The following is a 225,600-nucleotide window of genomic DNA, read 5'->3' as shown; positions in this document are numbered from 1 at the left end:
GGTTTTCTCTACACTGCAATGTAAGTCCAGGCTTAGTGGTACTCGAGTAAGCTGACCCGTGTTAGAGAACTCTGGGCTTGAGCATCTACGTTGATTCTTAACTCTACATTAAGAGACTTTTCTAACCCAGGCTCAAATCTGGGGCCGTCATGCACACTGCAGCATGCTGAGCTGAGTCAAACCAACCATATTCCAGAGCCCCTAGCACCCTCCCAAAATGTGGTTGCTCTAGCTCTTTGACTGTGAGGCACTGCACGAAAAAAAACTTTACTGCCCACCCTCGATGTTACGGGAAGTTTGAATGGCCTGCTAAGCAATCATTTTGGTCTGTGTGCTCCCAGAGAAGCACCTTTTGAATAACTTCTCTTGCTTGTGCTTTCACTGATGTGTCATGAAATGGGCAGAGCTTCCGTGAGGTGCTAGTGGACATTTTGGTGGCATTTTCTGTCCTATCAAAGGTGGATTTCATGATGGAGGAAGAGGACGAGTAGGCAGAGGAGGAAGAGTATTGTGGCATGGCAGACTTGCACTGACAGATGCTGCTCGGTACAATCATCATAGCTGCTGATGCCCCCTACATAGATCAGCACTTCTGGCACAGGACCACAAGCACAGACTGGTGAGATCAAACTGTCATGCAAATGGCTAGCAACGGGATGACTAACAGTGGGTCTAGAACTTTTGCATGAGGAAAGACACATTTCTGGATCTTTGTGAGTAGCTTACCCTAACTCTCCAGTGTAAAGACACACACTTGAAGGCACCCTTGCCTGTCCACAAGCAGGCTGCTGTAACCATCTGGAAACTGGCCACCTCAGACTTCTGTTGTCAACCAGTTTGGTGTAGGAAAGTCAACTGTGGGTAAAGTGACAGACAAGGTTTTTGAAGCTATCAGGTGTGTGGTTTACCCTAAGGTGGCAGGCATTAAAGATATTCCTGAGGTAATTGCTGGCTTTGAGAGAATGAGGTTTCCTAACTGCACCAGTGCCATTGATGGGACTCGTGTGTCCACAGTTTGCCCTCCTCTAAGAGAACATGAGTAAGGTAAGTTGCTCTAAACCGATGGGAGAGAGCTATCCTATAGGCTTAATAACTTCATCTCCACAAGAGGTGGTAGCTATATTGCCGGGAGAGCTAGTACTGTCTACACTGGCGCTTAGGTCGGTATAATGGCATCGCTCAGGGATGTGGAACTCCATGTGGTGGGAAGGGGGCAAGGGAGGGGGACACCAAGACTCAGGGATACAATCCGCCATTAGCAGATACACACCGGTAGCTGGGCCTTCTCATAATTGTTGCATTGGTCCTTACAGTAGAAAACCCTCCCAATATTGTAGTAATAAACTTTGAAACTTACCGGGCTCAGGAATGGCTTCTGTCTTCTCTGGATTTGCTGCAGGCTTGGCAGTGGGGTGTTCCTTGGGGGTGGGGAGCATCAAACAGTTCCTCTGAGTATGTACCCAGAATTTGGTGTTGATCCTGTCCCACAGCCTGCTCTGGACTAGTTTAATAAACAGTCACTTCATGCTCCTCACTTGGAGCCTGCTGAGGGGTCGCATCAGTTCCCTTGATGGATTCAGGGGACAGAAGGCACCATCCTGGCTGACCACAGTTAGCTCTATGCTGGGCGCAGTGCCCAGCACCTGGTTAAACCCCTCATAAATCAGGCATGAAGTTGCTGAATTGCCTGAGGTGTGGTTCTGGTTTCTGTTCTTCTTGTACTTACTCTTGAGCCATTTAATCTGCTCCCTGCACCAGTAGCGTAGCTGGGGGGAGCGGGGAGCAGCCGCTCCCCCACCGAGCACAAGTGGCGCCTTTTTAATTTTTACTCACCCGGGAGTGGGACAAAAAGGCGCCACCCGCTGCGGCACTTTTACTGACTGGGTTGCGCTCCGGGTCTTCAGCAGCACTTCAGTGGTGGGACCTTCACTCGCTTCGGGTGTCTTCGGCGGCACTGAAGCTTCATCACCAAAATGCCGCCGAAGACCTGCGGAGTGAAGGTCCCGCCGCCGAGGTGCCGCTGAAGACCCAGAGCACCGCCCCGTCAGTAAAAGCGCCGCAGCGGGTGGCACCTTTTTTTTTCCGCTCCCCCTCTTCCCTCCACCTGGCTACGCCACTGCCCTGCACTGGTCACCACTCTGGAAAATTTTAAAGGCTACCAGCTTTTTAGCTATCTGCTGGTACATGTGGTCATTCTGGTATTTTTGCTATAGTCCACAGTTTTACTGGCGTTGCAACAGAAATTCACCAAAATCTGGCTGTGCTCCCGTGACCAAGAGGCAGTATGCTTGTTCTGTTTGGTCTCCACTGAAAATGCAGGCGGCTCTTCAATGGTGTTTTTGCAGCTCAGTGATTAGGAGACAATGGAAGGGTTAATGGCAACTCACTGAGCTGCTGCTGTATGCCAAGGGGAAAGTGGCTTCCATTTTCAATTGACTAGACTAGAGATTTTGGGGATAGAGAGGACTAAGGAAGTAGGCGCATAGGATTGTGGGACATGGGCGCTGACTTCTTCTGGCGCCGGTGGGTGCTCGACCCCTCTCTGCCCCCGGCCCTGCCCCGACTCCACCCCCTCCCTGCCCCTATTCCAACCCCTTCCCCAAATCCCCGCCCCGGCCCCGTCTCCTCCCCTGAGTGCGCCACGTTCCTGTTCCTCTCCCTCCCTCCCAGAGCTTATTACGCCGCGAAACAGCTGTTTTGCGGCGGCAAGCGCTGGGAAGTAGGCGGAGAAGCAGGGACGCGGTGCGCTCAGGGGAGGAGGCAGAGGCGGAGGTGAGGTGAGGCGGGGAGGGGAGCTTGGCTGCCGGTGGGTGCAGAGTACCCACTAATTTTTCCCCGTGGGTGCTCCAGTCCCAGAGCACCCACAGAGTCGGCGCCTATGTTCTGGGATACTTCTGGCAGACTCCTAGGACGCAAGTCAAGCGGGGCTGTATCTACACTGCAAAGCAATAGGGTTCATACCTGAGTCATGGCTTGACTTGGGCTCTGACCCTCCATTCCCACAGGCTCCTGGGACCAAGGGCCCTGGGTTAGCGTGATTTATTATGTGTAGATGGAAGGGGAAGTAAGCTTGAGGCTGAGTGTGAACCTAGGTTTATATTGCAATGCAAACATATCCATACAGCTGCTCTCATCTTTAATACAGACAGGGTGCTGGAACTAGGGGAGCGGCAGCACCCCCTGGCTTGAAGTAGTAATAACAACCAAATACATGGTTTCTGCTTTCAGCATCCCCACTAGAAAAAATGTTCCAAGGCCCCTGAATATAGAAGTGGAATAGGAACATAATCTGCAAAGATGACAATTTAGCATGAAACCTACAATATAGCCAATAGGTCACTGCATCGCTGGCAACTGTAACTGGACAGAGGACTCACTATGTCAGCACTACCAGACCATCCATAGCAGCTCTGTGAACAAAGACCACAGTGCCTCCTAACCTTTTTCTTTAAGACCTTGGGTATTTGTTAAGCAGCTAAACCCATTTTCACTTTCTCCCATAAGGAAAGAACTTTTCTCATCCCCCAGGCCCTCTCCTTGCTTCCCGCTACCTGCATTGTTTGGTTATCAGTCAACATTTTAATACATAAAATTAAAATCTCTACTGCTTAGCGATGCAATACCATTCACTACATCCACTGACACCTGGGTGGGCTCTCCACCCTTCCCTTCCCTACGGATCAGGCCCCACAAGGTAAGGTGTGGCTGTGCATCACATCAACATTCCTCCCATCCAGCCTCCCTCCCACATGTGATCTGCCGCATGCACCGGCAACCAGCCAACCCCCTAGCACCCTTCTGGGGAGAGACTCTGGGCAGGGGCCCCTCAGCTCGGCCCAGCTGGGGGGCTCTGCCTGGTAGTCTGTGCTGCTCCCCTCAGCTGGGCAGAGGGCCCCTCCCCCCCAGCAGGGGCCCTGTCTGTCCGTCCTGTCAGGTGGGCTGAATCTGGTGAGTCACTCTCCCCCCGTGAACCCTGGTTTGGGGCGAGCGCGGGGCAGAGCCGCGAGGGGGCGGCCTCCGACCCCCCCGGATCGTTGTCACTGGCGCGCTCACGTCAGGCTCCAGCCCGTCCAGCAGCCCCCCACGCTGGCAGCTCAGCACCACCAGGGGGCGCGCGGGGGCGTCCCGCGGCTGCGATGCGCACGGAGCTCGCGGCCACCCGGGGCGATAATCGTTACCTGGCAACGGGAAGCGGCCGGAGTCACTGGGAGGCGCGAGGGGAGCCGGGCGGGCGGCGGCTGGGATGGGCCCCCGCGGCGGACATAGTGAGTCACACACGGGCGGCCGCGCGCGACACCCCGCAGGCTCCGAGAGGGGCCCCACCTGGGGGCGCCGGGCTCCGAGGGGCCCTAGCGCGCAGCGCGGTCCTCGGCCGCGGGACAGCCTGGCACCTTCCCTGCGGTGCCGGGACTTGCAGGGGGCGGCTCTGCAGGCGGCGCAGCGAGCCGGGGGAGCGGGAGGGGGCAGTTTGTCGCCCCGCCGGGGGCAGCGTTACCGGTGGTGGCCGTTTTATGTTTCAGGGGAGGCGGCGCAGCTGCTGGGGGCGAGATGAAGCTGAGCAGCGAAGCGCTGCCCCGGAGGCGCAGCTCCGAGCCTGTCCTGCAGACCATCTCCAGGACCTTCAGCGACTCCGAGCTGAACAAGCAGCAAGGGGCGGAGATAGGTAAAGACCCGCACCCCCCATTCGTGCTGGGAGCTGCTGCTCCAGTCAGTGCCCCGCGGCCGCTGCTTTCTTTGCACTAGCGCCCTAGCCCAGCAGATGCCCAGGCGCCACTCAGTGGCAGCGTGTTTACCAGGGTCCAGCCAGCCCACAGCTGGGCACAAAGGTCTGGGAGACAGGACTCCTGGAGTCCGATCCTCAGTCTCCCAGTGACTTGCTGGTGGATCTTACCCAAGGTCTACACTAGAGCTCTATATCGGGATAACTATGCCACTTCAGAGTGTGAAAAATCCACCCCGTAGCAACATAGTTATACCGACCTTCCGCCTCCCTCCCTTATAGACAGCACCTAATGTCCCATGCTAGCTACACCGACTTCGGGTGGTGGCAACGATGGGAGAGGGGAGGCAGAAAGGATCGGGGGGCCTGCCTCCAACCACCCTCTCCAGTCCAGCCGGCCTTGCGGGGGGCGATGGATACTCTGGCCAGGGTCCCCCAGAGCCCCGTGCATGCACCTAGCTCTGGGAGGAAACGCCGCTCTCCAGTGTGCACGGCTTCCAGCACCAGTCCCCGTTGCACCCCCCCACGCCAGGCCCATCTCCCCGAGGCAGCAGGCCTACATTTTTTGATGATCGCCACTGCTGGGCAGGCCAGCCGGCCAGCCTCCTCCAGCTGCAACGTGTGCACGGTGCTCGTCAGGCACCCCTCTGCTGTGCCACTGCTGTCCCCCCTTCCCCACTCCAGTCAGGCTGGATATGTGAGAGGCGTCCTCCAGGTCTAGGTGGGGCTAGTGCTGGGGCCGGAGCAGAGCCAGGGCTGGGGGGGCGGTGGGCCTGGATGCTAAGCGGGTGGGCCAAAGCTACCCATAGCTACACCCCTGTCCAGCGGTCAGCGCCAAGGCGGCAGGGCTGACAGTTAAGGCTGTCAAAGGCAGGAACGAGTGATGTAAGCAACAGTGTCTATCTACACAGACATTGCATTGACTTAACTACATCCTCCTAAGCGCTACGCCTCTTGTGGAGGTGGAGTTATTAGGTTGGTGTAGTGGGCGACTTACATTGGCGGGAGCAACATTGTAGTATAGATGCTTACAGAGTTAGGTCAACATAAGCTGCCTTACGTCGACCTAACTCTGTAGGGTAGACCAGGTTCTGGGGATTTGGATTAACTAAATTGATGGGAGAAGCTCTCCCGTTGGTGTAGTAGCATCTTCACTAAAGCATCAAGTGGCTCAGATCCTTGATTAACCTTGATTTCATCACCTACAGTGTTGAGGAACATGAGACTTTATTGTCGATAGAGATTAATGTTGACCAGATTAATGTTGACTGACGTGAAACAGAAATCAGTGGTAATATTCACTAAAGCACAGTCAACCTCTGTATAGTACAGTGGTCTCCAACTTTTTACGCCCAAGATCCCTTTTTGAATTTAAGGGCAACCCAGGATCTACCCCACCCCTTCCCCGAGGTCCTGCCCCTTCCCCAAAGTCCCGCCCCACTCACTCCATCCTCCCCTCTCTCCGTCGCTCGCTCTCCCCCACCCTCACTTATCACCCACCCCGTCCCGATTTTTCACACTTGCTATCTGATCACCCTAATGCTGCCCCTCTCTCAAAGCTCCCATTGGCCACAGTTCCCCATTCCCGGCTAATGGGAGCTGCGGGGGCAGTGCTTGCAGGCAGGAGCAGCACGCAGAGACCCCTGTCCCTCCTCACAGGGCTGCAGGGGCATGCTGGCTGCTTCCGGGAGTGGTGTGTGGCCCCAGCAGGCAGGGAGCCTACCTTAGCAGCAGCCCTGCTGCACCGCCGTAGATTGCGCTCAACTGGGAGAATCCCCAAGATCGACCAGTCGATAGTGATCGACGGGTTAGTGACCACTGATATAATACATACAAATACATGACATTAAAGGAACATTATGTAGGTTGCAAAGTCAAGCACTCAAAAGTTAGGAAATGCCAGTTTATGGTTTCCTGCATAACCTTTCTTGTACTCCTTGTGTGTCTATTCCAGTGGTGGGCAACCTGCAGCCCCCCGGGCCACACGCAGCCTGCCAGCAGATTACCCTCAACCCCTCAATCTGGAGTGGAGAGTTTCAGCCTTCATTTGAAAAAAAAAAATGTATAGACCTCATGATTGCAGGGAAAAGCGTGGTAACTTGAATTTAGTGTTGCCTTAAGGATCAGAACCAATATATCAAATAAAAAGAACACAAAGTGTATTGCTTTTTAAAGTCTCATGATTTTTAAGCCAATCTCATAAATTTAAGCAGGCCCGACAGTTCTTGAAGACTTTTAGCTTGGCAATGTTGGGGTGAGTTTGTTCCCCCTTTTTACTTTAAATGCTTGCAGAAAATATGAAGGTTCTGGAAATAGATAAATGGGGCAGAATATTCAAGGGGAATAGAGCCATTTTTTCATTGTCCGATCTTCCTATTTCTTTTTTTCCCCCTCGCTTTTCCTGCTCCAGTTTGATGTGGTCCCTCTTCTTCCCATTTTTAAGCACGTTAACTTAGCTCCTCTTTTTCCCTTTGCTAGTTGTATTGTTCTTGCTGCCTCTCATTCTTTGTTGTTCCCTTCCTGTTCTCTGATTCTACTGATTCTTCCATTTTCTGTTAAGTCAGAAATAGAGATTTCACCATTATAATTAGTAAAGTGAAATGTAATTGATTAAAAGTTCAGCTTGTTCACAAAATGTTACTATGATCGAAAAAAATCTCACTCAGTTGGAAAAAAAATCCTAAAAGGCACTAATAAGAGTATTGTGGCTGAGATTTTATTAATAAAAATATTTTTTGCACTTATATAGCCCTTTTCACCTGACAAAATCAAAATGCTTTTTAAGTGCAGTCTCAAAATAACCCTGGTGTTATCATCACTCCCATATTAGACAGACTTCACAGAAATGAAATGACTTACCCAAGGTCATATAGCAAGTCAGTGGCAAACCTGGGGAAGAATTTTCAAAAGCAGCTAAGTAACTTAATTGCCAAAGGCAGGGCCGGCTCTAGGCACCAGCGTTCCAAGCATGTGCTTGGGGCGGCACTTTTCAAGGGGTGGCATTTTGGCCCTTTGGGGGCAGCCCTTTTCAAGGGGCGGCACTCTGGTTTTTTTTTTTTTTTTGCTTGGGGTGGCAAAAAACCTGGAGCCGGCCCTGGCCAAAGGATCAGATTTTCAAAGGTATTTAGGCTCATGAAGATACAGATGGGCCCCTAATGTGATTTCCTAAAGTGCCCAAGCAGGTGGACACTTAATTCCTGTTGATTTAAATAGGACTTAAGTGCGTAACTTGTTAGACCCTTAAAAGCCCACAAGGTGCATATCCGTATGTTTAAGCATATAAATACCTTTGAAAATCTGGCCCTTGAGTCTCATTTTCAAAGTGACTTTGGCTCAGATCCTCAGTGATACTTAGGCATTGCAACACTTAGCCCCCTACGCTGTGTCCCAGGAGAATTTTCAGCCTTGAGCTAGGCACCCCATAAAATATATTGAGAGAGTCCCCTAAGGAAGCGATTTTCAAAAGCCAGCCAGCTGAGTGGGGAGTCAGGTAAGTTAGCCAGGAGAGAAATGCTGAGAAGGGGGCATAGGCAAGTATGCAGCTGACCTGGTACACCTGGCTGGTGGGCCACTTCCCTCTGCTTGGGTTACCCAGCTGCAGACTTTCTCCTGGAGTTAGGCATCTAAATCAGGTCAGCCACTTAGGTAGCCCATGCACTAGCACAGTGTTTCCCAAACTTGGGACGCCGCTTGTGTAGGGAAAGCCCCTGGCGGGCCGGGCCGGTTTGTTTACCTGCCGCGTCCGCAGGTCCGGCCGATAGCGGCTCCCACTGGCCGCGGTTCGCTGCTCCAGGCCAATGGGGGCTGTGGGAAGCGGCGCGGGCTGAGGGACATACTGGCCGTCGCTTCTAGCAGCTCCCATTGGCCTGGAGCGGCGAACCGCGGCCAGTGGGAGCCGCGATCGGCCGGACCTGCGGACGCGGCAGGTAAACAAACCGGCCCGGCCCGCCAGGGGCTTTCCCTAAACAAGCGGCGTCCCAAGTTTGGGAAACACTGCCCTAGCATATGAAACAATGTCTCTCCTTCCTGTAAGGCCCAGCTCCTGCAAGTCATTGTAAATAGGTGGACCGTTGTGCCTGTGTGAAGCCCATGCACCAGATTGCAAGATCGGGGCTTAAAGTAATATTCCCTGATTTGGCTGCCAGTTTTGAAAGGAGTTTTCATCATCTTTAAATCCGTTGATATTTTCAGTTGTTTAGCTTAGATCTTAAACTGTTCTAAACATTAGCAATTCATGTTTCCAGTGTGGATAAACTTTGTATAAGGGAACTGTTATTTGTATTCTGGTTTTCCACCAACTGAGATCAGGTTTTCATCATACAAATACATATAACATTTTTATGGCAAAGTAAACTGTTTCATAAAGGTTTAATTATCTTTATTGTAGATTTTTTCCTCCAGTATAAAACACTGATCTGTTTTAGCTGAGTCTATGGAGCATGCAACAAAAAGGGAACATCTTAATGATGTCTGTCAGGGTAAAAAAAGAGAACTATTACAACTTCAGTGTAATAGTGTACTTACAATATTATTCTGTTTGTTGTGATTAGACAAATATATATCTGTTTTTAGCAGGGAACTATAGCCATACCGCTTTGTTTGCAAGGGCAGAGGAGCTGTTGGCGAAGAGGATCATAGATGGAGATCCTCTGGCATATTTTCTACAAGGGCAGCTGTACTTTGAAGAGGTTGTACTTTACTATTTACTTTTTAGAACATTTTATAAAACTGACACTTTTCAGTACAATTTCCATATGGAAAAAGAGGTAATACTAGAAAATGTTACAAAAGAAGATAAATACAAAGTGAAATAAGTAAAAAATAAAAAAATCCGAATCAAACAAGAATTATGGAGCAACTGTGGGAAGCATGATTCCCTGAGAAAGAATGAGACCCAGAGAGGCAGGGTAGGAGAAGGATAAAATTACAGATACATTATTATTTCAAATATTCTCAAATTTGAGAAATTGGGTTTAGTGCTTCTGACTGTAGTCATTGCCAGAAGTCCTGCTGACTGCATAGAGAGCAGAATTATTGGGGCCATTCCTGTACTCACTGAAGTGAGTGGCAAAACACTTATTGACTTCAGTGGGAGTAAGATTGGACCCATCTAGTGGAATATCAGACTGTTCCTTGGCTAACTGGAGCTTAGATATCCATGTTGTATATTGAAGTGTAGTCTTAACCAGATCTTCATATCTAGACACATGCTAATACTCACATCTTTGAGGTGGTCTCTGCATAATGTCATTGACTGCTCTGGCACCTCTTGCTGCTGCAAAATTCAGAAATCTCTTTTAAAGCTATGCCTGTTGAGAGACATGCAAGTGCTGTTTTGTAACACTCTGTTCAGTGTAAGGTTATATAAAGGGATATGGCTCTGCATTCTCAGTTCCTCTCTTTCTATGGTCAATCGAAGAGTGGAGGATGGTTTCTGTCTCTGTACCTGCAGCCTGCTTCCTGCTTCCAATTGGGGTGGGATTATAAAGGGACTTAGGTGTTGCAATGCTGAGCATCCTGGCACCTAGAAAAATCATAGGAGCAACACTGTGATTTTAAAAGTCAAGTTAGGTGCCTAAGCTCCCTATACAATGAAGGGGGAAGAGATGGGCACCTTAGAATGCAATCCACAAAAAACAGCATGCTAGGTGGGAAGCCACCTAAACGAAGCAGTGGGAGATGCCAATGAGAGGAGTGTGTGCTTAGTCCCCCTCTTGGAGAGTGGCACCCAAGTCCAGGCTATAAGGAAGCACCTATCTCTGCTTAGCAGTCCATGAATGGAAACCAGCTCCTGGAGTCAGGCAGTTTAGGTGTCTAAGGTGTTTCTTGTGGGAATGAGTTAGGCCAATACTTCCCAAACTTGTTCCGCCGATTGTGCAGGGAAAGCCCCTGGTGGGCCGGGCTGGTTTGTTTACCTGCCGCGTCTGCAGGTTCGGCCGATCGCGGCTCCCAGTGGCCGCGGTTCGCTGCTCCAGGCCAATGGGAGCTGCTGGAAGCGGCGCGGGCCGAGGGACGTACTGGCTGCTGCTTCCAGCAGCTCCCAGGTAAACAAACCGGCCCGGCCCGCCAGGGGCTTTCCCTGTACAAGCGGCGGAATAAGTTTGGGAACCACTGAGTTAGGCACCTGCCTCACTTCACACAAAATGGCTGGAGGAAGAGGAGCTGGTTCACACCTTATTACTTTTAGCCCAATGCTTAGAGCAGTCACCTGGGATGTGGGAGGCTCAGGTTCAATTCCCCCCTCTCTGCTGGGGAGAGGGATTTTTTTAGGATTTGATCAGGGGTATCTTCTCAAGAGAATGTTTTAACCACTGAGCTATGGGATATTCTGATTGGGATGGGGCAGTTCCCTCCATCCCAATTGTTGAAATTGTTAGACTGTGGATAAATAATGAGTGATTTGACCCTGGGTCTCCCAGGTGGGTGCCTTGACCACTGGCCCTCACTGCCCTCACTCTCTCTCTCCTCTCCTCCCCTCCCCTCCCCTCCCCCAGTTCTACTATGGATAAATACTTAAGTTGTCACTGGGCCAGAGAGAGAGAGAATGACTGTAGACTGTGTAGGGCACACACCTGGGAGATGGGAGACCCTGCTCCAATAACTCTTTCATTATTTATCCACAGTGCAACAGCATCAACAGAAGAGACTGAGGGAGCCCCACATCATCTCAGTGGTCAGAGCACTTGCCTGAGAGGTGGAAACCCCTGTTCAAATCCTTTCTTCCCCTCTGGCAGAAAGGGGGGGGGAAATTGAACCTGGGTCTCCCACATTCCAGGTGACTGCTCTAATCATTGGGCTAAAAGTTATAATGTAGGCACTACTATCATCTCCTCCTTTGGCCAGTTTTGAATGGGACCTGGTCTGGTAGGTAACCTTAGCATGCCTACCGAATTGCACCCCTCACACAACTTAAGTGGCCAAATGCCTCTCTTCCCCCAATTTGTGAATCACTCTGTGGCTTTAGTGACAGATAGGTGTCCAGCTGCATGGAGTGAGGCAGTAGCGTGCATGCACAGAGGCAGAAACATAGGTGCCTAGGGAACTTGTACCCTGAAAACGTAGGCAGCAATTGAGCTTAGGCACCTACAGGGTTCAACAGGAGTTTTGTGGATCGCAGTGGAGCTGAAACTAGGACCTAGGCACCTAAGTCTGGGGTTTAAGTACCTTAGTATCTTTGTGACACTGGGCCTAGCCCCCCAAGTGCCAGCCCGAGCTGCCAGCCTCCACAGCACCAGGCCGGCCCCCGTACCAGGCCAAGCCGCCAGCACTGGGCTGGCCCCAGCGCTTGGCTGGCCCCAGTGTCACCCCGGGCCACCGGTGGGCCCGAGCTCCAGGCCGCCGACTGGAGCTGAGTGAGCCCCCGCCAGCTTCAGGGTCAAGAGGGACGGGGGCACGGGGCCTCGGGGCAGAATATGGGCAGGTCCACGGCCTGGGTCAGAGGAGGCTTAGCCTTCCCTGGTCTTTGATACCCGCCACCCGCAGGTAGGTTGTTGGGGTTTATAGTGTAGTTTCGTATAGTAAAGGTTTTAAAGAGTTTTTTAAATCTATATAGTTTTGTATGTTGTTGCACAATTTTGCCATTGATCCAGCTCATTGAACTATAAAAGTGTGATTTAAGAGGCTTGCATCTTGCAGCTCTAGTTTTTCTGATGCATATACCAGGTAGGTGTAAAAGGCTGTTACGATTTCCCAATTGTTTTTTGTTTATTTTTAAAAGGGGTATAATCACTTAGGATGGCTGCTTTGAGACATATCCCAAGGGACCTGATTTAGGCTAATGGTAATAACTAATAGTTAATTAGGACAGAATTAGCCAAAGGCATTGAGCCAGCTGAAGGCTGTTTAACCACATGTTAAGTAGCTGTTAAATTCTAAACTGTTGTTGCCAAATAAATAATTTAAAAAAAATGAGGAAATACAGTAACTATAGTTTTTATTCAGTGTAGTATTTTATTTCATTCTTTTCCAATTTCTTTTAAATAAAAAAAAATTGGCACCTTTAAATCAGGATATCAGAGTCCTCAATTAACAGGATTCTACTGTCATTGTTTTACTAAGTATTTAAAAACAGTTTTCTTCCTGAGTTACTGAAGTAGCAAATATTGTAAAGTTTGCCTCCTGAACTCTTAAGAAAGCCACAAACAGATTTCTGTCTCTTCACTGACAAAGGTGTGATAAGTAACATGCATTAGCTATCCTGCTGTGAAAATATAGTGGAGTTTAGGAACTTCAGTTTTACTGGAGGCAAAAAGGGAGGTCAGCTACAGGCATGAGGAGCGTGTATGGTGAGGAACTCACCTAGCTACCTCTCAGTAAATGGTAAACATTACAAGTACCTTATCTCCACTATAGGGCTTGTCTACATCACGCAGCTTTTAGCGACAAGGCTGTGTCAACACAGCTTTGTCACTAAAAGTCAGCATGTGTAAACGCTCTTTGTTGGTACTTTGTCAACTTTTTTGCCAACAAAATACTTCCAGCCCCGCGAGCGGCGTTAGTTTAGTCTGCGTTCACACTGCCACTTGCGTCGGCAAAACTTTTGTCTTTTGCGGGCGGGGCGGGAGGAGGAAGGGAGGAAGGCTTTTTTAAGTACCCGTGAAAGACAAAAGTTTTGTCGACAACTTCGCAGTGTAGACATACCCAATGTTATCTCACTGCAGAATCCTACCACTCATTTATCATCTTTCTGTAAAACAAAACAAAAAAAACCCGTCACACATTTGTAGTAGTGAAGTCTTGGTGTGAGATCAGAGTTGTAGGCCCCAATTTAGCAAAGCATTTTTATCTCTATTCAGCAAAGCACATAAGCAACTGCTTAACTTTAAACATATGCTTAGGTCCCACTGAAATCAATTATTTAAAAATTAATGTGATTTAAGCGCATGCTTAAAATTAGGTGTGTTTATGTGCTTTGTGGAATAAGGATAGACAGTTAAATTGGAAGATTAATTAGGAAGAAATAAGGGTATCTGAAAATATCTACATATTTTTCCTGTTTCTGCTGTGGCACTAGCTCCTTTGATTACAAATAGTGGCATCTTTAGGGCGACGTGCAGTGTGGTAAACTGATACATATGCTATGCTAATTTTGTGTGTGTGTGTATACATACCCATATACAGTAACAAAACTTGGTTGGAAGTCCTAGGTGTTTCCTTCTGATTCATTATTTTCTGAAGTTGACCTTACCTGTCCCAATTGCTAACAGTGTATTCAGAGTGACTTTTTTTAACCATATAAAAATAATTTTTTGTTCCTTTCTACTGCTATATGATTTTTCTCATGTTCACTGAGCAAATACTCTAGTTTAAAAATAAATTATACTGAAGAGTTCATTTGTTATATACACTATAATGTACTACTTGATTGCTCACTGTCTCATTCAGGGCTGGTATGACGAAGCACTTACACAATTTGAAAAAATTAAGGAGACGGATTTTCAAGCTCTGTATCAGCTGGGTGTAATGTATTATGATGGATTGGGGACCAAAGAAGACCCAGTAAGTCATTATCCAGCTGTCTATATTTAGTTTTTCTTCTAACCTTACTAGATAGACCCTTACATAACTTTCCATATTTAATAGACCTTAAAAAATTAAAACAATCAGTACAACATATTATCAAAGTGAGGTCCCAATCCTGCAATTTGTTCCATGCAGGCAGAGCTTTGTGTGCTCAGGCAGAGGCCCATTAATGAGTTGGGGTAATGGTCCAGGTTAAACATTTCCTCATAAAATATTTTCCTTTGAACAGTATTGTTTTAATACATTTGCAACTCAATGGATTAGTCTCTGTCCTCAATGGCAAAGAACAATGTTGTCGTTTGGAAAGCACAAGGCGTTCACTCTATGTTGAAAGCAAATAATATATAGTAATTTTCAAGTTACATTTAAACAGAAATTAAACTCAGTAAAAATAAAAGCCAAGAAACAATTTCTAAGGTTTCAAGCCACAAGACAAATTTTCTTTAAAAAAAAATCTGTTACAGAAAAGACATAATTTGAAGAATTCACAAACAATATGTATTTGTAGCGCCTAACACAGCAGGGTCCTGGTTCATGACTGGGGCTCTGAGGCACTGTGGGAATACAAATAAATAATAATAATAATTCTACAGAAAAACACCCTTCTAGCACTAGAGGCCAGGAATATTATTAAATTGTACAACCAAAGGATTACATTTGATTTTTCTCTCAGTCAAAAACAGTATATTAGGTAAAGCAATAAAGTCAATGTAACATAACTCCATTGCTAATTCTCTGCCAGTGATGTGTCCCGAGACCTTTTTATACTCTTGATCAGAGAACAGTGCCATTAACACATCTCTAACACTTATGTGGTTCTGGGAATGTGTTACAAGACAGTGTATGGCTGTGGAAAGGTGAGAGTCCTCTTCATGACTCCCCTCTTTCTAATAACTTCAGTCAAGGGTTCCCCCCACAAAAAAAACAAAACCTGTAAAAATTACTATTTAATTTATTCATTGGTTAAACGTCATATTCAAGACCAAGTCAACAAGAGAAGTAACGTCTGTTCTTTAAGGCCCCAAGTCCTGCAACTGGATTCATGCAGATAGACCACAGTATGCACATGAAGCCCTACTGACATCAGTGGAGCTCTGCATAGGCACAGGGATTTGTTCAAATGAAGCCAGCTGCCGGATCAGGACTTAAGTGCATCATTCGAATTTGTACCTAGTTAGAAGTTTTTTTCTGTCTAGTCCAAGGTGGAAGAGGGCGAGAAAAATAATTAGATACTAGAATTATGTACAGTAGTTGTGAACTCTTCAACTGTAGAGTATTCTCCTATAACAAACTATGGTTTGAAGTTAGGAATTACTACACAAATTGGATACAGAGATTCAGCATTTTAAAATAAGGAATACAAAAATAAAAGGAGAACCCAATTTCTATAAATTGATATTTAGGCATAGACCAGAAAATGATTCATTAAACTATAAAAGTTCCATTGGATTCTTACCATTCAGTGTCAGATATGGTCCTGTCCAGCCTCTGAATCGTCACCTTTCTCCTGTGTCTTCTCCTGTATTTTATTAATATGTGCTTTAAGAGACCATATAAAGGAATCGTATTTGCTTTATTTACACAGTGGGATTTGGCCTAGTACACTGCAATGTTGAAGTCTCTGGACCAGATGCTACAAATCCTTAGCCACACTTGTAACTTTATGCTTATGAATAGTCCCATTGACTTCAGCTAGACTACTAAAAGGCATAAAGTTACTCACATGAAGGATTGGGGTCTTAGGGCTTGTCTTCACTACCGGCTAAATCAACACTGCTGGGATTGATGCAGAAGGCATCGATTTAGCGGATCTAGTGAAGACTCTGCCATCGACTTCAGTAGTCCGCCTCCCCAAGAGATGGAAGCTAGGTCGACTGGAGAACATCTCCTGTCGACATATAGACATTGTTTTAAGTCGATCTAAGCTACATCGACAAGTTACGTAATTAAGATAGACTTACCTCATTAGCGTAGACCAGGCCATAATGTATTAGGGAGAGAATTACATCTCTAATCCTATATTTTCTGATGATTTGGTTTATTAATTAGGCTATTGATATAATTTGACAAAGAACAATGCACATCTTAGAGATGTATCAGATACAATAAATATTACTTTTGCTAAGTGAAACCGGAAATACTTTTTTCTCTACATCTGCATTTTATATTTGCGTCATACTAAAATTGAAGCATCTTACTTTTTTAATCCCCTTTCATAATAATCCCGAGAAGTGTTCTTCCATGAGAATAAAAATGTCAATTCTAGTGGCATTTAAGTAAACAAATATGCCCTACTGCTATTGCAACCACTTTACTTACTTTGGCACTTAAAAAATGCATGTTTCTTGTTTTGTTTTGTTCTTTTCCTTCAGTGAGCTAGAAAAGATGGCTTAAATTTATGGCTTTCATATTGTCAACAGATATATTTATAACACCTAAAGATAAAGTTGACAATTTTTCTGCTGCTATTATCACTGCGGAACTTAATTCCAGAGTTATCTTTGCAGTTTCCTAGTTTAGCACATTTATAGTATCGTCCTTGAAGATATGAAGGCCCAGATCCATTAGCACCCAGAGGCTCTTAACGGAATCAGTACTGTGTTGTACTAGTTACAATAAAAGTACAGCCCCACGGGGTTTACAATCTAAATAGAAAAAACATTAAGGAATGCAATATCCAACCAGAGTGATGGTTTGAAAATGTTTGTTCGTTCCACGTTAGCTTGATTTTGCTTTATGTGTAGTATAGAAGCAAAAGGAGACAATGGGAGGAATGAGTTGCTAGGATCATGGGAGTAGGAGAAGAAAGGGATTGGTTATTGAGGGGCATAGACATGAAGGGACAGGGATATGGGGAAAGAAAAGAATGGGAAGAGGAGGAAGAGAAGGGTGGAGATGAGAATGGAGGGCAGGGAAAATATGGCTGGCAGTGGAGGTGCTGAGGGAGAAGGGTAGACAAAACAGCCAATTAACAGAGAGGAAAGGATGCTACTACCTTTATTGCTTAGTGAGATTAGAACAATGTTGCTTTTTCTCAGGTTTCTATTATTTTTTTTTTTTTAGTGTTTTGCCTGAGTTAGATCCATTATGGTATACTTTGGAGTAAAGCTTAGGGCTGGCTTTCTTTGGCTGTTTATACTTGGTAATATGAGTAGTGAATCGCTGGCCTTCCTTTTAACAGAGGATTATTTATATACACCTTTTTAATACTTACATGTGGTATCTACTATTAAATCCTTACAATACTAGCATTTCCCGACTGCTCACTAACTGAATGCTTAGGATGATGTACTGTGCAGCTGCTGACAGCTGGCACTGACTCAGCTGTTCTTTTCCAGTGTACCCTGACATATTTTTTTCAACATTGCTCTCAGAGATTGTTATTGAGGACACTATAGTTACATTTTGATATTACATACTTATACCAAATCATGTACTTCCATTAACCGTACTTTGTGATTTAAGGAACAGCATGTTGAAGAAAAGTTATTAAAAAAAATGGAAATTTTAATACATTAAAAACTGTCCTAAATCTAATGCAAGTACAAGTCCTTTAATCATTTTAAATTTTGTAATAATTATTTGTTTTTCTTATGCAGAAGTGTGTTTGTAAGAGAATTTAGCACATGAGAAATGTGCCAGTTTAAGAACTCTGGGAGTCCTCCATTAAACCACAGCACAGGTTCAGGTTGAGGGGCAGTGAAGCATAAGTTTCCATACACTATCCTGCCAGTATGCCTCAACCATTTCCTGGAGGCACCAACTTCGGGGGGGTAAAAGGTCTTCTTCTCTAGTCAGTGCATAGCTTCTTTTATGAAACTTAGTAAGTGTGCCAGTTGTGGAGATACAATTTTATAATATGGATTGTGACCACCAAATTCATTTCAGAGGCATGAAACACCATAAGAGAGCAGTAATTTTTGCATTTGAATAGGTAACTTAGATATGAAAAGCTCCATTATCCTGTTACAAGTCTCCTAAGCCATCCAGCCCCACAAGTATCTATTAAGATGGTATTGTTGATTCAAATTCCTATATTGGGGGCTGATCTTTATATAAATACTTAGCTTGATTAGATATACTATAGGTACAGAAGTATATAGGTATTGATTGTTTAATATTACAGTATACAAATGTAGCAGCCATTACAGATTTTAAGAGTGTAACATTCTTTGCTGGCAAAAGATGGGCCAAAACCTCTGATGCCTAGAAAGTGAAACAGAGGTGGGGCCTACCACATCTAGCCAAGGAATTCAGGAGAGTGACCATAAGAACATAAAAACGGCCATACTGGGTCAGACCAAAGGTCCTGTCTTCCGAAAGTGGTCAACACCAGGTGCCGCAGAGGGAATGAACAGAATAGGTAATCATCAAGTGATCCATCTCCTGTCGCCCATTCCTAGCTTCTGGCAAAGAGAGGCTAGAGACATCATCCCCACCAATCATGGCTTATAGCCATTGACGGACCTATCCCTCCATGAATTTATCTAGTTCTTTTTTGTACCCTGTTATAGGCTTGGCCTTCACAACATCCTCTGGCAAAGAGTTCCACAGGTTGACTGTGCGTTGTGTGAAGAAATACTTCCTTTTGTTTGTTTTAAACCTGCTGCCTATTAATTTCATTTGGTGACCCCTAGCTCGTGTGTTATTAAGGGAGTAAATAACACTTCCTTATTTACTTTCTCCACACCAGTCATGATTTTATAGACCTCTATCATATCCTCCCTTAGTCATCTCTTTTCCAAGCTGAAAAGTCCCATCTTATTAATCTCTCATATGGAAGTCGTTCCATACCCCTAATCATTTTTGTTGCCCTTTTCTGAACCTTTTCCAATTTCAATATATCTTTTTGAGACGCAGTGACCACATCTGCATGCAGTATTCAAGATGTGGGCATACCATGTCTTATTATCTATCCCTTTCATAATGATTCCCAACATTCTGTTAGCTTTTCTGACTGTCACTGCACATTGAGTGGATGTTTTCAGAGAACTATCCACAATGATGCCAATATCTGTTTCTTGAGAGGTAACAGCTAATTTAGACCCCAGCATTTTATACATATAATTGGGATTATGTTTTCCAATGTGCATTACTTTCTATTTATCAACATTGAATTTCATCTGCCATTTTGTTGCCCAGTCACCCAGTTTTGTGAGATCCCTTTGTAGCTCTTCGTAGTCTGCTTTGGACTTAACTGTCTTGAGTAGTTTGTATCATCTGCAAATTTTGCTACTTCACTCTTTTACCCCTTTTTCCAGATTATTTATGAGTATGTTGAATAGCACTGGTCCCAGTACAGACCCCTGGGGGACACCACTATTTGCCTCTCTCCATTCTGAAAACTGAACATTTACTCCTACCCTTTGTATCCTTTTAACCAGTTACCAATCCATGAGAGGACCTTCCCTCTTATCCCATGAGAGTATAGGGTTGTTTGCTACAAAACTTGGCACAACAGAGTAAATCCAGTTTTGTTCAGTGCTCCCATTTTATAAGGAATGGCTTTAATTTCATAAAATAATTGTAGTATTGTTAACCCTGGTGTAGGTGGCAAACTGATCTTGAATGATGGTCCACAGTTGGTACAATGAAAGCTAGACGAAGGATTTATGATGTGTCATCCTTATCAAACTGACATCCCACACAATATCAATTTTTAGAGTAGTAGTTCAACTTTTTCACAAAAATAGAGCATAATGAAAATTAGTTTTTGCTTTTTTAGAAATGAAAATATTTAAAATGTAAGAAGGCTCTTTCACATCCATACCTTTTAACATTTAGAGAGTTTTAGAACTGAAAAGTTCTTTGTGTGTAATATGTAACTTACTTTATCTGGAATTTTAATGTTTATCCTTTTTACCTTCTGCAATTATGATTAAAATCTGTTTCTCTCAAAGGAAAAAGGAGTGGAGTACATGAAAATAATCATCAACTCTAACGCTCCTAAAGCAAGACATTTAAAATATGCTGCTGCATACAATCTTGGCAGATCTTATTTTGAAGGATGCGGTGTTAAGCATTCAGATAAAGAGGCTGAAAGGTAATTTAATCTAATAATTTCTCCATGATTTAAGCTACCATTTTGTAATGTTACTTAGATTTCCTCCCTATTTTTTAGGCTGTGGATTATTGCTGCAGACCATGGGAATCCAAAGGCAAGTGTAAAGGCTCAAAGTACCCTGGGAATGTTTTATTCTACATCAAATCCAAAAGATCTGAAAAAGGTAATGCCAATTTCTGCCTTTTCCATATCATGATTCAATGCCCAGATTCATTTTGGATCTGTGAAGCATTCCAGAAAGAGACTTTTGTAGCTTATTTATAACAATATATGCTCTATTATTTCTAGACTTTTTCACCCATTTAGCCCCAAACTGGCATATTTACAGAAAGAAAATTTCTTATTTTAATCCCTTGACATTGGTCAGGGCCAGCTTCAGCTTTTTTGCCGCCCCAAGCAGCGGGGGGGAAAGAAAAAAAAAAAAAGCTGATCGGCGGCACTTCGGCGGCAGCTGAATCGGTCCGCTTCAGTCTTCTGCGGCAATTCGGTGGCGGGTCCTTCACTCCCTCTCTTCCTCCTCAGTGGCACTTCGGCAGCAGCTCAAAGAGGAGGAGAGGGACTGAGGGACCTGCCGCCAAATTGCCGCTGAAGACCCGGACGTGCCACCCCGATCAGGAACGGAGTGACACCCCTTTCTATTGGCCGCCCCAACCACCTGCTTCCTTATCTGGCTCTGCATTTATTACTATGCAGACACCTCTCTCCAGCTGCTAGATAAAAGAGCTTTAAAGAAAACAGACAGTATGCAAGACAGTTAGGCTATAGTCTAGATTGGGGAATGTCTATTTTTACTAGAAGCAAAGGGTTATGTAAATATTTCAAAAATGACAATAACTTTGTGCCTGTTCTGTAGGCATTTTTCTGGCATTCAGAAGCTTGTGGCAATGGAAGTCTGGAGTCTCAGGGTATACTTGGTGTTATGTATCTCTATGGACAAGGCATACGTCAAAATACAAAGGCTGCTTTGGAGTGCCTGAAGGAAGCAGCAGAACGTGGAAATGTCTATGCTCAAGGCCATCTTGTGGAGTATTACTACAAAAGAAAATGTTACACCAAAGCTGCTGCATTTGCCAGAAGGTGAATTAATATTAGTTAAATTTATTAGAATTCTTGATATAAAATCATAGAAGTTAAAGATAAAAATAATTCTTTTAGATCAAGTTCAAATTCATGCCAATCAAGCATGTATTTCCCTACCAGAGATGTATCAGATTTAACTGCCATACTTAATCTTTAAAAAGTGAATGACAGAGCTTAGACAAAATTAAGACCCTAATGGTTATGAAGCCTTCCATTATTCACTTCAACTCTGTCCTCCTTGATCACAGGGAAGCAGAAATAATCACTGGAGAAGAAATTGAGATTGAAATATCAAAACAAGCGTACATTGAAAAGTATTACCATTTCTCCAAGTTCATTTGAGTACATTTTAACTCAGGTACATAAAGGATGGGACAGGAGCTTATATATCCTGTGTCTGACCCCTAGAAAATAATGTAAATGATATAGGATGTAATGTAAAAAACATCCAGTCTCTATCAACTCTATATCTTGTCTCAGTGCTGCCGAAGCTTCATGCAGTGGATGAGCAGAACAACAAAGAAGAGAGGCCTGTCTCTGTGATTTAATCAGTCATTTCTCATAGCCTGCAACCATCCTCCATGTTTACCAAAATACATAGAAACTGGAAGTGGCTTCATACATAGAGAGACAAATAAATGACTTGAATAAAAAGTCCCTCCAAATCCAAAGTGAACTTTCTTTTGAGTTTCTGAAGTGTTTGGATAAGGGTTTGACTCTTGTTTCCATCCAGAAAAAGAGAAGTGCTGCTCTCCACTTCCAGTTTCCAGCTGGCCAAAAAACTGTCAGAATATTAAAATGGCCCTCCGCTCCCTAACAGAGTTCCAACCACTGCCCAGATAGCCGTCCATTTACTTGTCAACAGCGCGTGGATCCCAATATTTCCAATACTTTAGGGATTTCTTCTGGGAACAGGGAAAGACGACCCCCCCATGGCCTGCTGGTCTTCCTCAATCAGGTTTTTTTTAAGGATGGCTAGGTTATCTATAGCCACCATTCTGCAGTTTTACTAGCCAGCAGATCTATTCCACTTCCTCTCAATCTCCTCACTCACTCACTTTTTTTTTCTTTTCTTTTTTTTTTGTAGGCAGCATTTTACGGTCTCCTTTTCCCCAGGAAAATCTAAGAGTTTCTGTGGATCCCACTGCTGATCCATCTGGCACTTCTAAGATTTCAAGTGGTAGTACTTTACAGTACACCATCATAATGTGTTCTCAATTCAGAAATATCGCTTTGCTTCTCTATGTAAACAGGATAAGGTGCAATTGAAGAATTTGCCCTGCCATGATGGTTTAGGTTCAATAATACATTCTGGTTGAACTGAGGGCCAAGTTGACTGATTTCTGTTTTGTTTACACAGTGGATGAAATCCAGAACACACTGGAGAGGAGAATTATGTTGGCCTCAGTTTTACAATTTCTACGTAACCAAATGTCCCATTATAAAACCCCCAAATATAATGTTTGCTAGCAAAGCCTTACATTACAGATTTAACCCATCAGTCAGATCATTAAGTTTCTAAAGGAAAAAGAGACAGGCAAAGTGATTCTACAAGCTATATACAAAACTCATCCTTTCAGGTGGTAAAAATGCATCTATTTAGGATACTACTGTAAAGCATCTAAGGAATGAAGAACAAAGGGATGCTGCCAAGGAAAATTACATAGAACTAGGAGTGGCAGAATTTCACGATTTGGATTTCAGGGTTCAAGTTCTGACAGTCCAGAAATTGAGATGTTTAGCCAAACAACCTTCTATTTTTATTCACCACTGAATCCCCAAAAATCATGCTGGTCTTGAGCCTAGCTCCCATTCTTTCACATGCAGTGTAGATAGAATGGTAGCCATGCACTGGCCATATCAATCAGTTGGAGTTTGTCCTTTAGCCACTGCGGTCCAGCAGGCTATTCTGACAAGAAAAGGGTGTACCTTGTTAGCTGTAGTCATCTTTTCACAAAGAAGCCGTAATAGGTTATAGCCATAAATAACTTCTGAAGGAAAATGTATTGTCGTGCTCAAAGCAATCCCATCTCACTGGAACAGTAGATGTTCTCGGGCCAGAAGTCTGCCAGCAGAGCAAGTAGTTGTCACGTCAGGCATCAGCATCTTCTTTGCTCCTGTCCCTGTGCCTTCCCATGTACCTTCTGTACACCAATTTGCTGCACTTTATATAAAACAGATACACTACTTCTGTAACCTCCAAGTCAATATGCCCTAATTGCCATACAAATCTGGGACATTTATTTAATAAGATCATGACAAATTTCCCCTTTGCAGTCTTACATCACTCCCACCAACATAAAAGAGAGCTCTGTGTTATCCACTTATTTTCAGTCACATCTCAGGGCAAGTCTACTCTACAGCACTACTTCAGCACAGCTGCACTGATGCAACTGCACCACTGTAGCGCATCTGGTGAAGACGTGCTATGCCAACAGGAGAGCGCTCTCCCATTGGCATAATTACTCCACCTTGGTGAGAGCATCTCCTGCCGACATAGCGCCAGTGTGGACAGCGCAAAACTTGCATCACTTGGGGGGGGAGGGGCTTTTTAACACCCCTGAGCGCCGTAAGTTATATTGACTTGGGCTGTCTTGTAGACCTGCCTTCAGGCTCACATCTTATGTTTGGAGTTGGGTTTGGCCACGTCTATATTGTAGCCTTGAAGAATTGTCTTCCTATTCTATATAGCTTTCTTTAAACTGTGCTCATCACCATGGTATCTCCTTTAACAAAACACTCAGTAGACTGTGCCAATCACCAAGTCCTTTGTCTATGCATGGTGATTAAGGTTACTGGCTATTATTTGCATTGGTAGGCTATTATATTTTGAAGGGGAGGGCAAAAATACATTCCCTTGTTTTTCTTATCAGAGGACATTAAATATAAGCTGCAAGAACCAGATCGTTGCTTGATACTATTTTAATTTTTAAATGAGTGGCCATATCTCCTTGTTTTAGCTGTCATTTGCTAAAGGTGATCACATTAGGTGGAAGAACATTACTGCAGATGCATGCATGTGATTTAGTTAGCAGGCAAGGATTTGTTGAGGATTAAACAGAATCAGATTCACTGATAGTGATTCATATGGTATGTCTATAGGCTTAACTTAATTGCACTTATATAGTTTAAAATAAAACTGAATAAAGCATCTCCATTTTCCTACCAAGGCTGGAATTCAGGATTTTGTATTTTCCCTGCAACAGTTTGACACTGCTAATATCTCACAGTGCAGGAAAAAGCAGAATCCTTGCTGCGTAGACAGAAGTAGTACTAATTTTTTTTGTATATTTTAAGTGGTAAATGTATTTAGCCACAAACTTGAAAAAAATCACATCTCCATCTGAAAATTTTAGACCTAATATTTTATGTGTAACTCCTAGTTTACTGTAACGCTTTCTTCATTTGTCTGTTTTACTTTATGTATTTAACAGCTCTTTGCAAGTGGTCACTTGCACTTCCTGACTTGTGTATTAGCATGACATCACTCTCATACATGGTTTGGGGACCTTATGTGCACGCTCTTCCCCAGACCCTTCAAGAGGGTGTTTATCAGTAAAAGCAAAGCTGATATTGAGAAGGCAGCAGGCAGATACATGCACTGACAGGATTTAAATATATATATTTTAGGCACTACTATTTAAGAAGTGCTGTATCAAATTTGAGGTTTTAAAAAAGTTAATTTAAAGAAAACTCAAAATCCCTTTGAGTGTACTAGCAAACCATGACTAACTGAATTCCAGTTCATTAAAGGTTAGTAATGTCTGTTGGGGAACTCCAGAAGGTGATGGTCTTAAGTATCCAAAGTCCTCCTTACCTGAAGTTTTCAGAGGTTGCCCTAGATCTTCAGATAACAAGGCATTGGTAAATCCACATTAAGGATTTGGAATGATACTTTTTTTTAAACTGTAAAGCTTGGCCACTCAAGTTTTACTTTAAATTTCCACTAAACTGTTAACAGTTTGGTAGAAACAAACAATTTGTGTGAAACTCTTTTGTTATAATTAGTGCAATTGTGGTGAAAATGACCAAAGTGATAGTGTATTTGCTCCCTAATTCTTATATGAATCAAGTTACTCAAAATAGGAGAATCATGTTCACTGCTCAAGTCTGTATGTACATTTAAAACCTGTTTTGCTAGAGATGCTTTAAGTTCATACCATTATCAACAGAATTCCCAACTTAACTGAAGTTGGGCACAAAGCGCGTGCTCTGACGCTGTCTCTTTATGGTTCATAGAGCTGATTTCTATCAAAGCTTGAAATGTTCACCTCTAACCTTATATTGTAAATTTTACAACAGGATTGCAGAAAACGATAACATTGATATGTTAGCAAAGATAACCGATTGCCTTCCTGTATACATAGCCAAAGGGGTTGCTATGGCTACTTTCTACTTTGCTAGATGTCTCCAGCTTGGCCTAGGCATACAACAAGATCAAGTTGCAGCTAAAAATTATTATTCTAGGGTAAGCGTGGGGAGGCCCTACAAATTAACTTATGTAGTATAAGATGAGTGATAATTTGAATTTAAGTTCTTAAACTTGCTGTATGGTTTCATTAAATGCTCCAACAACATTTACTATCTACATTTATTACATACAAATATTCTATATTTAAAAAAAATACTGAAGTAAATCCTCTCATAGTATTCAAAACAGCCTCGCAAGGTTCTACTCACCTAAGGCAAGTAACATATTTTGACAGGCAAGTAAAATTTCATATTGTAATCACCACAACAAAGGCAGGTGAGTAGAACCTGTGCCTGGGCTAGTAATCTTTTATGACAATTTTCCCAAGATGGTTAAAGTGATAAATAGCACTGATTTCGTTACTACATTGTTTATACTTGCCTCTTAAACTCAAAAGCAGAACATATTTCTTTGCTTATTTGCAAACCTTGATGCCTTTAAATTAGGGCTGTCAAGCAATTAAAAAAATTAATCATGCTTAAATCACACTGTTAAACAATAACAGAAATCCAAAATATTTGAATAAATGGTAGTTTTCTACATTTTCAAATATATTGATTTTAATTACAACACAGAATACAAAGTGTACAGTGCGCTTTATTTTTTTTATTACAAGTATTTGCACCATAAAAACACAAAATAGTATTTTTCAATTCACCTAATACAAGTACTGTTGTGCAATCTCTTTATCATGAAAGTTGAACTTACAAATGTAGAGAAGTCCAGTGGCACCTTAAAGACTAACAGATTTATTTGGGCATAAGCTTTTGTGTGTAAAAAAACACTTCTTTGCATCTGAAGAAGTGTTGTTGTTTTTTTACTCACAAAAGCTTATGCCCAAATAAATCTGTTAGTCTTTAAGGTGCCACCGGACTCCTCGTTGTTTTTGTGGATACAGACTAACACGGCTATCCCTCTGATACTTTACAAATGTAGAATTATGTACCAAATAAACTGCATTCAAAAATAAAACAAGGTAAAATTTTAGAGCCTGCAAGTCCACTCAGTCTTACTTCTTGTTCTGCCAATCGCTCAGATAAACAAGTTTGTTTACATTTGCAGGAGATAATGCTGCCCGCTTGTTTACAATGTCACCTGAAAGTGAGAACAAGTGTTCTCATGGCACTGTGGTAGCCGGCGTCGCAAGATATTTACGTGCCAGATGCACTAAAGATTCATATGTCCCTTCATGCTTCAACCACCATTCCAGGGGACATGCGTCCATGCTGATGACGGGTTCTGCTCGATAATCTAAAGCAGTGCAGACCAATGCATGTTCATTTTCATTATCTGAGTCAGATGCCACCAGCAGAAGGCTGATTTTCTTTTTTGGTGGTTTGGGTTCTGTAGTTTCCAAATCGGAGTGTTGCCCTTTTAAGACTTCTGAAAGCATGCTCCACACCTCATCCCTCTCAGATTTTGGAAGGCACTTCAGATTCTTAAACATTGGGTCGAATGCTGTAGCTATTTTTAGAAATTTCACATAGGTACCTTCTTTGCGTTTTGTCAAATCTGCAGTGAAAGTGTTCTTAAAATGAACAACACGTGCTGGGTCATCATCCGAGACTGCTATAACATGAAATATATGACAGAATGAGGGTAAAACAGCAGGGGACATACAGTTCTCCCCCCAAGGAGTATAGTCACAAATTTAATTGACACTTTTTTTAACGAGCATCATCAGCATGGAAGCATATCCTCTGGAATGGTGGCCAAAGCATGAAGGGGCATACAGATGTTTAGCATATCTGGCATGTAAATACCTTGCAACGCTGGCTACAAAAGTGCCATGCGAATGCCTGTTCTCACTTTCTGGTGACATTGTAAACAAGAAGCGGGCAACAGTATCTCTCGTCAATGTAAACAAACTTGTTTGTCTTAGCGATTGGCAGAATAAGAAGCAGGACTGAGTGGACTTGTAGGCTCTAAAGTTTTACACTGTTTTGTTTTTGAGTGCAGTTATGTAACAGCAAAATCTACATTTGTAAGTTGCACTTTCATGACAAAGCGATTGCACTACAGTACTTGTAGGAGGTGAATTGAAAAATACTATTTCTTCTGTTTATCATTTTTACAGTGCAAATATTTATAATAAAAAATAATATACACTTTGATTTCAATTACAACACAGAATACAATATATATGAAAATGTAGAAAAACATCCAAAATATTTAATACATTTCAATTAGTATTCTATGGTTTAACAGTGCGATTAAAACTGTGATTAATCGCGATTAATTTTTTTGAGTTAATTGCGCGAGTTAACTGCGATTAAATCGACAGCCCTAGTTTAAATCCCAGCATTCTCTATTTATACTTGAGAAGATCCCAGCTACTTTTTTCTTTACTTATCTCTGCTGTCACTGATATAATCTCAGCTCTGGGGCTCGTGTTGATTAGCTAAGTGTTGCTGCACAGAGAGCACATTGTAGGTCCTAAATAAAACAAATGCCCCTTTAAAAAAAATTTGTGTGAAGAACATTTTTTTAATGGATTTATTATGTGGATGTTATTCATTAGATGACTATATTAGTATTGCAATAGTGTCACAGGATGGGAACCTGATTGTGCTATAGATAGGCACTGTACAAACATACAGGAAGACACAATCCACTGGTTTAGAATCTGATTGCATTAGAGAGCAAAATCAAATTGTGGGCCAAGAATAGGACTGCAGTGTCCGCTTTTGTAAAACCCAAGTAAGTGGGAACTATGCAGGAGTTAAATACTAACAAAATGAACATCAGGTGTGGCTCCTTACTCTGATGATCCCATTGAAGTCAATGGGATTGCAGAACAGGCAGTAATATTCTTTCAATTATTTCCTTCTGTGAAAAGCAGCTACACTTAAAAAAAAAAAAAAAAGAAAGAAAAAAAAAAAGAAAAACCCCAAGCCCCCTGAAGTTTTAAAAAAATGTAGTAAAAAGTGCTGGACAAGCAGTTTTAAAGCGTGGTCACTATCTTTCCATAGAATAGGTACATCAGGGCAGGATCAGTGCAAGCTTTCTCACATTGACCCTCATTGTTTCACACCTGTTCAAGTGAAAAAGTATTTCAGTCTCCCTGTATACTCAGTCCATTCCATCTCTGTTCAGATTGCCAACAAGGGTGCCAAATGAAAAGGTGGACATCCATTCCCTCACCTCATTTCACATTAAAGAGCCATCAGGTAGTAACAACTTTCAGTCATTAGTGGCTTACAGCAGATATGAGTCAGTGACCTAGAAGTGAAAGGTCCTGTATCCCAATGGCAGTTTTTTGGCACCATGTATTCCCCTGCGGACAGTGATCAGCATCATTTGTTTCTTTTAGCTTTGTGGTTGGAAGCCATTTTGTAATTTAATTGTATAGTTACTCCCATTTAAAGTGAAACATATCAAAACCCAATTTGCCTGTTTTACCATATGTGCTTTAACATAGATAAACCAAGTTCACATTTGGCCCACTAAGTTTTGCAGAGGAGAGAAGAGGGGGATCACAGAGGTTATATGAACAGATCATAGTGCTGAGAGGAAAATGAACTGGATTCAGGAAACCTCCACCTGGCAAACTGATTTACTTCTATGGCTTAGGTGTCAGCATAAGCCATACTAAAAGTTATTTGGGAAGTAGCTTTTGTCCAGGTTCTTGAAACAATTCTCAACTTGAGTGTGCTGGTTACATATAGCATAACAGTTTTGTTCTTTTAAGTAGAGTTAGAAAAAAGGGATGTAAAGGTTAACGTTTGCTTTAGTGTATGTAGTAAACTGATTCTCAAACAATTTTGATATTTGGCGTTTATATAGTCTGTTACATTTTCAATGCACTGTACAAACTAGGTTAGATTCCAGTTTTGGCTGTAAAATATAACTTACTATTCTGTTTGTTTTCAAAGGCATGCCTCCTGGATCCTGATGTAGCTTCCGACCTTGAATTGGCAGCTAATCATGGGAGAATTTAGAAGATTTCACATTTAGGCAAATCCCAGCTGCTTCCAATGCTGTATAATATGTTTCACACAGTAGGCCATGTTTATCCTTAGCAGCTAGGTAGATAACCACCTATTTTTTTTGTTTTTTCAGCTTTCTATAAATCATGAGAATTATGCAGTTTTTGTTGATTAGAACAAAGAACATTTTGCTGATGGTGATTTTTTGTTCACAACCCTTACTTTACTTACACATTGTAGAGGCAGATTATCTTCCTTTATTCATTATACAGAAGGCTTCATCATCATGAACTGGACACTTTACTAACATATCCACCTGCGTTTCTTACTTCAACTCTGCTCTAGATGGTATACAAATCAAGCTAAAATCAACTTGTTAAAAGAAATCATTGTTAATGTCAATTTCCTTTACTTACAAATATTAAAGATCTGCAGAGTCAAAATTATAAGATTTCTGAAATACCTGTGCTTAAAAATAGTGTCCTCTTTTCATATACATTCTATTTATAAGTCATATCATACATTTAAATAAAATATTCTGTACTGGGGTAATAATTGAAGGTGTGTGCTTTCTTTACATTTAAATCTTTTTCCTGTATACTTTGCCCTTTCCCATATCTCTGAAATGCAACAACTTTCTCAAAGATTGCACTGTTAGATGGTAGCAGTAGAGGGTTGGAAACTTGCATGGATGGTAGATACTTAGTTTACACTGTAGACCATACCAACTTCCAGTACTGGGATATCCTATTCATAGAAACTAATTATAGAAAAAAAAATCTACACCTACACTAGTGAAATGTTAGTGTATATATCTCTCTAGACCAGGGGTCGGCAACGTTCGGCATGCAGCTCGCCAGGGTAAGCACCCTAGCGGGCCGGGCCAGTTTATTTACCTGCTGACACGGCAGGTTCGGCCGATCGCGGCCCCCACTGGCCGCGGTTCGCCGTCCCGGGCCAATGGGGGCGGCGGGAAGCCGCGGCCAGCACATCCCTCGCCCGCGTGGCTTCCCGCCGCCCCCATTGGCCCGGGACGGCGAACCGCGGCCAGTGGGGGCCGCGATCGGCCGAACCTGCCGTGTCAGCAGGTAAATAAACTGGCCCGGCCCGCTAGGGTGCTTACCCTGGTGAGCCGCGTGCCGAACGTTGCCGACCCCTGCTCTAGACCACGACTATCCTTCTTAATCTTTATCCATATAGGACTTTTAGCTATTCCTACTAATACAAACTGACATCTCAACAGGCCCAAAAAGTAGCCATAGGCTACACCATTGAGCTGTATCTAATATAAGATACTTTCTCCCCAGTGAGACTCACTGATTGCTATATTATAATTACATGTTTTCAAGTCTTTATTTATGTAGCTTTCCATCTCCAATAGAATTTAGGTTGCTTCTTAAGCTGTGCTATGGAATAGAAAATCTAAGGCTGTATTGTCAGAGAAATCTTGATGTTGCAATAACTTCACAGTGGTATATGGGTTCTGGTTTCAGAACTTAACTGTAGTCAGTCTAAATTGTAAGCTAATTGCTGTTTGTCCAGCTATACCGAAAGAAGGACAGGAGACACCTGATATGGATTTAATCAGACCGCGACTTTATTATTAGATGTATGGGACTACCCGGCAGATAAAAGTGTACAGTGCAGGTAAACCCTGTTTGTTTTTTATTTACCCGGGCCGGGGGCTTCCACCAGCTCCCCACCTTTTTCCATCCAGTTCCCTCATCATACCCAGGGGGCTTTTACCAGCTCCTCCTCTTTTTCCATCCAGGTACCTCCAGCAAATCCATTGCCAGGACCTTACCATTATCTCTCCCCCCCCCCCTCGTAGGAGGGGTAAGGTGAGCTATAAGAAGGGGGTTGGCTCCCTGCCTTTCCAACCATAGGAGCCCCAAACCCCACACCGTTCCATTCCTTTAACCAGCACCTCCTTTTTAAGTCCTTTACCAGGCCATTTATCTGGTCACTGGATGCCTTCCCTATGGAGTACCTGCACTGGACATCCGCCACAAGGAGGCGCCAGCAATTAGCGTTGCTGCCTCCCTGCCACATCTATTCGGGGTCCCAAACATCTTCCAATGGCCTTTTATATGGCATCCCAAAAAACATGTTACCCCCAAGTTTAATAGGTGAACTTCCCTTCCTCCCAGAGAACTCGGTTGCCCTTTGCACGACCCATCTGAGGGAAGGGAGCAGAAGGAGACTCCACCGATTGGAAGGCAAAAGATGCACTGTCCTAGGGATGGGGGTTCCACGACCACCACTCCCAAGAGGAGGAGGAGGGTGGTGGTGGTCGGGGACTCCCTCCTCAGGGGGACTGAGTCATCTATCTGCCGCCCCGACCGGGAAAACCGAGAGGTCTGCTGCTTGCCAGGAGCTAGGATACACGATGTGACGGAGAGACTGCCGAGACTCATCAAGCCCTCGGATCGCTACCCCTTCCTGCTTCTCCACGTGGGCACCAATGATACTGCCAAGAATGACCTTGAGCGGATCACTGCAGACTACGTGGCTCTGGGAAGAAGGATAAAGGAGTTTGAGGCGCAAGTGGTGTTCTCGTCCATCCTCCCTGTGCAAGGAAAAGGCCTGGGTAGAGACCGTCGAATCGTGGAAGTCAACGAATGGCTACGCAGGTGGTGTCGGAGAGAAGGCTTTGGATTCTTCGACCATGGGATGGTGTTCCAAGAAGGAGGAGTGCTAGGCAGAGACGGGCTCCACCTAACGAAGAGAGGGAAGAGCATCTTTGCCAGCAGGCTGGCTAACCTAGTGAGGAGGGCTTTAAACTAGGTTCACCGGGGGAAGGAGACCAAAGCCCTGAGGTAAGTGGGGAAATGGGATCCTGGGAGGAAGCACAAGCAGGAGAGCGCAAGAGGGGAGGACTCCTGTCTCATACTGAGAAAGAGGGATGATCGATGAGTTATCTTAAGTGCCTATACACAAATGCAAGAAGCCTGGGAAACAAGCAGGGAGAATTGGAAGTCCTGGCACAGTCAGGGAACTATGATGCGATTGGAATAACAGAGACTTGGTGGGATAACTCACATGACTGGAGTACTGTCATGGACGGATATAAACTGTTCAGGAAGGACAGGCAGGGCAGAAAAGGTGGGGGAGTTGCGTTGTATTTAAGAGAGGAGTATGACTGCTCAGAGCTCCAGTATGAAACTACAGAAAAACCTGAGAGTCTCTGGATAAAGTTGAGAGGTGTGAGCAACAAGGGTGATGTCGTGGTCGGAGTCTGCTATAGACCACCAGACCAGGGGGATGAGGTGGACGAGGCTTTCTTCTGGCAACTAGCAGAAGTTGCTAGATCGCAGGCCCTGGTTCTCATGGGAGACTTTAATCACCCTGATATCTGCTGGGAGAGCAATACAGCGGTGCACAGACAATCCAGGAAGTTTTTGGAAAGCGTAGGGGACAATTTCCTGGTGCAAGTGCTGGAGGAACCAACTAGGGGCAGAGCTTTTCTTGACCTGCTGCTCACAAACAGGGAAGAATTAGTAGGGGAAGCAAAAGTGGATGGGAACCTGGGAGGCAGTGACCATGAGATGGTCGAGTTCAGGATCCTGACACAAGGAAGAAAGGAGAGCAGCAGAATACGGACCCTGGACTTCAGAAAAGCAGACTTTGACTCCCTCAGGGAACAGATGGGCAGGATCCCCTGGGAGAATAACATGAAGGGCAAAGGGGTCCAGGAGAGCTGGCTGTATTTTAAAGAATCCTTATTGCGGTTGCAGGAACAAACCATCCCGATGTGTAGAAAGAATAGTAAATATGGCAGGCGACCAGCTTGGCTAAACAGTGAAATCCTTGCTGACCTTAAACGCAAAAAAGAAGCTTACAAGAAGTGGAAGATTGGACAAATGACCAGGGAGGAGTATAAAAATATTGCTCAGGCATGCAGGAGTGAAATCAGGAAGGCCAAATCGCACTTGGAGTTGCAGCTAGCAAGAGATGTTAAGAGTAACAAGAAGGGTTTCTTCAGGTATGTTAGCAACAAGAAGAAAGTCAAGGAAAGTGTGGGCCCCTTACTGAATGAGGGAGGCAACCTAGTGACTGAGGATGTGGAAAAAGCTAATGTACTCAATGCTTTTTTTGCCTCTGTCTTCACGAACAAGGTCAGCTCCCAGACTGCTGCACTGGGCAGCACAGTATGGGGAGAACGTGACCAGCCCTCTGTGGAGAAAGAAGTGGTTTGGGACTATTTAGAAAAACTGGACGTGCACAAGTCCATGGGGCCGGATGCGCTGCATCCGAGGGTGCTAAAGGAGTTGGCGGAGGAGATTGCAGAGCCATTAGCCATTATTTTTGAAAACTCATGGCGATCGGGGGAGGTCCCGGATGACTGGAAAAAGGCTAATGTAGTGCCCATCTTTAAAAAAGGGAAGGAGGAGGATCCGGGGAACTACAGGCCAGTCAGCCTCACCTCAGTCCCTGGAAAAATCATGGAGCAGGTCCTCAAGGAATCAATTATGAAACACTTAGAGGAGAGGAAAGTGATCAGGAACAGTCAGCATGGATTCACCAAGGGGAAGTCGTGCCTGACTAACCTAATTGCCTTCTATGATGAGATAACTGGCTCTGTGGATGAGGGGAAAGCAGTGGATGTGTTATTCCTTGACTTTAGCAAAGCTTTTGATACGGTCTCCCACAGTATTCTTGCCGGCAAGTTAAAGAAGTATGGGCTGGATGAATGGACTGTAAGGTGGATAGAAAGCTGGCTAGATCGTCGGGTTCAACGGGTAGTGATCAATGGCTCCATGTCTAGTTGGCAGCCGGTTTCAAGCGGAGTGCCCCAAGGGTCGGTCCTGGGGCCGGTTTTGTTTAATATCTTTATTAATGATCTGGAGGATGGTGTGGACTGCACTCTCAGCAAGTTTGCAGATGACACTAAACTGGGAGGCGTGGTAGATACACTAGAGGGTAGGGATCGGATACAGAGGGACCTAGACAAATTAGAGGATTGGGCCAAAAAAAACCTGATGAGGTTCAACAAGGACAAGTGCAGAGTCCTGCACTTAGGACGGAAGAATCCCATGCACTGCTACAGACTAGGGACCAAATGGCTAGGTAGCAGTTCTGCAGAAAAGGACCTAGGGGTCACAGTGGATGAGAAGCTGGATATGAGTCAACAGTGTGCTCTTGTTGCCAAGAAGGCTAACGGCATTTTGGGCTGTATAAGTAGGGGCATAGCCAGCAGATCGAGGAACGTGATCGTTCCCCTTTATTCGACATTGGTGAGGCCTCATCTGGAATACTGTGTCCAGTTTTGGGCCCCACACTACAAGAACGATGTGGAAAAATTGGAAAGAGTCCAGCGGAGGGCAACAAAAATGATTAGGGGACTGGAGCACATGACTTATGAGGAGAGGCTGAGGGAACTGGGATTGTTTAGTCTCCAGAAGAGAAGAATGAGGGGGGATTTGATAGCTGCTTTCAACTACCTGAGGGGGGGGTCCAGAGAGGATGGAGCTCGGCTGCTCTCAGTGGTGGCAGATGACAGAACAAGGAGCAATGGTCTCAAGTTGCAGTGGGGGAGGTCTAGGTTGGATATTAGGAAACACTATTTCACTAGGAGGGTGGTGAAGCACTGGAATGCGTTACCTAGGGAGGTGGTGGAGTCTCCTTCCTTGGAGGTTTTTAAGGCCCGGCTTGACAAAGCCCTGGCTGGGATGATTTAGTTGGGAATTGGTCCTGCTTTGAGCAGGGGGTTGGACTAGATGACCTCCTGAGGTCCCTTCCAACCCTGATATTCTATGATTCTATGATTCTCTGATACACAAGGATCATCAAGGACTCCCGCAGCTGGGTTGCCAATGCCATGTACTGCAACACCCCTCCCTTCCTGATGGGCCATATAGGTGACCAGTCTCCCACATCCTCATATGCCATAGCTCCATAGCACCAGTGTCATCTACTTGAGCTAGTCGCTAACTCCTGGTGCAGGCCCCCGCACACTGTTGAACTGCAAACAAGACAGGGCATCCGCTATGCCATCATCCAACTGCAGGCACATGCTTGGAAGGAAAAGAGATGTTAAGGTTCAAACACGGACACAAATTTGCTCACTAACTTCATAACCTTGTGTGAGGTGGAAGTTTGACCTGCCATGCTGTCATACCAGAAACACATACTTTTATTGGGAGGGAGCTGAAATATGCCTGCCTTTGTGTTCCACTCGATACCCAGGTATGCTAATGTAGTGGAAGGGGCCCTCTATCTCGTCTTCTGCCTGGGGTACCCCCAAATGTTTTGGCAGGCCACCTGGTTCATTGTAGTGTGAACGGAGCCACCTTGTGGGTATGAAAAGTGATGTATTACTCGATATTCCCTTGCAGTGCTGTTGGGGACCGAACCCGGGGGCGGGGAGGGGTGGACCCTTAGGTTCCCTATCAGCAATTGATTATTATTTTTTTAACCTTACATGGGTGCTATTCCCTGAAAAGGGGATCCAAAATCCCAAAGTTAACCCCGCCCCCCAAATATAACCCTGAACACCTTAAGCCTAACTGGCAATGGTGCCTGTGCCCATTGGACCGCCCCCAATTTGCCCCCCTACCCTGCCTGTGTTCTGCACCTCATGACCTGCTTCAGCCGAGCCAAACCTGCAGCTGGCATGCCACCCACCCCAATCCTGTTTTCCCCTTGCGATCGTTCCCTACCGCTCTGGCAAGAACGGGCCAAACGGGTCCCAAAGCATATCTCGCACACATGCGTGAATCTACGGGGGCTGCGAAAACAACCATTGTTATTAAATGCCCAACAAATATTATGTAACTCGTGCCCCTCCTGAACTTGCAGGGGAAGGAACAGGCCACTTTCTGTGTGAATTCCTGGTCCCCGCAGTCATCCACTCTAACCACAGTGTGTGATGTAGTATGTCCCACCAGATCCCAGTTTGTGTTGCTGCCCTTAATTGAAACTGCTCATCATAATGAAACCAAGACATGCCCTCAAACGTAGTATGTGCCCACCTGATTATATCCATATAATTAAACAAGGCTGAGCTTCTCTCCAGATAAGCCTGTACTATCACACCTGCATAGATAAGGAAGGCCACCTTCCCATTTTCCCATGTTTTAGGCACCCCTGGCCACTTGGGAAACTCCTTATTCTGTTTGCTCTGTCCCAGCTTACACTCTGTCAACACCTCGCTATGCAAAAGGGATAATATGTCCACATATTCCCCTCTCAGGATTTTATCCTTAGTTGTCCTGAGCAGGTGAACTCCCATCGGGTCAGAAACCCCAGCATAACCGTATTCAGGATAGACTGACGGAGCAACCTCGGTGCCCTGTTCCCCAGTCCCCCCAGGAAGCTCAACTCTATCCCAGGAGCTTATACGTCTTAACAAATATGAGTTGACATGTGCCATGGGGTTTCAACCACACTGCTGCCTCCCACCCGTACGGGGGGTCTGCCCCACCTGCCTGTCTCCCGACTCCCAAACTCGTGCCCATGCTGGGCCTCCCCTGGAAACCAGGCCAGACCCATCACCCACAGATGCCTGAAGTTGTTGCAACAACAACTTAGTAGATTAGTTTGCAGCAGCTGTGCAACACCATTAGTGTCCCCAGCAGGGGCGCACCCTTCAGATGGGTCTGATATGGATTCCGGTACTCCCATTCCTGGCCCTGGCCTATTTGTTACTCTGCAAGGCTCACTCCTGTCCCCCATGATGAAGTGGGACTGTTCTTAATGTTTCCTCTGAATACTGTAGGGGTGCCTCAGTTTCCCCTATGCATTTCTTAAGTCTCTAGGCGGTGGAATAAGGTGGTGTAATTGTTGCAGAGCAAAGAGGCAGTGTACATAAATGGCTGACACTCTGTCTCCTGGCAACTAATGGCCTGGGCCCTTCCCCCCTGCAAGGTGATAGCTAAAGGTGTTGGAGAACAAAGGAATCAGGTGACCTCCTGGCCTAGGAAAGGGACAAAGCCCAGAGGAGGAGGGGCTGGAGAGGGAGTCAGTTTGGGGCTGGCTGGGGACATGGAGTGAAGTGCAGACGGGGGTGTCTGGCTCACTGCCCCCCAAAATGGACCCAGCTGAGTGGTCCTGTTCTCTGTACCTACAAGCTCTGTTTTAGACCGTGTTCCTGTCATCTAATAAACCTCTGTTTTACTGGCTGGCTAAGAGTCACGTCTAACTGCAAAGTTGGGGTGCAGGACCCTCTGGCTTCCCCAGGGCCCCGCCTGTGCAGACTCGCTGTGGGAAGCACACGGAGGGGCAGAGGATGCTGAATGCTCCAAAGGTCAGACCCAGGAAGATGGAAGCGGTGTGAGCTTCTTGCCCTGAAGACAGTCTGCTCACAGAAAGGAGACTTCACCAGAGTCCTGACTGGCTTCGTAGGGAGCAGTTCCAGAGCATCGCCTGGGGACTCCATGACACCCCCTCAAGTACCCTCTGAGATGGACAATTTGAGCCCGGATCCTGCACCTCCCTGAGGCCTGTGCAACCACCACACATTGTCACATTGCAAGGCAGGATATCACCTGTGCCACTTGTCCTCCCAAAATCTGTCTGTTGCAAAGCACACTCACCCCTGGAATCAGCCTCAACCCTGTCTCCTGGGTTCAGTGTAGAAGAACATCGTGGTTCTGCAGCCCAGTACACTCTGGAAGCCCCACAGTGCCTCCCTGCAAGCACCTACTACCTGGAATGAGCCTGTCCCTCTCTGGGGAAGTGGTGAGCTTCCCAACCTTCTCTGTGCTCTCACCCTCCTGTGACCATGTGGAGCCATGCTGCCCAGCGTGCCTGCATCCTCTGCTGCCTGCTGCTGTCTTGCCTGCTGGGTGGAGAAAGGGGTTTCCAACACCAAAGCTTGCACCTTTAAAGCTTTCCACCCTTACATTCCAAGGGGGTGAGTCAGTGCTGCAAAGCTGACCAACACCACCTTTTTGCAGCAGTTTCTGATCTTGTTCTCCCCCACTCCATAAAGCACTACTGTCTTCATCCGGCAAGCCCGGACAACGGCCCCCCTGCTTTCAGTGCAGGGCGGTCAAAGAGACCACAATTATATTGACTTAGTTTAAAAGAAAGTAATGAATGTTACCTACAAACATTTGATGGTGTTCAGCTATTAACATGTTCATTAAAATCATATTTACGTGTTTTTACACATGAACGAAAAAGCACTCTAGAAAAGTATCTGTTTTACTTCCATTGTATAAAATCAGGAATAGATTTAAAAGTTATGTGCATTTAAACACAGCAATCCTGAATAATGTCAGAGTGCAACAAGAGAGGTTTGAACGTCAGCTAATCAAGGAGATAAGCAATTTCTAATTAGTGATTGATCAGATGCTTTCCATTATGACACGCTAATTTGTGAGACGCATGTTGGACATAGACTATAACACAATGAAAATATTCCCTCCGAAACTACTGATGTCAAACTCATCCACTAACTACTAATTATCAAGTACCATAATCCACTTTTGTTATTTATTGCTTACAAATGCTTCAAATTTGGTAAAAATAAAATAGATAAAATTTTCACAATAACTTTACATGAAGTATTGCACAACAAGGCTCTTCAATACACAATAAAGGAGTGTTCAAATCCTCCATGAGGAAATTAACTGTACAACACTCATTAGTTTACCACTATTAAGCAAAACTTCATTTTTGATAAACGTTTAAAATATTTTCTAGATTCTTACAACTTATATTAACATTTATATTTCAGTCTGTATTTTAAACTGAAAAGTATTCAAATATAACAATTTAAATAAAGCTGGCAACTATGCAGCATTGTTTTCCTACCCTACTACAGCATCAGATCTTTTCAAGTCTGTTACTTCACATAAAACTGGAGAAAGAAAACTAAAAAATAATCAATAGTCCTCAGTCAGCCCTCTGTGGAAAAGAGGAAGATAAGTTTCATGTCTGTTATTACACAGACATTTCTCTAGTGGTTCACTTGTGCAGATTCAAACATGAGCAGCTTTAAGCTGCTCTAAATGAATTCTTAGCTCAGGACACAGTTCAGTTAGCAGCAGTTCCAACAAGACCTGAAAAAGAAAAGGAAAATTACTAAGATTAATGTAAACAGCAAATAATTTCTACCTCCTTTCTGAGATGTTCAGATAATCACAAATAATAGGATCACCTGGTTCATCTAGTCCATCCTACATGGGACTATCATTAATTTCCCATGTGCCAATATCATCATGCAGAATATTATCTGCATTACCCCAAAACTGATTTCTCAAAAAGATGAGATAGAAAATCAGTTTCTGATTATATGAAAAAGGAAGTTGGAGGAGGGAAGTGGTCAGTGTTGACATAATGTGCAAGATCCTCAGCTGGTGTAAATTGGTGCAACTCTACTGAAGCCACATCAACTGACATCAGCTAAGGATCTGTTCCACTATATCTAAGCCCTGGTCTACACTATGAGTTTAGGTCGAATTTAGCAGCGTCAATTTAACCCTGCACCCGTCCATACGATGAAGCCATTTTTGTCGACTTAAAGGGCTCTTAAAATCAATTTCTATACTCCTCCCCGATGAGGGGATTAGCGCTGAAATCTACATCGCTGGGTCGAATTTGGGGTAGTGTGGACGCAATTCGACGGTATTGGCCTCCGGGAGCTATCCCAGAGTGCTCCATTGTGACCGCTCTGGACAGCACTCTCAACTCAGATGCACTGGCCAGGTAGACAGGAAAAGCCCCGCGAACTTTTGAATTTCATTTCCTGTTTGACCAGCATGGCAAGCTGATCAGCACAGGTGACCATGCAGAGCTCATCAGCACAGGTGACCATGCAGTCCCCGAATCGCAAAAGAGCTCCAGCATGGACCGAATGGGAGGTACTGGATCTGATCGCTGTTTGGGGAGACGAATCCATGCTATCAGAAATGGCCAACCCAATGGGTGCTTGGTATGGGAAAGGAGGGCGCTGCTGTTTGAAACCATTCCCACATGTTATGAAGGTTGAAGAAGCTGAAAGACTGTGGTATACCATGGCTGCCTGCAAGCTGAATTCTGTTGCCCGGCCCCGCGTGTGTGATCTCTCACACCAAACCGGCAGGCCCTCAATATAAGAAGCAAAATACGACCTTGTACCAAAAGCAGATGTGCTATGTAATGTTAACAGCTTGGTTCACCATGAAAGAGTCTACCCATTGTTCTCTAAAATGCGTCTTTTTAAATACTCCTCTCCCTTTTTTTCCTCCCACAGCTGCAAATGTTTCAACGCTACCCCTATCATCTCCGTCCCAGAGGCTAGCGCAGATAAGAAGGCAAAAAAAAATGCACTTGCAATGAAATGTTCTCTGAGCTCATGCAGTCCTCCCGCACTGAAAGAGCTCAGCAGAATGCATGGAGGCAAACAAAGTCAGAGTCCAGGAAAGCAGAAAATGAACACGAGGACAGGAAAGACGAATGAGATAAGAGTTGGTGGGAGCAAGATGAGAGATGGCGGCAGCGCGATGAGCAGAGGCAGGATGCAATGCTGAGGCTACTGGGGGATCCAACTGATATGCTCCGGCGTCTGGTGGAGCTGCAGGAAAGGCAGCAGGAGCACAGACTGCCGCTGATGCCCCTGTGTAACTGCCCGCCCTCCTCCCCAAGTTCCATAGCCTCCTCACCCAGATGCCCAAGAACGTGGGGGGGGGGGGGGAGGCTCCGGGCACCCAACCACTCCACCCCAGAGGACTGCCCAAGCAACAGAAGGCTGGCATTCAATAAGTTTTGAAGTGCAGTGTAGCCTTGTCCTTCCCTGCTCCCCTCATCCACCTCCCCGCCTGGTACTTCTCGCCTCCCCCACCCCTTGGCTACCTTGGCAGTTATCCCACTATTTGTGTGATGAATTAATAAAGAATGCATGATTTTGAAACAATAATGACTTTATTGCCTCTGCAAGCAGTGATCGAAGGGGGGAGGGCGGTTGGCTTACAGGGAAGTAGAGTGAAACAAGGGGGCGGATTTTCATTAAGGAGATACAAACAGAACTGTCACACCATAGCCCGGCCAGTCATGAAACTGGTTTTCAAAGCTTCTCTGATGCGCAGCGCGCCCTGCTGTGGTCTTCTAATCGCCCTGGTGTCTGGCTGCGCGTAATCAGCGGCCAGGCGATTTGCCTCAACCTCCCACCCCACCATAAACTTCTCCCCCTTACTCTCACAGATATTGTGGAGCACACAGCAAACAGCAATAACAATTGGAATATTGGTTTCGCTGAGGTCTAACCGAGTCAGTAAACTGCGCCAGCGCACTTTTAAACGTCCAAATGCACATTCTACCACCATTCTGCACTTGCTCAGCCTATAGTTGAACAGCTCCTTACTACTGTCCAGGGTGTCTGTGTATGTTCATGAGCCATGGCATTAAGGGGTAGGCTGGGTCCCCAAGGATAACTATAGGCATTTCAACATCCCCAACAGTTATTTTCTGGTTGGGAAGTAAGTCCCTTCCTGCAGCTGTTCAAACAGACCAGAGTTCCTGAAGATGCGAGCGTCATATACCTTTCCCAGCCATCCCACGTTGATGTCGGTGAAACGTCCCTTGTGATCCACCAGTGCTTGCAGCACCATTGAAAAGTACCACTTGCGGTTTATGTACTGGCTGCCAAAGTGGCCCGCTCCCAAGATAGGGATATGCGTTCCGTCTATCGCCCCACCACAGTTAGGGAATCCCATTGCAGCAAAGCCATCCACTATGACCTGCACATTTCCCAGAGTCACTACCCTTGATAGCAGCAGCTCAGGGATTGCGTTGGCTACTTGGATCACAGCAGCCCCCACGGTAGATTTATCCACCCCAAATTGATTCCCGACTGACCGGTAGCTGTCTGGCGTTGCAAGCTTCCACAGGGCTATCGCCACTCGCTTCTCAACTGTGAGGGCTGCTCTCATCTTGGTATTCTGGCGCTTCAGGGAAGGGGAAAGCAAGTCACAAAGTTCCATGAAAGTGCCCTTACGCATGTGAAAGTTTCGCAGCCACTGGGAATCGTCCCACACCTGCAACACGATGCGGTCCCACCAGTCTGTGCTTGTTTCCCGGGCACGGAATCGGTGTTCCACAGCAGGAACCTGCCCCATTGCCACCATGATGTCCAAATTGCCAGGGCCCGTGCTTTGAGAGAAGTCTGTGTCCATGTCCTCATCACTATCGTAATCGCGCTGTCGTCACCTCCTCGCCTGCTTTTGCAGGTTCTGGTTCTGCACATACTGCAGGATAATGCGCGAGGTGTTTACAATGCTCACAACAGCAGCGGTAAGCTGAGCGGGCTCCATGCTTGCCGTGGTATGGCGTCTGCAGGAGAGCAGAAGAGCAGAGTTGCAGCAGAAGCGGTGGATGACAACAGATGCCACAAGAATAGATATTTATACCGAACGACGAGAGGACCTGCGAGGTGGATTCATGGCACCAGGAGAGCAGAGTTGCAGCGGAAGCAGTGGATGACGATGGTTTGCAGACCTACCTCACCGTCTGCTGCCAGCAGCACCCAGGACACAACAGCAGTGGTGATGCTGAGCTGAGCTGAGCTGAGCGGGCTCCATGCTTGCCGTAGTACGGCATCTGCACGGAAAAAAGGCGCAAAACGATTGTCTGCCGTTGCTTTCACGGAGGGAGGGGCGACTGACGACATGTACCCCAAACCACCCGCAACAATGTTTTTGCCCCATCCGGCATTGGGAGCTTAACCTAGAATTCCAATGGGCGGCAGAGACTGCAGGAACTGTGGGATAGCTACCCACAGTGCACCACTCCGTGAGTCGATGCTAGCCACGGTATTGACGACGCACTCCGCCGACCTACTGCGCTTAGTGGGGACATACACGATCAACTGTATAAAATCGCTTTCTAAAGATCAACTTCTATAAATTCGACCTAATTTCCTAGTGTAGACATACAGTAACAGAGGATCTGTATGAGGTGTAGAAAGCAGTAGTAAGTTGCATTTCTGTCTCAAGCGGAAACTACTTTTTTTTTTTTTAAACACCTGTTCAATAAGCAAAATTAGAAAGTCTAAATGACCATGTAAATGCAGATTCCCTTTAGTTGGAAAGAAATCCTTAAACCTTTAAACACTTTGAAAAACCTTCTAAATGTAAGAAATCTCATCAAGAAAACAATTTATTGTTTCTAGGCATATTGACATTTCTGAGACTACCAATTATTTTTTTTGTCATAGCATCTTAGAGACCCAGTGACGGATCAGGACCCCATTGTGCCAGGCACTGTACAAACACAAGAAAAAAAATCAGTCTGAAAGGTTCTAATACTGAGCCATTAGAATGTTCAGAACTTAGTAAGATAATAAAATTCACAGATAACATTCTGGTTACTCACATATAGTAGATGCTTATTGGCTCTAGTTTCTTGCAGTGCATTGAACACTTTGATTATACCATGACGGGCATTTTGTTGTCCAACAAGGCTCTGTAGAGTATCTGCAACAAATATTTTAGATTGTATTTTCATACTGATGTTGATAAAACATATCTGCTTACAATTACTTAATGGCAAGTGTACCAGAAGACACCACATACCATGACAGTGGGTTAGAGTTATATAGTCAGGCTCCTATTAAGCAAGAAACTTAAGCACACCTTTAACTTAAAGCATATGAGCTGTCAATGAATGAGATTACTCACATGCTTAAAATTAGGCATATGCTTAAGCATCTGCATCAAAGACCTTTAAAAATCAGAATTTTGTTTATGCTGTTTTGACAACACCCTCTGAGTGCTATTATCAAAGATATACCGGGCATATTAGATGCTTAGCAGTGCAGAGCATCAGGCCTGTATTCTCATGTTATTCAAATATTCACATACACAACATGAGTAGATAAGGGATACAATTAGTTAAATTAGTTGAAAATATCAGTTTCTGATCATCTGAACAAGTGACTTGAGGGGAGAGAGATGAGCTCAGAGTTTTGCCACAGTGCTGCCTCTCTAAATTAAAAAGCCTACATATCCCCAAATAAAGAGAGCAGTGAAAAAATTTCTAGATGAATTATTTACAATTTGAGTTAAACAAGTCTTATTAGGAAGGAAAAACTAGGGCTTTTTTAGTTGACCATTAGCAACATGCAGCACATTCCATTTTGCTACATAAAAAATAAGCCCCTAGACATCCTGTGTTTTTCATGAAGGAGCCAAGTAAGCCAAGTTATGTTAAGCCAAGTATGTATAATGTACCAAACGCCTATTATGATGTGCTTTATACTATATGTCAAATATTTTCCATGCACACTTTGTGTTGTGTTTTGCCTGTTGAACAAAAATTACAAATTACTCAAAAGTGTGTGTATAACAGAAAGCTTAGTGAAGCAGTCAAATATATAATTTAATCCTGCTCTATGCAGGTGATGGGGAGATCAGGTAGTAGGGTATTCAAGTTATATTAGGTAAAATTTGAAATCTACCTTCACAATTGTCAGTTGATTTACTATTAATTTCCTAGTCACTAGTTATAAAATGTTTTTCTGGCAGAAAACGATATGCTTATTATTTGTATATTCTCAGATATTCAGCTTCTTTGGAAGAAGATGGTCACAAACTTGAACAAATAGCTACATCTCCTGAGCTTTGGTGCCAGGACACAAATCCCAAAAGTTGATAACATTTCTTGAATAAAGGAGGAAAAGATTACCTTAACTTTGCCTACAATGAAATATGGTATAGCAGAAAGGTGAAAATGCCTAGGTAATCCTCAAAAGAGGAAGAAGCTGCAAGTATTGGCTTGAAAACATTAATACTATCAACTGAGGGTGTGTGGGAACGTGTTAGGAAGTGGCAAATTAGTAAGTGTGGATAAACCTCTAACCATTTTTCCCTAAAGCTCAAATCAAGCCTTCAAGCAATTCCTTGCAAATTGCTGATACCATATGGATAGTGAATGCATATTGTGTTATTTATATTAAATTATTTCAAAGAAAAGAATAATTTCATTTGGGGAAAATGTGTGTGCTCTAATTTTGTGCAGGGCTTTCACATGATGGTGATAGTAGACTCACTCAAGTTTTAACCCTCTATACAAACTCAAGAGCATACAGGTTTTATGAGTTCCAGTCAACAGAATAATCAACCATTTACATCTAATATAAAAGTAAGAAAAAAGGGTTCAGTGGGAGGATATTGACTGGCTTGAGCTGAGTAGATAAATGAAGATTTCTATATTTTTGGTTTCTTGATAAAACAATAGGTCTAAAAATATGGAGAAGGTTGATTTTAGTACATACTAATTACACACAAAAACATTAACTGAATGTTAAGGTTGCAAAATCAAGCATTCAAAAGTTATGAAATGCCAGAATTAGGGTTGCCTATGACCACGTGGTTAAAGTTTGGCAAAGTAATAAGCAACTGAAATCACAGTGTTATACTGGGAAGTATACTGGGAAGTATACTGGGAAGTAGCTGGCAACCTTAGCAGGCAGTGCTGCTACCTTTTCCACCGATAAAGAGGGATACTGAAACAATAAGAAAGAAAATTACAGGGATGGGTGTTTTATGACCACTAGACACTGAAGAGCATCAGTTTGTAGGGGTTCTTCCTACAGCCAAATGATACTGGCATGCTGTATGTGTGGCACAACTAGGGTGACCAGATGAGAGGAAGAAAATATCGGGACACATGGGAGGGGGGGGGTAGCCGGCGGAGAAAAAAAACCTGCAGTGCAAAATATCGGGACAAATTGCGTCCCGACCAACCATCGGTTGGGACACGGGACAAACACCTAAATATCGGGACAGTCCCAATTTTATCAGGACATCTGGTCACCCTAGGCACAACAACAACAGTGTAGAGACAAACTCCAAATAACTGAAGAACATTCTCAGCATAGTATAAATGGGGGGAAAAATGAGGGTATTTGTCACTAACGGAGTTTTCTGAATAGATTGCCTCTGAAGAACACCACTCTGGGAGACCTGTGCCAAGCTAAGCTTACCTGGAACTATATTAACAGCAGTTAGAATCTAGCCAGGAACATATGGCTCAGCTTCAGTGTGCTGATACCATGTCTACAAAATAAAGCTAAAGAGATCTGATGGGCGATCAGCACTTCTGAAAATCAGGCCACTTAGGTTAGGCTCCTAAATCCATATAGAGGCTTGTAAATCAGAGTATGAAATTTTTGGCCTAAAACATTCTGTTTTGATTGAATGCAAAAGAGATGTAAATCTGTAGGAAAAGCTTAGTGTATTCAGCTAAGCTGCTCAGAAGTGGTTAGAACATGGGACTGGGAGATAGGAATTCTGGGTTATTTTCCTGGTTCTATGCCTAAATTGTTGTATTCTACATTGGAAAAAAGTTACTTAAACTCTCATCTTACAGACTAGAATAACAGGAAGAAGTTCACACAGGTACATATGCCAGCTATGTTCACAATTTGATGCCCCCAAATCACATAAGTATTGTTTTTTGTTTGCTTTTCTTTTACTTTCTTTAAATTGCATTAGCTTTATCATCTTAGTCTAAAAATTATTATTATCTAGTTAGTTTCAAAAGTCAAATGAGACACTAAGGAATGACTAGGAACAGTCACTAAAATTTATCTAACACCCTCATGAAAGGGTTCAAACTAAAAATAGTGTTTGAAGCTTAGAAGTAAAAATCAAATATGAGGATAGAATGTGAGGTGGGAGAAGCTGGTTCTGAATCTCAGCCAGAAGAGAAGAGTCAGATTCTACTGACTTTGCTACCAGTTTTTTAATTGTGTTAGACATGGGCATATAAGTCCCATTCTGCACTGAGCAGTGCTCAGGGCCGGCTCCAGGGTTTTTGCCGTCCCAAGCGGCAAAAAAAAAAGCCGTGATCGGCGGCAGCTCTACCGCGCCGCTTTCTTCTTCGGCGGCAATTCAGCGGCCGGTCCTTCCCTCCGAGAGGGACCCGCTGCCGACTTGCCGCCGAACAGCCCGACGTGCCGCTCCTTCCCCTTGGCGTCCCCAAGCACCTGCTCGCTGAGCTGGTGCCTGGAGCCGGCCCTGGCAGTGCTGCAATTTACTTTCCAGAGGCACTAGAGATAAGGGTTGGGATCAAGATTGTGCCTGTTTTCAGCATTAGAAGGTACGATCTAAACTGCAAAAAGAAAAATGTAGGGCTAACCTTTACTTCTTTCATATGTGGTTATGTAGAGAAACACTGATGTTCTCACCTGGAATGTTTTCAAGTAGTTTTTGCTGTGCTCTCTGTTTTGTCTCCTGACTTTGCTCTTCACCTTTGGATCTTGTTGGGGCTGCTAATTTTCCATTTGGCCAGAAAGCATCTCGGAATACACTGATGTAGTAAACAAGCATTGGCTCACTGAATATCCAGCTTACTGTGTCACGTATTTGTCTTTAAAAAGAAATTTAAAGGAGAATGTGTAAAATCTGAAGTATGAATTATGACACAAACAAATGGTGGAAGACACGACAAACTTCATAAAATGGTGCCAGTTTATCAGTCTATGATAACAGATGATTTGGCCATTGCCCCCCCCACTTCCTATTCAGCTATATGCACTCTTACTGGAAACGTGGCTTGGGTTGTTCCAAATGTATGATACTGGGGTGTGAAGATGGAACTCAATGCAATTTAAGGAACACACATTTAAAGGAGCGGACGGTAGCAGCACACTGTGGGGCCTTGTACAATGGCTCACTGCTCGGGAAAAGCTGAGGAGGGTGAAGAGCCACACTGAGAAGTAAAATGGTAGTTGGGAACCACACCCTGATAGTATGGGCATATGTTCCAGCTGGATAAAACAGGATGAAGCTTTTCCTGAAATGTACCCAGAAGCTCCTTCATAGCCTGTGCTGTAACCATGGTGACTGATAGAGCTGGTCACCTCCTCCTGTGGCTAATTGTATAATCTCAAGCACTCTTTGCTTAAAGAACTCAAGTTCTGGGATATAAAACCAGCTCCAGAGCAATAACCTACCATACTAACTGCTTTGCTACACCACCACAATTTAAAAATCATAACACAGTTTAAGTCCTTAAAAACAAACAAAGGTATGAGCAAAAAAACCCCAGCAATAACAAAACCCCACTCAAAGTGTGCGTGCACAAACACATTCCCTCTCTCAGGGATAAGGTTTTTCTTGCTACCTATTTGCACTATGTGAACATACAAGAGGGAAAAAATCAATTTTAAACTCAGTAAGTAGCTGTTGTCAAAGGCCATTAGTCTATCAGGGCTCAACCACAACATTTCCCATTATTTCTTGTCCGATTTTCCATTAGATAATGTCTGTGGGAAGCTGTTAAAGCAATTCTGGCATGTGCGACTTGAGCTGCTGAAAGGATGATGGGACCAGCCTGCACTGTTATTTGATTTCTGGGATGTGTTATCTACCTATATGACAGCATCACAGCTAAAATAAGGTAAAATATTGCTTTGTCAGATTCTCAGTGATCTTTCACCTGGGTGAAAGTACTGCAGAAATAATTGAAGTTTACAGACTTTTGGAAGTGCAATGCTATTATCATAGCTGTCCTCCATTTTCTAATGGAAAACATTATCCAATCGGGTAAAACCAATATGACAAATAGCCCAATTTATTTGTCAGTGAGTAGATTTTTCACTTACGAATAAGAGTTACCATACATTGACATGGAAACACATTACAGTAATTCTGATGTTTACAAATATTTGGTTTGATTTACTTTCGGAGGTTTTCCCCAAGAAGAATTACAGGTTATAATACAAACTCCCAGTGCTCAAACTTTTCCAAAATGGTAATTTGCCAGTATCCTGAGGAGCACATGTAATTAGCATTAGATGGAGCAGATTGCAACCACCTTCATCTTTAATATGGAGTTATGGCCTTCAGAGATTAGGGGGAGATTTTCAGAGGCACAAATGGGAGCTAGTCACTCAACTCCCATTGACTTTCAGATTGACTCCAGGTTTATATAGGAGTAACATCAGGCGTTCTTCAACTTGTTCATAGTGTGGGCCACATCTAAAAAGAGAGAACAGCCCATGGACTACCTCCCCTTCTATTCACTATTGCCTAACATCCCTTAGCAACTACAGCAATTGCTTACACAGAAAAGTAATTATTGAAGAAATATTTAGGGTAAAATCTCTACACATATCTGGCCCTTTACAGGTAAAGTGACAAAGTGACACAGTCTGGCCACGGGGGATTCCCCCAGCAAAACAACTGTGGAAGACTGTCATAAAGACTGCCTTCTGGAGGACCATCTGTCAAGCCCCGGTGCAGGTGGTGTACCAGTGATGGGGGCCCAGCATGCAGTGCCAAAGAGATTCCAAGCAAAGCTGTGACCCAACAAAGCAGCTCACGAGGCTGCCGTAACTCAGGCAGACTTCCAATACAATCTAAATTATGCCAGGATCCATGGAGCAGCTCAGAACTGGGTGGGTAAAAAAGATAGCTTAAAGCCACCATCGCCCCCCATCGTTCCTGGGAAGCACCTTTCAGAGGCGCAGGACAGACTCTCACCCTTATTGTAGCTTAGCTGTCTTTAATGCAATTTAGCACGGATACCAAGGAGGAGAGCTAGCACAATGTGGCCTACCAGCTACTGATGTACCACCAGCAAGCGCACTAGGGTTCACAATTTGAGAACTTTTGACTTACTCAAACTCGTCTGCTCGTGTCCCCTCTGCTGGCTTTATACCAACACCTTTCCCCAAACCAACAGGATAACAGACTGTGCCAAAATGGGCGATGTTGGTATGGTGGGTCCTGCGCTTTTCTTGGCAGGGAGCTAAGACGCCACTCCTTGCCCCTGCTCTTGGGGCGCCGAGGGTCCCGCTAGTGGCCTAGGAAGGTGGTGGGGCAGGGGTCTGTGTTTACTCCACACTCTGAGCCCTAGTCCCTCTCAACCCCTACAGGTTTTTTATCCTCTTCCCCCTTGGGTAGGGTTACCCTCGGTCCTTAGATGCTGGGGGAGGGAGTTTCCCTGCCAGGTCTCCCTTAGTTTGATTCTCTGGTCTTTCCAGTCTCAGCAACACACCTCCAAGCTCCAGTCCTCTCTCCTTCCTCACACACCAACTGCCTGAAGCAGGGGATTTTATTAGGTTCCTGACAGGCAGGGCCGGCTCTAGGATTTTTGCCGCCCCAAGCAGAAACAATTTTGGCCCCCCCCCCCGTTTTTTTCTTAGCCCACCCCCGGCCCCGCCCCTTCACCAAATCCCCAGCCCTGCCTCCTCCCCCCAGGCTCTCAAGCCTAGGAGGGAGGGGGAGAAGCGGCGCGTGCGCAGCGGCCACTCGAAGTCTCCCCCTCCCTCCCAGGCTCTCAAACCTGGGAGGGAGGGGGAGCAGCGGCGCGGAAATCAGCTGTTTCGCGCGCCGCGGCCGCTCGGGATCTCCCCCTCCCTCCCAGGTTTGAGAGCCTGGGAGGGAGGGGGAGCAGCAGTGCGCGAATCAGCTGTTTCGCGCACCGCGGCCGCTCGGGATCTCCCGCGGCCGCTCGGGATCTCCCCCTCCCTCCCAGGTTTGAGAGCCTGGGAGGGAGGGCGAGCAGCAGCGTGCGAATCAGCTGTTTCCAGCAGCAGAGGTGAGCTAGGGCGGCCGGGGCACATTTTTAGGGGCGGCATTCTGGCGCCGGCCATGCCGCCCCTAAAAATGTGCCGCCCCAAGCACCAGCTTGTTTTGCTGGTGCCTAGAGCCAGCCCTGCTCACAGGGCCTTAATTGACTACAAGTGCTCCAATTAACCTGTAGCAACCCTCCCTAGTCTACAGGGAACCACGCCTTAATTAGCCTAGGGTTTATATATTTCCAACTATCCCACTGCTCCCTGGTCCTCCTGTTAGGGTGACCTGACATCAAATGTGAAAAATTGGGATGGGGGGAGATAATAGGAGCCTATGTAAGAAAAAGACCCAAAAATCTGGACCGTCCCTATAAAATCGGGACATCTGGTCACTCTACCTCCTGTATCACACAGACATTTAAACGTAGTGTTCAAGCTTCAAAAGTTTATGACAGTGGAGAGTAACAAATTATGTTTCATTTTAAAAAGTAGTTTTAAAAAGCTTTTCTAGATCCTGCTCTGGTGATGAAACCAAGCAAAGATCGGTGGAAAGGAAAAACCAAGATACCTTGATACCAAATTTCTGCTCTGTCGAATAATTATTTTACCACAGGCCTTAGCACCTGGCAGAAGAGCTATATTAGTCAACATTTTTTCAACAAAGAAATGATAAGTTTTTGCACAGCAATTTTCATGAAGAGATTTCCAGCTTTTTACCCAGCTCTGTGATGGTGACATTTTGCAGGCCTAAACCTCATGACAACATGGAAAAGTCTTCTTGGAGTCGTAAACCATGCTAATGAAAAACTGACATTTTGGCTTGCACAGGAGTAGTTACATGTTGCTATTTTACCTTACAAATAAATCACACTCATACTGTCTACTTAAAATTGTTTGTCACTTAGGTAAATTTACAGTCTCTTGTACAATGAAACAGCTTAAAACAAAAATCTAGGTTTTAGCTCTAGGGAAAATCTTTGTGGGTTCGTAAGAAAAGCAGATAGACTAAGAAAATAAAAGCCATTCAAATCAGCATAATGTTTAACTCCTTCAGAAATTACAGGATAGCATCTGATAAGCTGTGAGGTGCTAATTCACTCTTAAGGAAAAAGGAGCAGACCATTTTTATAGCATGCCAATTTCTCACCAATGAAATATATTTGCTCTTTTCTAATTTAATTCCACAAATGGCAAATCCCTGTGAAACAATCCTGATTTCAGAACTGTGGTACAGATTATATGAGCAGAACCATAATGCACACACTTGCCTCAATGGATGGGAAACTTGACGGAACCAGCAGCGATTTGGACAGCCCCAGTAGAAAGGGGGAGGAAGAGAGCACATGCTGGGGGAATGAAGGGTGGCCCCTATTCTTCTAGAGACTCTACCCACTCATTGGCCAGACAGAGAAGGAGGAGGGATGACTGGTCCCTGGCTCTCCAATTTCATTAATTTAAACCTTGACCTGGGTCCTTGGGAGCCCCTTCTTGATTCATTTTGTATGTCTGTATTAGATTCCCCTCTGATCAACATGAGAATAAACTTAATTTTAAGTTGCAGTAAGACAACAATGGCCGAGCCATAAGTATATGAACAGAATGTCTATAGAGATTTTCAAATAGTCTGCTTTCAGTTAGTTATTCATACAGCAATGATTCCAGGATCAGAGTTAAAGTAACTGCTACTTACTTGTTGATAGTTCTTCCAAAAGTGACTTGTACTAGTGCAATTAGTGTCTTTCTGACCCACTTAAACACTAGAATAATGAAAAAGGAAAGAAAAGTAAGACCAGACATTCAGTAACTCTCTAGGTTCCACAATCATGACCCAGAAACCACGATACATTTATCTACTATTATCTGTATTAAATGTTTCACTTTTCAAGTTTTACATACATAGTTCTTTCACTTCTGATTTTTTTCCCTGTCTGTCCTGCTATGCTGTTATTTTTGGGCTACTTTATTAGCGCCTTCAACTTTCTAGAAAGAATAAAGGTGACTGCACTGGGATTGCAAGAAATAACACACTTCTTTTAGATTTGGGATATTTGTTCTTGCTGTGTCTGATAGCAGCATTTCCATTTCAACAAGAGATTAAGTCCCAGCCACATATTAAGAGTTACTGTTGTGGTTCACGTCCTCTCTAATGTAAACCTGTGTAGCTTGCTACCCAGAGTTCATGGAATACAGAAGACTTTTGTGGGCAGTGTTTGTAATTCAGCACTGTCATTTTAATAAAAGATTAAACAAATATCTAATACAGTGGGTTGGAATAGTGTAAGCACTGATATTGTAAGTACTGCGTGACACCTTATTTTCCAAAAAACATTAAGGCAGCAGAAGAAACTATTATATTTTTTCTATATGTAGACTGAAAATGCAGTGAGTTTTTATTCTGAATAAGCCTGAACTACCCTGCACTACTTAAAAGAGAAATAAAAGCCTTAAAAACCCATTCAGCAAACTGGACATCATGGAAACCATTCAAATTTCTCACAAAGTTTGGTCACTTCTTTTCTCTATTGATCTGCATCTCAAAAAAATAATTAGAAGTTCTCCTCTGCAGAAAGTGAATTACACAAGAAATGAGGTAAGTTAGCCACATGAGACTGTCTCTTCAAAATGTGCATCAGTCTCACAATTAAAGTTCTATAATTACTTTTTTCCCTTTCATTTAGAGTCTTCCAGTCATTAGGTTCAATCATTACGTTAGTTATTTTTTTTATGATTTGACCATGTTGGAGGTAAACTATGGGAGCTTTTCTTGCCCAGAGACCCCCAAAAGCTAGACTGGCCAGAAAAAGAATGCTGTAGCACTGTAGCTCATTATCTGATAAAGGGCCTTTTACTGCTATCCCAACTTGGCCAGCAAGAAAAGAAAAACACAGTGTGGGATGTTCAGTAGTAGTCAGTGTTGGCCTAATTTTTCTCCTACTGAAGTTAGTGGTAAAACTCCCATTTGCTTCAATGGGAACAGAAATAGGCCAATGTTGAGCCTAATGGTTAGGGTGACCAGATGTCCCGTTTTTAAAGGGACGGTCTCATTTTTTGGGACTTTTTCTTATATAGGCGCCTATTACCCCCCACCCCCATCCCGTTTTTTCACAGTTGCTATCTGGTAAGCCTACTAATGGTGGTTTACTCTTGTCCAACAAGGACTAACAATGGAAGTGCTCAAAGGCCTAAGACTGCACTTAGACCTTGCATGACTTGATTCAACTTTGCCACCTTCCTATCAGGAGCCACCAAGTGAAAGTTCACAAATAGAGATAAAAAATAAGGAACATCATATGTTACCAAGAACAAGATACGTGCAAAAATAGCCTGGGTGTAACTGGCAATTACACAGAAAGAACCATGTTAAATTGGAATCACTAGTTCAAGTTTCCAATTTACAGAAATAGAAAAACAGGAAGAAACAGAGTTAATATTCTGGAACATGATGTCTAGTGGATTTATACACTACAAACGTCAAAGCCAATGAAGAATTAGACTTTTCTTCCTTCTGATAGAAAGGATGAACTGTGATTGTTCCAATCATATGTTTCTCTTTATTATTTACGGATAGCCACGGACAAGTTTAGATCACTGGAAGGAGTAGAAATAATGATTATTAAACCATTTCCACTTTTTTAAAGTCTTTTTAGATATAGGTGAAGATCTACATTGTTAATTTTTGGTTCATATTGGAAGGGTTTCTTTTTTTAAGAATATATAACCTTAATGTTTACATTAACTGTGGCCCAGCCAGGGCCGGCTCCAGGGTTTTGGCCGCCCCAAGCAGCCAAAAAAAATAAAAACCCAACAAAAAAAAAAACCCGCGACCGCGATCTGCGGCGGCACTTCGGCGGGAGGGGTCCTTCGCTCCGAGCGGGAGTGAGGGACCGTCCGCTGAATTGCCGCCGAATTGGTGGACCTGCCGCCCCTCTCCGGAGTGGCCGCCCCAAGCACCTGCTTGCCAAGCTGGTGCCTGGAGCCGGCCCTGGGCCCAGCACTACTTCCTAAGCCTTTTTTTGCACTCATATTTTTAACAATAGGATATATGGTATTCATCAATGGCACTGACATTCTGGATACATTTGCAAAAAAGAAAAAAGGCAGCTTCTTGTCATCAAGAATAACTGAAGGAAACAATTTGAATATTCCCTCCTAACTGTCAAATCCTCAGTAAACTTTCACTCTCTTAACAATGGTGTCTTGGGAAAGATCTGTATTTGCAAAGATCTCTAGTTGGGGCATGTAATTACAGCACTTTGAAAGGTGTGATATTTTAGAATTCTCCTGACTCCTAGTTCTTTAGCTATTGATGAGAGCCCCGATCCTGCAAATGTTTACATGTATGCTCCACTTTACTACCATGAGTAGCTCCATTGAAATCAGTGGAGCTATTCATGATAGTAAAGGTTAATAATGTGTAAGTGTGTGTTTTTTGTTTTTGTAAAAAAACAAAAATGCTCCCTCGATCTAGAGGTTGGAAGTGAGCAGATGACCTCAGCTTTTTCAGAAACAAAGGAGTTTATTTTGAAGACAGGATCTAATAATAAAGATCAGAAGCAGAACTCATTCCATTAGAAGGAAGGATTTTCCATTTAAGGTGCAGGTTGCTCCCAAAAGCAAAGGCCCATACACCCACGCCTATCTGATCCCACTTTGCAGAAATCATAAGTGGAGCTGAGGGGGGAGGGATAGCTCAGTGGTTTGAGCATTGGCCTGCTAAAACCAGTGTTTTGAGTTCAATCCTTGAGGGGGCCATTTAGGGATCTGGGGGAAAAATCTGCCTGGGGATTGGTCCTGCTTTGAGCAGGGGGTTGGACTAGATGACCTCCTGAGGTCCCTTCCAACCCTGATATTCTATGATTTGCTCTGATAAAAATATTTTTTAAGCAACCACTATGTTTGGCTATATACGGCTGCATCTTCTAGTGGACACAAAATAGTTCTGTTTGATGCTTCTGTCCATGGACCTGATCATGCAGCCATTACTCAGACATGTAAGGGATGAAAGATCCAGCACCAAAGAAGTTAATAATTCTACCATTTTGTTGCTTCAAGTCTACTATATACTTTAGTTATATTTCGAGTAATACACTTTTTTATAATGGATGTGGAAGTCATGTTGCTTTGACACATGCATATTCAATATGATAAACCATCTACTTTTCTTTTCTTTGTGATTAGTTCACTGTAAAATGCAGTATCCTGACACAAAAGCATACTCTGATTTTTGCCTGTGTTTTGGAAATATAGAACATTTTTAAACAGAGGTAAAGCTTACAAATATTTAATGCACAACTCCCAAACTGTCGCATTATTACTGCACTGTTATAATTGGGAGCTTACCCCCAGAAGAGTCAGAAAATTAAAAAACATTATTGATTTCCAAAGAAATCAGTATTTTACATTGCAAAAATATCTCCACTCATTTAAATGGTAGGAAAACAGTGATTCATTTTGATGTCTGAAAATCAGTATTTCCTATTTTTTTTCTTGACAAACAGAATCCACTAATGAGCAAGCAAGTTCAAAGCTTACTTCCTCGCAGCTCAAAAATCTCTCCAATCAGCATGAAGCACGGCTCAGCAAGAGCATCTCGTTTACCATCCACGTCATCTCCATAGTCTGACAGGTCACTATCCTCTTCTGTCTCCTCCTAAAAAAGCAATACAGGTACAGTATGGAAGAGAGTTGTTAAGGGATATTAATTTTAGAGCTCATTTCCCTCCCAACTACTTAGTTCATGAACCTGAACCACTTCTCATTTGTAATGGTGCAAAAATATTAATAATTCTGTTTTTCCTATGATTTGGTTTTGGTCTTGACAGCTAAGAAATGTATTCTAAATGTAGAGAGTCTTTTCCAAGGAGCTGTATAAATAGTACAGATCTCAAACAGCTCCAATATATCATTTTGAAAACAGTAATAAAGAGAAATATTCCTAGCCTAATATATTTGAAGAACCCGAGGAGTGACCTAGAATGGAAAAAAAAGTTACATAATGAGAGCATTTCCTCTAGAAATTACAAATCAAGGAATAAAGTGAAAAAAATATTTTTTAACAAGTGAACATGTAACATGCAGCAAGCTTTAATGGGTGTTAGTTCAGGTAAAATAACAGCAAATATGCCTAGACTGTGCCCTTGGGCAATAGCTGAGCTGTAGCATACACTGAAAGCTTGGGCTGTTTCGGCAGAAGCACTGGTCTGGGATCCATTCACAATGGCCTTCCCTCAACTTTTTTGAAACAAAAAAAGGAGTACAGAAAAAATATTACGTTCTGCTTTCTCCATCCCCTTCCATCATTATTCTTTCCTTCCATCTATATGGCTGGTAAAACGAAGGTAGCTGGGAGACTAAGGGAATTAGCCAGCTGAGTTCACCAGCGGAGGAGGGCAGGAAGGTAGGGCTGTATGTTGGGTTTCCCTCCCCCCCCCCATTTCTTAACTTGGAGGTAGTCTACAAGGAAGGACTTGCAATGGGAGGAAAACAGCCTGTTGCCAACACCACTGCTAACTCTTCCTCTGCCTGCCCCTGTGGTCCCACCCCCAACAGACAGGCATAATGTCACCCTGAAATACTTCCACCCAGGCCCTGGTCTCAACTTGCTGGGAATGCAGCCTGCATGTCCCTGCTGAGGAAAGCCAGCAGGAGGAACCGGTGTCTGTTGCTGGAGTCCCTCAGGAAGCATATAAGAGCTGCACGAGGAGGTAGCTCATCTGCATAGCATCCTGGAGCACAAGGACTTCCTTGGCTGGACACACATGGGACAGAGGATGCTAGCTGATTACAGCAGCACCAGCAGAGAAAAGAGAACTGGCTGCTCTATGGGGAAGAGACTGGCTGCTGGTGACTTGGGGCAGTAGACAGAGCTCCACCCCCACCCAGACCCCCTGTCCATTGAGGTCTCGTATGCAGTACTGGCAACAGGTGGGGAAGAGCAGACCCCAATGGCTGAGGAGGAGCCACTTGTCCCCAAAGCTGGGACACCCAAGAGAAGGCAGCAGAGTACTGCTGGTTGGGGACTCTCTGCTGAGGGGGACGGAGGCAACCTTCTGACAACCTGACACAATGTCCTGGGAGCCCACGTCGGAGATGTTACAGAAAGGTTGCTGAGGCTCATCCATCCCTCTGATCACTACCCCATGCTGCTCATCCACACATGCAGTAATGATACTGCCAGGTCTGACCCTGGCAACTCAGCAGTGACTACAGGGCTCTGGGAGTGTGGGGAAAGGAGTCAGGGGTGCAGGTGGTGTTCTGATCCATCCTCCCCATTGAGGGTAAGAGCTCAGGCAGGGACAATTCAATCCTGGAGATGAATGCATGGTTGCGCAGATGGTGTCAACAGGAGAGCTTCGGTTTCCTTGACCATGTCACATTGTTCCAAGAAGGAAGACTGCTGGGAAGAGAGGGGTCCACCTGACCAAGGAGGAGAAGAGCATCTTTGTGCACCAATTTGCCAATCTACTGGGGAGGGCTTTACACTAGGTTCTAAGGGGGCAGGTGACAAAAGCCCATAGGTAAGCATAAAAAAGGCAACCTTAACAGAGGGCTAGATGTTGGCATGGGGGGACATGGAAAATTATAATAGGGTCATAGGAGCAACAACAGGGAAATTAGTGGGGGAATCTGCTCAGCATCACAGATGTCTATACACCAATGCACGGAGTATGGGGAATAAACAGGAAGAACTGGAAGTGCTAGTACATAAAATAAATTATTACTTAACTGGCATTACAGAGACTTGGTGGGATACGTTTCATGACTGGAATATTGGTCAAGAGGGGTACAGTTTGTTCAGGAAGGACAGGAAGAATAAAAAGGGAGGTGGTGTTGCATTATACATCAAGAATATATACACTTGTCCTGAGGTCCAGAGGGAGGTGAGAGGCAGACCAGTTGAAAGTCTCTGGCTAAAGATAAAAAGAAGAAAAAATAGGGCTGATGTCATGGTAGAGTCTACTATATACCTCCAAATTAGAAAGAGCAGGTGAATGAGGCATTTCTAAAATAAATAACAGAAATATCCAAGTTTCAGAGTGGTAGCCGTGTTAGTCTGTATCAGCAAAAACAACGAGGAGTCCTTGTGGCACCTTAGAGACTAACAAATGTATTTGGGCATAAGCTTTCGTGGGCTAGAACCCACTTCATCGGATGCATTTTGGAAATATCCAAAACGCCAAGTAGTAATGGTGGGCTTTAACTACATAGATATCTGTTGGAAAAGTAATATGGCAAAAAAACAAAAGTTCCAGTAAGTTCTTGGAGTGTATTGGGGACAACTTTTTGTTTCAGGAAGTGGAGGAAGTAACCAGGCAAACCGCCATTTCAGACTTGATTCTAATGAACAGGGAGGAATTGGTTGCAAATCTGAAGGTAGAAGTCAATTTGGGTGAAAGTGATCATGAAATGATAGATTTCCTGATTCTAAGGAAAGGATGGAAGGTGTGAGAGCAGAAGAATATGGAAAATAGGCTTCAAAAAAGCAGACCTTAACAAACTCAGAGAACTGGTAGGTAAGGTCCCATGGGAAGAAAGTCTAAGGGCTAAAAGGATTCAGGAGGGCTACCAGTTTCTCAAGGAGACAATATTAAAGGCGCAACAGCAAACTATCCTAGTGCAAAGGAAAGATAGAAAGAATAGTAAGAGGCCAATATGGCTCCATCAGGCGCTCTTTAATGACCTGAAAATCAAAAAGGAATCCTAAAAAAGTTGAAACATGGATGAATTGCTGAGGAGGAGTACAAAAGAGTAGTACAAGCATATAGGGGCAAAATCAGAAAGGTTAAGCCACAAAGCGAGTTACACCTAGCAAGAGCCATAAAAGGCATTAAGAAGAGGTTCTTTAAATCTTTAGGAGTAAGAGAAAGACAAATAAAAGCATAGGTCCTATATTTAGTGGGGAAGGAGAGATTGATGACATCAAAAAGGCTGAGGTGTTTAATGCCTATTTTGCTACAGTCTTCACTAAAAAGGTTAATGGTAATGAAATACTCAACACAATTAATATTAACAACAAGAGGGATGGACTGCAAGCCAAAATAGGGAAAGAACTGGTTAAATAATATTTAGATAAGTTAGATGTATTCAAGTCAGGAGGGCCAGATGAAATTCATCCTAGGATATTTAAGGAACTAGCTGAAGCAATCTGGGAACTGTTAGCAATTGTCTTTGAGAACTCATGGAGGATGGGTGAGGACCCAGAAGACTGGAGAAGAGGACCCAGGGAATTAGAGACTAGTCAGTCTAACTTGGATACCTGGAAAGGTACTGGAACAAATTATTAAACAATGAATTTGTAAGCGCCTAATGGATGATAGGGTTATAAGGAATAGCCAGCATGGGTTTGTCAAGAACAAAGCATCCCAAACCAACCTAATTTCCTTCTTTGATGGGGTTACTGGCCTAGTGCATAAAGGGGGACATTATATATCTTGATTTCAGTAAGGCTTTTTACACAGTCCTATATGACACTTTCATAAGTAAACTAAGGAAATGCTGTCTAAATTACTGAGAAAGTAGTTGCACAACTGGCTGAAAGACCATACTCAAAGGGTAGTAATCAGTGGTTTGCTGTCAAACTGGGAGGACACATCTAGTGGGATCCCGAAAGAGTCAGTTCAGGGTTCAGTACTATTCAATATTTTCATTAATGACTACTGATTTAGGTTAGCTATTAGGAAAAATATTGTAATGATAAGGGTAGTGAAGTTCTACAAGGATTCCTCCCTTGGAAGCCTATTCCAGAATCCCCATCACTGAAAGTTTTTAAGAAAATCTTGGACAAACACCTGTTAGGTTTACTTGGTCCTGTCTCAGTACAGGAGGCTGGACTTGATGAATTATCAAGGACCCTTCCAGCCCTCCATTTCTATGATTCTATCTTGGTGTATCTTTTGCTTGGTCTTTTCCTCCATTTTTTCAGTCTCTGTTCTGTTTCCACCCCCTCATTTCTCTTCCTCTTTCATTCCATTATGTTCCTGCCTTCCTTCTCCCATGTTCCTTAAATCACTTTATCCTTCCATCTCGTGTGTGTGTATATAAACTTACTGTATGAGAACCCACCTGACTTGAATAATACTTTGCACTTTTTGGGAAGGTGGTGATTTAGAAGGGTATCAGGAAGATCAAAGGCTTCAGAGGCACTATTTAGCTATGCAGTGACCACTGCCTCAGAGATTCATACCAAACTGCATTCACTGTTGGAGGTAATTAATTGATCTTTTCAGCCCCACAGAGTATTTATTCTGAGTTAGGGAGTGCTCTGGCTCTGTTCTGAAGCACAGAGAAGCTGTGGTACTGGCATCCATGGAGCTGCCCTGGTGAGTGCATGCAGAGGCACAATCCTAGCTCTTCTTCCACAGCCACGCAGTAGAACTAATGCAGTTTGGTTGCTTGGGGGCAGGATTGGAAGAGCCTGTGCAGGATAGCGGTAGTGATCAGTACCCTTCACATATTGCAAAGCCAGCTAAGGGCTACCTGCACATTCCCATGTATCAGGGAGCAGAGGTGGAGCCAACTGGGGGAAACAAGAGAAGCAGGTCTGTCAGCTCTGCCACCAAACCAATTTACCAGCCTTTGAAGCGAGTACATTGGAACAGTGAGGGTTACTGCCAATTCAGGAACCAACAAGCATTAGATGTCTTGTCTGGAGGAGTGGGGAGAGGACATTCTTAGAAGTGGAGCACTCAGCTCTGGAATTTCCTCCCCCCATGGTTTCGGTCTGTGGATCTGACAATTTCAGGGCACACTGTAAAGCCTGTTTCTCCAGGCTTTTTTCTGACAAGTTGACCTAGCAGTGTAAGGGAGGAGGAGGAGGAGATCATTTGTTGTTGTTTGATGATGATGCTTAGTAACAGTGGCATTTTGTGAGGGTCTAAGTGCTTAGATTATTTTGTATGATTTATATTACAGTACAGCCACATAGGAGAAAACAGTCCCCATTATGAAGAGCGTATAAGCACATTTTATAAATTGAAAGAAGCAAAAATAAATTTAAAGATGGTATAAGAAAAAAATATTTAACTTTTGCCCTAGCCAACTAAAGCTCTTTTCTGTCACATATAAAAGAACTACGTGAATGGTATGAAAGAGGGACATATGGTGAGGAGGATCAGGGCCAATGAATTTGGATCCCTTATTTCTGGTTGTCTAATTTCAATACTACACGGAAGAAAACCACACTGATGAAAGGTACAAACAGAAAATTACATGGACGATGTGGAGAAGCAGAACAAAAGAAAAGCCTTTGTATGAAAGAGATACCCCTCCAACCCCCAGTCTGGGTTTCATGATCACAAGACAGCAGAGATACCCCTGGACAGCTCTACAAAGGCTTTATGTTTAAGCGTTTGAAAGGTCAGACATTTTGCTAGCAAAGAGTGTCCCAGGCTGTTTACATTTCATTAACTTGGAATATGCAGTCTTTACAATTGTCTAGATTATATATTTTCCACAGAGGTAAAACATGTTTTATTAGCAAACTGCATTAAATTTAGTAGAGAGCTTTCATATCTCACCATTGGTTTGCTTACAGTAAACTGAACAGCATCTTTGCAAACACCTCCAGTATTAACTACCATTCAAATGTGTTGTATTAGCAGCTTATATTGGACAAATAATTAAATCTAAGAAAATTACTTTTCTACCACTCACCTCTTGATGAGGAAAGAAATCACCAGGAAGTCTTTCCAGAAATGATGAGAGTGAAAAAGCAGTTTTCTTTCCTTGCACATCAATAACTTTGAGGTGCTCAGGGGATGGGCTCAAAAAGGCATAAAGTGCTTCGCTCTGACACAGTCTTTCATCAGAAAGCAGCTTCTGTGGAGAAAACAGAATGAAGAATATTCACAACATATCAATTAAATATGAATTATTTAAGCAATAAAGTGCAACAGACTCTTCGGTACAGCTGATTAATACACTAATCAGGTGCACAGTGAGACTAACATTAGTGAATAAGGGCAGTGTGCGTCACATCTTAGAGAGACTTGAATTTTAGTAACATTTTCTAAATGAATAGTATTTTTAAGTGTTAAGCTTTTTTTAAAGGAGATGTCCTTATGCCATGCAAATTAGTTTGTAGAGCATTTGTTTTAAAATGTTATTTATTTAAAAGTGGAAAATTAAAACTACTATAAAAATGGCATTGTGGAGTTCCAAGCTCATGGTCTCACAATCACTCTGAGATCAAACTGACTTACCACTAGAGAGATGGTTTTTCTAAATGCCAATGCCACAAGCTCAACATGGGATCTGAAACTCAAGATGTATTCTTTTTGGCTTGTACGCCTCCTTCCCCCAATAAAGACTTAAACACAAGGACTGACTCAGTTCTCACGCTGGTAATATACTAATGGTTACAATGGATTTACTCCTGATTTAGGCCAGTATAAGTGAGAGGAGTATTAGGTTCATTGATAACAATGCTGGTAAAATAATGAATAACCCAGAACAGAATCCAGGTCATCTTGGTTCTGCAGTTATTTAGTAGTAAAAAGGAATACATTTTAGACAGTAAAATATGCAAATATGACACACACAGAGGAAATACACAGGGAGCATATTTGTTGAGACTGTTTTTATATAGTCACTTTTCGTACAATACCCATAGTTCCAGTAAAATTCTGATAATAGCTTTCCCTTCTGTCAAGGCTTTGCATGTGCTTTGATTTTCACAGATTGTTGCCAGTAATTCTTTCCCAACTAGGCACTGCTATAATTGCCCATCCACTAAGCTCTCCCCGGTAGTCATGCCCAAGTGTCATTTTTATTTTTCACTGGAAAATATAATTTGGAGATTCTTGATTGCCTCAAACTAGACTTTCTCTACCTAATTTACTTCATCTGCAAGGAAACCAGCTGCTTTGCCTGGTCTGTGGGTGTGGAAAGAGGGAATCTGGAGCAGAAAGAAGATGCAGATAAACAGGATTGGGTTCTGAGCACCAGAGAAGCAGCACCAAATAAAGGGGGTCCCTCAGACACTGACAAAAAGGATGATTTGCAGGAAAGGTTATTGGGATGGAGGATGGGGCACCTGACCATGAGCAGCTGGGAGTGAAGGGAATCTAGAACAGCAGGAAACAGAAAGGGACAAGAGGACACAGAAGGGGAAAAAAGGAAGTCTTAAAGTTTGATGCTTAAAATCCGAAGTGTTTATTTAAGGATAGTACAGTACCCAAGAAATAGATTATTGTATATCTAACTGGTAACTGGGTTTCATATTTCAATACATTTCTGCTACTTCTTTATGATGCCTTTGAAAAGCACAGCAATGAAATGGCAAACATTCAGGGTTTGAAATCCTATCCCTAGTTTTAAAAAAAAGTACATTAAATATTAATGGTGCTCAGCTCCACTTTAGCAACATTCTACTTTTGAAAGAGAACATACATATAATTATTTCACTTCCTGAGGGAAATATATCTTGCTGTTTTACAGCAACTTTTGGTTGTATTATAGTACCTGGAATACAAACAAAAGCTGTCTAGGAAAAAGATTATTCTAAAATCAAACAATTTACTTTTGATATAAATGAATATGCTAGTTTAATTTTTCCTGACTCAGCAGTGGCCTATTAGTCTCTGAACTTCAGAATCTACAAAAGTTTTTCTTAATTGTTAAACAAACAGTCTGCTTTAAACAAACAGCAATGTTAAACCCAGGTGGCCCTGAAAACCCTACTGCTGTATCTGTAAATTGTATAATGTCTCCTGTTTGGTGCTACTTGAGGCCAAATACAATTTCACCTTTTGGGGCAAAATACAGCCACTTCAAAGGTTGTCCTATCTAAACCATACCTTTTATTCATTTATTTAGATTTAAAATAATAATGATGCCTAGCTAAGGCTCTAGGCAATCTAATATAATTAATCATACAATACATACGATCACATTAAACCTCAGCAGCACTGAAATCAATTCCACAGGAATTTGGCAAGCCAACCACCTGTTCCCTTCATCATCTAGGAAGCACACCTTCAGCCTCCTTGTGAGACCCTATTCAACAGGTGTCTTTTACAGCATACCTGGAAGGTCACCAAATTCAGCCTACATAGGACCAAATGAGGGAGCAAGTTCCAGAGTCCTGGATCCCCAATAGAGAATGCCCTGCCAGCAACCCCCACCTTTTATAACAAAGAGGACCACCTCAAGTGCCCTGCTGACCACAGCTGTGGCAGAAGGACACAGGGAGAGGTGGACCTTAAGCTAGGCCAGTCCCAGGCCATTTAGGGCTTGATAGTCTACAGGTCATGACCAATGCCTTAAGCTGCACCTGGAGACCAATAGGCAGCCAGGCAAATCCCAAAGCACTGGGGTCATGTGCTCCCAGTGAGATGTCCTGCTCACTAAGCAAGCACGTACATTCTGCACCAGCTTCAGCCTCTGAATGGTTGTAGGTGTAGTCCATGTAGACCACATTACAATAGCCTAATCTTGAGGTGACACAAGCATAGATACAAGTGGCAAGGTCCACATCAGAAAAAAAGAGGTTGCAACCTCCCAGCCAGATAGAGATGGTAAAAAGCTGACTGGGTCACCGCTGTAATATGATCTTCAAACAGCATCTTGGCATCTAACATCACCCATAAGATGTGAGCACTATTAACCAATGTCAGACACACTCCCTCAACCAAAGGGATGGCAACCTCTGCCATCTCCTCCAGCTGCTTCCCCCAACCCACCATCGTCAGCTCCACCTTAGCTGGGTTCAGCATTAGCCAGCTTGCTCTCAGCCATGCCCTAGTCTCAACTAGACACTGGCTGAGGTGCTAAACTACATCAGAAGAGAAAGAGGCATACAGTTGGATGTCATCGGCACAATGAAAACACTGAACCCCATGCACCCTTACTAGCTCTCCTAACAGTCCTATACACACATTGAACAGGAGAGGTAACAGAATGACTCCTTGTGGCACTGCACACTTGAGAGCTCTTCGGGAAGGGGGGATTGCCTGCAACTACCCATTGAGATCTCTCCCTGGTCCTCCCAGAGTAGGAGGCATAGGTGCTGGAGCACCCACGGGGAAAAAATGGTAGGTGCTGAGCACCCATTGGCATTTTGGAAAGTTGGCGCCTGTGGTAGGAGGAGCAGTGACTGCAGCATGACCTTCTAAACCAGTGGTCTCCAACCTTTTTATGCCCAAGATAGCTTTTTGAATCTAAGGGCAACCCAGGATCTACCCCGCCCCTTGCCCAAGGCCCTGCCCCTTCCCCAACACCCCGCCCCACTCACTTCATTCCCCTCTCACTCCGTCATTTGCTCTCCCCCATCCTCACTCACTTTCACAGGGCTGGGGTAGGAGGTTGGGGTTTGGCAGGGGGTGCAGGCTCTGGGCTGGGGCCGAGGGGTTTGCAGTGTGGGAGGGGGCTTCAGGCTGAGCCTGGGGTAGGGGGTTGGGGTGCAGGAGGGGGTGAGAGGTGCAAGCTCTGGGAGGGAGTTTGGGTGTAGGAGGGGGCTCCAGGCTGGAGCAGGAGGTTGGGGTGCAGGAGGAGGTATGGGATGCTGGCTCTGGGAGGGGGGTCAGGGCTGGGGCAGGGGGTTGGGGTACAGAGGGGGTACAAGGTGCTGGCTCTGGGAGGGGGGTCAGGGCTGGGGCAGGGGGTTGGGGTGCAGAGGGGGTACAAGGTGCTGGCTCTGGGAGGGGGGTCAGGGCTGGGGCAGGGGGTTGGGGTGCAGAGGGGGTACAGGGTGTTGGCTCTGGGAGGGGGGTCAGGGCTGGGTCTTGGGGTGCAGAAGGGAGTTTGGGGTGCAGGCTCTGGGAGGGGGCTTAGGGCTGGGGTGTGGCCTCCCACCGGGCAGCACTTACCTCCGGCGGGTGCTATGAGGCTAAGGCAGGCTCCCTGCATACCCCAGCCCCACACCGCTCCCAGAAGGGGCCAACGTGCCCCTGCGGCCCCTGGGAGGGGCGGGGTACACGTTGCTCTACACACTGCTCCTCTCTGCAAGCACCGCCCCCGCAGCTCTCCCAGCCAATGGGACTGTGGGGGCGTGCTTGCAGGCAGGAGCAGTGCACAGAGGGAGACCCCCGCCCCCGGGGCTGCGCTGGCCCCTACCGGGAGCAGCGTGGGGCCAGGGTAGGGAGTGTGCCTTAGCAGTAGCTACGCTGCACCACCGGAGATCGTGATCGACTGGGAGATCCTCTAGGATCGACCGGTCGATCGCGATCGACCAGTTGGTGACCACTGTGCTTGTAGAACAGTACTAAAGACACAGAGATAGGATTTTTTTCTAAAGATTGGGAGAGAATGTGTCACACACTTATGCAGACAAGCTACTGTGGATTCCAGACCCCAGCAGCACAGAACAGGGGAAGCCAGTATGCCTCTAGACTCTACAATGAATAGTATGTTTAAGAGCATACAATCTTTGTTTTCTTACCTGTAAGAAGCTATTTAACTGGTTCTTAGACTTTTCCATGAATTTCTGATCTACAGATTTGAAGGGCAGCTTACTGAGAGAAGGCAACTGAACTTTCTTTAATGATGGAAAACACTGAGCAGAGAAAGGACAAAACAGATTATTCCATCACATTTTTAATACACACATGCAGCAAAAAGGCAGAAAGGGGTATGGGTATAAATAGAGATGCAAGGACATCCCCTAATTTTCCTCTCCCTTCCACACCCCTCTGAGTGTTCTGAGGAACTCCTTCCCTTGCCCACCCATAGGGAACATAGGTTAGGAACTCTTCCTTTGGAGCCCCATCACTACCAATCCTATGTCAGCTAAAAGAGTTGCTTCAGAATAACATGAGGCACTTTCTTTCCCAAAGGGCTGTCCCTCCTAGTGCTTCAAGCCCTCACTTGCCTTGGGAGCCAGAGACCAGGCTTGGAACTCAAAACGGGCTCATATGGCGATACAGAGCAGAAGCCACTAGGACACTGGATCCGCTCAGCAAACACAATTCATTATTAAACAAGAAAAGGCCAAGTACAAACTTTTTTGCAATCTGTCAACAAGTGCAAAAATTGGCTGCTAGAAAGAAATCTGGGTCCAAAAAGGCAAGACGCTGTAAACAGCAGCTGGTCTGAAAATACAGTAATGAGGAATAACCAGATTCTGGAAAATTTAGATGTTTTAGGCCAATGGTTTTCAACCTTTTTTCATTTGCGGACCCCTACAAAATTTCAAATGGAGGTGCAGGCCCCTTTGGAAATTCAATCTGTGGTCCACAGACCCCTACCATAGAAGTCTTAGACTGAAAACTGACTGAACAGAATTTAATTAATGTGCTGGCACAGCATTTACATAGCATGAGAAAGGGCGCTAAACTGTGGGCTTCTATGGTAACGACAACACTTCCGGGTTTTGACCTGTAGTTGTGCGTATTCACATACTTTGTATTGATCAGAAAAACAGAATGGTTTGTCTGGGATCTGAAACTTTATTTTCATAGTCAGCTTTTGCTGACCCCTTAGACATAGTCTGCAGACCCCCAAAAGGGTCCGTGGACCACAGGTTGAAAACCACTGTTTTAAGCAAATGGAAGTGCAATTTAATGTAACTAGACATATAAAGGAGGGCTGGACAGACAGTGTACAATACAGAGAGAGGGCATGCTATATTCTTGACCAGGAAACAATATGTGCTACGGATGGACTGTTATAGAGAAGGAGTAGCAGACAATGAGTTAGAAGAAGCAGGACAATAGATAAAAAAGAAAGAGGAAGAAAAGCAGAAGAGGCGGAGACAGAAAACCCATCTTGGCATGAACAGTGTCCATTAGTCATAAAGCATAAGACACAAAGGCCAGCTGAGACATTGGAAGCAGCAGGTGTGTCATGAAGTCCAATTAAATTGACAAGGAGATAAAAGGTTGAAAGGAAGACTGTAATTAAAGCAAAAAAGGGTGACAAAGGTGAAAGTGATGGGATTCAAATTTTCCATCAAATTAAGCCTCTTCCGGTTTTCTTTCCACCTTTCATTTCAGATTAAATAAACTGCAGCAGAGTGATTCCCTCCACAAGTTTACTACTGAAGCACACGGAGAGAACCCTAAAAAGACTCCAGGCCCCTTCCACTAAGATTTCTTCCCCCACCTCCTCAAATCCCCCCTGCCAAACTGGCAGCCTGTATGCACTCTTGCCTACCCCCTTCATTTCTGAAAATGATCAGTCTCCTATTGTCCCTTTTAAGCAGCTATCTCCACCAAGTCTTTGTCCTGTTGCTTCAGTAAATTAGCCATCAAGAGGTACTTGTGAATCAAGAAGCTAATAACCTCAACTTTGGAGCCCAACACCAGAGGTTTATAAACCCATTTCCATCAAACTTTGATACAGTTTTTCCTTACAACAGAATCTGTTTGTTTTACTTTCTAAACAAAGGTTTCATATTTAAGCTATTTTCTATATTTTTCACATAGATTAGAGGTAGCAATGGTAACTTTCTTTTATGTACTTTTTTTTTCTGAATGTGTGTCTAGTATTTTAAAAGATGAAAAACCCCACTCACACAAAAAAGTATTCCTACCTCACTGAGTTTTCGGTGTAGATTCTGAAACTCACTGAGCTTTCTGGGAACTCTCCAGTTCTTAGCTTCAGCTCCACCAACTTCTTGTAAACTCACCATGACAAAGTAGCAGGGCACTTGTTCCCCATTTTCTTCTACAACCTTGGGGGTGGGGAGGGAATGTATATTACTGAGATAGTAAATAGATAGCAAAATTAACTCGCATACAGATTCATGATCCTCACCACAGTTTCATTCTCTCTGCGGTAGCATAAAGGCCTCATACCAAGCTTTGGCTTATTGGAGTAAATCTGACCAGGACACTGTGGGTCCTGCAATTTCCCCCCAGTTAATACATTCATCTTCACTGATTGCCTTGCCACACCTCCTACATCAATAGAATCCATTTTAAATCTCTTCTTGGGACACGGTCATTCGGCTTTTACGAGTTTTTTTCATGTTAGATCGGTCTCCTTTCTCTCTCTTTCTCAGTGGTGACAGGCATGTGTCCTCCCATATTTTACTGTACAGGTTTTAACTTCTGCTCTACCTTCTTTCCTAAGCACCTTATTGCTGCTCCATGGGTCACTTCTGTCACTCTAACGTTGTTAAAAATCCTTTCTGTGCAGAGAGGGAAGGGAGGAACTGGGGGACTTGCTCTCACATTGTTTCAATAACCAGAGTCTCTGCATTCAGGCTCAATTCCATTTTAAAAAACAGTGACTTCTCCTATTGCTTACCAGTACTTTATTTTCTTAGAATTTTCTTGATTAGTTTCATATTCTTCATGGTCTCTCTTTTCAACTTTGTCTTCTCTCAAGATATAGATATCCATATACATAAGCCATAGCAATCCTTAAGGTGAGGACTGTGCTAGCTGGGTTATCGGGTTGCCATTTCAGTTCTCTATTCATTAATTGCATTTGAGAGTACTTTTCACATATGTATAGCTGCCTCCCATTGGAAGCTCTCACATCCTTTACAACTATCAACGAATGAAAACTTACAATAGCTATGTAAAGTATGTGTTATCAGATGGGGGAAACTGAGGCAAAGTGAGGTTAAAAGCCTCTCTCAAAAATACAGAGGTGGTCTGTGGCAGTGCCAAGGATCAAACTCAGATCTTTAAAATCCTAATCTCATGTCTCAACCAAAACGTCACCCTTTCTCCTCAGTGCAATACAGTTTTCTTCAGAAGATTGTCTTGTTTTGCTCTGTTAATCCATTTGCCAAACAGCTAAAGTATGAGGCCCTTTCCTTACTAAATAAGCCCCTAATGAAATCAATATTTCCAACGTACAGTACTGAAGATATGATGAAATACCAGATTAACACAGATTACCACCTGTGTTTAAAGATCTGGATGGCAACATACAAGGCACATATTTTGCCTTTTTTATGCCTTTTATGTCTGTAAAGAAAAATCAGTAATATAAAATGTTTGTCTTAACTAGATTACCTATGGATAACAGGCTGAAAAGGAATTGTAGCACACCACTCTGAAACCATCTTTCTGAGGGAAGCAGTCTTCATATATTTTGCTGGCATGGGTTTGTTTTGACTTTTTAGGCAATTTTGCTCGCTAAGGAGGTACTTTCTAATTAATTCAATTACAGTCAGGATAAACCATAAAATTCAAATGATGACAACATCCACGGGGAGGGTTGTAAAAGTCTGGTCATGTCTATTTATGCTAGTGGCAGGCAATTCTAACAGTCGATATACCATCACTGTAAGTGACATTTCATTAAAATATGTCTCCTTATAAACTTACTTCTTGTTGTAATATGGTGTTCCTGGGCTGCACACAGGACCATTAAGAAACGCAGCCTAGAGCCGAATGTGTACAACCCCAATAACTGAGCATTTCAGTGGCTCCCAATGAATTTCCAGATAAAATTCAAGGTGCTAGTTTTAATTTATAAAACCCTACATGGTTTCAAACATAGCTACCCAAGGGACTACCTTTCTTTCCCATGCCAGGCTTCCACGTTTGAGATCAGCAGAGGTGTTTGATCTGAAACTCCCGTGACGCAAAGAAGAAGGAACTGGTGGCAGGGTGTTTTCTGTGAGAGTCTAACTACGCAGTCTTTTCCTTCCTTGGTCTGGCAGAGCCAGGATTTGTGCCTTCAGACACATTGCAAAGCCTTTCTCTCACATGGATTTATGAGGGTTGGGAGATCAGAGATGGAAGGGCTCACAGTAAGTGATCATTATTAGTGACTTTCCTGTATTACACATTTTTCAAAAGACTAATCACTTGCAGAGATGCAGGCACATCTGAATAAAATTACCAGCAGGTGGTGATCCATGGGGAAATTATCTCTACCTGTTACTTTAATTATTCCTTCTTGGTGACCTTTTAGAATATACTCAAAGCAGGGGAAAATTTTTAAAGCTAGGTCTTCTAAAATTGGCCTTCATTCTATTTTCAAGTTATTATTCACATGGTTCTGCATAGGGAGAATAATTATTAAATGGAGACCTAAGTTTAAAGTTCACTCCAGTCACCCATATGAAATATTTGATAGCTTTCATAATCCCTTTTGAGCAAAGGGAAGTTATGATCATTTGAAGTACTTGTACATTTGCTATTTTGGACTAGCATGTTACCTAGCAAATAGGCAGCACAATATTTCACTGGACTCTCTCTATATGTAAGAGTTTACATCAACCCCCCATTGAAACGGAACCACAAATGGATAGAGGTGAGCTGTGACTAGAATACTGGACTTCTCATTTTAAATGCAAATTTACCGTCACCTGTAGTGTTCTCCCTTTTATGGTTTCCTTTGTTAATTTATTTTTTATATTTAAAAAACCCATCAGAAATAATTAATCCTAAAACAAGCTAGAAAAACATAAGGAAATGAAATTCCCCACCCTTTCATGGTTTTTGCGATAATATTAATATTATTTTGAATCTTTGTCCTAAAATTGGGACCTGGAAGCTTGAAGGCTGTGTTCAGATACCACAGTGATGGGCATAGTATTGAGAATTCATTGAGGATGGCAGGGTACTCTCAGAATTAGGTCTAAGGCTGAACTCCACAGCTCCTTTCATGACATACCCTACTCATACCTTCATCAACCCAGAGTCATTGGCTTAAATAAGAGTTTTTCATGTTACACATGGTTAGCTATGGAGAAGAGGACTGACTCAGCACTCTGTACCTAAGAGATTTAGATGGTTTCAGACTCTTAATTCTTCTCCTACAACAGTTATATGGCAACCTCAGGACAATGCAAAAATCATTATTTCAGAGTGTATGGTCTATCATTGAGCACCTAATCCAGAAAGGGCAAGAATTTCTCTCTTCTACACATGCCTCTGGGTACGAGTGCTCCCAGCCTCTTTCTCAGCTGCAGTGTGGGCTTCAATTTCAAGCACCACATTAGTAAACATTACAAAGGGTTCAGAGGAGAGTAATGAAAATGAGGAAATAGTTTAGAAAACTGGTATGTTCAAAACTACTGAAGAGAGGACCTAAAAGAGGCATAATATCTACAAACATATAAAGAGGTGTTATAAAGTCAACAGGAACCAATTACTGCACAAAGCAAGTTATGGCTGTAAGCTGCAGTAAGGAAAATTTAAATTAAATATCAGGGAAAACGTTAGAACTAATAAGAGTTACATAATGGAATAAGCAGACAATCCCCATGTTGAATCCCCATAATTAGAGATATTAAGAGCTAGTCTAGACATCCATCAGGGAGGATTTAGGAATAATACAATTAGCTTTGCCACTATGCTGAAGGATGAATTTGCATGACTCATTAGAAGTTCCTTCCAACCCAAGCAATTCTCTGTAAAAACCCATCTGAGCGGCAGGATACTGAACAGTGAGATAATGACTACAGCTGAGCAAAAGTTTGATAAAAATTCAAAAGAAAATCTGGTTTCAACTAAAACTGAATTATTTCCGTTGGTCTCGCCAAAAAAAGAAGTGTTATGGATACGAGACATTTTGTTTCACTTGAAATTAATTTTGGTTTTTTATTTCGTTTCAAGTCATTTTGTGATATTTTTCACTTTTTAAAAATTAGCTAAATTTCTAGTCGAAACATTCCGAAACAGAAAGTTTAAACACTTCATTTCAAAATAGTCAAAATGTAACTATTTTGACTTTTTAAATGTTTTTTATTCATCTTTTTCTTTCTTTGTTTCTTTCTTTTTTGGGGGGGGGGAGAGGGAATGAAACTATTCACTGAATTCAACCCAAAGTGGCGAATAGTTTCAGTGCCCTGAAAAATACGTTTTCAGAAGAATCTATTCACCAAAACCCCTCCCCTCAACCCTAATGATGACATGACTAAGGGGAAGACTTTTAGCATTCCCTTGGAACATATAAAGAATGCATTAAATGTGTGTCTGGCAAATGGTATTTATTTTTCATAACCTGATGGAAAGTAAACTGTGCTCACCATGCTCACCCTAGGAGTCTCACTGTCTATAATGGAACTATTTGAATGACTGACATGAGCAGGATTTGCCTAATATTCTAGATCTATAAATACCATTCCTTGTCAAAAATCAATTTTTAAAAATTATGTTCTAGAACTGGATTATTATGTTTTCAGATGGGGGAGAAAGAGTTTTCACCCAAAACATGAAACACTAACAGATCAAAAGAGGTTTTACAGTGGGAAGGCCAGATCCTTAGCTGGTGTAAATCAGTGCAGCTCCACTCCATTGTGGAGCTATGCAAATTAACAGCAGCTGAGGATGTGTCTTAAGAGTGTTATATGAAGTGTAATTGCAAGTCTCGTTCATGTAAGGTTACCGTTTTTCTACCACCAATTATATTAAATCCTCCTCTCGGTTTCTACAAAACACCCAAAATATTTGGGCTCCAAGGACAGTTTTATCAGGACAGCTTGTTTTAAAACAACATCTGCAGACTGCAACATTTGCAATGATTAGATTTTTATTTCATACAGTTACATACTTTTCTGATAAATAGAAACCTTAAAAATTGACATACGCAAGTCAAGATCTACTACAAATAGGGTTTAGATTTTGTTTTTTTTTTATTGTCACATAAATCCATTTAGAATTTTATATATTGCTTATTTAGGTTTCAGTTTAAAAATTGTACAGTCACAGACTTTTTCCTTTCCCAGTGAGTCACTCTATACAGTAATGCAGTAACATCTGCCTTCACTAAGACTCTCTGCAATAAGGATTGTACACTTTGACTTCAGGCTACATTAGAATGAGTTATAAACTAATTATCTTTCTAAAACATATCTTGCCATCACACCAAAAACTGAGAAAAGCAACAGTCAGCGTTACAGAGAAGGAAACGGTGCTGGCTATTTAGGTCCTCTGAACTGATCTATTCTCTACAGCTAGAAAACTTTAGAATTATGCACTAAATCTTTGCTTGAAAGAACTGCAACTTCAAGACTTTCCTCAGCCTTTCCATTCAATCACAGTGCTGTATAAATAAAATACAATTCAGGTTTCAACATGCACCTAATTGCCTGGTCTACTGGTCCTTACAAGTTATTCATTAGGTCTCAACCAGTTCTATACTGGGACTCCCTTTATCATACTGGGACCACACCCAGAACCCCCTCCTCTTATTTAACTGGGATCAGGCCAGAACACCCCACCCATTTAGTAAAAAGGGAAGGGAAGAGAAGGGTAGTTGTGACCCCTGACACCTGTTTGCAACCCCACCGTAGACAACTATCTCTTTGGGTGCTAGGCATTACTGACTTGCCAGGTCAGAATTTTAGTTGTATATGTTAATGCTATCATTTTATTCAGGATTTCTAAGTTAAACAAGGATTTAAGAGATCTGGCGAAGCTGGCAAGAAGACACTAATTACTCTAGTACAATATTCATTAGTATGAATGAGCTAGGTCATCTCACCTACAGCAACACAAAAGAAAACAGAATGCAGTACACTAACTGTTCAGTTTAACAAAATGGTACATCATGTTTGACATGTTAGATCTAATAGTCCACTTGAACAGCAGCCTGTGGTTTTGTTCCAGAGAGAGCTATCATTAATTTACAGGAACTTAAGACATAACCAGGTAAACACAATAGCAATTTGTTCCCAAGTCTATTGTGTTTTCACACCATGACAATTATTTGCACTTATTTAGAAATATATTTGAAGGGACACATTTTATTACTAGCATGGGAAGAGAATTCTATAGAGATCCAATTAGCCTTTACTTCCCTTAAGTCAACATAGAATTGGTCCTGTAAGTTGTGCTACTGAGTCACTGTATAAATGTGAACACTTCTTTGTAAGCAAGATATGAGAAGTAATTTTTCTGCTCTACTCCACGCTGATTAGGCCTCAACTGGAGTAATGTGTCCAGTTCTGGTCACCACATTCAGGAAGGATATGGACAAATTGGAGCGAGTCCAGAGACGAGCAATAAAAACGATTAAAGGTCTAAAAAACATGACCTATGAGGGAAGACTGAAAAAATTGGGTTTGTTTAGTCTGGAAAAGAGAAGACAGAGACATGATAACAGTTTTCAAGTATGTAAAAGGTTGTTATAAGGAGGAGGAAGAAAAATTGTTTTTCTTAACCTCTGCGGATAGGACAAGAAGCAATGGGCTTAAATTGCAGCAAGGGAGGTTTAGGTTGGATATTAGGAAAAGCTTCCTAACTGTCAGGGTGGTTAAGCACTGGAATAAATCGCCTAGGCTCTCCATCATTGGAGATTTTTAAGAGCAGATTAGACAAACACCTATCAGGAATGATCTAGATAATACTTAGTCCTGCCACGAGTGTAGGGGACTGGACTAGATGACTTCTCGAGGTCCCTTCCAGTTCTATATTCTAAGGATCCTTTCTGGGGAACTATCTGGCAACTGTTAGGAGTGAACTGTGAGAGCTAGGGAGACCCTAACACCACTTTGATGGTCATATCCATTAGCCCCTCGTCCTCCTCTAAAGTAGTATTTTCAGTAAGGCAATATTTCAGGTAGGTAAGTACATACATAGGCACAATGCCCAGATTTGGGGATCATGGTGGAAAAATCAGCTGAACATGAGCTCCCAGTGTGGTGCTGTGGCCAAAAGAGCTAATGCAAACCTTGGGTGCATAAATAGGGGAATCTCAAGTAGGAGTAGGGAGGTTATTTTATCTCTGTGTTTGGCACTGGTGTGACCACGGCTGGAATACTGTGTCAAGTTCTGGTGCCCACAATTCAAGAACAATGTTGACAAATTGGAGAGAGCCATAAGACTAAGAAATTATTAGAAAACATGCCTTTTAGTGACTGAGTCAAACAGCTCAATCTATTTAGCTAAACAAAGGGATGGTTAAGGGGTGACTTGATTACAGCTTATAAATGTTTACATGGGGAACAAATATTTAATAACTGGCTCGAGTCTAGCAGAGGAAGGTATAACATGATTCAATGGCTGGAAGATGAAGCTAGAAAATTCAGACTGGAAATAAGGTGTACATTTTTAACAGTGAGAGTAATAAACCACTAGAACAATTTATCAAGCATCATAGTGGATTCTCCATCACTTAAAATTAAAAATTGATGTTTTTTTCTAAAAGATCTCTTCTAGGAATTATTTTGAGGAAGTTCTATGGTCTGTATAATACAGAAGGTGAGACTAGATGATCACAATGGTCCCTTTTGGCTTAGAATCTATGTAGACACACACACATGCAAACACACTTACCCTACTTACTTTCAGGGGGTGTAGCAATAATCACAGCATCAATGCACACAGAGCTGACTTAGCTTTAAAAGCAACTAGAATTGCTGCATCTCTACTACACAAAATGTATGCTGTGACTAAGAAATATTCTTAGTGTGCATGTAGGCATCCCTGAGGTTCAGAAAACAATCTTCTTTATTTAATGAGAAACAGATTTTTAAAAGCGTAAAGAAAAATAGTAGGGTTTACAAACACTTTTAAAGTTCAGGCATTAAGTTTTGTTGCAGAGGAAACGCTCAAGAGGATCTATGTACTGGTCTGATGAGGTAAGTATGACTAATAACTGGATAACATCCCCTTTGTAACAAATATTTCTTGTCTACTACCTAATACATGTAATGGAATAAGAGAGATTCCACACTTCTTATCTTTCATTGTCCAATCAATAAGTTGATGGGTTGAATTGTACAAGTTGCAAGAATTCATGCCATAACTTTGCGCATCTGTAGTTCTCAAGCAAAAGTTGGGTAGCTTGAGTCATCTTCTTCAAAGCAAGGAACACTCAAATCTGCACCAGGACATAAGCCACATCTGCAAACATCTCATGAACAACCGGACACATGGAGTCACAAATGCCTACAGTGGAGCACCCATAGGGACACTACACTACTCAAAGAATCACACTTTCCTCTAAGGTTCACCCAGTGACATAAAGTACTTCAGAAATTCCCGTTGAGTGTTTCACCTTGTAAGCTTGCTTTCCTACTCCTCATCCAGTATCTCTAACAGTCCCTTAAAACTTAATTGGTATAGAAGATCATAATATGAAATATAGCAAGTGCAGATATTGGGTCTTCTATGTGTAGGAATGTAGGCCTGGCGTGACATAAGTAATTAAACATGGGAAAGGCCTCATTTCTTGGAAGACAGGAGTAGGGAAGTACACTGATTAGCATGCTGAAAACAGAGTATTTGTGCTAACTAGGATAAGTAAATGGATCAGTAGACTGGAAAAAGAACGTCTGTACTAGCCAAGATAAGGGGGAAACACCCAAGGAGCCATTTACAATGGACAAGATAATCCTGGAAAGTAAGATGAGGTAAAGAGTAAGTTGTACATGGATGGTGAATGGACAGAGCATGCTGTACAGGGATTGGTTCCTACAAAGTGACCAAGTCAATCCCAAAACATGTGATGCAATGTAATGTGAAAATATGTATGAAGGAAGAGGTTTGCTGTGTAACTTTGGAAATGTGGTACACCCCCTATACCCACGCCCTACTGTTGAGTCTGATCAACAATGTAGCTTTGCTGTATGCCAAATAAAGGAAACTGAGTGACGAGACTGGATTTCAAGTGAGTTCTTGGGGGAACTGAGTGGAAGAGGTCTCAGGGGAACCCCAACACCATGCATGCTAATAACAGTACTGTATCTCAGTCAATTAGCATCATAAGATTACAAGGCACAGATCTTAATGTGCTCATTGTTGATGCACAACAGTGTTCCTTAGACACCATACCACTTTATCCTATGCCTGAACCCACTGATATATTTGTTCCTATAGCTCCTGAATAACAGAGCTGAAGGATGAGACGTGTTTATGAATGGCGGGGGGGGGGGGGGAGGGGGTCGATGAGGTTGTTTTAAATAAACTAACAAAATGAATGTCAGCATTTATTTTTCTTTATACACTGAGAATTTGAACTGAACCAGAGGATAAAAACACAGCAAAAACATACCTCGCCTGTATTTATGAAGGCTTTCCACATGCCAAGATTTTCACACCACCAATCTGTTCTTGCAATGTGCAACCGAAGGTCACTGTGTTCTCTCTCTATCAGAGTAATTTCATCCTTCAGTTTGGAAACAATCTGGCAAGGAAAATATAGGAATTACAACTGGTAGGAAACTGCCTACGATAACATAGCCACTGGTTTCTTTGGTTATAATATTCAAGAGTTGGAAAGGGTGCAGGGGAGAGGAGAGAAAAAGGAATAATCCCGTGGGACAACTCATTACAAAAAATCCCAAATCTGTACAATCTACGCAGTCTAATCTAGATTGGTAGAATACACTGTATCAATTAAAAGTCGACTTGCAGTGCTAAAAGAAAAACCTGAAATAGGAACAGAAAAACATGCCGAATATCACCATTCACCAGGCTAGAGGGGGCAATCAGTACAGAAATATTTTTAAAGGAACACTTTCAAGGTAAAGATTATATAAACATTGTTGGTACTCTCTGTTGACAAGTTTCTCTCTTTAGGAAATACTTAACATGACTGAACAACCAGTGAATAGTTTTCATTCCTTGTGTCTTAATTATGTAACTAAGCATTCCAAGGCGTTACAATTTAATAGGCCGCCCAAAAATCCAAATAACATTAATTATATTGGAAAATATACATTTAAAATACTTTCTTGCTTGGACATAACTCTCAAAGGGATCATCTTCTAAAAGAAAGAAATCTGTATCTTACAAATGGCAAAATGATTTGCAAATTACTGTTACAGAACATGATTGTAAGAAAATTTGGGAATATATGTAAAAATGTGTGATTAGAAACAGTTAAAAAAACAAGTTGATATTTTCACTTCTATGAAATAGCATACAAACTCAGCTTCATTTAAAGTCCTCCTTGACCAACTTGTACCAAGGAAGAAGTAACTTGGTGGTCACATTTATACATCTACAACAATTCTGCCTCTATATATTAAATATTTGGTCTCTTGTAAGGTGAAGGATCATTTAAAATTACAGGTATACAACTCCCTCTTCAAACAGCTATCATCCTTCTTGGGACAGCATCTAGATTTTCCAGGACTACCTGCATACAGATCTCTTTGCAATGACTTTATTCTGGCAACTAAGAATGTAACAGTGAAATCATGGAAAAACTCAGACAACAACAAAGGATGAATAGATCCACAGAAATTGGTATGGTGCGACTACGGGTAAACAGTTGTTGACCTTACATAACAAAATACCAAGACTCTATACCACTACTGATTCAATTTTATTAAACACATTTCAAAATGTGTAACAATGCAGAAAGGCATAATGAATCTCTCTCCATATTTTTCATTGTCATTAGGGGAAAAAAAGTGTGTGCATGCATGCGTAAATAAATCAGTCTCAAGTTAAAGCTGAGATAACAAGTAATGATTCATATATAAATATAATATGTCATAATGGTTTGGTTATACAGATAGCACTGATATCAGAAGCAAAACCTTAAAAACTGTAATGCTACTTAAATCAACAAGTTAAAATAGGAATAAAATTGTATATAACCATTCTCTCAAACAGCATTACAATTTTGAGTATTTTGTAGCTAACCATGTGAGTGCATGTGGTTCCTATGTTTATATACACACAATTTTATTATGATTTACAATTGTGTTTTTCTTATACTTAGAGTTATATAGTAAAGAGTGTTACAGAAACAAATCTGTTGTTGCACTCAAATGCTATACCACTGTAAAGAGTGTAATATTTTGCATGAAAATTTATCATTCTATATCCTTGATGACACTTAAGCAAATAAAAAGAAAATGTTTCTGTATTTCTAAAGTAACTAGATTTCCTTACTTGCATCACTAATATCTTCTCATATTATTAAAATGGAAAGAATTGTTAAAAGCAAATTTACCTTTAAATCACTTATATTGTTTGTTCACATTTTGCATTCCTCACAGTCTAGTGAACGAAAATAGGACGGGTGAGTTTTACTTTCTGATTCTCAAACTAGCCCTAAACTGCAATGTTTGGGAGGCAAATAACCTGGAAGAATAATTCCAAACACAAATGAGAGTATCAAGTGGAATTTTTGAGTGGGTATTTAACGCAACAGAAACATTTTTGTGATATTTTGTTCTGTAAAACTATGTTTGCATAAATATGAAGCCTAATTCATGTTGAGAGCATCTTTAACTAGAAGTACTTTTTTCTTCTCTCTGAAATTCTCCTTGCTCACTGAAGAGATCATGGAGGATTTGAAGGACTATTTTATGTTTAGTTTAAATTTTGGCTGAATGCCTTGCTACATCCTGGTGATCAGGTTATTCAGCAAACAAACTTCACTTTCATTTTAAAGTTTGCAGTTCACCTTTAAACTTTCATCTTTTCACTGTGTGGAAACAGCCATCTGCGAAGGGAACAAAACAAACACCAGACTCTTGATTGAGTGGGCTGGAGGGCTCTGTTGCGTGGTAACTAAAACTTCATATTAATCCAAAGAGATAGTAACACTTTTCACAGAATCATAGAATCACAGACTTTAAGGTCAGAAGAGACCATTATGATCGCCTAGTCTGACTTCCTGCACAATGCAGGCCACAGAATCTCACCCATACACTCCTGTATCAAACCCCTAACCTATGTCTGAGCTACTGAAGTCCTCAAATCATGATTTAAAGACTTCAAGGTGCAGAGAATCCTCCAGCAAGTGACCCGTGCCCCACGCTGCAGAGGAAAGCGAAAAACCTTCAGGGCCTCTGCCAATCTGCCCTGGAGGAAAATTCCTTCCTGACCTCAAATATGGCAATCAGCTAAACCCTGATCATGTGGGCAGGGCATAAAGCTCACTGAAATCAATGGGAAAATTCCCATTGACTTAAATGGTCTTCGTGTCATGACATTATTTGATAAATAGTATCAATCCTGATACATTTGTGCTCACATAATTCCCTTTATGTTGCTAAATATATAGTCCTGGTTTCAAAAGTCAGACGCTGTCTCAGTTAGTCTAAATACGCCAGTAGTTTTTTCAAAACCAGGGCAAACCTAACAAGAACAACATTCAACCACTTCTGCCCATCACCTCCGCTGTAATCTCTGGGTTCTGCTCATCTGGTTTCCTACCTCCCTACCACTTTAATTTTTAAGTCAACCCTAGCAGTTGCCTTTACCTGCCAGATCCTCTCATTCTGCCATGCTACTACGTCTCAGATAATGTCCTAGATTCCCTTGCTTATAACTCAGCAACATCAAAGAGCAGTTGGCTGCTCTGCTTGACAAGCTAGTTACTGATACACTAGAGTCTGAGTTTGCACAGATATAACTTATGGGGTTTGACTTTAAAGATAAGATAGGAGGCAAGAGAAGAACCTTAGGGGGCACTCTAGAGCAGTGGTTTTCAAACATTTTTCTGGCGACCCAGTTGAAGAAAATTGTTGATGCCTGCAACCCAAAGGAGCGGAGGATGAGGGGTTTGGGGTGTGGGAGGGGCCCAGGGCTGGGGCAGAGGGTTGGGATGCAGGGGTGAGAGCTGTGGGGTGGGCTGGGAATGAGGGGTTCAGGGTGTGGGAGGAGGCTCTGGGTTGGGGCCAGGGGTTGGGGTGCGGGAGGGTGTCAGGGCTCTGGGCTGGGGGTGCAGGCTCTGGGGTGGGGCCGGGAATGAGGAGTTTGGGGTGCAGGAAGGGGCTCTGGGTTTGGGGTGGGCTAAGGGCTGGGGAAAGGGATTGGGGTACGGGGTTACCTCGGGTGGCTCCCGGTCAGTGGCACAGTAGGGGTGCTAAGGCAGGCTTCCTGCCTGTCCTGGCACCATGGACCATGCTGCGCCCTGGAAATGGCCAGCAGCAGGTCTGGCTCCTAGGCGAAGGCACTCAATGTCTCCACGCAGCTCTCACCCGCAGACACACCCCCAGCTCCCATTGGCCGGGAACCGCGCACGGAGCCCCGTGGTCCCCCCACCTAGGAGCTGGACCTGCTGCTAGCCACTTCCAGGGCGCAGTGCGGTGTCAGAATAGGTAGGGACTAGCCTGCCTTAGCTGGGCAGCACCACTGATGGGACTTTTAACGGCCCAGTCAGTGGTGCTGACCAGAGCCACTGCAACCCAGTGCCTTACATTCTGCGACCCAGTACTGGGTCATGACCTGCAAATTGAAAACCACGCTCTAGAGCAAGGGGAGGTGGGAATCTGCAAGAAGAGTCTGGAAGGTTGAGGGAAAGAATAGTGACATATTCCCATTTATCACATTTCCTCCCCCAAAAAGCATACACCAGTCACGCTGCCACTCAAATTGCCCTCTCCCACCAACTAGTCACATCATCCTTTTATTTCCACACCCTTATCACATTCACCCGGGGCCCCTCTGGACTCTCATGTAAGGGTATAAAGAGTAGAGTGGCTACGACCTTCCCACAGCTCCCTCACAATTCAAAGCCCATGGTAGCTGAGGACTCTGAAAAGCAGGGTGGGTCAGATCTCAAAAACCCAGTTACTATGGGGTAGGTAACAATACGTTGTTCTTCGAGCATGTGTCAATGTGGATCCCACATTCCTGCCACACCTGCTGCCTCTGGAACAGTGCTGGGTACGTGACAAAAGAGGAGGATAACAGCTGTCTCCTGGAGTACCCGGTTTTGTGAAGGGTACTCTGGTTAAGTAGTCTGGGAAGAGGAGAAAGCTCTCTCACACTCTTAGGGTTGATTATTAGTGTGGCTTATCGTAGGGAGCTGGGGTGTAAATCCCTAGTGATCACAGCATAGCCCTAGAATTATTAAGGGAGTGGAGTGCATCATCTGTTTGGCTACTGAAGGGGTCCATCCCTTAGAAGGGCAGGTCCTCTATGGTGCACTGCATCTCCTTAGTAATGCTGGATGCTTGAAACCAAAAGGCCCATCTCATGGTGACCGCCAAGGCCATCAATGTGGCAGCTGTGTCCAATGCATCCACAGCTGCTAGGAAGGCAGACGTTATGACCACTTGGCCCTCCTTCATGATCTCTCAGTTACTCCCTACTATCTTGTGAGATTTTTGGTAGGAAGGGGACTACTCTCTCCCAGGTGAGAAAACTGTATTTCAAGAACAAGGCCTGATAGCTCACAATGCAGAGCTGTAGTTAGATGGAGGACTAAGCCTTGTGCCTGAAAAGTTCCAGTTTCTGAGTGTCCTCTTTCAAGGTGCACTTTACAGACATTTTTTTTTTTTTAAACACCCTGTACCACTAATACCACGACCTGGATATAGAAATGCCTCAAATCCTTTTGTGAGACCTGGTACCTCTTTCAAATCCTCTTAGATGAAGAACAAACTGTAGCTGGAGTCTACCAAAGTCACTTCACCAGCTTGCACATACCCTTGTTGGTAGGGAGGGCAATCGTGGCTGGGAATGAGGAGCTCAGGAGGTCAGAGTTTACAGGACTTTTCCTAGATTACCAAGGTTTCAGTGTCCCGGGTCTCAGTGATCTGGGTCAGCAAATCCTGGAGAACCATGACGCCATCAGACACTGAAATTGAGGATGACCCACCCACTACCCCTTGCGTTTTGTCTGTATTTGTGCCCTAAACAAGGAGCCTCCACTGCCTCCTGCATGATCCCCTCCTGAATGCAGGGGAGACACATCCCAGATTCTTTTCAGTGAGAACGAGTGGGATGGCAAAGGTGATACGTAGTATATCTCATTGAATGGTGGCACCATTGGGTAGGGCAATCCAGTGCCAGCAGTGGTCTTGGTGTGGAGGATGTCTTGAGTGGAAATATGCATTCTGCCTCCAAAACATATCTTAGCACCACGATGGGATAAGTCCTTAGTGCCAGCCTCGATGCCGGTGGCAAGGTCAGTATTGGACTATTCCTCTTCTCCAGATCTTCCTCTACGCTGCAGACAAACTCAACTCTCCAGCCTTCGAACCACTGAGGGGCTTACAGGATTTGTCTCTGAGGGACTGGTGTTTATGTCCCTCCATTCAAGACAACCCAGAATGATGTTCAGAGCTATGCTTCTGCCTATGCTCCATGTCGGCCTGCCTTTTGGTGATGGTCTTTGGCATTGAGTCTGTGGGTGCTGGGGTTGATGCTGGAGCTACTGGTATGAAGGCTGACAATACTAGGGCTGCTGGCAACAGGACTGTCAGTGCCAGTGCCTTCTATACCTTTTTGGATTTTTCTCACTGCTAGATCCCAGCATGAGGTGTCTGCTGGAGGAGGCACTACCCAAGGATGGCTTCTTCTGCTCCTGTTCGGTGTTGCCATTTCCTCCAGTTCAAAAGTGATTCTCACAGACTCTATCTGGACTTACACATCTTGGGAAAAAAACGAATGGCAAGCTCTGCATCTGTCTGGAACCTGGCTCTCGCCCAAGCAGCAGTTGTGAGTGGGATTAGTCTATCACAACACAGGAAACATTTAAATAATCATGGTTTGGAGTGTGCCGTTAGGTGCAGAGGTTGATGCAAAGTGCCTTACCCCACTGTACAGGGCTGTTGTCCTTTCTGAGTCCAATCAGGCCAAAGCGGATGAGAAGAATGAAGCACTAAAGAGAGTGGTGAGTCAGACACCACTGTGTTGTGTCTTGCTGCCATGGGTGGCAAGAGAGAACTGAGGGAGGGTCACGGCCACTCCTCCCTTTATGCTCACAAGGAAGCATGAGATGGCACAGGGCACATGCACAGCCCTAATGGATACTGCTATTCAGAAGACTCTGATCTTGCACGCACGAGGCACATGCACAACTACAGTGGACTCCACACTGACATATAATCAAGACAATGGTTGAGATATCCTGCATGGCAGTGCTTTTTGTTTTTAAAAGGACACTGCCAAACACTGCTTAGCATTATATTTTTGTGTGAGCTCTGCTGTTTTTAATATGCACCCAAGATAACTGAAATTAAAGAGCTCTCTCTACAGATTGCTATTTTCCATTTGCAATCATTAATCCCTTCTTCACATTTCTGATGGATCTGAAATTAACAGCTCCTTTCTTCCTTGTTTACATAATTGAGGATATAAGCACCAATTGGGGAATTAGCGTATAAATTTATTGGTGCTACAAACCTATGATGAGTTCACATGTTGTTTCTATATAGATCCCGCAAAGAGAGTAGTGATTTGCAAAGAAAGAAAATGAACTAAGTGGCAGATTTAGATTTTTAAAAGGTAATTTAAAATCTAAAAGGTCATTTAAAATCTGCAGGTCATTCTCACGGACTACAAACATTTTTAAAGGTCAGTTAAATACATTGAAAAATTAAAGGGTTAAACTATCTATTTTTTTTTAATGTTCTCCCTTTCTGATCCTTAGAGAGATTCATTTCAACATTTTAAGAGTTGAAAGAAACGAGGGATCCATCTTTCAAATTAAGAATTGCTGATTTTCATCTGATTTAACAGAGTTGAGGAAAGAACTTACTGAAATGTTTTGTTAATAGTTCAACCAATATTTTCCTTTTGCTGTTTATTAAATATAGCAGTGGCCTGATATTCAGAGCAGCTGAGAAACTGCAGCTCCCATTGATTTCAGCGTGAACTGTGTATGCTCAGCATCTCTGAAGAAAAAATCAGACCACTTCACCTTCAACACCGCATCAGCTTCTGTTATATCCTTTCTACTCTGTGGCCACAGTTACTGGAACAAAAGGATAAAAAGAAAGAAAATCCTCACCAAAATAAATCAGTAAAGGATCAGAACTAATACCTTGAATTTGAAAATACTACCCTTGAAATTTCCAGGGAGAAGGACATTTGGATTTGAATATCTATATCTGAGCCTTCCCCAGTATGGAAAAGATCTCATCAGAAGGAGCACTGGCTCAAGATTGTGGGAGTTTTGCAAGAATAGCTTGACTTCAGAAGACATCTACTGTTTGGGGCCAAAATCTCACAAGAACTCAAGATTTTGACTCAGTCATAGCTGCACTACAGCACTAAATGATCTTTAAACCTTAACTTTAGCCAGATCCTAATCCAGATCCACGATCCCAGCCTAGTTCTAAAAATAAGAATTTTACAGCAAATGGTGTAACGTATCCTAAAGAGCAAAAAGCTAGGATATGATTTTGGTCCCAATACTGTAGGGTTAAAATTTTCACCTATCTTAGAATGACTCCAGTTTGGTGAAATAATGCCCTTAGGATTCTAAATAGCTCCTCGTAAAGAAATTTAGCCACTCTCTTGGATAATTTTTTTAAAATTAAGTAAACCTATCACCATTGCGGGAGCTACAAAGCATTGTGCTCTGTAACTGCAAGGCCAGCAGAGAGACCACAAGTTTACTGACAGATCTGATCCCCAGAGCTGCAATGCTGTTGAAGCAGCAATGAGTACACAGAGCAGTCTTGTTGGCTTGGGTTGCTATAACAACTCAATTGGAAGAAGTAGATACAGATGTAGGGAAGAAATCGTATTTGCAAAACAGAAGAGGGTAAAAACTATTGGGGAAACATTTCCAGGGTTCTAAGAGGGTACTATAAATTATGAGGAACAAGAGACATTTACATTCATTTTTGAAATATTTATGGCAGTGGCTCTGACACTCTTTTAAATTGTAAATTCTTTAGAGAAGGGACCTTGTCTTTATACCTGTCTGGAAAATAGCTAACACCCTGTTGGTATCACAGACGCAAATAAGTAAAATAAATTCAGACTGAGTCTACTGAAAGCATTACCTTTTTGTCAGGTTTTGGTGAATTACATATGGAATTAAGAGCCTGTCTCTTATATTCAAGTTTGTCATTTAGCTGGCGAAGTTTATTTACAGCATAATTGGCCTGTTCATTAATTCTTGCGCTGCATTCATCAATAACTTCTTCACAACCTTGGCTCTAGAAATAAAAACGTTAGTTATTAAGAAGTCTATGTCACTGATGCAAAATAAGTTAAATATGTTACCTGTTTGCTATGCATGCTTCATTATTTACACTTTACGTCTATGTACAACTGAAACAATTAATCTCAGTATAGACCAGGAGTTCTCAAACTTCATTGCACCGCGACCCTCTTCTAACAAAAGTTACCACATGACCCCAGAAGGGGGGACCGAAGTCTGAGCCCATCCCATCCCTGCCTCCCCGCGTGGAGGGGCCAAAGCCAAAGCCCCACTGCCTCAGGGGTGGGGGCAAAGCCAAAGCCCAAGGCTTCAGCTCCAAGCAGGGGGCCTGTAATCTCAGCCCCACTGCCCAAGGCTGAAGCCCTCAGGCTTCGTCCCCAGACAAACAACAAGGAGTCCGGTGGCACCTTAAAGACTAACAGATTTATTTGGGCATAAGCTTTCGTGGGTAGAAAAACCTCACTTGATCTGAAGAAGTGAGGTTTTTTTACCCATGAAAGCTTATGCCCAAATAAATCTGTTAGTCTTTAAGGTGCCACCGGACTCCTTGTTGTTTTTGTGGATACAGACTAACACGGCTACCCCCTGATACTTGTCCCCAGACAGTAGGTTTGGGCTTTGGCTTCAGCCCCTGACCCAGCAAGTCTAAGCCAGCCTTGGCGAGCCAATTAAAATGGGGTCACAACCCACTTTAGGGTCTCGACCCAGTTTGAGAACCGCTGGTATAGAAAAATCCTGAAATAAAAAGGCATGTAGTGCAAAAGTTATAATAGATTCTTACTTTTATTTCCACATCTGTCATGTAATGTAGCAGTAAGAAGCTGACAAAGAGCCTTATTCTCAGTTACACTAAGTCCCATTTAGGCTGCTCTGGTACTATAAACAGACTTTAAATTGGGACTTAGTGTAACTGAGAATAAGACTCAACATTTGGAATATTAAAGCAGAATACAAGTTGGTGGTTATAATTAGTATTGGAAGACACATACGGAGTAAATACTGCAGCTCTGAGTCTTGAAGACGGTAGAAATATATTCAGGGCTGGCACAACCCATTAGGCAACCTAGGCGGTTGCCTAGGGCGCTACAATTTGGGGGGCGGTGACCGCGGTGGTATTTCGGCGGCGGGTCCTTCCGCTGCCTCTGTGGGGGGCGGCATTTCGGGGCGGGACCTTCCGCCGCCTAGGGCAGCAGAAAAGCTGGCAGCGCTCCTGAATATATTGCTGCAATTTTTATAGACACATCAATTTTCAAACACTGAACCAAATCAAACCTTTTCACTTCATTTATTTTTCTGACTGGATTTTACTTCTGTTTTACGACTGGATTTTACTTCTGTTTTACAAGCTAATTATTTTATCTTAAAAGTTTAAGACCACCAAATGCTGAGTACACACAAATAACCTTGAATTTCTGGTTCATTTTCTCCTAGCTATTTTAATGAATCAGTACATGGGTAATAACCTCTGCGCCAATGAGCATGGGTGGCAAAACAACCCCGCACCTTTGGGAGACCTGTTCCACTCATACACTCTTCAATCTCACACCTACAATCTTCCCTTGCTTGCTGTGGTGTCCCCATCTTGAAAAATGGGCTTGAGATCCAACAGAGACAAGCAACTAGATTAGCTCCCCCTGCCAGCTGTTACATCCTCCCTCCAAGAGGCCCAATACCCTGCCCAGTTATTAGAGGGGATATAGAACTTTGTCTGGGCCCCATATATTTTAATTCACTCATGGCCAGATCTGATGAACGTAACTTCATGAGCAATGCAGATGGACTCTTTATGGATATTGGAAATAGAAAATAACCTATTGAATTCAATAAAGAATTATATCCCCAGAAAGTATGGTTAAAAACAAAAATTAAAAAAACGCACACACTACAGAAAACATCTCATTCTCTATTAAATTCAATAGGTTTTTGGAGGAATTTCTACAGAACACCATTGTTTTCATCCTTAAGTTCTACAGGACTTTTCCGTCTTAGAAGGATGAGAAAGGATAAAATAATAACAATAATTAATTGATCAGCAATCCTTAATTTGATCCTTAAAATGAGAGGCAACACTTTCTATAGGGTGTGCTGTTCTGTATGCTCTGGTGGTTAGAGGTTCTGAGCTGAGACCTGATTTCTATCCCCAGCTCTGCCACTCCCCTGCTGTGAAGTTGAGCAAATAAACTTCACCTCTCTGTGCCTGTTTTCTTCACATCCTCTTGTCCATGCAGATTGTAAGTTCTTTGAGCCAGAGACTCTCTCTTACTATGTATTTGTACAGCACCTAACACAGTGAGGCCTGGCTGGTGCCTCTAGGAATGGGTTGGGCAAACTTTTTGGCTCAAGGGCCACATCTGAGTGGGGAAATTGCATGCAGGGCCATGAATGTAGGGCTGGGGCAAGGGGCTGGGGTGTGGGAAGCAGTGCGGGGTGTGTGGGGGAGTGCGGTGTGCAGGAAGGGGCTCAGGGCAAGGGGTTAAGGTGCAGGAGGGGTGCAAGGTGTACGAGGGGGCTCAGGGCAGGGGGTTGGGGGCTCAGGGCAGGGGGTTGGGGGCAGGAGGGGTGCAGGGTGCAGGAAGGGTTCGGCGCCACTTACCTTGAGTGGCTCCAGGGTGGCAGCGGCGCACAGTGGGGCTAAGGCAGGCTCCATGCCTGCCCTGGCCCTGCACCGCTCCCGGAAGCGGCCAGCACCAAGTCCCTGCAGCCCCTGGGGGCGGGGGTGGGGGACAGAGGGCTCCACACACTGCCCTATCCTGCGGGTACCTCCCCCAAAGCTCCCATTGGCCGCGGTTCCCTGTTCCTGGCCAATGGGAGCTGCAAGGGGCAGCGTCTGCAGGCGAGGGCAGCGTGCGGAGCCCTCTGCCCCCCATCTCCCCCAGAGGCCACAGGGACGTGGTGCCGGCCGCTTCCGGGAGCGGTGCAGGGCCAGGGCAGGCAGGAAGCCTGCCTTAGTCCCACGGCGCCAAGGGGGTGGCAATCCCAAGGGCCAGATCCGGCCTGCGGGCCATAGTTTGCCCACCCCTGCTCTAGGAGCTACAACAATAATACCAATAAGAAATACTAGTAACACAGAATATTATTTATGGGCCCCTTGAACATTACCATAAAGTAAAGCAGTATTTGGGAAGTACAGAAAGGACAGGAAAAAGAATTGAAGAGGCCCGAGAATGTAAGCAACTGAAACAATTTCAGTACTGAAAAATGAACAAAAAACTGTGTCATCAATTTTGGTTTGGTAATCAGTGCACTTTTGAGGCATTGTGTTTAATTAAAAATGTTGTATGATTCCTTGCCTGTTGTCAGCATTTATGTTTACCTATCATTTGAGACATTTTTAGGCAGAAAACACTGCTAGAATAATTATGTGCATCATAATACATTAAATTATGACTATTAATAATGATAAAAAATTACAAGACAATCAAAACAGTGAGTACAATTAATTGCTGATCAGAATACAGTGATCACGTAAACTTGTTAACTTCAAATGCTAAAAACAGTTATGTTCTTATTAGCACATCAGTAATCCAGAACCTGGGCTTGTGATTTATTTTAGTAGTACAATGCCTGTAGCCGCCTGAAGCACAAAGCAATTTTTGTCAAAGAGTTAAAGCAAACATCTTCTCCTCTTACATTTTTGATTTACTCCATTTTTTAAGGAAGTCTTCTTTAAGGAGAGAAATGGTAATTCCTGAGTGATTTAGAGAAACACAATAATCTCCCCATAAATTCAAAATAATCTACTCATTGTTTATAGAGCCTTCATTTATTTGCAAACTACACAATAGCACTGTATGGCTCTTTAACAATGTACTCTCACCGATCTCTCCATTACTATAGTCATCTTTGCTGGAATGTTGCCAGTAATGTCTATGGAAGGGTCTTACAACAACTACTTTGCCTGTCTGACAGTAAATAGTAACATATTGGCATCAACTCCTTCACTAACTGGCCAAATCCTCCAATCCTTATTCAGGAAAAGCTCTCAATGTCTTGTATGGTCTGCAAGATTCAGTCCTTGATGAGTTTCAAAATAAAACAAAACACACATGCATCCTCATGAGGCCTATGACAGAAACCTGTCTGAGTGGGCCAAAAGTCAGTAATAGAATATTACGGGCCATACATTTATGGCCACTCCAACCCAGGTGCACTGGGGAGTCAGCAAGAAGCCCTCGGAAGGGGAACTATGAGATGACTGCAGGTGGGAAGTGCAAGGGAAGTCCAGGCAGTGATACCAGAAGCACTGGCAACCCCAGGGAGCATGTCTGGTTGTGACACAGGCAAGGCCACTGCCCCACTCCTCCCTAGGTGCTGGCACTAGTGCAGAAGAGTGGCAACTGTGGAAGAAGGGGAGTGCTTGCTCTATCTGTTGTACAGCTATAACAAGCCTCACTGTCCAGCAAGCTCCCTCTGCCAGCATCTCTGGAGATATTATGGGTCAGCTGGATGGTGTACCTCTTGCCCTCCCCTCACAGTACAGCTCTGCCTCTAAAGATAGGTAATGAAACCTTTCAGCCTGATTTTTCAGAAGTGCCAAGTACCCCTGGCTCCCACACCCTCATGGGAACTGTGGGTGCTGAGCACCACTGGGGGGGTTGTTGTGGTGGTAATCAAGCCATACGTTTCTACTAACCAAAACGAACCCTCCAGAAATATAACTATGCCAGAGGAAAATGATTTCTCAGTTGCATCTTTTGCTATATACGAAACTGAAGTACCATTAGCCAACAGTATTATTTCCCCCCATATCTGAAAGCCTGTGAAAGCTTCTGCAGACAAGATTCACTTCTTCTTATGCTCAGTTCAAAGCCCCTTGAGGCTCACCGTAGAGTAATTAGCATTGCTGTATTAGAGAGAAGTGCTCTAATTGTACACTCTTCATTAGCAATTTGTGATAAACAGTTTAAAAAAAAAAATCTTTATCCACACTGCAGAGTTGTTGATAGATGGAATGAGACCTGCAAAGACCAAAGTGCAGCCTTCAAAATCTGCACATATTCCCTCAAGGATTTAAAGGAAAGATAACTAATGGTAATGCTGAAGAATTAGGTGTTGATGACTGTAGGAGAGTCCAAGATAAATGTTATCCGACCAAAAAAAAAAACAAACCCCACAGCTATTCTTGAAATGTATCAGTTTCTTCAGGGAAAATGCTATCTGTGTCAGGCTCTAGATAACATACATGAAATCAAAATCACACAACCTTTTTTTTTTTTTTTAAATAGTTTGCCACTTCTGGGCAATAAGTCAGTGTTTCCTGAAAGACCTATTGATTGCAAGGCTCAGAAGGACAAATTTTTGAGGTGCCTTTTGTCTCCTTATGATTTGGAATATATGTAACTGAATAACAGAAAGAGAAGCAGGATCCTTGAATCCCTTATCAAGAAAAAACCCATTTAACAGAAGAGCAAATATTAAAAGAGGGAACATGCTACAAAACTATGTGTTTGAAGTATTTCCCTAGGATAGTTCGCCTCTCAAAACCATCTGTGGAGAACAAGGGATGGATAGAATCCAAAGTTTCATTTGAAGACCTTTCAATCGTATTTAACTATTAAATCTGAAAACCTCAGATTCTGAGTTACTGTTTCCTAGTGTTTAGGACTGCAAAGTGTGAGTCAGCATATCTGGGTGCTAGTTCCAGTTCTGCCTCTCACAGTGTGACCTTTGGCAATTCCCTGAACTTCTCGGTGTCTCAGTTTACCCACTTGTAGAACAAAGATATTAGTCCTTATCTGTCTTGCTGGAGAGTTGTTAGGCTTTATTCATTAATGCCTGTAGAGTGCTTTGAGATCCTTGGTTAAAAGGGTAGCAAAATAAGTGCCTCTGATCTAGCTCCTAAAAAGATTTATAGAACTTGCCTGCAAAGACATCTGGCCCTGGAGAGCTGCCCTTTGGAAAGTCTTCTTATAGTATTTTGAACTTCATCTTTAATATCTCCAAGTCAAGTTGTACTTTTTGTTTTTCAGCTTTATCCTCCAATATAGCAATTTGGTAAATTAATAAAAAGCACTAAGATTCTGAATACACAATAATATTTTCTTTTAATCTAAGACATGGTCTATATAAGCTCTTGAGCATCATTCCCCACTCCCTTTTATATGGCTTTCAGTACATATATTCAGCAGGGATTTGAGGCTTTATAGATTAGAGCTCACGGGGGAGGAAGTTAGTTTATAGAAAATGTAGACAATTGTTTTCTTCTCTCCTTTCAACTTACTTTAGATTTATCAATATATGTGATAAGTACAAACTCAAGACTGAAATAATAATTGTTTAAGTCAACTTAAATTGTAAATAGCTGAAAACAAAACAAAATAAATAACTGACAAAAATCATCTTCCACTTCCTTTACCAAAAGGCAAAGCTTGTGAGTTGATATCTAGAACAAAATGCTCAGGATCTAAAGAGTAGAATGATAGACATGCTCACCATGGAGTAAAGCTTGGTATTTGAAAGCTTTTACAAACCTCATAAGCTCTTAATTACTTTAACAAAGTTCAACCAATCAGTCATTTTGCTCCATTTGATGTTAAAGAAATCATGCATCAGTTAAGGGTAGTATCTTTTTAACCCCCCCGTCATACGTTCAACATCATATTATGATCACATAATAAAGCGAACACCCAAAATGTAAGCAACTGGAGATATGTAAAAATGAAAGCTAAAAATTAAATGGTGAGGTTTATCATTATAATAATCGTATTGCACTTGTATATTGGTTTAAAAATGCCATGCACCCTAGTGATGATCCAAGCATAGACATGCTTGCAGCTACTCTTCTTGGATCAAAGAATGCAAATTGTTCTTTGTAACTATGAAGTACAAAGGTAACTCTGAAATTTCAAGTCTACTCCGAAGAGACTAAGCAGCTCCTCAATAGTTTAGCAGAGCTGAGCAAAATCCTTCCTTCATCAACAGCAAGCACTTTGCATCCCTGGAACCGAAGACAAGACAAAGTGCCTCTTTGCTATATGCATACTATTAGAGACCTGTGTAAAAACTGAAAAAATGGAATATGATCAACTTTGTGGTGTTTGGTGGAATAGCTCAGGAGATGTAAATAACAAAGATCTGAGAAAGTAGTAAAATAAGCACAAAGCTTGAGAATAGGAAGTGCCCCTTAGCTTTTCACTCAGATCATCCTCCGGTGATAAAAGCAGCAAGAATTGTAGATTTGACTCACCACTTCATCCTTGTCCTCAGAAGTCAACTGAACTGCAATTCTCTCTTCTTCCTTCTTGATCAGCCTCTCATATAAATCACTGACAATGAAGGAGGGGTAGTATCTGTCCTTTAGTGTTTCATAAACATCAGTCTGAATTTTGTAGAAAACTTCAATGCCTTTATTGCCCACAAGACTTTGCTGTATTTCTTTGTAAAGTGACTTTTCCACAGGGATTTCTCTGCTTTCCACAAAGAAATTCTGATAAATTTCACTCACTAGTTGAGGTATTTCAGTCTGGAAAATAAGGGGGTAGAGATGGGTGAGAGAAGAGAAAAATAAATGTAAAAAAGGACCATTTCTCAGAATCCTCATAGATTTCATTTAAAGAAGGTTGACCTGGCTGTCTCTTGTGCCTGAATGTGCGAGTGCACATCTCTATATCTCATGTTAATATCAGCTACCATGCTTGTGCAGCCATGCAGAATAGTCAGTTTTACAAGATATAAAGTGATGGAAGTCTGCATACCCAAGGAAATGATTGAGCCCTAATATGTGATCTTTCTTTACCAGCTTTTGTATTGTATTGAGACGGAAAGAGAATATTATAGCGGCTTTCTGCTCTCCATTCTAAATTGAAATTTCAGAGGAATATTAGTTATGTCAGGTTTCTTAGCTTTAACTGGATGTACAAATTCTCTTTGCAGAAAATTTTTTGTTTTATAAAATGGGACTGTACCCAATCTAATAATTTAGTGAGCGACAACACCAAAACAAATATGCACACATATTCACCATGTATACAAAAAGGGCATAGGGATGAAATTTGCACCAAAAAATGAGGGAAGAGGTTAAATAAAAAAAGGAAAATGCTCAATGTATGTGACAATCTCCCTGAAAAGTATATCAAGTGACCCATGTCTATCAGATAGGGGCAGAATTCCATGGAGCAGTATAAGCATGAGATGACAGAACAGCTGCTAAAACAATGACAAACATGACTCAGGACACTCATCACTCTTGAAAATACAAAGGGCAACCCTAGTAATAGGTCATGGAGTGATTAGTAGCTAAATCTGAGCTTGTGGGTGTTTGTTAATCATTCACTTGGACCACATCTTCTACTGCTCACTATTCATAGTGTGTGATTTGTCATCTAAGTCATGATGAGGTATTGTTCCTGCTCCCTGATTTGATGAAAATGTTTTTTTTTAAAAAGAGAATAAATGACAATCAATGAATAACAACTGATGTTCAATATGAAAATTCGGATTTCATTCTAAGGGAAATCCAGAAAGTTTCACCAAATATATTCACAAATAAACCTCTGGCTACTCGAATATTCACAAACAACAAATATGTCCTCCCTGTGTCCACAGCATGCTTACCCCCTACTGTGTTCAGAGCTGTTTCTTGCAGCTTTAAATTATACTTTTCTACCCCCATTTCTGAACCCACTTACCCATCTGGTTTTGGCAGATCCTATCATGCAGTGTTTTCTCACACTAGATAAAGTACAGTGTTCTACAATGAGAAACTTTAATGATTTTTACTCGTATCACTCTGGAGCCAAAAGCTGTTCTGAACTAGCAGAAGAGGGGTCTTAAAGAAAAAATCTCTAAGTACACACAGAAAACATAAGTATCTTTAACTTGTGATCCAAAGCTCACTGAAATCAAAGGAAAGACGCCTTATGCTCTTCAATGGGCTTTGCATCAATCCCAACGGGAGGGGTAGCATAAAAGGAACAGTGCAGGTGTAGTAGCTACCCAGTTGAAAAGTGTCGAGCAGCGAGATGAGGTATGGCACAGTAATTTTACTTGGTAATAAGGTAAGTGTAGCTATAAAAAGTCAATAAATTACTGAAAATTATTTCTCAGTGGGTTAAGAAAAACCGCTATACTGGTTTTGCCTCTTTTAAATGGGCAGTTGTATGTGACGATGTTGGAAAAACATCAATGGTCCAATGTCCCATTTTATCATCATTCATGTTTATAACTTCTTTTCTTTCCTCCTCTCTGTTCAAAAAGTAAAGGATTTTTAAATTCTGCCCTGTTACCAGAAGACCAAGGCAACATAAATAGGTTGAAATAATGAAATGTCTAGCACCATTCTGTGCTAGAGAAAGAGTGCTCATTTTTAGACTATAAAAAGAAAATGCTAACACAGAATTTTTTCATATATTGATTTTGCAGCAAAATTCACCATATAAAGATTCAGTTTTATTAACAAGCCCCCATATACTTCACACTACTTCTACCTTGTTAGCATTCTTCAGATATTCCACGGACTCCCAAAGGCTAATCAAAGCCCTCTTGTCCATCCTTTCCATGTACAGTCGAAAGTGCTCTCGGTAGGATGGGTTGGCCAAAATATCCTCAAACTGAAGAATCTGTAAAGGAGAAATCAAGTATAAAACCCAGAAAAGTAACTAAATGAGATTTATCAACAACTATTCATATTGAAACCACTTGACGTAAACGGTTAAAGTGCAATCTGTTTAATGTATCCCCGTGCTGAAATGGTCATGCTGAATTACAGTATTGCAGAACTTTTTAGTGTGCCTGCCACACTCAAACCTGGTCTACACAAGCAAAATTCTCCCTTGCTGACATCAGTGCAGTTAAACTGGTGCTGAATGTAGTTTAACAGCAAGTGAAACATTTTGTCCTTGGCTACACTTGTAGTACGGAGACAGAAAAGCAGCAGAGCCTACATAAAGGGTTTGGACCCAGGCATGTTTTAGTTGGGTTAGTGAATGAGGAATTGCCTGAATAAAGATTTGCTATAACTTTTGCCACCTTTGTAAGAGGTGAACAGGCACTGGTATCTATACTGTGAACAAACTAGAAAAAGAAGAATATGCTGGGTATGTGCACCACTCATTTCTCTCCCAGGGAAGAATCAACTCATTGTCAAAGATTTAAATTCCACCTCCACCAATTAGGAGGCATGACAGATTTTATGTCTATCTATTTGAAGAAAAGCAAATGCACAGTACCTCTGAATAAAAAGTTTAAAAGATTATCTTTTTTCTAAAGGTGAGCATCCAAGGGCCATGCCACCCTATGCAGCTTTCACACTCAAAATTCAAATTATATTCTGAAGTCAATGAGAGTTTTGGATACATAAGAAATGATACACCGGTCCTAACTGTAGCAGCAACTTTAAATGATTTTTTCATATTATTCTCTTTTTCAATATACCCAGAGTAATTCCAAACAGACTGTTTCATTAACTATGCTATGAAACTAATAATAGAATCATAGAAGATTAGGGTTGGAAGAAACCTCAGGAGGTCATCTAGTCCAACACCCTGCTCAAAGCAGGACCATCCCCAACTAAATCATCCCAGCCAGGGCTTTGTCAAGCCAGGCCTTAAAAACCTCTAAGGATGGAGATTCCACCACCACTCTAGGGAACCCATTCCAGTGTTTCACTATGCTCCTAGTGAAATAGTTTTTCCTAATATCCAAACTAGACCTCTCCCACTGCAACTTGAGGCCAATACTCCTTGTTCAGTCATCTGCGACCACTGAGAACAACTTAGCTTCATCCAGCCCATACTTCTTAAACGTGCTGGCAAGAATACTGTGGGAGACCATATCAAAAGCTTTGCTAAAGTCAAGGAATAACACGTCCACTGCTTTCCCCTCATCCACAGAGCCAGATATCTCGTCATAGAAGGCAATTAGGTTAGTCAGGCATGACTTGCCCTTGGTGAATCCATGCTGACTGTTCCTGATCACTTTCCTTTTCTCTAAGTGTTTCAAAATTGATTCCTTGAGGACCTGCTCCATGATTTTTCCATGGACTGAGGTGAGGCTGACTGGCCTGTAGTTCCCTGGATCCTCCTCCTTCCCCTTTTAAAAGATGGGCACTATATTTGCCTTTTTCCAATCGTCCGGGACCTCCCCCAGTCACCACGAGTTTTCAAAGATAATGGCCAATGGCTCTGCAATCACATCAGCACCCTCAGATGCATTAGATCCGGCCCCATGGACTTGTGCATGTCAGCTTTTCTAATAGTCCTTAACCTGTTCTTTCACCACTGAGGGATGCTCACCTCCTCCTTATACTGTGCTGCCCAGTGCAGTAGTCAAGGAGCTGACCTTGTCTGTGAAGATCGAGGCAAAAAAAGTATGGAGTACTTCAGCTTTCTCCACATCATCTGTCACTAGGTTGACTCCCCCATTCAGTAAGGACCCCAGTAACGAGCAAGTGCTGAGAGAATGCGGAATCGGTCAACGCTACGCTCAGCTGATGCAGCAACTCATGAGGTCAGACACCATCAGGTGGTCGAGGGACATCTACATAGAACACATCACCGGACATCAGCAATACCAGGAGGGATGAGCTGGAGTGCCGATGAGAAGCACACTGGGGAAAGTAACTGAAATACTTTCCTCATGGACAATCGACTCTAAAATGCTCAATTACTGAGGGACAATCTACACTCATTCCTATATTTGCTTTCCACAACCAAATCTCTGTACAACTTTTCATGAGTAATGTACCTGAATACTTGGATACTACGCTTGATCTTAGCTCATAGAGAGCCGTTCTTAAATTTATTCACCTAAATTTAGGTTATTGCTGATTATGTACTATATGTATCATATGACTTTTAAAAACAAACTTTGTATTTAGGATAGTCTAAGCACTATACCCAGATGTACAGATACTCTTTTCTCAACCTGTGTATTATATAATTTTAACATTAGCCTTAATAAATATTCTGATAGTTGGCTAGTCTGTAGGAAGTTTATTTTATAATCCATAATCCAGTTACTCAGAAAAAGTGTTAATTTGGATGCTGAGTGCTTCATACCCAGCTCACTTTCTTGGCTTTCTTGAATTTGCCATTCAGCAAGAAAACATATTCAGACCTTTCATACGCAGAACAAAAGCAATCACTTCTAGGCTGGATTATAATTCTTAAACTATTCTTTAAATACAGCAGTTAATTGAATGTTATTCCTCATCTTCACACAGTATTTCTAAAATATTTATTTTCATTAGACAGCAATTCTTTGAGAAGCCATTTTTAAAGACGTAACAATAGGAATAGCTAGTGTACAGGAACAGTCATTTACTCTTTTAGCCACTGCATCACTCTAAGTGCTCATGCTCAGTTGGTTATCTACCATGCCCCCTGAATCCCTTTCAGCTGCACTGCAGTCCAGGATAGAGTCCCCCATTTGGTAAGTGTGACTACATTCTTTGTTCCTAGTTGTGACCTCGCATTCGGCTGTATTAAAATGCATATTGTTCATATGACACCACCTTACCAAGCAATGCATATCAGTCTGCAAAACTGAGCTGTCCTTATTATTCACTATTCCTCCAATTTGTGTGTCCTCTGCAAATTTTACCAATGATTTTATATTTTCTTTCAAATAATTGATAAAGATATTGAATTAATCACTGGAACAATTTACCAAGGGTCATGGTGGATTCTCTATCACTGACAATTTTTAAATCAAGATTGGATGTTTTTCTAAAAATATATGCCCCGAGTTATTTTGGGGAAGTTCTACAGCCGGTGCTATGCAGGAAGAAGTCAGACTGGATGATCACAATAGTCCCTTCTGGCCTTAGAATCTATGAATACCACTGGACCAATAGCTCTGGGACCCCACTAGAAATGCCCCCTGTGGATGACTTTTTCCCCCATTTACCATTACTTTTTAAGATCACTCAGCCAATTTTTAATCCATTTAATATGAGCTACACTGGCTCTGTACAGTACTAATTTATTTTTAATGAGAATGTAGATACAAGTATACTTACTTATTTTAAATACCTAAGTATGTAAATGATTATTTATTATTTTATTACAGTAGCCCACACTGAGCTCATAGCTTTGGGGTTTAACAATATTCCATAAAGGGCCAAGGCATCAATGATAGGGCAACAATTAAGTCACACGCTCTGCATCTAGATTATTTATTGAAATCAACTGAAGTGTTTTGCATGGAACAGCCTTAGAGGGGTCATGCACCATTCTGGGAAGTTTTAAGGCTTAATCCTGCTAACAGATTCATAAGGCAGATCTTTCTGACCACTTGGAACCAATGGATGGAACCCTTTCTAGAACCAGGTACTAAGACCTCAGTCTTGCAATGAGCTCTAGGTGGAATCCTTCACTCACTCAGTTCTACTTGCAAGATTAGGGTCTAAGACTTCAAGCTCCTCAGAGCAGTGACTGTTTTCTTGCAGCTGGGGGGAGAGGGTAATCCAGAAGTGGGTCTGATTCCCCCTCCCCCTGCAAGAGTGGCTGTGCAGGGAAAGAGGAAATCCTGTCCCTCCCCAGCCCAGCCAGGACTAGTGCTAAGTGCCCCCAGTGGGGGCACTCCCAGCAGCACGGGGGAGATCAGACTCACCTCCACCTCCAGGTATCTCCCCGGGCTGCAGGAAACTCCACAGCTGCTGCCTTCAGAGCCCACCTCTGAAAGCAGCAAAGCCACTGAGCTTCCTGCAGCCAGGAGAGATACTCAGAGGTGGGTGGGAAGAGGAAGTGCCATTTCTCCCCAGTCCGGCAGACTAGCAGCTGGAGCCTGGTGAACGATAGGAGTCCCTGTCTAGGGCACCCCCAGCCCAGGCCTGTCCCTTTCCCCACCCATCCAATAGTTACATTTCACAGGGGAGGTCTGATTTCACGATCTTCAAGGTCTTCACCGAGAAGTCTGAAGGAATGCCTAACATAGTGAATGCTAATGGGAAGGGGGTAGGTTTAGCAGATAAAATAAAAAAAGAACAAGTTAAAAATCACTTAGAAAAGTTAGATGTCTGCAAGTCACCAGGGCCTGATGAAATGCATCCTAGAATACTCAAGGAGCTAATAGAGGAGGTATCTGAGCCTCTAGCTATTATCTTTGGAAAATCATGGGAGACGGGAGAGATTCCAGAAGACTGGAAAAGGGCAAATATAGAGCCCATCTATAAAAAGGGAAATAAAAACAACCCAGGAAACTACAGACCAGTTAGTTTAACTTCTGTGCCAGGGAAGATAATGGAGCAAGTAATTAAGGAAATCATGTGCAAACACTTGGAAGGTGGTAAGGTGATAGGCAACAGCCAGCATGGATTTGTAAAGAACAAATCATGTCAAACCAATCTGATAGCTTTCTTCGATAGGATAACGAGTCTTGTGGATAATGGAGAAGCTGTGGATGTGGTATACCTAGACTTTAGTAAGGCATTTGATACGGTCTCGCATGATATTCTTATCGACAAACTAGGCAAATACAATTTAGATGGGGCTACTATAAGGTGGGTGCATAACTGGCTGGATAACCGTACTCAGAGAGTTGTTATTAATGGTTCCCAATCCTGCTGGAAAGGCATAACGAGTGGGGTTCCGCAGGGGTCTGTTTTGGGACCGGCTCTGTTCAATATCTTCATTAACGACTTAGATATTGGCATAGAAAGTACGCTTATTAAGTTTGCGGATGATACCAAACTGGGAGGGATTGCAACTGCTTTGGAGGACAGGGTCATAATTCAAAATGATCTGGACAAATTGGAGAAATGGTCTGAGTTAAACAGGATGAAGTTTAACAAAGACAAATGCAAAGTGCTCCACTTAGGAAGAAAAAATCAGTTTCACACATACAGAATGGGAAGAGACTGTCTAGGAAGGAGTACGGCAGAAAGGGATCTAGGGGTTATAGTGGACCACAAGCTAAATATGAGTCAACAGTGTGATGCTGTTGCAAAAAAAGCAAACATGATTCTGGGATGTATTAACAGGTGTGTTGTGAGCAAGACACGAGAAGTCATTCTTCCGCTCTACTCTGCTCTTTTTAGGCCTCAGCTGGAGTATTGTGTCCAGTTTTGGGCACCGCATTTCAAGAAAGATGTGGAGAAATTGGAAAGGGTCCAGAGAAGAGCAACAAGAATGATTAAAGGTCTTGAGAACATGACCTATGAAGGAAGGCTGAAAGAATTGGGTTTGTTTAGTTTGGAAAAGAGAAGACTGAGAGGGGACATGATAGCAGTTTTCAGGTATCTAAAAGGGTGTCATAAGGAGGAGGGAGAAAACTTGTTCACCTTAGCCTCTGAGGATAGAACAAGAAGCAATGGGCTTAAACTGCAGCAAGGGAGGTCTAGGTTGGACATTAGGAAAAAGTTCCTAACTGTCAGGGTGGTTAAACACTGGAATAAATTGCCTAGGGAGGTTGTGGAATCTCCATCTCTGGAGATATTTAAGAGTAGGTTAGATAAATGTCTATCAGGGATGGTCTAGACAGTATTTGGTCCTGCCATGCGGGCAGGGGACTGGACTCGATGACCTCTCGAGGTCCCTTCCAGTCCTAGAATCTATGAATCTGTAACTTGTTTTTCACAGCCGTCAATTGGTAGGGCACTATCCATAACATTACACTTAGGACTGAAGCATCATCAAAAGTTCAGTTATGAAAAGCAACTGAAAAAACATGTAATTGTAGGTTTCCATATTTGTCTCAGAATGACTCCATCTCAAATTTTCACAGTAGATCTGTTCAAAAGCTTTCCAGTGGAACATTTTTTGCTTGGAAAATGATATTTCATCAAAACTGAAACTTTCCGTGGGAATGGATCAATTCTGTCAAAATTTCACTAAGAAAAAAAAAATTAGAAAAAGCATTTTGATACAGTCGAAACATTCCATTTTGTCATTTTCAAAATGAAACATTTAGATTTTTGTATCAAAATGACTTTTTGTTTTGAAATTAATTTTAGTGTAAAAATTAAAAAAAAAAAACTGTAAAGATGTCAAAATTTCAACTAAACATTGCAATTGACCCAAAACGAATTTTGTTAAAAAAATTTAGTTCACGGAAAATTTTAGAATTCTTTGTTTTTATTCCAACTCTAAACAAAACAAATTTCAACAATGTGCTGGCAAGCGATGTGCTGGTCGCGGCTTCCCGCCGCCCCCATTAGCCCGGGACGGCGAACCGCGGCCAGTGGGGGCCACGATCGGCCGAACCTGCCGCGTCAGCAGGTAAATAAACTGGCCCGGCCGGCCAGGGTGCTTACCCTGGCGAGCCGCGTGCCAAACGTTGCCGACCCCTGGTCTAGCTGATAAGCCTGTGCCATGTCTTCTCTCTATTTTGCACAGCATAATCTTTTGGAATTGGCTAGTTCTGCTTACATTAAAAAAAACCTGCTTGTGTATTTAGTGAGCTGCTGTCTCTGAGCTCACGCTGTAAATCCGCAACAATCCATTTGCTTCTGTCGAAAAAGGCTTATTATTACACCGTTTATTACAGTAATGGTGATCAGAGTATCCAGGAGGAGGACATAAATGACAGTTCTAAGACTAGTCCGTGGGCTCAGCTGTAGTGCTCCGCATTGGCATATTGCATGCCCCTCCAATCTCTTTCATATAGAAGGACAGTGGCTGCAATGGGAGAGCAAGGAATGTGGGTATGAAAAGCAAGCAATCCTACAGGACGTAGACAAGAATTCAAAAGTGAATGGGGAGAAAATGCCATCCAAAAAAAATAAGTTCTCTTCTATTAGAGTCCCTAAAACAGACACTCATTCCCTCTTTTTTTTTTTTTTTTTAATTTCTATTGTGTGTGCATTCGGTGCTTTTGAAGCCGCTGAGCTGAAAAAAACAAACAGAGAACTTCACTCTCTCCAGGATTATTTCTAGAAGCTGGTACATAGGGTGACTAGGCAGCAAATGTGAAAAATCAGGATGGCGGTGGGGAGTAATAGGAGCCTATATAAGAAAAAGACTCAAAAAATTGGGACTGTCCCTATAAAATCGGGACATCTAGTCACCCTACTGGTACAGCACAGGCAGCAAGTTAGACTGAATGCTGCCTCAACCCTGACCTGGTGGAACCCCTCTGGAGGGAAAGATTAATTCAGTCTCTTATGTTCATCCAGTCATTGGCCTGTCTGCTAAAATTGACAGCAATGGGGCTAATTATTAAACATTAAAACTTGAAAGTAGTAATTGATAGCTCTGCTATAGGACAGGCTGTTGTAATAAATATCCTTTCACAGTGGCAGTTATGTCAGCTTGACACTAGTTTGCATACGACTCCATAGTTGTCGTCATCTTAAATGTGCTAATTATTCATGAAGATTGCACTTTTGTAATTAGCAATTGAAAGTGCAAAATGACATCTGTGTGTTTAAAACAATCTGTGTTTACTTAGAAAAAGTCAGTTATCAGGTTTTGTTTCTGTGGCAAGAAGAGATATTTAAATAACTTTTCCTTTCCAAGAATTCCCCCCCTTTTTTTTTTGGTTAACCATCTGGAATATCTTGCAATCAACACATTGTCATTTTATCTGCTATTTAAATAATTCAGTAAGCCATTACTGTCCCAACTGATTAGATCCTTCTAAGTATTCTGGGGCATAATCCAAACCAAGGGGATAATTTAATGTCAGAAGAAAGCTAGTCAGAAATGTTACATATTAGACTGTGATTTGCCTTTCTGCAACCTAACACCACAAAAAATTATGATCCTCCAAAGCAGTTCAGTCTTAAATTTTCAGTGTGTTGTTAGATTTCATTACAAATATTTCACTGATAAGAAATAAGGTCTAGGGGAATGAGCACTGGAGTGGGAATCAGTTCCCCAGTTCTAATCACTCCATCAATGACATTCTGCGTCACAATCACTTAATCTCGCTACCTCTATTTACCTACCTTTAAAATGAGAATAATCCTTACCAACCAACCCCAGAGCAATTGTTCAGCGGATTAGTTGCAAACTGCTTTGTAAATATAAGGTGCCATAAGAGCTAAATATTGTTAGGTAAGACTCATGGTCACTTCTTCCATCACAAAGGTAAGATCATTATTTGTTTTTAATCATCAAAAATACTAGAGAAAATTCTTGAAGTTTCAGAGATCTGATGAAACCTCACATATTCTACTTCAAAACAACTCAACGTGCCTATTGTGTTTTTCATCTCTTTTCTCATTCCTTATTAAAGAAGGTATACAAATGAAAGAACAATCTTTGTTCCTTAAGAGTGCACCAGTTTCTATACACACTTGGTCTCTAACTTACTAAATGATAACAGTTAGCTCTTCTGTGGCGTAGTGTTTCTATCTATAGATTACAAAGATTTACATTTTACAGATGGGGAAGCGGAGGCAAAGAGGATGAAGTCACTTGTTTAGGGTCACTGAGTAAGTCACTGGTACAGTTGGAACTAGAATCCAAAGGACTAGGCTCCCAGTTCAGGCCCATCTATCCACTGGACCATGTTACCTCCCTAAATTGTAATTCCTTCATGGTACAATAATTTCTACAGCAAATCAGTCATGATGCCATAAAAAATTAGGACTTCAAGCAAAAAAAAAAAGAACCACTGACAGTTTAAATCTTAAGAAACAGATTGCATGAAAACACACACTTTTTAAAGAATAAGGTAAGAAATACTGATGAATGATATTCAATTTTTTCATAAGGCATCAGTAAAGGAGCTTTTTTTAAAAGTCAAAGGTGAACAAAAATATCAATATTTTAATCAGCATTCATCACAATAAATGACAAGGAAGTAGATTTTATGACTGAGCTAAATGTTCATGATTATTTTGCAGGACTGGACTACAACATACATGCAATTCAAGACCTATACTGCTGAGAGTCCCTGTGTTCGCACTACACTATCCTTCTGTTTTGAAGAGGCAGGATATTGAACCCTGCTTTGAAATATTCCGTGAAGGATTCCTGTATGTTTCAGTATCACTGTTGCTCACTATCAACCCTGATTAGAGGACAGACGGAAGTTACTCTGGCACACATACACGTTTGGATCACGTGCACATCCTCAAACCAACATACACTGAGTAGATCTAATCTTAGAATTGTCGGCCTCAACAGTGACCCTTTAAGCCTTTTTAACTCTGAAGCGGCTTCAAGGTTGAAGAGAAAACTAAGCAGCAACCTTTATCTCTGCTTGAAGACAATGGTTAAAGCAAAGTGCACAGAACTTCTTGTCCCTCGCAATTCTGAGCAATCCAAGACCTGGTGATTATACAGTAGGTGAGACAAATGTGAAATCATTATTTTATTAAAAAGAACAGGAGTACTTGTGGCACCTTAGAGACTAACAAATTTATTAGAGCATAAGCTTTCGTGGGCTACAGCCCACTTCTTCGGATGCAGTGGGCTGTAGCCCACGAAAGCTTATGCTCTAATAAATTTGTTAGTCTCTAAGGCCAGGTCTACACTACCGCGGTAGTTCGACAGCTGGCAATCGAACTTCCGGGTTCGATTTATCGCGTCTGGTCTGGACGCGATAAATCGATCCCGGAAGCGCTCGCCGTCGACTGCGGTACTCCAGCTCGGCGAGAGGAGTACCGCGGAGTCGACGGGGAGCCTGCCTGCCGCGTGTGGACCGCGTCTGAACCGCGGTAAGTTCGAACTAAGGTATGTCGACTTCAGCTACGTTATTCACGTAGCTGAAGTTGCGTACCTTAGTTCGAATTTGGGGGTTAGTGTAGACCAGGCCTAAGGTGCCACAAGTACTCCTGTTCTTTTTGCGGATACAGACTAACACGGCTGCTACTCTGAAACCTGTCATTATTTTATTGTGAACTGTTAATCCAACACACCCATGGCCTGCCCAGTGCTATTTGTAGGGCTCTGTACTACGAATTAAATGCAACAGTATTTAAAAAAAAAACAAAAAAAACTAGAAACCTTTAAGATTCTCTGAAGTTTGTATATTGACCTACAAGTAAAATGCATCTGTTTTATAACCAGCTTTGCTTTTGCTGTCAGAGAAATGAGCATAATTTTGGATCTTCATTTTTTTCATTCCTTTAATCTATAATACAAGTACTACTACATAATAGACCAGGGTTTCCCCACATACACACTGACCTATTCATAAAACACTGACATATAGCTAGTAACTGTTTCCTGAGCTATAGCAGATTTTGTGCTTTAGAGAAGAGTGCTACCAGAGGAGAGTTTAGTGAACAGAAATCTAGTTCCTATGAGGGTTTTCTGATGATATTTATAGAGTCAGGTAAGAGGACTTCTGTTTTGATACCCTCTCTTTTTGGGAAACAGAAAAATAGCAGAAAGTGAATGATACTGGAAAAATACCCCCATGATGCAAGTTAATAATCATGATATGATCCCATGTAAAGGATACTGTTTGTACCTTGATTACAATAATACATTTTTTAAAAAGGCAAATCATCAGTACCTTAAAAACCTAGGAGGGCCTTTGGCTTTGTGGCAATAGATACACCCACCATACTGACTAGCAATCAAGGATTACTGAGCATTTATCATTTAAGGAGCTCTGGCTATTTTCCCTACCATTTACTCTGGGAAGAAATCCAAGCAAAATGCATACTTTCAGACTAACACATTACTTATTTGCCATGATCTTTTTTACTTTAGCATATACAAGAGGCAATGAGGGAGGGAAAGGGATAAGAGTTTTAAGCCCTTTCCCTTTACACCATCCTCATATCCGGTTATCCGGATATAAAGATAACTTGGGACACAAAGCATGAGGAAAAGAGGCTGGAGCATCAGAAATCACAATCAAAGTGTCGTCACTTACAACAAAGAATCAATGTATATACCTTGTCTGTGGTGGAGGCAAGCTAATTTTTTCTCTTCCACTACAATTTCCACTCAGCCATGATCAACAGAATGGTTGTGCAGTCAGTTGCCTTTGCCTGAGAGCAAACTCAAATGGTTTCTGGCTGCAAGGAGTTTTTCATCCATTTTGTAGATTGACTGAAATCAAGACTGCAAGTGCTCCACGGACCACTGGTGGTTCACAGAACACAGTTTGGGAACCAATCAGCTAAAGACTCTATACAACACTCCTTATAGATAAGATAATGTAACTGCAACAGCTTACAGATGATGTAAATAATTTCTTCAATGAATACTAGACAACAGGAACTTGATCAAGCTACTGCATTGCTGTGCAGGTGTGATTTTTTTAGAAAAAGGATAAAGATCTTAAATAGATTTTAAAGGGTGCATTATATTCTACCTTAATTCAAAGGGAATACTTTTCTGGAACCAAATATCATAACCAATATAGCATAAGGATCAGTGTGATGTTTCATTCCATACTCTTTATGCAAATATGCTTATGATATGAATATAACATAACAGATATACTTTATGCCATATGGATCATGTAAGGTATCATTGGAAAGGTTATGATCTACCGAATGTGATTATTCAATTTGTATGCCTATATCATTTCTGTATCTGAAGTTAGGAATACTGACTATGTATCTGTATTTCAACTATGCTACTTTGGGTGACGCCCACTGCTAACACTTCAGGTATAACAATGGAAAAGCCAGACAGGGCTCATGGCCCATCAGTGAAGACAATGGACTGTGAAAAGGCTTGGCCTTCCTGCGGATGCTCCATACTGCCACTGACTTCTGGACATTGTGATACTACAGAGTCAGGTGGTCTTGTCACCTGATACTAAACATTACCTGGGACTTTTTGTAACTTTCCACTGGAAGGGAATGGGGGTCAAGTTTGGGAAACAAAGGATTCCCGCCTTATATAAATCCTACTTAAGGGTGGGGAGCAATGCAAAGGGGACTCCTACTCTCCATGGCCGACTCCTACTCTCCATGGCCGATAGGGTGAGAAATACTATTTGCAACCAATTTCTTTGGTGAAACTAGCTGTGTGCATGTTTGATTTCATTTGCTTAGTAATCTGCTTTGTTCTGTTTGTTACCCCTTTTACCACTTAAAATCTGCCTTTCATAGTTAATACAATTTGTTTGGTTTAATAACAAACACAGTTTCTGTAATTTCTAACTGGGGGGGGGGGGCAAGAAGCATGCACACCTCTCTTTACATTGAGGGAGGGGACAAATTTCATAAAACCTTTGGGTTTGTACCCCTTAAAAGGAGCGAGCACCACTGTGTTGGAGCAAGTCCCTTAAGCGGAGTCTTCCCAAAGCTGTTCTGCAGCTGGGTGTGGCCCTGCCTGTGTGTGTGTTAGAGGAGGTTTTAATAGCCTGGCTCAGCAAGACAGGTAAAAGGGGGCCCAGACTGGCAGAACAGGTAGACTCAGTGGTATCTCAGCACATCAGGTGGCTTCCCAAGGGGTCCAACCCGTCACAGTCAGTATCCCAGCTAACTACAAAATATTGATTCAGCCAATTGCCAGTTTTATTAGACATCTAGTTAAAAACACACCCGTTTACTTTTAAATTCAGGGCCTAGACAGAGCAATCAGATTCAGGTCCATGAAGTAAGATGAAAATTAAATGCAACAGTATTTTAAAAAAATAAAACTAGTTTGTATATTAACCTACAAGTAAGATGCAGCTGTTTTATAACCAGCATTGCTTTTGCTGTGAAAGAACTGAGCATAATTTTTTTCCTCTTAGCTTTTCATGCCTTTAATCTATAATATGAGAACAGGAACCCCGACTTCACTTCCAAATTAATTCTATAACTGAAGTATTTATTAAAATGAGGACATTTACTGAAAATACAACACCTCTATCCCACCAAAGAGGAAGGTTGCTGTATGTGTGGCAGTGACAAAAGTATAATTCTAAGCTATTAGTCAACTCACTTTCCATTTAAATAGAACAACATACTCCTCAAGTCCATTAGACTAGTTCAAGCATCTACTACACACTTCAGTATTACCCAAAATACATCAATAAATGTCTGTTCTTCAAATACTTCATGCACTGTAATAGGAGAAAAGCAAACGTGGTGTTTCATATACATTTATTAGCTATTCTTTAAACAATGTAGTACCTTAAAGGGCTACTGGAATGACCAGCCTCTTTGTTTTGTTTTGTTTTTTCTTTTCTTTTTAAGAAAGGTGAGGGTCACAGCTAGTAATAAGCCAATATTAATTCATTTTGTTAAACAAAATAAAACAAAGAGAAGCCTTGCCACATGTTGGATATTTCTACCTATGTCCTCAGCAGGGGCTGGGCCAATATCTGGGGTAGTGCTGGCTACTTGTAAATACAAGTTTGGACTGCTGCTATTGCTAAGACGGGGAGAGCATACAGGGAAGCACTGCCAATAAAAGTGGGCTCCCTCCCAGAGCTGAGCTATGCAGTCTAACCCCACCAGCGGGCATCTGATCTACAATCAAGGATTCCATGCTGTGCCTCTCTTCTGCCCAGCTTTGTGTTCTTCTTCCCCGCTCACAGGGAATGGGGGGTAGGGCTGGGAAGCGCTTTCCAAACCCTGCTCTCGGAGAAACAGCCGGGGAGGGAGGGAAGGGAGATTGTTGGGTCTTGTCCTTTCAGAATATCAAAGGCTTAGAGATGGGCAGTTCTAGTTCAGCTCTGGTACAGCTGCTGCCACCACCAACAAGGCAAATACTTATGATTGACATTGGCTTTACTCCTGTGAGTAGAGTCATTAATTTAAAATGAGCCTGCTCACATGCATCATTGTTTGCAGGAGCTGACCCACAGTTAACAATACCCAGCTGTCGATAGGGTACCCCCCCCTTAGAAGAGATGGAAGTGATTTGTGGGCCTGTAAGACAGGTTACATTAACAAACAACAGGATCTCTCTGCTTCTGAAATAGATCAAGACTGGCCTAGCACTTCCTATGACAGATGCTTTTATATAAACATATTTTAAAAAGGAAGGAAAAAGAAAACAAACCCTTTTCCTCTCAGACTTTAGCTTTTTACTTTTCTACACTTACTGTAAAATGGTATATTGCCATCTTCAGTAAGAATTATTTTCCAGCAATGGATTTTTTTTTCCGATTCTCAACCAAGTTACAATTATTACAACGATTTAATGAACTTAAAAAAACCACCTGCATAAAGACTAACATTTCTCTCTCTCACCTATGTAAAAAATGTAGCATTTTATTTTTAACTGCAATATTCCAATTACTGAGCTTAGTCCAAAGGGCACAGAAAGTAGAGTACATTAGCCCTATTACACTTTATTATCTTAGATCATTAACTGGAATTTTCATTTTTGCAGCTGTTGGCTAGTGCAACAATATATTTCCAAGACCTACTGATTTAGTCAATAGTCTTATTGAATCTCTTCCATAGTGGTTGCCATTGAAAAATGCCAGTTGCCTTAGACAACTAAAATATTCAAGGTATTTCCTATAATAAATATAGGGAGACCAAGGAATATTGCAGATATGGAGGTAATCTTATGAAGACCACCACTGTAAGTGTGTCTCAGTCTACTATATATGGCAAGTCTGAAAATTTAGCAAACTCGTGAGCTGAAGAACCCTTTATGAAGTTCTATATACAGACAAAACCAGTACCATGTATTTAACACATTACAATGTACTTTGCAAGGTAACTATTGCCATAATTTCCCAACACTGAACCGAATATAACATGAAACAATTGCACCAACATGTTTCCCTTGGATAATACTCATTCATAATTAAAAGTGAAATATAAAGTGATCAAATACTAACACCTGGAAAATTTTCATTCTAGCCTTATACACACTATGTAATACTTACCTTCTGGCTCTGAGGGCCATCACCCTCATCAGAGATACCATCCTCCTGCTGGTCATAAGCCGGACCTCCTAGAAGCCTTATTCTCTTCTCACACTGCTTCTTTGCCACAGTCAGCTGATTAATGTACCTTTTCACATTGCGGGCCCTCAAGAGGTCAGCTTTCATTGCAGCGGTTTCTTTACCTTTAGTATCTATGATAAACAGCAGGGAAGAAAGAAGTTATCTTTCACAACGGAAAACTTCAGATTACAAGCTTCTGAAGTGTTTGTCATTCAACATACAACTGGAATTGAAGTAAAAAAGCCACCAGTCTGTTTTGGAAGCAAATAGAGTATGTTCTGGGATATCTCCACTAACACAGCAAGTGTACATATAAAATAGTTAAGAGAAAAATCATGCAAATATACCAAGTATTTAAACACAGCTCCACATATCTGTCATCTGACCTTGTCCAGCACTGTGCCCCTGTTATTCCAGTATCTACTTAAGAGACGGACTTGAGCCGGATGAAATCCACTCAAAACAACAGTCCTTTAAGACTATACCGAGACTGCACAATTTGTGATGACATGGGAAAAATATTTTAAAAATTTAAAAGAATGAGGCTTGTGCATAAAACATAGGCAATCAGAGTGCTTCAAGTTTCCACACTTCCCCACTGCACCTTCTCCATAGTTTTAAAAATGCCTAGTTAAAAACACAGATAAAAACCAAAAGATGCAGCACTGAAAATTATTCCTGTACTATGCCTGAACGTGAACAACTCCTGCCAATCCATTCTGTTTGTTAAAAGGTAGTACAATGCTGTTGCTCAATCACAAAACTTCTTATTCTTGTGCAGGCATGTAACGTGAGCTCTGCAAGCAAGCTACGTGGACAATTCAGGTTGTACCCAACTCCGGATTAAGCCAGCATTCAGCGATGAATGGTCAGATCTTTACCCACTTGGCCATGTTTTTAGAACGTGTGAATACACCTCTACCCCGATATAATGCGACCCGATATAACACGAATTCGGATAGAACGCGGTAAACCAGCGCTCGCGGGGGGGCGGGGGGGTGCTGCGCACTCCGGCGGATCAAAGCAAGTTCAATATAACGCAGTTTCACCTATAACATTATAAGATTTTTTGGCTCCCGAGGACAGCGTTATATGGGGGTAGAGGTGTACTAGAAAATCCAGTTATGCACATGAATATAGTGTTTTATTTTAAAAAACAGTTGCCTCAAAGAAATAACCACATGGAATACGTATACATGCAAGTGTGCTACAGGGAAAGCCGACATGAATGATTTTAAACTCACATTTTCAATTAGGTTTCAAATACGTTAAAGATTCATCTTACAATCTGGGTACTACTTTTGTGTACTTTAAAAAAACAGAAAGCCTTCCATCTACCTTCATTATATAATAATATTTACATATATACATAGTGATGGTGGATGGGAGGCTGTCCGGGTTAACCAGACTCCATGCATCTGAAGAAGTGAGGTTTTTTACCCACAAAAGCTTATGCCCAAATAAATCTGTTAGTCTTTAAGGTGCCACCGGACTCCTTGTTGTTTTTGTGGGTTAACCAAACATATACACACATAAATACACATATACATTCATGTGTGTGACAGAGACAGGCAGCCATAGATTTGGATGTGTAGAAAGAATAGTAAATATGGCAGGCGACCAGCTTGGCTAAACAGTGAAATCCTTGCTGATCTTAAACGCAAAAAAGAAGCTTACAAGAAGTGGAAGATTGGACAAATGACCAGGGAGGAGTATAAAAATATTGCTCAGGCATGCAGGAGTGAAATCAGGAAGGCCAAATCACACTTGGAGTTGCAGCTAGCAAGAGATGTTAAGAGTAACAAGAAGGGTTTCTTCAGGTATGTTAGCAACAAGAAGAAAGTCAAGGAAAGTGTGGGACGCTTACTGAATGAGGGAGGCAACCTAGTGACTGAGGATGTGGAAAAAGCTAATGTACTCAATGATTTTTTTGCCTCTGTCTTCACAAACAAGGTCAGCTCCCAGACTGCTGCACTGGGCAGCACAATATGGGGAGAAGGTGACCAACCCTCTGTGGAGAAAGAAGTGGTTCGGGACTATTTAGAAAAACTGGACGTGCACAAGTCCATGGGGCCGGATGCGCTGCATCCGAGGGTGCTAAAGGAGTTGGCGGATGAGATTGCAGAGCCATTAGCCATTATTTTTGAAAACTCATGGTGTTCGGGGGAGGTCCCGGATGACTGGAAAAAGGCTAATGTAGTGCCCATCTTTAAAAAAGGGAAGAAGGAGGATCCGGGGAACTACAGGCCAGTCAGCCTCACCTCAGTCCCTGGAAAAATCATGGAGCAGGTCCTCAAGGAATCAATTATGAAACACTTAGAGGAGAGGAAAGTGATCAGGAACAGTCAGCATGGATTCACCAAGGGGAAGTCGTGCCTGACTAATCTAATTGCCTTCTATGATGAGATAACTGGCTCTGTGGATGAGGGGGGAAAGCAGTGGATGTGTTATTCCTTGACTTTAGCAAAGCTTTTGATACGGTCTCCCACAGTATTCTTGCCGCCAAGTTAAAGAAGTATGGGCTGGATGAATGGACTGTAAGGTGGATAGAAAGCTGGCTAGATCGTCGGGCTCAACGGGTAGTGATCAATGGCTCCATGTCTAGTTGGCAGCCAGTTTCAAGTGGAGTGCCCCAAGGGTCGGTCCTGGGGCCGGTTTTGTTCAATATCTTTATTAATGATCTGGAGGATGGAGTGGACTGCACTCTCAGCAAGTTTGCCGATGACACTAAACTAGGAGGCGTGGTAGATACACTAGAGGGTAGGGATCGGATACAGAGGGACCTAGACAAATTAGAGGATTGGGCCAAAAGAAACCTGATGAGGTTCAACAAGGACAAGTGCAGAGTCCTGCACTTAGGACGGGAGAATCCCATGCACAGCTACAGACTAGGGACCGAATGGCTAGGTAGCAGTTCTGCAGAAAAGGACCTAGGGGTCACAGTGGACAAGAAGCTGGATATGAGTCAACAGTGTGCTCTTGTTGCCAAGAAGGCTAACGGCATTTTGGGCTGTATAAGTAGGGGCATTGCCAGCAGATCGAGGGACGTGATCGTTCCGCTTTATTCGACATTGGTGAGGCCTCATCTGGAGTACTGTGTCCAGTTTTGGGCCCCACACTACAAGAAGGATGTGGAAAAATTGGAAAGAGTCCAGCGGAGGGCAACAAAAATGATTAGGGGTCTGGAGCGCATGACTTATGAGGAGTGGCTGAGGGAACTGGGATTGTTTAGTCTCCAGAAGAGAAGAATGAGGGGGGATTTGATAGCAGCCTTCAACTACCTGAAGGGGGGTTCCAAAGAGGATGGATCTCGGCTGTTCTCAATGGTGGCAGATGACAGAACAAGGAGCAATGGTCTCAAGTTGCAGTGGGGGAGGTCTAGGTTGGATATTAGGAAACACTATTTCACTAGGAGGGTGGTGAAGCACTGGAATGCGTTACCTAGGGAGGTGGTGGAGTCTCCTTCCTTGGAGGTTTTTAAGGCCCGGCTTGACAAAGCCCTGGCTGGGATGATTTAGTTGGGAATTGGTCCTGCTTTGAGCAGGGGGTTGGACTAGATGACCTCCTGAGGTCCCTTCCAACCCTGATATTCTATGATTTTATGATTCTATGGAGCTGCACTATAATAATTTGTCTGAATACTATCTGTTGCCTGGTTATTGGGGAGTTTTCTGTATGACTATGTTGGTTTAATCTCAGCAGGAGTCTTTCTGGGGAAAAAACAGGCAGGCAGGCAGGCAAAGAATGGCTCAAGACAGCCATCTCTCAAACACTTAGTAGTTGTTAAGGAACAGCACGAGAACTATTAGCTTTGATGATTTTGCCTCCACCTCAAGCCAACCTACAAAGCTGATTTTGACCAGGACAGGAAGAGGCCCAGGAACATATAACTGTAATGGGATTTAAAGGGCCGCTGTCTCAAGAAATCAGTTATTTCGGGGAACCTGATAGAGACACAGGGACCCACTGTCTAGGTCACCATCACAGAATGGTAGTGCACTAGGTCAGATTGACCAGCATGTAGACGGTTTTGAAATCCTTTTTTCCTCTAATATTTTGTTCCTACTGCTAAGATAAATAATACTTTGGCTTTAAGAAGGCTGTCTGATCATAGTATACCACTGGCCACAGACTCCCGAAGGGAAGAAATGCACATGTCCAAACTCAATAGGACCTGTTGGGTAAAAATGCTGGATACTAAGTACTTAGACCAGCTCCGGGCTACAGAGTGGGAGAATTGTGCAATTCCACCATAGGATAGGTAAACACATTAGGCCAAATGCATGAGAGGGTGCACCAGAGAGACCACAAAGGGGCAGCTAGCCCTGTAACTGTGTATGTGAAAGAGTGAACACACGCGCGCGCGCACACACACACACAGAAGGAGAACATTAATAAAAAGGACGGGGAGGGGAGGGTGTGAGAATGAGCAGCCCGCGCACATGGAGGGAGGGCATTAATAAACGGGGTGGCAGGAAGCCTTTTGGGAGAGCATTTTTGTTCAATATTGGTGTTGTTTTGGTGTTTGACACAAAAAATGTGGCTGCAATCATTCAAACTGTCATTATCAGAATGTTTTAGTTTTATCTTATGACTTGCAGTGGAAATGGCAAGTGATAGGTTTTAATTTGGCACCTCCCAATGCCTGTCAAAATTCTTTGTTCACTGTACATTTTGCAATTTGGGTAGGGGAGCATATTGTACCTCAAGTCTTTTTCCCGCCCTCTCCTCCACTTCTCCCTTTCTCTCACATTTGCAGCAACTTTTAGCCAGGAGAGTGAAACAATAAATTAAATGCTCTGTTGACTCATAGATAAGATTGCACACCATGGAGACAGATGGCTCATTTTTGAGAGTTAACTCATTTTCTCTTCTGCTTGAATGAATATCATCACTATAATTGACTATTTACATAGCATCATAGATTTGCTTGACACTTGATAACACAAAGTCCTTATATTCTATGTATATAGGTTATATACAGAGTAAAGGCATAAATGGGCAAAGGAGGAGGAAATAGTGGAGTGAGAAAACAGGAAAGTTCTTGCAGGAATAGCTGTGCTTGTATTTTGTCTATGTGTTACAGACGAAGGAATTCAGAGGGTGCATTCACCTTGAGTTGTCTTAGGTTAACTTCCTGGGATGTTCAGTTTCATAATACAGTATTAGCATGGTTGGAAGACAGACTGTCAATGGAGAGTGACAGAATGAAGAGGAGTGGCAGAAACGTGGTGAAAAGTAGTGTTTTGAAGAAGGATTTGAAGAATAAGGTGGATCAGAGCACTGGGATGAGCCAGGGAGAGGCTGAGTGGTGTCCTGAATGGGAAGTGACAAAAGGAGCATTAATTAACAGAGGTGTAAGTTAGTAGTATGAGAGATTCAGAAGGAACAGAAGAACAGTTATGCCTGGGATAGGGAAGCTCACGTACCCTAAGGTACAAATTCCTATTATCTATATGGATCTCTACCATTTTTAAAGAAGGGGTAGGAAACGGGGGAAATGGAAAAAATGTGTCTGAAATAATTACTAATATAGACAGTTTGCATGGATGATATAACTAATATGAACAGTTGCAGTTTTGCCTGAGATATTCTATTCTGTCTGTATGTGAATGGTGGAAAACATTCCAAAGAAACAGACATTAAAATGGATACAGATGGCAAAACCCAGGTAGGCTACAGTAAGATATGAAGCCATTATCACGACATGCTCGTGGCTTGTGCTTTTTCTCTTCTGCCCTATCATTTAGGGGCAACTGGCAGAGATCTTGATCTTGTGGGGTTCTCTGGGGACAATTCAGAGAGAACCTAGCACTCAAAAATTTATGCTGCAGTCTAGAAAAAGGGAGACTTCCCCTTTCAAAAGTTTAAAATCCAGGAAGTGAGAGTCCCATATTACAAAATGTCAGTTACCTCCCCCAGAAAATAGATATAGTTGAACATAAAGGAAACAACTTAAAATTTGCCTATAATTAGGTGAAAGGTCAGTGACCACATGGGGACATCACCTGAGGAAAACAGGTCAAGGAGAGAAAGACTTGTTTGTTTCAAGTACTCCTCTTGAAATATTTTTGCCCCATCCTTGCCCCTCACAGCACACAATGCATGTGAAAGTGAAAGGAATTGAAGGCTTTTTATTTTAAAAAAATATGGGTGAATGTTGTCAATTTTAAGGATTACAAGTGTGCTGAGTTTCTATATACAAAGAGTGGGGGAGCAGGAACTAAAAGTAAAAGAAGTGGAGCTGGCTGGAAAAATTTCAAAGTACTTTTTCATCAGACTTTGCCAATTCATCAAAATCGAAATGTCTTGCAGAGTCCTTTTGATTTCAACAAAGCCATTTTGGAAATAAGCAAAATAAAAACAACGTATTTTATTTAATTTAGACTTTCCTGTTTCATTTTAACTTGATGCTGGATAATTCCATTTCAGTGCAGGTTAAGTGTTGGTCACACTTGGCACATGTTCTTTCTCTCGACGAGTGCATATCAGTTCAGTTTATCTACATGAACTCACAAGTTTGTTAAAAATGATTAACTGACTCCAGAAGGGTTTCTTTTGAAATGTAACAAAGGTCTGTTGGTCAGGAACACCCCACGCACACCCAAAGCAGGAAAAGGAGGAGATGCTAAACAAAGCACAGCTGTGGTGTTGTCGGTATCAGTAATATAACACATGGAGATGTGTACTATGTGCGACCGGGAGCCAGGACTGCGCAGTAGTAGTAAGGGAAGTGGCGTTCTAGGCCCTGGCTCCCATGTAACAAAGAAACAGTTACTATATTACTTTGTTTATTGTTAGAATAACAACACAAACAACTATTTTTGGGACTGAAGGAGTTGGGTGGAGGTATATATAAACCAAACAACCAACTTTAAGAAAAGAAGATTGGCTGGGATGCCTTGAAATTTCCTCCTCTTCCCTGGGTGGAACCAGGGGAAGATTGTTCAGCCAGACTTGCCGTGGGAACCAGCTGGGCTGTAGCATCAGCCCATCACTTCAGGAACCAGTTCTGCCGTTCCTGAAAGTGGCTGTGGAGGTGCTCCTGGGTCTCCACTTTCTTGGACTACGACCACCTACTCCCACAGTACCCAAGTGTGAGCCTGCAGCTCCTCCCTCTCCTGCCCCACTGAGAGAAGCTCACTCACCTGCTCCCTCCCGGCTTGCAGGCACAGCCACAGTCAGTACCACACCTCCAGGAAAAGACCTGGACGAGGTGCTGGCAGCTGTACCTGGGCACACAAGGAAGCCGGGTCTGTGGAGTCAGCCCAATGTTGGGGTAGCAGTATGGGGCTGGCAGCTTGGGGACAGGACCCTCGAGGCACTCCCTGCCACCTCTGGCTGCTGCCTCCTTCAGGTGGACCACAGGGCATTCATCGCAAACTCCCTCCCCTGCTGAGGTGCCAGGGTCCCCTGCCCTACCACAGAAAAGTGCTCCCATACACTACTCCAGGCATTGCTGCCATTCCAATGAGGCACTTCCTCCTCCTTCCCTCTCTCCCACCTCACCCTTCCCACTCTTCTCACCCATCCTAGGCAAAATTATTGTTTATTCTTAAAGTCAGTCAGTCCTACCATTAACATTTCCAACAGCAGAAACATTAAAATAAAACTAGGGAACTTTTAGTTCATGCCAGCAGGGTTTACGTGGACCAGTTAGTGTGCAATACATGAGTGCACTTCAGAAATCACACTCCTGTAGCGTGCAGTACTGCTCTGTGTTGATGTGCCCTAAGTCAAACGCCTTACAGAAGTCCAAGTCTGCTATGTCAGCAAATAGCAGACTTTACTCCCGCTATTCCTGTTATTTCCTTATGTGTTCTCCCTTACTTACAATATTATTGTTCTAAAATCTGGACAATTAATACCAACACTCAGATACCACAGCAATGGATGCAATATAAAGACCTAGATAAAGACAGATAAAATTAGATATGTAGTTCTTACAAAAACATTAACTAAACTGTATTCTACTGTTTAATGAATATCTGCTCCTCTTGATAGAAACAACATAAAGGAAAGGTGTATCTGTATTTAACTGCTAGATTATATTGCCAAAGGAAAAAAAAAAATCTTGCTTTTCACAACACTGCTTTGTGAAACTAGTGGATTTGTTACTGACACCATCAGCTGCAGCTTCTGCGGTATTAACCCAACTGGCTAATCTGGAAGTTTCATATACACACAGCACTATATGTATTTTTTGCAAGACCTGTAGAGTTGAGCACACTCAGTGCTTACGTAATGCCATGCTGAAATATATAAGCGGCAAAAAATCTGCTTAACATTTTAAGATGAAGGTCAACAGTGACTAACCCTCACTGCAGCATTTACTGATCATCATAAACCTCTGTAAACTCTCTGAACTGAACTTTACATTTTTAAAGCCTGCCTGGGCCTAGAAAAGTATTTGCTTAATTCTGAAAATGCCAATTGACCTCAAGTTGGAAAGTACAGTAAACAGGGTTCTTTCACAAGCCCATGACAAAACAGCTAAAATAAAGGTAAAACTAATTCTTTTGAGGTTAAGGAAGAGAATTACTTTTATTTATAAGCACTTGCCACCGGTTGGTTAATCATAGAAAATACTTATACAACCTAAGGGGAATTTTCAAATCAAGGATTCCAAGAATGGCACTATACATAGTAAACATTTCACAAGGGAATGGGGATGGAAATTTAAAACTGACAAGTGGGAACACTATTTTTCCCATTTTAAACCTAACGCAGGGGTGGCCAACCTGTGGTTCCAGAGCCACATGTGGCTCTTCAGAAGTTAATATGAGGCTCCTTGTATAGGCACCAACTCTGGGGCTGGAGCAACAGGCGCCAACTTTCCAATGTGCCGGCCGGTGCTCACTGCTCAACCCCTGGCTCTGCCACAGGCCCTGCCCCCACTCCACCCCTTCCCGCCTCCTCCCCCGAGCCTGCTATGCCCTTGCTCCTCCCCCTCCGAGCCACCTGCATGCCACAAAACAGCTGATCGGGAGGTGCGGGGAGCGAAGGGGAGGTGCTGATCGGCACGGCTGCCAGTGGGTGGGAGGTGCTGGGAGCGGGGCAAGAGGAGTTGCTGACGTATTACTGTGGCTCTTTGGGAATGTACATTGGTAAATTCTGGCTCCTTCTCAGGCTCAGGTTGGCCACCCCTGACCTAACACGTAACCAACCTGTAGAACTAACTGCCACAAGACATAATGAAGGCCAAGAGTTTAGTGGGATTCAAGAAAGGATTGGACGGATTTATATAGCCAAGAAGCATTTTTACAGCAGTACTAGACTGATTAAATTATATAAGTAATATAAGCATTCATGCTCCAGTAAATACCACCTGTAGTTGACCGGGATTAGGAAGGAAACCTGCTTAGATGCAATTCCAGGATTTCATATGAATTTTAGTACAGGCATTCTTACACCTTCCCCTGAAGCACCTGGTACTTGTCACAATCAAAGACAGGATACTGGATGAAGTGAATGTGAAACTTTTGATTTTTACAAATAGCTTTTAGGTTGTATAATTCCCTACAAGGTGGCAAATTCCAGGACTCTAACTGAATCATCTGTCACTTAGGTTAATGTGACAGAAGTAACTCCAGTGAAAACACACAGAGAGGTCCTGTAGGGGAGAAAACTTAGGCTAATATTAGTTTTGTTGTTTAAGTGAGCAATAAAGGCAAACTTCTGGAAGGGAGTGAGTTTGCACTATTCTCCAGTGAGCATCCAGCATGCATATCCTCTGTTTGGAGCAGGGTGGGAACTCCTCACCTCAGAAGTTATGTGAGCATGTGCCCAATGACAGGCATCTATCCAACTGAACAGTGGAACAGCAAGCTCCATTAGCACCACTAGCATGTTTGGAAGATCCCAATCAGGAAGAAAGAGAAGATTCAGTGAAACTGCTTTTGGAAATGTGAATTAGAACCAACAATGGTTATGCCTAGGTCAGTTGCACTATAACCCAAACCCTGACCTGCAGGAACTATTCTCTCTCTACATACAGAGTTGAGAGTAGTACCCATGCTAGCACAACCACAGTTCTCTGAGCACAGCCTATCACCGATACTGAAACAAAGAAGGGAGTTCATGCTAGAGTTTTGTTAGAATTAAAATCCAATAGTGCCTATGCTGTGCTGAAGATATAAAATGCTATCTGAGTACTGATATTATTACATCCTGACCTACTGGCTTAAGAGAAAAAAAAAAGTACATACTTCAAGTCAGACTGAAGACTGAGCTTCAGGGTAAATGATGTCTAAAAGATGTTTTTATAGCTGTCTGTTTAAGAATTCTCCCCACAAACAGTCCTGTTGCAATGGTTCTGCTTCTCCATTAGTCTTCAGCTCTGCCTATAAATACAAATATCTTTATACTTGATGGGAATACTCACCCTGAGAAATCTAGTTCTGCACCAAGGATTTCTTGGGCAGAGTTCCCTTTCAGGCCACACTTTCTCACTCCCTGCTTGGAAGGGAGTGATTTTGTCAACTGTGATGCCCTTTGGACAATTAAAATACAGTGTCTGAAAAGCTCTAATGAGAGAGTGTTTTTTCCAGTCCTCCTAGGATGGATTTCTCTGCTCATGCTAGAGTCATGTGGAAGGCAGGGAACTGAAAATTGGTGGGTGATGCTACAAGCCTTGCTGGGCTGTTGGCAAAAACTGTAAGTAGAGATCCAGTTAATTGTAAGCTATTTGGCACAAGGATTGTATCTTCATATTGGCTGGTACACCATCTAGCAAAAGGGTCCTGGTTTGGGCCTCTTTGCACTAATGTAATACAATAATAATAATTAATAACAGAAGAAACAAAAATGCTGAACTGGCAGAGTAAAAGAGTTGTACTTTTTAAAAAAACAAAAAAACAAAAAACAAAAAACACATTTTTAGATTATGAACCACCCATTAGATTATTAACAGAAATCAGTTGAAAAGTTTACTATTTGCAGTTTTACTCTATCTTTACTTTCTGAATCTCTCTTTTAATTTGGACAATGAAAATATATAAGTTAGTTTTATTTTTGTCTCTTGCCAGTTTCTAGTCAATTTCACTTTCTGGTTCTCTCCCACTCACATAATGCTACAATGCCTATGTTAAAATACTGCAGAGGAATATATATCATCTTACAAACTGTTTCTGCTAAGATTAGAATAAAAGAAGCAGAATTTCACAGAAATATTTCTACCAGTCTTAGGTTTTTTAAAAACTGAATTTTACTAAACCTAAATTTGTGACCAAATTAGACCTGATGCTTTCTCAGTAAACAATCACTTCTTATCGAAAGACAAAATGATGAGAGTTTTACAACTGACACTAACTGTAGAAAGATGGGAATTCTTTGACCTGAGCAAAAGCTGCAATAGAGAAGAACATAGTCCAAAAATCAGCATACAAAACACAAGATGAGCAAAAAAGCACTCCCCCTCCAACAGTCATAGTTACAATCCTTTGACTATTTTTTTGTGGGGGGAGGAGGGGAAATGAGGCAGCAGATAAGCATAAAATCAGATTCAGCAGGTTTGTCTGTGGGAAAATGAGGAAAGTAACCTGCAATGCAAGTGTTTAAAACTAGAGCATCTATTCAGTGTGCTGCATGATGCAAAAATAAAAAGTCAACACCTCAGAAAGCATTTGATGCTACATTAGGTTTCTTGTCACTTAAATGTTAGTGGATTACCACAAATAACTCTCCTGGCCATAGAAATAAAATCATCCACAACAGGCATCACTACTGTGAATCACTGAACCTCTCAAAGTATTCCTACACCTCAGACCGCTGAGATATTTGCCCCTATGCTCCAGAAGATTCAAGAAACGTGAAACTGAAAAGAAATAATATCACAGACCATGTTTCACTGTTTAGAGCAGTAGGAACAATTACAGGATAAAAATCTTTTTAAAATTACAGTACTGTATCTATTTAATAAAACCACCCTGTCACCAAGTGATCTAGGCAACAGATGGTACCAACAGCAGATAATTAACAACAAAAGAATTTTAAAAGTTTAATGTCCATTTTTCATTTGTTATGTTGTCTGTTAATTTTTGCTATTCAATCAGCTGCATAATTAAACCAGGCTGGTCATTTTTTCTTTCTGGTTGTCATGTACTAGCAAAGTGTCTGCCATTATGTATTAACAAAACACTTGCAACTGATTGGTCTGTGGAGCATATGCTGGTCATGTGGTGCTAGTTGTTCCAATCCTCTGCCTTTACAGCTGCCCAAGTAGCAAAGAAACTGCACTCCTGCAGAAGCAAACCTAGCCATCTCCAATAAGGGCTGCGGCAGTCTTCAGAAGAGGAGGGAAGGGGAGTTCACAGATTACAGTAGGACTAAAACCACCACCAGAATCTAAGTTAAGAGCTGTGAGTGAATACAGAGCCAGGAGCTTCCTGACTGAGGTTGGGGGGAGCAGGGGGCAAGAAGGAATCACAAAGGATGTCCTGGGACACACCCAGGACACTTGTTAGGGCACAGGTGCAGCTTAGAACTAAGCTGTTCTGATCAGGTTCACAAGGTAATGGTGTTTTTCTTTAAAATATTTTCACTGAGATTAACAAACACATTATATTTGCTTTTTCAAATAACTTCCTGCCCACGTTAAAAATAAACAAAATTTGAACCTTATACCTGTTCACTGTGTCCTTTGAAGGTCAGCTCCAGCTAGGTTGACCCTGAATATTTTGGAGGAAGAAATCCTTAGGAGAATAACTAAAACAGATGAAGAACTTGAAGTTTATTCTACCTTTCGGCGGATTATAATAGTTACTAACTAGTGCACTTTGTGTCAATATTTTGAACAATAATTGAAAAAAAAAAGGTTATGAACTGTGAAACCTTAAATCATATTGACTGTGGGAAAGCTGGTATATGGGGTGCGACACAAATAGCTGCAAGGTTAAACGATAAGCCTGCAGAACATTATGAGAATTGCAAAAGTATACATTATACTACTACATTTCCTCTAACAAAACTTCCACCTTAGAAATTTTTCAGAAACTAAGGATATTTAGGAGTAGTTCAACTCTAAGGTTGCTATAGGAAATCAAAACTGCTGTTGTCCTAAATTAGGAATTAAGGCTAGCCTCAACATTCCACCCCACTATGCTGCTGGCTAGTAAAGAGTATTGTTATAATGGTTGTTTTTAAGCAATAGGAAATAACAAAACTTCAAATAAAATACAGAACCAACTCCACAAAAGAAAAGTAAAGGAAGAGGGAAAAAAAACCTAGACTAGACTTAGCCCTGGTCTACATTACAAGTTTAGGTTGAATTTAGCAGCGTTAGATTGATGTAACCCTGCCCCTGTTCACACAACGAAGCCATTTTTGTCAACTTAAAGGGCTCTTAAAAATCGATTTCTGTACTCCTCCACGATGAGGGAATTAGCGCTGAAATCGACATCGCCGGGCCGAATTTGGGGTAGCGTGGATGCAATTCGACGGTATTGGCCTCCGGGAGCTATCCCAGAGTGCTCCATTGTGACCGCTCTGGACAGCACTTTCAACTCAGATGCACTAGCCAAGTACACAGCAAAAGCCCCGGGAACTTTTGAATTCCATTTCCTGTTTGGCCAGCATGGTGAGCTGATCAGCACAGGTGACCATGCAGTCCCAGAATCGCAAAAGAGCTCCAGCATGGACCAAACAGGAGGCACTGGATCTGATCGCTGTCTGGGGAGACGAATCTGTGCTATCACAACTCTGTTCCAAAAGACGAAATGCCAAAATATTTGAAAAAATCTCCAAGGGCATGATGAACAGAGGCTACAACAGGGACCCACAGCAACGCCGCATGAAAATTAAGGAGCTCAGGCAAGCATACCAAAAAACCAAAGAGGCAAACAGCCACTCCGGGTCAGAGCCCCAGACATGCCACTTCTATGATGAGCTGCATGCAATTCTAGGGGGGGCCCCTACCACTACCCCACCCCTGTTTGTGGACACCTGCAAGGGGGGAGTCTCATGCAACCGGGATGAGGATTTTGGGGACGAGGAAGATGAGGAGGATGAGGATAGCGCACAGCACACAAGCGGAGAAACCATTCTCCCCAACAGCCAAGAACTGTTTATCACCCTGGAGCCAATACCCTCCCAACCCAACCCTCCCAAGGCGGGCTCACGGACCGGGAAGCCGGAGAAGGCACCTTCGGTGAGTGTACCTTTGTAAATATAATGCATGGTTTAAAAGCAAGCGTGTTTAATGATTAATTTGCCATGAAGACTTGGGATGCATTCGCGGCCAGTACTGCCCCTCCTTTGAAATGGCCAACCCAACGGGTGCTTGGTATGGGAAAGGAGGGCGCTGCTGTTTGAAACCATTCCCACATGTTATGAAGGTTGAAGAAGCTGAAAGACTGTGGCTTACCATGGCTGCCTGCAAGCCGAATTCTGTTGCCCGGCCCAGTGTGTGTGATCTCTCACACCAAACCAGCAGGCCCTCAATATAAAAGGCAAAATGCGACCTTGTAACGAAAGCATATATGCTATGTAATGTTAACAGCTTGGTTCACCGTGAAAGAGTCTACCCATTGTTCTCTAAAATGTGTCTTTTTAAATACTACTCTCCCTTTTTTTCCTCCCACAGCTGCAAATATTTCAACACTCCCCCTATCATCTTCGTCCCAGAGGCTAGCGCAGATAAGAAGGTGAAAAAAACGCACTTGCGATGAAATGTTCTCTGAGCTCATGCAGTCCTCCCGCAATGAAAGAGCTCAGCAGAATGCGTGGAGGCAGACAATGTCAGAGTCCAAGAAAGCAGAAAATGAACACGAGGACAGAAGGAACGAACAAGATGAGAGTTGGTGGGAGCAAAAAGAGTGGTGGCGGGAGCAAGATGAGAGATGGCAGGATGCAATGCTGAGGCTACTGGGGGATCAAACTGATATGCTCTGGCATCTGGTGGAGCTGCAGGAAAGGCAGCAGGAGCACAGACCACCGCTGATGCCCCTGTGTAACCGCCCATCCTCCTCCCCAAGTTCCATAGCCTCCTCACCCAGACGCCGAAGAACGCAGGGTGGGGGAGCTCTGAGCACCCAACCACTCCACCCCAGAGGGCTGCCCAAGCAACAGAAGGCTGGCATTCAATAAGTTTTGAAGTGCAGTGTGGCCTTGTCCTTCCCCTCCTCCACCACTCCACCCGGTGCTTCCCTCCTCCCCCACCCCTCCCGGGCTACCTTGGCAGTTATCCCCCTATTTGTGTAATGAATTAATAAAGAATGCATGATTTTGAAACAATGACAACTTTATTGCCTCTGCAAGTGGTGATCGAAGGGGGGAGGGCGGCTGGCTTACAGGGAAGTAGAGTGAACCAAGAGGGCAGGTTTTCATCAAGGAGAAAAACAGAACTGTCAAACCGTAGCCTGACCAGTCACGAAACTGGTTTCAAAGCTTCTCTGATGTGCAGCGCGCCCTGCTGTGCTCTTCTAATCACCCTGGTGTCTGGCTGCCCGTAATCAACGGCCAGGCAATTTGCCTCAACCTCCCACCCTGCCATAAACATCTCCCCATTACTCTCACAGATACTGTGGAGCACACAGCAAGCGGCAATAACAATTGGAATATTGGTTTCACTGAGGTCTAACTGAGTCAGTAAACTGCGCCAGCGCACTTTTAAATGTCCAAATGCACATTCTACCACCATTCTGCAGTTGCTCAGGCTTTAGTTGAACAACTCCTTACTACTGTTCAGGGTGCCTGTGTAAGGCTTCATGAGCCATGGAATTAAGGGTTAGGCTGGGTCCCCAAGGATAACTATAGGCATTTCAACGTCCCCAACAGTTATTTTCTGGTCTGGGAAGTAAGTTCATTCCTGCAGCTGTTCAAACAGACCAGAGTTCCTGAAGATGCGAGCGTCATGTACCTTTCCTGGCCATCCCATGTTGATGTCGATGAAATGTCCCTTGTGATCCACCAGTGCTTGCAGTACCATTGAAAAGTACCCCTTGCAGTTTATGTACTGGCTGCCAAGGTGGTCCGGTCCCAAGATAGGGATATGCGTTCCGTCTATCGTCCCACCACAGTTAGGGAATCCCATTGCAGCAAAGCCATCCACTATGACCTGCACATTTCCCAGAGTCACTACCCTTGATAGCAGCAGCTCAGTGACTGCACTGGCTACTTGGATCACAGCAGCCCCCGCAGTAGGTTTACCCACTCCAAATTGATTCCCGACTGACTGGTAGCTGTCTGGCGTTGCAAGCTTCCAGAGGGCTATCGCCACTCGCTTTGTGAACTGAGAGGGCTGCTCTCATCTTGGTATTCTTGCGCTTCAGGGCAGGGGAAAGCAAGTCACAAAGTTCCATGAAAGTGCCCTTATGCATGCGAAAGTTTCGCAGCCACTGGGAATCATCCCAGACCTGCAACACTATCCGGTCCCACCAGTCTGTGCTTGTTTCCCAGGCCCAGAATCAGCATTCCATGGCAGGAACCTGCCCCATTACCACCATGATGTCCAAGTCCTCATCACTATTGTGATCACACTGTCGTCGCCTCCTTGCCTGCTTTTGCAGGTTCTGGTTCTGCACATACTTCAGGATAATGCACAAGGTGATTACAATGCTCACAGCAGCAGCGATGAGCGGAGCGGGCTCCATGCTTGCCGTGGTATGGCGTCTGCAGGAGAGCAGAGTTGCAGCGGAAGCGGTGGATAACGACGGATGCCACGAGAATAGATATTTATACCAAACAACGAGAGGACTGCGAGGTGGATTCATGGCACCAGGAGAGCAGAGTTGCAGTGGAAGCGGTGGAGGACAACGGTCAGCACCGCACACATTTCCCGAGGAAGAACACACGTTCCCGGGAGCCCATGACAGACAACATGGAGAAATTCGCTATTGAGACCCGAGCAGGAGAGCAGAGTTGCAGCGGTGGATGACGACGGGATGCCATGAGAATAGATATTTATAAAGAACGATGAGAGGACCTGCGAGGTCGATTCGTGGCACCAGGAGAGCAGAGTTGCAGCAGAAGTGGTGGTTGGATGACGACGGTTAGCAGTCCTACTGCACCGTCTGCTGAAAGCAGTATGGCGTCTGCACGGAAAAAAGGCGCAAAACGATTGTCTGCCTTTGCTTTCATGGAGGTAGGGGCGACTGACGACATATACCCAAAACCATCCGCGATAATGTTTTTGCCCCATCGGGCATCGGGAGCTCAACCCAGAATTCCAATGGGCAGCGGAGACTGCGGGAACTGTGGGATAGCTACCCACAGTGCAACGCTCCAAAAGTCGATGCTAGCCACGGTACTGTGGACGCACTCCGCTGATTTAATGCGCTTAGTGGGGACACACACAATCGACTGTATAAAATCGCTTCCTAAAAATCGACTTCTATAAATTTGACCTAATTTCATAGTGTAGACATAGCCTTAGAAGTTTTAACTATTATTTAGTTTATCATTGTTGTTCTAATCCACAATACTTGAATAGGTATTTTCAGTAAATTCCTCAATTAAGGGACCCTAGAATGGCAGATTAGATATATTTATATAAACTGAAAAGTAATAGGAGCATTGGCCAAGGCAAAATTACAACTTGGTGATTATATACATTCCTCCCATCAGGAACCACATTCCTGAATCTCATCATTTATATGGGGAGATAGGGTTTGTTTTAGGGCTGTCGATTAACAGCAATTAGCTCACGCGATTAAGTCAAAAAAATCAGTCTTAATCGCACTATTAAACAGAATACCAATTGAAATTTATTAAATATTTTGGATGTTTTTCTACATTTTCAAATATACTAATTTCTATTACAACACAGAATACAAAGTGTACAGTGCTCGCTTTATATTATCTTTTATTACAAATATGTACACTGTAAAAATGATAAACAAAAGAAAATGTTTTTCAATTCACCTCATACAAGTACTGTAGTGCAATCTCTTTATTGTGAAAGTGCAACTTACAAATGTAGAATTTTTTTGTTACATAACTGCACTCAAAAACAAAACAATGTAAAACTTTTGGCTGAATAAGAAGTAGGCCTGAGTGGACTTGCAGGCTCTAAAGATTTACATTGTTTTCTTTTTGAACACAGTTTTTTTGTACCTAATTCTACATTTGTAAGTTAAACTTTCATGATAAAGAGATTGCACTACAGTACTTATATTAGGTGAATTGAAAAATACTATTTATTTTGATTTTTAAAGTGCACATATTTGTAATAAAAAATAAATAAAAAGTGAGCACTGTACACTTTGTATTCTATGTTGTAACTGAAATCAATATATTTGAAAATGCAGAAAATATCAAAAATATTTAAATAAATGGTATTTTATTATTGTTTAACAGCATGATTATTCTCAATTAATTTTTTGAATTGCTCAATTAATCCTGATTAATTTTTTTAATCGCTTGACAGCCCTAGTTTGCTTGTTAGTTTTTTTTAATCTGACCTGAAAAACTTTAATAGTAACTATCTCTGTAAAGCATTTTGGGATACAATATTTTTGTACAAATTGTCCTATAAATCAAGTCTTGTCACAACAAAGCACAGAGCTCCTTAATACCAGCAACCGTAGGCAACCATACACTTGGAAAAATTAATTTTTTTAATGGACTCGTGAGTTTGTTTTATAAAGTAACAAAATAAGAAAGAGAAAAACTCTTTCCAGTAAATTAACCTTTCATCTGAAGTACATTAATATTCCCTTTCTCTAATGGACAGTTAACCTAACACTGATTTTCAGGTTTCCTTTTGCTTTGTTACAGTACAAGCAATTTGTTATGGATCAGCAGATAGTTAGCTCTACTTTATGTTATAAAAGAAAGGAATTTCAGTCGTGCCAACTTCAAGCATTCAAAAATATGAGTCAGGCTCCAAAACACACAAGACTGGCTTGAAAAAAAAAAGTTAAATGATAAATGTTGGGGGTTTCCTGAACCTTTAGGGTGCATTCAAGTCATATTTTAAGGCTTTCTTCTGCATGCATTAGAACTAGAAATTTATTTTCTTTAAATGAAAACAGTTTCTCATGCAATCTTTTGATTCCAGCACCTGGGATTCTGAGAAACCAAATATTGCAAGACTCACGATAAAAAAATGCAAGAATTAATGACACTGGAATTTTATTTTAAAAGCCTGGAGGAAAACTCAGACACATCTCCACTACACACTTTGGAAGTCTCCCTTCCATATTAGCTTACGGACAAATAAACTAATACTCTGTTTCTATTACTGTACCTTAAAAAATATTTGTCCATGCCCACATGAAAACTGTGTCCAGTATCGTTACTATCACCACAATTTCTTGCAGACATAGAAATCAACATTTATTGAGAAAAGTAAGCAAAGTCAAATAAAATACTCATAAGTGGGAGCATAAATTGTACAAGAACATAAATATTTTTAAGAAGTATACAGCATATATCTTGAAAGGATAATAAAATAGGTATTTTAAAAATTGGAGAAGGGGTGTATTGAAGCATATAAAAAGAAAAGAACATAATATTCATTTAACTGCTCATATAGTACAAGCCTCAACAATGATAAGATCACAATTTCAGTAAATTCAGAGGAGATGATGGGGAATGGGCCCAGCCATTCTAGCTTGAGGATTGGAATTTTCTTTGATCTATCAGCAAAAATAAAGGTGAAAAATGATTGGGGGTGCGGGGAGAGCTGCCTCTTTTGAAACGCTTAGCAGGGCAAGTTTACAGCCAGCTTTCATTGTATGTGTATTCTTGTGTGTGGAAAGTAGTTATTGTACTGAGGCCTGTCATTGCCCAGGTATATTAATGAGAACCTGCAGGAAAATCTGAATCAGATTGTGTAAACTTTGGCCCCTTCACCTGACCTTTCATTCTGTGTTACACTGTCCCTACTCCTTTCCCACACCCCACCCTTTCAATATACAGTAATCCATTTCCTCAGAACTGTAATCCCTTCACTTTTAACTGGTGAACCAGACAGCTTCACAGAGACTGAGACACTGCTTCATGAATCCATAACATATTTTGAATGTGTCCTCAAAATGTCCTCCTTTCTCGCAAGCTTATGAGGATCAACCCCACAGTGCTCTCTGTCATTTAGATCAGAGAAACCCAAACTCCTACATAATAATATTGGTGCAAGGGAGTATCACGTGGAGTTTATACTGGAGAATTTTTTTTTATAGGACTGGATTAGAGGGTTAATTCTGAACAGCTATGCAATGACAAGTATTAGCCAGCAAATATGTGAAATTCAGTAATATAAGAGGTTTTACTGTACCATGTAAAACACCATGTTATTGCAAAAACCTTAATAGAACAAGGGTAGGTGTACCAGTGACAGATATTATTTACTTTCTGAACCTTGTCTACAATGAAACAGTAAGATTTTGGCAAATAAATTTTAACCATAATTGAACAAGTAAAACAAAACTAAGTACTTCTTTAGTAAGTGTATGTGTGACGGTCGGTGCCCCCCATAAGGCTTTATGGAAATATGCTTATGTATGTGTATATAAATATAACATAACTAGAATGTGTTGTACGCTACATAGGCCATGTAACATATCCCTGTAAAGGTCATAATCTACTGAATCTATTAATCCTATTTGTAGGCACGTATCATTTTTGTATTTGAAGTTATGAATATTGGCTGCATACTTGTTTGATTCTAAGTAGGCTGTAGTGAAGCAGTTGATCAACTTCCTGAGAAAAGACTATTCTCAGTAAGTGCCCCATCAAGAAACACTTAAGCCAACAATGAACTTGGAGACACCAATCCACATCTAGGCTTTCCAAGGAATGTGGCTTGGCTGGTAAGGAACTCAGTCATGCATGGACAGGTGACTTGCCCAGGTGACTCCAATACTCCATTTTTTGCAGCTGGACTTTGCATAGGAGAGAGGAGGGGGTCTCCAACCATAAGAGAAAGTCTATTTAAGCCCATGGGAGACCCCCTCCATTTGGTCTTCAGCTGGCTAAAGAGAGAGCCTCTCCACCCCCAAAGATACCTGAAAGAAACTGGAACAAAGGACAGTGACTGCAAGGGGTGTGAGTGATTGCTGGACCCAGACTAAAAGGAGATTAGTCTGTAAAAGGAAGCAGTCTGGAACTGGTAAGGATTTTATCTGCATTCAGTTGGATTAGACATAGACTGACGTGTTTTATTTTATTTTACTTGGTAATTCACTTTGTTCTGTCTGTCACTACTTGGAACCACTTAAATCCTACTTTCTGTATTTAATAAAATCACTTTTTACTTCTTAATTAACTCAGAGTATGTATTAATACCTGGGGGGGCAAACAGCTGTGCATATATCTCTATCAGTATTTTAGAGGGCGAACAATTTATGAGTTTACCCTGTATAAGCTTTATACGGGGTAAAACGGATTTATTTGGGTTTTAGACACCATTGGGAGTTGGGCATCTGAGTGTTAAAGACAAGAACACTTCTGTAAGCTGCTTTCAGTTAAGTCTGCAGCTTTGGGGCAAGCAGTTCAGACCCTGGGTCTGTGTTGGAGCAGACGGGCGTGTCTGGCTCAGCAAGACAAGGTGCTGGGGTCCTGAGCTGGCAGGGAAAGCAAGGGCAGAAGTACTCTTGGCACATCAGGTGGCAGCTCCCAAGGGGGTTTCTGTGATCCAACCCATCACAGTGTGAAAACTGGAATATTAAAATCTAATGTTGGAAGGCACATTCTCAAAATCTGTCCAGGAGCTGTGCACACAAACTCAGCTATGTACATGTCTTACATTCGGATATCACGTTTATTATATTAAAACTCTGAACAGAATGCATGCTTACCTTTCTGTCTCTTCATTTGGGGAAAGTTGCTGATTGTGGTTGCTTGAACTATTTCCACTACGATCTGATACCTAGTTTTAAAGAGGGGAGAAAAAAAAAAAGATAAAAGATGGTCTTTTATAAATTTGCTCTTCACATTGCACACTTTTAGAAGTAAAAATGTAGAACAAACTCACATTCCCATTCAGAGGGCGAGTATGTCTGGAAACAGAGTGGGAGAGGAGAATTCTCAAAGATGGAACAAACAAAAAATGAAAATCATTCAAAAAACCCAGCAATAATTCGGATGTCCCCTTGTCTCCACTGAAACCCTTGGGATACTGTATGACAGGTTCTTAAAAACTCAATAAAATTAATGAAAGTGTAATACAAAACCATGGTCTTAAAATTCAAAGGTGAAACAAAGTAATGTTGGCAAACAGAGTGAGATTGAAATGTAATAAACTTGGCAGAGTGGTGAAATTAAAAACATGCCTGAGGGAATAATTAAGACTTCATTGTAAAACTGAGACAGATTTCAGGAGAGAGTTCCACGTGCAATGGTCTCCTACAGCAAAGGCAGACTTGTTTGCTGATGTAACATGCAATTGTAGTATGCAAAGGGGAAGGAATTCAGGTAGCTGTAAGGATGATGCAGTCAGGGTCTGTATCTTTTAAGGCTTTAAAACCAAAATCCATTACTTTGTACAAAGTCAATGTACAGAATGAGGTGTAGTAGACTCAAGGTTACTCAATCAGCGAGTAAACTGCAAGTCCCCGAGAAACCCTGCTGAAAAGGGAAATACACTGTGCTGTCCAGGCATAATGAACAAATTCTGCTAAGAAAGAAAAGAGAATCCTCCCCCCCCCCCCCCCCATCAGAGACAGACATGCTCAGAGTGGCAGAGGAAGGGAAGGGAAGGATGGGGTTTCCTCTACCATCCCTTTTCCTACCCCAGAAAAAGCAAGAGAGTAAGAACCACAGTTAACCAAAAAAAGCAGTCACTGAAAGTTATGTCCTTATAATTAATAACCTGGCTGCTTGGTCATTTGTCCCTGTTCCTGACCTGAGTTACACACAGACCTATACTTGAAGCTTGGGAGGTAGATACATTTGTACAGAAAGAAAAAACAAACTGCACACAGCAGCAGCAGTTGGAAGATAACATAGTTAAGAAGTGGTGATATTTTTATTCAAGATATTTCTACTGTTCATTCATCTTTATGGCTTTCATAAAGTCCTTGCTTCACTGAAACTTTAATTATTCTGTCACACTGAGATATTCAACACTTTTCCTCTGAGCATATTAGTGAGGATTAACTAATAGTTTCTGAACTTTTCTAACATTCTCAGAAAATGTGCCTAACCAGTTTTTATGGCTACTGTAAATTTACGCATACGTTTGTTTTTGAACACCTTCCATACTGCATTGGACTTTTTCTGCCATTACTTTATCCCGGTTGATTTCACTCAACAGCACATGCTTTTCAAAATACCTATGAGGAAGAACGGCCCACTGGTCACCGTGCTAGCCTGGGACTAGAGTCAATTCCTTGCTATAACACAGACTTCCTGTGTCCTGGGAAAGTCACTTAATCTCTCTCTGTGCCTCAGCTCCTCCTCTGTAAAAATGGAGGTAGTAGCACTTCTCTACCACACAGGGGTGTGGTGAGTATAACTACATTAAGCATTGTGAGTACTCAGATACTATGGTAAAAGGCAGCCAAATTAGTACCACAGATAACATACTTGGTTCCCAATTACCCAGATAAATTATTTTTTTCTTGCCACTCTAGTCCTAACTATTAGAATTGCTATGATGCCTAGAATATCTAAGCTGTGAAAGCATTTAAGCAATCCTAATAGGACTAAAATGGCGAGAAAAAAATTAAATTATCTGGGTTACTGGAAATAAAATAAACTAATGCATAAGTGAGTCAATTATTTTTCAGTTCTTTTTAGCTTACTCCATTTCATTTTTTTTAAAAAGAGCTGCACATGTTGTAAACTGTGTGATCACAGGCTCATGTTGCTGGTACCCCTGTCTTTCCCTGCGCCAATCCCCTTCCCCTACTGTTTGTTATCCTTACTCTTCTCATCACTTCTAAAGCAAGAAAATAAGCTTTGTGGCAGGGCTGTAGTCTATGTTTTACCATGAAGCATCTAGTAACCCGTGGTGCTACACAAATAAAATAATAATTGTGATACTGCGCTACCTTAATCACAGCTGCTAATCAGAGGGAAAATTAACCATCAGCTTCCTCCCTTTATCATCTTTCATTCTCAGCCACTTCTAGTTCATTCAACCTCTTTATCTCACACAAATTTATGGCACTATATAAAACTACTACCTATGGTTTCAGACCTCATAGGTAAGGATTCTCCTTTCCTTCCCTATTCTCTGCAATCTCATTCAACTTTCCAAAGGACCTTAAATTTGGGGAGAAGGGAAGTTCAAGGATTGTGGGTCACATTGTCATGATCCCACTGTATGTATATATTCTGTATTTTCTCTTAAGGTTTTCACATCCTTATGAAGAAAATTTATCTGTAAGACCCTTTTCCTTGATGAAAGGAAATAAGGACATAAATATTGTAACTACTTCACAAAAACAGGAGTCAAAACTTTCCCCAAAATAACAAAGCAGCAATGGAAGGTAGCTATCCTTCGAAGTCACATGATCTTCTGCTCTGGAAACCTTCAATATTTCATTCCCAGTGCTGAAGCCCAAGGAAGGTATTCCAGTTCTCCAGCAGATATAGGTAGGTGGATGAAAAGGTGATCAAGACAGTTAAGTCCAAAGCTGACCGTGAAGCATTACAAAGGGATCTCACAAAACTGGGTGACTGGGCAACAAAACGGCAGATGAAATTCAATGTTGATAAGTGCAAAGTAATCCACACTGGAAAATATGATTTAAAAAAATAAAAATAAAAAAAATCAGATTTTTTTTATTTAAATTGGATTTTTTTGATAAAATGCTTTTTGAGGAAAAAATCTAAAGATAGCTTTAATTAAGATACATTATAGCTCAAAGATATCTCATCATGGAATAGGGATTATAAATTCTAATTCTATAGTATGAGACAATATATTCATGTAATGTTTAAGAAAAGTTTTGTAAATGAGTTCCAATAGTTCATGGATTAGGGACCCAATCTTATGGGGTTCCAGGGGCTTCTGTATAGATCAGGGGTCGGCAACCTTTCAGAAGCGGTGTGCCGAGTCTTCATTTATTCACTCTAATTTAAGGTTTCGCGTGTCAGTAATACATTTTAACGTTTTTAGAAGGTCTCTTTCTATAAGTCTATAATATATAACTAAACTATTGTTGTATGTAAAGTAAATAAGATTTTTAAAATGTTTAAGAAGCTTCATTTAAAATTAAATTAAAATGCAGAGCCCCCCGGACCAGTGGCCAGGACCCGGGCAGTGTGAGTGCCACTGAAAATCAGCTCGTGTACCGCCTTCGGCACGTGTGCCATAGATTGCCTACCCCTGTTTGAGCAGCATATTCCATAAGTCTTGAGGTCTTTCTGAGTGTAGCCTTCATTGATTTGAGATCTACCATACCATTCTCTCACTAGAAGGGAAAGCCTACGGCCTGCTGCCATTATAAGGAGACCCAGTTTGGGAATATTTGAATGAAGTTCCTCTACCTGTGGGTAAGACAGGCATGTGTGCAAAATGCAAACAGTGCAACAAAGAAATGCAAGGCCTGGTTGCCTGAATGAAACAACACCACGAGAAGTGTTCCTTCTCAGGAGGAAGCTGCGTTGAAGATGATGAAAGGAACATGTCTGAACATGCAGGATCTTCAGGTTGGTAAACCTTTTTTTAATTCATACTTCTTTCTTAAGGACTGCCTGTCTTCCTTCTGGATTATTCTTGAATTCTCATGGTTGAGCAAAAAATATTGTTGTTACTCTATGGTACTATCATTTTAGATGCAGTTGTGATAAAAAATAAATAGCTGAAATAGGCAGATCTTCCTTTTACAATTTCCCCTTTAAAGTAGTACTGAGTGTCAGTGAATGCACTGAGTAATACTAAATGAGCAGTATGGTAATAATAATTAAATAACTGCATTGACTTATTTTGTTTAGGAGAATCCATCCTCAACATACAGGATTCTGAAGAAGACTATCCACTTTCAAGATCACCATCATTTTCTATAGTTTCAGCGTTATCTGGCAATGACAGTGTTTCAGTCACATCATGTATGTCACATAGCCATAGATAAGTTAGAGATAAGAACCAGCAGATTACAAAAAGAGGTAATTGATGGGAAAACTGCCCAGTTTGTTTATGCAACAAACTCTCCTTTCCATATTATTGAGAACCCATACTTCATGAACATGGTTCAGTCATTGATGGGTGGAGCAATGTCCACAATGATCCTGTTGTATGTGCTTGTGTGAGAATAGAAGAAGGGAATGTCTTCCTTACAGAAACAATTGATACATCAGGAAATGCACACACAGCAGAATACTTACAAGAAGTAGCAGCAAAAGCTATAACAAACTGTGAAAAAAAATTCAAATATCTAGTACGCAGCTTGGTCACAGACAATGCTGCAAATGTATCCAAGATGAGAAGCCATTTAGAAGAGAGTCCCAAGCTAATAACATACGGTTGCAGTGCTCATTTGATGCACCTCCTAGTCAAAGACTTCAGTGTTCCAGAAATAAAGGTTAATGTTGTTGAAATTGCAAAATACTTCCGTAACAACCACTTTGCAGCAGCTGCTCTGAAAAAAGTGGGAGGAACCAAGCTAACTCTCCCACAAGACGTGCGGAGTAGTGGACTGTTTTGAGCACTATATCAAGAAGTGGCCTAATCTGATGACAGTTTGCAAACAAAATCATGAAAAAATACATGGCACTGTCACAGCCAAAGTTCTCAACATCGGTCTTGAGAGAAATGTTGAACCAGGGTGGCCAACCTGTGGCTCCGGAGCCACATGCGGCTCTTCAGAAGTTACTATGCGGGACCTTGTATAGGCACCGACTCCAGGGCTGGGGCTACAGGCACCAACTTTCCAATGTGCCGGGGGGTGCTCACTGCTCAACCCCTGGCTCTGCACAGGCCCTGTCCCCACTCCACCCTTTCCCACCCTCTCCCCTGAGCCTGCCATGCCCTTACTCCTCCCCAGAGCCTCCTGCATGCCACGAAAGAGCTGATTGGGAGCGGGGAAGGCGCTGATCAGCGGGGCTGCCGGTGGGCGTAAGGTGCTGGGAGCCAGGAGGGGGGGGGGGGCGGAGTGCGGAGCTGATGGAGGGGCTGCTGGGAGGGATAGCTCAGTGGTTTGAGCATTGGCCTGCTAAACCCAGGGTTGTGAGTTCAATCCTTGAGGGGGCCACTTAGGGATCTGGGGCAAAATCAGTACTTGGTCCTGCTAGTGAAGGCAGGGGGCTGGACTCGATGACCTTTCAGGGTCCCTTCCAGTTCTATGAGATAGGTATATCTCCATATATTATTATTAAATCAAATCCACCCTGATCCCAACTATACATACAAAATGATGGGGTCTAAATTAGCTGTTATCACTTAAGAAAGAGTTCTTGGAGTCATTGTGGACAGTTCTCTGAAAACATCTTTCCAATGTGAGACAGCAATCTAAAAAGCTAACAGAGTGTTAGGAACTATTAGGAAAGGCATAGATAATAAAACAGAAAATATCATAATGCCACTATAAAATCCCTAGTACGCCCACACTTTGAATACTGCATGCAATTCTGGCCACACCATCTCAAAAAAGATACATTAGATTTGGAAAAAATACAGAGAAGGGAAACAAAACTGATTAGGGGTATGGAACAGGTTCCATAGGAAGAGAGATTAAAAAGACTGGGACTATTCAGCTTACAAAAGAGATGACTAAGGGGGGATATGATAGAGGTGTATAAAATCATGAATGATGTGGAGAAAGCAAATACATAAGCGTTCTTTACCCCTTCACATAATACAAAAACCAAGGGTCACCCAATGAAATTAATCGGCAACAGGTTTAAAACAAAACAAAAGGAAGTACTTCTTCACACAACACACAGTCAGGGGATGTTGTGAAGGCCAAAAGCATAACTGGGTTCAAAAAATAACCAGATAAATTCATGGAGGATAGGTCCATGAATGGCTATTATCCAAGACAGTCAGTGACACAACCCCATGCTCTAGGTGTCTGTAGGCCTCTGACTGCCAGATGCTGACTGGATGGAAGGGGATGGATCATTCAGTTATTGCCCTGTTCAGTTCATTCCATCTGAAGCATCTGGCACTGGCCACCTACATTGCCTCTAAGGTGCATGCCTGCACAACCACGCAGGAGGCCACCAAGGGGGCCACAGGTATGCACACTGCACTCCCCCGGCCCCGGCCCCAGCCCCAGGGCGGCTGCAGCCGGAGAGAGACACCTCTCTCCCCGCCACAGCCCTGGGTAGGGCTGCACCCTAAACCTCTCATCCCCAGCCCCACCCCAAAGCCCACACCCCCATCTGGAGCCCTCACTCCCCTGCACCCCAACCCTCTGCCCCCTCCCGCACCCTGAACCCTCATCCCCAGCCCCACCCTAAACCCCACACCCCCAGCTGGAGATGGAGCCGGAGCCCTCACTCCCCTGCACCCCAGCCCTCTGCCCCAGCCCTGAGCTCCCTCCCACACACCAAACCCCTTGGTCCAACCCCCGCCACACATCACCTCCATATTGGTGCACATAAATTCATTCCACCCATGCATGGGAAAAATTAGAGGGAATATTGCTGGCCACTGTTGGATGACAAGATAGTAGGCTAGATGGACCATTGTTCTGACCTAGCATGGCCATTCTTACGTTTTTCACTTATGGAAGCCAAAGGGATGTGTCTGCACAGCAAGAGAGCAAGTTTTCACTAGGGATCCAATTATGAACTAAAATTTATATTATTAATACTAATAAACTATGACTTGAAAAGTCTCTCTCAAACACTAACAACAAAAAGCAAAGTTCTTCTATTGTTTAAAAAGAACTCTAAAGAAAACATGTACAGACAACACACAGAATAATGTAAGACCTAAAATAGGACAGATGATAAGTTGAAGGGGGGGGGGGGGGGAGGAGAAAGAGTTGGCCTTCTCAACTTAGACTCCTTGTATCAAAGATAAGCGAATAAAGAATTCTTGTCAAGATGAGAAGTCTCAGCAATAAGATTTAAGAACGATAGATATTTCACGTAGAGGATGTGGAAGTGTTGTGAAGGGCATGGCTTTGTTGTGTTGGCTATTGTCAACTACACACTTATAGGATTTAACATAACCTTCCAAATCAAGGCCAATTTATGTAGGCAGCGCAGAATACTAAGGAAACAGTCCAAACAGTTCTAATTGGATAGTTTCCTAATCCACAATAGTTGCCTTTAACATAATAAAATAAAATAAATAATAAAAGATACCCCGCTCCCCTTTAAAAACAAAAGGCTATGGCCATGAAATCTACCACTCCCTACAAATTATATCTAACTTTCTCTATACACTTGGCTTTAAAACAACGTTACTCCAAAAAAACCCACTAACAGACATTTAAAGAACTACTTTCCACCTTCATATTAACACTACTGTGCTCATTGGGCAAATATAGTGCCCATCTATAAAAAGGGAAATAAAAACAACCCAGGAAACTACAGACCAGTTAGTTTAACTTCTGTGCCAGGGAAGATAATGGAGCAAGTAATTAAGGAAATCATCTGCAAACACTTGGAAGGTGGTAAGGTGATAGGGAACAGCCAGCATGGATTTGTAAAGAACAAATCATGTCAAACCAATCTGATAGCTTTCTTCGATAGGATAACGAGTCTTGTGGATAAGGGAGAAGCTGTGGATGTGGTATACCTAGACTTTAGTAAGGCATTTGATACGGTCTCGCATGATATTCTTATCGATAAACTAGGCAAATACAATTTAGATGGGGCTACTATAAGGTGGGTGCATAACTGGCTGGATAACCGTACTCAGAGAGTTGTTATTAATGGTTCCCAATCCTGCTGGAAAGGCATAACGAGTGGGGTTCCGCAGGGGTCTGTTTTGGGACCGGCTCTGTTCAATATCTTCATTAACGACTTAGATATTGGCACAGAAAGTACGCTTATTAAGTTTGCGGATGATACCAAACTGGGAGGGATTGCAACTGCTTTGGAGGACAGGGTCATAATTCAAAATGATCTGGACAAATTGGAGAAATGGTCTGAGTTAAACAGGATGAAGTTTAACAAAGACAAATGCAAAGTGCTCCACTTAGGAAGAAAAAATCAGTTTCACACATACAGAATGGGAAGAGACTGTCTAGGAAGGAGTACGGCAGAAAGGGATCTAGGGGTTATAGTGGACCACAAGCTAAATATGAGTCAACAGTGTAATGCTGTTGCAAAAAAAGCAAACATGATTCTGGGATATATTAACAGGTGTGTTGTGAGCAAGACACGAGAAGTCATTCTTCCGCTCTACTCTGCTCTGGTTAGGCCTCAGCTGGAGTATTGTGTCCAGTTTTGGGCACCGCATTTCAAGAAAGATGTGGAGAAATTGGAAAGGGTCCAGAGAAGAGCAACAAGAATGATTAAAGGTCTTGAGAACATGACCTATGAAGCAAGACTGAAAGAATTGGGTTTGTTTAGTTTGGAAAAGAGAAGACTGAGAGGGGACATGATAGCAGTTTTCAGGTATCTAAAAGGGTGTCAGAAGGAGGAGGGAGAAAACTTGTTCACCTTAGCCTCTAAGGATAGAACAAGAAGCAATGGGCTTAAACTGCAGCAAGGGAGGTCTAGGTTGGACATTAGGAAAAAGTTCCTAACTGTCAGGGTGGTTAAACACTGGAATAAATTGCATAGGGAGGTTGTGGAATCTCCATCTCTGGAGATATTTAAGAGTAGGTTAGATAAATGTCTATCAGGGATGGTCTAGACAGTATTTGGTCCTGCCATGCGGGCAGGGGACTGGACTCGATGACCTCTCGAGGTCCCTTCCAGTCCTAGAATCTATGAATCTATGAATCTATTGGCAAATATTAGGGAAGTGACTGTTCTTTAAGAGATTTTTAAAAGTTGCTGTTATATTTTTAATGCCACTTCTTAACCTTTTGAAGAGTTGAACAGTCTACCTACCCCCAAGCATTCTCGTGAGGTAGAAAAAATTTTAAGAGGCTTTTATAAGTTGTTATGAAATCTAGCTATATGAATTATAAAACAGTACACTCTGCTCTCTGGGCTTTTGTTTTTGTCCCAACAGGTTACTAATGGCCTGGTAGGTATGTCTGTTTGGCATCTGATGGTAAATCCCATCCTGAAGGTTTTGAATGTGGAATGACCCATCTTAGTTTTAAACTGTCCATAATATCTTTCACTGAGGGGCCATCAAGGATTTCTCTTTGTCCATCCATTCTTTAGGCAGAGGCTGACCAAGTGTATCACAAGAAAAGAACCTCGACAGGCCTCTATGAAGGGTGGGCCAGTAGGGGATGCATGTGCAAAGTTTCTCATGCGCTGATATATTTTGAAAATCTGGGAGATGCATTTTATTGTAAAGAAAAAAATACCCTACTCTTTAATGGCCACGTATAAGTATTTTTAAGCATTCTATAGCTACATAATCCCAAATGGCTATACGACCTTCAGAGAATTCCAGCAGGAACAAGGAGAAAAGCCACCTGGCCTCAGTGTCTGTCTCCTCTCAAGCTCCAGCCCTCTCCCCCCCTCCTCCAAACCACACTTGCTTTTTTCTAGTGTCCTTGGAAATTAACTCTCCGCAGTGGGACCAGCCCTATTATCCTGCACATCTCCACAGTGTGGGCAGGCAGTTATGATCCCATCTCTAAGGACGTTACACTCTCCCAGTCAGCTCTGGGTTAGGGCATGTAGGCCCAGTCACAATTTCTGTATGGACTCGTGTCTTTTTGGATAGAAAATAAGGTTCAAGGGGCCTCTCTGTGAATGAATTTGTGCATGTGCTATTGTCCATGTTGAATAATTAAGGAGTGAAAATACTAGTAGCATAAACTGATTTATTACAAGGGAAATCCCATCAGCTATGTGGAACCATGAAGATTAGCACACTTACCAATAAATGATTTCAAGCCCATCCAACCCCCCCACCCAGCTTTTAACCCTCTTGCTAAGAACATAAGAATGGTTGTACTGGGTCACTCCATATCCCAGGCGCTATGATCCCCTTCCCAACTGCTTGCCTCATTTTTTATCTTCCCAGCTTTTGATCCTCCCACCTACCCAAACAATAAGTACCCAGTTCCAATCACCTTAAGTCCTATTGTTAATAAATCAATCTAACAGAAAACCCAGTGACATTTCAGAAAAAGAAAGTTGTGTATCCACATATATTATGGAGGATTTCACTTCTCTTAGGAATTGGAACTACTTTGACTGCAGTGAGAATCAAGAATCTGAGGAATTATCTATCAATACCTGGAGACTTCCTTCAGTGCAGTGATATAATATCTTGATCTCAGGGAAATGGGAAGGAATTAAATTCTTCTCCAATGACAAACCACAATTTGGATGTTTCAAAGGAATACTGAGTTTCACATTAACTATAATTTCTTAGGATAATTCTCTTCAATAGCCAAGTCTAAACTATAAAACTGTTACTATCTAAATCAGATGGCTTAGAGGTTACCAAGAAGCGATCTCAGTTAGCTTATTTTCAAATATAAACAAAACTAAAATAAAAAGTTTGTCATTCTTTGACTTTTGTGGATTAACAGCCTACAAAAAAAAAGTGCACAGAAATGCTACATGTCATTCTAGGACAAGGAATGAAGAGTGTCCTCCAACTAAAATTATGGGATACAGGGAATTTTAAGTGAGCAGAATGCTATTACCCAGATTGGAATTTGACCAGGAAACCAGGGTTGATACCCATATGCCAGAGATTTATTTGTTAGAGGGAGTTAATCAGAAAAATTCTCACCACTGCAAAGTAACTTGTTCCCAGTTGTAAGCATTCAAGAGCTTATTTTCCCTTCTCCTCTATACTTTCCTGTGGTTTATTAGCTAAATATACCATGACATGTCATTTACTTTGTTCATCCACAGACACACCTTTGTGTGGTTTCCCCAACCTCAACCCTTAGAACATTCACAGACAAATCACTACCCTACTCTGAAAAATGTGCCACTGAATCTTTACATGGCCACAAGAGTCTCTTCCACAGGTGCTTATACACTACGAGGATGGGGACAGACAGATAAATTAAACATAGCAAGGAGACTGCACTTCCAGCAGCACAGTGCTACTCGGCCACCAAGCTGGGATACCGGTATTATACAGATCCTGAGGAAACAGTATCACCTGCTGAATCACAAACACCATGTCCCTGCAAGAATCCTGAGATTTTCCTGAAGGCTTCCCATTCAAGTTCTGATCAGACCCAACATTGCTTGGGGCTTACGATATCACAGCTCGAGGTAAGTCCACCGCTCTGTAGACTGGAAAGTGAACATAATGATACAAATGTAGCCAAAAAACACAGTACTTCATACAGGGAGTTTGCCTTCTGATATTACAATTTAAAGGGACCTAGAGGCCTAGTAAGAGAATACAGTGCACATTAATTGTACCAGAACAACAAAAAAAGGGTTACGTTTCAACTGAAGCAAGCAGCTCCATTAGTGTTATTACTCTAATAAACCTCATGTCTATTTAGGTTTCCAACAGTCTAATAAGGGGTAATTTATACTGTCAGTAGTACAGCATGCTGGCCTGGAGTAAAGAGCAAATTTTACAGCAGATGAACAATATGTAGCCAAGCAACAAAATCATTTCACTCTCTCACCTAATGCATTTTCCTCTTTGGAAAATATAAGTTGTTTCAGAGCAGGGTGTGGAAATGAAGCGAGAACAAAAAAGAAAAGCTACTTATTCAGCCCCAAGCACATGGACTGATGGGGATGGATCTAACAGGAGGTGTGTTCAGTAGTCACAAATCAGGACCTACGCCCTCATGGCAACCGCTTCTGCAGTGTTCCAACACTTTAATGCTCTCACGTTGGCTCTGCTATGAAGATAAGAGAGAGAGGAAGGATGATTCAGTGGTTAGGATGCTGGCCTGGGAAGTTGGAGACCCAGGTTCTATTTTCTACTCGTCCAAATGCTTCCTGTGTGACTGGGGCAAACAGCTTAGTCTCTCTGTGCGACAGTTATCTCTGCATCTGTACAATGGAGATAAAAGTGCTTTCTTACTGGGGGGCCACAGAAGTACCCAAGATAGCCAGACAGCCTGCCCTGGGACTGCTCCCTAACACCGCAGTCTCCATCCCACGCTCATCCTCAGTTGCTGCCAAATCTCCTTGCTCACCTCCACTTTTGATCACTGCCCAGAGACAGAAACACTAGTTGTTCTTCCCCTGAAGAGGGTTCTATGGGCACAGGAAGATACAGCTGCCTTTGGTGGATCCTTCAGCAACCATCCTCCACCTTCCTGAAGCCACTGCTACAAGGCATATGGTGTGTGTATGGAGGAACTCCCAGAAATCCCAGCAGAGAAAGGAATTGGGAGAGGAACCCCCTGAATATGACAGCCCTAGTGGAGGAGAGGGAGAATCCCTTCGAGAAACCCAGCATGAGGGGTGTGTGCATGTGTACAGCAAGCAAATGTGTGCATGTGTACAGCAAGCAAATGGGTGTGCAGAGAGCGGGTTAACTCTGCCTCTCTAGACATTCCATTTCCCCACAAACTTGGCCCTACTATTGGGTCAAGCAGTGTATTTGCCCAGTAGGACCATATCCTCTGGAGGTGTCGCCCCTTGTGCATTTATAACCCCGCTTTAGTCTTTTCAAAGTAATGCTTCCATTCATTGTGGTTGTCACATGACAACTATGTCCTTATCTTAAGCAGACAGTGTTTGCTCACTCAATGGAAATGGCAGAGAGAATCTAAAGCACAAACAAAAACGGCTAGCTTCAGCTATAGGAGCACCACTGCAAGTGCAGAAGAAAAGATGTGCTACCCAATATTAAACAAAAGTAATTCAGAAAAAATACATCCAATTAGGGCAGAAAAGGGTGCAAGAACCACAGGAAAGGGGAGATAATCAACAATATGCTTAGACAGAGGAGGTCTGTAGCACCGAGTGTCCATGACCACACATTTTATTCCAGGCATCTAAGAGCTCTACAGGGTATTGCTGAGCTGGTGAAGCCCAGTTAATTGCAGACTGCATGACTGCTGCCAGTCGGTGACTGGGCAGTGTCCTCTCCTGACCTTGAATCTGAGCTGTGAAGATAGACATGCTGGGACTTTGCTTCTGAGACATACAACATGACCAAAAAGACCAGCCAGCAGCAGCCAATGATGACTTCAGTACTCTGGTGGCCAGTTCTCACTGATACATCCCTATTACTGATAAAGTCAAACCATCTTATACCCAGTAGCTGTCATGGACAATGCATATGAAATGCATCCAGCCTCCTGATGTCTTGTTTTAAGCAACATCCATTATTTCAGATTCATATAAAAGAATCAAAAGTATGCAGGTTTGATAAATCCGTACTTTTGTACAGTTTCACCTTTTTTTTTGCCACCAGACCCTATGCATGTCCTTCATGGCTAAGACATCTAAACCAACTCTCCTTGGGATGTCTGGCTGGCTGCACCCATCAGATGATAGTTTACTGCTGTCAAGGCTGTATCCCCACTTTGAACTTTAGGGTATAAATGTAGGGGCCTGCATGAAAACTTCTAAGCTTATCTACCAGCTTAGCTCTGGTCCGCTGCCACCATCTCAAGAATTCCCTCCCTGGGAAGCCTTGAGAAACCTTTCACCAATTCCCTGGTGAATACAGATCCAAACTCCTTGGATCTTAAACAAGGAGAAATTGACCCTTCCCCCCTCCTTCCTTTCACCAACTCCTGGTGAATACAGATCCAAACCCCCTTTGGATCTTAAAACAAGGAGAAATCAATCAGGTTCTTAAAAAGAAGGCTTTTAATTAAAGAAAAAGGTAAAAATCATCTCTGTAAAATCAGTATGGAAAATAACTTTACAGGGTAATCAAACTTAAAGAGCTCAGAGGACCCCCCTCTTCTGTCTTAGGTTCAAAGTACAGCAAACAAAGATAAGCACTCTGGTAAAAGGTACATTTACAAGTTGAGAAAAACAAAGTAAATCTAAGACGCCTTGCCTGGCTTTTACTTACAATTTTGAAATAAGAGAGACTTGTTTAGAAAGATGGGGAGAACCTGGATTGATGTCTGGTCCCTCTCAGTCCCAAGAGCGAACAACCCCTTAAACAAAGGACACACACAAAAGCCTTTCCCCCCCCAAGATTTGAAAGTATCTTGTCCCCTTATTGGTCCTTGGGGTCAGGTGTCAGCCAGGTTACCCGAGCTTCTTAACCCTTTACAGGTAAAAGGATTTGGAGTCTCTGGCTAGGAGGGATTTTAGTACTGTACACAGGAGAGCTGTTACCCTTCCCTTTATAGTTATGACAACTGCCTACATAGATGAAATCATCCACTGCTTCCACAGTTTGTCTGGAAGCACATAACTTGTATAAAAAATTTTGCACGGACGTTCAGGATTTCTGTTTTTGTCCAAGAAACGCATAATCCAAGGGCAGCTGCCACATGCTGGAAGCTCCCTGGTGCATCTTTGAGATCATCTGAATCCTGACCAAAGAAGACAACATCATTCGCATAATCCAGGTCAATAAAAGAGGTTAAATCAATGGTTATACCAACATTTGCAGAGATATGCTCAATGAGCCAATCCATTGCACAGCAGAACAGGGCTGGGTCCAGGACTCATCCCTGTTTCACCCCAGATCTACTGTGACACCTGTCAGTTCTATGGGTCCCCCAATTTATCCATGCTCTGAGTCGTTATGCAGATCTTGAATTAGCATCAGAAGGATGTCGGGAACACTGTTGCCCGTAAGGCCTTCCACAAGGCAATTCTAGTGACAGAATCGAAGGCTGCCTTTAAGACTACATATGCTGCTGTCAAAGGCCAGTTACATTCATAACGGATCTCAGAAAAAAGACAAGAGTAAGTATAGCATCCATTGTAGGTCTCCAGGCAGTGAAGCACTATTGCTCTAAGCAATGGTGTTTCACAAGAAAAGGCTGGACCCAGGTGAGTAGGACATGTGCAAAGACTTTTCCAGGGAGAGAGAGTAAAGTTATTGGCCTATAGCTACAATATTCAGTGCATGGCCTTTCCCCTTACAGAGCGGGATAATGATCCCTTCCTCCCACTCCGCTGGTACCTTCCCAGTAGTCCAAAACTGGACAAAAAGTTGGCGTAATGGGCTCAATGGTAAACTTTAAAAGTTTGGGTGTTATGCTGTTAGGTCCAGCAGCATGCCCACTTCGCAGTTTCTATATGGCTGAGCAAATCTCTTCCAACACAGGTCATCTCCACAAGTTTCAGGGCCAGGGACTGCATCTATTGCTAATGCATACAGATCTGGACATTGAGTTGCTTCAGGATGGTTACACGTGGACTCATAATATTCTTTCCATCTTTGCAGGACTATTTGTTGCGTTAACCTAGTTTTACCATCAGCCTTGTTCATTGGCGTAGTCAGAGAATCACTTGTAGGCTACAAGTTGTGACAATTGGTTTAAAAATCTGAGCATTAAAAAAAAAAAAAAAAGATTCTTGGCAATGATGACAGTGATGACACCCTTAGGAAACTTGCTAATTCTTGGTAGGACGACACCTGGGAATTGGCTTATTTCCGACACCTGGAGGTACTGATACACAGCACCATGCTGGGAAAGACATCTGGCCACTGGAAGGTGTGACAGGTTGCAACACTAAAAGGACCAGAAACGCAGACTGACACCCTCCACAATGCCAGGAACACCACGCAATTCCAACATAATCCATTTACCCTTGCTGTTGGTTCCCAACTCTTTCCTCAAGACAGAAAGCAACAAGAGGGAGGCATATCAGATGGGGAAGAACTAACGTGAAACCTGGAATAGGAATTTGTTCTAGGCAAGTGGGAGACTGCTGGCCCTTTCTGGGGATCCCTCTTCTGGTGCTTAAAAGCAGGTTAGGAATATGGGAGTTATCTTGCATCATGGAGGAAGAGGGAAGGAATAGGTGAAAAGAGAAGCCATGCTCCAAGTTTTGGGAAGGAGAGGGAGAGAAAAAAATTGGGAGGTATTAAAGATGATTTAATGTGAAGTTCATGTGACTTCTGGGTACTCGTCTGACTCTGTCAATCTGTTTTTTCACTTCAGCAGGTGAACAAATCTGTACAGACACATGCCTAGAACCCCGACCAGCGGTATTCTATTTGCTACCCAAGATCCATAAACCTGGAAATCCTGGACGCCCCATCATCTCAGGCATTGGCACCCTAACATCAGGCTTGTCTGGTTATGTGGACTCTCTCCTCAGACCCTACGCTACCAGCACTCCCAGCTATCTTCGAGACACCACTGACTTCCTGAGGAAACTACAATCCATCGGTGATCTTCCAGAAAACACCATCCTGGCCACTATGGACGTAGAAGCCCTCTACACCAATATTCCACACAAAGATGGACTACAAGCTATCAGGAACAGTATCCCCGATAATGTCACAGCTAACCTGGTGGCTGAACTTTGTGACTTTGTCCTCACCCACAACTATTTCACATTTGGGGACAATATATACCTTCAAGTCAGCGGCACTGCTATGGGTACCCGCATGGCCCCACAGTATGCCAACATTTTTATGGCTGACTTAGAACAACGCTTCCTTAGCGCTCATCCCCTAACGCCCCTACTCTACTTGCGCTACATTGATGACATCTTCATCATCTGGACCCATGGAAAAGAAGCCCTTGAGGAATTCCACCATGATTTCAATAATTTCCATCCCACCATCAACCTCAGCCTAGATCAATCCACACAAGCGGTCCATTTCCTGGACACTACTGTGCTAATAAGCGATGGTCACATAAATACCACCCTATACCGGAAACCTACTGACCGCTACACTTACCTACATGCCTCCAGCTTCCATCCAGGACACACCACACGATCCATTGTCTACAGCCAAGCTCTAAGATATAACCGCATTTGCTCCAATCCCTCAGATAGAGACAAGCACCTACAAGATCTCTATCAAGCATTCTTAAAACTACAATACCCACCTGCTGAAGTGAAAAAACAGATTGACAGAGCCAGACGAGTACCCAGAAGTCACCTCCTACAAGACAGGCCCAACAAAGAAAATAACAGAACACCACTAGCTGTCACCTTCAGCCCCCAACTAAAACCTCTCCAGCGCATCATCAGAGATCTACAACCTATCCTGAAAGATGATCCTTTACTCTCACAGAACTTGGGAGACAGACCTGTCCTCGCTTACAGACAACCCCCCAACCTAAAGCAAATACTCACCAGCAACCACACATCACTGAACAAAAACACTGACCCAGGAACCTATCCTTGTAACAAAGCCCGATGCCAACTCTGTCCACATATCTATTCAAGTGACATCATCATAGGACCTAATCACATCAGCCATACCATCAGGGGCTCGTTCACCTGCACATCTACCAATGTGATATATGCCATCATGTGCCAGCAATGCCCCTCTGCCATGTACATTGGCCAAACCGGACAGTCTCTATGCAAAAGAATTAATGAACACAAATCTGACATCAGGAATCATAATACTCAAAAACCAGTGGGAGAACACTTTCACCTGTCTGGCCATTCAATGACAGACCTGCGGGTGGCTATCTTACAACAGAAAAACTTCAAAAACAGACTCCAACGAGAGACTGCTGAGCTGGAATTGATATGCAAACTAGATACAATCAACTCAGGATTGAATAAGGACTGGGAATGGCTGAGCCATTACAAACATTGAATCTATATCCCCTTGTAAGTATTCTCACACTTCTTATCAAACTGTCTGTACTGAGCTATCTTGATTATCACTTCAAAAGTTTTTTTCTCGTACTTAATTGGCCTCTCAGAGTTGGTAAGACAACTCCCACCTGTTCATGCTCTCTGTATGTGTGTATATATATCTCCTCAATATATGTTCCACTCTGTATGCATCCGAAGAAGTGGGCTGTAGCCCACGAAAGCTTATGCTCTAATAAATTTGTTAGTCTCTAAGATGCCACAAGTACTCCTGTTCTTTTTGCGGATACAGACTAACACGGCTGCTACTCTGAAACCTGTTAAGGCTTATATTTCCTCTCTGCGCTTCACTGAAATCACACTTCACTCAGGTCTCAGCAATGGACTGGCAGGAGAAGCATGCTTAGTTTTGAACATTCTATAATTGAACATTGGATACCTTAGTTGTTTCAGGAATTCAACGTCAGAGTTGCTGTTAATGAGCTTGATGAACTCCTCATAAGAAGGAGCATATGTGTAGGCTTTCTTGTGATGCTCATTCACCTGTTCTCTGTACTCCATCTGACTGAGCAGCATTTGGTTGACATAATCTGGATCACTCAGCAGCTCCACCATTGGCTTCAGTACTGGGAGAAGAAATTTAAGAACAAAATCATTGTGCAAAAGAGCAAATGTCATCTTCAAACAAACACAAACTCAGTGTAACATTTTGGACACAAATTGAAACAAAGCAGGTTGATAAAATTCCAAGGAATTACTATGTAATTCCCAGATTACATAGTGTATCACTCATTTTAGACTGAAGTTTACCCTTCTCCTAAACTTTTTATTTTCTGTATTCATTACTGTAAACTGTCACTGGGATTCAGGAAACTGGAAATCCAGGTTATTAAAAAGTTTACACATGTTAAAGCAGCTGAACCTAAATTGCAACATTTCCAGTGTCTGTTTCTGCTCTTCTTCCTGTGTATCTCAGAGAACGTTACACATTAGAGCCTAGGAAGGTGCAGAACTATGAATTAAAAAGAACTGTACTATATGGAGATTACTTGGGACTTTGCAGCATCAAAAATTGTCCCCAACTCCAAATTCAAAAAAGGGCAGAGTGATTAGTGGTTTCGTCATCCAATTAAAAGTGCATTTTATAAAAAGAACTAACATTCTCAATAAATAAATGGATAGTTATTGGGGTTTTTTTTTTTTAAAGATTTTATATCATGCTTCAGTCATGTTCACATCCTTAGTCTAGAATTCTACTTATCTGAATAAGGTATAACAGTCTAGGACCACTCAAATGCTCTCCAGAAGGTCACTCCAGTGTAGAAGGCTAAAGGTTTGGTTTCCTCTAGGACAGAATAAGAGGATGGAATGGCTCCATGCTGCAAGGTGCCGAGCACTCTGACCCTGATACATGAAAGCACTTAAGTATAGGCTTAATTTTGAGCAGGTAAGTAGCCCTATTGACTTCATGTGCTTAAACACATAATGAAATGCCTTGCTAAATCAGCACAATAGAGCTCAGTGCCTTATCCTTAATTAGCTAATGCTATGAATTTTTAAGTGTCTCATGTATGTCTATAAGATACTAACTGTACCAGTCTCTGCATGTGTAGGTTGTGACAGAAGTTTAATTTTAGAACTTAAAATGTGATATCAATACAAGTATAAACAGTTTGTAATCTCAGTACTGTAGTAGGTAAGTCATTAATTATCTCTGATCTATAATCTACCTTTTGTTGCAAGTATGTCTGCAAGGACTATGCGCAAGCTGAGAGACTGGGAATCCTTTGAGGGTAGGAGACAATACACCAGAATTTGAGAACATGATTGCAGGAATCTTACTTCTTCGTCAGAGTTCCTCAAGCATGGATGAAGTAAAAATGGCCTGGGCTGCTCCTCCTGCCTATTAAAAAAGGTACCAGAATTTCAGTTGAAATTACAATACATCTTTAGTCATTACTTACTATATCAGAAATGTATAAAATATCAGGGACATAATGTTCAGCAAAGAAACATTTTAAACAGAAACTATGCTTCATCTATTGTTTATTTGTAATTATATTAAGAAAAGCCTACATTTGCCCCATTTCAATCCCTTGCCCTATCTTTTCTCTATACGTGTACAAATAGAAACACAACATTTTTAAACCACAGCCATATAGAATAAGCTATTATAGTTCAGAGCACGCCCCTAGGGAGAAGGTTGAATAAAAAGCTTGTTTTCTAGTCACTTCCCTTGACATACATGGAACCTAATCCATTTTTTCCAAAATAATTGAGAAGGCAAAGTATTGAGATGCAAACATACCCTTCTACTGCAGACTAATTAATAGGCTTGTACTATAATTGTATGACTATTTAAGCAGGGGACTGAATATTACTGAGAAATGGATTTAGCCGTGACACTGAAGGTGGAACAGATGTGATCTTCTACATCTGTGATCAACTACTGAATTGTCACTCAAAAAACTGCCAGCCTCTTTATTCTGACTTTTTGTAGAAAATAACAAACAAGGAAAGGTCAAGTGAATTCTCCCAGACAAAGAATCACTGAATAGCTAGATGACTGAGAATTTTCAACATTAGCAGACAATATTAACTAGTGGAAAAAATAAACAAACAAACAAGTGTGGGATGTATGAAGAATGTGATAGAAAATACTAAAAAATGTTATGATGCCATTAAATAAATCACTGGAATTCCCTCATCTGGAACACTGTAGTTCTGAGCACCTTGTCTTAAACAGGTTAGCAGAAGCAAAATGGGCTCAAGAAACAGGGAATGCAAAATTAGCCATGGGGAAACTTCCATATGAGAAGAGATATGAAAGACTGGGTCTGTTTAGTTCCGAGAGGAGACAAATGAAAGGGGGACATGGTAGAGGTATAACAAAATATTGAATAGTATTGAGAAGGTAAACAGGCACTCCTATTTACCCTCTCTCAGAATACCAGGACAAGGGGAAACAAAATTGAAAGGCAAATTTTAAAACTGACAAAAAGATGAAAGTGCATGGTTCTTCTGTGGAACTCATTGCCACTAGATATCATTGAGCCCAAAAGTATAGTACAACTAAAACATGGAGAGCAAGAGAGAACATCCACAGTTACAATACACAGGATCATTTCTATTTTAATACAGCATAAATTCTCATGCTTCGTGGTCTAAACCAAAGACTTTACTGATGAGAGTTTAGGTGAAATATTCCCTATGGGCAGGTTATTCCATAATTCTCCAATAAAAGGTTTCTTACACCTTCCTCTGAAGCATCTGGTGCTGGCCACTTTTAGGGTATGTGTAGACTACAGCGGGGAGCGTGGTTCCCAGCTCAGGTAGACAATAGCAATGTAGCCCAGGGGAGCATGGGCAAGATCTCGGATGAGCTGCCTGAGTACAAACCCACCCAGAACCCCTGGGTACGCACTCGGATGGCTAACCCAAACTGTCACACATGCTGCCTCTGGCTACACTGCTATTTTTAGTGCATCTGTCTACCAGAGCTGGGAAGCACACTCCCTGCTATAGTGTAGACATACCCTTAGATACAGGACACTGGACTCGATGGACCACTGCTTTGATGAGGTATGGCAATTCCTATGTTCCTAAATGGAAACATCATTTCCATCACCCTTATAGGTCTACTAGAGAGAACAAGTACATAAAGAACATTCTGCTCAGCATGGAACAATCTTTTACAGATTAAACCTTATGCCTGAGAAGTAGTTATAAAAACAACATTAAAAGAACATTATTGTAGAGAATAACTAATTACCTGACCTCAACTGCAGAATAAACTATTCGATGTAGAATCTCTGACACAGCAGTGAAAAATTTCACTGAACTCTAGATACCAGCCACTTCATCAAAATAATTGGCTTATGATGAAATGTTGTAACTTATTGACTTCTTCTCACATATTTCTCTCAACCAGTCATAAGTTTGTAAATTTCATGTACCTTATAAGAAGAAACATGTCATACACGTCCAGTTCACTAAAGAAACTACCATTTTCTTCAAACTTCAATCAATCAGAACTATAAAGACAATTTCAAAACATCCTGTCTGGGACTTCCGAATCCTGATCGGTACCAAAACACTGAGTTATTCACCTTAGTTAAAGAATCACTCATGGGGGTTTCAAAATGGTGACTGATGGGAGTGCAAGATAGCTATGTACCTTGGGGGAGAGGGTGCACCTTTGGGGGCCATTGCTAATGTGGCCAGGAGGCTAGCCGCATTGAAGGGAATTTCAAATTATGTGCATATGCATAAGAGTTGACCACAGAAAAGTTAGGTCATCCCATGGCATACCTTGGGTGCCAGGGCGAGTGCTACAGAGGCTGCCTGTTAGGAAATGCCAGATACCTGCAGAGAGTGGAAAGAGTTTTGGCCAAAGAAACACAATCAAAAGTGTGTGATGCTGAAGCAGTTTTATCTAATTAAAAGTGTGAGGAAGGGGGTACACAAAGAAAAATGGGAGGAGAACTGCAAAGATGGATCTTTGAATTAGAAAGAGATCAAAGGGGTAACAAAGCCTAGCCATCTTCTGATCATTCCCTGGTGTACCATGGTGAGATTCCCCCCACCATCAAACTTCCTCCTGCTGGCAGGCAGGCAGGCAGGCAACTAGGCTCTCCCACTCTTGGTGGTAGGGGTTCATTTTGTGGGGTGGTGGGGTAAAGGGAGGCTGTACAATTGCACTGGCGGCTAGTTATTTGGGAGGTTGTGCTGCCACCACAGCATGAAGCACTTGCCAAATGCCTTAGGAGTCAATGCTGTGCCTGGTGTAATAATTACATCCAGATATACTAACAAACAGCCAAAGAAGTCTGTATTGTTGCAGACTCCCTCAGAATCAACCACTCTAGCCAGCTCTCTGCTGAAGCATGCAGGGAGCTAGACACCGCTTTCTGACATTCTGTACTCAAGGAGACCCAGTTCCTTTCTCTGGCAAGTGCCAACTGTTCTTTGGACCTTGCAGCATGTGCATATCCCATTACTCTTACTTCCTCCAGTGACTCTTGGTTGCAAGTCAGCAGCTCCCCCTCTGTGTAAGCAAGCGGCTCTAGGATGCAGGACCAGGTGCCTCACATGCTTCCAGCATTGGTCTGGAAGGAAAGACTGTACATAGCTTGGTTCCAGGTGCCCCTCTTGGCAGGTACTGTGGGAGGGGTGTTGTGTCACCTGGGGAGGGGTCATGGTCATTTCCTCAGGAAGCAGGAATTATAGTCCAATAGAAGCCTCTCAGACTGGAGTCAGGGCCCGGCTGTGCTATTCCTCACCCAAATGTTTTCTCCCCTCATCCTCCACCGCCCATTTCCCCTCCAGGGATAGTTTGCCGTTGCAGCTGCTGGTCTTGGCTGGCAGCAACCAACTATTACTCAGGGGGCTGCTCCTGTCCTGCCATTTCTGGGTAAGAAAAATGGACAAAAGTCCCACAAATTCCATAAATATTCAAATAGAGGTTTCAGCTATATGCACTAGTCACAGGGAAATATACCTGTTTCTCTTTGTGCACAAAGCAAAGCTGCCTCATAGTGGGGATTAACGGCTGGGAATGCAGATACCCTGCATACTCACCTAGAGAGCACTGCTCGTGAGGGTGGTGTCCAAGCCCCCATCACAACGGAAGGCCTCCTGCAGCCTATGCTAGAGCAGGTGTCTGTTCTCTTGGGTCAAACCTCCTCTTCTCTCTGGTATCTGAATGTTTAGCGGTCTTCTGCAGTGAACTGCTGAGCATTTCTATACTAGTATACTCCAGATCCCCGCCTGGGCTCTCCTTGTAGGTAATCATTATCTATCTACATAAACCTGTCCCCAGACAGGTCGGCAGAGGTCCTGGGTCATTTAGATAAGAATTTTGATCTCCTCTTCTGGACTGGTCTGATGAAGCAGGCACCCAGAACTAAGTGCCAACATCCTGAGAGCAGCTCACGCGGAGTATCAGCTACCATCTTTTAAAAATCCTAGCTTGGGAGCAGAGTATCTTATACTAACCAGAGATGACCCGTGCCTGCCAACAGTGTGGGGGCAGAGTGAAGGCAGCCGGCTTCAGTGGTGTTACTGAGCATGCTCAGTCCATGTGAGCATGCTCAGTACAAGCCACGCAGCAAATTTGGGGGGTATGTGACCCGCATGCCCCCCCCCCGAGTCACCTGTACTAATAGATCATTGTAACATGTATAGGGCAGTGACATATGGGGCCAGAACCACACAATATGAATACTTTAGTTCAAACAGGAATTAATTCAGGGAAGTCCTATTGCCTGTGTTATACAGGGGGTCAGACTCACTAGATGATCAAAAAAACTTCAGGACCAGACTCCAAAGAGAAACTGCTGAACTTCAGTTCATTTGCAAATTTGACATCAGCAGCTCAGGATTACACAAAGACTGTGAATGGCTAGCCAACTACAAAAGCACTTCCTCCTCCCTTGGTGTTCACACCTCAACTGCTAGAAGAGGGCCTCATCCTCCCTGATTGAACTAACCTCGTTATCTCTAGATTGATTCTTGCCTGCATATTTATACCTGCCTCTGGAAATTTCCACCACATGCGTCTGACGAAGTGGGTATTCACCCACGAAAGCTTATGCTCCAATACTTCTGTTAGTCTATAAGGTGCCACAGGACTCTTTGTCGCTTTTTAGATGATCATAGTGATTCCTTCAGGCTTTATAATCTATCAATCTAACACTGGCCAACTCTACCTTCTTTTTGAAAAAGGAAAACAAAACTGTGTTAGTAGTTGGGCAAGACAGTGATGATCTGGTTCTGAAGACACACATGCGCACGCAAAAAACACTCTTTCTGGGCACTGTAGCGCATTGCTTCAGATAGTATTAGCACAGGCCTCAACCACTTTCCTTTTAAGGAATGTCCATGCAGTTATAGATGACTGGGCATATTTTCATGATACAAGCAAGGGATGAACAGCACAGATCAACAGTGCATTCTGACTCCACTGGGCTGCGATTAAATTTGCCTTTTATCTCTCCATGATCAGTGTAGTCTCCACAGGAACCCTATCCCTGTTTGGGACTGCAGCCTACATTCCTAATCTCTCTGGAGCATTAACTGTTCCTACAGTTACATCCTTTCAGAGGAAGTAGTTGCATAGTCTGTCTGCATCTCCGTCTCTTACAAGTCTGGGTGGAATTCACAGTTTCAGCCAATAAATTCAGCTTAGCTGAGTTGGGCCAGTTCCAGCAATTTATTGGCACACAGTCAAGATGGGTCTATCACAGAAACAGAATGGAAAGAATAAGCCAATTGGTAAATATTTGGCCCTCACCATCCTAATTCATCCACTATGTTGCTGTTTGTGGGGGTTACATACACTCTGGCATGTACCTGATGAGATGGGTTCTCTCCATTACTCAACCCGATATGGGTCTTGAGAAGAGGAGACCCTTCCTCCAGCAGATACATGGAGATCATGACCAGGATGTCTTTGCAAAAGTCTAAGGGACAAATCTTCCAAGTGTCTCTCTGCAGGAGTCCTATGCAAGCATCTGTATATCAGTGCCAGTAACTTCTTCCAACAGAGCCAGGAGAGATAAGGGGGTGACTGAAAGCAGGCGGGGAAAAGAAAAACGATCAGCTAAAGGTGAACCGATTTGCTGATGGTCATATAGACACTGATCCTGGCTTTGATCATCCTCCAAACTTCAGGTGGCAAAGCAGCATACTTTTCCATAAGCCTATCATCCAGAAGAATGCTCCTATTTCTTGGTAGCGACTGCCCTTTCATATGATACTATCCCTCTCCAAAAAGTGACAAGTACATCTGGATTTGTTCTTTTAAACAGCTCCAGTGCATACTTTGCAGGATTTCCATAAAACATATTGAACAGCATCTCTCTTGTTGCAAGAGGATTGATTAACTAAGGGTTTCCATTTCTGCCAGTTTCATTATGAAGTATTCATTAGCCTGTAGGGAAACATACAGTGAATCAGCACAAGGCCTGCCTAGCAAACAGAATTCTGTGTCACCCCTGCTTCCCCCCACCCCCCAAAATCTACCAACAAAATAATTTAGCAAAAAGTATGGATACAATGATGGATAAAATTCCCACCATTGTACAGTAGCAGTTGATCCCAGAGCCCAAATTTGGGGTTCTTTCTGCAACTCTTCCACAAGATTTATGAGAATGAACTTTGGGAAGACATCAAGAAGGTCTGATGAAACATAACATTTTAGGCAGCAAATAAAAATTAGCAGGAAAGTTATCTGAGACCACTTTCCTACATTTGCAACAAAACTGGCACAAAGTAAAGGGTGACATTGTTTATTTTGCAGTAACCATCAGAGAAAACAGGCAACTTAACTGCAGTATGCACACCCACACATGCACACACAAACAGAGTGCCACTAAATTCTTCTAACATCAACTTCTATAGCTGTATAAACTACTTCCCTTAAACCTTTTGAATATCCCAATTAGGTGCACATGTATGAGGCAGCCCTCCAGTCTACTCAGCTCCCACAACATACTTTTCAAGATCCATGGATCATACACATGCCTATCACAGCATGTGGTGTACCTCATCCAGTGCACTAAATGTCCCAACAACAACTATATGGTTGAAAGAAGAGAATCACTGTGCTCCCAAATGAATTCTCACAGGAAAATGACCAAAAAAAAAAAACCCAAAAAACCCAAAAAACACCACATCACCTATGAGTGAACACTTGTCAGAAAGCGATCACTCTATATCTGACCTCTCAGTCCTCATCCTCAAAGGAAACCTGCACAACGCCTTCAAAAGACGAGTTTGGGAACATAAACTCATAACTTTGCTAAACACTAAAAATCATGGACTGAATAGAAACACTGGATTTATGGCTCATTACAACAATCTTAAAACCCACTACCTCTCTCCCTCCCCTCAGCTTCGCCCCCCGCAGCCCATGACAGGAGAGCTCTTAACTGGAGACTTCACTTCAGATGGTCCCGGGAAATATGTTAGCTACTTATGGTAAACGACCTGTTCCATCTTGTATTTAGCTATGACACTGTACATTTCTCAGACCTGAAGGAGAACTCTATGTTATCTCAAAAGCTTTCTCTCTCACCAACAGAAGCTGGTCCAATAAAAGATATTACGTCACCCACTTCGTCTCAACTTCTGAACACACAAGTATCTGTTGTTATGACTACGTGATTGGATTTTCCAAACAGAAAGGCACAAACTGATCTTTGAAAATTCCTAACTAAATCTACACACAGATATTTCTAATGGGGGACTTTAATCACCCTGACATCTGCTGGGAGAGCAATATAGCAGTGCACAGACAATCCAGGAAGTTTTTGGAGACAACTTCCTGCTGCAACTACTGCAGAAACCAACCAGGGGCTGTTCTCCTCTTGACCTGCTGCTTACAAACAGGGAAGAATTGGTAGGGGAAGTAGAAGTGGGTGGCAACCTAGGCAGCAGTGACCATGATATGGTTGAGTTCAGGGTCCTCACAAAAGGAAGAAAGGAGATAGCAAAATACGGACCCTGGACTTCAGAAAAGCAGACTTTGACTCCCTTAGGGAACTGATGGGCAGGATCCTCTGGGAGGCTAATATGAGGGGGAAAGGAGTCCAGGAAAGCTGGCTGTATTTTAAAGAAGCCTTATTGAGGGCGCAGGAACAAACCAACCCGATGTGCAGAAAGAATAGCAAATATGGCAGGCGACCAGCTTGACTTAACAGTGAAATCTTCGGTGAGCTTAAACACAAAAAGGAAGCTTACAAGAAGTGGAAACTTGGTCAGATGACTAGGGAGGAATATAAAAATATTGCTCATTCATGCAGGGGTGTAATCAGGAAGGCCAAAACACAACTGGAGTTGCAGCTAGCAAGGGATGTGAAGGATAACAAGAAGGGTTTCTACAGATATGTTAGCAACAAGAAAGGTCAGGGAAAGTGTGGGACCCTTAATGAATGGGGGAGGCAACCTAGCAACAGATGATGTGGAAAAAGCTGACGTACTCAATGCTTTTTTTGCCTCGGTCTTCCCAAATAAGGTCAGCTCCCACACTGCTGTCCTGGACAACACAGTATGGGGAGGAGGTGAGCAGCCCTCAGTGGTGAAAGAACAGGTTAAGGACTATTTAGAAAAGCTGGACATGCACAAGTCCATGGGTCCAGACCTAATGCATCCGAGGGTGCTGAGGGAATTGGCTGATATGATTGAAGAGCTATTCGCCATTATCTTTGAAAACTCGTGGCAATCGGGGGAGGTCCTGGACAACTGGAAAAAGGCGAATATAGTGCCCATCTTTAAAAAAGGGAAGAAGGAGAACCCAGGGAACTACAGGCCAGTCAGCCTCACCTCAGTCCCTGGAAAAATCATGGAGCGGGTCCTCAAGGAAACCATTTTGAACCACTTGGAGAAGAGGAAGGCAATCAGGAACAGTCAACATGGATTCACCAAGGCCAAGTCATGTCTGACCAACCTGATTGCCTTCTATGAGGAGATAACTGGCTCTGTGGATGAGGGGAAAGCAGTGGACATGATAGATCTTGACTTTAGCAAAGCTTTTGATACAGTTTCCCACAGTATTCTTGCCAGCAAGTTAAAGTATGGATTGGATGACTGGACTATAAGGTGGATAGAAAGCTGGCTAGATTGTCGGGCTCAACAGATAGTGATCAACGGCTCAAAGTCTAGTTGGCAGCCAGTATCAAGTGACTTTTTTTCAACATTTTCATTAATGATCTGGATGGTGGGATGGATTGCACCCTCAGCAAAAATTCACGGATGACACTAAGCTGGGGGGAGAGGTAGATAGGATCCAGAGTGACCTAGACAAATTGGAGGATTGAGCCAAAAGAAATCTGATGAGGTTCAACAAGACAAGTGCAGAGTCCTGCACTTAGGACAGAAGAATCCCATGCACCGCTACAGGTTGGGAACCGACTGGCTAAGCAGCAGTTCTGCAGAAAAGAACCTGAGGATTACAGTGGATGAGAAGCTGGATATGAGTCAGCAGTGTGCCCTAGTTGCTAAGAAGGCTAACGGCATATTGTTCAGCATTAGTAGGAGCATTGCCAGCAGATCGAGGGAAGTGGTTATTCCCCTCTATTCGACACTGGTGAGGACATATCTGGAGTACTGTGTCCAGTTTGGGGCCCCCCACTACAGAAAGGATGTGGACAAACTGGAGAAAGTCCAGCAGAGGGCAACGAAAATGATCAGGGGGCACATGACTTACGAGGAGAGGCTGAGGGAACTGGGCTTATTTAGTCTGCAGAAGAGAAGAGTGAGGGGGAATTTGATAGCAGCCTTCAACTACCTGAAAGGGGGTTCCAGAGAGGATGGAGCTCGGCTGTTCTCAGTGGTGGCAGATGACAGAACAAGGAGCAATGGTCTCAAGTTGCTGTGGGGAAGGTCTAGCTTGGATATTAGGAAACACTATTTCACTAGGAGGGTGGTGAAACACTGGAATGGGTTACCCAGGGAGGTGGTGGAATCTCCATCTTTAGAGGTTTTTAAGGCCTGGCTTGACAAAGCCTTGGCTGGGATGATTTAGTTGGTGTTGGTCCTGCTCTGAGCAGGGGGTTGGACTAGATGACCTTCTGAGGTCTCTTCCAACCCTAATCTTCTATGATTCTATGATTTATGCACAAAGTTTTTGAAAACTCAGCTGATTATCCATAAATTCTGAAAACAGTAGTGAGTAGTTCCCAAAATAGGTACCACATAAGCCTTTTAATCCAACACATTATTTCATAAGCTTCAAATCACACAAACAGTGACAAGTGGCAATTTAACTCATTTGTGTCTTTGCCAACAATTAGGATTTTAGTGACAGTGACATATACTGGTATATCAAGATGCATTTGACTTAAAAGTGATTTCATACAGACAGTATTTGTAACATTTGTGGATTGCACAGCACGCATTACAGATTACTACTTTTTACTTGTGAAATGAAACCAACATTAATCATTCCTTAATTTCATTTCAGACATAGTTCCATCTTACAAGTTCTTCAAACATGCATTCAATTCTGTGCAGATAAGTAACAGTGCAATTGCTTAGGAAAGCAAGGGACTTTTCTTTGGCTATCCCAAAATAAGTGAAATATTAGTAAATATAACCTTTGGAGGAAAGATTAGTAAGCATGGGTAGGCAAAACAATTTAAAAAAACAAAAACAAACCTATTCCAATTGGTTCGTCATTTCTGGACCCAAATGAAATAGTTTTTAAAGTTTTACTCGCAATAGTGGCAAGTGATACTCAGTCTAAGGGTGCACTCATCTATTCAGTGTGAATACTGAATCTGTATTCAAATGCCTGTCATCAACCACCACAATGACCTTACTCCTGATGCTACAAATCCACCCGTTCACCCATTCCTTAAGAGGATTGGAATGGGGAAAACATTACGTTAAAAAAATTTAACAAAAAGCTTTTAAGAAAAAAGATGACTACGCATAACTGCAGAATCTCTTTTGATGTGTGTAGATGGGGACGCTCAGCAACCTTACCACAGGTGTTCTTGGCTGTTAAAAGGTTAAAAACCACTTCTGCAGGGAGCTATTACAATTTTCTTTCCCAATTATGAATGAATAATTGTAAACCCAAAACTAACAACACTGGCATTTTAGCAATGTAACATCTACCACAATCCTCTAATACTGGACCATTATCTGCCACAAGGGTTCTCAACCTTTTCCATACTGGAACTCTGTGACACTTTGGGGAATCTATCTGCACAATTTTATTCTGGTTGATATTATGAAGTTGTTACTATGAAAACTACTGTATCACTGCATACCTCTCTATATATGTGAATTCCACCTTTGCTGATAATGGCTGTCATGTCTCTCTCATACCAGGTACAATGGCAGGTCGTTAGAATTCAATGGTCGCCTATTCAGATGGAAGCACCTTGGGAAAATAGGTTAGCTCAAGCCTACAAGAACCATTTTTTCCTACCTCTCTGAAGGGAGCTGGTAAAGAGGAGAGAGCGGAAAATCCCCAAATGCAGAACAAAGACAGACATCAAGGTACTGATACTAGCTAGCCTTTAAAAAAACTACAAAGGCTCCATGGATCAGGAAAGGGGTATGTCTACACAGCAAAGAAAAGCCTGTGCTGGCCCATGCCAGCCAACTCAGGCTCACGGGGCTTGGGCTGAGGGGCTGTTTCATTGCTGTTTGCAGACTTCTGGGCTCTGGAGCTATGGGATCCTCCCACTCCAGAGGGTCCTAGAGCCCAGGCTCCAGCCAGACCCCAGAAGTCTACACAGAAATGAAACAGCTCTACAGCCTGAGCCCTACGAGCCCCAGTTGGCTAGCACAGCCAGTCGCAGGTTTTTCTTTGCTGTGTAGACATGCCCACAGAGCCATACAGGAAGTCTGGGGCAGGAGATGTGAAGGTACAGGCATCCTTTTGTAGCAAGGGGCACCCAGGTTAGCTGTGAGACCAACCCAGGCCAGAGAAACAAGATGATCTAGGGCAGAGGTGGGCAAACTACAGTCCGCGGGCCACATCTGGCCTGCTGGACCGTCCTGCCGGCCCTTGAGATCTCGGCAGGGGAGGCTAGCCCCCAGCCCCTCCCCTGCTGTCCTCCCTTCCCCACAACCTCAGCTCACCGTGTGCTCTGGGCGGCAGGGCTGCGAGCTCCTGCCGGGCAGCGTGGTGGCGTGGCTGGCTCCGGTGGGGCTCTGAGCGGAATGGTAAGGGGGCAGAGGGTGGGTTGGATAAGGGGCAGGGAGTCTCAGGGGGCAGTCAGGGGACAGGGAGCAGTTGGATAGGCGTGGGAGTCCCGGGGGGCCTGTCAGGGGGCGGGGGTGTGGATAGGGATCGGAGCAGTCAGGAGACAGGGAGCAGGGCGGGGGGGGGGGTGTTGGATGGGTCGGGGGTTCTGAGGGGGCAGATAGGGGGCAGGGGCCAGGCTGTTTGGGGAGGTACAGCCTTCCCTACCCGGTCCTCCATACAGTTTGGGAACCCGAAGTGGCCCTCAGGCAGAAAGTTTGTCCACCCCGATCTAGGGAGAGAGGGACTGCATGGCTGAGAAGACAAGCCATGCACCGCAGGAGAAGAAACTTGGATGCCCAGAGGACTCTGACCCCTGCCCAAAGAATGCTTTGGAGTGGTGAGGAAACTAAGGCAGGGAAATGCATGGAGGATGTTTGTTTGTTTGTTTTTAATAGATCTGTGTATCAAGTACAGAGCAATAGTGTTTTCAAATCCTGTGCAAAGACTGAGTTCATGAGCTTGCAACTATTGGTCATGGGTTACACCTATCACATGCCCCTAAGGAGTTAATCTGTGACACCAGAGCATCCATATGGCTGGAGTTCTGCAAGAAGGTTTCTTTAAGCTACAGGGAAGTCTGAGTGGTCAGCACTAATTCTAGGGGCTTGGCAGTTGGACTGCACAGTCTAAGCTCTCAGGAGAGGGTGCTAGATAGAGGATTTTCACCCCATGACTATGCCTAGAGACAAGCTCCTGACCTCTGTTCAGACTTCGGAGGCTTAAAGTTCACGGAATCCAGTGGATGGCTTCCTCACAGCAGACTGGTGAGTGCCCAAGAGAGTCATTTGACTAGGTTTGTGACCCACCCCACTCCCATTTAGCCAGAATCTAATCAGGATCTCCCTCCTATACAGCAATATGGCAAGGGCACGGTGGTCATGACCTCCTGACACTGGTTCCAGTATTGCCAACTCTCACTATTTTATCACGAGTCTTGCAATACTAGGTGTTTGTCTTTAAGCCCCAACTCCTGACATTTGATTATGTGAAAATCCATTTTCATTAAAATATATACACCCACATTTTATATATGTGTGTTGCTAGCCCTCAGGGTGGTTGAAAAAAGCTTGAAAACTTCTGAGAACCGCATATCTATTCTGTAGGGGCTGACTGGGAAAATTACACTGTGAAGATCAGAAAGCCTGCTACAGTGTGAGACAAGTTTAAAGATAAGACAGTGTTTTGTTTATTTGCATGGGAAGTGGAGGCTGTAAGAAAGTTTCCACAGAAATCAGTAATGGCCTTTTCCACGGAAATCTGGAAAATCATTCCTTTTGGTCTACCTATTTCTTTAATTACAGTTTTTCAGAAAAAGTCCCACAAAATTATATTTAGTTCTTAATCATCTTGACAGTGAAAGGGTGAGCTCAAGTGTGCATGCAACAAATCATAAAAGATTTCCATAGCACATTCTGTACTCTGCACACATTTACAACAAAGCAGCCCTGGGAACTACCAGGGGCAACATGCAGCCTGCATCTCTTTACCTGTATCTCCCTGAGATCTCTAAACTTCTTGACAGTGTAGCAGAATTAAAATTGCTTGATCTGTTTGAAACTTCTAAGAAATGAAATAAGTTGATTTAGACTTGTATATGAAAGCATCACAGTAAAGACAAAAAATAAACTGCCTGCTTTAAAAGACAATGAAAAACATATCCACAGTCAGAAGAAAGTCAATCCCAAAATATTCATAGCACTCATTTAATCAAGACACATCATCTAGTGTCTTGAACCTCTTTAACAGCATGTGTTGTTTCAACAAAGACATACTAATCAAATGTGTTTGAATGTGTTTCACAGTGTAGTTATTAGCTTATGCATTGGTCTTGCAAGATTGAGAACTCTACAAGGGACTTTGGGTCTGTTATCAAAGATGGTATGAAGTGGATTAAAAACGCTATGCTAGTAGAGGACCAAGCACAATGAGACCCTGATCCTGATTGAAGCCTCTAGGTCTACTGTATTACAAATAATAGAAAATTAGAACTTCATGAATTCTTCTTGCAAAGGCTTCATTCACAGAAGCCCAACACTTCAGAGACTGGCACTAGCCAAGAGGTACTTTGATAATATACTTATTCAAAGACTATTTTGTACCTTTTTTTTTATCATCCTTTCCAAATATCTGCTCTCATTGCAACAACCTCTCAAATTCACGTTAATCTACTTGATATTAGTTTTCAGAGGGTCAGTATGATAAGCAGTTCTTGACATTATTAAACTGTGAGAGATAAATGGAATTATAAAAGAAAAAGGAAACATTGGGAGCTGTACTCCAGCTATCCTTAAAGTTGGATGTGTTTGGGGCTTTGTTCAATCTAGTTCTCAAGTTCTCTTTGTATCAGCTCCTGCTGACTTCATGGTAACAATGCTTTCTATTTTACACTGAATATTACTTTACACTATACACTGTAATAAATATAGCAAGCATAATGACACACATTATATGTAATATACAAACACACAGAGCCAAGACAATTGAGAACCAACCTATATATTACTACTGAAAAAAACCTAACCAATAGCTTTGTAATGAGAACTTGATGTAATTCCTGTGTTGTTTGTTTCCAGGAAGAGACAGCAATATGCACAAGACAGTTTTCCCTTTAAGTTTGCTAAGAGCTAGACACTGCCCTAAAACCCCATGCTCAGCAGCCTCAAGGGATCAATGTCACTAAGTCATGACTGGCCTTGTGAATCTAATGGCAAAAATCTGCAACACTGTTTTACCAAAAAGCAGCCCGTCGCGGCGCGCTCTATTCCTATTTGGGGGGGAAATGTTTTACTCTTAAATCAAGATTCATCACTTTTAATCTATAGTTTTATGTAAGAATAAGTCTGCTGTTTACTCACAGCCTGGAGACAATATAAGAAGCCCACAATGCAGACTCCCTCCGGTCACACTAACAGTGCCTTTACACCTGTTCAACAGGCACTGCTCTCATTAGGTCCAAGAGTGGGTGAGGGGTAACTATCTCCACACCCACAGTAATTTAGAATCTGGCCTTATTCTGCCAAACTCCTACAATCTCAGACTGTGTAATTTAATCTAAAGGCATTTTTCCTTTCTGCCTTTGAAATTAAACAAGTATTTTATATTATGAGACACAGAGAGAATGAATTCCAGGCATTAGAGTGCTTTTTGTTCTCTAACATAGCCAGAACTTAGAGTATGCTGCCATGACAGATGGTGTCTCCAACAGATCCATTAGGAAAATTTCCAGTGATTTATTCACCACCCTTTTCAGCTCACGATCCATCTAAGATAATAAAATAGTGTGGCTAGCATTCAGCTTTTCTATGCTTTACTGAAGCCAAAACCAGCCATTTGGATGAGACATTAAGGGAACAATCACACAAAAACAAGCAGAACACAAGAAGAATTGCGGTTCACCAATTCCCATCCCCTGCAGTTACAGGAAATCCATCATGAAGAACACGCTCACCTCATCCTGTAATAGGCACTTCATGCTCAGTGCTTCAGAGAAAGAGAAAAAAATCACTAAGGCCCCAGCCAATATGCCTTGGGCAAAATCTCAAATGTGGAAATCAGTTAACTACATGCACATGACCAAGAACTACCACGATCAAACTATCTAACCCCTTTCATACTCTGAGAGAACATTAACAGCCAAATAAACTGAAAAAATTTTACAGGGGAAATTAAGAGTGACAGAATCTTTTCCAGTTCCTGCTGGACCAATATCACTCTCTGGGTGAGTCATGTGAAAGGGAAGAACTTGTATTGCTCTTTCTACCCCTTTACCCGCACTGTAGCATCTCAGAAGGCTCCATATGGGACTGGAAGAATTAGCCATCCTTGTTTCTTTTATTAGCCAAGGCAGGTGGAAAGGGATGAGTTTAAAAGGTGACCTGGAGTGAAGTGGGTGGCAAAACCCTATGAACTTCACATAGAAGAGATTAATGTCTTTAGCCTCATGGAGGTGAGAACACTTCCTACCCTTACCAGCCTTGTCACACAGAGTAAGGGAGCCCCTAAGCACAGATACATGGATAACATCCTCTCTAAAAATGGAACAAGATGTATTTAAAATTCTCTAGGTCACTTACTGAACTTGACCAAAGGATGAAACTCTCTTTGCTATCATAATATGTAACAAAATTACATGGAGCCACTACAATGCACGGGAGGCATTTGTGTGAGTATCACAACAGGAAATGATTCCATGATTTCACTCACCCAAATTAACGGGCTTGTATCACAGACACAAAGACAAAACATCCAAGTTTCAGTCTAAACTTACCATACTTTTCAAAATTTAGACTCTGAGCCATACTATATCAATTAGAGATATCGATTCAAAATTCTGTAACACAGTTTGTTCCCAATTTTGGTGTTGCTTTTTTAAAATCAATGTCTCTGTGAGCTGGAAAGATTTTTGTGGTGCTCAAGCTTCAGATCGAGAAGTGAAATAATTCAGAATCCCCAAGTTATGGGACCCACTGAGTATGAGAGATTCACAGTAGTCACAACAGTCCTGGACAATTAACTTAATACAAAAAACTCAGAATGCTCCTAAAACCAAAAAGGACCTTCTAAGAACCAGTATCAGGATCTTATATTGTGGCAAGAGTAATCAACCTATCCAGTTTTAATCTTTTTGTTATCTGCATTTAGGAATTTTTAAATCTGCATGGAATACTGATCTGTAAATTAAGAAATGTGATTATCATTGCGCAGATGGATTTCTGGGGTAACCTTTTCATTTGCATGTTAATGTGTCCCAATCTTCACAGGTGTTCTCAAAGATGCATGATCAACTCAAAGCAAAAAAAGTAAATGGAAAATAAGCAAAGGATTAGTTATTACCGGCACTCTAAGTGAGTATAGTGAGAGCAAAAATGCCATGACCTAACCCAAAAACAAAGATCCAGTTGAAATGGACATAATTATAAACAGGAAATAAAGCATCCAAAGCAAAAAAAGTCAGAATTTTATAGCACCAGAAAGGAGGAAACTACAGTTTTGAATATTTCCCCAATTTCAAATTGGAGGCCTTTTGTTAATCAAGACTTGAGTATTGTGATAACTAAAAAATAGTAACGAAAAAGTCTCCAACTTCTTTTTAACTGGACTAAAAGGAAAGATAGTTGATATCTAACTTTTCTTCTAGACAGAGCTCACATTGTGCTCAAAAGTCAGAGTGACAAACTACAGTAGCACACTCAGAGAACACAGCCACGAGTGTCAGAAAGCCAAGAGACATCGACCATTATTGAGAAACAAGTAACATGCAAATATTCTGGAACTGAAATTAAAGGCCAACTGAGAGAATTTTATATATACCCCACTGCAGGTACATAAAGATCACCTGTTTATTTTCTTTTTTTTAACCCTGCAACAGTGACCACCAGTAAATCTCTCTTTGGCTTTGCTTGTTATGTACTGGGGAAAATTCAGGCTGACACCTGCCAGTAAAACACTAAGACTGTCTGCTCAGGAAGACAGGGAAAGTGGTAATATATAGACTGGTCATGGGCACAGAGAAAGAAGTCTTTTCTCTGGAGCAATATCAGAAACAGACCTGTGGACGTCATTGTGGGCAAAGAGCACAAATGGATATCACTGTGAGCAAAACAACCTGAAGGTACAAAGTCTCATCACACGAGCCAAAGAATATTTCAATCAGAGTAATTTTAAAAGCAATTTTCTGAAGTAGACAGGCACAAATGTGCCTAATTTGCAAGTTTATATTGTACACTCAGATCAAGGAATGTATATGCATATGGCCAGGTAAAAGTACAGCTAGCCATTTTCAAGTATCAGATTGAGTGCAATCATGGTATTAAGAGGAGAATACCTTATAGTCCCCAGTGCGTATAAAGAGAGCTCTCTCAAAGAAAAGACTCGTAATAGGAGAAAAACCTGGCCCAACAACTTGACTAAGAGAGACTTTTGATAGAGAGGAACCATGGGGCTTTGCTTCCTGATACCAGAGGAGAGAGAGAGGGGGAAAAAAGATTATGGAATTAACACTTGCACTTTTCTGGAAAGAATGTACATGGCTTTTTGTCATCATTTCCAAATCCTGCTAGTCTCATGGCACCCTCAGAGATTACTCACATACCTTCCTGCATGGTGACCAAAGAACAGGAGTATAAACAGAGTGATGAAGTTGACCTAGTTGAAAAAGAAACATGAATGTTTCCTTTCCCCCAAGTGCCCAAAAGCGTAGCAGGTGTCTCACAATCAACAGTAAAGACTATATATCTTACTTATATGTTGCCTGTCTTTACTGTTTCTCTCTCTCAATTGTAAGCTCTTTATTGCCTCAAGGCAGTTCATCCAAAAGGAAAGAAAGTGACAAGCAGAAAACTCTACTAAAATACTGGGAGGACAGGGGATAAACATTCATGTTTGTTTTACCTGGCATTGGCTGCTTTAAGGTCACAGAAGTGTGTGAGTAAAGTTTTCACTACATCGCTGCAGACAACTTTCACTACATCAATGTGACTCAGCCTCTGTCGCAGCTGCTTGGCGATTTCCCAGAAATCTTCAGATAGCAGGTGGTATAGCTGTCCTTCATCTTTGCTGAGGTGCCCATACCAGGACAGAATGTAATCTCTGTAGCTGTAGTCAAACACTAAAAGGAGAAACAAAACAATAAATAGCAACATCTAATACAGGGAAAACACACAGGGATAGTACAAAAACAATTAGTTCAGGAATAGGTTGCATATCTTCTCCTTTGGGTTTTAAATTCTCTCTCTCTTCAAAGAAAGAAAGGGTAGCAATGTTATATTAAAGAAATCTGATCCTAAGAGAGATTACCAGAGGTCACCATGCAAAACCCTTAAGTGGATTTGGTCAGTCAGTCAGGTTACTGGTCAAACAGAAATCTCAAACAGATACCTGTATCACAAAACATGGATTTTATTATATGAACTACTAAATTATTTGCATCTCCCAAGTCTGCTGAGGACTGACACAATTTGTTCTTTATACATGCATCTAAACAACCTCGATTTCAAAGACACATTTAAAAAACATGTAGAGGCAGCGTTTTTCCCCCCCCTAGGTGAAGGACAGTGTTGAACCATATTATAAGATCATAGTAGTTAGAGAAAGGAAATCACTATTAGAATATTTTAAGGAGATACCATAAACTTGAAAAATTAAACATTTACCTAAGTCTGAACCAGGGATCAGCAACCTTTGGCACGCGGCCTGCCAGGGTAAGGACCCTGGCGGGCCGGTTTGTTTACCTACCGCGTCCGCAGTTTCGCCGCAGTTCGCCGTCCCAGGACAATGGGGGCTGCGGGAAGCGGCGCAGGCCAAGGGATGTGCTGGCCGCCGCTTCCCGCAGCCCCCATTGGCCTGGGATGGCGGACCGCGGCCAGTGGGAGCTGCAATTAGCCGAACCTGCGGACGCGGCAGGTAAACAAACCAGCCTGGCCCGCCAGGGTGCTTACCCTGGCGAGCCGCGGGCCAAAGGTTGCCAATCCCTGGTCTGAACTATAGTTATAAGCAACAGCTAAGATTACTATAAATGAAAGTAATTAGGAAAAACTTTTTGTCAGTATTTTGACAGTCTTTGTGTATAGCTAGTTTCACTATTTTGCTGATGGTCATTTAGGCTTGAAGTGTTATACACTAGTCATCACTGCTCTGGAGGAAGCTCAAAGAAGCCTGCATATCAGCTGTGACCACAGATGTAAGCAAGATACAAAATGAAAGTCTGTAACAGTCACAGTGATAACTAAATAACAAGGGGGGAAAGGGAGAGAAGAGTGTGTGAAATTGAATTTTATGGAAATTTTGTTCCATAAGAAATTTCAAAATTTTGACTTTTTGTTCTGATTTGGGATGAAAGGAAATTTAGAAGTGTCAGAATTTCCCATTGCACAGAACATAAGATTTCTACCCAGCTCTATTTAAGAGGCTTTTCTGAGTATCTGAGCATACTGTATATATAAATGAATTTAGCCACACACCTTCTGAGGTAGGTATTATTATTATTCCCATTTTACAGGTGGGATTTGAGGCACAGAGATTAAAGGTCTTTGCCCTGGTCAGACAGGAAGTCTGAGGAACAATCTGAGTCACACAGTCCTATGTTTTAATCACAAGACAATCCATCCTCTCTATTTTATATGGAATAAAAGACTTTCATGGAAAGATATTAAACGTATACCTAGTATTCTCGACTAGTATCTGGCCCATCAAATACAACAAAGAAAAAAAGAGAAAAAGAAAGTATATTACAGTGAAACCTGCCTTAAACAACCGCTCAAGAGCCTGACAACAATGGTTACTCAAAGATGGAGGCCTTCTGATAAAGGTGGTAAAGAACTGTCCTCAGTACATGTGAGGATAATTTGGGGTAATATAAGGGATTCTGACTGATTAGGGTAATTTCAGATACATTGTTCTACCATGACAATGTGTGCTTGTGTAAGTAACTATACTCTTGTCGCTGTTACTTCTTTCGTTCCTCAACCATCCTCCTCTTACTGTTTTGTTATTCCTCTTTGTAGTGTCATTTCTGAAATTAGATTGTAAGCTTTTCAGGACAGGACTCTTTTCTTCTAGTAAGTAAGACACCCAACACTTTTAGGGTGCTGTAAAATAACAGTAGTGCACTGTGTTATGGTATTTGTGGTCATTGTTTGTAACAGGCAATGTCTCACTTCTTGTTCTGAATCATGTGTGAGAATTCTCTTGTAGATGCATTTCTCTGTCCCAGAATTAACACAATGGGTCAAAGTATTGTATTCTTCAGGAACCTTCTGCCTTTGAGGCAGAGGGTACGTCTACACTTACCTCCGGGTCCGACGGCAGGCAATCGATGTTCTGGGATCGATTTATCGCGTCTTGTCTAGACGCGATAAATCGAACCCGGATCGATCCCGGAAGTGCTCGCCGTCGACGCCGGTACTCCAGCTCGGTGAGAGGAGTACGCGGCATTGACGGGGGAGCCTGCCTGCAGCGTCTGGACCCGCGGTAAGTTCGGACTAAGGTACTTCGAATTCAGCTACGTTATTAACGTAGCTGAATTTGCGTACCTTAGTCCGAAGTGGGGGGGTAGTGTGGACCAGGCCAGAGTCATAGTAGTGAAGAGCGATGGCTAAGTTTCCCTACGTACATAACTATAAAATACGAGAAACACTACCCCCTTCTAATACCCTAAAGTATACTCGCTTTCAAAAAGAAGGGGCATTAGTCCTTAATTCACCATTACCCTCATGGCAAAACCTTTCTAAAATGAACTTGGGATCCTAGTTTTCTCCACAATCAAAAGAATCCACAACATTCACTTTCTCCTTGTATTTACAGCAATTCGGCACAACATTCAAATATACAACAATGCTGATCTCTACAGTATTTTGAGAGCAGAATTTTTATAAACATTACTATCTAAATGACTCACAAGAACATAGAAATAAATAAGTCAACAGTACATTTAACACACTAGATATTTGTCACTATCTCTCCCCCCCAAAACAAGCTGTTTAAAACCATCTTCAAGTCACATTAAAAAACATTCAGTTTTTCCTTTTCTCTGTTAGATCTCTATCAAACAGATGCACAAGGAGGATAGTGGAAAATTCTGAATATGTAAAATTGTACCCTCCCAGAGGATTTATTTTTACATTTAAAAGGGTGCATTCTAATATTGTTTTTATTGTATGTTAGAATTTATTGTATGTTCCTCTATAGCAGGGGTTCTCAACCTTTTACTTTCTGAGCCCCCCTATCCTCTCCCCACATGCCCCCACGGCCCACCTGTGCCACAACAATGTTTTTCTGCATACAAAAGCCAGGGCTAGCGTTGGGGGTAGCAAGCAGGGCAATTGACAGGGCCCCATGCCACAGGGGGCCCTGTGAAGCTAAGTTGCTCAGGCTTCGGCTTCAGCCCTGGGTGGTGGGGCTTGGAACCCCAGGCTTCAGCCCCATGCAGTGGGGCTTCAGCTTTTTGCCCTGGGCCACAGCAAGTCTAATGCCAGCCCTGCTTGGCAGACCCCTGAAACTTGCTCGGGGCCCCCCCAGTGGACCCCAGGCCCCTGGTTGAGAACCACTGCTCTATAGCCTAAAGCAATGCCTTATAAATTTTAGTGTTTCTAAAGCACATTGGATCTTCATCTAGCTTGATTCAAAGCCCACTGAATTCAACGAAAAAGACTCACAATGACTTCAACAGGCTTTGGATCCAGTCCATAGTTATCTGCAACATCGAGAGTGATGTTAGTTTTTGGTTATCTCTTGTAAAAAAAATTGTGCCTCAAAAATTATCAAAGGTTCTGTGCTTGCTCACATTTTACATTGATCAAACTCTGCCAAGTTATTGTTTCTCTTTAGCACTATAAATATTACTATTGTGTACATAATTAAGATTATCCAGGACTCTTTTTCTAGCCAAGAGCTGTTAGTTGTGGGTTTAAGAAAACCCCAAATAGCTGAAAACCATGTTTATCCAAGTTGAATCTTGATTTAATGTTGTGTCTAAATTACCTGCCTTTTAAGTATAGTAACAAATAAAAAAGGTTTTCAAAACCTATGTCCATAGAAAACTATTACTTAAAAAAAAAAAAAAAAAAAAAAAAAGTCAATGCATTGTTTTTGGTTTGGATGTTACGCTTCCCCGCATTGTCTTCCACCCACATTTTGGACTGTTGTGTTAGTGGTTGAGAATCAGCCAGTGAGAGACTAGAGAAAAAAGGTCTATAATTAGTAGGGAAACTAGTCTTTTCATTGATAAGATGAATGAAGTGCAAACAAAACAATCAGTATCAATGGTAAAGGCTGAAAAATCATTTCAACGTTAATGATCCAAGGTATTATTAACTAACAAAGTCTTATAGAGATAGGTGTAGTTACAAAAATGGTCAGCATTTTGGGGTTGAAGAGCATTTTTCCTGTTAACAAGGACAATAATTTTCCTTGTTATTATGTATATAGTTTATTTCTTGTTCTCATTTTGAACACCTACCACACAGTATTTTATTTTAATATCTAACAAGCTTGTTTTGTAATTTTTCCTCACCTTGTTTCTGTTACTTCTAACAATAATCTGTAATTAAGGATGGAAGAAAGCAATCTAAAGAGTTTGTCTTCATGCTATTATATTAGAGACACAAGATGGGTGAAGTAAAAATTTTTACTGGACCAGCTTGCAGTAGTCCTGATCTGAAGAAGAGCTTGTATAAGCTCAAACGCCTGCCTCTCTCACCAAGAGAAGTTGGTCCAATAAAAGATGATATCTCACCCACCTTGTCTCTCTAATTAGCTGGGACCAATATGGCTACAGCGCTGCACACATGCTACTACTTGTCAGAGGAGATCAGGAGACAACTTGGCCCTGAGTACTGATTATAAATAATACAAGATTTAGTTTCTGACAGCATATGACTACACTGAAGCTGGGAGGTGTGATTCCCAGTGCAGGTAGACAGACTTGTGCTAGCTCCACCTGAGGTAGTGCACTAAAAAGAGCAATGTGGATGTTGCAACACCAGCTCTTTTTAGTGCACTAGCTCAAGCTGAGCTAGCACAAGTCTGTCTACCCACAATGGGAATCACACCTTTCAGGGGCAGTGTAGACATTAGATACCTAATTCTTTTATTATGCTTGGCTTTGTGGTGAGATGACATTGGCCAAACCAAATGTAACTATTAGTTATTAGCATGTTAGTATGGCAAAAGATACATCTCAGTACTGTAAGACTTTTTTTTTTTAGAAGATATTAAAATTAGACTGATGCCTGAACTGATACTGAAAATAATAATACAATGAACTACAACCAAGCAGTAGCATCACTGGTGTATTAGTTGGGAGGACAGAAAAAATTGTGAGATGAAATTTAAGCTAGTTGCCAAAGTAAGGGAAACGTAAGTGGACACTATACAAAAAGCCATCATAGAAGAAGGAATGAAGTTAGGGTGACAGTTAGCAAATGTGAAAAATCGGGATACTTTTTTTTGGGGGGAGGGGGTGTAATAGTTGTGTATGTAAGAAAAAGCCTCTAACATTGGGACGTCTGGTCACCCTAAATGAAGAAGCTATAATAAAATGGTGGGTGGATTACAAAAATATAATGCTGCACAGGATATGTGGTCATGAGAGACAGAGGAGATGCTCAGGAAATAGTGGCAATAGTGTAATCAGAACAAAGAAAATGGGAAAAGCACATGTAGAGTGATTTTAAACCATCAGCCAAAACATGGTCAGAAAGTTAAAAGAAATAAAGTCAATTAATCCTTCATGGATGCAGGCTATTTAGCAACTACCGGTAATAATATACCTTGGATGAACTTTATATAATATAAATCATGTAGAATAAATTACTCAAAATTAAAAGGAAGAGGCTGGATTTACACTGAAGTTACACTGATACAATTCTAAAACGTTAAGATCAACCTGTAGTGAAGGAGTGTATCAGAGGTCATGATTCTAGCTCAGTGAAACATGGAGCTGAAGAAGTGAGGTTTTTTACCCACGAAAGCTTATGCCCAAATAAATCTGTTAGTCTTTAAGGTGCCACTGGACTCCTGGTTGTTTTTGTGGATACAGACTAACACGGCTACCTCCTGATACATGGAAGTTAAGTGTATCTATCACCCTACTATAAGTCTATGTATATTACATCATGCACCTGCACACATCATCATGTTATTACTTTCAGATTGTAAATTCTTTGGGACAAGGATAGTCTGTCTTGGGGTATTGTACAGCATCGGCACATTATCAATATTACACAGAAGCAAATAGAAATTTAAAGAGTGGGCTTTCTATCTTGAGTCCATTATATCCAAAATATTGTTTTTGTGGAACAAGACATAATAGCCTTAAACATTTGTCTTAAATTCGTTGTTGTTGTTTTTAACATTTTTAATCTTTTTCAAATATTGTTTTGAATGAACAATATATACATTTGGTATTTAACAAAAGTGTTTCTAGAACTGTACCTACTGCTGTATTTCAGTGCCATTACTCTGAATATAATCAAGGATCTTATTTAAGTATTGTGGACTAAGAATAATCCATCAGGAAAGAAACCACCAGTTTCTACTGCTTAGTGAAAAACAAGGATTATTTATGTCCTTTTTAAAAGGCAGGAATATTTATTTTAATAACTACATGTGGTAGCAGGAGACGTGATGACTTCATATTTGGAATCTGGAGTTAATACATTCTCTGAAACATTCAGTGATAACTGGTTCCCAAAGTTGTTTTTTGAGGTAGAGGTTACGCAGGAGTTTAAATATAGCAATCTTAATTGTATTACTGTTAGTAGTCTTGTTTAAAATAATTTGTTGATGAACACACCTTATACATGTAAAAAATACATGCAGAGTTAGTGGGATTAATTCTGAAATCCAAATTTCATAATTATGTCATAGGGCAAGGATTATGTCCCTTCCATGTTCAGGTGACAGATCAGTCCCTCTTCACCACAAAAAAAAAAAAAAAAAAAAAAGCACATTTTTTGTTTGAGTCATCCTGCTCACATGTATTCTGGGTTTTATAGATAAACTCAGACACTTTCCAGAGATAGGATATGCTTACATTTAAAGGTATCTATGTTGGAATGAACGTTGCAGGGAGAAGTGCAAGTGAGAAGATAAGAGGGGTGGCTTAGTCAGTAATTTACCTAGGTCTGAGGAAAGTATGACAAAAATATGATAAATTTGCATTCCAAAATTCAGAACACTTTTTCAATTAACAGCTATTTCATAAGCAGTGTTGTTACAGTATTAGGTCCAGAATCAGGAAAGCAAAACATTTAAGCACATGGTTACCTTTAATTCAGCTGTGCTGAACAGGGATGGTCTTAAGGAGGTACTTAAGTGCTTTGTTGAATCAAGGCCTTAGATTTCAGGGAACAAACCAAATTATTTCGGCATGCTTGTACTGACAGACCATTAAACAGTCTCATGGTAGCAATGCTGCCTGAAAATAAATAAATTGTGTAACATCCTTTGAATACACCTTAGCAGAAATAGGAATACGCTATTGTATGTAAAATATACCCATTTTAGATTTTTAGGCACCTATTATGCAAACATTTATACACATGCTTAACTTTAAGCTCAAGTAGTGCTAAGTGAATTTGATAAGACTATTAACACATATAAATTTAAGTATGTGCATAAGTGTTTGCAGGATCAGGCCTTACTTTGTAAAATACTGTATATGAAAGAGAACTAATAAAGAAGCACAAAATAGATAGACAAGATTTCATGTCAGTAAAGCTATTTCCCTTGACAAATTGGATGCAGTCTCCATGGCATTTTAGATTACCAAAAAATTGTTTGAACTTGTATGTTAGCATGGTTCAATGTTCTAAGTACATTCTTTTCTACATATTATAGAAATATATATTTAAAAGAAAAAAAGATTCCCTTCTCCAGTTCCAGACTGGTATACCACTTTGAATGACACATCAAAAGCATTTTGTTTCTGACACTGACAATATACAAAGTTGCAAAAATACATTTTCGCACTACCCTTACATGCTTACTTAGACTATGTGCAAAAAGATTTAGTTATCCTCCTTTATTTTGCACAGGTTAACCAACTAGTTTAAAAATATTTTAATTCAATTAATGTAATTTCAAGGTCCCAGCTTGTATATTATCACTATTTATTTTACATTTTATATACTAAAATATTAGTAAGTGTGTTTTGTGATCCACAATCCAATTCATATAGATTACAGCAGCTGGGAGGAAGTCTGAAACCATGACTGCAGGTTTCATTTTGATGGGATGAATTGCACTAAATAGGAAGACCAACGTTTACAGGAGTCAGTGTAGGACTAGTTGCTCTGAGGGAGTGAATAGAGAACTTTTAAGTTTTGCTTATAAGCCTAGCAGAAATCAATTAAAGCCTCAATTTTTAAAAATGACTAGCAATTTGGAGTGCTTCCATTTTTGGGTGCCCAATGAGAGATACCTTTAAAAAAAAGAAAAAAAAAGAGGAATTCAGACTTAGTCATTTGGAAACTTGCCAGATAAGCCTTTCCAGTGCATAGAGGTTTATGTGGGTAAAATTTTATGGCTTAAGTCTATATATGTTCATTATACCATAAGATATTTCTTAGAAATAAAATGGGAAATCCTCAGACAAGTCTTGGTCAACTTTAAATTTAAAAAGTTGATACTGTAGGTAACATAACAGTCAAAAATAGATAAAGACATTCCAAAAACAGCCTTAACTCTGACCTTTTACACTCATTTCATAGAACAGTAGCTGAATAATTTGTCTAATAGCGATGATATTTTAACTAAGAAAAGCTACACTAATAGGTTGTCAGTATTATTTTAAAAATGAAACAAAGTTGGGAATAATAAAAATGAATGGGATAATTATTATGGGGGCAATGATAGGGCCTCCATAGTTAATGCTGCAACAAGATTTTGCTTTGACATATAGCATATTGAAACAAAATTAATTTGAAATAGAAGGGTTACCTTGACCTCTAACAAAGAAAGGATGACTTATTAAAGGGTACCTTATTGTGTGCTGCTTTGTAATAGACAAAAAGAGCCTTTTGTTTGTGATTTCACCTTAGGGGAAAAAATTATAATTTAGTACATTACAAGGCGCTATTAACATCGAGCGTGGGGAGGAAAGGTAAGAAGGGAAGCAAAGATGAACTATTTGGGGGCAAGTGGAAAATTTGACCTGAGTGATGGAATTATCAGATCTACTGTCACTTTATTAGTTTGTTCCTTACAATTTTATAGATTCTGTATATCCAGTCTCAAGAAAACTTGAGATACTGGAGAGATTTATTTATTGCTCTTCGCTTTTCAATTACAATACTTCATGATGTGTTTAAAGAAGAAATCAGTCTCTGGCCCAGTTTTACAGAGAAACATGCTAAGATGATATGAAATGAACTCTCCATCTCAAAACTAGAGAGTCCATCTAGCTCACATCAGCGCCACACCCACAAGCCCAAGTGCACCTGCTTTCTGTTCAACATTATCACACAGCTATACAAAGGACTGGACTAAGGATTTCTGAGATTATCAACAGGTTTCTTAGGGGTATACCCAGCCATAACTCACTAATTTTACAAAGAAACGATATGGGAGATGATAGGCAAAGCATCTTTAAGTCCCCCTTCAATCTCCAGCTGCAGAAGTAGAGATCAGCTACTTGTTAGTTTTAAGTTTAATGATCAGTTTACAATTGCAAGACTGCCTTTCTCTAATTAAAGTGCCTCATCCTCACCTTTTAGGCCATACATAAATATAAGGGAACAGGGTCGGCCACTTTCTGATGCCCCCTCAAGGCCAGAAATTACTTTGCAGTACCCTGTCTCTATTTTCCCCCACTTCAGGGCCCCCCTTCAGAACTGCACACCACCAGTCCAATGGTAACTTAAAACATTCTCCTCCTGTGGTCCCATTTATTTAGTCCTTACAAAAGTCTTCAGCGTCTGTCTTCCTGAGGTAGGGGGTCCCCAGACCTCCTTCCCAGACCTGGGTCCCAATTCCATCACCACTCCCAAGGTTCACCTGGCTGGAGTTCAGCCTTCAGGCTCTGACTTCCAAACTGCCCAGGTGTTTCCTCCTAGCTGCAGCAACTCCTCTGGTTTCAGGGTCTTCCCTGCAGGAGCCTTTCCTTGCTCTCTCTCTCTAGTCTCTGGCACAACTTCCTAAATTCCCGCTCCGTCTGCAGCTTCCTGGTGCTCTTATAATGGAAATCACCTGATTGCTCTCTTTATCAATCAGGATAGGCTGGCCCCAGGCCAGGCCTCCTTCCCTTAGGATAAGCCACCCTGTTACAGTAACTCTGTCTACACCTCTGGTCTCATTGCCTCTCACTTCCCTTCCCCCACACTTCTTAATCCCTAGTCTTTACTGTTTTCATCTCCTTCTCCCATTGTTGTCTTTGCACCTACAGCCTGCAACCAACTCCCATTTTTACTCTGCTAAGCACCCTCCCTCTTCCCTCCCCTCCTTGAAACTTATTTCTCCAAGGCATTTATCCTATCTTGCTCTCCTCATAATCATCTCTACATCCCTCCCTTACATGAATTACTGCCCTGATTCATCTATCTGAGCTTGTGAGCTCTTTGGGATAAAGAGCACATCTTACTCTGGGTTTGCAAAAACACAACACATTTATGATGTTATACAAATAAGTGATTATTAAAAAGAAATATAATTAAACTAATCTTCCTCAGCACTCCACAGCCCAAGAGCCTATCACTCTAATTGTCTTATGAACCATTTCCAATACACAATTTTCCCCTATCAATTTTCAACAATTTTTTAATGATTCAATATTAGCAATAACATTTGTATAGAAACATCTAAATCCTAATATATAGGTAGCTGTTAATCAGTACTATTTTTGAGCTAGTGTACAATCCTCCAGGCATTACAATGTGAAGTTAAAAAGCATCCATCTGATCAAATCCCAAAGGTTCCACATCAGAATTATGTCATCAAAAAGAGAGAGAGAGAGAAGAATAGAACAAACACTGACACTGTTTAATTTCTGGGGGAAGATGGAGAGAAAGCATGGGCATAATAGCTCTTGGTAGCTCATAATCATTTCCTGAAGACAGAACCTATCACAGCTGCTTACAAATATGCTTAAAATTTGAAGTTTGTGTATAGATACAGATACAGGTAGCAAACAAATGTTAGCACTAGCAGAGATCATTTGAGGTTTATTACAGCTAGTTTAACACCACTGAAGAAGAGCTCTGTGTAAGCTCTAAAGCTTGTCTCTCTCACCAACAGAAGTTGGTCCAATAAAAGATATTATCTCCCCCACCTTGTCTCTCTAACACTCAAATCTGTAATTCAGCTAAGTATCCTGGTTGCTCAGGATGTTGCAGAATTGAGCCCAATACTGCTTCCAACTGTTTCCCCAGTAAATGTAATGAAGCCAGCTCAGACCCTTTGTGTGTACAACCATATCACTAGCTCTTTGCGCCTTTCTTGAGATGTTATGAACACCTAAAGCTCCTGTTTCAATCACTGGAAGTAGCCGATGCCTGGTGCCTCTCAGAGCCTGGTCCTTTGTGTTCCAATTGCTCATGAACAACTGTATGTGCTGTCTGCATACGCTATTAACAGGCAGCATACAAATGAGCATTAATAGTCCTTAATTTTTCATTCATAGATTACAAGGTCAAAAGGGACCACTCTGACCTTCTAGTCTGAGCTCCTGTGTAACCATGAATTAATTCCTGTTTGAATTAGAGCATCTCTCTCAGAAAAACATCTATTCTTGATTTAAAAATTTACAGTAATGGAGAATCCACCACAGTCCTTGGTAAATTGTTACAATGGTTAATTAACCTCGCAGTTAAAATTTTGCACCTTATTTCCAACCTAAATTTATCTAGCTTAAACTTCCAGACATTGGATCTTGTTATATCTTTGCTAGCTTAATGGAGAACAGAAATTTGATAATAGAGGGCTCTTCAAAGTACCTATAGACTGTGATTGAGTCACCCCTTAACCTTCTCTTTGATAAACTAAATAGATTCAGCTCTTTCAGTCTCTCATATAATGCAGGTTTTCCATTCCTTTAGGTTTTTCTCTGAACCTTTTCAAATTTACCTACATCCTTCTTTAATTGTTGACACCAAAACAGGACACAGTATTCCAGCAGCTGTCAACCACTGCCAAATACTGAGGTAACATAACCTCTTTACTCCTACTCAATATTCCCCTGTTTATGCATCCAAGGATCACATTAGCTCTTTTGGCCACAAGATCGCACTAGGAGTTTATGTTCAGCTGATTGTCCACCATGACCCTCCAAATCTTTTTCAGAGTCACTGCTTCCCAGGATAGAATCCTGCGTCTTGTAACTATGGCCTGCATGCTTTGTTCCCAGATGCGTAATCTTACATTTGCTTGTATTGAAATGCATATTGTTTGCTTGAGCTCAGCTTACCAAGCAATCCAATTCGCTCTGTATCAGTGACCAGTTCTCATCACTATTTATCACTCCCACAATGTGTGTGTCATCTTCAAACTTTATCAGCAATTATTGTATGTTTTTTCCAGTTCATTGTTAAAAATGTTAAACAATGTAAGGCTAAGAACCGATCCCTTATAACCCTACTAGAAACACACCCTGCTTGATGACAATTCCGTTTACAACTACATTTTGAAACCTATCAATTATTACTCTAATTTTCAACAAGTTTGCTGATGATGCAGAATAAAATCCAGCTAACTCCCATCAACCTATGCACTCTAATGAACCAATACATGTAGCATCTAGCTCCTGGGCTCCTCCATTGCTGAACAGCACCAACAATAGTAGAAACTGGTTTTGGTCAGTAGAGCAGATGTATCTCAATTGCACACAAGGAAGCAAATATAAAGATCAAGAAAGCAACATGTATTGTTGACTATAACAACCTCAAACAACATCATATTAGATCATTTCTATCTACTAATCCTATTGAAATTAACTACATTTTTTTCCTTTGTCTTTTACAATGGTTAAAATGAAGAGATGCCAGTTATAGTGGGACATGTACATTATGCGACTTACTACTGTCTATAGAATTATTACATCTTGTGAAGATTCCCTTCCTTTCACCATTATTTTAATCCAGGACAAAATGTGTTGTATTGGAATAATTTTGCATCATATTCTGATATCTTTACACACTGTTGAGTAGCATCTCACTTTGCAAGAAGTCCCCTAAACGTAAATGGGATTACTTTTGCAAGTAACTGTTCTCCAATCTGAGCAGAGGTTCACAATCTATCAACTCATGCTCCCAGGTAAGACTCACCTTCTTTCAGAGCTTTATCCATGTTATGAGAAATGACCACCCTCCTAGACTGGAGCGATTCATGTGCATTTCCAGACAAATGACTCTGAAATAAAAGAACACCTATTACCAAAGATAGAGGAATAAACTGCATAAGAAAGAAGAGAAAAAACAAAGCCCAAAATAATAGTAAAATCACCTGCTTTTTACAAGACACTCCTGCTAACCAAATTATTAAAACAAAATCAATGGCATTTTCCTAAAAGGTTGACATGGGCACTTGAAGTGAGAATCTTATGACATATTGGGGTTTAAATTCTCTGATTTGCAATAATTCCATTATATTTGGTAAAGGGAATTGTCTCCTATTTACAATCTCATCAGTCAACAGTCGGACACTTGCCAGGTCCAGCACTCTAAGCAACTAAAAAAATGTTCTAGTAAACACTAACATTTTTATAGATTTACAAAATCTCAGGGAAGCAAAATTCCTGGACCAAAAGTTCGCTGGATACAAAGACAAATGTTGCACCTTGGTACACCTCAGCAAGAGGCCAGCAGCAAACATTAAATCATGAAAGCATTCTGTCAAAACAGGTTTTGCTCAGCCCTGTGAAGCATTTTAAAATGTGAGCCCTTTAAATTTTCCAAAGCACTTTTCAATTAAGTAAAGTGCTAGCCATGAGCATCCATGACTACTTATTTTTAAGCTGCTTACCTAAATAGGCATTTTTTAATTTTAAGATATTCGCCACTACAGCAGGGATCGGTAACCTTTGTCACGCAGCCCGCCAGGGTAAGCCCCCGGCGGGCCGAGTGATTTGTTTACATGCCGCGTCCGCAGGTTCGGCCGATCGCGGCTCCCACTGGCCATGGTTCGCTGTCCCAGGCCAATGGGGGCTGCGGGAAGCAGTGGACAGCACATCCCTCGGCCCGCACTGCTTCCCGCAGCCCCCATTGGCCTGGAACGGCGAACCACAGCCAGCGGGAACTGTGATTGGCCGAAGCTGCGGACACTGCAGGTAAACAAACCATGTGCCAAAGGTTGCCAATCCCTGCTCTACGGCATCAAACCGGGGATGGAAGGGGACGTCCTCACCAGAGTGTGATTCTAACAGCATGTCCAGAAGGAGCAGGCAGGATCTGCAATTCAAGCCTTGACTACATTGGAAGTGGGATTCAGCCACATTGCTGCCAAACTGACCTAACTCCAACAGATATGGAGTTGCATTGATTGCAAACCAGACTACTTATGTTGACTTAAGTGCACAGATCTGTTAATGGGAGAGAATTTGTACACAGATGCAAGACAGTCCCAAGTTATTCCAGTACAACTTTTAAATACAGAAAAGGGTTCAGTCCCTTGCTGAAGAGATAGCTCTTTAGAAATGTGCTACTGGTAAATGTAAAAGTTATTGAAGGAAGGGGGAAAATGTGCTAAAAGCTTTCCTCTGAATCTGGGGAGAAGTCTCCCTTCCAAACACAAATGAAGTATTAGAACTTCTATCTGCCAAAACTGTAACCTGATTTAAAAAAGAGTCCGACGGCTCAGTGCATTTTGGTGCAATTAATACACTATCTTTTTCTTATGATGCATGCAGTGTCTAGCACAACACACTTTTAATGGGTTCTTGATCCCCAATCAGAGCCTTTAAGTGCTACCATTATACAGTAACTCCTCGCTTAACATTGTAGTTATGGTCCTGAAAAATGCGACTTTAAGCGAAACGATGTTAAGCGAATCCAATTTCCCCATAAGAATTAATGTAAATAGGGGCGGTTAGGTTCCAGGAAAAAAATTTTCACCAGACTAAAAACTATACATTATATAGATATACACACAGTATACGTTTTAAACAAACAATTTAATACTGTTCACAGCTATGATGATTGTGAAGCTTGGTTGAGGTGGTGAAGTTAGAGGGTGGAAGATGGAGGAATATTTCCCAGGGATTGCCTTGCTGCTAAATGATGAACTAGCACTTGGCTGAGGCCTCAAGGGTTAACACATTGTTGTTAATGTAGCCGCTCATCAAGGCAGCACAAACTGAAGGGAGGGGAGACAGCATAGCAGACAGAGAGACACATACCTTGTGCGTGGGAGAGAGAGAGATGCACACTGCAGGAGCAGGGGGGGGAAGGGGACACCCTGACATTAGCCCCCCTGTGATGGGTGCCACCCATAAGGCATTATGGAAATATGCTATATATAACATAACTAGAATGTGTTTATGCTACTTATGCCATGTAACATATCTCTGTAAAGGTCATGATCTACTGAATCTATTAATCCTATTTGTATGCATGTATCATTTTTGTATTAGAAGTTATGAATATTGGCTGCATACTTGTTTGATTCTAAGTAGGCTGTAGTGAAGCAGTTGGTCAGTAAGTGCCCAATCAAGAAACACTTAAGCCAACAATGAACTTGGAGACACCAATCCACATCTGGACTTTCCCAGAAATGTGGCTTGTCTGGTAAGGAACTCAGTCATGCATGGACAGGTGACTTGCCCAGGTGACTCCAATACTCCATTTTGTAGCTGGACTTTGCATAGGAGAGAGGAGGGGGTCTCCACCCACAAGAGAAAGTCTATTTAAGCCCAGGGGAGACCCCCTCCATTTTGTCTTCAGTGGCTAAAGAGAGAGCCTCTCCACCCCCAAAAATACCGGAAAGAAACTGGAACAAAGGACAGTGACTGCAAGGGGTGTGAGTGATTGCTGGACCCAGACTAAAAGGAGATTAGTCTGTAAAAGGAAGCAGCCTGGAACTGGTAAGGATCTTATCTGTATTCAGTTTCTTACTGTATTCAACATAGACTGGCGTGTTTTATTTTATTTTGCTTGGTAATTCACTTTGTTCTGTCTGTTACTACTTGGAACCACTTAAATCCTACTTTCTGTATTTAATAAAATCACTTTTTACTTCTTAATTAACTCAGAGTATGTATTAATACCTGGGTGGGCAAAGAGCTGTGCATATCTCTCTATCAGTGTTATAGAGGGCGAACAATTTATGAGTTTACCCTGTATAAGCTTTATGCAGGGTAAAACGGATTTATTTGGGTTTAGACCCCATTGGGAGTTGGGCATCTGAGTGTTAAAGACAAGAACACTTCTGTTAGCTGCTTTCAGGTAAGCCTACAGCTGTTAGGGGACGTGATTCAGACCTGGGTCCGGGTTTGCAGCAGGCTAGCGAGTCTGCCTCAAACCAGGCAGGGCACTGAAGTCCTAAGCTGACAGGGCAAGGAGGCAGGGGCAAAGGTAGCCTTGGCACATCAGGTGGCAGCTCCCAAGGGGGTTCTGTGATCTAACCCATCACACATACCCCTGACCCCCCTGCACAGCAAGCAGGAGTCTCTGGGAGCAGCTCCAAGGCAGAGAGAGCAGGAGCAGCACATGGCAGTGGGGGGAGGGACAGCTGAACTGACGATCGATAGCCTGCTGGTCAGCTGTAGCACAGGGAACTTAGGGGAGTGGGGAGCTGATGGGGGGCTGCCGGCCCACCCTGGTTACAAGCCCCCACCAGCTAGCTGCAACAGGCTGCTCTTCCTGCAGTGGACAAAGCAGGTGGCTGCCAAACGACATTAGAAGGGAGCATTGCACAACTTTAAATGAGCATGTTCCCTAACTGATCAGCAACGTAACAATTAAACAACGTTAACCGGGACGACTTTAAGTGAGTAGTTACTGTAGTAATAATTATATAAATCATAGCACTATCAATGAATTAATCTTACACTATTTCATAGAGTTCTTTCATATGAATGTCTCCTTGCACTTAAAAGCTAGAATCATAACCAGGTAAGACGTTCCACAGATCTGGAACACCATATATAAGAAGAAGACTTCTCTTTCCCCTCAAGCAAAAAGGATAGTTTTGGACAGCTGAGGGTTTTCCAGACATTCTCCTGAGCCTGAAAAATACTAACAAAAATATTTTTAGGATTATGACTTGTCACTTTTGAGACAATTTGCTTCACACAGCAAATTCATAATGCCAGTCGTGGGATTACTTCAGGATTTCTGTGCCTTATTCATAGAAGGAAAATAAAATTATGCACAATCTCTCAATTTAAAAAGAAATGGGGAGAGAGTCCGCTGCATAAAATATTCCACTTACATTTCTAAAGAAATTTAACAGAGTGATACTTCAGAGGGTTCTGCAAACAAATGCCATTCAAGTCTTCCACTAGGATCATTCTCTGACACACATACTTGCTTATATTAAATATTTGCATTGAGTATCTTTTTCCCTGTTCTAGAGTAGTAAGGGATCTGATGAAGCATCTGCCACAAATTTCTACATTCAAAACTAGTTTTAATGCAATCCAGAACAAAGGAACTAAAAATATTAAACACTTATTTTTGCCTCATATCATAGGACTTTTTCCTTCTTTTCAACTCATTGCCTCTTTTACAAGCAGAGGAAAGGACATCAGCTCAATACTTTAAGAGTAGATCCCTTCCTGTAGCAGGAATTACTCCGTATCACAGGCACCATAATCCAATATACACAATTCTACAAGGTGAGCTCTCTGCACAATTTGATTCTTTCATATTTCAGTCTTAAAAGTCCTATGCTTAAACACAAAGAGCAGTGCCTCCTTATTGACTGAGGGTAAGACTTCTGTTTGACAGGGTTTATTAATTTCATTTGGGTGGCGGGGGGGGGGGGGGGGATTTTTAGCAATTTTTCAGTTTTATGTAGATATCCAAAAAAAGGGGGGGAGGTCTCATTGTATATACTTTACTGAGTAACATTTTATATACCAGTACTTCACTCATTACAGTAACGAGTAATCTCTTTGTAATGTTCCCTAGTACACTTTAATATAGTACTGTTTCAAACAGCACTATGTTAAAGCACTTTAGGGAATCTTCAGTGCGCACCAGCAGGGTCTTCACTGACCAACATGTTAGTGCGCTTTAGAAATCACACCTAGTAGTCTGCATTACTGCTCCACATAGACAAGCACTTAGATACAAGTAACTATTTCCAAAGTTTTTCCAGTGTTCATTGGATAAAACATCAATTTGATTTTTTTTTAAACTGTGGGTGTTTTATCTGTGTTTATTAGTTAAAACCTAGAAATCAAAAGCCCTTATTGTGGGGTATTGCAAACTCACAGTTTAATTCATAAAAATATATTTTACAGAATGTTATTGTTTACAATTTGCAAGTTTTATCTTCTAAACGGTAAGGAGTGCTCTGCTTAAATCAAACACGGCCAACAAGAACCGAAAGACAGCAATATCAGCAGCAAGAGGTCTGAACAAAAGGGGTGATCAGGAGGAGGAACTGGGTAAGAAATCACAAGTGAAAATGATAAAAAAAAATTTTTTTTGAATTATCTATTTGGTGGCACAATATACAACTATTAAAGGATGCAATGTAGATACATTGTATGGAAGCTGCACAGTATGTTGAATTTTCTGAGAAGTACTGCAGAGTGACACAGGAATCTGTGTAGAAGGTCATCGACAATGCAGCAGTGCCACAGTTTGAGAGCAAATGGCTCCAGACTGGCAGAGAGCAAACGGGAAAAGAGCTAAGCAAATTTTAGTCAGCCTGTGGTAAAATTCAAATCTCTAGGGAAAAAGATTCTAATTATATGTAAACATTCACATTTATTTGTATGAGCAACAGATGCTTTTTCACATGAACTCATCAGAGAATACACAGGGGAATTCAGTTTAACTGATAATTACTAACAATGAACGTCTATACTAAAGCAACTGCTGAGTTTGACACCACGTGTCATAGAGAGAGATCCCCACCTCCAAACCCCCATTCTCCCTCCAGCCTGTGTTGATAATCAACTGCGTTCAACATCCCCCTAGCAATGCCTCTTACACTCTTACTTTGCCTTACACTGAGAAGTTTTTTTAAATCCAACCATCAGTTCAGCTCCACTGGTGCTGGCAAAGGCGGGTGTGTTAGTGTAGACAGGCCCCTGGGTTGAATGACGTAATGGTAAAGATGCCAGTAGCTGGCCTATCATCAGGGTCCCATCATTGCTAACACAAGTAGACTTGCACCAGCTCTAAAGCAACAATAGGAGATTTTCAGAAAATCCTTAGTGTACAGACAGCTTGAGAGTTCTAGCAGAAGGAAGTGTCTTGCACACTTTGTTACAATGAGCGTTGAACAGTTGACTGCCCATGCCAGCAGGACAAATGGGTGTAATACTGGTTTGAGGTGAGGGAAACAGGAGATAAATGGGCATGTGAGTATCAAACACCACAGTTTCTGTAGTGTAGGTAGCACTTTAAAATTTCACCTACACTGGTTCCCATTGCTGCCAGTATGTCTGTGCCACACTTTCACTGGGGGGGGAGGGGGGAGAATGAAGTTCTGGTTATAAAGCTCAGACTAGAAAGGGCTTACTTTGTTTTCTTAGATGTTTTCACATCTAAAGGAAGTGTCACTCATCTAAATGCAGAAGTTGAAGTGGTTTAACTAAGATACAATTTTAAACTGATTTAGTTGAACTGGTGCAAACCCCTGCATGGACATTCTTTTAGATCAATTTAAGCCTGACGTTTGTTGGTTTAGCTTGTGTCACAAGCTAAACTGAAATAAGCCAGCTTTAAATTCATATAAAAGAGTGCCCATGCATGGGACTGATTACACTGTTTAACTATATCAGTTTAAAATGTACCTCTGGTTAAACCAGTGTACCTTCTGTATGTAGATGGCTCAATGCAGGTCTGACATAGGGAGACTGTGGGGACAAAGACAAAAAAAGGGGAATCTTTTGAAATAGTAGGTATAGTCCCTTAAATCTTAAAGAGTAAAACACTTCAAAGCAAAAACTTCTATGGGAAAAAGTCTACTTGATATTTTGCAGAGGCCCATACACAGCTGTATGTGGTACCTGAGCTCTTAGGGCCTATAAAGAGCTCTATTGATTTCCATGAAGTGCGTAAACAGAGTATAAGAGCTTCTGTGGAGCCCTCTACACTAAGGCCCACCACCTCTTCTCTCTGGGCAGGCCTCCTCTCCTCCCCAAACCACTGCTTCCTGTTTTCAGGTGAGCCTGGGTCTATCCCAGAAGAGAGATTAGATAGCCCCTCCCCACCTATGCAAGCAGAGGACTCCGTGTGAGGGTATGTCTACACTACTCGCCGGATCGGCGGGCAGCAATTGATCCAGCGGAGATCGATTTATCGCGTCTAGTCTAGTCTCCAGCTTGGTGAGAGGCGCAGGCAGAGTCGACGGGAGAGCGTCAGCCGTCGACTTACCGCAGTAAGTAGATCTAACTACGTCGACTTCAGCTACGTGAATAACATAGCTGAAGTTGCGTAACTTATATCGATCCCCCCCAGTGTAGACCAGGGCTGAGAGAGCCCCTCCACATATGATGGTGTGGAGGCAGCAAGGGCACAGTCCTCTGCTGGGGTAATGGTATAATCAGGGAGCCCTCCAGAACAGCAGGTTTCTGAGTTTACGTGCCATTACAGTTAATGAGGTCGGAAGGTTACACCCCTCCAAACTACTGTTTCAGGCTGTTTGCTGACTAGGCGCACATTACTGAATCAGTGACACTCAGGTCACAGAGGCTCTTTAAGTTTTTCTTCATAACCATGAGAGCTAGAAACAATTCTTAATACCAAAGCTGAGATTCTGACATCATGTGATGCCAGATGCCAGGGCCCTAGCCACATGCCTATAGTGCCTGTGCCTTAAGCCAGCCCTGAATATTTGAGCACAAAAGAAAAACATTTTGCAATGTTATGAGTAAGAGAAAACTATGGACTGTAACTGAAATGTTTTTTGCAAATATAACGTTTGCTATGAAGCAATGTAAAGACATAACCAACCAACATATGTTACTGGCTATCAATCCAGGAGATGTCAGGCTGTTTGTAAAATGGGCAAGCATCACTACGGTTTCTAAGGGTTAAAAGTAACACACTTATTTTTTCTTCAGAGGGTCTGCTTTGGACACAACTTCAGCTGTACAGCATGCTGCCACCCAAAGCAATACATTCTTACCTGCTCAGGTAAAAAAAAATCTTGCACGTCTTTACTATGGGCCTGATCCTGCTCTCATGGACTTCAAGCCTTATATGCTTAACTGGTAAACACTCAGCGAGACACCATACGTTTTTTAAATGGTTATGTCTACATGAAAATTTTTGACAGTCACAACACAACAGTGAATGCCTTAAAGTTCTGCTTATAATCAATCAGCAGCCATTAAGACAGATTTTACCAATCTCTGAACTCTCACTTACTTTGGGATACAAATGAGGAGGGAGAAAAAAGGAGAGGTGTGAGGCCACTAAAACTGGGAACACTGATTTAAAAAATATTTCTGTCTCTTAAGGTTTTCCTGCATGTGTTTGTTTACATGAGAAAAGGAAGCATGCACTGGCTGGAGTCTTTTGTATTATGTCTGTCATTTGTTACGAGGGTTGCCAGGTGTCAGGTTTTCAACCGGAACACCTGGTCGAAAGGGGACCCTGGTGGCTCTGGTCAACACTGCTGACTGGGCCGTTAAAAGTCCGGTTGGCGGTGCAGGAAGGTTCCATACCTGGCTCCACGCGGCTCCCCGGAAGCGGCAACATGTCCCTCAGCTCCTAGGCGGAGGGGCGGCCAGGGGGGCTACACACGCTGCCCCGCCCACGGGTGCCACCCTGAGCACCGGCTCTGCAGCTCCCATTGGCCAGGAAACGCAGCCAACAGGAGCTGCGGTGGCACACGGAGCCCCTTGGCCGCACCTAGGCCTAGGAGCTGAGGGAAATTTCACCACTTCTGGAGAGCAGCCTGAGGCAAGCGCCGCACCCCCTCCTGCACCTCAACCCCCTCCCCAGCCTTGAGCCCCCTCCTGCACCCCAAACCCCTCATCTGCAGCCTCACCCTAGACCCTGTACCCAGCCACAGCCCGCACCCCGTCCTGCATCCCAACCCCCGGCCCAGAATGCCCTTCCATACCCCAAATCCCTCATTACTGGCCCCAACCCAGATCCCGCACCCCCAGCCCAGAGCCTGTACCTCCTCCCAGCCTGGAGTCCCCTCCCACACTCCGAACCCCTTGGCCCCATCCCCAGCCCCCTCCTACACCTCACCCCCAGCCCAGAGCCCGCACACACACACCCCGCACCCCAACCCCCTGCCCCAGCCCGGAGCCCCCTCCCACACCCTGAATCCCTCATTTCTGGCCCCACCCCAGAGCCCACATCCCCAGCCCAGAGCCTGTACCCCCTCCAACACACCAACCCTCTGCCCCAGCCTGGTGAAAATGAGCAAGTGAATGAGGGTGGGGGAGAGCAAGTGACAGTGGGAAGTGGGATGGAGTGAGCAGGGGCAGGGCCTCAAAGAACAGGCAGGACAGGGGCTGGGCAAGGGTGTTCGGTTTTGTGCAATTATAAAGTTGGCAACCCTATTTGTTACTGATGGGAATCATGTAAGATACAGACAGCAAGAGCCTTGGAGGCTTGAAATGAAATCCAAGCTGGCACTGAGCCAGTCTTAGACTGTGTTTTACTATCTGCTCAGTCTTCCTAATGGAAAAATTACCAAACTAATGCCATTTATTGGTATGACACAAGTTGATTAATTTAAAACCTGTTTTAAAAATAACTCAAGTTTAAATATTAAATCGTAAAGAAATTAACTACAGAGATGGAGGTGTATGGAGGTCAAGGTGAACAAACTGCAGTATCAACATACTAATATGCAACTTATTGCATGATTAGTCAGAGGCAATTCTCAAAACATGTGACACTACAAATCAGACAACACATACAGTACAAGGCATAAACATCAGCCACCACATACTTATTCTGCCCTCAAGTTTTCTGCCCAGACACACAGGAAAATTAACATTTTTTTCTATTACACTCATGCAATAAAAATAAAACTAGTACAGAACTCAGAATACAATGTACATAATACAACTATACTTTGTGCAAAGCATTTTTCAATTTTAATCTATGGGCCAAAAGGCAAAAGACTGTAATACACAAAAACCAATATCAAATGACTCATACCTGTTTGCACTATCCAATATTGTAACTATTAACATTTTTCTTAGTTGTCACAGTCTCATGATAAACATGAACATTAGTACTGAACTGCGGTAATCAAGAGTTGCTGCTTCTAATAACGTTTTAGTAGATTTTCCATGAGTTCAGCTTTAACTGAGAAGGATATATAATTTTCCTACTAGAAATACCTTATGAACAGTACTGAAGCATTTTTTCAGTCACAAAAGACCCACACAAACCTCTAAGAAATTTAAGATATTTTAAAATCAATTTTAGATGTCAAAGAAATCAGTCACACTAAGGACTGGTCTACACACAGTTTTTGTATCACTTTAACTCTCAGTTTAGAAACCAACAGAATTAAAACAGTGTAACCCCCTAGCTTGGACATAGTTTGTGACACAGAGGCCATGTGACAAAGGGTCCCCTGTTCTTTGCAAACAACTCTAGCCTCAGACCCAATAAACCCATTACACCAAACAAACGTCTGGCAGGATATTCATAGGAGCAATATATAAAGGTATCTACAGAACACTTGTAACTTGTCAAGGTTCATAACCATTGCCAGATGTATGTACGTACAGGTAATATTTAAGAAAAAATGTAATTATAGGGAAAGTATGCTTTATGGGCTTGAACTAAAACTTAAGTCACCAGGGGATAATATGTCTCAGTGATGGCCCACTCAAGTAGGGGGGAAAAATCACCCCACCCTGGTTAGTCCAAGATGTAATCCACGGCTCAATTGTCTACCCTTGTGCCATCCCATGACTTTCAGTGGAAAATCTTCAGAGACAATTGCAAATAATTGAAACCACTTAGAAGTACAAAAGGATGCTATATGCATCCGAAGAAGTGGGTTGTAGCCCACGAAAGCTTATGCTCTAATAAATTTGTTAGTCTCTAAGGTGCCACAAGTACTCCTGTTATTTTTAAAAGGAACATTAAAACAGACAGGGAATTGCCCTGCATATGAATAAAGACAACAGACTGTTTCACTGTAACACCAAGTGAGGAAAGGCACTCTGTATCCATTCACCGGGGAGACAGCTCCCGCCCCTCAAGAATTCTCATGAAAAATTGGTTCCTGGTTCCTATAAAGCCAGCCAGCTAGCTCTGCAATAGACTGAACTTTGGAAGGAGGGGACCTATTTTATTAGACAGAAAAGGTAACTATTAATAAGGATAGACTCAGATTCGCATCATATGATTTTGTTTTGTGTTGTAACCATTTGTTTCCATCACTCTCTCTTGTTTCGCGTTGAAGTGCTAGTTTTTCTTAAACAAACCTACTTTTGTTTTATGTTTTGTTTTAAGTGCTGTGCAGTTTACTGGAATGGTGGTTTAAGGTAAAACTAGTAAACTGGGGTACACTGCCCCCTTGGGGGCAGAGGATCTGAGATTTCTGTAAATAGCCAGTATCAGGGGCTGCATATCACAGGGGAACAGTTCAAAGGGACTCAGGAACTGGGTGCACCTATTGTTAACCTGCAAGGCAAAGATAGGGCTGCCACAGCCCCAAGGAGAGGGCATGAAAGGCTGTTGGTGTTAGGGAGCTGACACGCAGCCAGACACAAGCAAGACTCCCTCACAATAGAGGCAGGAGGTAACAAGGTGAATCACAGGCCTGGGTGCTCCGAGGACAGCTATACCGGGGAAAAGGGTGCTTATATTGGTATATCTTATTTCCATAAATTTACAACATAACTGTGTCCATGCTAGGGGGCTGTACTGTTTTAATTGTATTGGTTTCTAAACTGATGGAGTTGAAGTGATATAAATAAATACATACATACATACAGATAACCAAGCCCTAGCTTCTACAGCTAGGAGTTTCCAACAATAACAACTTTACAGAAAGTTTAATTTAAGTTGTATCAAATTAGACAGACAGGACTATTCAGTTGGGGGGGGGGGAGCGGGAAATGTTTTGAATGTACTATCTTTCCCCATATCCTGTGATTATTTCTAATTTGTCTAAGTAATGTTAGCATTTCAATGTCTGTTTACAAAGCAATATTCCTTTTTCATCCATTAGTGGATCTATCACATGTTTAATATGAAAAAAAGCCTTCAGAATCAGAGCAAAGGTTTGTGCACAATTTCATAAGAATAATGATGAGTTAACAGAGGATTCCCTGCCTACAGAATAGCCCCATGCTCTCCTCCTTTATGAGAATATATGGAAATAAACAATCAGCCCTCAAACCCAAAGCTCCCAGCAAATTCAAAAGCAGGAGAATCTGAATAGGGTAAGGTTTGGGAAAAACCCAGGCCTCAGCTCCACAGATCATAGACCCCAGCTTAACCTACTACAGAGACAATCCCTCTGCATTTATCTCCAACCCTTTTGACCTCAAGCCTCCTTCTACAGCAAAGACACTGTGTTCTGATTCCTTTAATGGGGGGGACAGAAGAACATGGAGAAGGAATTCTGCTTTAATCAGCATTAATTTTGCTCCTTTTCCACTATGCTGGGTGAGCATTCTCTTTGGGGAAATACAGTACAGAGTGACTGCCCCTAGGATCCTCTGCTTCCATCATCACACCTTCTTTATCCACATGGCCCATGGACCATGCAGCTATTTTGTGAATAACACATAGCCAGCCAAGCCAGACCAGAGGAGGAGAAGGAGGGAGAAAGTGTGTAATTGTCTTTTCCCCTGGTAATTTCTTCTGTGGGTTTGCTCCCCTTTGCAAATCACAGGGTAACAAAAATCAAGTAATAATAAGAGGCCCAAAACAAGTTTCTCTCTAGAACCTTTATGACTGATCAAGTGTTTTAGAGAGAGCATTCTAAATTCCAAGGCATATCCTGAATGCAAAATCCAAATGGGGATTGTTTTTCACTGGGCTTCCAACAGAGTTTTGGTCCCAAGTTTGTGACTTCCCTGCCAAAGATCTGGATGGTGATAATCTGGCCATCCCAGCACTTGGCCTCCTAAATTACTGAAGCAATGTGGCTTTCACTTGTCAAGAGAGAAGCTGCTCTTTCCTTATGTTCTCCTTGTCAGTCATAAATTACTTATTTTAAAGTGAAGAGCACCCCCCAAAACCAACATGGTTTCTGAAGCCAAATATTAAATGACTAAATAATATTATCCAAATGAACTGGCAGGCAAGCTGTGAGACAGATATAAAGATGACAAAAGAGGATACATGAGATGGCAAAGCAAGACAACAAGGAAGTCTTTCAATGTGTCTAACACAAGAAAGCAGCATGCAAGTCTGAAGGCCACTATCACCAGGGAGTCATGGGAGCAAATAAATAAAATGGAGTTTCCAAAAGAATTTAATTTCCTTGCATCAGCCTTCACTGAGGAGGAAGTTACGATCCCAAGGTTACATTTTGCAACTCATCAAGGCATAATCCTGTCAGATTGAGTTCTAAGGAAAGTGCCATAAATCCACAAGGGCAAAGAGTATTCAACAGAGCTGTAAAAGAAAATAATAATTATTACATAGCAGAGCTATCAAAATCATAGCCCCAATTCTGCAAGTGACACTCCCATTGCAGGACTGGATCTATGTAATATAACCTTAGAAATCCAGAAATATTTCTGAAGATTGGCAGATGGTATGATGGCAGCTTTTTTTTATTTATTTAATGAATTATGCATTAATAAGATTCATTTCAGCATTAGGGAAGTTAGCTGACTGCATCATTAAAGGGAGATTAACAAAAGACTTAGATAAAGACAAACTAGCACATCTCCAGATGTCAAAATGCAGAGGAGAAACTGGTGAGCAATCTTGAACAAGGACAGTCCAGAATTCTTGGTTTCTGAAATCAGAAGTCCTATGATCAAAAAGCAGTGGTGACAGAACAGCAAACAGCATATTCTCAAGATGGACAGAAATGGATAGCAAGACACCTTAAGGATCAGTGATTTTCCTATATCTCTCTGAAGGATCGGGGGGAGGGAGGATAAATTAGGCTTCAGCAGGTAGATTTTGCAGAAAAAACTAATTTTTAGGATAAGTATGGATGTTTCTGAATAGCATATACGAACCTAACCAAAAGATACGTAGGATGCTGTTCCTGCCATTCCACATTGTGCCCAGCCCTCCCTCCTCCACCTAGTGATTGTGATCACATTTTAGAAAAGAGACCTACACGCAAAGGTGTACCTCTTCTGATAGCTGCTGTGGCTCCTGCCATTTACCATCCCAACCCCCCATTTGATTCTCCCCATCAGAAGAGGGAAGAATGCTCAGCTTTCTACGCCATATCAAATGATTGGTCTAGGCTGCCAGCTATCCTGTCTGATCCACAAGGGACTATTTTCCAGTAATCTCACTACTGATTTTTCTACAATTTAAGTAATAAAACTCATCTTCCCGGACCCCAGCAGCTCCAAAGACTGGGCGGTACTAGGTAGTCTGGGGAGGAAGAAATGCAATTCTTCTCTTCTTGCACTAGGGACGCATGTACATAGCATTATCCATTATACATACATTCTATATGGATTGAAAGAAAAGCTGACCACCTCAGAATGTGAAACAGAGCCATGTAAATCTCAGTCAGAATAACTGTATAAAAATAGTTTTGAAGAAGGAATCCTGCTAAGTATATGTGAAAGATATTTTCCTAAGATAAGTTCAAAACAAAAAAAGTGACTGACTAGATCAGGTTTAAATTTTCAAGAGACGCTCAATGCTGGGCATGTGTGTACACGAGAATATTTTTATGTGAATTTAAAACAGTAAAACAACTAATCTCCAGAATCTGGGGGTGATGTTATGACCAATACATATTTTTGCTGGAAAACATGTTTATCCTCCTTTCTGTTAGTTCAAGTTAGATTAAATAAACCACTCTCTATAAAGTATCATTCATATCAACTAAATGTACAGTCATTGACTCTAATAAGGGTATGTCTACACTACGACATTAGATCGAATTAATAGAAGCCGGTTTTATAGAAATCAGTTGTATACAGCCGATTGTGTGTATCCCCACATAAAATGCTCTAAGTGCATTACGTCGGCGGACCGCGTCCACAGTACCGAGGCTAGCATCGACTTCCGGCGCATTGCACTATGGGTAGCTATCCCACAGTTCCCGCAGTCTCCGGCGCCCATTGGAATTATGGGTTGAGATCCCAATGCCCGAATGATGCAAAACTGTGCCGCGGGGGGTTCTGGGTACATGTCGTCAGGGCCCCTCCCCCTCCGTCACAGCAACGGCAGACAATAGATTCGCGCCTTTTTACCTGGGTAACCTGTGCAGACAACATACCACGGCAAGCATGGAGCCCGCTCAGCTCAGCTCACCGTCACCATATGTCATCCGGGTGCCGGCAGACGTGGGACTGCATTGCTACACAGCAGCAGCAGCTAACTGCCTTTTGGCAGTAGACGGTGCAGCATGACTGGTAGCCTTCATCGGCGATCTGGGTGCTGGTAGCTGTGGGGCTGGCAGCCGTAGGGCTGCATTGCACCAGCCCCTTACCTTTTGCCTTTTGGCAGTAGATGGTTTATTACGACTGGTAACCGTCCTCGTCGTACAGCAGTGGCTGTCAATCATGGGCACCTGGGCAGACATGCTCTGTCCTATCGAACTGTCTTGACAATGATGGCTATCAGTCATAGTATGCTATTTTCTGCCAAGCGCCCAGTATTTTCTGCTAAGCACCCAGAAGAGGCCGAGGGCGATCTGGGTGCTGGCAGACATGGGGCTGGCAGACGTGGGGCTACATTGCTACACAGCAGCAACCCCTTGCCTTTTGGCAGTAGATAGTATATTATGACCGGTATCCGTCATCATCATACTGCAGTGGGTATCAGATCGTGCAATAGGCCTGAAGGCTAACTGCCAAGTGCCCAGTATTTGCTGCCAAGCACCCAGAAAATGCCGAGGGCTATCAGTCATGCTGCACCGTCGTCTTAAGATGTAAAAAATAGATTTGTTCTGTATTCATTTCCTTCCCCCCTCCCTCCGTCAAATCAACGGCCTGCTAAACCCAGGCTTAGGAGTTCAATCTCGGGGGGGGGGGGCATTCTGTGTGACAGTTGTTTCTTGATTTTAATTCCCTGTACCTGTACGCCATGTCGTCACTCGCCCCTCCCTCCCTCCCTCCCTCCCTCCCTCCCCTGGTCCTTCAGATACTAGTTTTGCGCCTTTTTTCAGACCAGACGCCATAGCTAGCACTGGGATCATGGAGCCCGCTCAGATCACCGCGGCAATTATGAGCACTATGAACACCACGCGCATTGTCCTGGAGTATATGCAGAGCCAGGACATGCCAAAGCAAAACCAGGACCAGCCGAGGAGGAGGCGATTGCAGCGCGGCGACGAGAGTGATGAGGAAATGGACATGGACCTAGACCAAGTCACAGGCCCCAGCAATGTGGAAATCATGGTGTTCCTGGGGCAGGTTGATGCCGTGGAACGCCGATTCTGGGCCCGGGAAACAAGCACAGACTGGTGGTACCGCATCGTGCTGCAGGTGTGGGACGATTCCCAGTGGCTGCAAAACTTTCGCATGCGTAAGGGCACTTTCATGGAACTTTGTGATTTGCTTTCCCCTGCCCTGAAGCGCCAGAATACCAGGATGAGAGCAGCCCTCACAGTTGAGAAGCGAGTGGCGATAGCCCTGTGGAAGCTTGCAACGCCAGACAGCTACCGGTCAGTCGGGAATCAATTTGGAGTGGGCAAATCTACTGTGGGGGCTGCTGTGATCCAAGTTGCCAGGACAATGAGAGACCTGGTGATATCAAGGGTAGTGACTCTGGGAAACGTGCAGGCCATAGTGGATGGCTTTGCTGCAATGGGATTTCCAAACTGTGGTGGGGCGATAGATGGAACCCATATCCCTATCTTGGCACCGGAGCACCAAGCCACCGAGTACATAAACCGCAAGGGGTACTTTTCAATGCTGCTGCAAGCCCTGGTGGATCACAAGGGACGTTTCACCGACATTAACGTGGGCTGGCCGGGAAGGGTACATGATGCTCGCGTCTTCAGGCACTCTGTTCTGTTTCGAAAGCTGGAGGAAGGGACTTTCTTCCCGGACCAGAAAATAACCGTTGGGGATGTTGAAATGCCTATCGTGATCCTTGGGGACCCAGCCTACCCCTTAATGCCATGGCTCATGAAGCCGTACACAGGCAGCCTGGACAGGAGTCAGGACCTGTTCAACTACAGGCTGAGCAAGTGCCGAATGGTGGTGGAATGTGCATTTGGGCGTTTAAAAGCGCGCTGGCGCAGCTTACTGACTCGCTCAGACCGTAGCGAAAAGAATATCCCCATTGTTATTGCTGCTTGCTGTGCGCTCCACAATATCTGTGAGAGTAAGGGGGAGACATTTATGGCGGGGTGGGAGGTAGAGGCAAATCGCCTGGCCGCTGATTACGCGCAGCCAGACACCAGGGCGGTTAGAGGAGCACAGCAGGGCGCGGTGCGCATCAGAGAAGCTTTGAAAACTAGTTTTGTGACTGGCCAGGCTACGGTGTGAAACTTCTGTTTGTTTCTCCTTGATGAAATCTCCGCCCCCCCACCCACCCCGTTAACTCTACTTCCCTGTAAACCAACCACCCCACCCTCCCCTACCCTCCCCCCTTCAAGCACCACTTGCAGAGGCAATAAAGTCATTGTTACTTCACATTCATGCATTCTTTATTAATTCATCACACAACTAGGGGGATAATTGCAAAGGTAGCCCGGGATGGGTGGGGGAGGAGGGAAGGAAAAGGACACACTGCAGTTTAAAACTTTAAAACTTTAACACTTATTGCTCGGGAAATCATCTAGGGTGGAGTGACTGGGTGGCTGGAGGCCCCCCCACCGTGTTCTTGGGCGTCTGGGTGAGGAGGCAATGGGACTTGGGGAGGAGGGCTGTTGGTTACACAGGGGCTGTAGCGGCAGTCTGTGCTCCTGCTGCCTTTCCTGCAGCTCAACCATACGCTGGAGCATATCAGTTTGATGCTCCAGCAGCCAGAGCATCGACTCTTGCCTTCTGTGTGCAAGCTGACGCCACCTCTCATCTTCAGCTCGCGATTCAGCACGCCACCTCTCCTCTTCAGCCCGCGATTCAGCACGCCACCTCTCCTCTCGCTCATATTGGGCTTTTCTATAATCAGTCATTGACTGCCTCCACGCATTCTGCTGTGCTCTGTCAGCGTGGGAGGCAGTCTGTAGTTCTGTAAACATTTCATCACGCGTCCTTCGCTTCCGAATATTCACTAGCCTCTGTGAAGGAGAAAGATTTGCAGCTGGTGGAGGAGAAGGGAGAGGTGGTTAAAAAAGATACATTTTAGAGAACAATGGGTACACTCTTTCACGTTAAATTTTTCTGTTCACATCACACAGCACATGTGCTTTCGTTACAAGGTCGCATTTTTCCTCTTATATTGAGGGCCTGCCGGTTTGGTGTGAGAGATCACTCACGCAGTGCCAGGCCACAGATTTCAGCTTGCAGGCAGCCATGGTAAGACACAGTCTTTTGGCTTTTTTAACCTTGTTAACATGTGGGGATGGTTTAAAACAGTACTGCTCTCATTAACCATACCAAGCACCCGTTGGGTTGGCCATTTAAAATGGGTTTGCAATGTAAAAGGAGGGGCTGCGGTTTCAGGGTTAACGTGGAGCACAAACCCAACTAATTCCCCTCCCCCACACACCCAATTCTCTGGGATGATCACTTCACCCCTCCCCCCCACCGCGTGGCTAACAGCGGGGAATATTTCTGTTCAGCAGAGCAGGAAGGGGCACCTCTGAATGTCCCCTTAATAAAATTGCCCCATTTCAACCAGGTGACCGTGAATGATATCACTCTCCTGAGGATAACAAAGAGCGATAAGGAATGGATGTTGTCTGCATGCCAGCAAACACCGGGACCATACGCTGCCATGCTTTGTTATGCAATGATTCCAGACCACGTGCTACTGGCCTGGCGTGGTAAAGTGTCTTACCATGGTGGACGGGATAAGGCAGCCCTCCCCAGAAACCTTTTGCAAAGGCTTTGGGAGTACACGAAGGAGAGCTTTCTGGAGATGTCCCTGGAGGATTTCCGCTCCATCCCCATACACATTAACAGACTTTTCCAGTAGCTGTACTGGCCGCGATTGCCAGGGCAAATTAATCATTAATCATTAAACACGCTTGCTTTTAAACCATGTGTAATATTTACAAAGGTACACTCACCAGAGGTCCCCTGTGTGCCCACAGGGTCTTGGGTGAGTTCGGGGGTTACTGGTTCCAGGTCCAGGGTGATAAACATATCCTGGCTGTTGGGGAAACCGGTTTCTCCGCTTCCTTGCTGCTGTGAGCTATTTACATTATCTTCATCCTCATCTTCCTCGTACCCCGAACCCGCTTCCCTGTGTGTTTCTCCAGTGAGGGACTCATAGCACACGGTTGGGGTAGTGGTGGCTGCACCCCCTAGAATGGCATGCAGCTCCGCGTAGAAGCGGCATGTTTGCGGCTCAGCCCCGGACCTTCCGTTTGCTTCTCTGGCTTTGTGGTAGGCTTGCCTTAGCTCCTTAATTTTCACGCGGCACTGCTGTGCGTCCCTGTTATGGCCTCTGTCCTTCATGGCCTTGGAGACCTTTTCTAATATTTTGCCATTTCGTTTACTGCTTCGGAGTTCAGCCAGCACTGATTCATCTCTCCATATGGCGAGCAGATCCCGTACCTCCCGTTCTGTCCATGCTGGAGCTCTTTTGCGATCCTGGGACTCCATCACGGTTACCTGTGCTGATGAGCTCTGCGTGGTCACCTCTGCTCTCCACGCTCAGCAAACAGGAAATGAAATTCAAACGTTCGCGGGGCTTTTCCTGTCTACCTGGCCAGTGCATCTGAGTTGAGAGTGCTGTCCAGAGCGGTCACAATGAAGCACTGTGGGATAGCTCCCGGAGGCCAATAACGTCGAATTCCGTCCACACTAACCCAATTCCGACCCCCTAAGGCCAATTTTATCGCTAATCCCCTCGTCGGAGGTGGAGTAAAGAAACCGGTTTAAAGGGCCCTTTAAGTCGAAAGAAAGGGCTTCGTCATGTGAATGTGTCCAGGCTAAATTCGATTTAACGCGGCTAAAGTCAACCTAAACTCGTAGTGTAGACCAGGCTTAAGTATCTCATCCATCTTAGTTTTGGTATTTCTCAAAGTGAGTGTGGCAACTCAACCCACTAATTAAGAGTCATTAAAGTGACTCGGTGTCAAAACACAATTTAGAAATGAAAAAGAGCACTACTGTGGCATCCCAGTTCCTGGGGAATAGTTCACAGAGCTACATTAAGAGAAACCTGTAAACACACAAGTTTATTTTTTTCCCCCCTTTCAGTTATCCATTCAAGGGACTTTTTTAAAATCAAAATGATCTCTTACACTGTTAACACAAATCAGTACATCTGATTAACCCAAGGCATTGCAGAGTACAGGGCATGTTTGTGTTTGGTAAGTAAATATCCCCAGGGAATTTTAAGAGTTTTGATTAGAAGAAAGCGACAAAGAGTCCTGTGGCACTTTATAGACTAACAGTCGTATTGGAGCATAAGCTTTCATGGGTGAATACCCATGACAAAGTGGGTATTCACCCACGAAAGCTTATGCTCCAATACGTCTGTTAGTCTATAAGGTGCCACAGGACTCTTTGTCGCTTTTTACGGATCCAGACTAACATGGCTACCCCTCTGATACTTGATTAGAAGAGAGTACAATTAGGACATTATATTTCTTTGTTGTCCCTTGGCATCTTGTCTAGCACCAATTCCTGCTAAGTGTTGGGAATATTTCCTATTTATGTTAAAGGACTGAAAGCCAAATACAGCCTAGAACCATACATGTTATGATCTGTGAGAAAGGACAGTATGTCTATAAATATTAGCTCCTATAACTAAATGTTTACTATTGCTTTTATTTATTTATTGTACTACTGCCATGAATGGTCTGCATGTTTTTTTCATCCATTATGGAAGTTAATGAAAATAGAAAGAGTACAGGAGAAGAAAAAAAACAACAACTATCTTCACAGAACTAAACTTGATATGGAATCAGGGGTGTTGTCTACAGAGAGCTGGTCACTCAATACATCACATACAAAAATATCATTTTGATACAGTGCCCTGTTGTGCAGACACAGATCTTCAAACTACTGGAAAATAAGTCTTCAGATTTTGGTGAAGGAGCAAAAGCAAAAAAACAAAATTAACCAAAGGCACAAAGTAAATTGTCTGATTTACATTAAATTTTGCGTCTGTTTGTAGATTCTAATATTAACTAAATGACACACTTTCTTTGAAGTCTTTAAATGTAATATGTTATTTTTCCATGTAATTCTCAATAGATTTCTAATGCATTCACTGAACAATCTAAGCTTTAAAACACAAACACACACCAAAAAAATCCCACCTTTCACCTCCCATAGTGGTTAAGCAAAGTACATTTAGCATTGTGGGACGATAGCTTCTCTGGGAGACAGTTCAAACCAAACAAGGGTAGGAAAGCACAAATTTTGCTTATTCAGGGCCTGATCCTTCAGCACTTACTCATGTAAGTTATTTTACTCACATTAATAGACCTGTTGAAAACAATGGGGCTACTCACGCATCATAAGTATTGGCAGAACCAAGGCTTTTGGCAAAACTATTTTTTAATGGAGAGTTTAACCCAAGTTTAGGATAAGGGCCTGACCTAACTCCCTTTGAAGTCAATTAAACATTCCTACCAACTTGCTGAGAGCTCAATCCAACTCCCATTAGAATAAATATGTATTACTGAATACTTAGTGTTTCCTCATTTGCTGAGCCTAAAGTGGAAGTCACCCTGCAAGAATGAACAATTAACATGCTTGCTTTGAGCTCATATCAAAACACCCACTCCAAATAGATTATTTTTCCAATGAAGGCCTTCTGCCCCCATCCATAATCCTCTTTAGAAAACTGTTTTGCATTAGACACAGCCAGATTATTCTTAACTGTGCTTGAGGAAAAGAAAGGTGTGTCAAAGTCTGAGAAACTTCAGCTTCACTGATACCTAATGCCCCATTACTAGCTCTTGAAAGGATAGAAAAATGATATCAGAAGGATCCATGACAGATGGGAAAGCAACAGTTGAGCAAGACCAGAAGATTTGTAAATATTTTAGAAAGCACAATAGGCAGAGGTGAGCTAATTTTACAAATTATTACAGAAAGAAAGATGAATGAGAGATTTGGCAACAAAATCTACTGGGTGGCCTATATTTTTATGTAGTACCTATCAAGTTGCTAATACTGCCCCCACCACTATAGTATCCAAGCACTGATCAGAATGATTCCTGTATCCATAAAAAAAATCCTCTTTGGAGAAAACGTATCTGCAAGACGAAGAGCCTTGGGGTTAAAGCAATTTTGTGTCAGAAAAAGCAAGACAGAGCTGCAACTGTAGGACCTAGGAAGTCAGATGCCTGGGACGGGGGCTTCCAAATGGAAAGGAGGAAATCCCCTCACTCCAATATTTTTGGCATCCCCTCACTCCTTTTTTGGCATTTCCTTCCCACTCCTTGAGTCAGATTATGTTGTAGTGGGAAAGGATCTTGACTGGACTACATCTGGCACATTGTAATTGACTGAATCTTGGCAAGCATCAGACCCTGGGAAAAAGGGCTATCCCTGGACCAAGGTAACTGTGCCACAGCTACTGAACTGTGAGGTTTTTGTTTTTTAAAATGATTTAAAATATTTTCAGAAATAATTAAAAATACCACAGGATAAAACCCATAGGGAGCCAGTACAAAACAAGTGTGATGAGACAACAGCACCACACATGAAACCAGTGGACAGGAATGAGAGGAGAAATTTGGCTCTCTGTTAGCTGAGGGGTGAAAACATTATCTACCAGGAAAAGAATGTGTATATAGCATATAAAGTGAAACAAGTGTATTTGTCTCTAGATATTTCAGCTCTTGTTCTTGCCCACTGGATTAAGGTATTGTGTTGTTCAGAGTGAAAACATTAGCATTGATTCTTGATTTAAATTTCAATCTTCTCTAATTAAGCGGTTTCCAATGTATGTGTATTTCAATGCCCTCTCAACTTGTTTCTTCCTATTGTGGCAATGAGAGATTTAAAACCTAGGTAACCTGGAGAGGTTTTGCACCACAGATACAGGGTGTGCTCAAAAAACAAAAAAAGGAGCAGGGGCCCAGATAGTCACACATGGGGAAAATGAGCACAGCTGCATTTACTTCATGCTGATTTATACCACCTGAAAATATGGACCATGGAGTTTGAAGCCTGTTAGTGATGACTTGGCACATCTTTTTCTCTCAGCATCAGATGGGTTTTCACAATTTTATACTAACTATCTTTAATATCCAAGAATATTTATACACTTAATAGTGTTAATAAACACTAGGTGTCCCTCCCATTCCCCCCCCCCCCAACAAAAAAAACCCTGGCTGAACTGTCACAGTCCATTAGCCAGAATATTTAACAGGACACCCCTCTCGATATAGGTTAGGTGACTGCTGCCTACTCATATGGCCTATAGGTGTCTCCTCAATGGTTTTGCAACCCACACGCTATCCCCTGCACACATATGGCACAGTTACACTATTTGCTTCCTAAAAAACCCTGAACAAGGTGAAGGCACCTCAGTGTAAAACACAGCATAGCCATTTTTGAATCAGATACAATATCACTTTTACCCACTGCTGGGGATGGACCCTGAACATGCCTTCATGCCAGTTTTGCCTACTAGTGTCACCAGCATCTGGCTGAATAATCCTTTTCTACTGGCAATAATACACTGTCCTTTTCTATGGTACAAAAATGCACAGGAGCCCTCAGGAGTAGGCCTGGTAATTTATTTCTGGTCACAAACTAGCTCCTTCCTACTATTCCCTCTTTAACGACTAATAGGTCGAAGAAACAAGTCCTCTCCCAAAAGTTTTGTTAGCTTGTTTGATGGGAAAGGTGGAAGAATGGCAAACTATACTATTGAGTGAATTATAACAGGCTTTCTGCTCTCTCCCTTTCAAAGAACCATGCTGTCAAAAGCTGAATCAGACATCATCCAGGAAATTCAGAAATGACAACGCTTTCATGCCGCTGTTAACACCAAAGTTAAAGCATTAAACATGACTAACTGGATCCTATTAACTCTTAGGTTTTATACCAAAATGTGGCTAATAACGCTTACCTTTCATTGTAAAGCACTTTGAGATCTATTAATGAAATGCACTATATCAAAGTACATTATTTATTATTGTGGTATTTCACTTACCTACACTATATTTTCATGGAAATATGTAGTTCATAAGCATGTGTCTCCTATCAGCTATACTGAGCTTACCTGGCATATCAGATGCTACACATCCTTTATATCTGTATGCAGTATTGGAGTGAAAACAATTCCTCGTGTCAAGCAATAGTTTTCTCAGTCCTGTGATTTTTTTATTTGGGGCAGGAAATGCTTAAAATAAGTTGCTTTGACTAACATTTCTCACTAAGTCTGCAAGTCTATGGATGTGTTAACACAGGGTTTGCCTCTACACTACTGGCCTTCGGAGTTCAGCAGGGAAAACTGTTATATTTGGGGGTCTTAACCTGGGAGGGTAAACAGAATATAAAGCTGCATGTCTTTCCCAAGTTCATCTTGCAGGTGTGTAAGAGTTCAAGGAGATATTATGATAAAGTTTACTCAAGGACAGTTCTTTGGCACTCCCTACAGCTGCATTTGCATTGAAGCACATGAATATCTTGTATCTTATCCCCGCCTCCCAAACTAATATTTTTTTAAACTAAAGGAATGGCAAGAAGACTACTGACATGTGGGCCAGTGTTTTTAATACACTGCCACAAATTTGTTCCTGGATGCCGGATGGCTACCTAAGGGCACTCTCTATTTAAATATACCCTTTAGCAACCTGCATAACTTGTGCCAGTTAAGCAGAGCTGAACTGACCTGAATAAACATCGTTTTCAACTGTTGCAGGAAAACGGGTCATCATACAACGTTTACCGGGGACAAGTTTGTATGATCAGGAGCAAGCCCCTGACTGAGCTGTAGCCAACAATACTTAATTGCAGCAGCGCTGTCAACGCAGAGCATTTGCAACGTAACATCTGTCAGAGACCAAGCGTAAGATTAACACCCGTCAAACTCCCCCGTGTGGTTTCGGGCGCACACAATTCCCCCCGGGGGTCTGTCTGCGCTGGGAAGGGGGGCAGGAATCTCAGCCCCTCCCTGCTGCGGTTTGAGGGGATTTAATCCAAAACAGGAGTGAGCAAGAAATCGCAGTTCAAAATGTGCCCGGGGCCTCTGTGCTGCCGGGCCCAAGGCATGTGGATCGGCAGGAGGGAGGGTCTGTCCAGCAGCGAGAAGAGGCTGGGGTGTCACTTACCGTGGCTCCCCGCAGGAGCGGAGCGTCCCCCCTCGACTCGCGGCTCCAGGCGGCGGGGAAGTCCGGCGGGGGCCGGAGGCGGCCGCGGGTCGGGCAGCTCAAGGCGAGCAAGGTGCCAAGCAGGAAGGCGGCCGCCGCGCAGCCCAGGTAGAGGGCCAGCCGCAACAGCAGCAGGGCCAGGCACGGTTGCCCCCCGTCCCCCGCCTCCGCCCGCCCCAGGTGGAACACGGACACCGCCAACAGCCCCAGCCCGGCCGCCAGCATCAGGCGGGACGAGCCGGGATCCTCCTCCTCTTCCTCGTCGTCCGCCTCCTCCTCCCCGCCGGCGACGGCGGCTGCCGCTGGGGCGCTGCTGCGGCAGGACTGGCCGCCGGGGCTGTGCGCTCCCGGGGCGCCAGAGACTGCGGCGCCCGCCGACTCGGGCTGCCCGCTGCTGCTAGTGCTGTCGGCATCGGGGAACATACTGCTCCTGGCGCCGCTGGGAACAAGCGCATCTCCCGCCCCAGCGGCCCCCTCGGAAGGTCGCCTCTCCCCGAGCCCCGCGGCTGCTGGCACCGCACCGGCAGGAGAGGGAGCCGGGGCTCATGCCCGGCAGCACAGGAGGGGAGCGGGGCCGGCCACTTCCTCACCAACCCTCCCCGCCGACTCCGGCGGCAGCAGCTGCTGCTCCGCTTCTCCTCCCCGCTGGTGGCCCAGCGCTCGGTGGGAGCAGGGGGAGGCCGCGCCGTGCCCGCGCGTGTCCAGCAGGGGGAGGAGAAGGAGGCGCCTGAGTGACAGCTGCAGGGGCCATGTGCTCTCCGCCGGGCAAGGAGGGGCAGCCACACTCCGAGCGGGTCTGTCTTCAACCCTTCGCTTCGACACGCAGCAAGGCCTCGCTGACGGCCCACCCAGACCGAAAGCCTCGCCCTCTGGGGAGTGCTTATAAGGCATCGCCCTGTGGTGAGGATGGATTTTACTGTGTGTTTCAGTAGGGCGTTTATGTAACACTCTGTTTGTAATGGAAATCTTTTTCAGACAAGTAAATACATGAATAAAATCGAACCAAAAAGAAAAATATTTCTCCCACCAGCCATAATTGTTTTCTATTTTGATCTCTTTTGATCTCATTTACACTAGTATAAATCCACTGAAATCAGTAGGGTTACTCCAGATTTACATTTGTACAACTACAGCCATCATTTGGCACTTAATGCCCTAATCTGCAAATGGATCTGTCAGCAGGGATGACACAGAGCCCCACCAACGACACAGGAGTCCAGCCTGGACCATCTCATTGCAGAATTGGAGTCTTAGTCTGTAAACTCAGTGCAAGGACCTTGACTTCATACAGGTCTGAACCACCAAGTACACTTTGGGCACTGTACAATAAATAGGATTACAATACAAAATACATAGTCTCCTTATTGTCACACCCTTAATTATCATCATACGGTTATAAAACAAAACATAAATATCACTAATAATGTTTTTAAAAAAGGTTACACACAGAGTAAAAGGCAATCCCTGCCCTAAAGGGTTTATAATCTAAGTCCTGATTTTACAAACATGCACATGCTTAACTCTGCTACTGTGAGTAAACACATGGGACTAGTGTGTGAAAAAATACCCCCCTGAGCGATACAAGTTTCAGCGCTATAAAGTGGCAGTGTAGACAATGCACCAGCACGCTCCCAAGTGCTGGTAGCTACTCCCCTCATGGGGGTGGTTTTTTTACAGCACTGGGAGAGTTCTCTCCCAGCTCTGGTGCCATGACTACAGAGCCACGTTAAAGTGCTGTTGGTAGTGAAGACATACTCTGCCTACAGGATCTGGGCCTAATATAATTGAGCAGCAAAAAACATTAAACCTTTTAAAATTTCAGTCATTAAATGAGCAGTGTCAGCGTTGTCCACAGGAAAGCACTCCTGCTGACAAAGTGCTATTCACACCAGCACTTGTCCGCGACAAAACTTTTGTCTTTCAGGGGGGTGTTTTTTTAACACCTCTGAAAGACAAAAGTTTTGTCTTTCACTTGCTAGTGTAGACATAGCCCTAGAGAAATACAACCTAGATGGAGCTACTATAAGGTGGAGGCATAACTGGTTGGAAAACCGTTCCCAGAGAGTAGGTATCAGTGGTTCACAGTCAACCTGAAAGGGCATATTGAGTGAGATCCCACAGGGATTATTCTTGGGTCCAGTTCTATTCAATATCCTCATCAATATTTAGATAATGGCATAGAAAGTAGACTTACAAAGTTTGCAGATAATACCAAGCTGGGAGGGGTTGCAAGTGCTTTGGAGGATAGGATTAAAATTCAAAATGATCTGGACAAACTGGAGAAATGGTCTGAAGTAAATAGGACGAAATTCAATAAGGACAAATGCAAAGTACTCCATTTAGGAAAGAACAATCAATTGCACACAGGGCCGGCTCCAGGGTTTTTGCCGCCCCAAGCAGCCACCCCCCCCCCCCCCCCCCCCGCAAAACAAAAAACAAACAAACAAACAAAAAAGCAGCGATCGCGATCTGCGGCACTTCGGCAGGAGGTCCTTCGCTCCCAGCGGGAGTGAGGGACCCACTGCCGAATTGCCGCCGAAGAGCCGGACGTGCCGCCCCTCTCTGGTGTGGCCGCCCCAAGCACCTGCTTGGTAAGCTGGTGCCTGGAGCTGGCACTGATTGCACACATACAAAATGAGAAATGGTTGCCTAGGAAAGAGTACTGCAGAAAGGGATCTGGAGGTTACAATGGATCACAAGCTAAGTATGAGTCAATAGTGTAGCACTTGTAAAAAAAAGTGAACATCGTTCTGGGATGCATTAGCAGGAGTGTTGTAAGCAAGACATGAGAAGTAATTCTTCCGCTCTGCTCCCCACTGATAAGGCCTCAACTAGAGTATTGTGTCCAGTTCTGGGTGCTACATTTCAGGAAAGATGTGAACAAACTGGAGAAAGTCCAGAGAAGGGCAACAAAAATTATTAAAGATCAAGAAAACATGACCTATGAGGGATGATTGAAAAAAACTGGGGTTGTTTAGTCTGGAGAAGAGAAGATGGGGGGACATGGTCACAGTTTACAAGTATATAAAAGGTTGTTACAAGAAGGAGGGAGAAAAATTGTTCTCGTTAACCTCTGAGGATAGGACAAGAAACAATGGGCTTAAATTGCAGCAAGGGTGGTTTAGGTTGGACATTAGGAAAAACTTACTAACCATCAAGATAGTTAAGCACTGGAATAAATTGCCTAGGGAGGTTATGGAATCTCTGTGGTAGGTTTTTAAGAGCAGGTTAGATAAACACATAGGAGCCGACTTCGTGGGTGCTCCAGAGCTAGAGCATCCATGTAAAAAAAATTAGGGAGTGCTTAGCACACACTGGCAGCCAGCTCCCTCTCTCCCCCACAAGCTCCTCCCGTCTGCTGGCTGTCCTCCTGCTGATCAACTCTTCCCCCTCCCTCCCAGCACCTCCTACTCACCGCAATCAGCTGTTCCATAGCCTGCAGGAGGTGCTTGTGGGGGAGGAGCAGGGACGGGGCACACTAGGGGGAGAGGGCGGAACTGGGCAGGAAGAGGCAGGATGGGGTGCAGCAGAGGTGGGGTTGGGGTTGGGAGAAGGGGTGGGAGTGGGGCCTAGGCAGAGTGGGGTAGGAAGAGATGGGCCAGGGGTGGGGTCTTGGGGGAAAGGAGTGGGGAGGGCCTGGGGAAGAGTAGGGGGGTTGAGCCCCCTGGGTGCCCAGAGGAAGCCGGTGCCTGTGGATAAACACCTGTCAGGAATGGTCTAAATCAGGAGCAGGCAAATTTTTTGGCCACATCGGGTTTACAAAATTGTATGGCGGGCCAGTTAGGGGAGGCTGTGCCAGGCCCCTGCTCCCTTACCACGCTGCCTGGAGCACTGGTGGCTGGCGGCGATACAGCCGCACCACCCAGAGCACCAGGACAGGCAGCCGTGCCACACAGCTTGAGCCAGCCATGCCCCTGTGCAGCACAGAGCACCAGGTCAGGCCACGGCTCTACAGCTGCACTGCCCGGCAAGAACTCGCAGCCCCAGCGCCCAGAGCACTGCGCTGGCGGCACAGTGAGCTGAGGCTGCGGGGAAGGGGGAACAGCAGGGGAGGGGCCAGGGGCTAGCCTCCCGGGCCAGGAGCTCAGGGGCCGGGCAGGAGGGTCCTGTGGGCCAGATATGGCCCGCGGGCCATAGTTTGCCCACCTCTGGTCTAGATAATACTTAGTCCTGCCTTGAGTGCAGTCCTACCCTTCTCTGATTCTAAAATACTGTGAAGAAGGGTGAGCTCACCTGTGGGTTTATGGTACAATGCACTAACAGAAAGAGACTCAATGAAGACAGGGAACACCCAGTCAAAAAGGGACCCTGGCAGCTCCGGTCAGCACCGCAGACCAGGCTGATAAGTCTGGATGGCGGTGCTGCGGGGCTAAGGCAGGCTAGTCCCTACCTGTCCTGGTACCGGTCCTGGCAAATGGGCGAAATGGGAGCTGGGGGGCGGTGCCTGCGGGCAAGAGAAGCATGCGGAGCCTTCTGGACCACCGCTTAGGCGCTGGACCTGCTGGCCGCTTCCGAGGCACAGCATGGAGCCACGACAGGCAGCTGTGCTGCTGACTCAGAGCCACCCAAGGTAAGCCTGCGCCCCAAGCCCCAGCCCTAAGTCCCCCCCAACCTGGAGCCCCCTCCTGTATCCCAAACCCCCCAGCCCCAGCCCCACCCGAGCCTGCACTCCCACTCAGAGCCCTCACCCCCCTGCACTCCAACACCCTACCCCAGCCCAGAGGCCCCCCCACTCTGGCCCCAGTCCAGAGCCCTCACCCCCCTGCACCCCAACACCCTACCCCAGCCCAGAGCCCCCCCCCCACTCTGGCCCCAGTCCAGAGCCCTCATCCCCCTGCACCCCAACCCCTTGCCCCTCCCACATCCTGAACCCCTCATCTTCAGCTCCACCCCAGAGCCTTCACCCCAACCCCCTGCCGCAACCCGCAGCCCCTCCTGCACGCCTAATCCCTCGGCTCCACCCCCCAGCCTGGAGCCCCCTCCTGCACCCCAAACCCTTCATACCCAGCCTCACCCCAGAACCCCACCCCAACACCCTGCCCCAGCCCAGTGAAAGTGAGTGAGGGTGGGAGGAAGGAGCCCCAGAGAGAGGGGGAATGTAGTGAGCAGGGGCGGGGCCTCAGGGAAGGGGCGGGGCTAGGATGTTCCATTTTGTGCCGTTAGAAAGTTGGCAACCCTACCCCCAGGGGAAGGGACACGCTGGCAGCACAGGGCCGGATGGGCCATTGTGCATCTGGCAACTGCCAGTTTGTAACTAGTGCCCTCGCAGGCGGCTGGGTGTTGCGGGGCCTCCCTTGCCATGCCCCGGCCGGCCCCTCGCTCCGGGGACCGACCCCCGCGCCATGCGCCACAAAAAGTGAATCCAGTCCTTGCGCTCAGCCCCAATAGTTACTTGGCTACAAAGGCCAAGCAAAACTACTCTCATAAAAGACTCGGATTCCCTTCGCACTAAGCCGCTCCCAGCGATCTGCGGTGACGGGTAACAGGCCTCACCGCCCAGTCTAACCCCGCGGCTCCGAGCCGCAGTGCGGCCGTGCGGGATTTACACAGCGCCGCTCCCTCCCCCGGCAGGGTGCCGGGGCCCGGCTTTGCGGCACGTTGATAAGGCGCGTTGCCAAGGGCGGAGCTGCCCTGCCCCAGCTCTCCCCACCCCGGAGGCAGCCGTAAGGGGCTCCAGGCCGCCCCCTAGCGCCCAGCGAGTGGAGCTCCACCCCCTCCCCGGCGACGCAGGGGCCGGGCTTGTTGCTGGCGCCTGGGCGAAAGGCGCGGGGCCCGGAGCCGAGCTGCTGCGGCGCAGATTTCCGTGAGTATCCGCCCGCGGGGCCCGGGCCGGGGGAGGAGGCTGCTGGGCTCCGTCCGCCCCGCGCTACTGGCGGCTCCGGCTGTGCCCACAACAAAGCTCAGTCCCAGGGGAACGGCGACGGGAGCTTAGCCCCTGTCCGGGGCACCCTGGCGTCAGGCTCCCCGGGGGTGGCGGGGCTGCCCTGCACGGGAAGGGGGCGGCCCTAGCGGCGGTGTGGGACTGGTAAACCTGCCGCCTGTGCGCCCCCCTCCCTCGAGCATCCTCGCCGCTGCCCGCGGCTAGAGCCCCCGCGAGTTTTCCCCGGGGCCCCTCGCCTGGATGCGCTCCGCCTCTCCTCAGATCCTAGCCTCCCCCCTGCCCTCGTCCACATGCACACAGGCTGTTCCTCCGGGTGTGTATGCCCTGCCAGGGGCGAACGACAGCTGCAGGCTGTGCTCTCCTGCAGCACCCCCGAGTGGGCAGGCAAAGGCACCGTGTAATTAGCAGGCCTTGGAAAATGGAAGATTTTAATTATATATTTTGTATTATATTTTAGTGAGGTTGCTTCCCCCCTGCACCCTCCAAGGATTTTACTGGTTTGCTACTTGAGTCCCTGCCTGAGTGACACCTATGTAGGTGTCTGTTTAGTGTGGAGGTTGGTTGAGCTATATTTGGAGAGTTTCTGCTTGCATTGAAAACCTGAATTAAATCATGTTCCAATTAAATATCCATATTAACCAACTTTCTGTGTTTCCACCTCCCCATCTGTGTTGAACAGCAAGGTATTTGTATGGAAATCAAGGTCCTTTCCTTTAAATAATGTGTCATCCAACTACCTTATTCATTTACTGGTACCTCAATTTAATGTCCGTAACAGGATTGCTTGTGTAATAGTTGACTGTTTTGTGTCAACCACTGGATTGCAGTATTGCTGAATTAATTGGCCTAGAAAAAGAGATGGGAATGATGGGATAGGAAATACAGAAGAGTGACATTTTAATAGTGCTTAGTAAAATATGTTGTAAACATATTACAACATTATGCTTATATGTAATGGAGTTTGGTCATTGGGTCCAAGTATTATACATTTGGCAAAAATGTCTTAACTCAGCAAACTACAACACAATTGTAGCATAATACTTATGAATGACTTACTCCTGGTGAATTATACTATCTCAATAATATTATACATTTGACCAATGTCTCGTAAGTGTCTTCCTTGGAATTAAACAATTCTAGCCCTTTGTTTTACAGACTTCTATTTTCTTTGCTGTTATCAGTAGTAATACAAATCTGTATGACAACTAACTACTCATTTTTTGTGTGGGATCTATAAATCCATTAAAGTAAGTTGCAATCTGCTCAAACTTTGTATACATTGGAAGTATGTATACTCTTTCTGCACCAAACAAAATAAAGAAGAAGAATACAAATTGTGATCTTAGATATGCATTGCTGGGCATCTCAGGGGATATTACATAATATACAGCAGTGCATACCACACATATGAAGCACTGTCTATACATTCTCAAAGCCTGTTAAGGAAGCTATTATGGTTTAAATACGGTCAACATGGTTTGCATTCACACAATAACAACTGTTTTATGGCATGTTGCATAATAGTATGTAAGCCTTGCTAGAAGTTTTCCTCTTCAGTATGGTTCTGTTAAACAGAGTTTTGCTGAAACTGGCTTAATGGTAACATGTAAAGGGCTAATCACAGAACTGTTAGTCCTTTGTGTCAAACAATACACAGCACATCAACTAGGTAAACATTTGCAAGATGACTACATCCAAACCAGAAGGTAAATATGCACTTATATTTATTACATTTATTTATTTTAAAAGACTGTAATTTAGTCACTCTTATGACATGTACAGAGTTCTTATTTGGACAATGATGGATAGAAAGATATATAAATAGTTCCATAAAGTGTTGAATGTATGTATCCGTGAGAGCATACTATTCAAAAGAGAAGTATTTTGTTATGGAGTAAAAAAACAGAGCCATCTCTTTTGGCTATTTTTCAGTCTCTGTGGTCTGTTCTGATGCATATATGGGGTGTCATGCAACTGGTGCAGACTTATGCTTTCATGAGAAACTAATCCCTTTTCCTGTAGAAAAGCCTTAAAATGCTAATCAATAACTAGGAAGAGTTGTCAATGATGAAAGGGGCATTTTCCACCAAAAATGAAATTAATCAGACATGCTGCTTGTAAGGTAAGATGCATTAAAATAATATAATATCAGGATTGGAAGGGACCTCAGGAGGTCATCCAGTCCACCCCCTTGCTCAAAGCAGGACCAATCCCCAGACAGATTTTTGCCCCAGATCCCTAAATGCCCCCCTCAAGGATTGAGCTCACAACCCTGGGTGTAGCAGGCCAATGCTCAAACCACTGAGCTACCCCTCCCTCTTTGAGTTGTATTTTTGAGTTTGCTTTAGTTTGTTCTTTGTGCTTTCTAAATAAAATTGTGGATACTAAAGCTACATCAGCTTATAATACTAAACATTAGAAGCATTTTCTTGCTAGATGTTAGCTTCAGAATGAAGACTGGGAAATAAACCTTCAGTTGTTTGATTCAGCTGTTGGAGTGTTTCCCTGCTCTGCTGCCTGCCCCAGCCCACGAAAACCCCATTTCCTTTTCTCTCTTCACAGGTGTGCTTCCACACACATCCTAAGGTCTCCAGGAGTAGGGTTCCCTCGCTATGGACCTTAGAAAACCTGCAGATATGGGGACTGAAGAGAGCATTTGTGGGATAAAGAGGACCGTTCCTCTCCTTTGTTGTGTATTTCCTGAGGCATGCAGAACCCTCAGTGAATTTTAGGTGGCTCATTGCCCCCTCATTCATGAGTTTTAGGAGGTTCATCCTGACACACTCCATCCCATGAGTCTTAGTAGGATTTTTTTAGTCTTTTGAGCCTATTTGATTCATTAGAAGACTGACAGATCTAGAGAAGGTTGGCGAAGGGCTGCCATCTAATCCCATCTAAGGCTTAACAGGAAGAGCATTCAGAAGTTTCCCAGAGAGTCTTTTAAGACATGTAGAGGTGATGGTTCTCAGTCTCCTAGGGCTGTGGGGGAGAAGGGGTTTCACAAGCTTCTGAAAGTCCACGCAGCAGGGGTGAGGGAAGCCTATGACTTTTCTTGGGGCACCCATGACTGAGAGTCACATTGTAACCCCATACCTCCAGCATGAGGGAGTCTTGCCTTTGCTTGGTTGGGGGGGGGGGGGGGGGCAGGTGTATCAGCAACCTAATTCTGCCATCCGTTTAGCCATTCAGGCACTCTCCTCAGAACTATACCAGCCCCTGTATTCACCTTGCAGGTTAACAATTGATGCACCCTAGTCCCCTGTGATATCCAGCTGCTGACACTGACTACTCGCAGAAAATCCAAATCCTCTGCACCCAAAGGTGCAGTGTACCCCACTTTACCAGTGTTACCCTAAACCACTGCTCCCATAAACCACACAGCAGTTATGAGCCCTTACAATAAAACAAAAGTAGGCTTATTTAAGAAATAATTAAGATTAAATTAGAAACAAGGGAGTGGTGGAAACAAATGGTAACAATCTAAAACAATCACCAAATGTAAACCTTGGTCTAGACTTAATAGTTACCTTTCCTATCCAATAAAGTAGGTTTCCCCCTCAAAGTTCAGTGTGTTGCAGAGCAGACTGGTTTCACCAGAACCAGGATCCAAATGTTCATGAAAACATCCCCATACCACAAGGGGTTTCCTCAGTGAATGGATCCAGAGTGCTTCTCACTCCTCTGTGTTATACTGAAAACAGTCCCCATCCCCCATTCACAGACAGGGCAAACCCCCGTCTTGTTGTAAAGTTCCTGTTTTACCTTCAAGTGGTTTTTATTTTTTTATTTGTTTTAAGTTGCCTCTGATTGTTTTCCATTGGAAGTCCTAGTATTGTGCAAGGCCACACAGTTGAGCCTTGCATTATGTCACTGGCTACACAGGGCAGGATGACAACTCCCTCACTACCCAAATGGGCCATCACTGAGACTGATTAGCCCCTGGTGACTTTTATTCCAAGTCCATAAAGCATTCTTTCTCTGTAATTCCTTAAATATTACCTGCAATGATTATGAATTTTGACAAGTTACAAGCTTTCTGTAAATACTTTACATATTACTCTCTATGGATAAATATCCTGGATGACATGTCTGGTGTAGTGAGTTTGAGAGATCTGAGGTGGTGAGAGTTGTTTGCAAAGAACAGGGGACTCTGCTGTGGGGCCTCTGTGTCAGAAGAAAACTAAGCTTGGAGGTGGCTTTGGCCTGACCAACTAACTAACCTAGCTCGCCTTGATTCACTTACACAAGCAAAGCCATACTCTTGTGTACAGGACCTAAGGTCTGTAGGAGATTGGTTTCCCTCCTAAGGTACCTTGAACTGTGTATTAGCAAAGTAATTTTCCCAGCACTCCACATGCCCCCCTCTTTCAAAGGCCCCCTTAGCTTTTTAGTCTCATGTTATTGCTATTTAAAAAACTAAGGAGATTCCCACACAAAATCTCCATTAATGTTACAGGCACAGTTCAGTGGCTTGTGTGTATTACTCTTGAAGAACATTGGTTTAGTTTAATAACCCGCACCCACTGCCACACCAAAAATCCAAACAGTAGAAATTCTGAGTTAAACTTGAAAGAAACCAACCAAGCTTTCAAACACAGTATTTACTCTTTTTCCCCTAGCAGTGACCTGAGTAAATCAGAAAGTTATACTACCTTAGCCATTTTTTTTTTAAATAAGGACCACACAAATTAAAATCTTGTATTGTAGCTATGCTGCTTTGTGGCCTAGTGATGCATAATAGACTTTAAACAATTTTACAGATTCCTGGTATGACAAGCAGCACTCAAGGGACTCATTCCCAACTCTGTTTAAAGTCCCGAATATTGAGAGGTACTGAGAGCACTCAGTGCATTACAGGAGGTGCATGACACTTCACAATATGAGACCTAATCATTCCGGGTGCTGGTAATTTATTTTAAGTGTCATTAGACAAAAAGTTAGCATGTCTCCTTGTACATCTAGTGTCATCTAGTCTGACCTGCACATTTCAGGCCACAGAACCTCACCCACCCACCCCCAACCTCTGACTGATTTACTGAAGTACTCAAATCGTGATTTAAAGACTTCAAGTTACAGATAATCCACCATTTACACTAGTTTAAACCTGCAACAGACCTGTGCCCAATGCTGCAGAGGAAACCCCCAGGGTCTCTGCCAATCTGACCTGGGGGAAAACTCCTTTCCAACCCCAAATATGGTGTTCGGTTAGGCCTTGAGCATGTGAGCAAGACCAACCAGCCAGACACTTAAGAATGAATTCTCTGTAGTAACTCAGAGGCCACCCCATCTAGTGTCCCATCACTAGCTATTGGAGATATTTGCTGCTAGCAGTCGCAGATCAGCTACATGCCATTGTAGGCAATCCCATCAGACCATCTCCTCCATAAACTTATCAAGCTCAGTCTTGAAGCCAGTTAGGTTTTTTCCCCCCCACTGCTCCCCTTGGAAGGCTGTCCCAGAACTTCACTCTCTGATGGCTAGAAACCTTCATCTAATTTCAAGACTAAATTTGTTGATGGCCAGTTTATATCCATTTATTCTTGTGTCCACATTGGGGCTTAACTTAAATAACTCTACATATACAAACACCATATGTCCCAATCATGAAATTGGAGCACTTGTAATGAAAGATGGGAAGTTTGTGTGGTGGTAAATCATCACATTTGGTATTGGGGATGCATGTTTGCTTCAATGCTGCTCCGTGTGCAAAAAAATGAAATGGTAGGAGGACAACTCCAGGGACTGGTTAAATTAGTCTAGATGCTTTAACTGTGTACTTCCATACTTTATACACTTTGGGTTTCTAACTTTGTTTTAACCTTAACATTGAAATGTAACATCCATTCAAACCACTAATATGTGCCTTCAACCTAAGTTATTTTTTTGTGGGGATCCTACCTTTGTCTTATTATTTGATATTTATATTACAGTAATGTCCAGAGGGCCTATTATTACAACCCATCTCCAAACTGATCTCCGGGGGGTAGCATTGGTAGTAGCAGCTTTTTTTTTTTTTTTTTTTTTTTTTTTTTAAGAAATCTTTAGGGCTGACAAAGTTTTGGTCCTCATTCTTTAAAGACAGTCTTTTGTCTGTTATATATTGCCTAGACCAGTGGAGTCCTGGTCCATGATTGTGGCACTAGGTGCTGTGATAATTCAAATAATTAATAATAAACTTGGGAGCTGGTAGTGGATACCTATAGTTACTGTTTTACTACCACCAGCTAGCTAGTGTATTCTTGAGGATATTCCATAGCGTCCCAGTCCTGCAAAAACTTATGTTCATAATTTACTGTTGACCTCAGTGGGACTACTTATTTTAGTAAAGTTAAGCATATGTGTAAGTGTTGAAAAGACAGGGGCTTAGGTAAGTAATTGATGCTTGGTAAGAATTTCCTAGATGGACAGTTGTTAGCGTATACAGCAGGAAACATGTTTTCTTTGAATGTGTAAATAAGAGGGTTATTAAAATCAGAAGTTAGGCATAGGTATTTTGGATCAGTGACAGCTTTTACTAAGACTGCATGATATCATTTGTTGATTCCATAGTCTAGCAACTGAAATAGTAAAAATCTGTACTTTCTACAGACAGTACAATAAAAGATTTTGTACATATATGTAGTGTGCTATTCTCCTGAAAAATCCCTAACTACAAATAATTTGGCAAATCCCACTTTTTCAAAGAAATGTCATGTGTCCTAGATGCACAAGGGAATAAAATACAAACGTACCAACTGAGACTCAAACTCCTCTCATATAATTCCATTTCATACTCACCATTAAAACAATGTCTAGTTTGTGAAGCACCAAGAATGTCACTGAGAGAAATTGACCAAAGCAGCACATCTGTTTTTTTAATAATGTAAAGATTACAAAGTGAAGGGACTGTGCCTGAAAAAGGGAAGAGGTAATGTTATGAATAAAATATTAATATTGCAGTGAAGCGGCTAATGTTACCATCCTTATCTGCTGGGCAGAATCAAAGTTGTTGAACTGTGTGTTTAGAGGCCACAGAGTGCTAACAAATGATTCTTTTGTAGTTCAAAAAGACCTGTATTTTTGGATGCTCGAATTCTGTCTCCATTGTTGCCATGAAGTTGTGACTAGCCATTACTATGCAGCATAGTGACAACTGTGAAGACCTAGCATGGCTATATGTTACAATATAACCAGTAACACTAAAATATTCTTAATGTAGTCTTGGTTGCTAAGAACAAAATGATACAAAAACTATATTTTCAAGAATGTTACAGTTAACACTTAAATGTTAATGGATGAAAATGATCAGAAAAGGTAATATAGATATACATTTTTAACTAATCTAGATTTAATAAAAAATGTGTAAAATTGCCCCAAACCAACTTTAAGTGTGACCCATAGAATTTCACTCTTCCATTTGTATAAGACAATTTAAAAAAGATTAGATATAAGTAAATTCCATGCGGCAAACAATATTGAGGTCTGATGAGGCAAGAACGCTGTTCTATCATTTAGTTATTGGTTCATTTGCATCTAGCTACAAAGTAGAGTCATGCAACTACTGACACAAAGACCTTCTTCTGTATCTGTCATGTAAAGGATTTATAGTTAAACTGTAATACTATGTGTTGTATTATTCAGCTTTATAAAGCTGATGTCCCACGCATGACAACTATTAAACAGGTAGTTCCATAATTGTGGGTCTTATGAAAGCTGAACCTAAAGAAAGAGGAATCCAAGCAGAGTGAATTTGATTTAAATCAAATTGATTTAAATAATGATTTAAATCACTAGTCAGGAAGACTCGATTTAATCATGGATTTCTACATAAAAGTGCATTCTTGTTCGTTGTTATAACCTTAACACATATTCTTTACAACTCAGAGACAGGTGTAGGTTTCATTTTTAGAAGGTACACACTATACATTTTTAAAGTGATTTATTTTGAAAACTTTTCAGATTAGTTTTACAGCTATATCAGAAAATTAATGATTGTTTGGTTATTTCATTTACCAAAGGTAATTGAAGTAGATATTTATGAAGTCATTGAGAGGTGAGCTATTTCCAAATATCAATAATTAACCCGTTGAATTGGAGGATTTTCTTGCCATGCTATATTAGGAGGAGAACATCACCAGACAGACCTTTAAATTGTTTTATCTAGCTAAAACAACAACGTTATGTATTCTGGATTGTTTTCTTCAACAGCAAACATATAATATTTTAACAAAAGAAGCATATGAATTTTTGAGTTTAGTTAAACATTCAAGTTTTTTAAAATCAGGTTTGTTTTTGTTAAAAATTGTTTTTAACTAAAATAGTTAAATGAAATATTTAAAACAAAAACAAAAATCAACTATGTCAGCCAGGTCAACATGAGAAACTTAAAATATTGGCTTCTGCAGCTAACTCAGTCATCTTCACTTTCATTTTCCTGTTTGTTCATAATCTGGAAAAGAAAAACAAGCTTTTCTGCTTTTTCAGGTCCCAAATGATTTCTCAGTTTGGAATGAATTAGTCCAAAGTAAGAAAATATTCTTTCTACACTGGCAGAAGAAGCTACCGCTGCTAAAAGTGAGATTATCACTTCAACAATCTCTGAATCCAAGTGCTTAAGTGACTTCCACCAGTTCACTGGTGTGACTTTCTTTAAAACACCAGCAGCAAACATCTATTTCTTGAATGGGTCACCCTTAGCTCTGAAGTTTAT

The 225,600-nt window shown here is 42.7% G+C and overlaps 2 protein-coding genes across 2 annotated transcripts; one reads left to right on the top strand and one right to left on the bottom strand.

The window, feature by feature from the left end:
- Nucleotides 1–4,548: 4,548 nt before the first annotated feature.
- On the top strand, nucleotides 4,549–29,798 carry LRP2BP (LRP2 binding protein). The gene is made up of 8 exons (XM_065405582.1): nucleotides 4,549–4,663; nucleotides 9,296–9,408; nucleotides 14,105–14,218; nucleotides 20,143–20,285; nucleotides 20,364–20,469; nucleotides 21,160–21,383; nucleotides 25,689–25,854; nucleotides 29,733–29,798. Exons 1-8 carry the CDS (start codon nucleotides 4,549–4,551, stop codon nucleotides 29,796–29,798), a joined length of 1,047 nt encoding a protein of 348 aa, XP_065261654.1.
- A 9,442-nt stretch (nucleotides 29,799–39,240) lies between these two features.
- Nucleotides 39,241–211,453, bottom strand: SNX25 (sorting nexin 25). Its single transcript, XM_065405159.1, has 19 exons — nucleotides 210,992–211,453; nucleotides 185,686–185,770; nucleotides 172,322–172,538; nucleotides 153,897–154,069; nucleotides 152,606–152,792; nucleotides 134,331–134,401; nucleotides 112,534–112,724; nucleotides 97,326–97,457; nucleotides 95,087–95,362; nucleotides 87,740–87,895; nucleotides 79,084–79,215; nucleotides 69,707–69,847; nucleotides 67,616–67,729; nucleotides 62,890–63,054; nucleotides 56,770–56,887; nucleotides 52,928–52,994; nucleotides 47,902–48,083; nucleotides 44,085–44,185; nucleotides 39,241–39,796 (listed from the first exon to the last, which is right to left on the bottom strand). The coding sequence occupies exons 1-19, from the start codon at nucleotides 211,451–211,453 to the stop codon at nucleotides 39,716–39,718; spliced, it is 3,051 nt and encodes a 1,016-aa protein (XP_065261231.1). The 3' UTR covers nucleotides 39,241–39,715.
- Between the last annotated feature and the right edge of the window lie 14,147 nt (nucleotides 211,454–225,600).

This window comes from Emys orbicularis, chromosome 5, assembly GCF_028017835.1.
Source record: "Emys orbicularis isolate rEmyOrb1 chromosome 5, rEmyOrb1.hap1, whole genome shotgun sequence".
NCBI classification, from domain to species: Eukaryota; Metazoa; Chordata; order Testudines; family Emydidae; genus Emys; species Emys orbicularis.
This window is presented reverse-complemented; position numbering and strand designations above follow the sequence as displayed.

Excerpts from the sequence above, each read along its gene's own strand:
- LRP2BP (XM_065405582.1), top strand. The coding sequence starts at position 4,549 with ATGAAGCTGAGCAGCGAAGCGCTGCCCCGGAGGCGCAGCTCCGAGCCT. Across the intron at positions 14,219-20,142 it reads TGGGGACCAAAGAAGACCCA|GAAAAAGGAGTGGAGTACAT; the intron begins GTAAGTCATTAT and ends TTTCTCTCAAAG. Across the intron at positions 20,286-20,363 it reads TCAGATAAAGAGGCTGAAAG|GCTGTGGATTATTGCTGCAG; the intron begins GTAATTTAATCT and ends CCTATTTTTTAG.
- SNX25 (XM_065405159.1), bottom strand. The coding sequence starts at position 211,453 with ATGTTCCCCGATGCCGACAGCACTAGCAGCAGCGGGCAGCCCGAGTCG. Across the intron at positions 48,084-52,927 it reads TTTGGAAGAACTATCAACAA|ACAAATACGTGACACAGTAA; the intron begins GTAAGTAGCAGT and ends TTCTTTTTAAAG. Across the intron at positions 44,186-47,901 it reads ACTACTTGAAAACATTCCAG|ATACTCTACAGAGCCTTGTT; the intron begins GTGAGAACATCA and ends TATTTGTTGCAG.